Below are 288358 nucleotides of genomic sequence, written 5' to 3' on the forward strand. Positions count from 1 at the left end.
CAGCAGCGGCATCGTGCAGTGAACAAAGCTAACTTAATAACTACGTCTCTCTCAGCAGCTGTATTCCTCCTGCAGAGTTCTGGTCACCGCGTGCCCTCGGACGACCGCAAGGATTATGGACAATAAGGTCCGTGTTTGTACTGTCTGAAAAGAGGCAACTGCGCAGCCCGTCTGGATGATGGAAACTAAACGCAAGCACCTACACCGTGAACACGCGTCTTGCAGCTGATAAGCGCCAGCGATCGACACAGCGGTCATTCTTCAGCAGCGGCATCGTGCAGTGAACAAAGCTAACTTAATAACTACGTCTCTCTCAGCAGCTGTATTCCTCCTGCAGAGTTCTGGTCACCGCGTGCCCTCGGACGACCGCAAGGATTATGGACAATAAGGTCCGTGTTTGTACTGTCTGAAAAGAGGCAACTGCGCAGCCCGTCTGGACGGTGGGAACTAAACGTAAGCACCTACACCGTGGACACGCGTCTTGGAGCAGATAAGCGCCAGCGATCGACACAGCGGTCATTCCGCAGCAGCGGCATCGTGCAGTGCACAAAGCTAACTTAATAACTACGTCTCTCTCAGCAGCTGGATTCCTGCTGCAGAGTTCTGGCCCCCGAGTGCCCTCGGACGATCGCAAGGATTATGGACAGTAAGGTCCGTGTTTTACTGCCTGAAAAGAGGCAACTGCGCAGCCTTTCTGGATGGTGGGAACTAAACATAAGCACCTACATCATGGACACGCGTCTTGGAGCAGATAAGCGCCAGCGATCGACACAGCGGTCATTCGGCAGCAGCGGCATCGTGCAGTGCACAAAGCTAACCTAATAACTACGTCTCTTTCAGTAGCTGGATTACTCCTGCGGAGTTCTGGCCACCGCGTGCCCTCGGACGATCGCAAGGGTTATGAACAATAAGGTCCGTGTTTGTGCTGTCTGAAAAGAGGCAACTGCGCAGCCCGTCTGAATGGTGGGAACTAAACGTAAGCACCTACATCGTGGACATGCGTCTTGGAGCAGATAAGCGCCAGCGATCGACACAGATATTATTCGGCAGCAGCGGCATCGTGCAGTGCACTAAGCTAACCTAATAACTACGACTCTCTCAGTAGCTGGATTCGTCCTGCGGAGTTCTGGCCACCGAGTGCCCTCGGACGATCGCAACGATTATGGACAGTAAGGGCCGTGTATTACAGCCTGAAAAGAGGCAACTGCGCAGCCCGTCTGGATGGTGGGAACTTAACGTAAGCACCTACTCTGTGGACACGCGTCTTGGAGCTGATAAGCGCCAGCGACCGACACAACGGTCATTCGGCAGCAGCGGCATCGTGCAGTGCACTAAGCTAACCTAATAACTACGTCTCTCTCAGTACCTGGATTCCTCCTGCGGAGTTCTGGCCACCGAGTGCCCTAGGTCGATCGCAAGGATTATGGGCAGTAAGGTCCGTGTTTGTACTGCCTGAAAGGAGGCAACTGCGCAGCCCCTCTGTATGGTGGGAACTAAACGTAAGCACCTACACCGTGAACACGCGTCTTGGAGCAGACAAGCGCCAGCGATCGACACAACGGTCATTCGGCAGCAGCGGCATCGTGCAGTGCACAAAGCTAACTTAATAACTACGTCTCTCTCAGCAGCTGGATTCCTGCTGCAGAGTTCTGGCCCCCGAGTGCCCTCGGACGATCGCAAGGATTATGGACAGTAAGGTCCGTGTTTTACTGCCTGAAAAGAGGCAACTGCGCAGCCTTTCTGGATGGTGGGAACTAAACATAAGCACCTACATCATGGACACGCGTCTTGGAGCAGATAAGCGCCAGCGATCGACACAGCGGTCATTCGGCAGCAGCGGCATCGTGCAGTGCACAAAGCTAACCTAATAACTACGTCTCTTTCAGTAGCTGGATTACTCCTGCGGAGTTCTGGCCACCGCGTGCCCTCGGACGATCGCAAGGGTTATGAACAATAAGGTCCGTGTTTGTGCTGTCTGAAAAGAGGCAACTGCGCAGCCCGTCTGAATGGTGGGAACTAAACGTAAGCACCTACATCGTGGACATGCGTCTTGGAGCAGATAAGCGCCAGCGATCGACACAGATATTATTCGGCAGCAGCGGCATCGTGCAGTGCACTAAGCTAACCTAATAACTACGACTCTCTCAGTAGCTGGATTCGTCCTGCGGAGTTCTGGCCACCGAGTGCCCTCGGACGATCGCAACGATTATGGACAGTAAGGGCCGTGTATTACAGCCTGAAAAGAGGCAACTGCGCAGCCCGTCTGGATGGTGGGAACTTAACGTAAGCACCTACTCTGTGGACACGCGTCTTGGAGCTGATAAGCGCCAGCGACCGACACAACGGTCATTCGGCAGCAGCGGCATCGTGCAGTGCACTAAGCTAACCTAATAACTACGTCTCTCTCAGTACCTGGATTCCTCCTGCGGAGTTCTGGCCACCGAGTGCCCTAGGTCGATCGCAAGGATTATGGACAGTAAGGTCCGTGTTTTACTGCCTGAAAAGAGGCAACTGCGCTGCCTTTCTGGATGGTGGGAACTAAACATAAGCACCTACATCATGGACACGCGTCTTGGAGCAGATAAGCGCCAGCGATCGACACAGCGGTCATTCGGCAGCAGCGGCATCGTGCAGTGCACAAAGCTAACCTAATAACTACGTCTCTTTCAGTAGCTGGATTACTCCTGCGGAGTTCTGGCCACCGCGTGCCCTCGGACGATCGCAAGGGTTATGAACAATAAGGTCCGTGTTTGTGCTGTCTGAAAAGAGGCAACTGCGCAGCCCGTCTGGACGGTGGGAACTAAACGTAAGCACCTACACCGTGGACACGCGTCTTGGAGCAGATAAGCGCCAGCGATCGACACAGCGGTCATTCCGCAGCAGCGGCATCGTGCAGTGCACAAAGCTAACTTAATAACTACGTCTCTCTCAGCAGCTGGATTCCTGCTGCAGAGTTCTGGCCCCCGAGTGCCCTCGGACGATCGCAAGGATTATGGACAGTAAGGTCCGTGTTTTACTGCCTGAAAAGAGGCAACTGCGCAGCCTTTCTGGATGGTGGGAACTAAACATAAGCACCTACATCATGGACACGCGTCTTGGAGCAGATAAGCGCCAGCGATCGACACAGCGGTCATTCGGCAGCAGCGGCATCGTGCAGTGCACAAAGCTAACCTAATAACTACGTCTCTTTCAGTAGCTGGATTACTCCTGCGGAGTTCTGGCCACCGCGTGCCCTCGGACGATCGCAAGGGTTATGAACAATAAGGTCCGTGTTTGTGCTGTCTGAAAAGAGGCAACTGCGCAGCCCGTCTGGACGGTGGGAACTAAACGTAAGCACCTACACCGTGGACACGCGTCTTGGAGCAGATAAGCGCCAGCGATCGACACAGCGGTCATTCCGCAGCAGCGGCATCGTGCAGTGCACAAAGCTAACCTAATAACTACGTCTCTTTCAGTAGCTGGATTACTCCTGCGGAGTTCTGGCCACCGCGTGCCCTAGGACGATCGCAAGGATTACGGACAATAATGTCCGAGTTTGTATTGCCTGAAAAGAGGCCACTGCACAGCTCGTCTGGATGGTGAGAACTGAACGTAAGCACCGACACCGTGGACACGCATCTTGGAGCAGATAAGCGCCAGCGATCGACACAGCGGTCATTCGGCAGCAGCGGCATCGTGCAGTGCACAAATCTAACCTAATAACTACGTCTCTCTCAGCAGCTGGATTCCTGTTGCGGAGTTCTCGCCAACGCGTGCCCTAGGACGATAGCAAGGATTAAGGACACTAAGGTCCGAGTTTGTACTGCCTGAAAAGAGGCAACTGCGCAGCCCGTCTGGATGGTGGGAACTAAACGTAAGCACCTACACCATGGACACGCGTCTTGGAGCAGATAAGCGCCAGCGATCGACACAGCGGTCATTCAGCAGCAGCGGCATCGTGCAGTGCACAAATCTAACCTAATAACTACGTCTCTCTCAGCAGCTGGATTCCTTCTGCGGTGGTCTGGCCTCCGCGTGCCCTCGGACGACCGCAAGGATTATGGACAATAACGTCCGTGTTTGTACTGCCTGAAAAGAGGCAACTGCGCAGCCCGTCTGGATGGTGGGAACTTAACGTAAGCACCTACTTCGTGGACACGCGTCTTGGAGCAGATAAGCGCCAGCGATCGAAACCACGGTCATTCGGCAGCAGCGGCATCGTGCAGTGCACAAAGCTAACCTATTAACTACGTCTCTCTCAGCAGCGTGATTCCTCCTGCGGAGTTCTGGCCCCCGCGTGCCCTCGGACGATCGCAAGGGTTATGGACAGTAAGGTCCGTGTTTTACTGCCTGAAAAGAGGCAACTGCGCAGCCCGTCTGGATGGTGGGAACTAAACGTAAGCACCTACACCGTGAACACGCGTCTTGGAGCAGATAAGCGCCAGCGATCGACACAACGGTCATTCGGCAGCAGCGGCATCGTGCAGTGCACAAAGCTAATTTAATGACTACGTCTCTCTCAGCAGCTGGATTCCTGCTGCAGAGTTCTGGCCCCCGAGTGCCCTCGGACGATCGCAAGGATTATGGACAGTAAGGTCCGTGTTTTACTGCCTGAAAAGAGGCAACTGCGCAGCCCGTCTGGATGGTGGGAACTAAACATAAGCACCTACATCATGGACACGCGTCTTGGAGCAGATAAGCGCCAGCGATCGACACAGCGGTCATTCGGCAGCAGCGGCATCGTGCAGTGCACAAAGCTAACCTAATAACTACGTCTCTTTCAGTAGCTGGATTACTCCTGCGGAGTTCTGGCCACCGCGTGCCCTCGGACGATCGCAAGGGTTATGAACAATAAGGTCCGTGTTTGTGCTGTCTGAAAAGAGGCAACTGCGCAGCCCGTCTGAATGGTGGGAACTAAACGTAAGCACCTACATCGTGGACATGCGTCTTGGAGCAGATAAGCGCCAGCGATCGACACAGATATTATTCGGCAGCAGCGGCACCGTGCAGTGCACTAAGCTAACCTAATAACTACGACTCTCTCAGTAGCTGGATTCGTCCTGCGGAGTTCTGGCCACCGAGTGCCCTCGGACGATCGCAACGATTATGGACAGTAAGGGCCGTGTATTACAGCCTGAAAAGAGGCAACTGCGCAGCCCGTCTGGATGGTGGGAACTTAACGTAAGCACCTACTCTGTGGACACGCGTCTTGGAGCTGATAAGCGCCAGCGACCGACACAACGGTCATTCGGCAGCAGCGGCATCGTGCAGTGCACTAAGCTAACCTAATAACTACGTCTCTCTCAGTACCTGGATTCCTCCTGCGGAGTTCTGGCCACCGAGTGCCCTAGGTCGATCGCAAGGATTATGGGCAGTAAGGTCCGTGTTTGTACTGCCTGAAAGAAGTCAACTGCGCAGCCCCTCTGGATGGTGGGAACTAAACGTATGCACCTACACCGTGAACACGCGTCTTGGAGCAGATAAGCGCCAGTGATCGACACAACGGTCATTCGGCAGCAACGGCATCGTGCAGTGCACAAAGCTAACTTAATAACTACGTCTCTCTCAGCAGCTGGATTCCTGCTGCAGAGTTCTGGCCACCGCGTGCCCTAGGACGATCGCAAGGATTACGGACAATAATGTCCGAGTTTGTATTGCCTGAAAAGAGGCCACTGCACAGCTCGTCTGGATGGTGAGAACTGAACGTAAGCACCGACACCGTGGACACGCATCTTGGAGCAGATAAGCGCCAGCGATCGACACAGCGGTCATTCGGCAGCAGCGGCATCGTGCAGTGCACAAAGCTAACCTAATAACTACGTCTCTCTCAGCAGCTGGATTCCTCCTGCGGAGCTCTGGCCACAGCGTGTCCTCGGACGATCGCAAGGATTAAGGACCCTAAGATCCGTGTTTGTGCTGCCTGAAAAGAGGCAACTGCGCAGCCCGTCTGGATGGTGGGAACTTAACGTAAGCTCCTCCACCGTGGACACGCGTCTTGCAGCTGATAAGCGCCAGCGATCGACACAGCGGTCGCTCGGCAGCAGCGGCATCGTGCAGTGCACTAAGCTAACTTAATAACTACGTCTGTCTCTGAAGCTGGATTTCTCCTGCAGAGATCTGGCCACCGAGTGCCCTCGGACGATCGCAAGAATTATGGACAATAAGGTCCGTGTTTGTACTGCCTGAAAAGAGGCAATTGCGCAGCCCGTCTGGATGATGGAAACTAAACGCAAGCACCTACACCGTGAACACGCGTCTTGCCGCTGATAAGCGCCAGCGATCGACACAGCGGTCATTCCGCAGCAGCGGCATCGTAAAGTGCACAAAGCTAACCTAATAACTACGTCTCTCTCAGCAGCTGGATTCCTCCTGCAGAGTTCTGGCCGCCGAGTGCTCTCGGACGATCGCAAGGATTATGGACAATAAGGTCCGCGTTTGTACTGCCATAAAAGAGGCAACTGCGCAGCCCGTCTGGATGATGGGAACTAAACGTAAGCACCTACTCCGTGGACACGCGTCTTGGAGCAGATTAGCGCCAGCGACCGACACAACGGTCATTCGGCAGCAGCGGCATCGTGCAGTGCACAAATCTAACCTAATAACTACGTCTCTCTCAGCAGCTGGATTCCTGTTGCGGAGTTCTGGCCAACGCGTGCCCTAGGACGATAGCAAGGATTAAGGGACACTAAGGTCCGTACTTGCGCTGCCTGAAAAGAGGCAACTGCGCAGCCCGTCTGGATGGTGGGAACTAAACGTAAGCACCTACACCGTGGACACGCGTCTTGCAGCTGATAAGCGCCAGCGATTGACACAGCGGTCATTCGGCAGCAGCGGCATCGTGCAGTGCACTAAGCTAACCTAATAACGACGTCTCTCTCAGTACCTGGATTCCTCCTGCGGAGTTCTGGCCACCGAGTGCCCTCGGACGATCGCAAGGATTATGGACAGTAAGGCCCGTGTTTTACTGCCTGAGAAGAGGCAACTGCGCAGCCCGTCTGGATGGGGGGAACTTAACGTAAGCACCTACTCCATGGACACGAGTCTTGGAGCAGATAAGCGCCAGCGATCGACACAACGGTCATTCGGCAGCAGCGGCATCGTGCAGTGCACAAAGCTAACTTAATAACTACGTCTCTCTCAGCAGCTGGATTCCTCCTGCAGAGTTCTGGCCACCAAGTGCCCTAGGTCGATCGCAAGGATTATGGACAGTAAGGTCCGTGTTTGTACTGCCTGAAAGGAGGCAACTGCGCAGCCCGTCTGGATGGTGGGAACTAAACGTAAGCACCTACACCGTGAACACGCGTCTTGGAGCAGATAAGCGCCAGCGATCGACAAAGCGGTCATTCGGCAGCAGCGGCATCGTGCAGTGCACAAATCTAACCTAATAACTACGTCTCTCTCAGCCGCTGGATTCCTCCTGCGGAGTTCTGGCCACCGCGTGCCCTCGGACGATCGCAAGGATTACGGACAATAAGGTCCGTGTTTGTACTGCCTGAAAAGAGGCAACTGCGCAGCCCGTCTGGACGGTGGGAACTAAACGTAAGCACCTACACCGTGGACACGCGTCTTGGAGCAGATAAGCGCCAGCGATCGACACAGCGGTCATTCTTCAGCAGCGGCATCGTGCAGTGAACAAAGCTAACTTAATAACTACGTCTCTCTCAGCAGCTGTATTCCTCCTGCAGAGTTCTGGTCACCGCGTGCCCTCGGACGACCGCAAGGATTATGGACAATAAGGTCCGTGTTTGTACTGTCTGAAAAGAGGCAACTGCGCAGCCCGTCTGGATGATGGAAACTAAACGCAAGCACCTACACCGTGAACACGCGTCTTGCAGCTGATAAGCGCCAGCGATCGACACAGCGGTCATTCTTCAGCAGCGGCATCGTGCAGTGAACAAAGCTAACTTAATAACTACGTCTCTCTCAGCAGCTGTATTCCTCCTGCAGAGTTCTGGTCACCGCGTGCCCTCGGACGACCGCAAGGATTATGGACAATAAGGTCCGTGTTTGTACTGTCTGAAAAGAGGCAACTGCGCAGCCCGTCTGGACGGTGGGAACTAAACGTAAGCACCTACACCGTGGACACGCGTCTTGGAGCAGATAAGCGCCAGCGATCGACACAGCGGTCATTCCGCAGCAGCGGCATCGTGCAGTGCACAAAGCTAACTTAATAACTACGTCTCTCTCAGCAGCTGGATTCCTGCTGCAGAGTTCTGGCCCCCGAGTGCCCTCGGACGATCGCAAGGATTATGGACAGTAAGGTCCGTGTTTTACTGCCTGAAAAGAGGCAACTGCGCAGCCTTTCTGGATGGTGGGAACTAAACATAAGCACCTACATCATGGACACGCGTCTTGGAGCAGATAAGCGCCAGCGATCGACACAGCGGTCATTCGGCAGCAGCGGCATCGTGCAGTGCACAAAGCTAACCTAATAACTACGTCTCTTTCAGTAGCTGGATTACTCCTGCGGAGTTCTGGCCACCGCGTGCCCTCGGACGATCGCAAGGGTTATGAACAATAAGGTCCGTGTTTGTGCTGTCTGAAAAGAGGCAACTGCGCAGCCCGTCTGAATGGTGGGAACTAAACGTAAGCACCTACATCGTGGACATGCGTCTTGGAGCAGATAAGCGCCAGCGATCGACACAGATATTATTCGGCAGCAGCGGCATCGTGCAGTGCACTAAGCTAACCTAATAACTACGACTCTCTCAGTAGCTGGATTCGTCCTGCGGAGTTCTGGCCACCGAGTGCCCTCGGACGATCGCAACGATTATGGACAGTAAGGGCCGTGTATTACAGCCTGAAAAGAGGCAACTGCGCAGCCCGTCTGGATGGTGGGAACTTAACGTAAGCACCTACTCTGTGGACACGCGTCTTGGAGCTGATAAGCGCCAGCGACCGACACAACGGTCATTCGGCAGCAGCGGCATCGTGCAGTGCACTAAGCTAACCTAATAACTACGTCTCTCTCAGTACCTGGATTCCTCCTGCGGAGTTCTGGCCACCGAGTGCCCTAGGTCGATCGCAAGGATTATGGGCAGTAAGGTCCGTGTTTGTACTGCCTGAAAGGAGGCAACTGCGCAGCCCCTCTGTATGGTGGGAACTAAACGTAAGCACCTACACCGTGAACACGCGTCTTGGAGCAGATAAGCGCCAGCGATCGACACAACGGTCATTCGGCAGCAGCGGCATCGTGCAGTGCACAAAGCTAACTTAATAACTACGTCTCTCTCAGCAGCTGGATTCCTGCTGCAGAGTTCTGGCCCCCGAGTGCCCTCGGACGATCGCAAGGATTATGGACAGTAAGGTCCGTGTTTTACTGCCTGAAAAGAGGCAACTGCGCAGCCTTTCTGGATGGTGGGAACTAAACATAAGCACCTACATCATGGACACGCGTCTTGGAGCAGATAAGCGCCAGCGATCGACACAGCGGTCATTCGGCAGCAGCGGCATCGTGCAGTGCACAAAGCTAACCTAATAACTACGTCTCTTTCAGTAGCTGGATTACTCCTGCGGAGTTCTGGCCACCGCGTGCCCTCGGACGATCGCAAGGGTTATGAACAATAAGGTCCGTGTTTGTGCTGTCTGAAAAGAGGCAACTGCGCAGCCCGTCTGAATGGTGGGAACTAAACGTAAGCACCTACATCGTGGACATGCGTCTTGGAGCAGATAAGCGCCAGCGATCGACACAGATATTATTCGGCAGCAGCGGCATCGTGCAGTGCACTAAGCTAACCTAATAACTACGACTCTCTCAGTAGCTGGATTCGTCCTGCGGAGTTCTGGCCACCGAGTGCCCTCGGACGATCGCAACGATTATGGACAGTAAGGGCCGTGTATTACAGCCTGAAAAGAGGCAACTGCGCAGCCCGTCTGGATGGTGGGAACTTAACGTAAGCACCTACTCTGTGGACACGCGTCTTGGAGCTGATAAGCGCCAGCGACCGACACAACGGTCATTCGGCAGCAGCGGCATCGTGCAGTGCACTAAGCTAACCTAATAACTACGTCTCTCTCAGTACCTGGATTCCTCCTGCGGAGTTCTGGCCACCGAGTGCCCTAGGTCGATCGCAAGGATTATGGACAGTAAGGTCCGTGTTTTACTGCCTGAAAAGAGGCAACTGCGCTGCCTTTCTGGATGGTGGGAACTAAACATAAGCACCTACATCATGGACACGCGTCTTGGAGCAGATAAGCGCCAGCGATCGACACAGCGGTCATTCGGCAGCAGCGGCATCGTGCAGTGCACAAAGCTAACCTAATAACTACGTCTCTTTCAGTAGCTGGATTACTCCTGCGGAGTTCTGGCCACCGCGTGCCCTCGGACGATCGCAAGGGTTATGAACAATAAGGTCCGTGTTTGTGCTGTCTGAAAAGAGGCAACTGCGCAGCCCGTCTGGACGGTGGGAACTAAACGTAAGCACCTACACCGTGGACACGCGTCTTGGAGCAGATAAGCGCCAGCGATCGACACAGCCGTCATTCCGCAGCAGCGGCATCGTGCAGTGCACAAAGCTAACTTAATAACTACGTCTCTCTCAGCAGCTGGATTCCTGCTGCAGAGTTCTGGCCCCCGAGTGCCCTCGGACGATCGCAAGGATTATGGACAGTAAGGTCCGTGTTTTACTGCCTGAAAAGAGGCAACTGCGCAGCCTTTCTGGATGGTGGGAACTAAACATAAGCACCTACATCATGGACACGCGTCTTGGAGCAGATAAGCGCCAGCGATCGACACAGCGGTCATTCGGCAGCAGCGGCATCGTGCAGTGCACAAAGCTAACCTAATAACTACGTCTCTTTCAGTAGCTGGATTACTCCTGCGGAGTTCTGGCCACCGCGTGCCCTCGGACGATCGCAAGGGTTATGAACAATAAGGTCCGTGTTTGTGCTGTCTGAAAAGAGGCAACTGCGCAGCCCGTCTGGACGGTGGGAACTAAACGTAAGCACCTACACCGTGGACACGCGTCTTGGAGCAGATAAGCGCCAGCGATCGACACAGCGGTCATTCCGCAGCAGCGGCATCGTGCAGTGCACAAAGCTAACCTAATAACTACGTCTCTTTCAGTAGCTGGATTACTCCTGCGGAGTTCTGGCCACCGCGTGCCCTCGGACGATCGCAAGGGTTATGAACAATAAGGTCCGTGTTTGTGCTGTCTGAAAAGAGGCAACTGCGCAGCCCGTCTGAATGGTGGGAACTAAACGTAAGCACCTACATCGTGGACATGCGTCTTGGAGCAGATAAGCGCCAGCGATCGACACAGATATTATTCGGCAGCAGCGGCATCGTGCAGTGCACTAAGCTAACCATATAACTACGACTCTCTCAGTAGCTGGATTCGTCCTGCGGAGTTCTGGCCACCGAGTGCCCTCGGACGATCGCAACGATTATGGACAGTAAGGGCCGTGTATTACAGCCTGAAAAGAGGCAACTGCGCAGCCCGTCTGGATGGTGGGAACTTAACGTAAGCACCTACTCTGTGGACACGCGTCTTGGAGCTGATAAGCGCCAGCGACCGACACAACGGTCATTCGGCAGCAGCGGCATCGTGCAGTGCACTAAGCTAACCTAATAACTACGTCTCTCTCAGTACCTGGATTCCTCCTGCGGAGTTCTGGCCACCGAGTGCCCTAGGTCGATCGCAAGGATTATGGGCAGTAAGGTCCGTGTTTGTACTGCCTGAAAGGAGGCAACTGCGCAGCCTTTCTGGATGGTGGGAACTAAACATAAGCACCTACATCATGGACACGCGTCTTGGAGCAGATAAGCGCCAGCGATCGACACAGCGGTCATTCGGCAGCAGCGGCATCGTGCAGTGCACAAAGCTAACCTAATACCTACGTCTCTTTCAGTAGCTGGATTACTCCTGCGGAGTTCTGGCCACCGCGTGCCCTCGGACGATCGCAAGGGTTATGAACAATAAGGTCCGTGTTTGTGCTGTCTGAAAAGAGGCAACTGCGCAGCCCGTCTGAATGGTGGGAACTAAACGTAAGCACCTACATTGTGGACATGCGTCTTGGAGCAGATAAGCGCCAGCGATCGACACAGCGGTCATTCTTCAGCAGCGGCATCGTGCAGTGAACAAAGCTAACTTAATAACTACGTCTCTCTCAGCAGCTGTATTCCTCCTGCAGAGTTCTGGTCACCGCGTGCCCTCGGACGACCGCAAGGATTATGGACAATAAGGTCCGTGTTTGTACTGTCTGAAAAGAGGCAACTGCGCAGCCCGTCTGGACGGTGGGAACTAAACGTAAGCACCTACACCGTGGACACGCGTCTTGGAGCAGATAAGCGCCAGCGATCGACACAGCGGTCATTCCGCAGCAGCGGCATCGTGCAGTGCACAAAGCTAACTTAATAACTACGTCTCTCTCAGCAGCTGGATTCCTGCTGCAGAGTTCTGGCCCCCGAGTGCCCTCGGACGATCGCAAGGATTATGGACAGTAAGGTCCGTGTTTTACTGCCTGAAAAGAGGCAACTGCGCAGCCTTTCTGGATGGTGGGAACTAAACATAAGCACCTACATCATGGACACGCGTCTTGGAGCAGATAAGGGCCAGCGATCGACACAGCGGTCATTCGGCAGCAGCGGCATCGTGCAGTGCACAAAGCTAACCTAATAACTACGTCTCTTTCAGTAGCTGGATTACTCCTGCGGAGTTCTGGCCACCGCGTGCCCTCGGACGATCGCAAGGGTTATGAACAATAAGGTCCGTGTTTGTTCTGTCTGAAAAGAGGCAACTGCGCAGCCCGTCTGAATGGTGGGAACTAAACGTAAGCACCTACACCGTGAACACGCGTCTTGGAGCAGATAAGCGCCAGCGATCGACACAACGGTCATTCGGCAGCAGCGGCATTGTGCAGTGCACAAAGCTAACTTAATAACTACGTCTCTCTCAGCAGCTGGATTCCTGCTGCAGAGTTCTGGCCCCCGAGTGCCCTCGGACGATCGCAAGGATTATGGACAGTAAGGTCCGTGTTTTACTGCCTGAAAAGAGGCAACTGCGCAGCCTTTCTGGATGGTTGGAACTAAACATAAGCACCAACATCATGGACACGCGTCTTGGAGCAGATAAGCGCCAGCGATCGACACAGCGGTCATTCGGCAGCAGCGGCATCGTGCAGTGCACAAAGCTAACCTAATAACTACGTCTCTTTCAGTAGCTGGATTACTCCTGCGGAGTTCTGGCCACCGCGTGCCCTCGGACGATCGCAAGGGTTATGAACAATAAGGTCCGTGTTTGTGCTGTCTGAAAAGAGGCAACTGCGCAGCCCGTCTGAATGGTGGGAACTAAACGTAAGCACCTACATCGTGGACATGCGTCCTGGAGCAGATAAGCGCCAGCGATCGACACAGATATTATTCGGCAGCAGCGGCATCGTGCAGTGCACTAAGCTAACCTAATAACTACGACTCTCTCAGTAGCTGGATTCGTCCTGCGGAGTTCTGGCCACCGAGTGCCCTCGGACGATCGCAACGATTATGGACAGTAAGGGCCGTGTATTACAGCCTGAAAAGAGGCAACTGCGCAGCCCGTCTGGATGGTGGGAACTTAACGTAAGCACCTACTCTGTGGACACGCGTCTTGGAGCTGATAAGCGCCAGCGACCGACACAACGGTCATTCGGCAGCAGCGGCATCGTGCAGTGCACTAAGCTAACCTAATAACTACGTCTCTCTCAGTACCTGGATTCCTCCTGCGGAGTTCTGGCCACCGAGTGCCCTAGGTCGATCGCAAGGATTATCGACAGTAAGGTCCGTGTTTTACTGCCTGAAAAGAGGCAACTGCGCAGCCTTTCTGGATGGTGGGAACTAAACATAAGCACCTACATCATGGACACGCGTCTTGGAGCAGATAAGCGCCAGCGATCGACACAGCGGTCATTCGGCAGCAGCGGCATCGTGCAGTGCACAAAGCTAACCTAATAACTACGTCTCTTTCAGTAGCTGGATTACTCCTGCGGAGTTCTGGCCACCGCGTGCCCTCGGACGATCGCAAGGGTTATGAACAATAAGGTCCGTGTTTGTGCTGTCTGAAAAGAGGCAACTGCGCAGCCCGTCTGAATGGTGGGAACTAAACGTAAGCACCTACATCGTGGACATGCGTCTTGGAGCAGATAAGCGCCAGCGATCGACACAGATATTATTCGGCAGCAGCGGCATCGTGCAGTGCACTAAGCTAACCTAATAACTACGACTCTCTCAGTAGCTGGATTCGTCCTGCGGAGTTCTGGCCACCGAGTGCCCTCGGACGATCGCAACGATTATGGACAGTAAGGGCCGTGTATTACAGCCTGAAAAGAGGCAACTGCGCAGCCCGTCTGGATGGTGGGAACTTAACGTAAGCACCTACTCTGTGGACACGCGTCTTGGAGCTGATAAGCGCCAGCGACCGACACAACGGTCATTCGGCAGCAGCGGCATCGTGCAGTGCACTAAGCTAACCTAATAACTACGTCTCTCTCAGTACCTGGATTCCTCCTGCGGAGTTCTGGCCACCGAGTGCCCTAGGTCGATCGCAAGGATTATGGGCAGTAAGGTCCGTGTTTGTACTGCCTGAAAGGAGGCAACTGCGCAGCCCCTCTGGATGGTGGGAACTAAACGTAAGCACCTACACCGTGAACACGCGTCTTGGAGCAGATAAGCGCCAGCGATCGACACAACGGTCATTCGGCAGCAGCGGCATCGTGCAGTGCACAAAGCTAACTTAATAACTACGTCTCTCTCAGCAGCTGGATTCCTGCTGCAGAGTTCTGGCCCCCGAGTGCCCTCGGACGATCGCAAGGATTATGGACAGTAAGGTCCGTGTTTTACTGCCTGAAAAGAGGCAACTGCGCAGCCTTTCTGGATGGTGGGAACTAAACATAAGCACCTACATCATGGACACGCGTCTTGGAGCAGATAAGCGCCAGCGATCGACACAGCGGTCATTCGGCAGCAGCGGCATCGTGCAGTGCACAAAGCTAACCTAATAACTACGTCTCTTTCAGTAGCTGGATTACTCCTGCGGAGTTCTGGCCACCGCGTGCCCTCGGACGATCGCAAGGGTTATGAACAATAAGGTCCGTGTTTGTGCTGTCTGAAAAGAGGCAACTGCGCAGCCCGTCTGAATGGTGGGAACTAAACGTAAGCACCTACATCGTGGACATGCGTCTTGGAGCAGATAAGCGCCAGCAATCGACACAGATATTATTCGGCAGCAGCGGCATCGTGCAGTGCACTAAGCTAACCTAATAACTACGACTCTCTCAGTAGCTGGATTCGTCCTGCGGAGTTCTGGCCACCGAGTGCCCTCGGACGATCGCAACGATTATGGACAGTAAGGGCCGTGTATTACAGCCTGAAAAGAGGCAACTGCGCAGCCCGTCTGGATGGTGGGAACTTAACGTAAGCACCTACTCTGTGGACACGCGTCTTGGAGCTGATAAGCGCCAGCGACCGACACAACGGTCATTCGGCAGCAGCGGCATCGTGCAGTGCACTAAGCTAACCTAATAACTACGTCTCTCTCAGTACCTGGATTCCTCCTGCGGAGTTCTGGCCACCGAGTGCCCTAGGTCGATCGCAAGGATTATGGGCAGTAAGGTCCGTGTTTGTACTGCCTGAAAGGAGGCAACTGCGCAGCCCCTCTGGATGGTGGGAACTAAACTTAAGCACCTACACCGTGAACACGCGTCTTGGAGCAGATAAGCGCCAGCGATCGACACAACGGTCATTCGGCAGCAACGGCATCGTGCAGTGCACAAAGCTAACTTAATAACTACGTCTCTCTCAGCAGCTGGATTCCTGCTGCAGAGTTCTGGCCACCGCGTGCCCTAGGACGATCGCAAGGATTACGGACAATAATGTCCGAGTTTGTACTGCCTGAAAAGAGGCCACTGCACAGCTCGTCTGGATGGTGAGAACTGAACGTAAGCACCGACACCGTGGACACGCATCTTGGAGCAGATAAGCGCCAGCGATCGACACAGCGGTCGCTCGGCAGCAGCGGCATCGTGCAGTGCACTAAGCTAACTTAATAACTACGTCTGTCTCTGAAGCTGGATTTCTCCTGCAGAGATCTGGCCACCGAGTGCCCTCGGACGATCGCAAGAATTATGGACAATTAGGTCCGTGTTTGTACTGCCTGAAAAGAGGCAATTGCGCAGCCCGTCTGGATGATGGAAACTAAACGCAAGCACCTACACCGTGAACACACGTCTTGCCGCTGATAAGCGCCAGCGATCGACACAGCGGTCATTCCGCAGCAGCGGCATCGTAAAGTGCACAAAGCTAACCTAATAACTACGTCTCTCTCAGCAGCTGGATTCCTCCTGCAGAGTTCTGGCCGCCGAGTGCTCTCGGACGATCGCAAGGATTATGGACAATAAGGTCCGTGTTTGTACTGCCATAAAAGAGGCAACTGCGCAGCCCGTCTGGATGATGGGAACTAAACGTAAGCACCTACTCCGTGGACACGCGTCTTGGAGCAGATAAGCGCAAGCGACCGACACAACGGTCATTCAGCAGCAGCGGCATCGTGCAGTGCACAAATCTAACCTAAAAACTACGTCTCTCTCAGCAGCTGGATTCCTGTTGCGGAGTTCTGGCCAACGCGTGCCCTAGGACGATAGCAAGGATTAAGGACACTAAGGTCCGTATTTGTGCTGCCTGAAAAGAGGCAACTGCGCAGCCCGTCTGGATGGTGGGAACTAAACGTAAGCACCTACACCGTGGACACGCGTCTTGCAGCTGATAAGCGCCAGCGATTGACACAGCGGTCATTCGGCAGCAGCGGCATTGTGCAGTGCACTAAGCTAACCTAATAACGACGTCTCTCTCAGTACCTGGATTCCTCCTGCGGAGTTCTGGCCACCGAGTGCCCTCGGACGATCGCAAGGATTATGGACAGTAAGGCCCGTGTTTTACTGCCTGAGAAGAGGCAACTGCGCAGCCCGTCTGGAAGGGGGGGAACTTAACGTAAGCACCTACTCCATGGACACGAGTCTTGGAGCAGATAAGCGCCAGCGATCGACACAACGGTCATTCGGCAGCAGCGGCATCGTGCAGTGCACAAAGCTAACTTAATAACTACGTCTCTCTCAGCAGCTGGATTCCTCCTGCAGAGTTCTGGCCACCAAGTGCCCTAGGTCGATCGCAAGGATTATGGACTGTAAGGTCCGTGTTTGTACTGCCTGAAAGGAGGCAACTGCGCAGCCCGTCTGGATGGTGGGAACTAAACGTAAGCACCTACACCGTGAACACGCGTCTTGGAGCAGATAAGCGCCAGTGATCGACAAAGCGGTCATTCGGCAGCAGCGGCATCGTGCAGTGCACAAATCTAACCTAATAACTACGTCTCTCTCAGCCGCTGGATTCCTCCTGCGGAGTTCTGGCCACCGCGTGCCCTCGGACGATCGCAAGGATTACGGACAATAAGGTCCGTGTTTGTACTGCCTGAAAAGAGGCAACTGCGCAGCCCGTCTGGACGGTGGGAACTAAACGTAAGCACCTACACCGTGGACACGCGTCTTGGAGCAGATAAGCGCCAGCGATCGACACAGCGGTCATTCTTCAGCAGCGGCATCGTGCAGTGAACAAAGCTAACTTAATAACTACGTCTCTCTCAGCAGCTGTATTCCTCCTGCAGATTTCTGGTCACCGCGTGCCCTCGGACGACCGCAAGGATTATGGACAATAAGGTCCGTGTTTGTACTGTCTGAAAAGAGGCAACTGCGCAGCCCGTCTGGATGATGGAAACTAAACGCAAGCACCTACACCGTGAACACGCGTCTTGCAGCTGATAAGCGCCAGCGATCGACACAGCGGTCATTCTTCAGCAGCGGCATCGTGCAGTGAACAAAGCTAACTTAATAACTACGTCTCTCTCAGCAGCTGTATTCCTCCTGCAGAGTTCTGGTCACCGCGTGCCTTCGGACGACCGCAAGGATTATGGACAATAAGGTCCGCGTTTGTACTGTCTGAAAAGAGGCAACTGCGCAGCCCGTCTGGACGGTGGGAACTAAACGTAAGCACCTACACCGTGGACACGCGTCTTGGAGCAGATAAGCGCCAGCGATCGACACAGCGGTCATTCCGCAGCAGCGGCATCGTGCAGTGCACAAAGCTAACCTAATAACTACGTCTCTTTCAGTAGCTGGATTCCTCCTGCGGACTTCTGGCCCCCGAGTGCCCTCGGACAATCGCAAGGATTATGGACAATAAGGTCCGCGTTTGTACTGCCTGAAAAGAGGCAACTTCTCAGCCCGTCTGGATGGTGGAAACTTAACATAAGCACCTACTCCGTGGACACGCGTCTTGGAGCAGATAAGCGCCAGCGATCGATACAACGGTCATTCGGAAGCAGCGGCATCGTGCAGTGCACAAAGCTAACCTAATACCTACGTCTCTCTCAGCAGCTGGATTCCTCCTGCGGAGTTCTGGCCCCCGCGTGCCTTCGGACGATCGCAAGGATTATGGACAATAAGGTCCGTGTTTGTACTGCCTGAAAAGAGGCAACTGCGCAGCCCGTCTGGACGGTGGGAACTAAACGTAAGCACCTACACCGTGGACACGCGTCTTGGAGCAGATTAAGCGCCAGCGATCGACACCGCGGTCATTCGGTAGCAGCGGCATCGTGCAGTGCACAAAGATAACCTAATAACTACGTCTCGTTCAGCAGCTGGATTACTCCTGCGTAGTTCTGGCCACCGCGTGCCCTCGGACGATCGCAAGGGTTATGAACAATAAGGTCCGTGTTTGTACTGTCTGAAAAGAGGCAACTGCGCAGCCCGTCTCAATGGTGGGAACTAAACGTAAGCACCTACACCGTGGACACGCGTCTTGGAGCAGATAAGCGCCAGCGATCGACACAGCGGTCATTCGGCAGCAGCGGCATCGTGCAGTGCACTAAGCTAACCTAATAACTACGTCTCTTTCAGCAGCTGGATTCCTCCTGCGGAGCTCTGGCCACCGCGTGCCCTCTGACGATAGCAAGGATTAAAGACACTAAGGTCCGTGTTTGTGCTGCCTGAAAAGAGGCAACTGCGCAGCCCGTGTGGATGGTGGGAACTGAACGTAAGCACCTACACCGTGGACACGCGTCTTGGAGCAGATAAGCGCCAGTATCGACACAGCGGTCATTCGGCAGCAGCGGCATCGTGCAGTGCACAAAGATAACCTAATAACAACGTCTCCTTTAGCAGCTGGATTCCTCCTGCGGGGTTCTGGCCACCGCGTGCCCTCGGACGACCGCAAGGATTATGGACAATAAAGTCCGTGTTTGTACTGCCTGAAAAGAGGCAACTGCGCAGCCCGTCTGGATGGTGGGAACTTAACGTAAGCACCTACTTCGTGGACAGGCGTCTTGGAGCAGATAAGCGCCAGCGATCGACACAACGGTCATTCGGCAGCAGCGGCATCGTGCAGTGCACAAAGCTAACCTAATATCTACGTCTCTCTCAGCAGCTGGATTCCTCCTGCGGAGTTCTGGCCCCCGCGTGCCCTCGGACGATCGCAAGGATTAAGGACCCTAAGATCCGTGTTTGTACTGCCTGAAAAAAGACAACTGCGCAGCCCGTCTGGATGGTGGGAACTAAACGTAAGCACCTACACCGTGGACACGCGTCTTGGAGCAGATAAACGTCAGCGATCGACACAGTGGTCATTCGGCAGCAGCGGCATCGTGCAGTGCACAAAGCTAACTTAATAACTACGTCTCTCTCTGAAGCTGGATTCCTCCTGCAGAGATCTGGCCACCGAGTGCCCTCGGATGATCGCAAGGATTATGGACAATAAGGTCCGTGTTTGTACTGCCTGAAAAGAGGCAACTGCGCAGCCCGTCTGGATGATGGAAACTAAACGCAAGCACCTACACCGTGAACACGCGTCTTGCCGCTGATAAGCGCCAGCGATCGACACAGCGGTCATTCGGCAGCAGCGACATCGTGCAGTGCACAAAGATAACCTAATAACTACGTCTCTCTCAGCAGCTGGATTCCTCCTGCGGAGCTCTGGCCACCGAGTGCCCTCTGACGATCGCAAGGATTATGGACAATAAGGTCCGTGTTTGTACTGCCATAAAAGAGGCAACTGCGCAGCCCGTCTGGATGATGGGAACTAAACGTAAGCAGCTACACCGTGGACACGCGTCTTGGAGCAGATAAGCGGCAGTATCGACACAGCGGTCATTCGGCAGCAGCGGCATCGTGCAGTGCACTAAGCTAACCAAATAACTACGTCTCTCTCAGTAGCTGGATTTCTCCTGCGGAGTTCTGGCCACCGAGTGCCCTCGGACGATCGCAACGATTATGGACAGTAAGGCCCGTGTATTACTGCCTGAAAAGAGGCAACTGCGCAGCCCGTCTGGATGGTGTTAACTAAACGTAAGCACCTACACCGTGGACACGCGTCTTGGAGCAGATAAGCGCCAGCGATCGACACAACGGTCATTCGGCAGCAGCGGCATCGTGCAGTGCACAAAGCTAACTTAATAACTACGTCTCTCTCAGCAGCTAGATTCCTGTTGCAGAGTTCTGGCCCCCGAGTGCCCTCGGACGATCGCAAGGATTATGGACAGTAAGGTCCGTGTTTTACTGCCTGAAAAGAGGCAACTGCGCAGCCCGTCTGGATGGTGGGAACTTAACGTAAGCACCTACTCCGTGGACACGCGTCTTGGAGCAGATAAGCGCCAGCGATCGACACAACGGTCATTCGGCAGCAGCGGCATCGTGCAGTGCACAAAGCTAACTTAATAACTACGTCTCTCTCAGCAGCTGGATTCCTCCTGCAGAGTTCTGGACACCGAGTGCCCTCGGACGATCGCAAGGATTATAGACAATAAGGTCCGTGTTTGTACTGCAATAAAAGAGGCAACTGCGCAGCCCGTCTGGATGATGGGAACTCAACGTAAGCAGCTACACCGTGGACACGCGTCTTGGAGCAGATAAGCGCCAGTATCGACACAGCGGTCATTCGGTAGCAGCGACATCGTGCAGTGCACAAAGATAACCTAATAACTACGTCTCTCTCAGCAGCTGGATTCCTCCTGCGGAGCTCTGGCCACCGCGTGTCCTCGTACGATCGCAAGGATTAAGGACCCTAAGATCCGTGTTTGTACTGCCTGAAAAAAGACAACTGCGCAGCCCGTCTGGATGGTGGGAACTAAACGTAAGCACCTACACCGTGGACACGCGTCTTGGAGCAGATAAACGTCAGCGATCGACACAGTGGTCATTCGGCAGCAGCGGCATCGTGCCGTGCACGAAGCTAACCTAATAACTACGTCTCTCAGCAGCTGGATTCCTGTTGCGGAGTTCTGGCCATCGCGTGCCCTCGGACGATAGCAAGGATTAAGGACACTAAGGTGCGTGTTTGTGCTGCCTGAAAAGAGGCAACTGCGCAGCCCGTGTGGATGGTGGGAACTAAACGTAAGCACCTACACCGTGGACACGCGTCTTGGAGCAGATAAGCGCCAGCGATCGACACAGCGGTCATTTGGCAGCAGCGGCATCGTGCAGTGCACGAAGCTATTCTAATAACTACGTCTCTCTCAGCAGCTGGATTACTCCTGCGGTGGTCTGGCCACCGCGTGCCCTCGGAGGACCGCAAGGATTATGGACAATAAGGTCCGTGTTTGTACTGCCTGAAAAGAGGCAACTGCGCAGCCCGTCTGGATGGTGGGAACTAAACGTAAGCACCTACACCGTGGACGCGCTTTTTGGAGCAGATAAGCGCCAGTGATCGACACAGCGGTCATTCGGCAGCAGCGGCATCGTGCAGTGCACGAAGCTATTCTAATAACTACGTCTCTCTCAGCAGCTGGATCCCTGTTGCGGAGTTCTGGCCACCGCGTGCCCTAGGACGATAGCAAGGATTAAGGACACTAAGGTCCGTGTTTGTGCTGCCTGAAAAGAGGCAACTGCGCAGCCCGTCTGGATGGTGGGAACTAAACGTAAGCACCTACTCCGTGGACACGCGTCTTGGAGCAGATAAGCGCCAGCTATCGACACAACGGTCATTCGGCAGCAGCGGCATCGTGCAGTGCACAAAGCTAACTTAATAACTACGTCTCTCTCTGAAGCTGGATTCCTCCTGCAGAGATCTGGCCACCGAGTGCCCTCGGATGATCGCAAGGATTATGGACAATAAGGTACGTGTTTGTGCTGCCTGAAAAGAGGCAACTGCGCAGCCCGTCTGGATGATGGAAACTAAACGCAAGCACCTACACCGTGAACACGCGTCTTGCAGCTGATAAGCGCCAGCGATCGACACAGCGGTCATTCGGCAGCAGCGGCATCGTGCAGTGCACGAAGCTAACTTAATAACTACGTCTCTCTCAGCAGCTGGATTCCTCCTGCGGTGTTCTGGCCACCGCGTGCCCTCGGACGACCGCAAGGATTATGGACAATAAGGTCCATGTTTGTACTGCCTGAAAAGAGGCAACTGCGCAGCCCGTCTGGATGGTGGGAACTTAACGTAAGCACCTACTTCGTGGACACGCGTCTTGGAGCAGATAAGCGCCAGCGATCGACACAACGGTCATTCGGCAGCAGCGGCATCGTGCAGTGCACAAAGCTAACCTAATATCTACGTCTATCTCAGCAGCTGGATTCCTCCTGCGGAGTTCTGGCCCCCGCGTGCCCTCGGACGATCGCAAGGATTATGAACAATAAGGTCCGTGTTTGTACTGTCTGAAAAGAGGCAACTGCGCAGCCCGTCTGGATGGTGGGAACTAAACGTAAGCACCTACACCGTGGACACGCGTCTTGGAGCAGATAAGCGCCAGCGATCGACACCGCGGTCATTCGGAAGCAGCGGCATCGTGCAGTGCACTAAGCTAACCAAATAAGTACGTCTCTCTCAGTAGCTGGATTTCTCCTGCGGAGTTCTGGCCACCGAGTGCCCTCGGACGATCGCAACAATTATGGACAGTAAGGCCCGTGTATTACTGCCTGAAAAGAGGCAACTGCGCAGCCCGTCTGGATGGTGGGAACTAAACGTAAGCACCTACACCGTGGACTCGCGTCTTGGAGCAGATAAGCGCCAGCGATCGACACAGCGGTCATTCGGCAGCAGCGGCATCGTGCAGTGCACAAAGCTAACCTAATAACTACGTCTCTCTCAGTAGCTGGATTCCTCCTGCGGAGTTCTGGCCACCGAGTGCCCTCGGACAATCGCAAGGATTATGGAGAGTAAGCTTCGTGTTTTACTGCCTGAAAAGAGGCAACTGCGAAGCCCGTCTGGATGGTGGGAACTTAACGTAAGCACCTACTCCGTGGACACGCGTCTTGGAGCAGATAAGCGCCAGCGATAGACACAACGGTCATTCGGCAGCAGCGGCATCGTGCAGTGCACAAAGCTAACCTAATAACTACGTCTCTCTCAGCAGCTGGATTCCTCCTGCGGAGTTCTGGCCCCCGCGTGCCCTCGGACGATCGCAAGGATTATAGACAATAAGGTCCGTGTTTGTACTGCCTGAAAAGAGGCAACTGCGCAGCCTGTCTGGATGATGGAAACTAAACGCAAGCACCTACACCGTGAACACGCGTCTTGCAGCTGATAAGCGCCAGCGATCAACACAGCGGTCATTCGGCAGCAGCGGCATCGTGCAGTGCACAAAACTAACTTAATAACTACGTCTCTCTCAGCAGCTTGATTCCTCCTGCAGAGTTCTGGCCACCGAGTGCCCTCGGACGATCGCAAGGATTATGGGCAATGAGGTACGTGTTTGTACTGCCATAAAAGAGGCAACTGCGCAGCCCGTCTGGATGATGGGAACTAAACGTAAGCAGCTACACCGTGGACACGCGTCTTGGAGCAGATAAGCGCCAGTATCGACACAGCGGTCATTCGGCAGCAGCGGCATCGTGCAGTGCACGAAGCTATTCTAATAACTACGTCTCTCTCAGCAGCTGGATTCCTGTTGCGGAGTTCTGGCCACCGCGTGCCCTAGGACGATAGCAAGGATTAAGGACACTAAGGTCCGTGTTTGTGCTGCCTGAAAAGAGGCAACTGCGCAGCCCGTCTGGATGGTGGAAACTAAACGTAAGCACCTACTCCGTGGACACGCGTCTTGGAGCAGATAAGCGCCAGCTATCGACACAACGGTCATTCGGCAGCAGCGGCATCGTGCAGTGCACAAAGCTAACTTAATAACTACGTCTCTCTCTGAAGCTGGATTCCTCCTGCAGAGATCTGGCCACCGAGTGCCCTCGGATGATCGCAAGGAATATGGACAATAAGGTACGTGTTTGTGCTGCCTGAAAAGAGGCAACTGCGCAGCCCGTCTGGATGATGGAAACTAAACGCAAGCACCTACACCGTGAACACGCGTCTTGCAGCTGATAAGCGCCAGCGATCGACACAGCGGTCATTCGGCAGCAGCGGCATCGTGCAGTGCACGAAGCTAACTTAATAACTACGTCTCTCTCTGCAGCTGGATTCCTCCTGCAGAGTTCTGGCCACCGAGTGCCCTCGGACGATCGCAAGGATTATGGACAATAAGGTCCGTGTTTGTACTGCCATAAAAGAGGCAACTGCGCAGCCCGTCTGGATGATGGGAACTAAACGTAAGCAGCTACACCGTGGACACGCGTCTTGGAGCAGATATGCGCCAGTATCGACACAGCGGTCATTCGGCAGCAGCGGCATCGTGCAGTGCACAAAGATAACCTAATAACTACGTCTCTCTCAGCAGCTGGATTCCTCCTGCGGTGTTCTGGCCACCGCGTGCCCTCGGACGACCGCAAGGATTATGGACAATAAGGTCCGTGTTTGTACTGCCTGAAAAGAGGCAACTGCGCAGCCCGTCTGGATGGTGGGAACTTAACGTAAGCACCTACTTCGTGGACACGCGTCTTGGAGCAGATAAGCGCCAGCGATCGACACAACGGTCATTCGGCAGCAGCGGCATCGTGCAGTGCACTAAGCTAACCAAATAACTACGTCTCTCTCAGTAGCTGGATTTCTCCTGCGGAGTTCTGGCCACCGAGTGCCCTCGGACGATCGCAACGATTATGGACAGTAAGGCCCGTGTATTACTGCCTGAAAAGAGGCAACTGCGCAGCCCGTCTGGATGGTGGGAACTAAACGTAAGCAGCTACACCGTGGACACGCGTCTTGGAGCAGATATGCGCCAGTATCGACACAGCGGTCATTCGGCAGCAGCGGCATCGTGCAGTGCACAAAGATAACCTAATAACTACGTCTCTCTCAGCAGCTGGATTCCTCCTGCGGTGTTCTGGCCACCGCGTGCCCTCGGACGACCGCAAGGATTATGGACAATAAGGTCCGTGTTTGTACTGCCTGAAAAGAGGCAACTGCGCAGCCCGTCTGGAAGGTGGGAACTTAACGTAAGCACCTACTTCGTGGACACGCGTCTTGGAGCAGATAAGCGCCAGCGATCGACACAACGGTCATTCGGCAGCAGCGGCATCGTGCAGTGCACAAAGCTAACCTAATATCTACGTCTATCTCAGCAGCTGGATTCCTCCTGCGGAGTTCTGGCCCCCGCGTGCCCTCGGACGATCGCAAGGATTATGAACAATAAGGTCCGTGTTTGTACTGTCTGAAAAGAGGCAACTGCGCAGCCCGTCTGGATGGTGGGAACTAAACGTAAGCACCTACACCGTGGACACGCGTCTTGGAGCAGATAAGCGCCAGCGATCGACACCGCGGTCATTCGGAAGCAGCGGCATCGTGCAGTGCACTAAGCTAACCAAATAAGTACGTCTCTCTCAGTAGCTGGATTTCTCCTGCGGAGTTCTGGCCACCGAGTGCCCTCGGATGATCGCAACGATTATGGACTGTAAGGCCCGTGTATTACTGCCTAAAAAAGAGGCAACTGCGCAGCCCGTCTGGATGGTGGGAACTAAACGTAAGCACCTACACCGTGGACTCGCGTCTTGGAGCAGATAAGCGCCAGCGATCGACACAGCGGTCATTCGACAGCAGCGGCATCGTGCAGTGCACAAAGCTAACCTAATAACTACGTCTCTCTCAGTAGCTGGATTCCTCCTGCGGAGTTCTGGCCACCGAGTGCCCTCGGACAATCGCAAGGATTATGGAGAGTAAGGTTCGTGTTTTACTGCCTGAAAAGAGGAAACTGCGCAGCCCGTCTGGATGGTGGGAACTTAACGTAAGCACCTACTCCGTGGACACGCGTCTTGGAGCAGATAAGCGCCAGCGATCGACACAACGGTCATTCGGCAGCAGCGGCATCGTGCAGTGCACAAAGCTAACCTAATAACTACGTCTCTCTCAGCAGCTGGATTCCTCCTGCGGAGTTCTGGCCCCCGCGTGCCCTCGGACGATCGCAAGGATTATGGACAATAAGGTCCGTGTTTGTACTGCCTGAAAAGAGGCACCTGCGCAGCCTGTCTGGATGATGGAAACTAAACGCAAGCACCTACACCGTGAACACGCGTCTTGCAGCTGATAAGCGCCAGCGATCAACACAGCGGTCATTCGGCAGCAGCGGCATCGTGCAGTGCACAAAGCTAACTTAATAACTGCGTCTCTCTCAGCAGCTTGATTCCTCCTGCAGAGTTCTGGCCACCGAGTGCCCTCGGACGATCGCAAGGATTATGGGCAATAAGGTACGTGTTTGTACTGCCATAAAAGAGGCAACTGCGCAGCCCGTCTGGATGATGGGAACTAAACGTAAGCAGCTACACCGTGGACACGCGTCTTGGAGCAGATAAGCGCCAGTATCGACACAGCGGTCATTAGGTAGCAGCGGCATCGTGCAGTGCACAAAGATAACCTAATAACTACGTCTCTCTCAGCAGCTGGATTCCTCCTGCTGAGTTCTGGCCACCGCGTGCCCTCGCACGATCGCAAGGATTACAGACAATAAGGACCGAGTTTGTACTGCCTGTAAAGAGGCCACTGCACAGCTCGTCTGGATGGTGGGAACTAAACGTAAGCATCTACACCGTGGACACGCGTCTTGGAGCAGATAAGCGCCAGCGATCGACACAGCGGTCATTCGGCAGCAGCGGCATCGTGCAGTGCACAAAGCTAACCTAATAACTACATCTGTCTTAGCAGCTGGATTCCTCCTGCGGAGCTCTGGCCACCGCGTGTCCTCGGACGATCGCAAGGATTAAGGACTCTAAGATCCGTGTTTGTACTGCCTGAAAAAAGGCAACTGCGCAGCCCGTCTGGATGGTGGGAACTAAACGTAAGCACCTACACCGTGGACACGCGTCATGGAGCAGATAAACGCCAGCGATCGACACAGTGGTCATTCGGCAGCAGCGGCATCGTGCAGTGCACGAAGCTAACCTAATATCTACGCCTCTCTGAGCAGCTGGATTCCTGTTGCGGAGTTCTGGCCATCGCGTGCCCTCGGACGATAGCAAGGATTAAGGACACTAAGGTGCGTGTTTGTGCTGCCTGAAAAGAGGCAACTGCGCAGCCCGTCTGGATGGTGGGAACTAAACGTAAGCACCTACACCGCGGACACGCGTCTTGCAGCTGATAAGCGCCAGCGATCGACACAGCGGTCATTCGGCAGCAGGGGCATCGTGCAGTGCACAAAGCTAACTTAATAACTACGTCTCTCTCAGTACCTGGATTCCTCCTGCGGAGTTCTGGCCACCGAGTGCCCTCGGACGATCGCAAGGATTATGAACAGTAAGGCCCGTGTTTTACTGCCTGAAAAGAGGCAACTGCGCAGCCCGTCTGGATGGTGGGAACTTAACGTAGGCACCTACTCCGTGGACACGCGTCTTGGAGCATATAAGCGCCAGCGATCGACACAACGGTCATTCGGCAGCAGCGGCAGCGTGCAGTGCACAAAGCTAACTTAATAACTACGTCTCTCTCTGAAGCTGGATACCTCCTGCAGAGATCTGGCCACCGAGTGCCCTCGGACGATCGCAAGGATTACGGACAATAAGTTCCGTGTTTGTACTGCCTGAAAAGAGGCAACTGCGCAGCCCGTCTGGATTATGGGAACTAAACGTAAGCAGCTACACCGTGGACACGCTTCTTGGAGCAGATAAGCGCCAGTATCGACACAGCGGTCATTCGGCAGCAGCGGCATCGCGCAGTGCACAAAGATAACCTAATAACTACGTCTCTCTCAGCAGCTGGATTCCTCCTGCGGTGGTCTGGCCACCGCGTGCCCTCGGACGACCGCAAGGATTATGGACAATAACGTCCGTGTTTGTACTGCCTGAAAACAGGCAACTGCGCAGCCCGTCTGGATGGTGGGAACTTAACGTAAGCACCTACTTCGTGGACACGCGTCTTGGAGCAGATAAGCGCCAGCGATCGACACCACGGCCATTCGGCAGCAGCGGCATCGTGCAGTGCACAAAGCTAACCTAATAACTACGTCTCTCTCAGCAGCGTGATTCCTCCTGCGGAGTTCTGGCCCCCGCGTGCCCTCGGACGATCGCAAGGATTATGGACAATAAGGTTCGTGTTTGTACTGCCTGAAAAGAGGCAACTGCGCAGCCCGTCTGGATGGTGGGAACTAAACGTAAGCACCTACACCGTGGACACGCGTCTTGGAGCAGATAAGCGCCAGCGATCGACACCGCGGTGATTCGGCAGCAGCGGCATCGTGCAGTGCACAAAGCTAACCTAATAACTACGTCTCTCTCAGCAGCTGGATTACTCCTGCGGAGTTCTGGCCACCGCGTGCCCTCGGACGATCGCAAGGGTTATGAACAATAAGGTCCGTGTTTGTACTGCCTGAAAAAAGGCAACTGCGCAGCCCGTCTGGATGATGGAAACTAAACGCAAGCACCTACACCGTGAACACGCGTCTTGCAGCTGATAAGCGCCAGCGATCGACACAGCGGTGATTCGGCAGCAGCGGCATCGTGCAGTGCACAAAGATAACCTAATAACTACGTCTCTCTCAGCAGCTGGATTACTCCTGCGGTGGTCTGGCCACCGCGTGCCCTCGGAGGACCGCAAGGATTATGGACAATAAGGTCCGTGTTTGTACTGCCTGAAAAGAGGCAACTGCGCAGCCCGTCTGGATGGTGGGAACTTTACGTAAGCACCTACTTCGTGGACACGCGTCTTGGAGCAGATAAGCGCCAGCGATCGACACAACGGTCATTCGGCAGCAGTGGCATCGTGCAGTGCACAAAGCTAACCTAATAACTTCGTCTCTCTCAGCAGCGTGATTCCTCCTGCAGAGTTCTGGCCCCCGCGTGCCCTCGGACGATCGCAAGGATTATGGACAATAACGTCCGTGTTTGTACTGCCTGAAAAGAGGCAACTGAGCAGCCCGTCTGGATGATGGGAACTAAACGTAAGCACCTACACCGTGGACACGCGTCTTGGAGCAGATAAGCGCCAGCGATCGACACCGCGGTGATTCGGCAGCAGCGGCATCGTGCAGTGCACAAAGATAACCTAATAACTACGTCTCTCTCAGCAGCTGGATTACTCCTGCGGAGTTCTGGCCACCGAGTGCCCTCGGACGATCACAAGGATTAAGGACACTAAGGTCCGTGTTTGTACTGCCTGAATAAAGGCAACTGCGCAGCCCGTCTGGATGATGGAAACTAAACGCAAGCACCTACTCCGTGGACACGCCTCTTGGAGCAGATAAGCGCCAGCGATCGACACCGCGGTGATTCGGGAGCAGCGGCATCGTGCAGTGCACAAAGATAACCTAATAACTACGTCTCTCTCAGCAGCTGGATTACTCCTGCAGAGTTCTGGCCACCGCGTGCCCTCGGACGATCGCAAGGGTTATGAACAACAAGGTCCGTGTTTGTACTGCCTGAAAAAAGGCAACTGCGCAGCCCGTCTGGATGATGGAAACTAAACGCAAGCACCTACAACGTGAACACGCGTCTTGCAGCTGATAAGCGCCAGCGATCGACACAGCGGTCATTCGGCAGCAGCGGCATCGTGCAGTGCAAAAAGCTAACCTAATAACTACGTCTCTCTCAGCAGCTGGATTCCTCCTGAGGTGGTCTGGCCACCGCGTGCCCTCGGACGATCGCAAGGATTAAGGACACTAAGGTCCGTGTTTGTACTGCCTGAAAAAAGGCAACTGCGCAGCCCGTCTGGATGATGGAAACTAAACGGAAGCACCTACACCGTGAACACGCGTCTTGCAGCTGATAAGCGCCAGCGATCGACACAGCGGTCATTCGCCAGCAGCGGCATCGTGCAGTGCACAAAGTTAACCTAATAACTACGTCTCTCTCAGCAGCGTGATTCCTCCTGCGGAGTTCTGGCCCCCGCGTGCCCTCGGACGATCGCAAGGATTATGGACAATAACGTCCGTGTTTTTACTGCCTGAAAAGAGGCAACTTCGCTGCCCGTCTGGATGATGGGAACTAAACGTAAGCAGCTACACCGTGGACACGCGTCTTGGAGCAGATAAGCGCCAGTATCGACACAGCGGTCATTCGGCAGCAGCGGCATCGTGCAGTGCACAAAGATAACCTAATAACTACGTCTCTCTCAGCAGCTGGATTCCTCCTGCGGTGGTCTGGCCACCGCGAGCCCTCGGACGACCGCAAGGATTATGGACAATAACGTCCGTGTTTGTACTGCCTTAAAAGAGGCAACTGCGCAGCCCGTCTGGATGGTGAGAACTTAACGTAAGCACCTACTTCGTGGAGACGCGTCTTGGAGCAGATAAGCGCCAGCGATCGACACCACGGTCATTCGGCAGCAGCGGCATCGTGCAGTGCACAAAGCTATCCTAATAACTACGTCTCTCTCAGCAGCTGGATTCCTGCTGCAGAGGTCTGGCCCCCGAGTGCCCTTGGACGATCGCAAGGATTATGGACAGTAAGGTCCGTGTTTTACTGCCTGAAAAGAGGCAACTGCGCAGCCCGTCTGGATGGTGGGAACTAAACGTAAGCACCTACACCGTGGACTCGCGTCTTGGAGCAGATAAGCGCCAGCGATCGACACAGCGGTCATTCGGCAGCAGCGGCATCGTGCAGTGCACAAAGCTAACCTAATAACTACGTCTCTCTCAGTAGCTGGATTCTTCCTGCGGAGTTCTGGCCACCGAGTGCCCTCGGACAATCGCAAGGATTATGGAGAGTAAGGTTCGTGTTTTACTGCCTGAAAAGAGGCAACTGCGCAGCCCGTCTGGATGGTGGGAACTTAACGTAACCACCTACTCCGTGGACACGCGTCTTGGAGCAGATAAGCGCCAGTGATCGACACAACGGTCATTCGGCAGCAGCGGCATCGTGCAGTGCACAAAGCTAACCTAATAACTACGTCTCTCTCAGCAGCTGGATTCCTCCTGCGGAGTTCTGGCGCCCGCGTGCCCTCGGACGATCGCAAGGATGATGGACAATAAGGTCCGTGTTTGTACTGCCTGAAAAGAGGCAACTGCGCAGCCCGTCTGGATGGTGGGAACTAAACGTAAGCACCTACACCGTGGACACGCGTCTTGGAGCAGATAAGCGCCAGCGATCGACACCGTGGTCATTCGGCAGCAGCGGCATCGTGCAGTGCACGAAGCTAACCTAATAACTACGTCTCTCTCAGCAGCTGGATTCCTGTTGCGGAGTTCTGGCCATCGCGTGCCCTCGGTCGATAGCAAGGATTATGGACAATAAGGTCCGTGTTTGTACTGCCTGAAAAGAGGCAACTGCGCAGCCCGTCTGGATGGTGGGAACTTGACGTAAGCACCTACTTCGTGGACACGCGTCTTGGAGCAGATAAGCGCCAGCGATCGACACCACGGTCATTCGGCAGCAGCGGCATCGTGCAGTGCACAAAGCTAACCTAATAACTACGTCTCTCTCAGCAGCTGGATTCCTCCTGCGGAGTTCTGGCGCCCGCGTGCCCTCGGACGATCGCAAGGATTATGGACAATAACGTCCGTGTTTGTACTGCCTGAAAAGAGGCAACTGCGCAGCCCGTCTGGATGGTGAGAACTTAACGTAAGCACCTACTTCGTGGAGACGCGTCTTGGAGCAGATAAGCGCCAGCGATCGACACCACGGTCATTCGGCAGCAGCGGCATCGTGCAGTGCACAAAGCTAACCTAATAACTACGTCTCTCTCAGCAGCTGGATTCCTGCTGCAGAGGTCTGGCCCCCGAGTGCCCTTGGACGATCGCAAGGATTATGGACAGTAAGGTCCGTGTTTTACTGCCTGAAAAGAGGCAACTGCGCAGCCCGTCTGGATGGTGGAAACTAAACGTAAGCACCTACACCGTGGACTCGCGTCTTGGAGCAGATAAGCGCCAGCGATCGACACAGCGGTCATTCGGCAGCAGCGGCATCGTGCAGTGCACAAAGCTAACCTAATAACTACGTCTCTCTCAGTAGCTGGATTCTTCCTGCGGAGTTCTGGCCACCGAGTGCCCTCGGACAATCGCAAGGATTATGGAGAGTAAGGTTCGTGTTTTACTGCCTGAAAAGAGGCAACTGCGCAGCCCGTCTGGATGGTGGGAACTTAACGTAACCACCTACTCCGTGGACACGAGTCTTGGAGCAGATAAGCGCCAGTGATCGACACAACGGTCATTCGGCAGCAGCGGCATCGTGCAGTGCACAAAGCTAACCTAATAACTACGTCTCTCTCAGCAGCTGGATTCTTCCTGCGGAGTTCTGGCCACCGAGTGCCCTCGGACGATCGCAAGGATGATGGACAATAAGGTCCGTGTTTGTACTGCCTGAAAAGAGGCAACTGCGCAGCCCGTCTGGATGGTGGGAACTAAACGTAAGCACCTACACCGTGGACACGCGTCTTGGAGCAGATAAGCGCCAGCGATCGACACCGTGGTCATTCGGCAGCAGCGGCATCGTGCAGTGCACGAAGCTAACCTAATAACTACGTCTCTCTCAGCAGCTGGATTCCTGTTGCGGAGTTCTGGCCACCGCGTGCCCTTGGACGATCGCAAGGATTAAGGACACTAAGGACCGTGTTTGTACTGCCTGAAAAAAGGCAACTGCGCAGCCCGTCTGGATGATGGAAACTAAACGCAAGCACCTACAGCGTGAACACGCGTCTTACAGCTGATAAGCGCCAGCGTTCGACACAGCGGTCATTAGGCAGCAGCGGCATCGTGCAGTGCACAAAGCTAACCTAATAACTACGTCTCTCTCAGCAGCTGGATTACTCCTGCGGAGTTCTGGCCACCGCGTGCCCTCGGACGATCGCAAGGGTTATGAACAACAAGGTCCGTGTTTGTACTGCCTGAAAAAAGGCAACTGCGCAGCCCGTCTGGATGATGGAAACTAAACGCAAGCACCTACACCGTGAACACGCGTCTTGCAGCTGATAAGCGCCAGCGATTGACACAGCGGTCATTCGGCAGCAGCGGCATCGTGCAGTGCAAAAAGCTAACCTAATAACTACGTCTCTCTCAGCAGCTGGATTCCTCCTGAGGTGGTCTGGCCACCGCGTGCCCTCGGACGATCGCAAGGATTAAGGACACTAAGGTCCGTGTTTGTACTGCCTGAAAAAAGGCAACTGCGCAGCCCGTCTGGATGATGGAAACTAAACGCAAGCACCTACACCGTGAACACGCGTCTTGCAGCTGATAAGCGCCAGCGATCGACACAGCGGTCATTCGGCAGCAGCGGCATCGTGCAGTGCACAAAGCTAACCTAATAACTACGTCTCTCTCAGCAGCGTGATTCCTCCTGCGGAGTTCTGGCCCCCGCTTGCCCTCGGACGATCGCAAGGATTATGGACAATAACGTCCGTGTTTTTACTGCCTGAAAAGAGGCAACTTCGCAGCCCGTCTGGATGATGGGAACTAAACGTAACCAGCTACACCGTGGACACGCGTCTTGGAGCAGATAAGCGCCAGTATCGACACAGCGGTCATTCGGCAGCAGCGGCATCGTGCAGTGCACAAAGATAACCTAATAACTACGTCTCTCTCAGCAGCTGGATTCCTCCTGCGGTGGTCTGGCCACCGCGAGCCCTCGGACGGCCGCAAGGATTATGGACAATAACGTCCGTGTTTGTACTGCCTGAAAAGAGGCAACTGCGCAGCCCGTCTGGATGGTGAGAACTTAACGTAAGCACCTACTTCGTGGACACGCGTCTTGGAGCAGATAAGCGCCAGCGATCGACACCACGGTCATTCGGCAGCAGCGGCATCGTGCAGTGCACAAAGCTAACCTAATAACTACGTCTCTCTCAGCAGCTGGATTCCTGCTGCAGAGGTCTGGCCCCCGAGTGCCCTTGGACGATCGCAAGGATTATGGACAGTAAGGTCCGTCTTTTACTGCCTGAAAAGAGGCAACTGCGCAGCCCGTCTGGATGGTGGGAACTAAACGTAAGCACCTACACCGTGGACTCGCGTCTTGGAGCAGATAAGCGCCAGCGATCGACACAGCGGTCATTCGGCAGCAGCGGCATCGTGCAGTGCACAAAGCTAACCTAATAACTACGTCTCTCTCAGTAGCTGGATTCTTCCTGCGGAGTTCTGGCCACCGAGTGCCCTCGGACAATCGCAAGGATTATGGAGAGTAAGGTTCGTGTTTTACTGCCTGAAAAGAGGCAACTGCGCAGCCCGTCTGGATGATGGAAACTAAACGCAAGCACCTACAGCGTGAACACGCGTCTTACAGCTGATAAGCGCCAGCGTTCGACACAGCGGTCATTAGGCAGCAGCGGCATCGTGCAGTGCACAAAGCTAACCTAATAACTACGTCTCTCTCAGCAGCTGGATTACTCCTGCGGAGTTCTGGCCACCGCGTGCCCTCGGACGATCGCAAGGGTTATGAACAACAAGGTCCGTGTTTGTACTGCCTGAAAAAAGGCAACTGCGCAGCCCGTCTGGATGATGGAAACTAAACGCAAGCACCTACACCGTGAACACGCGTCTTGCAGCTGATAAGCGCCAGCGATCGACACAGCGGTCATTCGGCAGCAGCGGCATCGTGCAGTGCAAAAAGCTAACCTAATAACTACGTCTCTCTCAGCAGCTGGATTCCTCCTGAGGTGGTCTGGCCACCGCGTGCCCTCGGACGATCGCAAGGATTAAGGACACTAAGGTCCGTGTTTGTACTGCCTGAAAAAAGGCAACTGCGCAGCCCGTCTGGATGATGGAAACTAAACGCAAGCACCTACACCGTGAACACGCGTCTTGCAGTTGATAAGCGCCAGCGATCGACACAGCGGTCATTCGGCAGCAGCGGCATCGTGCAGTGCACAAAGCTAACCTAATAACTACGTCTCTCTCAGCAGCGTGATTCCTCCTGCGGAGTTCTGGCCCCCGCTTGCCCTCGGACGATCGCAAGGATTATGGACAATAACGTCCGTGTTTTTACTGCCTGAAAAGAGGCAACTTCGCAGCCCGTCTGGATGATGGGAACTAAACGTAACCAGCTACACCGTGGACACGCGTCTTGGAGCAGATAAGCGCCAGTATCGACACAGCGGTCATTCGGCAGCAGCGGCATCGTGCAGTGCACAAAGATAACCTAATAACTACGTCTCTCTCAGCAGCTGGATTCCTCCTGCGGTGGTCTGGCCACCGCGAGCCCTCGGACGGCCGCAAGGATTATGGACAATAACGTCCGTGTTTGTACTGCCTGAAAAGAGGCAACTGCGCAGCCCGTCTGGATGGTGAGAACTTAACGTAAGCACCTACTTCGTGGACACGCGTCTTGGAGCAGATAAGCGCCAGCGATCGACACCACGGTCATTCGGCAGCAGCGGCATCGTGCAGTGCACAAAGCTAACCTAATAACTACGTCTCTCTCAGCAGCTGGATTCCTGCTGCAGAGGTCTGGCCCCCGAGTGCCCTTGGACGATCGCAAGGATTATGGACAGTAAGGTCCGTCTTTTACTGCCTGAAAAGAGGCAACTGCGCAGCCCGTCTGGATGGTGGGAACTAAACGTAAGCACCTACACCGTGGACTCGCGTCTTGGAGCAGATAAGCGCCAGCGATCGACACAGCGGTCATTCGGCAGCAGCGGCATCGTGCAGTGCACAAAGCTAACCTAATAACTACGTCTCTCTCAGTAGCTGGATTCTTCCTGCGGAGTTCTGGCCACCGAGTGCCCTCGGACAATCGCAAGGATTATGGAGAGTAAGGTTCGTGTTTTACTGCCTGAAAAGAGGCAACTGCGCAGCCCGTCTGGATGGTGGGAACTAAACGTAAGCACCTACACCGTGGACTCGCGTCTTGGAGCAGATAAGCGCCAGCGATCGACACAGCGGTCATTCGGCAGCAGCGGCATCGTGCAGTGCACAAAGCTAACCTAATAACTACGTCTCTCTCAGTAGCTGGATTCTTCCTGCGGAGTTCTGGCCACCGAGTGCCCTCGGACAATCGCAAGGATTATGGAGAGTAAGGTTCGTGTTTTACTGCCTGAAAAGAGGCAACTGCGCAGCCCGTCTGGATAGTGGGAACTTAACGTAACAACCTACTCCGTGGACACGCGTCTTGGAGCAGATAAGCGCCAGTGATCGACACAACGGTCATTCGGCAGCAGCGGCATCGTGCGGTGCACAAAGCTAACCTAATAACTACGTCTCTCTCAGCAGCTGGATTCCTCCTGCGGAGTTCTGGCGCCCGCGTGCCCTCGGACGATCGCAAGGATGATGGACAATAAGGTCCGTGTTTGTACTGCCTGAAAAGAGGCAACTGCGCAGCCCGTCTGGATGGTGGGAACTAAACGTAAGCACCTACACCGTGGACACGCGTCTTGGAGCAGATAAGCGCCAGCGATCGACACCGTGGTCATTCGGCAGCAGCGGCATCGTGCAGTGCACGAAGCTAACCTAATAACTACGTCTCTCTCAGCAGCTGGATTCCTGTTGCGGAGTTCTGGCCATCGCGTGCCCTTGGAAGATCGCAAGGATTAAGGACACTAAGGACCGTGTTTGTACTGCCTAAAAAAGGCAACTGCGCAGCCCGTCTGGATGATGTAAACTAAACGCAAGCACCTACAGCGTGAACACGCGTCTTACAGCTGATAAGCGCCAGCGTTCGACACAGCGGTCATTAGGCAGCAGCGGCATCGTGCAGTGCACAAAGCTAACCTAATAACTACGTCTCTCTCAGCAGCGCGATTCCTCCTGCGGAGTTCTGGCCCCCGCGTGCCCTCGGACGATCGCAAGGATTATGGACAATAACGTCCGTGTTTGTACTGCCTGAAAAGAGGCAACTGCGCAGCCCGTCTGGATGATGGGAACTAAACGTAAGCAGCTACACCGTGGACACGCGTCTTGGAGCAGATAAGCGGTAGTATCGACATAGCGGTCATTCGGCAGCAGCGGCATCGTGCAGTGCACAAAGATAACCTAATAACTACGTCTCTCTCAGCAGCTGGATTCCTGTTGCGGAGTTCTGGCCATCGCGTGCCCTCGGACGATAGCAAGGATTATGGACAATAAGGTCCGTGTTTGTACTGCCTGAAAAGAGGCAACTGCGCAGCCCGTCTGGATGGTGGGAACTTGACGTAAGCACCTACTTCGTGGACACGCGTCTTGGAGCAGATAAGCGCCAGCGATCGACACAACGGTCATTCGGCAGCAGCGGCATTGTGCAGTGCACAAAGCTAACCTAATAACTACGTCTCTCTCAGCAGCGTTATTCCTCCTGCGGAGTTCTGGCCCCCGCGTGTCCTCGGACGATCGCAAGGATTATGGACAATAATGTCCGTGTTTGTACTGCCTGAAAAGAGGCAACTGCGCAGCCCGTCTGGATGATGGGAACTAAACGTAAGCACCTACACCGTGGACACGCGTCTTGGAGCAGATAAGCGCCAGCGATCGACACCGCGGTGATTCGGCAGCAGCGGCATCGTGCAGTGCACAAAGATAACCTAATAACTACGTCTCTCTCAGCAGCTGGATTACTCCTGCAGAGTTCTGGCCACCGCGTGCCCTCGGACGATCGCAAGGATTAAGGACACTAAGGTCCATGTTTGTACTGCCTGAAAAAAGGCAACTGCGCAGCCCGTCTGGATGATGGAAACTAAACGCAAGCACCTACACCGTGAACACGCGTCTTGCAGCTGATAAGCGCCAGCGATCGACACAGCGGTCATTAGGCAGCAGCGGCATCGTGCAGTGCACAAAGCTAACCTAATAACTACGTCTCTCTCAGCAGCGTGATTCCTCCTGCGGTGGTCTGGCCACCGCGTGCCCTCGGACGACCGCAAGGATTATGGACAATAACGTCCGTGTTTGTACTGCCTGAAAGGAGGCAACTGCGCAGCCCGTCTGGATGGTGGGAACTTAACTTAAGCACCTACTTCGTGGACACGCGTCTTGGAGCAGATAAGCGCCAGCGATCGACACCACGGTCATTCGGCAGCAGCGGCATCGTGCAGTGCACAAAGCTAACCTAATAACTACGTCTCTCTCAGCAGCGTGATTCCTCCTGCGGAGTTCTGGCCCCCGCGTGCCCTCGGATGATCGCAAGGATTATGGACAATAAGGTCCGTGTTTGTACTGCCTGAAAAGAGGCAACTGCGCAGCCCGTCCGGATGGTGGGAACTTAACGTAAGCACCTACTCCGTGGACACGCGTCTTGGAGCAGATAAGCGCCAGCGATCGACACAGCGGTCATTCGGCAGCAGCGGTATCGTTCAGTGCACAAAGCTAACCTAATACCTACGTCTCTCTCAGCAGCTGGATTCCTCCTGCGGAGTTCTGGCCACCAAGTGCCCTAGGTCGATCGCAAGAATTATGGACAGTAAGGTCCGTGTTTGTACTGCCTGAAAGGAGGCAACTGCGCAGCCCGTCTGGATGGTGGGAACTAAACGTGAGCACCTACACCGTGAACACGCGTCTTGGAGGAGATAAGCGCCAGCGATCGACACAACGGTCATTCGGCAGCAGAGGCATCGTGCAGTGCACAAAGCTAACTTAATAACTACGTCTCTCTCAGCAGCTGGATTCCTGCTGCAGAGTTCTGGCCCCCGAGTGCCCTCGGACGATCGCAAGGATTAGGGACAGTAAGGTCCGTGTTTTACTGCTTGAAAAGAGGCAACTGCGCAGCCCGTCTGGATGGTGGGAACTAAACGTAAGCACCTACGCCGTGGACACGCGTCTTGGAGCAGATAAGCGCCAGCGATCGACACAGCTGTCATTCGGCAGCAGCGGCATCGTGCAGTGCACAAAGCTAACCTAATAACTACGTCTCTCTCTGTAGCTGGATTCCTCCTGCGGAGTTCTGGCCACCGAGTGCCCTCGGACAATCGCAAGGATTATGGAGAGTAAGGATCGTGTTTTACTGCCTGAAAAGAGGCAACTGCGCAGCCCGTCTGGATGGTGGGAACTTAACGTAAGCACCTACACCGTGGACACACGTCTTGGTGCAGATAAGCGCCAGCGATCGACACAGCGGTCATTCGGCAGCAGCGGCATCGTGCAGTGGACAAAGCTAACCTAATAACTACGTCTCTCTCAGCAGCTGGATTACTCCTGCGGAGTTCTGGCCACCGCGTGCCCTCGGACGATCGCAAGGGTTATGGACAGTAAGGTCCGTGTTTTACTGCCTGAAAAGAGGCAACTGCGCAGCCCGTCTGGATGGTGGGAACTAAACATAAGCACCTACATCGTGGAAACGCGTCTTGGAGCAGATAAGCGCCAGCGATCGACGCAGCAGTCATTCGGCAGCAGCGGCATCGTGCAGTGCACAAAGCTAACCTAATAACTACCTCTCTTTCAGTAGCTGGATTCCTCCTGCGGAGTTCTGGCCACCGAGTGCCCTCGGACAACCGCAAGGACTATGGAGAGTAAGGTTCGTGTTTTACTGCCTGAAAAGAGGCAACTGCGCAGCCCGTCTGGATGGTGGAAACTTAACGTAAGCACCTACTCCGTGGACACGCGTCTTGGAGCAGATAAGCGCCAGCGATCGACACAACGGTCATGCGGCAGCAGCGGCATCGTGCAGTGCACAAAGCTAACCTAATAACTACGTCTCTCTCAGCAGCTGGATTCCTCCTGCGGAGTTCTGGCCCCCGCGTGCCCTCGGACGATCGCAAGGATTATGGACCATAAGGACCGTGTTTGTACTGCCTGAAAAGAGGCAACTGCGCAGCCCGTCTCAATGGTGGGAACTAAACGTAAGCACCTACATCGTGGACACGCGTCTTGGAGCAGATAAGCGCCAGCGATTGACACAGCGGTTATTCGGCAGCAGCGGCATCGTGCAGTGCACTAAGCTTACCTAATAACTACGACTCTCTCAGTAGCTGGATTCCTCCTGCGAAGTTCTGGCCACCGAGTGCCCTCGGACGATCGCAACGATTATGGACAGTAAGGCCCGTGTATTACAGCCTGAAAAGAGGCAACTGCGCAGCCCGTCTGGATGGTGGGAACTTAACGTAAGCACCTACTCCGTGGACACGCGTCTTGGAGCAGATAAGCGCCAGCGACCGACCCAACGGTCATTCGGCAGCAGCGGCATTGTGCAGTGCACAAAGCTAACTTAATAACTACGTCTCTCTCAGCAGCTGGATTCTTCCTGCAGAGTTCTGGCCACCGAGTTCCCTCGGACGATCGCAAGGATTATGGACAATAAGGTCCGAGTTTGTACTGCCTGAAAAGAGGCAACTGCGCAGTTCGTCTGGATGGTGGGAACTAAACGTAAGCACCTACACCATGGACACGCGTCTTGGAGGAGATAAGCGCCAGCGATCGACACAGCGATCATTCGGCAGCAGCGGCATCGTGCAGTGCACAAATCTAACCTAATAACTACGTCTCTCTCAGCAGCTGGATTCTTCCTGCGGAGTTCTGGCCACCGCGTGCCCTAGGACGATCGCAAGGATTACGGACAATAATGTCCGAGTTTGTACTGCCTGAAAAGAGGCCACTGCACATCTCGTCTGGATGGTGAGAACTGAACGTAAGCACCTACACCGTGGACACGCATCTTGGAGCAGATAAGCGCCAGCGATCGACACAGCGGTCATTCGGCAGCAGCGACATCGTGCAGTGCACAAAGCTAACCTAATAACTACGTCTCTCTCAGTGCCTGGATTCCTCCTGCGGAGTTCTGGCCACCGAGTGCGCTCGGACGATCGCAAGGATTATGGACAGTAAGGCCCGTGTTTTACTTCCTGAAAAGAGGCAACTGCGCAGCCCGTCTGGATGGTGGGAACTTAACGTAAGCACCTACTCTGTGAACACGCGTCTTGCAGCTGATAAGCGCCAGCGATCGACACAGCGGTCATTTGGCAGCAGCGGCATCGTGCAGTGCACAAATCTAACCTAATAACTACGTCTCTCTCAGCAGCTGGATTCCTGTTGCGGAGTTCTCGCCAACGCGTGCCCTAGGACGATAGCAAGGATTAAGGACACTAAGGTCCGTGTTTGTGCTGCCTGAAAAGAGGCAACTGCGCAGCCCGTCTGGATGGTGGGAACTAAACGTAAGCACCTACACCGTGACCACGCGTCTTGCAGCTGATAAGCGCCAGCGATTGACACAATGGTCATTCGGCAGCAGCGGCATCGTGCAGTGCACAAAGCTAACATAATAACTACGTCTCTCTCAGCAGCTGGATTCCTCCTGCGGAGTTCTGGCCACCGCGTGCCCTCTGACGATCGCAAGGATTATGGACAATAAGGTCCTTGTTTGTACTGTCTGAAAAGAGGAAACTGCGCAGCCCGTCTCAATGGCGGGAACTAAACGTAAGCACCTACACCGTGGACACGCGTATTGGAGCAGATAAGCGCCAGCGATCGACACAGCGGTCATTCGGCAGCAGCGGCATCGTGCAGTGCACTAAGCTAACCTAATAACTACGTCTCTCTCAGTAGCTGGATTCCTCCTGCGGAGTTCTGGCCACCGAGTTCCCTCGGACGATCGCAAGGATTATGGACAATAAGGTCCGAGTTTGTACTGCCTGAAAAGAGGCAACTGCGCAACCCGTCTGGATGGTGGGAACTAAACGTAAACACCTACACCATGGACACGCGTCTAGGAGCAGATAAGCGCCAGCGATCGACACAGCGGACATTCGGCAGCAGCGGCATCGTGCAGTGCGCAAATCTAACCTAATAACTACGTCTCTCTCAGCAGCTGGATTCCTCCTGCGGAGTTCTGGCCACCGGGTGCCCTCGGACGATCGCAAAGATTACGGACAATAAGGTCCGAGTTTGTACTGCCTGAAAAGAGGCCACTGCGAAGCTCGTCTGGATGGTGGGAACTAAACGTAAGCACCTACACCGTGCACACGCGTCATGGAGCAGATAAGCGCCAGCGATCGACACAGCGGTCATTCGGAAGCAGCCGCATCGTGCAGTGCACGAAGCTAACCTAATAACTACGTCTCTCTCAGCAGCTGGATTCCTGTTGCGGAGTTCTGGCCACCGCGTGCCCTAGGACAGATAGCAAGGATTAAGGACACTAAGGTCCGTGTTTATACTGCCTGAAAAGAGGCAACTGCGCAGCCCGTCTGGATGATGGAAATTAAACGCAAGCACCTACACCGTGAACACGCGTCTTGTAGCTGATAAGCGCCAGCGATCGACACAGCGGTCATTCGGCAGCAGCGCCATCGTGCAGTGCACAAAGCTAACTTAATAACTACGTCTTTCTCAGCAGCTGGATTCCTCCTGCAGAGATCTGGCCACCAAGTGCCCTCGGACGATCGCAAGAATTATGGACAATAAAGTCCGTGTTTGTACTGCCTGAAAAGAGGCAACTGCGCAGCCCGTCTGGATAATGGAAACTAAACGCAAGCACTTACACTTTGAACACGCGTCTTGCAGCTGATAAGCGCCAGCGATCGACACAGCGGTCATTCGGCAGCAGCGGCATCGTGCAGTGCACAAAGCTAACTTAATAACTAAGTCTCTCTCAGCAGCTGGATTCCTCCTGCAGAGTTCTGGACACCGAGTGCTCTCGGACGATCGCAAGGATTATGGGCAATAAGGTCCGTGTTTGTACTGCCATAAAAGAGGCAACTGCGCAGCCCGTCTGGATGATGGGAACTAAACGTAAGCACCTACTCCGTGGACACGCGTCTTGGAGCAGATAAGCGCCAGCGACCGACACAACGGTCATTCGGCAGCAGCGGCATCGTGCAGTGCACAAATCTAACCTAATAACTACGTCTCTCTCAGCAGCTGGATTCCTGATGCGGAGTTCTCGCCAACGCGTGCCCTAGGACGATAGCAAGGATTAAGGACACTAAGGTCCGAGTTTGTACTGCCTGAAAAGAGGCAACTGCGCAGCCCGTCTGGATGGTGGGAACTAAACGTAAGCACCTACACCATGGACACGCGTCTTGGAGCAGATAAGCGCCAGCGATCGACACAGCGGTCATTCAGCAGCAGCGGCATCGTGCAGTGCACAAATCTAACCTAATAACTACGTCTCTCTCAGCAGCTGGATTCCTTCTGCGGTGGTCTGGCCACCGCGTGCCCTCGGACGACCGCAAGGATTATGGACAATAACGTCCGTGTTTGTACTGCCTGAAAAGAGGCAACTGCGCAGCCCGTCTGGATGGTGGGAACTTAACGTAAGCACCTACTTCGTGAAAAACGCGTCTTGGAGCAGATAAGCGCCAGCGATCGAAACCACGGTCATTCGGCAGCAGCGGCATCGTGCAGTGCACAAAGCTAACCTATTAACTACGTCTCTCTCAGCAGCGTGATTCCTCCTGCGGAGTTCTGGCCCCCGCGTGCCCTCGGATGATCGCAAGGATTATGGACAATAAGGTCCGTGTTTGTACTGCCTGAAACGAGGCAACTGCGCAGCCCGTCTGGATGGTTGGAACTTAACGTAAGCACCTACTCCGTGGACACGCGTCTTGGAGCAGATAAGCGCCAGCGATCGACACAGCGGTCATTCAGCAGCAGCGGCATCGTGCAGTGCACAAATCTAACCTAATAACTACGTCTCTCTCAGCAGCTGGATTCCTTCTGCGGTGGTCTGGCCACCGCGTGCCCTAGGTCGATCGCAAGAATTATGGACAGTAAGGTCCGTGTTTGTACTGCCTGACAGGAGGCAACTGCGCAGCCCGTCTGGATGGTTGGAACTTAACGTAAGCACCTACTCCGTGGACACGCGTCTTGGAGCAGATAAGCGCCAGCGATCGACACAGCGGTCATTCAGCAGCAGCGGCATCGTGCAGTGCACAAATCTAACCTAATAACTATGTCTCTCTCAGCAGCTGGATTCCTCCTGCAGAGATCTGGCCACCGAGTGCCCTCGGACGATCGCAAGAATTATGGACAATAAGGTCCGTGTTTGTACTGCCTGAAAAGAGGCAACTGCGCAGCCCGTCTGGATAATGGAAACTAAACGCAAGCACTTACACTTTGAACACGCGTCTTGCAGCTGATAAGCGCCAGCGATCGACACAGCGGTCATTCGGCAGCAGCGGCATCGTGCAGTGCACAAAGCTAACTTAATAACTAAGTCTCTCTCAGCAGCTGGATTCCTCCTGCAGAGTTCTGGACACCGAGTGCCCTCGGACGATCGCAAGGATTATGGGCAATAAGGTCCGTGTTTGTACTGCCATAAAAGAGGCAACTGCGCAGCCCGTCTGGATGATGGAAACTAAACGTAAGCACCTACTCCGTGGACACGCGTCTTGGAGCAGATAAGCGCCAGCGATCGACACAACGGTCATTCGGCAGCAGCGGCATCGTGCAGTGCACAAATCTAACCTAATAACTACGTCTCTCTCAGCAGCTGGATTCCTGTTGCGGAGTTCTCGCCAACGCGTGCCCTAGGACGATAGCAAGGATTAAGGACACTAAGGTCCGAGTTTGTACTGCCTGAAAAGAGGCAACTGCGCAGCCCGTCTGGATGGTGGGAACTAAACGTAAGCACCTACACCATGGACACGCGTCTTGGAGCAGATAAGCGCCAGCGATCGACACAGCGGTCATTCAGCAGCAGCGGCATCGTGCAGTGCACAAATCTAACCTAATAACTACGTCTCTCAGAAGCTGCGGTTGTCTGGCCACCGCGTGCCCTCGGACAACCGCAAGGATTATGGACAATAACGTCCGTGTTTGTACTGCCTGAAAAGAGGCAACTGCGCAGCCCGTCTGGATGGTGGGAACTTAACGTAAGCACCTACTTCGTGGACACGCGTCTTGGAGCAGATAAGCGCCAGCGATCGACACCACGGTCATTCGGCAGCAGCGGCATCGTGCAGTGCACAAAGCTAACCTAATAACTACGTCTCTCTCAGCAGCGTGATTCCTCCTGCGGAGTTCTGGCCCCCGCGTGCCTTCGGATGATCGCAAGGATTATGGACAATAAGGTCCGTGTTTGTACTGCCTGAAAAGAGGCAACTGCGCAGCCCGTCTGGATGGTTGGAACTTAACGTAAGCACCTACTCCGTGGGCACGCGTCTTGGAGCAGATAAGCGCCAGCGATCGACACAGCGGTCATTCAGCAGCAGCGGCATCGTGCAGTGCACAAATCTAACCTAATAACTACGTCTCTCTCAGCAGCTGGATTCCTTCTGCGGTGGTCTGGCCACCGCGTGCCCTAGGTCGATCGCAAGAATTATGGACAGTAAGGTCCGTGTTTGTACTGCCTGACAGGAGGCAACTGCGCAGCCCGTCTGGATGGTGGGAACTAAACGTAAGCACCTACACCGTGAACACGCGTCTTGGAGCAGATAAGCGCCAGCGATCGACACAACGGTCATTCGGCAGCAGAGGCATCGTGCAGTGCACAAAGCTAACTTAATAACTACGTACTCTCTCAGCAGCTGGATTCCTGCTGCAGAGTTCTGGCCCCCGAGTGCCCTCGGACGATCGCAAGGATTAGGGACAGTAAGGTCCGTGTTTTACTGCCTGAAAAGAGGCAACTGCGCAGCCCGTCTGGATGGTGGGAACTAAACGTAAGCACCTACGCCGTGGACACGCGTCTTGGAGCAGATAAGCGCCAGCGATCGACACAGCGGTCATTCGGCAGCAGCGGCATCGTGCAGTGCACAAAGCTAACCTAATAACTACGTCTCTCTCTGTAGCTGGATTCCTCCTGCGGAGTTCTGGCCACCGAGTGCCCTCGGACAATCGCAAGGATTATGGAGAGTAAGGTTCGTGTTTTACTGCCTGAAAAGAGGCAACTGCGCAGCCCGTCTGGATGGAGGGAACTTAACGTAAGCACCTACACCGTGGACACGCATCTTGGTGCAGATAAGCGCCAGCGATCGACACAGCGGTCATTCGGCAGCAGCGGCATCGTGCAGTGGACAAAGCTAACCTAATAACTACGTCTCTCTCAGCAGCTGGATTACTCCTGCGGAGTTCTGGCCACCGCGTGCCCTCGGACGATCGCAAGGGTTATGGGCAGTAAGGTCCGTGTTTTACTGGCTGAAAAGAGGCAACTGCGCAGCCCGTCTGGATGGTGGGAACTAAACATAAGCACCTACATCGTGGAAACGCGTCTTGGAGCAGATAAGCGCCAGCGATCGACGCAGCGGTCATTCGGCAGCAGCGGCATCGTGCAGTGCACAAAGCTAACCTAATAACTACGTCTCTTTCAGTAGCTGGATTCCTCCTGCGGAGTTCTGGCCACCGAGTGCCCTCGGACAACCGCAAGGACAATGGAGAGTAAGGTTCGTGTTTTACTGCCTGAAAAGAGGCAACTGCGCAGCCCGTCTGGATGGTGGAAACTTAACGTAAGCACCTACTCCGTGGACACGCGTCTTGGAGCAGATAAGCGCCAGCGATCGACACAACGGTCAAGCGGCAGCAGCGGCATCGTGCAGTGCACAAAGCTAACCTAATAACTACGTCTCTCTCAGCAGCTGGATTCCTCCTGCGGAGTTCTGGCCCCCGCGTGCCCTCGGACGATCGCAAGGATTATGGACCATAAGGACCGTGTTTGTACTGCCTGAAAAGAGGCAACTGCGCAGCCCGTCTCAATGGTGGGAACTAAACGTAAGCACCTACATCGTGGACACGCGTCTTGGAGCAGATAAGCGCCAGCGATCGACACAGCGGTTATTCGGCAGCAGCGGCATCGTGCAGTGCACTAAGCTTACCTAAAAACTACGACTCTCTCAGTAGCTGGATTCCTCCTGCGGAGTTCTGGCCACCGAGTGCCCTCGGACGATCGCAAGGATTATGGACAATAAGGTCCGTGTTTGTACTGCCATAAAAGAGGCAACTGCGCAGCCCGTCTGGATAGTTGGAACTTAACGTAAGCACCTACTCAGTGGACACGCGTCCTGGAGCAGATAAGCGCCAGTATCGACACAGCGGTCATTCGGCAGCAGCGGCATCGTGCAGTGCACAAAGATAACCTAATAACTATGTCTCTCTCAGCAGCTGGATTCCTCCTGCGGAGTTCTGGCCACCGCGTGCCCTCGGACGACCGCAAGGATTATGGACAATAAGGTCCGTGTTTGTACTGCCTGAAAAGAGGCAACTGCGCAGCCCGTCTGGATGGTGGGAACTAAACGTAAGCACCTACACCGTGGACACGCGTCTTGGAGCAGATAAGCGCCAGCGATCGACACAGCGGTCATTCGGAAGCAGCCGCATCGTGCAGTGCACGAAGCTAACCTAATAACTACGTCTCTCTCAGCAGCTGGATTCCTCCTGCGGAGTTCTGGCCACCATGTCCGCTAGGTCGATCGCAAGAATTATGGACAGTAAGGTCCGTGTTTTACTGCCTGAAAAGAGGCAACTGCGTAGCCCGTCTGGATGGTGGGAACTAAACGTAAGCACCTACGCCATGGACACGCGTCTTGGAGCAGATAAGCGCCAGCGATCGACACAGCGGTCATTCGGCAGCAGCGGCATCGTGCAGTGCACAAAGCTAACCTAATAACTACGTCTCTCTCTGTAGCTGGATTCCTCCTGCGGAGTTCTGGCCACCGAGTGCCCTCGGACAATCGCAAAGATTATGGAGAGTAAGGTTCGTGTTTTACTGCCTGAAAAGAGGCAACTGCGCAGCCCGTCTGGATGGTGGGAACTTAACGTAAGCACCTACACCGTGGACACGCGTCTTGGTGCAGATAAGCGCCAGCGATCGACACAGCGGTCATTCGGCAGCAGCGGCATCGTGCAGTGGACAAAGCTAACCTAATAACTACGTCTCTCTCAGCAGCTGGATTACTCCTGCGGAGTTCTGGCCACCGCGTGCCCTCGGACGATCGCAAGGGTTATGGACAGTAAGGTCCGTGTTTTACTGCCTGAAAAGAGGCAACTGCGCAGCCCGTCTGGATGGTGGGAACTAAACATAAGCACCTACATCGAGGAAACGCGTCTTGGAGCAGATAAGCGCCAGCGATCGACGCAGCGGTCATTCGGCAGCAGCGGCATCGTGCAGTGCACAAAGCTAACCTAATAACTACGTCTCTTTCAGTAGCTGGATTCCTCCTGCGGAGTTCTGGCCACCGAGTGCCCTCGGACAACCGCAAGGACTATGGAGAGTAAGGTTCGTGTTTTACTGCCTGAAAAGAGGCAACTGCGCAGCCCGTCTGGATGGTGGAAACTTAACGTAAGCGCCTACTCCGTGGACACGCGTCTTGGAGCAGATAAGCGCCAGCGATCGACACAACGGTCATGCGGCAGCAGCGGCATCGTGCAGTGCACAAAGCTAACCTAATAACTACGTCTCTCTCAGCAGCTGGATTCCTCCTGCGGAGTTCTGGCCCCCGCGCGCCCTCTGACGATCGCAAGGATTATGGACCATAAGGACCGTGTTTGTACTGCCTGAAAAGAGGCAACTGCGCAGCCCGTCTCAATGGTGGGAACTAAACGTAAGCACCTACATCGTGGACACGCGTCTTGGAGCAGATAAGCGCCAGCGATCGACACAGCGGTTATTCGGCAGCAGCGGCATCGTGCAGTGCACTAAGCTTTCCTAATAACTACGACTCTCTCAGTAGCTGGATTCCTCCTGCGGAGTTCTGGCCACCGAGTGCCCTCGGACGATCGCAACTATTATGGGCAGTAAGGCCCGTGTATTACAGCCTGAAAAGAGGCAACTGCGCAGCCCCTCTGGATGGTGGGAACTTAACGTAAGCACCTACTCCGTGGACACGCGTCTTGGAGCAGATAAGCGCCAGCGACCGACCCAACGGTCATTCGGCAGCAGCGGCATCGTGCAGTGCACAAAGCTAACTTAATAACTACGTCTCTCTCAGCAGCTGGATTCTTCCTGCAGAGTTCTGGCCACCGACTTCCCTCGGACGATCGCAAGGATTATGGAAAATAAGGTCCGAGTTTGTACTGCCTGAAAAGAGGCAACTGCGCAGTTCGTCTGGATGCTGGGAACTAAACGTAAGCACCTACACCATGGACACGCGTCTTGGAGCAGATAAGCGCCAGCGATCGACACAGCGATCATTCGGCAGCAGCGGCATCGTGCAGTGCACAAATCTAACCTAATAACTACGTCTCTCTCAGCAGCTGGATTCTTCCTGCGGAGTTCTGGCCACCGCGTGCCCTAGGACGATCGCAAGGATTACGGACAATAATGTCCGAGTTTGTACTGCCTGAAAAGAGGCCACTGCACAGCTCGTCTGGATGGTGAGAACTGAACGTAAGCACCTACACCGTGGACACGCATCTTGGAGCAGATAAGCGCCAGCGATCGATACAGCGGTCATTCGGCAGCAGCGGCATCGTGCAGTGCACAAAGCTAAAATAATAACTACGTCTCTCTCAGCAGCTGGATTCCTCCTGCGGAGCTCTGGCCACCGCGTGTCCTCGGACGATCGCAAGGATTAAGGACCCTAAGATCCGTGTTTGTGCTGCCTGAAAAGAGGCAACTGCGAAGCCCGTCTGGATGGTGGGAACTAAACGTAAGCACCTCCACCGTGGACACGCGTCTTGCAGCTGATAAGCGCCAGCGATCGACACAGCGGTCATTCGGCAGCAGCGGCATCGTGCAGTGCACTAAGCTAACCTAATAACTACGTCTCTCTCAGTGCCTGGATTCCTCCTGCGGAGTTCTGGCCACCGAGTGCGCTCGGACGATCGCAAGGATTATGGACAGTAAGGCCCGTGTTTTACTTCCTGAAAAGAGGCAACTGCGCAGCCCGTCTGGATGGTGGGAACTTAACGTGAGCACCTACTCTGTGAACACGCGTCTTGAAGCTGATAAGCGCCAGCGATCGACACAGCGGTCATTTGGCAGCAGCGGCATCGTGCAGTGCACAAATCTAACCTAATAACTACGTCTCTCTCAGCAGCTGGATTCCTGTTGCGGAGTTCTCGCCAACGCGTGCCCTAGGACGATAGCAAGGATTAAGGACACTAAGGTCCGAGTTTGTACTGCCTGAAAAGAGGCAACTGCGCAGCCCGTCTGGATGGTGGGAACTAAACGTAAGCACCTCCACCGTGAACACGCGTCTTGCAGCTGACAAGCGCCAGCGATCGACACAGCGGTCGTTCGGCAGCAGCGGCATCGTGCAGTGCACTAAGCTAACCTAATAACTACGTCTCTCTCAGTACCTGGATTCCTCCTGCAGAGATCTGGCCACCGAGTGCCCTCGGACGATCGCAAGGATTATGGGCAATATGGTCCGTGTTTGTACTGCCTGAAAAGAGGCAACTGCGCAGCCCGTCAGGATGGTGGGAACTTAACGTAAGCACCTACTCTGTGGACACGCGTCTTGCAGCTGATAAGCGCCAGCGATTGACACAGCGGTCATTTGGCAGCAGCGGCATCGTGCAGTGCACTAAGCTAACCTAATAACTACGTCTCTCTCAGCAGCTGGATTCCTCGTGCAGAGTTCTGGCCACCAAGTGCCCTAGGTCAATCGCAAGGATTATGGACAGTAAGGTCCGTGTTTGTACTGCCTGAAAGGAGGCAACTGCGCAGCCCGTCTGGATTGTGGGAACTAAACGTAAGCACCCACACCGTGAACACGCGTCTTGGAGCAGATAAGTGCCAGCGATCGACACAACGGTCATTCGGCAGCAGCGGCATTGTGCAGTGCACAAAGCTAACTTAATAACTACGTCTCTCTCAGCAGCTGGATTCCTCCTGCGGAGTTCTGGCCACCGCGTGCCCTCTGACGATCGCAAGGATTATGGACAATAAGGTCCTTGTTTGTACTGTCTGAAAAGAGGAAACTGCGCAGCCCGTGTCAATGGCGGGAACTAAACGTAAGCACCTACACCGTGGACACGCGTCTTGGAGCAGATAAGCGGCAGCGATCGACACAGCGGTCATTCGGCAGCAGCGGCATCGTGCAGTGCACTAAGCTAACCTAATAACTACGTCTCTCTCAGTAGCTGGATTCCTCCTGCGGAGTTCTGGCCACCGAGTTCCCTCGGACGATCGCAAGGATTATGGACAATAAGGTCCGAGTTTGTACTGCCTGAAAAGAGGCAACTGCGCAGCCCGTCTGGATGGTGGGAACTAAACGTAAACACCTACACCATGGACACGTGTCTAGGAGCAGATAAGCGCCAGCGATCGACACAGCGGTCATTCGGCAGCAGCGGCATCGTGCAGTGCACAAATCTAACCTAATAACTACGTCTCTCTCAGCAGCTGGATTCCTCCTGCGGAGTTCTGGCCACCGGGTGCCCTCGGACGATCGCAAAGATTACGGACAATAAGGTCCGAGTTTGTACTGCCTGAAAAGAGGCCACTGCGAAGCTCGTCTGGATGGTGGGAACTGAACGTAAGCACCTACACCATGGACACGCGTCTTGGAGCAGATAAGCGCCAGCGATCGACACAGCGGTCATTCGGCAGCAGCCGCATCGTGCAGTGCACGAAGCTAACCTAATAACTACGTCTCTCTCAGCAGCTGGATTCCTGTTGCGGAGTTCTGGCCACCGCGTGCCCTAGGACGATAGCAAGGATTAAGGACACTAAGGTCCGTGTTTATACTGCCTGAAAAGAGGCAACTGCGCAGCCCGTCTGGATGATGGAAACTAAACGCAAGCACCTACACCGTGAACACGCGTCTTGTAGCTGATAAGCGCCAGCGATCGACACAGCGGTCATTCGGCAGCAGCGGCATCGTGCAGTGCACAAAGCTAACTTAATAACTACGTCTCTCTCAGCAGCTGGATTCCTCCTGCAGAGTTCTGGCCACCGAGTGCCCTCGGACGATCGCAAGGATTATGGACAATAAGGTCCGTGTTTGTACTGCCTGAAAAGAGGCAACTGCGCAGCCCGTCTGGATGGTGGGAACTAAACGTAAGCACCTACACCGTGGACACGCGTCTTAGAGCAGATAAGCGGCAGCGATCGACACCGCGGTCATTCGGCAGCAGCGGCATCGTGCAGTGCACAATGCTAACCTAATAACTACGTCTCTCTCAGCAGCTGGATTACTCCTGCGGAGTTCTGGCCACCGCGTGCCCTCGGACGATCGCAAGGGTTATGAAAAATAAGGTCCGTGTCTGTACTGTCTGAAAAGAGGCAACTGCGCAGCCCGTCTCAATGGTGGGAACTAAACGTAAGCACCTACACCGTGGACACGCGTCTTGGAGCAGATAAGCGCCAGCGATCGACACCGCGGTGATTCGGGAGCAGCGGCATCGTGCAGTGCACAAAGATAACCTAATAACTACGTCTCTCTCAGCAGCTGGATTACTCCTGCAGAGTTCTGGCCACCGCATGCCCTCGGACGACCGCAAGGATTATGGACAATAACGTCCGTGTTTTTACTGCCTGAAAAGAGGCAACTGCGCAGCCCGTCTGGATGGTGGGAACTTAACGTAAGCACCTACTCCGTGGACACGCGTCTTGGAGCAGATAAGCGCCAGCGACCGATACAACGGTCATTCGGCAGCAGCGGCATCGTGCAGTGCACAAAGCTAACTTAATAACTACTTCTCTCTCAGCAGCTGGATTCTTCCTGCAGAGTTCTGGCCACCGAGTTCCCTCGGACGATCGCAAGGATTATGGACAATAAGGTCCGAGTTTGTACTGCCTGAAAAGAGGCAACTGCGAAGCCCGTCTGGATGGTGGGAACTAAACGTAAGCACCTACACCATGGACACGCGTCTTGGAGCAGATAAGCGCCAGCGATCGACACAACGGTCATTCGGCAGCAGAGGCATCGTGCAGTGCACAAATCTAACCTAATAACTACGTCTCTCTCAGCAGCTGGATTCCTTCTGCGGAGTTCTGGCCACCGCGTGCCCTCGGACGATCGCAAGGATTACGGACAATAAGGTCCGAGTTTGTACTGCCTGAAAAGAGGCCACTGCGCAGCTCGTCTGGATGGTGGGAACTGAACGTAAGCACCTACACCATGGACACGCGTCTTGGAGCAGATAAGCGCCAGCGATCGACACAGCGGTCATTCGGCAGCAGCGGCATCATGCAGTGCACAAAGCTAACCTAATAACTACGTCTCTCTCAGCAGCTGGATTCCTCCTGCGGAGCTCTGGCCACCGCGTGTCCTCGGACGATCGCAAGGATTAAGGACCCTAAGGTCCGTGTTTGTACTGCCATAAAAGAGGCAACTGTGCAGCCCGTCTGTATGATGGGAACTAAACGTAAGCAGCTGCACCGTGGACACGCGTCTTGGAGCAGATAAGCGCCAGCGATCGACACAGCGGTCATTCGGCAGCAGCCGCATCGTGCAGTGCACGAAGCTAACCTAATAACTACGTCTCTCTCAGCAGCTAGATTCCTGTTGCGGAGCTCTGGCCACCGCGTGTCCTCGGACGATCGCAAGGATTAGGACCCTAAGGTCCGTGTTTGTACTGCCTGAAAAAAGGCAACTGCGCAGCACGTCTGGATGGTGGGAACTAAACGTAAGCACCTACACCGTGGACACGCGTCTTGGAGCAGATAAGCGCCAGCGATCGTCACAGCGGTCATTCGGCAGCAGCCGCATCGTGCAGTGCACGAAGCTAACCTAATAACTACGTCCCTCTCAGCAGCTGGATTCCTGTTGCGGAGTTCTGGCCACCGCGTGCCCTAGGACGATCGCAAGGATTATGGACAGTAAGGCCCGTGTATTACTGCCTGAAAAAAGGCAACTGCGCAGCCCGTCTGGATGGTGGGAACTAAACGTAAGCACCTACACCATGGACACGCGTCTTGGAGCAGATAAGCGCCAGCGATCGACACAGCGGTCATTCGGCAGCAGCGGCATCGTGCAGTGCACAAAGCTAACCTAATAACTACGTCTCTCTCAGCAGCTGGATTCCTCCTGCGGAGCTCTGGCCACCGCGTGTCCTCGGACTATCGCAAGGATTAAGGACCCTAAGATCCGTGTTTGTGCTGCCTGAAAAGAGGCAACTGCGCAGCCCGTCTGGATGGTGGGAACTAAACGTAAGCACCTCCACCGTGAACACGCGTCTTGCAGCTGACAAGCGCCAGCGATCGACACAGCGGTCGTTCGGCAGCAGCGGCATCGTGCAGTGCACTAAGCTAACCTAATAACTACGTCTCTCTCAGTACCTGGATTCCTCCTGCAGAGATCTGGCCACCGAGTGCCCTCGGACGATCGCAAGGATTATTGGCAATATGGTCCGTGTTTGTACTGCCTGAAAAGAGGCCACTGCGCAGCTCGTCTGGGTGGTGGGAACTGAACGTAAGCACCTACTCTGTGGACACACGTCTTGCAGCTGATAAGCGCCAGCGATTGACACAGCGGTCATTTGGCAGCAGCGGCATCGTGCAGTGCACTAAGCTAACCTAATAACTACGTCTCTCTCAGTACCTGGATTCCTCCTGCGGAGTTCTGGCCACCGAGTGCCCTCGGACGATCGCAAGGATTATGGACAGTAAGGCCCGTGTTTTACTGCCTGAAAAGAGGCAACTGCGCAGCCCGTCTGGATGGTGGGAACTTAACGTAAGCACCTACTCCATGGACACGAGTCGTGGAGCAGATAAGCGCCAGCGATCGACACAACGGTCATTCGGCAGCAGCGGCTTCGTGCAGTGCACAAAGTTAACTTAATAACTACGTCTCTCTCAGCAGCTGGATTCCTCGTGCAGAGTTCTGGCCACCAAGTGCCCTAGGTCAATCGCAAGGATTATGGACAGTAAGGTCCGTGTTTGTACTGCCTGAAAGGAGGCAACTGCGCAGCCCGTCTGGATTGTGGGAACTAAACGTAAGCACCCACACCGTGAACACGCGTCTTGGAGCAGATAAGTGCCAGCGATCGACACAACGGTCATTCGGCAGCAGCGGCATTGTGCAGTGCACAAAGCTAACTTATTAACTACGTCTCTCTCAGCAGCTGGATTCCTCCTGCGGAGTTCTGGCCACCGCGTGCCCTCTGACGATCGCAAGGATTATGGACAATAAGGTCCTTGTTTGTACTGTCTGAAAAGAGGAAACTGCGCAGCCCGTCTCAATGGCGGGAACTAAACGTAAGCACCTACACCGTGGACACGCGTCTTGGAGCAGATAAGCGGCAGCGATCGACACAGCGGTCATTCGGCAGCAGCGGCATCGTGCAGTGCACTAAGCTAACCTAATAACTACGTCTCTCTCAGTAGCTGGATTCCTCCTGCGGAGTTCTGGCCACCGAGTTCCCTCGGACGATCGCAAGGATTATGGACAATAAGGTCCGAGTTTGTACTGCCTGAAAAGAGGCAACTGCGCAGCCCGTCTGGATGGTGGGAACTAAACGTAAACACCTACACCATGGACACGTGTCTAGGAGCAGATAAGCGCCAGCGATCGACACAGCGGTCATTCGGCAGCAGCGGCATCGTGCAGTGCACAAATCTAACCTAATAACTACGTCTCTCTCAGCAGCTGGATTCCTCCTGCGGAGTTCTGGCCACCGGGTGCCCTCGGACGATCGCAAAGATTACGGACAATAAGGTCCGAGTTTGTACTGCCTGAAAAGAGGCCACTGCGAAGCTCGTCTGGATGGTGGGAACTGAACGTAAGCACCTACACCATGGACACGCGTCTTGGAGCAGATAAGCGCCAGCGATCGACACAGCGGTCATTCGGCAGCAGCCGCATCGTGCAGTGCACGAAGCTAACCTAATAACTACGTCTCTCTCAGCAGCTGGATTCCTGTTGCGGAGTTCTGGCCACCGCGTGCCCTAGGACGATAGCAAGGATTAAAGACACTAAGGTCCGTGTTTATACTGCCTGAAAAGAGGCAACTGCGCAGCCCGTCTGGATGATGGAAACTAAACGCAAGCACCTACACCGTGAACACGCGTCTTGTAGCTGATAAGCGCCAGCGATCGACACAGCGGTCATTCGGCAGCAGCGGCATCGTGCAGTGCACAAAGCTAACTTAATAACTACATCTCTCTCAGCAGCTGGATTCCTCCTGCAGAGTTCTGGCCACCGAGTGCCCTCGGACGATCGCAAGGATTATGGACAATAAGGTCCGTGTTTGTACTGCCTGAAAAGAGGCAACTGCGCAGCCCGTCTGGATGGTGGGAACTAAACGTAAGCACCTACACCGTGGACACGCGTCTTAGAGCAGATAAGCGGCAGCGATCGACACCGCGGTCATTCGGCAGCAGCGGCATCGTGCAGTGCACAATGCTAACCTAATAACTACGTCTCTCTCAGCAGCTGGATTACTCCTGCGGAGTTCTGCCCACCGCGTGCCCTCGGACGATCGCAAGGGTTATGAAAAATAAGGTCCGTGTCTGTACTGTCTGAAAAGAGGCAACTGCGCAGCCCGTCTCAATGGTGGGAACTAAACGTAAGCACCTACACCGTGGACACGCGTCTTGGAGCAGATAAGCGCCAGCGATCGACACCGCGGTGATTCGGGAGCAGCGGCATCGTGCAGTGCACAAAGATAACCTAATAACTACGTCTCTCTCAGCAGCTGGATTACTCCTGCAGAGTTCTGGCCACCGCGTGCCCTCGGACGACCGAAAGGATTATGGACAATAACGTCCGTGTTTTTACTGCCTGAAAAGAGGCAACTGCGCAGCCCGTCTGGATGGTGGGAACTTAACGTAAGCACCTACTCCGTGGACACGCGTCTTGGAGCAGATAAGCGCCAGCGACCGATACAACGGTCATTCGGCAGCAGCGGCATCGTGCAGTGCACAAAGCTAACTTAATAACTACTTCTCTCTCAGCAGCTGGATTCTTCCTGCAGAGTTCTGGCCACCGAGTTCCCTCGGACGATCGCAAGGATTATGGACAATAAGGTCCGAGTTTGTACTGCCTGAAAAGAGGCAACTGCGAAGCCCGTCTGGATGGTGGGAACTAAACGTAAGCACCTACACCATGGACACGCGTCTTGGAGCAGATAAGCGCCAGCGATCGACACAGCGGTCATTCGGCAGCAGCGGCATCGTGCAGTGCACAAATCTAACCTAATAACTACGTCTCTCTCAGCAGCTGGATTCCTCCTGCGGAGTTCTGGCCACCGCGTGCCCTCGGACGATCGCAAGGATTATGGACAATAAGGTCCGAGTTTGTACTGCCTGAAAAGAGGCCACTGCGCAGCTCGTCTGGATGGTGGGAACTGAACGTAAGCACCTACACCATGGACACGCGTCTTGGAGCAGATAAGCGCCAGCGATCGACACAGCGGTCATTCGGCAGCAGCGGCATCATGCAGTGCACAAAGCTAACCTAATAACTACGTCTCTCTCAGCAGCTGGATTCCTCCTGCGGAGTTCTGGCCACCGCGTGCCCTCGGACGATCGCAAGGATTACGGACAATAAGGTCCGAGTTTGTACTGCCTGAAAAGAGGCCACTGCGCAGCTCGTCTGGATGGTGGGAACTGAACGTAAGCACCTACACCGTGGACACGCGTCTTGGAGCAGATAAGCGCCAGCGATCGACACAGCGGTCATTCGGCAGCAGCAGCATCATGCAGTGCACAAAGCTAACCTAATAACTACGTCGCTCTCAGCAGCCGGATTCCTCCTGCAGAGTTCTGGCCACCGCGTGCCCTCGGACGACCGCAAGGATTATGGACAATAAGGTCCGTGTTTGTACTGCCTGAAAAGAGGAAACTGCGCAGCCCGTCTGGATGGTGGGATCTAAACGTAAGCACCTACACCGTGGACACGCGTCTTGGAGCAGATAAGCGGCAGCGATCGACACAGCGGTCATTCGGCAGCAGCGGCATCGTGCAGTGCACTAAGCTAACCTAATAACTACGTCTCTCTCAGTAGCTGGATTCCTCCTGCGGAGTTCTGTCCACCGAGTGCTCCGGACGATCGCAAGGATTATGGACAGTAAGGCCCGTGTATTACTGCCTGAAAAAAGGCAACTGCGCAGCCCGTCTGGATGGTGGGAACTTAACGTAAGCACCTACTCCATGGACACGCGTCTTGGAGCAGATAAGCGCCAGCGACCGACACAACGGTCATTCGGCAGCAGCGGCATCGTGCAGTGCACAAATCTAACTTAATAACTACGTCTCTCTCAGCAGCTGGATTCTTCCTGCAGAGTTCTGGCCACCGAGTTCCCTCGGACGATCGCAAGGATTATGGACAATAAGGTCCGAGTTTGTACTGCCTGAAAAGAGGCCACTGCGCAGCTCGTCTGGGTGGTGGGAACTGAACGTAAGCACCTACACCATGGACACGCGTCTTGGAGCAGATAAGCGCCAGCGGACGACACAGCGGTCATTCGGCAGCAGCGGCATCATGCAGTGCACAAAGCTAACCTAATAACTACGTCTCTCTCAGCAGCTGGATTCCTCCTGCGGAGTTCTGGCCACCGCGTGCCCTCGGACGATCGCAAGGATTACGGACAATAAGGTCCGAGTTTGTACTGCCTGAAAAGAGGCCACTGCGCAGCTCGTCTGGATGGTGGGAACTGAACGTAAGCACCTACACCGTGGACACGCGTCTTGGAGCAGATAAGCGCCAGCGATCGACACAGCGGTCATTCGGCAGCAGCAGCATCATGCAGTGCACAAAGCTAACCTAATAACTACGTCGCTCTCAGCAGCCGGATTCCTCCTGCAGAGTTCTGGCTACCGCGTGCCCTCGGACGACCGCAAGGATTATGGACAATAAGGTCCGTGTTTGTACTGCCTGAAAAGAGGAAACTGCGCAGCCCGTCTGGATGGTGGGAACTAAACGTAAGCACCTACACCGTGGACACGCGTCTTGGAGCAGATAAGCGGCAGCGATCGACACCGCGGTCATTCGGCAGCAGCGGCATCGTGCAGTGCACAATGCTAACCTAATAACTACGTCTCTCTCAGCAGCTGGATTACTCCTGCGGAGTTCTGGCCACCGCGTGCCCTCGGACGATCGCAAGGGTTATGAAAAATAAGGTCCGTGTTTGTACTGTCTGAAAAGAGCCAACAGCGCAGCCCGTCTTAATGGTGGGAACTAAACGTAAGCACCTACACCGTGGACACGCGTCTTGGAGCAGATAAGCGCCAGCGATCGACACAGCGGTCATTCGGCAGCAGCGGCATCGTGCAGTGCACTAAGCTAACCTAATAACTACGTCTCTCTCAGTAGCTGGATTCCTCCTGCGGAGTTCTGTCCACCGAGTGCTCCGGACGATCGCAAGGATTATGGACAGTAAGGCCCGTGTATTACTGCCTGAAAAAAGGCAACTGCGCAGCCCGTCTGGATGGTGGGAACTTAACGTAAGCACCTACTCCATGGACACGCGTCTTGGAGCAGATAAGCGCCAGCGACCGACACAACGGTCATTCGGCAGCAGCGGCATCGTGCAGTGCACAAAGCTAACTTAATAACTACGTCTCTCTCAGCAGCTGGATTCTTCCTGCAGAGTTCTGGCCACCGAGTTCCCTCGGACGATCGCAAGGATTATGGACAATAAGGTCCGAGTTTGTACTGCCTGAAAAGAGGCCACTGCGCAGCTCGTCTGGGTGGTGGGAACTGAACGTAAGCACCTACACCATGGACACGCGTCTTGGAGCAGATAAGCGCCAGCGGACGACACAGCGGTCATTCGGCAGCAGCGGCATCATGCAGTGCACAAAGCTAACCTAATAACTACGTCTCTCTCAGCAGCTGGATTCCTCCTGCGGAGTTCTGGCCACCGCGTGCCCTCGGACGATCGCAAGGATTACGGACAATAAGGTCCGAGTTTGTACTGCCTGAAAAGAGGCCACTGCGCAGTTCGTCTGGATGGTGGGAACTGAACGTAAGCACCTACACCGTGGACACGCGTCTTGGAGCAGATAAGCGCCAGCGATCGACACAGCGGTCATTCGGCAGCAGCAGCATCATGCAGTGCACAAAGCTAACCTAATAACTACGTCGCTCTCAGCAGCCGGATTCCTCCTGCAGAGTTCTGGCCACCGCGTGCCCTCGGACGACCGCAAGGATTATGGACAATAAGGTCCGTGTTTGTACTGCCTGAAAAGAGGAAACTGCGCAGCCCGTCTGGATGGTGGGAACTAAACGTAAGCACCTACGCCGTGGACACGCGTCTTGGAGCAGATAAGCGGCAGCGATCGACACCGCGGTCATTCGGCAGCAGCGGCATCGTGCAGTGAACAATGCTAACCTAATAACTACGTCTCTATCAGCAGCTGGATTACTCCTGCGGAGTTCTGGCCACCGCGTGCCCTCGGACGATCGCAAGGGTTATGAAAAATAAGGTCCGTGTTTGTACTGTCTGAAAAGAGCCAACTGCGCAGCCCGTCTTAATGGTGGGAACTAAACGTAAGCACCTACACCGTGGACACGCGTCTTGGAGCAGATAAGCGCCAGCGATCGACACAGCGGTCATTCGGCAGCAGCGGCATCGTGCAGTGCACTAAGCTAACCTAATAACTACGTCTCTCTCAGTAGCTGGATTCCTCCTGCGGAGTTCTGTCCACCGAGTGCTCCGGACGATCGCAAGGATTATGGACAGTAAGGCCCGTGTATTACTGCCTGAAAAAAGGCAACTGCGCAGCCCGTCTGGATGGTGGGAACTTAACGTAAGCACCTACTCCATGGACACGCGTCTTGGAGCAGATAAGCGCCAGCGACTGACACAACGGTCATTCGGCAGCAGCGGCATCGTGCAGTGCACAAAGCTAACTTAATAACTACGTCTCTCTCAGCAGCTGGATTCTTCCTGCAGAGTTCTGGCCACCGAGTTCCCTCGGACGATCGCAAGGATTATGGACAATAAGGTCCGAGTTTGTACTGCCTGAAAAGAGGCCACTGCGCAGCTCGTCTGGGTGGTGGGAACTGAACGTAAGCACCTACACCATGGACACGCGTCTTGGAGCAGATAAGCGCCAGTGGACGACACAGCGGTCATTCGGCAGCAGCGGCATCATGCAGTGCACAAAGCAAACCTAATAACTACGTCTCTCTCAGCAGCTGGATTCCTCCTGCGGAGCTCTGGCCACCGCGTGTCCTCGGACGATCGCAAGGATTATGGACAATAAGGTCCGAGTTTGTACTGCCTGAAAAGAGGCAACTGCGCAGCCCGTCTGGATGGTGGGAACTAAATGTAAGCACCTACACCATGGACACGCGTCTTGGAGCAGATAAGCGCCAGCGATCGACACAGCGGTCATTCGGCAGCAGCGGTATCGTTCAGTGCACAAAGCTAACCTAATAACTACGTCTCTCTCAGCAGCTGGATTCCTCCTGCGGAGTTCTGGCCACCAAGTGCCCTAGGTCGATCGCAAGAATTATGGACAGTAAGGTCCGTGTTTGTACTGCCTGAAAGGAGGCAACTGCGCAGCCCGTCTGGATGGTGGGAACTAAACGTAAGCACCTACACCGTGAACACGCGTCTTGGAGCAGATAAACGCCAGCGATCGACACAACGGTCATTCGGCAGCAGAGGCATCGTGCAGTGCACAAAGCTAACTTAATAACTACGTCTCTCTCAGCAGCTGGATTCCTGCTGCAGAGTTCTGGCCCCCGAGCGCCCTCGGACGATCGCAAGGATTAGGGACAGTAAGGTCCGTGTTTTACTGCCTGAAAAGAGGCAACTGCGCAGCCCGTCTGGATGGTGGGAACTAAACGTAAGCACCTACGCCGTTTACACGCGTCTTGGAGCAGATAAGCGCCAGCGATCGACACAGCGGTCATTCGGCAGCAGCGGCATCGTGCAGTGCACAAAGCTAACCTAATAACTACGTCTCTCTCTGTAGCTGGATTCCTCCTGCGGAGTTCTGGCCACCGAGTGCCCTCGGACAATCGCAAGGATTATGGAGAGTAAGGTTCGTGTTTTACTGCCTGAAAAGAGGCAACTGCGCAGCCCGTCCGGATGGTGGGAACCTAACGTAAGCACCTACACCGTGGACACGCGTCTTGGTGCAGATAAGCGCCAGCGATCGACACAGCGGTCATTCGGCAGCAGCGGCATCGTGCAGTGCACTAAGCTAACCTAATAACTACGTCTCTCTCAGTGCCTGGATTCCTCCTGCGGAGTTCAGGCCACCGAGTGCGCTCGGACGATCGCAAGGATTATGGACAGTAAGGCCCGTGTTTTACTTCCTGAAAAGAGGCAACTGCGCAGCCCGTCTGGATGGTGGGAACTTATGGTAAGCACCTACTCTGTGAACACGCGTCTTGCAGCTGATAAGCGCCAGCCATCGACACAGCGGTCATTTGGCAGCAGCGGCATCGTGCAGTGCACAAATCTAACCTAATAACTACATCTCTCTCAGCAGCTGGATTCCTGTTGCGGAGTTCTCGCCAACGCGTGCCCTAGGACGATAGCAAGGATTAAGTACACTAAGGTCCGTGTTTGTGCTGCCTGAAAAGAGGCAACTGCGCAGCCCGTCTGGATGGTGGGAACTAAACGTAAGCACCTACACCGTGGACACGCGTCTTGCAGCTGATAAGCGCCAGCGATTGACACAGCGGTCATTCGGCAGCAGCGGCATCGTGCAGTGCACTAAGCTAACCTAATAACTACGTCTCTCTCAGTACCTGGATTCCTCCTGCGGAGTTCTGGCCACCGCGTGCCCTCTGACGATCGCAAGGATTATGGACAATAAGGTCCTTGTTTGTACTGTCTGAAAAGAGGAAACTGCGCAGCCCGTCTCAATGGCGGGAACTAAACGTAAGCACCTACACCGTGGACACGCGTCTTGGAGCAGATAAGCGCCAGCGATCGACACAGCGGTCATTCGGCAGCAGCGGCATCGTGCAGTGCACTAAGCTAACCTAATAACTACGTCTCTCTCAGTAGCTGGATTCCTCCTGCGGAGTTCTGGCCACCGAGTTCCCTCGGACGATCGCAAGGATTATGGACAATAAGGTCCGAGTTTGTACTGCCTGAAAAGAGGCAACTGCGCAGCCCGTCTGGATGGTGGGAACTAAACGTAAACACCTACACCATGGACACGCGTCTAGGAGCAGATAAGCGCCAGCGATCGACACAGCGGTCATTCGGCAGCAGCGGCATCGTGCAGTGCACAAATCTAACCTAATAACTCCGTCTCTCTCAGCAGCTGGATTCCACCTGCGGAGTTCTGGCCACCGGGTGCCCTCGGACGATCGCAAAGATTACGGACAATAAGGTCCGAGTTTGTACTGCCTGAAAAGAGGCCACTGCGAAGCTCGTCTGGATGGTGGGAACTGAACGTAAGCACCTACACCATGGACACGCGTCTTGGAGCAGATAAGCGCCAGCGATCGACACAGCGGTCATTCGGCAGCAGCCGCATCGCGCAGTGCACGAAGCTAACCTAATAACTACGTCTCTCTCAGCAGCTGGATTCCTGTTGCGGAGTTCTGGCCACCGCGTGCCCTAGGACGATAGCAAGGATTAAGGACACTAAGGTCCGTGTTTATACTGCCTGAAAAGAGGCAACTGCGCAGCACGTCTGGATGATGGGAGCTAAACGTAAGCAGCTACACCATGGACACGCGTCTTGGAGCAGATAAGCGCCAGTATCGACACAGCGGTCATTCGGCAGCAGCGGCATCGTGCAGTGCACAAAGATAACCTAATAACTATGTCTCTCTCAGCAGCTGGATTCATCCTGCGGAGTTCTGGCCACCGCGTGCCCTCGGACGACCGCAAGGATTATGGACAATAAGGTCCGTGTTTGTACTGCCTGAAAAGAGGCAACTGCGCAGCCCGTCTGGATGGTGGGAACTAAACGTAAGCACCTACACCGTGGACACGCGTCTTGGAGCAGATAAGCGCCAGCGATCGACACAGCGGTCATTCGGAAGCAGCCGCATCGTGCAGTGCACGAAGCTAACCTAATAACTACGTCTCTCTCAGCAGCTGGATTCCTGTGGCGGAGTTCTGGCCACCGCGTGCCCTAGGACGATAGCAAGGATTAAGGACACTAATGTCCGTGTTTATACTGCCTGAAAAGAGGCAACTGCGCAGCCCGTCTGGATGATGGAAATTAAACGCAAGCACCTACACCGTGAACACGCGTCTTGTAGCTGATAAGCGCCAGCGATCGACACAGCGGTCATTCGGCAGCAGCGGCATCGTGCAGTGCACAAAGCTAACTTAATAACTACGTCTCTCTCAGCAGCTGGATTCCTCCTGCAGAGATCTGGCCACCGAGTGCCCTCGGACGATCGCAAGAATTATGGACAATAAGGTCCGTGTTTGTACTGCCTGAAAAGAGGCAACTGCGCAGCCCATCTGGATAATGGAAACTAAACGCAAGCACTTACACTTTGAACACGCGTCTTGCAGCTGATAAGCGCCAGCGATCGACACAGCGGTCATTCGGCAGCAGCGGCATCGTGCAGTGCACGAAGCTAACTTAATAACTAAGTCTCTCTCAGCAGCTGGATTCCTCCTGCAGAGTTCTGGACACCGAGTGCCCTCGGACGATCGCAAGGATTATGGGCAATAAGGTCCGTGTTTGTACTGCCATAAAAGAGGCAACTGCGCAGCCCGTCTGGATGATCTGAACTAAACGTAAGCACCTACTCCGTGGACACGCGTCTTGAGGCAGATAAGCGCCAGCGACCGACACAACGGTCATTCGGCAGCAGCGGCATCGTGCAGTGCACAAATCTAACCTAATAACTACGTCTCTCTCAGCAGCTGGATTCCTGTTGCGGAGTTCTCGCCAACGCGTGCCCTAGGACGATAGCAAGGATTAAGGACACTAAGGTCCGAGTTTGTACTGCCTGAAAAGAGGCAACTGCGCAGCCCGTCTGGATGGTGGGAACTAAACGTAAGCACCTACACCATGGACACGCGTCTTGGAGCAGATAAGCGCCAGCGATCGACACAGCGGTCATTCGGCAGCAGCGGCATCGTGCAGTGCACAAATCTAACCTAATAACTACGTCTCTCTCAGCAGCTGGATTCCTTCTGCGGTGTTCTGGCCACCGCGTGCCCTCGGACGATCGCATGCATTACGGACAATAAGGTCCGAGTTTGTACTGCCTGAAAAGAGGCCACTGCGCAGCTCGTCTGGATGGTGGGAACTGAACGTAAGCACCTACACCATGGACACGCGTCTTGGAGCAGATAAGCGCCAGCGATCGACTCAGCGGTCATTCGGCAGCAGCGGCATCATGCAGTGCACAAAGCTAACCTAATAACTACGTCTCTCTCAGCAGTTGGATTCCTCCTGCGGAGCTCTGGCCACCGCGTGTCCTCGGACGATCGCAAGGATTAAGGACCCTAAGGTCCGTGTTTGTACTGCCATAAAAGAGGCAACTGCGCAGCCCGTCTGTATGATGGGAACTAAACGTAAGCAGCTACACCGTGGACACGCGTCTTGGAGCAGATAAGCGCCAGCGATCGACACAGCGGTCATTCGGCAGCAGCCGCATCGTGCAGTGCACGAAGCTAACCTAATAACTACGTCTCTCTCAGCAGCTGGATTCCTGTTGCGGAGCTCTGGCCACCGCGTGTCCTCGGACGATCGCAAGGATTAAGGACAATAAGGTCCGTGTTTGTACTGCCATAAAAGAGGCAACTGCGCAGCCCGTCTGGATGATGGGAACTAAACGTAAGCAGCTACACCGTGGACACGCGTCTTGGAGCAGATAAGCGCCAGTATCGACACAGCGGTCATTCGGCAGCAGCGGCATCGTGCAGTGCACAAAGATAACTTAATAACTATGTCTCTCTCAGCAGCTGGATTCCTCCTGCGGAGTTCAGGCCACCGCGTGCCCTCGGACGACCGCAAGGATTATGGACAATAAGGTCCGTGTTTGTACTGCCTGAAAAGAGGCAACTGCGCAGCCCGTCCGGATGGTGGGAACAAAACGTAAGCACCTACACCGTGGACACGCGTCTTGGAGCAGATAAGCGGCAGCGATCGACACAGCGGTCATTCGGAAGCAGCCGCATCGTGCAGTGCACGAAGCTAACCTAATAACTACGTCTCTCTCAGCAGCTGGATTCCTGTGGCGGAGTTCTGGCCACCGCGTGCCCTAGGACGATAGCAAGGATTAAGGACACTAATGTCCGTGTTTATACTGCCTGAAAAGAGGCAACTGCGCAGCCCGTCTGGATGATGGAAATTAAACGCAAGCACCTACACCGTGAACACGCGTCTTGTAGCTGATAAGCGCCAGCGATCGACACAGCGGTCATTCGGCAGCAGCGGCATCGTGCAGTGCACAAAGCTAACTTAATAACTACGTCTCTCTCAGCAGCTGGATTCCTCCTGCAGAGATCTGGCCACCGAGTGCCCTCGGACGATCGCAAGAATTATGGACAATAAGGTCCGTGTTTGTACTGCCTGAAAAGAGGCAACTGCGCAGCCCATCTGGATAATGGAAACTAAACGCAAGCACTTACACTTTGAACACGCGTCTTGCAGCTGATAAGCGCCAGCGATCGACACAGCGGTCATTCGGCAGCAGCGGCATCGTGCAGTGCACGAAGCTAACTTAATAACTAAGTCTCTCTCAGCAGCTGGATTCCTCCTGCAGAGTTCTGGACACCGAGTGCCCTCGGACGATCGCAAGGATTATGGGCAATAAGGTCCTTGTTTGTACTGCCATAAAAGAGGCAACTGCGCAGCCCGTCTGGATGATCTGAACTAAACGTAAGCACCTACTCCGTGGACACGCGTCTTGAGGCAGATAAGCGCCAGCGACCGACACAACGGTCATTCGGCAGCAGCGGCATCGTGCAGTGCACAAATCTAACCTAATAACTACGTCTCTCTCAGCAGCTGGATTCCTGTTGCGGAGTTCTCGCCAACGCGTGCCCTAGGACGATAGCAAGGATTAAGGACACTAAGGTCCGAGTTTGTACTGCCTGAAAAGAGGCAACTGCGCAGCCCGTCTGGATGGTGGGAACTAAACGTAAGCACCTACACCATGGACACGCGTCTTGGAGCAGATAAGCGCCAGCGATCGACACAGCGGTCATTCGGCAGCAGCGGCATCGTGCAGTGCACAAATCTAACCTAATAACTACGTCTCTCTCAGCAGCTGGATTCCTTCTGCGGTGTTCTGGCCACCGCGTGCCCTCGGACGATCGCATGGATTACGGACAATAAGGTCCGAGTTTGTACTGCCTGAAAAGAGGCCACTGCGCAGCTCGTCTGGATGGTGGGAACTGAACGTAAGCACCTACACCATGGACACGCGTCTTGGAGCAGATAAGCGCCAGCGATCGACTCAGCGGTCATTCGGCAGCAGCGGCATCATGCAGTGCACAAAGCTAACCTAATAACTACGTCTCTCTCAGCAGTTGGATTCCTCCTGCGGAGCTCTGGCCACCGCGTGTCCTCGGACGATCGCAAGGATTAAGGACCCTAAGGTCCGTGTTTGTACTGCCATAAAAGAGGCAACTGCGCAGCCCGTCTGTATGATGGGAACTAAACGTAAGCAGCTACACCGTGGACACGCGTCTTGGAGCAGATAAGCGCCAGCGATCGACACAGCGGTCATTCGGCAGCAGCCGCATCGTGCAGTGCACGAAGCTAACCTAATAACTACGTCTCTCTCAGCAGCTGGATTCCTGTTGCGGAGCTCTGGCCACCGCGTGTCCTCGGACGATCGCAAGGATTAAGGACAATAAGGTCCGTGTTTGTACTGCCATAAAAGAGGCAACTGCGCAGCCCGTCTGGATGATGGGAACTAAACGTAAGCAGCTACACCGTGGACACGCGTCTTGGAGCAGATAAGCGCCAGTATCGACACAGCGGTCATTCGGCAGCAGCGGCATCGTGCAGTGCACAAAGATAACTTAATAACTATGTCTCTCTCAGCAGCTGGATTCCTCCTGCGGAGTTCAGGCCACCGCGTGCCCTCGGACGACCGCAAGGATTATGGACAATAAGGTCCGTGTTTGTACTGCCTGAAAAGAGGCAACTGCGCAGCCCGTCCGGATGGTGGGAACAAAACGTAAGCACCTACACCGTGGACACGCGTCTTGGAGCAGATAAGCGGCAGCGATCGACACAGCGGTCATTCGGAAGCAGCCGCATCGTGCAGTGCACGAAGCTAACCTAATAACTACGTCTCTCTCAGCAGCTGGATTCCTGTGGCGGAGTTCTGGCCACCGCGTGCCCTAGGACGATAGCAAGGATTAAGGACACTAATGTCCGTGTTTATACTGCCTGAAAAGAGGCAACTGCGCAGCCCGTCTGGATGATGGAAATTAAACGCAAGCACCTACACCGTGAACACGCGTCTTGTAGCTGATAAGCGCCAGCGATCGACACAGCGGTCATTCGGCAGCAGCGGCATCGTGCAGTGCACAAAGCTAACTTAATAACTACGTCTCTCTCAGCAGCTGGATTCCTCCTGCAGAGATCTGGCCACCGAGTGCCCTCGGACGATCGCAAGAATTATGGACAATAAGGTCCGTGTTTGTACTGCCTGAAAAGAGGCAACTGCGCAGCCCATCTGGATAATGGAAACTAAACGCAAGCACTTACACTTTGAACACGCGTCTTGCAGCTGATAAGCGCCAGCGATCGACACAGCGGTCATTCGGCAGCAGCGGCATCGTGCAGTGCACGAAGCTAACTTAATAACTAAGTCTCTCTCAGCAGCTGGATTCCTCCTGCAGAGTTCTGGACACCGAGTGCCCTCGGACGATCGCAAGGATTATGGGCAATAAGGTCCGTGTTTGTACTGCCATAAAAGAGGCAACTGCGCAGCCCGTCTGGATGATCTGAACTAAACGTAAGCACCTACTCCGTGGACACGCGTCTTGAGGCAGATAAGCGGCAGCGATCGACACCGCGGTCATTCGGCAGCAGCGGCATCGTGCAGTCCACAATGCTAACCTAATAACTACGTCTCTCTCAGCAGCTGGATTACTCCTGCGGAGTTCTGGCCACCGCGTGCCCTCGGACGATCGCAAGGGTTATGAAAAATAAGGTCCGTGTTTGTACTGTCTGAAAAGAGGCAACTGCGCAGCCCGTCTCAATGGTGGGAACTAAACGTAAGCACCTACACCGTGGACACGCGTCTTGGAGCAGATAAGCGCCAGCGATCGACACAGCGGTCATTCGGCAGCAGCGGCATCGTGCAGTGCACTAAGCTAACCTAATAACTACGTCTCTCTCAGTAGCTGGATTCCTCCTGCGGAGTTCTGTCCACCGAGTGCTCCGGACGATCGCAAGGATTATGGACAGTAAGGCCCGTGTATTACTGCCTGAAAAAAGGCAACTGCGCAGCCCGTCTGGATGGTGGGAACTTAACGTAAGCACCTACTCCGTGGACACGCGTCTTGGAGCAGATAAGCGCCAGCGACCGACACAACGGTCATTCGGCAGCAGCGGCATCGTGCAGTGCACAAAGCTAACTTAATAACTACGTCTCTCTCAGCAGCTGGATTCTTCCTGCAGAGTTCTGGCCACCGAGTTCCCTCGGACGATCGCAAGGATTATGGACAATAAGGTCCGAGTTTGTACTGCCTGAAAAGAGGCAACTGCGCAGCCCGTCTGGATGGTGGGAACTAAACGTAAGCACCTACACCATGGACACGCGTCTTGGAGCAGATAAGCGCCAGCGATCGACACAGCGGTCATTCGGCAGCAGCGGCATCGTGCAGTGCACAAAGCTAACCTAATAACTACGTCTCTCTCAGCAGCTGGATTCCTCCTGCGGAGCTCTGGCCACCGCGTGTCCTCGGACGATCGCAAGGATTAAGGACCCTAAGATCCGTGTTTGTGCTGCCTGAAAAGAGGCAACTGCGCAGCCCGTCTGGATGGTGGGAACTAAACGTAAGCACGTCCACCGTGAACACGCGTCTTGCAGCTGATAAGCGCCAGCGATCGACACAGCGGTCGTTCGGCAGCAGCGGCATCGTGCAGTGCACTAAGCTAACCTAATAACTACGTCTCTCTCAGTACCTGGATTCCTCCTGCGGAGTTCTGGCCACCGAGTTCCCTCGGACGATCGCAAGGATTATGGACAATAAGGTCCGAGTTTGTACTGCCTGAAAAGAGGCAACTGCGCAGCCCGTCTGGATGGTGGGAACTAAACGTAAACACCTACACCATGGACACATGTCTAGGAGCAGATAAGCGCCAGCGATCGACACAGCGGTCATTCGGCAGCAGCGGCATCGTGCAGTGCACAAATCTAACCTAATAACTACGTCTCTCTCAGCAGCTGGATTCCTCCTGCGGAGTTCTGGCCACCGGGTGCCCTCGGACGATCGCAAAGATTACGGACAATAAGGTCCGAGTTTGTACTGCCTGAAAAGAGGCCACTGCGAAGCTCGTCTGGATGGTGGGAACTGAACGTAAGCACCTACACCATGGACACGCGTCTTGGAGCAGATAAGCGCCAGCGATCGACACAGCGGTCATTCGGCAGCAGCCGCATCGTGCAGTGCACGAAGCTAACCTAATAACTACGTCTCTCTCAGCAGCTGGATTCCTGTTGCGGAGTTCTGGCCACCGCGTGCCCTAGGACGATAGCAAGGATTAAGGACACTAAGGTCCGTGTTTATACTGCCTGAAAAGAGGCAACTGCGCAGCCCGTCTGGATGATGGAAACTAAACGCAAGCACCTACACCGTGAACACGCGTCTTGGAGCAGATAAGCGCCAGCGACCGACACAACGGTCATTCGGCAGCAGCGGCATCGTGCAGTGCACAAATCTAACCTAATAACTACGTCTCTCTCAGCAGCTGGATTCCTGTTGCGGAGTTCTGGCCAACGCGTGCCCTAGGACGATAGCAAGGATTAAGGACACTAGCGTCCGTGTTTGTGCTGCCTGAAAAGAGGCAACTGCGCAGCCCGTCTGGATGGTGGGAACTAAACGTAAGCACCTACACCGTGGACACGCGTCTTGCAGCTGATAAGCGCCAGCGATTGACACAGCGGTCATTTGGCAGCAGCGGCATCGTGCAGTGCACTAAGCTAACCTAATAACTACGTCTCTCTCAGTACCTGGATTCCTCCTGCGGAGTTCTGGCCACCGAGTGCCCTCGGACGATCGCAAGGATTATGGACAGTAAGGCCCGTGTTTTACTGCCTGAAAAGAGGCAACTGCGCAGCCCGTCTGGATGGTGGGAACTTAACGTAAGCACCTACTCCATGGACACGAGTCGTGGAGCAGATAAGCGCCAGCGATCGACACAACGGTCATTCGGCAGCAGCGGCTTCGTGCAGTGCACAAAGTTAACTTAATAACTACGTCTCTCTCAGCAGCTGGATTCCTCGTGCAGAGTTCTGGCCACCAAGTGCCCTAGGTCAATCGCAAGGATTATGGACAGTAAGGTCCGTGTTTGTACTGCCTGAAAGGAGGCAACTGCGCAGCCCGTCTGGATGGTGGGAACTAAACGTAAGCACCCACACCGTGAACACGCGTCTTGGAGCAGATAAGTGCCAGCGATCGACACAACGGTCATTCGGCAGCAGCGGCATCGTGCAGTGCACAAAGCTAACTTAATAACTACGTCTCTCTCAGCAGCTGGATTCCTCCTGCGGAGTTCTGGCCACCGCGTGCCCTCTGACTATCGCAAGGATTATGGACAATAAGGTCCTTGTTTGTACTGTCTGAAAAGAGGAAACTGCGCAGCCCGTCTCAATGGCGGGAACTAAACGTAAGCACCTACACCGTGGACACGCGTCTTGGAGCAGATAAGCGCCAGCGATCGACACAGCGGTCATTCGGCAGCAGCGGCATCGTGCAGTGCACTAAGCTAACCTAATAACTACGTCTCTCTCAGTAGCTGGATTCCTCCTGCGGAGTTCTGGCCACCGAGTTCCCTCGGACGATCGCAAGGATTATGGACAATAAGGTCCGAGTTTGTACTGCCTGAAAAGAGGCAACTGCGCAGCCCGTCTGGATGGTGGGAACTAAACGTAAACACCTACACCATGGACACATGTCTAGGAGCAGATAAGCGCCAGCGATCGACACAGCGGTCATTCGGCAGCAGCGGCATCGTGCAGTGCACAAATCTAACCTAATAACTACGTCTCTCTCAGCAGCTGGATTCCTCCTGCGGAGTTCTGGCCACCGGGTGCCCTCGGACGATCGCAAAGATTACGGACAATAAGGTCCGAGTTTGTACTGCCTGAAAAGAGGCCACTGCGAAGCTCGTCTGGATGGTGGGAACTGAACGTAAGCACCTACACCATGGACACGCGTCTTGGAGCAGATAAGCGCCAGCGATCGACACAGCGGTCATTCGGCAGCAGCCGCATCGTGCAGTGCACGAAGCTAACCTAATAACTACGTCTCTCTCAGCAGCTGGATTCCTGTTGCGGAGTTCTGGCCACCGCGTGCCCTAGGACGATAGCAAGGATTAAGGACACTAAGATCCGTGTTTATACTGCCTGAAAAGAGGCAACTGCGCAGCCCGTCTGGATGATGGAAACTAAACGCAAGCACCTACACCGTGAACACGCGTCTTGTAGCTGATAAGCGCCAGCGATCGACACAGCGGTCATTCGGCAGCAGCGGCATCGTGCAGTGCACAAAGCTAACTTAATAACTACGTCTCTCTCAGCAGCTGGATTCCTCCTGCAGAGTTCTGGCCACCGAGTGCCCTCGGACGATCGCAAGGATTATGGACAATAAGGTCCGTGTTTGTATTGCCTGAAAAGAGGCAACTGCGCAGCCCGTCTGGATGGTGGGAACTAAACGTAAGCACCTACACCGTGGACACGCGTCTTAGAGCAGATAAGCGGCAGCGATCGACACCGCGGTCATTCGGCAGCAGCGGCATCGTGCAGTGCACAATGCTAACCTAATAACTACGTCTCTCTCAGCAGCTGGATTACTCCTGCGGAGTTCTGGCCACCGCGTGCCCTCGAAAGATCGCAAGGGTTATGAAAAATAAGGTCCGTGTCTGTACTGTCTGAAAAGAGGCAACTGCGCGGCCCATCTCAATGGTGGGAACTAAACGTAAGCACCTACACCGTGGACACGCGTCTTGGAGCAGATAAGCGCCAGCCATCGACACCGCGGTGATTCGGGAGCAGCGGCATCGTGCAGTGCACAAAGATAACCTAATAACTACGTCTCTCTCAGCAGCTGGATTACTCTTGCAGAGTTCTGGCCACCGCGTGCCCTCGGACGACCGCAAGGATTATGGACAATAACGTCCGTGTTTTTACTGCCTGAAAAGAGGCAACTGCGCAGCCCGTCTGGATGGTGGGAACTTAACGTAAGCACCTACTCCGTGGACACGCGTCTTAGAGCAGATAAGCGCCTGCGACCGACACAACGGTCATTCGGCAGCAGCGGCATCGTGCAGTGCACAAAGCTAACTTAATAACTACTTCTCTCTCAGCAGCTGGATTCTTCCTGCAGAGTTCTGGATACCGAGTTCCCTCGGACGATCGCAAGGATTATGGACAATAAGGTCCGAGTTTGTACTGCCTGAAAATAGGCAACTGCGAAGCCCGTCTGGACGGTGGGAACTAAACGTAAGCACCTACACCATGGACACGCGTCTTGGAGCAGATAAGCGCCAGCGATCGACACAGCGGTCATTCGGCAGCAGCGGCATCGTGCAGTGCACAAATCTAACCTAATAACTACGTCTCTCTCAGCAGCTGGATTCCTCCTGCGGAGTTCTGGCCACCGCGTGCCCTCGGACGATCGCAAGGATTACGGACAATAAGGTCCGAGTTTGTACTGCCTGAAAAGAGGCCACTGCGCAGCTCGTCTGGATGGTGGGAACTAAACGTAAGCACCTACACCGTGGACACGCGTCTTGGAGCAGATAAGCAACAGCGATCGACACCGCGGTCATTCGGCAGCAGCGGCATTGTGCAGTGCACAATGCTAACCTAATAACTACGTCTCTCTCAGCAGCTGGATTACTCCTGCGGAGTTCTGGCCACCGCGTGCCCTCTGACGATCGCAAGGATTATGGACAATAAGGTCCTTGTTTGTACTGTCTGAAAAGAGGAAACTGCGCAGCCCGTCTCAATGGCGGGAACTAAACGTAAGCACCTACACCGTGGACACGCGTCTTGGAGCAGATAAGCGCTAGCGATCGACACAGCGGTCATTCGGCAGCAGCGGCATCGTGCAGTGCACTAAGCTAACCTAATAACTACGTCTCTCTCAGTAGCTGGATTCCTCCTGCGGAGTTCTGGCCACCGAGATCCCTCGGACGATCGCAAGGATTATGGACAATAAGTTCCGAGTTTGTACTGCCTGAAAAGAGGCAACTGCGCAGCCCGTCTGGATGGTGGGAACTAAACGTAAACACCTACACCATGGACACGCGTCTAGGAGCAGATAAGCGCCAGCGATCGACACAGCGGTCATTCGGCAGCAGCGGCATCGTGCAGTGCACAAATCTAACCTAATAACTACGTCTCTCTCAGCAGCTGGATTCCACCTGCGGAGTTCTGGCCACCGGGTGCCCTCGGACGATCGCAAAGATTACGGACAATAAGGTCCGAGTTTGTACTGCCTGAAAAGAGGCCACTGCGAAGCTCGTCTGGATGGTGGGAACTGAACGTAAGCACCTACACCATGGACACGCGTCTTGGAGCAGATAAGCGCCAGCGATCGACACAGCGGTCATTCGGCAGCAGCCGCATCGTGCAGTGCACGAAGCTAACCTAATAACTACGTCTCTCTCAGCAGCTGGATTCCTGTTGCGGAGTTCTGGCCACCGCGTGCCCTAGGACGATAGCAAGGATTAAGGACACTAAGGTCCGTGTTTATACTGCCTGAAAAGAGGCAACTGCGCAGCACGTCTGGATGATGGGAGCTAAACGTAAGCAGCTACACCATGGACACGCGTCTTGGAGCAGATAAGCGCCAGTATCGACACAGCGGTCATTCGGCAGCAGCGGCATCGTGCAGTGCACAAAGATAACCTAATAACTATGTCTCTCTCAGCAGCTGGATTCATCCTGCGGAGTTCTGGCCACCGCGTGCCCTCGGACGACCGCAAGGATTATGGACAATAAGGTCCGTGTTTGTACTGCCTGAAAAGAGGCAACTGCGCAGCCCGTCTGGATGGTGGGAACTAAACGTAAGCACCTACACCGTGGACACGCGTCTTGGAGCAGATAAGCGCCAGCGATCGACACAGCGGTCATTCGGAAGCAGCCGCATCGTGCAGTGCACGAAGCTAACCTAATAACTACGTCTCTCTCAGCAGCTGGATTCCTGTTGCGGAGTTCTGGCCACCGCGTGCCCTAGGACGATAGCAAGGATTAAGGACACTAATGTCCGTGTTTATACTGCCTGAAAAGAGGCAACTGCGCAGCCCGTCTGGATGATGGAAATTAAACGCAAGCACCTACACCGTGAACACGCGTCTTGTAGCTGATAAGCGCCAGCGATCGACACAGCGGTCATTCGGCAGCAGCGGCATCGTGCAGTGCACAAAGCTAACTTAATAACTAAGTCTCTCTCAGCAGCTGGATTCCTCCTGCAGAGTTCTGGACACCGAGTGCCCTCGGACGATCGCAAGGATTATGGGCAATAAGGTCCGTGTTTGTACTGCCATAAAAGAGGCAACTGCGCAGCCCGTCTGGATGATCTGAACTAAACGTAAGCACCTACTCCGTGGACACGCGTCTTGAGGCAGATAAGCGCCAGCGACCGACACAACGGTCATTCGGCAGCAGCGGCATCGTGCAGTGCACAAATCTAACCTAATAACTACGTCTCTCTCAGCAGCTGGATTCCTGTTGCGGAGTTCTCGCCAACGCGTGCCCTAGGACGATAGCAAGGATTAAGGACACTAAGGTCCGAGTTTGTACTGCCTGAAAAGAGGCAACTGCGCAGCCCGTCTGGATGGTGGGAACTAAACGTAAGCACCTACACCATGGACACGCGTCTTGGAGCAGATAAGCGCCAGCGATCGACACAGCGGTCATTCGGCAGCAGCGGCATCGTGCAGTGCACAAATCTAACCTAATAACTACGTCTCTCTCAGCAGCTGGATTCCTTCTGCGGTGTTCTGGCCACCGCGTGCCCTCGGACGATCGCATGGATTACGGACAATAAGGTCCGAGTTTGTACTGCCTGAAAAGAGGCCACTGCGCAGCTCGTCTGGATGGTGGGAACTGAACGTAAGCACCTACACCATGGACACGCGTCTTGGAGCAGATAAGCGCCAGCGATCGACTCAGCGGTCATTCGGCAGCAGCGGCATCATGCAGTGCACAAAGCTAACCTAATAACTACGTCTCTCTCAGCAGTTGGATTCCTCCTGCGGAGCTCTGGCCACCGCGTGTCCTCGGACGATCGCAAGGATTAAGGACCCTAAGGTCCGTGTTTGTACTGCCATAAAAGAGGCAACTGCGCAGCCCGTCTGTATGGTGGGAACTTAACGTAAGCACCTACTCCATGGACACGCGTCTTGGAGCAGATAAGCGCCAGCGACCGACACAACGGTCATTCGGCAGCAGCGGCATCGTGCAGTGCACAAAGCTAACTTAATAACTACGTCTCTCTCAGCAGCTGGATTCTTCCTGCAGAGTTCTGGCCACCGAGTTCCCTCGGACGATCGCAAGGAATATGGACAATAAGGTCCGAGTTTGTACTGCCTGAAAAGAGGCCACTGCGCAGCTCGTCTGGGTGGTGGGAACTGAACGTAAGCACCTACACCATGGACACGCGTCTTGGAGCAGATAAGCGCCAGCGGTCGACACAGCGGTCATTCGGCAGCAGCGGCATCGTGCAGTGCACTAAGCTAACCTAATAACTACGTCTCTCTCAGTGCCTGGATTCCTCCTGCGGAGTTCTGGCCACCGAGTGCGCTCGGACGATCGCAAGGATTATGGACAGTAAGGCCCGTGTTTTACTTCCTGAAAAGAGGCAACTGCGCAGCCCGTCTGGATGGTGGGAACTTATGGTAAGCACCTACTCTGTGAACACGCGTCTTGCAGCTGATAAGCGCCAGCCATCGACACAGCGGTCATTTGGCAGCAGCGGCATCGTGCAGTGCACAAATCTAACCTAATAACTACATCTCTCTCAGCAGCTGGATTCCTGTTGCGGAGTTCTCGCCAACGCGTGCCCTAGGACGATAGCAAGGATTAAGTACACTAAGGTCCGTGTTTGTGCTGCCTGAAAAGAGGCAACTGCGCAGCCCGTCTGGATGGTGGGAACTAAACGTAAGCACCTACACCGTGGACACGCGTCTTGCAGCTGATAAGCGCCAGCGATTGACACAGCGGTCATTCGGCAGCAGCGGCATCGTGCAGTGCACTAAGCTAACCTAATAACTACGTCTCTCTCAGTACCTGGATTCCTCCTGCGGAGTTCTGGCAACCGAGTGCCCTCGGACGATCGCAAGGATTATGGACAGTAAGGCCCGTGTTTTACTGCCTGAAAAGAGGCAACTGCGCAGCCCGTCTGGATGGTGGGAACTTAACGTAAGCACCTACTCCATGGACACGAGTCTTGGAGCAGATAAGCGCCAGCGATCGACACAATGGTCATTCGGCAGCAGCGGCATCGTGCAGTGCACAAAGCTAACTTAATAACTACGTCTCTCTCAGTACCTGGATTCCTCCTGCGGAGTTCTGGCCACCGAGTGCCCTCGGACGATCGCAAGGATTATGGACAGTAAGGCCCGTGTTTTACTGCCTGAAAAGAGGCAACTGCGCAGCCCGTCTGGATGGTGGGAACTTAACGTAAGCACCTACTCCATGGACACGAGTCGTGGAGCAGATAAGCGCCAGCGATCGACACAACGGTCATTCGGCAGCAGCGGCTTCGTGCAGTGCACAAAGTTAACTTAATAACTACGTCTCTCTCAGCAGCTGGATTCCTCGTGCAGAGTTCTGGCCACCAAGTGCCCTAGGTCAATCGCAAGGATTATGGACAGTAAGGTCCGTGTTTGTACTGCCTGAAAGGAGGCAACTGCGCAGCCCGTCTGGATGGTGGGAACTAAACGTAAGCACCCACACCGTGAACACGCGTCTTGGAGCAGATAAGTGCCAGCGATCGACACAACGGTCATTCGGCAGCAGCGGCATCGTGCAGTGCACAAAGCTAACTTAATAACTACGTCTCTCTCAGCAGCTGGATTCCTCCTGCGGAGTTCTGGCCACCGCGTGCCCTCTGACTATCGCAAGGATTATGGACAATAAGGTCCTTGTTTGTACTGTCTGAAAAGAGGAAACTGCGCAGCCCGTCTCAATGGCGGGAACTAAACGTAAGCACCTACACCGTGGACACGCGTCTTGGAGCAGATAAGCGCCAGCGATCGACACAGCGGTCATTCGGCAGCAGCGGCATCGTGCAGTGCACTAAGCTAACCTAATAACTACGTCTCTCTCAGTAGCTGGATTCCTCCTGCGGAGTTCTGGCCACCGAGTTCCCTCGGACGATCGCAAGGATTATGGACAATAAGGTCCGAGTTTGTACTGCCTGAAAAGAGGCAACTGCGCAGCCCGTCTGGATGGTGGGAACTAAACGTAAACACCTACACCATGGACACATGTCTAGGAGCAGATAAGCGCCAGCGATCGGCACAGCGGTCATTCGGCAGCAGCGGCATCGTGCAGTGCACAAATCTAACCTAATAACTACGTCTCTCTCAGCAGCTGGATTCCTCCTGCGGAGTTCTGGCCACCGGGTGCCCTCGGACGATCGCAAAGATTACGGACAATAAGGTCCGAGTTTGTACTGCCTGAAAAGAGGCCACTGCGAAGCTCGTCTGGATGGTGGGAACTGAACGTAAGCACCTACACCATGGACACGCGTCTTGGAGCAGATAAGCGCCAGCGATCGACACAGCGGTCATTCGGCAGCAGCCGCATCGTGCAGTGCACGAAGCTAACCTAATAACTACGTCTCTCTCAGCAGCTGGATTCCTGTTGCGGAGTTCTGGCCACCGCGTGCCCTAGGACGATAGCAAGGATTAAGGACACTAAGGTCCGTGTTTATACTGCCTGAAAAGAGGCAACTGCGCAGCCCGTCTGGATGATGGAAACTAAACGCAAGCACCTAAACCGTGAACACGCGTCTTGTAGCTGATAAGCGCCAGCGATCGACACAGCGGTCATTCGGCAGCAGCGGCATCGTGCAGTGCACAAAGCTAACTTAATAACTACGTCTCTCTCAGCAGCTGGATTCCTCCTGCAGAGTTCTGGCCACCGAGTGCCCTCGGACGATCGCAAGGATTATGGACAATAAGGTCCGTGTTTGTATTGCCTGAAAAGAGGCAACTGCGCAGCCCGTCTGGATGGTGGGAACTAAACGTAAGCACCTACACCGTGGACACGCGTCTTAGAGCAGATAAGCGGCAGCGATCGACACCGCGGTCATTCGGCAGCAGCGGCATCGTGCAGTGCACAATGCTAACCTAATAACTACGTCTCTCTCAGCAGCTGGATTACTCCTGCGGAGTTCTGGCCACCGCGTGCCCTCGAAAGATCGCAAGGGTTATGAAAAATAAGGTCCGTGTCTGTACTGTCTGAAAAGAGGCAACTGCGCGGCCCATCTCAATGGTGGGAACTAAACGTAAGCACCTACACCGTGGACACGCGTCTTGGAGCAGATAAGCGCCAGCGATCGACACCGCGGTGATTCGGGAGCAGCGGCATCGTGCAGTGCACAAAGATAACCTAATAACTACGTCTCTCTCAGCAGCTGGATTACTCTTGCAGAGTTCTGGCCACCGCGTGCCCTCGGACGACCGCAAGGATTATGGACAATAACGTCCGTGTTTTTACTGCCTGAAAAGAGGCAACTGCGCAGCCCGTCTGGATGGTGGGAACTTAACGTAAGCACCTACTCCGTGGACACGCGTCTTAGAGCAGATAAGCGCCTGCGACCGACACAACGGTCATTCGGCAGCAGCGGCATCGTGCAGTGCACAAAGCTAACTTAATAACTACTTCTCTCTCAGCAGCTGGATTCTTCCTGCAGAGTTCTGGATACCGAGTTCCCTCGGACGATCGCAAGGATTATGGACAATAAGGTCCGAGTTTGTACTGCCTGAAAAGAGGCAACTGCGCAGCACGTCTGGATGATGGGAGCTAAACGTAAGCAGCTACACCATGGACACGCGTCTTGGAGCAGATAAGCGCCAGTATCGACACAGCGGTCATTCGGCAGCAGCGGCATCGTGCAGTGCACAAAGATAACCTAATAACTATGTCTCTCTCAGCAGCTGGATTCATCCTGCGGAGTTCTGGCCACCGCGTGCCCTCGGACGACCGCAAGGATTATGGACAATAAGGTCCGTGTTTGTACTGCCTGAAAAGAGGCAACTGCGCAGCCCGTCTGGATGGTGGGAACTAAACGTAAGCACCTACACCGTGGACACGCGTCTTGGAGCAGATAAGCGCCAGCGATCGACACAGCGGTCATTCGGAAGCAGCCGCATCGTGCAGTGCACGAAGCTAACCTAATAACTACGTCTCTCTCAGCAGCTGGATTCCTGTTGCGGAGTTCTGGCCACCGCGTGCCCTAGGACGATAGCAAGGATTAAGGACACTAATGTCCGTGTTTATACTGCCTGAAAAGAGGCAACTGCGCAGCCCGTCTGGATGATGGAAATTAAACGCAAGCACCTACACCGTGAACACGCGTCTTGTAGCTGATAAGCGCCAGCGATCGACACAGCGGTCATTCGGCAGCAGCGGCATCGTGCAGTGCACAAAGCTAACTTAATAACTACGTCTCTCTCAGCAGCTGGATTCCTCCTGCAGAGATCTGGCCACCGAGTGCCCTCGGACGATCGCAAGAATTATGGACAATAAGGTCCGTGTTTGTACTGCCTGAAAAGAGGCAACTGCGCAGCCCGTCTGGATAATGGAAACTAAACGCAAGCACTTACACTTTGAACACGCGTCTTGCAGCTGATAAGCGCCAGCGATCGACACAGCGGTCATTCGGCAGCAGCGGCATCGTGCAGTGCACAAAGCTAACTTAATAACTAAGTCTCTCTCAGCAGCTGGATTCCTCCTGCAGAGTTCTGGACACCGAGTGCCCTCGGACGATCGCAAGGATTATGGGCAATAAGGTCCGTGTTTGTACTGCCATAAAAGAGGCAACTGCGCAGCCCGTCTGGATGATCTGAACTAAACGTAAGCACCTACTCCGTGGACACGCGTCTTGAGGCAGATAAGCGCCAGCGACCGACACAACGGTCATTCGGCAGCAGCGGCATCGTGCAGTGCACAAATCTAACCTAATAACTACGTCTCTCTCAGCAGCTGGATTCCTGTTGCGGAGTTCTCGCCAACGCGTGCCCTAGGACGATAGCAAGGATTAAGGACACTAAGGTCCGAGTTTGTACTGCCTGAAAAGAGGCAACTGCGCAGCCCGTCTGGATGGTGGGAACTAAACGTAAGCACCTACACCATGGACACGCGTCTTGGAGCAGATAAGCGCCAGCGATCGACACAGCGGTCATTCGGCAGCAGCGGCATCGTGCAGTGCACAAATCTAACCTAATAACTACGTCTCTCTCAGCAGCTGGATTCCTTCTGCGGTGTTCTGGCCACCGCGTGCCCTCGGACGATCGCATGGATTACGGACAATAAGGTCCGAGTTTGTACTGCCTGAAAAGAGGCCACTGCGCAGCTCGTCTGGATGGTGGGAACTGAACGTAAGCACCTACACCATGGACACGCGTCTTGGAGCAGATAAGCGCCAGCGATCGACTCAGCGGTCATTCGGCAGCAGCGGCATCATGCAGTGCACAAAGCTAACCTAATAACTACGTCTCTCTCAGCAGTTGGATTCCTCCTGCGGAGCTCTGGCCACCGCGTGTCCTCGGACGATCGCAAGGATTAAGGACCCTAAGGTCCGTGTTTGTACTGCCATAAAAGAGGCAACTGCGCAGCCCGTCTGTATGGTGGGAACTTAACGTAAGCACCTACTCCATGGACACGCGTCTTGGAGCAGATAAGCGCCAGCGACCGACACAACGGTCATTCGGCAGCAGCGGCATCGTGCAGTGCACAAAGCTAACTTAATAACTACGTCTCTCTCAGCAGCTGGATTCTTCCTGCAGAGTTCTGGCCACCGAGTTCCCTCGGACGATCGCAAGGAATATGGACAATAAGGTCCGAGTTTGTACTGCCTGAAAAGAGGCCACTGCGCAGCTCGTCTGGGTGGTGGGAACTGAACGTAAGCACCTACACCATGGACACGCGTCTTGGAGCAGATAAGCGCCAGCGGTCGACACAGCGGTCATTCGGCAGCAGCGGCATCGTGCAGTGCACTAAGCTAACCTAATAACTACGTCTCTCTCAGTGCCTGGATTCCTCCTGCGGAGTTCTGGCCACCGAGTGCGCTCGGACGATCGCAAGGATTATGGACAGTAAGGCCCGTGTTTTACTTCCTGAAAAGAGGCAACTGCGCAGCCCGTCTGGATGGTGGGAACTTATGGTAAGCACCTACTCTGTGAACACGCGTCTTGCAGCTGATAAGCGCCAGCCATCGACACAGCGGTCATTTGGCAGCAGCGGCATCGTGCAGTGCACAAATCTAACCTAATAACTACATCTCTCTCAGCAGCTGGATTCCTGTTGCGGAGTTCTCGCCAACGCGTGCCCTAGGACGATAGCAAGGATTAAGTACACTAAGGTCCGTGTTTGTGCTGCCTGAAAAGAGGCAACTGCGCAGCCCGTCTGGATGGTGGGAACTAAACGTAAGCACCTACACCGTGGACACGCGTCTTGCAGCTGATAAGCGCCAGCGATTGACACAGCGGTCATTCGGCAGCAGCGGCATCGTGCAGTGCACTAAGCTAACCTAATAACTACGTCTCTCTCAGTACCTGGATTCCTCCTGCGGAGTTCTGGCAACCGAGTGCCCTCGGACGATCGCAAGGATTATGGACAGTAAGGCCCGTGTTTTACTGCCTGAAAAGAGGCAACTGCGCAGCCCGTCTGGATGGTGGGAACTTAACGTAAGCACCTACTCCATGGACACGAGTCTTGGAGCAGATAAGCGCCAGCGATCGACACAATGGTCATTCGGCAGCAGCGGCATCGTGCAGTGCACAAAGCTAACTTAATAACTACGTCTCTCTCAGCAGCTGGATTCCTCCTGCGGAGTTCTGGCCACCGAGTTCCCTCGGACGATCGCAAGGATTATGGACAATAAGGTCCGAGTTTGTACTGCCTGAAAAGAGGCAACTGCGCAGCCCGTCTGGATGGTGGGAACTAAACGTAAACACCTACACCATGGACACGCGTCTAGGAGCAGATAAGCGCCAGCGATCGACACAGCGGTCATTCGGCAGCAGCGGCATCGTGCAGTGCACAAATCTAACCTAATAACTACGTCTCTCTCAGCAGCTGGATTCCACCTGCGGAGTTCTGGCCACCGGGTGCCCTCGGACGATCGCAAAGATTACGAACAATAAGGTCCGAGTTTGTACTGCCTGAAAAGAGGCCACTGCGAAGCTCGTCTGGATGGTGGGAACTGAACGTAAGCACCTACTCCATGGACACGAGTCTTGGAGCAGATAAGCGCCAGCGATCGACACAATGGTCATTCGGCAGCAGCGGCATCGTGCAGTGCACAAAGCTAACTTAATATATACGTCTCTCTCAGCAGCTGGATTCCTCCTGCGGAGTTCTGGCCACCGCGTGCCCTCTGACGATCGCAAGGATTATGGACAATAAGGTCCTTGTTTGTACTGTCTGAAAAGAGGAAACTGCGCAGCCCGTCTCAATGGCGGGAACTAAACGTAAGCACCTACACCGTGGACACGCGTCTTGGAGCAGATAAGCGCCAGCGATCGACACAGCGGTCATTCGGCAGCAGCGGCATCGTGCAGTGCACTAAGCTAACCTAATAACTACGTCTCTCTCAGTAGCTGGATTCCTCCTGCGGAGTTCTGGCCACCGAGTTCCCTCGGACGATCGCAAGGATTATGGACAATAAGGTCCGAGTTTGTACTGCCTGAAAAGAGGCAACTGCGCAGCCCGTCTGGATGGTGGGAACTAAACGTAAACACCTACACCATGGACACGCGTCTAGGAGCAGATAAGCGCCAGCGATCGACACAGCGGTCATTCGGCAGCAGCGGCATCGTGCAGTGCACAAATCTAACCTAATAACTACGTCTCTCTCAGCAGCTGGATTCCACCTGCGGAGTTCTGGCCACCGGGTGCCCTCGGACGATCGCAAAGATTACGAACAATAAGGTCCGAGTTTGTACTGCCTGAAAAGAGGCCACTGCGAAGCTCGTCTGGATGGTGGGAACTGAACGTAAGCACCTACACCATGGACACGCGTCTTGGAGCAGATAAGCGCCAGCGATCGACACAGCGGTCATTCGGCAGCAGCCGCATCGTGCAGTGCACGAAGCTAACCTAATAACTACGTCTCTCTCAGCAGCTGGATTCCTGTTGCGGAGTTCTGGCCACCGCGTGCCCTAGGACGATAGCAAGGATTAAGGACACTAAGGTCCGTGTTTATACTGCCTGAAAAGAGGCAACTGCGCAGCACGTCTGGATGATGGGAGCTAAACGTAAGCAGCTACACCATGGACACGCGTCTTGGAGCAGATAAGCGCCAGTATCGACACAGCGGTCATTCGGCAGCAGCGGCATCGTGCAGTGCACAAAGATAACCTAATAACTATGTCTCTCTCAGCAGCTGGATTCATCCTGCGGAGTTCTGGCCACCGCGTGCCCTCGGACGACCGCAAGGATTATGGACAATAAGGTCCGTGTTTGTACTGCCTGAAAAGAGGCAACTGCGCAGCCCGTCTGGATGGTGGGAACTAAACGTAAGCACCTACACCGTGGACACGCGTCTTGGAGCAGATAAGCGCCAGCGATCGACACAGCGGTCATTCGGAAGCAGCCGCATCGTGCAGTGCACGAAGCTAACCTAATAACTACGTCTCTCTCAGCAGCTGGATTCCTGTTGCGGAGTTCTGGCCACCGCGTGCCCTAGGACGATAGCAAGGATTAAGGACACTAATGTCCGTGTTTATACTGCCTGAAAAGAGGCAACTGCGCAGCCCGTCTGGATGATGGAAATTAAACGCAAGCACCTACACCGTGAACACGCGTCTTGTAGCTGATAAGCGCCAGCGATCGACACAGCGGTCATTCGGCAGCAGCGGCATCGTGCAGTGCACAAAGCTAACTTAATAACTACGTCTCTCTCAGCAGCTGGATTCCTCCTGCAGAGATCTGGCCACCGAGTGCCCTCGGACGATCGCAAGAATTATGGACAATAAGGTCCGTGTTTGTACTGCCTGAAAAGAGGCAACTGCGCAGCCCGTCTGGATAATGGAAACTAAACGCAAGCACTTACACTTTGAACACGCGTCTTGCAGCTGATAAGCGCCAGCGATCGACACAGCGGTCATTCGGCAGCAGCGGCATCGTGCAGTGCACAAAGCTAACTTAATAACTAAGTCTCTCTCAGCAGCTGGATTCCTCCTGCAGAGTTCTGGACACCGAGTGCCCTCGGACGATCGCAAGGATTATGGGCAATAAGGTCCGTGTTTGTACTGCCATAAAAGAGGCAACTGCGCAGCCCGTCTGGATGATCTGAACTAAACGTAAGCACCTACTCCGTGGACACGCGTCTTGAGGCAGATAAGCGCCAGCGACCGACACAACGGTCATTCGGCAGCAGCGGCATCGTGCAGTGCACAAATCTAACCTAATAACTACGTCTCTCTCAGCAGCTGGATTCCTGTTGCGGAGTTCTCGCCAACGCGTGCCCTAGGACGATAGCAAGGATTAAGGACACTAAGGTCCGAGTTTGTACTGCCTGAAAAGAGGCAACTGCGCAGCCCGTCTGGATGGTGGGAACTAAACGTAAGCACCTACACCATTGACACGCGTCTTGGAGCAGATAAGCGCCAGCGATCGACACAGCGGTCATTCGGCAGCAGCGGCATCGTGCAGTGCACAAATCTAACCTAATAACTACGTCTCTCTCAGCAGCTGGATTCCTTCTGCGGTGTTCTGGCCACCGCGTGCCCTCGGACGATCGCATGGATTACGGACAATAAGGTCCGAGTTTGTACTGCCTGAAAAGAGGCCACTGCGCAGCTCGTCTGGATGGTGGGAACTGAACGTAAGCACCTACACCATGGACACGCGTCTTGGAGCAGATAAGCGCCAGCGATCGACTCAGCGGTCATTCGGCAGCAGCGGCATCATGCAGTGCACAAAGCTAACCTAATAACTACGTCTCTCTCAGCAGTTGGATTCCTCCTGCGGAGCTCTGGCCACCGCGTGTCCTCGGACGATCGCAAGGATTAAGGACCCTAAGGTCCGTGTTTGTACTGCCATAAAAGAGGCAACTGCGCAGCCCGTCTGTATGGTGGGAACTTAACGTAAGCACCTACTCCATGGACACGCGTCTTGGAGCAGATAAGCGCCAGCGACCGACACAACGGTCATTCGGCAGCAGCGGCATCGTGCAGTGCACAAAGCTAACTTAATAACTACGTCTCTCTCAGCAGCTGGATTCTTCCTGCAGAGTTCTGGCCACCGAGTTCCCTCGGACGATCGCAAGGATTATGGACAATAAGGTCCGAGTTTGTACTGCCTGAAAAGAGGCCACTGCGCAGCTCGTCTGGGTGGTGGGAACTGAACGTAAGCACCTACACCATGGACACGCGTCTTGGAGCAGATAAGCGCCAGCGGTCGACACAGCGGTCATTCGGCAGCAGCGGCATCATGCAGTGCACAAAGCAAACCTAATAACTACGTCTCTCTCAGCAGCTGGATTCCTCCTGCGGAGCTCTGGCCACCGCGTGTCCTCGGACGATCGCAAGGATTATGGACAATAAGGTCCGAGTTTGTACTGCCTGAAAAGAGGCAACTGCGCAGCCCGTCTGGATGGTGGGAACTAAACGTAAGCACCTACACCATGGACACGCGTCTTGGAGCAGATAAGCGCCAGCGATCGACACAGCGGTCATTCGGCAGCAGCGGCATCGTGCAGTGCACAAATCTAACCTAATAACTACGCCTCTCTCAGCAGCTGGATTCCTCCTGCGGAGTTCTGGCCACCGCGTGCCCTCGGACGATCGCAAGGATTGCGGACAATAAGGTCCGTGTTTGTACTGCCTGAAAAAAGGCAACTGCGCAGCCCGTCTGGATGGGGGAACTAAACGTAAGCACCTACACCGTGGACACGCGTCTTGGAGCAGATAAGCGCCAGTATCGACACAGCGGTCATTCGGCAGCAGCCGCATCGTGCAGTGCACGAAGCTAAACTAATAACTACGTCTCTCTCAGTAGGTGGATTCCTCCTGCGGAGTTCTGTCCACCGAGTGCCCTCGGACGATCGCAACGATTATGGACAGTAAGGCCCGTGTATTACAGCCTGAAAAGAGGCGACTGCGCAGCCCGTCTGGATGGTGGGAACTTAACGTAAGCACCTACTCCGTGGACACGCGTCTTGGAGCTGATAAGCGCCAGCGACCGACACAACGGTCATTCGGCAGCAGCGGCATCGTGCAGTGCACTAAGCTAACCTAATAACTACGTCTCTCTCAGTACCTGGATTCCTCCTGCGGAGTTCTGGCCACCGAGTGCCCTAGGTCGATCGCAAGGATTATGGGCAGTAAGGTCCGTGTTTGTACTGCCTGAAAGGAGGCAACTGCGCAGCCCCTCTGGATGGTGGGAACTAAACGTAAGCACCTACACCGTGAACACGCGTCTTGGAGCAGATAAGCGCCAGCGATCGACACAACGGTCATTCGGCAGCAGCGGCATCGTGCAGTGCACAAAGCTAACTTAATAACTACGTCTCTCTCAGCAGCTGGATTCCTGCTGCAGAGTTCTGGCCCCCGAGTGCCCTCGGACGATCGCAAGGATTATGGACAGTAAGGTCCGTGTTTTACTGCCTGAAAAGAGGCAACTGCGCAGCCCGTCTGGATGGTGGGAACTAAACATAAGCACCTACATCATGGACACGCGTCTTGGAGCAGATAAGCGCCAGCGATCGACACAGCAGTCATTCGGCAGCAGCGGCATCGTGCAGTGCACAAAGCTAACCTAATAACTACGTCTCTTTCAGTAGCTGGATTACTCCTGCGGAGTTCTGGCCACCGCGTGCCCTCGGACGATCGCAAGGGTTATGAACAATAAGGTCCGTGTTTGTACTGTCTGAAAAGAGGCAACTGCGCAGCCCGTCTCAATGGTGGGAACTAAACGTAAGCACCTACATCGTGGACATGCGTCTTGGAGCAGATAAGCGCCAGCGATCGACACAGATATTATTCGGCAGCAGCGGCATCGTGCAGTGCACTAAGCTAACCTAATAACTACGACTCTCTCAGTAGCTGGATTCGTCCTGCGGAGTTCTGGCCACCGAGTGCCCTCGGACGATCGCAACGATTATGAACAGTAAGGCCCGTGTATTACAGCCTGAAAAGAGGCAACTGCGCAGCCCGTCTGGATGGTGGGAACTTAACGTAAGCACCTACTCCGTGGACACGCGTCTTCGAGCTGATAAGCGCCAGCGACCGACACAACGGTCATTCGGCAGCAGCGGCATCGTGCAGTGCACTAAGCTAACCTAATAACTACGTCTCTCTCAGTACCTGGATTCCTCCTGCGGAGTTCTGGCCACCGAGTGCCCTAGGTCGATCGCAAGGATTATGGGCAGTAAGGTCCGTGTTTGTACTGCCTGAAAGGAGGCAACTGCGCAGCCCGTCTGGATGGTGGGAACTAAACGTAAGCACCTACACCGTGAACACGTGTCTTGGAGCAGATAAGCGCCAGCGATCGACACAACGGTCATTCGGCAGCAGCGGCATCGTGCAGTGCACAAAGCTAACTTAATAACTACGTCTCTCTCAGCAGCTGGATTCCTGCTGCAGAGTTCTGGCCCCCGAGTGCCCTCGGACGATCGCAAGGATTATGGACAGTAAGGTCCGTGTTTTACTGCCTGAAAAGAGGCAACTGCGCAGCCCGTCTGGATGGTGGGAACTAAACATAAGCACCTACATCATGGACACGCGTCTTGGAGCAGAGAAGCGCCAGCGATCGACACAGCGGTCATTCGGCAGCAGCGGCATCGTGCAGTGCACAAAGCTAACCTAATAACTACGTCTCTTTCAGTAGCTGGATTACTCCTGCGGAGTTCTGGCCACCGCGTGCCCTCGAACGATCGCAAGGGTTATGAACAATAAGGTCCGTGTTTGTGCTGTCTGAAAAGAGGCAACTGCGCAGCCCGTCTGAATGGTGGGAACTAAACGTAAGCACCTACATCGTGGACATGCGTCTTGGAGCAGATAAGCGCCAGCGATCGACACAGATATTATTCGGCAGCAGCGGCATCGTGCAGTGCACTAAGCTAACCTAATAACTACGACTCTCTCAGTAGCTGGATTCGTCCTGCGGAGTTCTGGCCACCGAGTGCCCTCGGACGATCGCAACGATTATGGACAGTAAGGGCCGTGTATTACAGCCTGAAAAGAGGCAACTGCGCAGCCCGTCTGGATGGTGGGAACTTAACGTAAGCACCTACTCTGTGGACACGCGTCTTGGAGCTGATAAGCGCCAGCGACCGACACAACGGTCATTCGGCAGCAGCGGCATCGTGCAGTGCACTAAGCTAACCTAATAACTACGTCTCTCTCAGTACCTGGATTCCTCCTGCGGAGTTCTGGCCACCGAGTGCCCTAGGTCGATCGCAAGGATTATGGGCAGTAAGGTACGTGTTTGTACTGCCTGAAAGGAGGCAACTGCGCAGCCCCTCTGGATGGTGGGAACTAAACGTAAGCACCTACACCGTGAACACGCGTCTTGGAGCAGATAAGCGCCAGCGATCGACACAACGGTCATTCGGCAGCAACGGCATCGTGCAGTGCACAAAGCTAACTTAATAACTACGTCTCTCTCAGCAGCTGGATTCCTGCTGCAGAGTTCTGGCCCCCGAGTGCCCTCGGACGATCGCAAGGATTATGGACACTAAGGTCCGTGTTTTACTGCCTGAAAAGAGGCAACTGCGCAGCCCGTCTGGATGGTGGGAACTAAACATAAGCACCTACATCATGGACACGCGTCTTGGAGCAGATAAGCGCCAGCGATCGACACAGCGGTCATTCGGCAGCAGCGGCATCGTGCAGTGCACAAAGCTAACCTAATAACTACGTCTCTTTCAGTAGCTGGATTCCTCCTGCGGACTTCTGGCCCCCGAGTGCCCTCGGACAATCGCAAGGATTATGGACAATAAGGTCCGTGTTTGTACTGCCTGAAAAGAGGCAACTGCGCAGCCCGTCTGGATGGTGGAAACTTAACGTAAGCACCTACTCCGTGGACATGCGTCTTGGAGCAGATAAGCGCCAGCGATCGACACCGCGGTCACTCGGCAGCAGCGGCATCGTGCAGTGCACAAAGCTAACCTAATAACTACGTCCCTCTCAGCAGCTGGATTACTCCTGCGGAGTTCTGGCCACCGCGTGCCCTCGGACGATCGCAAGGGCTATGAACAATAAGGTCCGTGTTTGTACTGTCTGAAAAGAGGCAACTGCGCAGCCCGTCTCAATGGTGGGAACTAAACGTAAGCACCAACATCGTGGACATGCGTCTTGGAGCAGATAAGCGCCAGCGATCGACACAGCGGTTATTCGGCAGCAGCGGCATCGTGCAGTGCACAAAGCTAACCTAATAACTACGTCTCTCTCAGCAGCTGGATTCCTCCTGCGGAGCTCTGGCCACAGCGTGTCCTCGGACGATCGCAAGGATTAAGGACCCTAAGATCCGTGTTTGTGCTGCCTGAAAAGAGGCAACTGCGCAGCCCGTCTGGATGGTGGGAACTTAACGTAAGCTCCTCCACCGTGGACACGCGTCTTGCAGCTGATAAGCGCCAGCGATCGACACAGCGGTCGCTCGGCAGCAGCGGCATCGTGCAGTGCACTAAGCTAACTTAATAAGTACGTCTGTCTCTGAAGCTGGATTTCTCCTGCAGAGATCTGGCCACCGAGTGCCCTCGGACGATCGCAAGAATTATGGACAATAAGGTCCGTGTTTGTACTGCCTGAAAAGAGGCAATTGCGCAGCCCGTCTGGATGATGGAAACTAAACGCAAGCACCTACACCGTGAACACGCGTCTTGCCGCTGATAAGCGCCAGCGATCGACACAGCGGTCATTCCGCAGCAGCGGCATCGTAAAGTGCACAAAGCTAACCTAATAACTTCGTCTCTCTCAGCAGCTGGATTCCTCCTGCAGAGTTCTGGCCGCCGAGTGCTCTCGGACGATCGTAAGGATTATGGACAATAATGTCCGTGTTTGTACTGCCATAAAAGAGGCAACTGCGCAGCCCGTCTGGATGATGGGAACTAAACGTAAGCACCTACTCCGTGGACACGCGTCTTGGAGCAGATAAGCGCCAGCGACCGACACAACGGTCATTCGGCAGCAGCGGCATCGTGCAGTGCACAAATCTAACCTAATAACTACGTCTCTCTCAGCAGCTGGATTCCTGTTGCGGAGTTCTGGCCAACGCGTGCCCTAGGACGATAGCAAGGATTAAGGACACTAAGGTCCGTACTTGTGCTGCCTGAAAAGAGGCAACTGCGCAGCCCGTCTGGATGGTGGGAACTAAACGTAAGCACCTACACCGTGGACACGCGTCTTGCAGCTGATAAGCGCCAGCGATTGACACAGCGGTCATTCGGCAGCAGCGGCATCGTGCAGTGCACTAAGCTAACCTAATAACGACGTCTCTCTCAGTACCTGGATTCCTCCTGCGGAGTTCTGGCCACCGAGTGCCCTCGGACGATCGCAAGGATTATGGACAGTAAGGCCCGTGTTTTACTGCCTGAGAAGAGGCAACTGCGCAGCCCGTCTGGATGGGGGGAACTTAACGTAAGCACCTACTCCATGGACACGAGTCTTGGAGCAGATAAGCGCCAGCGATCGACACAGCGGTCGCTCGGCAGCAGCGGAATCGTGCAGTGCACTAAGCTAACCTAATAACTACGTCTCTCTCAGTACCTGGATTCCTCCTGCAGAGTTCTGGTCACCGCGTGCCCTCGGACGACCGCAAGGATTATGGACAATAAGGTCCGTGTTTGTACTGTCTGAAAAGAGGCAACTGCGCAGCCCGTCTGGACGGTGGGAACTAAACGTAAGCACCTACACCGTGGACACGCGTCTTGGAGCAGATAAGCGCCAGCGATCGACACAGCGGTCATTCCGCAGCAGCGGCATCGTGCAGTGCACAAAGCTAACCTAATAACTACGTCTCTTTCAGTAGCTGGATTCCTCCTGCGGACTTCTGGCCCCCGAGTGCCCTTGGACAATCGCAAGGAATATGGACAATAAGGTCCGCGTTTGTACTGCCTGAAAAGAGGCAACTTCTCAGCCCGTCTGGATGGTGGAAACTTAACATAAGCACCTACTCCGTGGACACGCGTCTTGGAGCAGATAAGCGCCAGCGATCGATACAACGGTCATTCGGCAGCAGCGGCATCGTGCAGTGCACAAAGCTAACCTAATAACTACGTCTCTCTCAGCCGCTGGATTCCTCCTGCGGAGTTCTGGGCCCCGCGTGCCTTCGGACGACCGCAAGGATTATGGACAATAAGGTCCGTGTTTGTACTGTCTGAAAAGAGGCAACTGCGCAGCCCGTCTGGACGGTGGGAACTAAACGTAAGCACCTACACCGTGGACACGCGTCTTGGAGCAGATTAAGCGCCAGCGATCGACACCGCGGTCATTCGGCAGCAGCGGCATCGTGCAGTGCACAAAGCTAACCTAATATCTACGTCTCTCTCAGCAGCTGGATTCCTCCTGCGGAGTTCTGGCCCCCGCGTGCCCTCGGACGATCGCAAGGATTAAGGACCCTAAGATCCGTGTTTGTACTGCCTGAAAAAAGGCAACCGCGCAGCCCGTCTGAATGGTGGGAACTAAACGTAAGCACCTACACCGTGAACACGCGTCTTGGAGCAGATAAGCGCCAGCGATCGACACAACGGTCATTCGGCAGCAGCGGCATCGTACAGTGCACAAAGCTAACTTAATAACTACGTCTCTCTCAGCAGCTGGATTCCTGCTGCAGAGTTCTGGCCCCCGAGTGCCCTCGGACGATCGCAAGGATTATGGACAGTAAGGTCCGTGTTTTACTGCCTGAAAAGAGGCAACTGCGCAGCCCGTCTGGATGGTGGGAACTAAACATAAGCACCTACATCATGGACACGCGTCTTGGAGCAGATAAGCGCCAGCGATCGACACAGCGGTCATTCGGCAGCAGCGGCATCGTGCAGTGCACAAAGCTAACCTAATAACTACGTCTCTTTCAGTAGCTGGATTACTCCTGCGGAGTTCTGGCCACCGCGTGCCCTCGGACGATCGCAAGGGTTATGAACAATAATGTCCGTGTTTGTGCTGTCTGAAAAGAGGCAACTGCGCAGCCCGTCTGAATGGTGGGAACTAAACGTAAGCACCTACATCGTGGACATGCGTCTTGGAGCAGATAAGCGCCAGCGATCGACACAGATATTATTCGGCAGCAGCGGCATCGTGCAGTGCACTAAGCTAACCTAATAACTACGACTCTCTCAGTAGCTGGATTCGTCCTGCGGAGTTCTGGCCACCGAGTGCCCTCGGACGATCGCAACGATTATGGACAGTAAGGGCCGTGTATTACAGCCTGAAAAGAGGCAACTGCGCAGCCCGTCTGGATGGTGGAAACTTAACGTAAGCACCTACTCTGTGGACACGCGTCTTGGAGCTGATAAGCGCCAGCGACCGACACAACGGTCATTCGGCAGCAGCGGCATCGTGCAGTGCACTAAGCTAACCTAATAACTACGTCTGTCTCAGTACCTGGATTCCTCCTGCGGAGTTCTGGCCACCGAGTGCCCTAGGTCGATCGCAAGGATTATGGGCAGTAAGGTCCGTGTTTGTACTGCCTGAAAGGAGGCAACTGCGCAGCCCCTCTGGATGGTGGGAACTAAACGTAAGCACCTACACCGTGAACACGCGTCTTGGAGCAGATAAGCGCCAGCGATCGACACAACGGTCATTCGGCAGCAACGGCATCGTGCAGTGCACAAAGCTAACTTAATAACTACGTCTCTCTCAGCAGCTGGATTCCTGCTGCAGAGTTCTGGCCCCCGAGTGCCCTCGGACGATCGCAAGGATTATGGACACTAAGGTCCGTGTTTTACTGCCTGAAAAGAGGCAACTGCGCAGCCCGTCTGGATGGTGGGAACTAAACATAAGCACCTACATCATGGACACGCGTCTTGGAGCAGATAAGCGCCAGCGATCGACACAGCGGTCATTCGGCAGCAGCGGCATCGTGCAGTGCACAAAGCTAACCTAATAACTACGTCTCTTTCAGTAGCTGGATTCCTCCTGCGGACTTCTGGCCCCCGAGTGCCCTCGGACAATCGCAAGGATTATGGACAATAAGGTCCGTGTTTGTACTGCCTGAAAAGAGGCAACTGCGCAGCCCGTCTGGATGGTGGAAACTTAACGTAAGCACCTACTCCGTGGACATGCGTCTTGGAGCAGATAAGCGCCAGCGATCGACACCGCGGTCACTCGGCAGCAGCGGCATCGTGCAGTGCACAAAGCTAACCTAATAACTACGTCCCTCTCAGCAGCTGGATTACTCCTGCGGAGTTCTGGCCACCGCGTGCCCTCGGACGATCGCAAGGGTTATGAACAATAAGGTCCGTGTTTGTACTGTCTGAAAAGAGGCAACTGCGCAGCCCGTCTCAATGGTGGGAACTAAACGTAAGCACCAACATCGTGGACATGCGTCTTGGAGCAGATAAGCGCCAGCGATCGACACAGCGGTTATTCGGCAGCAGCGGCATCGTGCAGTGCACTAAGCTAACTTAATAACTACGTCTCTCTCAGCAGCTGGATTCTTCCTGCGGAGTTCTGGCCACCGCGTGCCCTAGGACGATAGCAAGGATTACGGACAATAATGTCCGAGTTTGTACTGCCTGAAAAGAGGCCACTGCACAGCTCGTCTGGATGGTGAGAACTGAACGTAAGCACCGACACCGTGGACACGCATCTTGGAGCAGATAAGCGCCAGCGATCGACACAGCGGTCATTCGGCAGCAGCGGCATCGTGCAGTGCACAAAGCTAACCTAATAACTACGTCTCTCTCAGCAGCTGGATTCCTCCTGCGGAGCTCTGGCCACAGCGTGTCCTCGGACGATCGCAAGGATTAAGGACCCTAAGATCCGTGTTTGTGCTGCCTGAAAAGAGGCAACTGCGCAGCCCGTCTGGATGTTGGGAACTTATCGTAAGCTCCTCCACCGTGGACACGCGTCTTGCAGCTGATAAGCGCCAGCGATCGACACAGCGGTCGCTCGGCAGCAGCGGCATCGTGCAGTGCACTAAGCTAACTTAATAACTACGTCTGTCTCTGAAGCTGGATTTCTCCTGCAGAGATCTGGCCACCGAGTGCCCTCGGACGATCGCAAGAATTATGGACAATAAGGTCCGTGTTTGTACTGCCTGAAAAGAGGCAATTGCGCAGCCCGTCTGGATGATGGAAACTAAACGCAAGCACCTACATCGTGAACACGCGTCTTGCCGCTGATAAGCGCCAGCGATCGACACAGCGGTCATTCCGCAGCAGCGGCATCGTAAAGTGCACAAAGCTAACCTAATAACTACGTCTCTCTCAGCAGCTGGATTCCTCCTGCAGAGTTCTGGCCGCCGAGTGCTCTCGGACGATCGCAAGGAATATGGACAATAAGGTCCATGTTTGTACTGCCATAAAAGAGGCAACTGCGCAGCCCGTCTGGATGATGGGAACTAAACGTAAGCACCTACTCCGTGGACACGCGTCTTGGAGCAGATAAGCGCCAGCGACCGACACAACGGTCATTCGGCAGCAGCGGCATCGTGCAGTGCACAAATCTAACCTAATAACTAAGTCTCTCTCAGCAGCTGGATTCCTGTTGCGGAGTTCTGGCCAACGCGTGCCCTAGGACGATAGCAAGGATTAAGGACACTAAGGTCCGTACTTGTGCTGCCTGAAAAGAGGCAACTGCGCAGCCCGTCTGGATGGTGGGAACTAAACGTAAGCACCTACACCGTGGACACGCGTCTTGCAGCTGATAAGCGCCAGCGATTGACACAGCGGTCATTCGGCAGCAGCGGCATCGTGCAGTGCACTAAGCTAACCTAATAACGACGTCTCTCTCAGTACCTGGATTCCTCCTGCGGAGTTCTGGCCACCGAGTGCCCTCGGACGATCGCAAGGATTATGGACAGTAAGGCCCGTGTTTTACTGCCTGAGAAGAGGCAACTGCGCAGCCCGTCTGGATGGGGGGAACTTAACGTAAGCACCTACTCCATGGACACGTGTCTTGGAGCAGATAAGCGCCAGCGATCGACACAACGGTCATTCGGCAGCAGCGGCATCGTGCAGTGCACAAAGCTAACTTAATAACTACGTCTCTTCCAGCAGCTGGATTCCTCCTGCAGAGTTCTGGCCACCAAGTGCCCTAGGTCGATCGCAAGGATAATGGACAGTAAGGTCCGTGTTTGTACTGCCTGAAAGGAGGCAACTGCGCAGCCCGTCTGGATGGTGGGAACTAAACGTAAGCACCTACACCGTGAACACGCGTCTTGGAGCAGATAAGCGCCAGCGATCGACAAAGCGGTCATTCGGCAGCAGCGGCATCGTGCAGTGCACAAATCTAACCTAATAACTACGTCTCTCTCAGCCGCTGGATTCCTCCTGCGGAGTTCTGGCCACCGCGTGCCCTCGGACGATCGCAAGGATTACGGACAATAAGGTCCGTGTTTGTACTGCCTGAAAAGAGGCAACTGCGCAGCCCGTCTGGACGGTGGGAACTAAACGTAAGCACCTACACCGTGGACACGCGTCTTGGAGCAGATAAGCGCCAGCGATCGACACAGCGGTCATTCTTCAGCAGCGGCATCGTGCAGTGAACAAAGCTAACTTAATAACTACGTCTCTCTCAGCAGCTGTATTCCTCCTGCAGAGTTCTGGTGACCGCGTGTCCTCGGACGACCGCAAGGATTATGGACAATAAGGTCCGTGTTTGTACTGTCTGAAAAGAGGCAACTGCGCAGCCCGTCTGGATGATGGAAACTAAACGCAAGCACCTACACCGTGAACACGCGTCTTGCAGCTGATAAGCGCCAGCGATCGACACAGCGGTCATTCTTCAGCAGCGGCATCGTGCAGTGAACAAAGCTAACTTAATAACTACGTCTCTCTCAGCAGCTGTATTCCTCCTGCAGAGTTCTGGTCACCGCATGCCCTCGGACGACCGCAAGGATTATGGACAATAAGGTCCGTGTTTGTACTGTCTGAAAAGAGGCAACTGCGCAGCCCGTCTGGATGATGGAAACTAAACGCAAGCACCTACACCGTGAACACGCGTCTTGCAGCTGATAAGCGCCAGCGATCGACACAGCGGTCATTCTTCAGCAGCGGCATCGTGCAGTGAACAAAGCTAACTTAATAACTACGTCTCTCTCAGCAGCTGTATTCCTCCTGCAGAGTTCTGGTCACCGCGTGCCCTCGGACGACCGCAAGGATTATGGACAATAAGGTCCGTGTTTGTACTGTCTGAAAAGAGGCAACTGCGCAGCCCGTCTGGATGGTGGGAACTAAACGTAAGCACCTACACCGTGGACATGCGTCTTGGAGCAGATAAGCGCCAGCGATCGACACCGCGGTCATTCGGCAGCAGCGGCATCGTGCAGTGCACAAAGCTAACCTAATAACTACGTCCCTCTCAGCAGCTGGATTCTTCCTGCGGAGTTCTGGCCACCGCGTGCCCTAGGACGATCGCAAGGATTACGGACAATAATGTCCGAGTTTGTACTGCCTGAAAAGAGGCCACTGCACAGCTCGTCTGGATGGTGAGAACTGAACGTAAGCACCGACACCGTGGACACGCATCTTGGAGCAGATAAGCGCCAGCGATCGACACAGCGGTCATTCGGCAGCAGCGGCATCGTGCAGTGCACAAAGCTAACCTAATAACTATGTCTCTCTCAGCAGCTGGATTCCTCCTGCGGAGCTCTGGCCACAGCGTGTCCTCGGACGATCGCAAGGATTAAGGACCCTAAGATCCCTGTTTGTGCTGCCTGAAAAGAGGCAACTGCGCAGCCCGTCTGGATGGTGGGAACTTAACGTAAGGTCCTCCACCGTGGACACGCGTCTTGCAGCTGATAAGCGCCAGCGATCGACACAGCGGTCGCTCGGCAGCAGCGGCATCGTGCAGTGCACTAAGCTAACTTAATAACTACGTCTCTCCCAGCAGCTGGATTCCTCCTGCAGAGTTCTGGCCACCAAGTGCCCTAGGTCGATCGCAAAGATTATGGACAGTAAGGTCCGTGTTTGTACTGCCTGAAAGGAGGCAACTGCGCAGCCCGTCTGGATGGTGGGAACTAAACGTAAGCACCTACACCGTGAACACGCGTCTTGGAGCAGATAAGCGCCAGCGATCGACAAAGCGGTCATTCGGCAGCAGCGGCATCGTGCAGTGCACAAATCTAACCTAATAACTACGTCTCTCTCAGCCGCTGGATTCCTCCTGCGGAGTTCTGGCCACCGCGTGCCCTCGGACGATCGCAAGGATTACGGACAATAAGGTCCGTGTTTGTACTGCCTGAAAAGAGGCAACTGCGCAGCCCGTCTGGACGGTGGGAACTAAACGTAAGCACCTACACCGTGGACACGCGTCTTGGAGCAGATAAGCGCCAGCGATCGACACAGCGGTCATTCTTCAGCAGCGGCATCGTGCAGTGAACAAAGCTAACTTAATAACTACGTCTCTCTCAGCAGCTGTATTCCTCCTGCAGAGTTCTGGTGATCGCGTGCCCTCGGACGACCGCAAGGATTATGGACAATAAGGTCCGTGTTTGTACTGTCTGAAAAGAGGCAACTGCGCAGCCCGTCTGGATGATGGAAACTAAACGCAAGCACCTACACCGTGAACACGCGTCTTGCAGCTGATAAGCGCCAGCGATCGACACAGCGGTCATTCTTCAGCAGCGGCATCGTGCAGTGAACAAAGCTAACTTAATAACTACGTCTCTCTCAGCAGCTGTATTCCTCCTGCAGAGTTCTGGTCACCGCGTGCCCTCGGACGACCGCAAGGATTATGGACAATAAGGTCCGTGTTTGTACTGTCTGAAAAGAGGCAACTGCGCAGCCCGTCTGGATGATGGAAACTAAACGCAAGCACCTACACCGTGAACACGCGTCTTGCAGCTGATAAGCGCAAGCGATCGACACAGCGGTCATTCTTCAGCAGCGGCATCGTGCAGTGAACAAAGCTAACTTAATAACTACGTCTCTCTCAGCAGCTGTATTCCTCCTGCAGAGTTCTGGTCACCGCGTGCCCTCGGACGACCGCAAGGATTATGGACAATAAGGTCCGTGTTTGTACTGTCTGAAAAGAGGCAACTGCGCAGCCCGTCTGGACGGTGGGAACTAAACGTAAGCACCTACACCGTGGACACGCGTCTTGGAGCAGATAAGCGCCAGCGATCGACACCGCGGTCATTTGGCAGCAGCGGCATCGTGCAGTGCACTAAGCTAACCTAATAACTACGTCTCTCTCAGTACCTGGATTACTCCTGCGGAGTTCTGGCCACCGCGTGCCCTCGGACGACCGCAAGGATTATGGACACTAAGGTCCGTGTTTGTATTGCCTGAAAAAGGCAACTGCGCAGCCCGTCTGGATGATGGAAACTAAACGTAAGCACCTACACTGTGAACACGCGTCTTGGAGCAGATTAAGCGCCAGCGATCGACACCGCGGTCATTCGGCAGCAGCGGCATCGTGCAGTGCACAAAGATAACCTAATAACTACGTCTCTTTCAGCAGCTGGATTCCTCCTGCGGAGTTCTGGCCACCGAGTGCCCTCGGACGATCGCAAGGATAATGGACAGTAAGGTCCGTGTTTTACTGCCTGAAAAGAGGCAACTGCGCAGCCCGTCTGGATGGTGGCATCTTAACGTAGGCACCTACTCCGTGGACACGCGTCTTGGAGCAGATAAGCGCCAGCTATCGACACAACGGTCATTCGGCAGCAGCGGCATCGTGCAGTGCACAAAGCTAACTTAATAACTACGTCTCTCTCTGAAGCTGGATTCCTCCTGCAGAGATCTGGCCACCGAGTGCCCTCGGATGATCGCAAGGATTATGGACAATAAGGTACGTGTTTGTGCTGCCTGAAAAGAGGCAACTGCGCAGCCCGTCTGGATGATGGAAACTAAACGCAAGCACCTACACCGTGAACACGCGTCTTGCAGCTGATAAGCGCCAGCGATCGACACAGCGGTCATTCGGCAGCAGCGGCATCGTGCAGTGCACGAAGCTAACTTAATAACTACGTCTCTCTCTGCAGCTGGATTCCTCCTGCGGAGTTCTGGCCACCGAGTGCCCTCGGACGATCGCAAGGATTATGGACAATAAGGTCCGTGTTTGTACTGCCATAAAAGAGGCAACTGCGCAGCCCGTCTGGATGATGGGAACTAAACGTAAGCAGCTACACCGTGGACACGCGTCTTGGAGCAGATATGCGCCAGTATCGACACAGCGGTCATTCGGCAGCAGCGGCATCGTGCAGTGCACAAAGATAACCTAATAACTACGTCTCTCTCAGCAGCTGGATTCCTCCTGCGGTGTTCTGGCCACCGCGTGCCCTCGGACGACCGCAAGGATTATGGACAATAAGGTCCGTGTTTGTACTGCCTGAAAAGAGGCAACTGCGCAGCCCGTCTGGATGGTGGGAACTTAACGTAAGCACCTACTTCGTGGACACGCGTCTTGGAGCAGATAAGCGCCAGTGATCGACACAACGGTCATTCGGCAGCAGCGGCATCGTGCAGTGCACAAAGCTAACCTAATATCTACGTCTATCTCAGCAGCTGGATTCCTCCTGCGGAGTTCTGGCCCCCGCGTGCCCTCGGACGATCGCAAGGATTATGAACAATAAGGTCCGTGTTTGTACTGTCTGAAAAGAGGCAACTGCGCAGCCCGTCTGGATGGTGGGCACTAAACGTAAGCACCTACACCGTGGACACGCGTCTTGGAGCAGATAAGCGCCAGCGATCGACACCGCGGTCATTCGGAAGCAGCGGCATCGTGCAGTGCACTAAGCTAACCAAATAACTACGTCTCTCTCAGTAGCTGGATTTCTCCTGCGGAGTTCTGGCCACCGAGTGCCCTCGGACGATCGCAACGATTATGGACAGTAAGGCCCGTGTATTACTGCCTGAAAAGAGGCAACTGCGCAGCCCGTCTGGATGGTGGGAACTAAACGTAAGCACCTACACCGTGGACTCGCGTCTTGGAGCAGATAAGCGCCAGCGATCGACACAGCGGTCATTCGGCAGCAGCGGCATCGTGCAGTGCACAAAGCTAACCTAATAACTACGTCTCTCTCAGTAGCTGGATTCCTCCTGCGGAGTTCTGGCCACCGAGTGCCCTTGGACAATCGCAAGGATTATGGAGAGTAAGGTTCGTGTTTTACTGCCTGAAAAGAGGCAACTGCGCAGCCCGTCTGGATGGTGGGAACTTAACGTAAGCACCTACTCCGTGGACACGCGTCTTGGAGCAGATAAGCGCCAGCGATCAACACAGCGGTCATTCGGCAGCAGCGGCATCGTGCAGTGCACAAAGCTAACTTAATAACTACGTCTCTCTCAGCAGCTTGATTCCTCCTGCAGAGTTCTGGCCACCGAGTGCCCTCGGACGATCGCAAGGATTATGGGCAATAAGGTACGTGTTTGTACTGCCATAAAAGAGGCAACTACGCAGCCCGTCTGGATGATGGGAACTAAACGTAAGCAGCTACACCGTGGACACGCGTCTTGGAGCAGATAAGCGCCAGTATCGACACAGCGGTCATTAGGTAGCAGCGGCATCGTGCAGTGCACAAAGATAACCTAATAACTACGTCTCTCTCAGCAGCTGGATTCCTCCTGCGGAGCTCTGGCCACCGCGTGTCCTCGGACGATCGCAAGGATTAAGGACTCTAAGATCCGTGTTTGTACTGCCTGAAAAAAGGCAACTGCGCAGCCCGTCTGGATGGTGGGAACTAAACGTAAGCACCTACACCGTGGACACGCGTCTTGGAGCAGATAAACGCCAGCGATCGACACAGTGGTCATTCGGCAGCAGCGGCATCGTGCAGTGCACGAAGCTAACCTAATATCTACGTCTCTCTGAGCAGCTGGGTTCCTGTTGCGGAGTTCTGGCCATCGCGTGCCCTCGGACGATAGCAAGGATTAAGGACACTAAGGTGCGTGTTTGTGCTGCCTGATAAGAGGCAACTGCGCAGCCCGTCTGGATGGTGGGAACTAAACGTAAGCAACTACACCGCGGACACGCGTCTTGCAGCTGATAAGCGCCAGCGATCGACACAGCGGTCATTCGGCAGCAGCGGCATCGTGCAGTGCACAAAGCTAACTTAATAACTACGTCTCTCTCAGTACCTGGATTCCTCCTGCGGAGTTCTGGCCACCGAGTGCCCTCGGACGATCGCAAGGATTATGAACAGTAAGGCCCGTGTTTTACTGCCTGAAAAGAGGCAACTGCGCAGCCCGTCTGGATGATGGGAACTAAACGTAAGCAGCTACACCGTGGACACGCTTCTTGGAGCAGATAAGCGCCAGTATCGACACAGCGGTCATTCGGCAGCAGTGGCATCGCGCAGTGCACAAAGATAACCTAATAACTACGTCTCTCTCAGCAGCTGGATTACTCCTGCGGTGGTCTGGCCACCGCGTGCCCTCGGACGACCGCAAGGATTATGGACAATAACGTCCGTGTTTTTACTGCCTGAAAAGAGGCAACTGCGCAGCCCGTCTGGATGGTGGGAACTTAACGTAAGCACCTACTTCGTGGACACGCGTCTTGGAGCAGATAAGCGCCAGCGATCGACACCACGGTCATTCGGCAGCAGCGGCATCGTGCAGTGCACAAAGCTAACCTAATAACTACGTCTCTCTCAGCAGCGTGATTCCTCCTGCGGAGTTCTGGCCCCCGCGTGCCCTCGGACGATCGCAAGGATTATGGACAATAAGGTTCGTGTTTGTACTGCCTGAAAAGAGGCAACTGCGCAGCCCGTCTGGATGGTGGGAACTAAACGTAAGCACCTACACCGTGGACACGCGTCTTGGAGCAGATAAGCGCCAGCGATCGACACCGCGGTGATTCGGCAGCAGCGGCATCGTGCAGTGCACAAAGCTAACCTAATAACTACGTCTCTCTCAGCAGCTGGATTACTCCTGCGGAGTTCTGGCCACCGCGTGCCCTCGGACGATCGCAAGGGTTACGAACAATAAGGTCCGTGTTTGTACTGCCTGAAAAAAGGCAACTGCGCAGCCCGTCTGGATGATGGAAACTAAACGCAAGCACCTACACCGTGAACACGCGTCTTGCAGCTGATAAGCGCCAGCGATCGACACAGCGGTGATTCGGCAGCAGCGGCATCGTGCAGTGCACAAAGATAGCCTAATAACTACGTCTCTCTCAGCAGCTGGATTACTCCTGCGGTGGTCTGGCCACCGCGTGCCCTCGGAGGACCGCAAGGATTATGGACAATAAGGTCCGTGTTTGTACTGCCTGAAAAGAGGCAACTGCGCAGCCCGTCTGGATGGTGGGAACTTAACGTAAGCACCTACTTCGTGGACACGCGTCTTGGAGCAGATAAGCGCCAGCGATCGACACAACGGTCATTCGGCAGCAGTGGCATCGTGCAGTGCACAAAGCTAACCTAATAACTACGTCTCTCTCAGCAGCGTGATTCCTCCTGCAGAGTTCTGGCCCCCGCGTGCCCTCGGACGATCGCAAGGATTATGGACAATAACGTCCGTGATTGTACTGCCTGAAAAGAGGCAACTGAGCAGCCCGTCTGGATGATGGGAACTAAACGTAAGCACCTACACCGTGGACACGCGTCTTGGAGCAGATAAGCGCCAGCGATCGACACCGCGGTGATTCGGCAGCAGCGGCATCGTGCAGTGCACAAAGATAACCTAATAACTACGTCTCTCTGAGCAGCTGGATTACTCCTGCGGTGTTCTGGCCACCGAGTGCCCTCGGACGATCGCAAGGATTAGGGACACTAAGGTCCGTGTTTGTACTGCCTGAATAAAGGCAACTGCGCAGCCCGTCTGGATGATGGAAACTAAACGCAAGCACCTACTCCGTGGACACGCCTCTTGCAGCAGATAAGCGCCAGCGATCGACACCGCGGTGATTCGGGAGCAGCGGCATCGTGCAGTGCACAAAGATAACTTAATAACTACGTCTCTCTCAGCAGCTGGATTACTCCTGCAGAGTTCTGGCCACCGCGTGCCCTCGGACGACCGCAAGGATTATGGACAATAACGTCCGTGTTTTTACTGCCTGAAAAGAGGCAACTGCGCAGCCCGTCTGGATGGTGGGAACTTAACGTAAGCACCTACTCCGTGGACACGCGTCTTGGAGCAGATAAGCGCCAGCGATCGACACAGCGGTCATTCGGCAGCAGCGGCATCGTGCAGTGCACAAAGCTAACCTAATAACTACGTCTCTCTGTAGCTGGATTCCTCCTGCGGAGTTCTGGAAACCGAGTGCCCTCGGACAATCGCAAGGATTATGGAGAGTAAGGTTCGTGTTTTACTGCCTGAAAAGAGGCAACTGCGCAGCCCGTCTGGATGGTGGGAACTTAACGTAAGCACCTACTCCGGGGACACGCGTCTTGGAGCAGATAAGCGCCAGCGATCGACACAACGGTCATTCGGCAGCAGCGGCATCGCGCAGTGCACGAAGCTAACCTAATAACTACGTCTCTCTCAGCAGCTGGATTACTCCTGCGGAGTTCTGGCCACCGCGTGCCCTCGGACGATCGCAAGGGTTATGAACAACAAGGTATGTGTTTGTACTGCCTGAAAAAAGGCAACTGCGCAGCCCGTCTGGATGGTGGGAACTAAACGTAAGCACCTACACCGTGGACACGCGTCTTGGAGCAGATAAGCGCCAGCGATCGACACCGCGGTCATTCGGAAGCAGCGGCATAGTGCAGTGCACTAAGCTAACCAAATAAGTACGTCTCTCTCAGTAGCTGGATTTCTCCTGCGGAGTTCTGGCCACCGAGTGCCCTCGGACGATCGCAACGATTATGGACAGTAAGGCCCGTGTATTACTGCCTGAAAAGAGGCAACTGCGCAGCCCGTCTGGATGGTGGGAACTAAACGTAAGCCCCTACTCCGTGGACACGCGTCTTGGAGCAGATAAGCGCCAGCGATCAACACAGCGGTCATTCGGCAGCAGCGGCATCGTGCAGTGCACAAAGCTAACTTAATAACTACGTCTCTCTCAGCAGCTTGATTCCTCCTGCAGAGTTCTGGCCACCGAGTGCCCTCGGACGATCGCAAGGATTATGGGCAATAAGGTACGTGTTTGTACTGCCATAAAAGAGGCAACTGCGCAGCCCGTCTGGATGATGGGAACTAAACGTAAGCAGCTACACCGTGGACACGCGTCTTGGAGCAGATAAGCGCCAGTATCGACACAGCGGTCATTAGGTAGCAGCGGCATCGTGCAGTGCACAAAGATAACCTAATAACTACGTCTCTCTCAGCAGCTGGATTCCTCCTGCTGAGTTCTGGCCACCGCGTGCCCTCGGACGATCGCAAGGATTACAGACAATATGGTCCGAGTTTGTACTGCCTGTAAAGAGGCCACTGCACAGCTCGCCTGGATGGTGGGAACTAAACGTAAGCATCTACACCGTGGACACGCGTCTTGGAGCAGATAAGCGCCAGCGATCGACACAGCGGTCATTCGGCAGCAGCGGCATCGTGCAGTGCACAATGCTAACCTAATAACTACATCTGTCTTAGCAGCTGGATCCCTCCTGCGGAGCTCTGGCCACCGCGTGTCCTCGGACGATCGCAAGGATTAAGGACTCTAAGATCCGTGTTTGTACTGCCTGAAAAAAGGCAACTGCGCAGCCCGTCTGGATGGTGGGAACTAAACGTAAGCACCTACACCGTGGACACGCGTCTTGGAGCAGATAAACGCCAGCGATCGACACAGTGGTCATTCGGCAGCAGCGGCATCGTGCAGTGTACGAAGCTAACCTAATATCTACGTCTCCCTGAGCAGCTGGATTCCTGTTGCGGAGTTCTGTCCATCGCGTGCCCTCGGACGATAGCAAGGATTAAGGACACTAAGGTGCGTGTTTGTGCTGCCTGAAAAGAGGCAACTGCGCAGCCCGTCTGGATGGTGGGAACTAAACGTAAGCACCTACACCGCGGACACGCGTCTTGCAGCTGATAAGCGCCAGCGATCGACACAGCGGTCATTCGGCAGCAGCGGCATCGTGCAGTGCACAAAGCTAACTTAATAACTACGTCTCTCTCAGTACCTGGATTCCTCCTGCGGAGTTCTGGCCACCGAGTGCCCTCGGACGATCGCAAGGATTATGAACAGTAAGGCCCGTGTTTTACTGCCTGAAAAGAGGCAACTGCGCAGCCCGTCTGGATGGTGGGAACTTAACGTAGGCACCTACTCCGTGGACACGCGTCTTGGAGCATATAAGCGCCAGCGATCGACACAACGGTCATTCGGCAGCAGCGGCATCGTGCAGTGCACAAAGCTAACTTAATAACTACGTCTCTCTCTGAAGCTGGATACCTCCTGCAGAGATCTGGCCACCGAGTGCCCTCGGACGATCGCAAGGATTACGGACAATAAGTTCCGTGTTTGTACTGCCTGAAAAGAGGCAACTGCGCAGCCCGTCTGGATGATGGGAACTAAACGTAAGCAGCTACACCGTGGACACGCTTCTTGGAGCAGATAAGCGCCAGTATCGACACAGCGGTCATTCGGCAGCAGCGGCATCGCGCAGTGCACAAAGCTAACCTAATAACTACGTCTCTCTCAGCAGCTGGATTACTCCTGCGGAGTTCTGGCCACCGCGTGCCCTCGGACGATCGCAAGGGTTATGAACAACAAGGTATGTGTTTGTACTGCCTGAAAAAAGGCAACTGCCCAGCCCGTCTGGATGGTGGGAACTAAACGTAAGCACCTACACCGTGGACACGCGTCTTGGAGCAGATAAGCGCCAGCGATCGACACCGCGGTCATTCGGAAGCAGCGGCATAGTGCAGTGCACTAAGCTAACCAAATAAGTACGTCTCTCTCAGTAGCTGGATTTCTCCTGCGGAGTTCTGGCCACCGAGTGCCCTCGGACGATCGCAACGAATATGGACAGTAAGGCCCGTGTATTACTGCCTGAAAAGAGGCAACTGCGCAGCCCGTCTGGATGGTGGGAACTAAACGTAAGCACCTACACCGTGGACTCGCGTCTTGGAGCAGATAAGCGCCAGCGATCAACACAGCGGTCATTCGGCAGCAGCGGCATCGTGCAGTGCACAAAGCTAACTTAATAACTACGTCTCTCTCAGCAGCTTGATTCCTCCTGCAGAGTTCTGGCCACCGAGTGCCCTCGGACGATCGCAAGGATTATGGGCAATAAGGTACGTGTTTGTACTGCCATAAAAGAGGCAACTGCGCAGCCCGTCTGGATGATGGGAACTAAACGTAAGCAGCTACACCGTGGACACGCGTCTTGGAGCAGATAAGCGCCAGTATCGACACAGCGGTCATTAGGTAGCAGCGGCATCGTGCAGTGCACAAAGATAACCTAATAACTACGTCTCTCTCAGCAGCTGGATTCCTCCTGCTGAGTTCTGGCCACCGCGTGCCCTCGGACGATCGCAAGGATTACAGACAATAAGGTCCGAGTTTGTACTGCCTGTAAAGAGGCCACTGCACAGCTCGTCTGGATGGTGGGAACTAAACGTAAGCATCTACACCGTGGACACGCGTCTTGGAGCAGATAAGCGCCAGCGATCGACACAGCGGTCATTCGGCAGCAGCGGCATCGTGCAGTGCACAAAGCTAACATAATAACTACATCTGTCTTAGCAGCTGGATCCCTCCTGCGGAGCTCTGGCCACCGCGTGTCCTCGGACGATCGCAAGGATTAAGGACTCTAAGATCCGTGTTTGTACTGCCTGAAAAAAGGCAACTGCGCAGCCCGTCTGGATGGTGGGAACTAAACGTAAGCACCTACACCGTGGACACGCGTCTTGGAGCAGATAAACGCCAGCGATCGACACAGTGGTCATTCGGAAGCAGCGGCATCGTGCAGTGTACGAAGCTAACCTAATATCTACGTCTCTCTGAGCAGCTGGATTCCTGTTGCGGAGTTCTGGCCATCGCGTGCCCTCGGACGATAGCAAGGATTAAGGACACTAAGGTGCGTGTTTGTGCTGCCTGAAAAGAGGCAACTGCGCAGCCCGTCTGGATGGTGGGAACTAAACGTAAGCACCTACACCGCGGACACGCGTCTTGCAGCTGATAAGCGCCAGCGATCGACACAGCGGTCATTCGGCAGCAGCGGCATCGTGCAGTGCACAAAGCTAACTTAATAACTACGTCTCTCTCAGTACCTGGATTCCTCCTGCGGAGTTCTCGCCACCGAGTGCCCTCGAACGATCGCAAGGATTATGAACAGTAAGGCCCGTGTTTTACTGCCTGAAAAGAGGCAACTGCGCAGCCCGTCTGGATGGTGGGAACTTAACGTAGGCACCTACACCGTGGACACGCTTCTTGGAGCAGATAAGCGCCAGTATCGACACAGCGGTCATTCGGCAGCAGCGGCATCGCGCAGTGCACAAAGATAACCTAATAACTACGTCTCTCTCAGCAGCTGGATTCCTCCTGCGGTGGTCTGGCCACCGCGTGCCCTCGGACGACCGCAAGGATTATGGACAATAACGTCTGTGTTTGTACTGCCTGAAAAGAGGCAACTGCGCAGCCCGTCTGGATGGTGGGAACTTAACGTAAGCACCTACTCCGGGGACACGCGTCTTGGAGCAGATAAGCGCCAGCGATCGACACAACGGTCATTCGGCAGCAGCGGCATCGCGCAGTGCACAAAGCTAACCTAATAACTACGTCTCTCTCAGCAGCTGGATTACTCCTGCGGAGTTCTGGCCACCGCGTGCCCTCGGACGATCGCAAGGGTTATGAACAACAAGGTATGTGTTTGTACTGCCTGAAAAAAGACAACTGCGCAGCCCGTCTGGATGGTGGGAACTAAACGTAAGCACCTACACCGTGGACACGCGTCTTGGAGCAGATAAGCGCCAGCGATCGACACCGCGGTCATTCGGAAGCAGCGGCATAGTGCAGTGCACTAAGGTAACCAAATAAGTACGTCTCTCTCAGTAGCTGGATTTCTCCTGCGGAGTTCTGGCCACCGAGTGCCCTCGGACGATCGCAAGGATTATGGAGAGTAAGGTTCGTGTTTTACTGCCTGAAAAGAGGCAACTGCGCAGCCCGTCTGGATGGTGGGAACTTAACGTAAGCACCTACTCCGTGGACACGCGTCTTGGAGCAGATAAGCGCCAGCGATCAACACAGCGGTCATTCGGCAGCAGCGGCATCGTGCAGTGCACAAAGATAACCTAATAACTACGTCTCTCTCAGCAGCTGGATTCCTCCTGCTGAGTTCTGGCCACCGCGTGCCCTCGGACGATCGCAAGGATTACAGACAATAAGGTCCGAGTTTGTACTGCCTGTAAAGAGGCCACTGCACAGCTCGTCTGGATGGTGGGAACTAAACGTAAGCATCTACACCGTGGACACGCGTCTTGGAGCAGATAAGCGCCAGCGATCGACACAGCGGTCATTCGGCAGCAGCGGCATCGTGCAGTGCACAAAGCTAACCTAATAACTACATCTGTCTTAGCAGCTGGATTCCTCCTGCGGAGCTCTGGCCACCGCGTGTCCTCGGACGATCGCAAGGATTAAGGACTCTAGGATCCGTGTTTGTACTGCCTGAAAAAAGGCAACTGCGCAGCCCGTCTGGATGGTGGGAACTAAACGTAAGCACCTACACCGTGGACACGCGTCTTGGAGCAGATAAACGCCAGCGATCGACACAGTGGTCATTCGGCAGCAGCGGCATCGTGCAGTGCACAAAGCTAACTTAATAACTACGTCTCTCTCAGTACCTGGATTCCTCCTGCGGAGTTCTGGCCACCGAGTGCCCTCGGACGATCGCAAGGATTATGAACAGTAAGGCCCGTGTTTTACTGCCTGAAAAGAGGCAACTGCGCAGCCCGTCTGGATGGTGGGAACTTAACGTAGGCACCTACTCCGTGGACACGCGTCTTGGAGCATATAAGCGCCAGCGATCGACACAACGGTCATTCGGCAGCAGCGGCATCGTGCAGTGCACAAAGCTAACTTAATAACTACGTCTCTCTCTGAAGCTGGATACCTCCTGCAGAGATCTGGCCACCGAGTGCCCTCGGACGATCGCAAGGATTACGGACAATAACGTCCGTGTTTGTACTGCCTGAAAAGAGGCAACTGCGCAGCCCGTCTGGATGGTGGGAACTTAACGTAAGCACCTACTTCGTGGACACGCGTCTTGGAGCAGATAAGCGCCAGCGATCGACACCACGGTCATTCGGCAGCAGCGGCATCGTGAAGTGCACAAAGCTAACCTAATAACTACGTCTGTCTCAGCAGCGTGATTCCTCCTGCGGAGTTCTGGCCCCCGCGTGCCCTCGGACGATCGCAAGGATTATGGACAATAAGGTTCGTGTTTGTACTGCCTGAAAAGAGACAACTGCGCAGCCCGTCTGGATGGTGGGAACTAAACGTAAGCACCTACACCGTGGACACGCGTCTTGGAGCAGATAAGCGCCAGCGATCGACACCGCGGTGATTCGGCAGCAGCGGCATCGTGCAGTGCACAAAGCTAACCTAATAACTACGTCTCTCTCAGCAGCTGGATTGCTCCTGCGGAGTTCTGGCCACCGCGTGCCCTCGGACGATCGCAAGGGTTATGAACAATAAGGTCCGTGTTTGTACTGCCTGAATAAAGGCAACTGCGCAGCCCGTCTGGATGATGGAAACTAAACGCAAGCACCTACTCCGTGGACACGCCTCTTGGAGCAGATAAGCGCCAGCGATCGACACCGCGGTGATTCGGCAGCTGCGGCATCGTGCAGTGCACAAAGATAACCTAATAACTACGTCTCTCTCAGCAGCTGGATTACTCCTGCGGAGTTCTGGCCACCGAGTGCCCTCGGACGATCGCAAGGATTAAGGACACTAAGGTCCGTGTTTGTACTGCCTGAATAAAGGCAACTGCGCAGCCCGTCTGGATGATGGAAACTAAACGCAAGCACCTACTCCGTGGACACGCCTCTTGGAGCAGATAAGCGCCAGCGATCGACACCGCGGTCATTCGGGAGCAGCGGCATCGTGCAGTGCACAAAGATGACCTAATAACTACGTCTCTCTCAGCAGCTGGATTACTCCTGCAGAGTTCTGGCCACCGCGTGCCCTCGGACGACCGCAAGGATTATGGACAATAACGTCCGTGTTTTTACTGCCTGAAAGGAGGCAACTGCGCAGCCCGTCTGGATGGTGGGAACTTAACGTAAGCACCTACTCCGTGGACACGCGTCTTGGAGCAGATAAGCGCCAGCGATCGACACAGCGGTCATTCGGCAGCAGCGGCATCGTGCAGTGCACAAAGCTAACCTAATAACTACGTCTCTCTCAGTAGCTGGATTCCTCCTGCGGAGTTCTGGAAACCGAGTGCCCTCGGACAATCGCAAGGATTATGGAGAGTAAGGTTCGTGTTTTACTGCCTGAAAAGAGGCAACTGCGCAGCCCGTCTGGATGGTGGGAACTTAACGTAAGCACCTACTCCGTGGACACGCGTCTTGGAGCAGATAAGCGCCAGCGATCGACACAACGGTCATTCGGCAGCAGCGGCATCGCGCAGTGCACAAAGCTAACCTAATAACTACGTCTCTCTCAGCAGCTGGATTACTCCTGCGGAGTTCTGGCCACCGCGTGCCCTCGGACGATCGCAAGGGTTATGAACAACAAGGTATGTGTTTGTACTGCCTGAAAAAAGGCAACTGCGCAGCCCGTCTGGATGATGGAAACTAAACGCAAGCACCTACACCGTGAACACGCGTCTTGCAGCTGATAAGCGCCAGCGATCGACACAGCGGTCATTCGGCAGCAGCGGCATCGTGCAGTGCAAACAGCTAACCTAATAACTACGTCTCTCTCAGCAGCTGGATTCCTCCTGAGGTGGTCTGGCCACCGCGTGCCCTCGGACGATCGCAAGGATTAAGGACACTAAGGTCCGTGTTTGTACTGCCTGAAAAAAGGCAACTGCGCAGCCTGTCTGGATCATGGAAACTAAACGCAAGCACCTACACCGTGAACACGCGTCTTGCAGCTGATGAGCGCCAGCGATCGACACAGCGGTCATTCGGCAGCAGCGGCATCGTGCAGTGCACAAAGCTAACCTAATAACTACGGTTCTCTCAGCAGCGTGATTCCTCCTGCGGAGTTCTGGCCCCCGCGTGCCCTCGGACGATCGCAAGGATTATGGGCAATAACGTCCGTGTTTTTACTGCCTGAAAAGAGGCAACTTCGCAGCCCGTCTGGATGATGGGAACTAAACGTAAGCAGCTACACCGTGGACACGCGTCTTGGAGCAGATAAGCGCCAGTATCGACACAGCGGTCATTCGGCAGCAGCGGCATCGTGCTGTGCACAAAGATAACCTAATAACTACGTCTCTCTCAGCAGCTGGATTCCTCCTGCGGTGGTCTGGCCACCGCGAGCCCTCGGACGACCGCAAGGATTATGGACAATAACGTCCGTGTTTGTACTGCCTGAAAAGAGGCAACTGCGCAGCCCGTCTGGATGGTGAGAACTTAACGTAAGCACCTACTTCGTGGACACGCGTCTTGGAGCAGATAAGCGCCAGCGATCGACACCACGGTCATTCGGCAGCAGCGGCATCGTGCAGTGCACAAAGCTAACCTAATAACTACGTCTCTCTCAGCAGCTGGATTCCTGCTGCAGAGGTCTGGCCCCCGAGTGCCCTTGGACGATCGCAAGGATTATGGACAGTAAGGTCCGTGTTTTACTGCCTGAAAAGAGGCAACTGCGCAGCCCGTCTGGATGGTGGGAACTAAACGTAAGCACCTACACCGTGGACTCGCGTCTTGGAGTGGGTAAGCGCCAGCGATCGACACAGCGGTCATTCGGCAGCAGCGGCATCGTGCAGTGCACAAAGCTAACCTAATAACTACGTCTCTCTCAGTAGCTGGATTCTTCCTGCGGAGTTCTGGCCACCGAGTGCCCTCGGACAATCGCAAGGAATATGGAGAGTAAGGTTCGTGTTTTACTGCCTGAAAAGAGGCAACTGCGCAGCCCGTCTGGATGGTGGGAACTTAACGTAACCACCTACTCCGTGGACACGCGTCTTGGAGCAGATAAGCGCCAGTGATCGACACAACGGTCATTCGGCAGCAGCGGCATCGTGCAGTGCACAAAGCTAACCTAATAACTACGTCTCTCTCAGCAGCTGGATTCCTCCTGCGGAGTTCTGGCGCCCGCGTGCCCTCGGACGATCGCAAGGATGATGGACAATAAGGTCCGTGTTTGTACTGCCTGAAAAGAGGCAACTGCGCAGCCCGTCTGGATGGTGGGAACTAAACGTAAGCACCTACACCGTGGACACGCGTCCTGGAGCAGATAAGCGCCAGCGATCGACACCGTGGTCATTCGGCAGCAGCGGCATCGTGCAGTGCACGAAGCTAACCTAATAACTACGTCTCTCTCAGCAGCTGGATTCCTGTTGCGGAGTTCTGGCCATCGCGTGCCCTCGGTCGATAGCAAGGATTATGGACAATAAGGTCCGTGTTTGTACTGCCTGAAAAGAGGCAACTGCGCAGCCCGTCTGGATGGTGGGAACTTGACGTAAGCACCTACTTCGTGGACACGCGTCTTGGAGCAGATAAGCGCCAGCGATCGACACAACGGTCATTCGGCAGCAGCGGCATTGTGCAGTGCACAAAGCTAACCTAATAACTACGTCTCTCCCAGCAGCGTGATTCCTCCTGCGGAGTTCTGGCCCCCGCGTGTCCTCGGACGATCGCAAGGATTATAGACAATAACGTCCGTGTTTGTACTGCCTGTAAAGAGGCAACTGCGCAGCCCGTCTGGATGATGGGAACTAAACGTAAGCACCTACACCGTGGACACGCGTCTTGGAGCAGATAAGCACCAGCGATCGACACCGCGGTGATTCGGCAGCAGCGGCATCGTGCAGTGCACAAAGATAACCTAATAACTACGTCTCTCTCAGCAGCTGGATTACTCCTGCAGAGTTCTGGCCACCGCGTGCCCTTGGACGATCGCAAGGATTAAGGACACTAAGGACCGTGTTTGTACTGCCTGAAAAAAGGCAACTGCGCAGCCCGTCTGGATGATGGAAACTAAACGCAAGCACCTACAGCGTGAACACGCGTCTTACAGCTGATAAGCGCCAGCGTTCGACACAGCGGTCATTAGGCAGCAGCGTCATCGTGCAGTGCACAAAGCTAACCTAATAAGTACGTCTCTCTCAGCAGCGTGATTCCTCCTGCGGAGTTCTGGCCCCCGCGTGCCCTCGGACGATCGCAAGGATTATGGACAATAACGTCCGTGTTTGTACTGCCTGAAAAGAGGCAACTGCGCAGCCCGTCTGGATGATGGGAACTAAACGTAAGCAGCTACACCGTGAACACGCGTCTTGGAGCAGATAAGCGCCAGTATCGACACAGCGGTCATTCGGCAGCAGCGGCATCGTGCAGTGCACAAAGATAATCTAATAACTACGTCTCTCTCAGCAGCTGGATTCCTCCTGGGGTGGTCTGGCCACCGCGTGCCCTCGGACGACCGCAAGGATTATGGACAATAACGTCCGTGTTTGTACTGCCTGAAAAGAGGCAACTGCGCAGCCCGTCTGGATGGTGGGAACTTAACGTAAGCACCTACTTCGTGGACACGCGTCTTGGAGCAGATAAGCGCCAGCGATCGACACCACGGTCATTCGGCAGCAGCGGCATCGTGCAGTGCACAAAGCTAACCTAATAACTACGTCTCTCTCAGCAGCGTGATTCCTCCTGCGGAGTTCTGGCCCCCGCGTGCCCTCGGATGATCGCAGGGATTATGGACAATAAGGTCCGTGTTTGTACTGCCTGAAAAGAGGCAACTGCGCAGCCCGTCTGGATGGTGGGAACTAAACGTAAGCACCTACACCGTGGACACGCGTCTTGGAGCAGATAAGCGCCAGCGATCGACACCGTGGTCATTCGGCAGCAGCGGCATCGTGCAGTGCACGAAGCTAACCTAATAACTACGTCTCTCTCAACAGCTGGATTCCTGTTGCGGAGTTCTGGCCATCGCGTGCCCTCGGACGATAGCAATGATTATGGACAATAAGGTCCGTGTTTGTACTGCCTGAAAAGAGGCAACTGCTCAGCCCGTCTTGATGGTGGGAACTTGACATAAGCACCTACTTCGTGGACACGCGTCTTGGAGCAGATAAGCGCCAGCGATCGACACAACGGTCATTCGGCAGCAGCGGCATTGTGCAGTGCACAAAGCTAACCTAATAACTACGTCTCTCTCAGCAGCGTGATTCCTCCTGCGGAGTTCTGGCCCCCGCGTGCCCTCGGACGATCGCAAGGATTATGGACAATAACGTCCGTGTTTGTACTGCCTGAAAAGAGGCAACTGCGCAGCCCGTCTGGATGATGGGAACTAAACGTAAGCAGCTACACCGTGAACACGCGTCTTGGAGCAGATAAGCGCCAGTATCGACACAGCGGTCATTCGGCAGCAGCGGCATCGTGCAGTGCACAAAGATAACCTAATAACTACGTCTCTCTCAGCAGCTGGATTCCTCCTGGGGTGGTCTGGCCACCGCGTGCCCTCGGACGACCGCAAGGATTATGGACAATAACGTCCGTGTTTGTACTGCCTGAAAAGAGGCAACTGCGCAGCCCGTCTGGATGGTGGGAACTTAACGTAAGCACCTACTTCGTGGACACGCGTCTTGGAGCAGATAAGCGCCAGCGATCGACACCACGGTCATTCGGCAGCAGCGGCATCGTGCAGTGCACAAAGCTAACCTAATAACTACGTCTCTCTCAGCAGCGTGATTCCTCCTGCGGAGTTCTGGCCCCCGCGTGCCCTCGGATGATCGCAGGGATTATGGACAATAAGGTCCGTGTTTGTACTGCCTGAAAAGAGGCAACTGCGCAGCCCGTCTGGATGGTGGGAACTAAACGTAAGCACCTACACCGTGGACACGCGTCTTGGAGCAGATAAGCGCCAGCGATCGACACCGTGGTCATTCGGCAGCAGCGGCATCGTGCAGTGCACGAAGCTAACCTAATAACTACGTCTCTCTCAACAGCTGGATTCCTGTTGCGGAGTTCTGGCCATCGCGTGCCCTCGGACGATAGCAATGATTATGGACAATAAGGTCCGTGTTTGTACTGCCTGAAAAGAGGCAACTGCTCAGCCCGTCTTGATGGTGGGAACTTGACATAAGCACCTACTTCGTGGACACGCGTCTTGGAGCAGATAAGCGCCAGCGATCGACACAACGGTCATTCGGCAGCAGCGGCATTGTGCAGTGCACAAAGCTAACCTAATAACTACGTCTCTCTCAGCAGCGTGATTCTTCCTGCGGAGTTCTGGCCCCCGCGTGCCCTCGGACGATCGCAAGGATTATGGACAATAACGTCCGTGTTTGTACTGCCTGAAAAGAGGCAACTGCGCAGCCCGTCTGGATGATGGGAACTAAACGTAAGCAGCTACACCGTGAACACGCGTCTTGGAGCAGATAAGCGCCAGTATCGACACAGCGGTCATTCGGCAGCAGCGGCATCGTGCAGTGCACAAAGATAACCTAATAACTACGTCTCTCTCAGCAGCTGGATTCCTCCTGGGGTGGTCTGGCCACCGCGTGCCCTCGGACGACCGCAAGGATTATGGACAATAACGTCCGTGTTTGTACTGCCTGAAAAGAGGCAACTGCGCAGCCCGTCTGGATGGTGGGAACTTAACGTAAGCACCTACTTCGTGGACACGCGTCTTGGAGCAGATAAGCGCCAGCGATCGACACCACGGTCATTCGGCAGCAGCGGCATCGTGCAGTGCACAAAGCTAACCTAATAACTACGTCTCTCTCAGCAGCGTGATTCCTCCTGCGGAGTTCTGGCCCCCGCGTGCCCTCGGATGATCGCAGGGATTATGGACAATAAGGTCCGTGTTTGTACTGCCTGAAAAGAGGCAACTGCGCAGCCCGTCTGGATGGTGGGAACTAAACGTAAGCACCTACACCGTGGACACGCGTCTTGGAGCAGATAGGCGCCAGCGATCGACACCGTGGTCATTCGGCAGCAGCGGCATCGTGCAGTGCACAAAGATAACCTAATAACTACGTCTCTCTCAGCAGCTGGATTCCTCCTGCGGTGGTCTGGCCCCCGCGTGCCCTCGGACGACCGCAAGGATTATGGACAATAACGTCCGTGTTTGTACTGCCTGAAAAGAGGCAACTGCGCAGCCCGTCTGGATGGTGGGAACTTAACGTAAGCACCTACTTCGTGGACACGCGTCTTGGAGCAGATAAGCGCCAGCGATCGACACCACGGTCATTCGGCAGCAGCGGCATCGTGCAGTGCACAAAGCTAACCTAATAACTACGTCTCTCTCAGCAGCGTGATTCCTCCTGCGGAGTTCTGGCCCCCGCGTGCCCTCGGATGATCGCAAGGATTATGGACAATAAGGTCCGTGTTTGTACTGCCTGAAAAGAGGCAACTGCGCAGCCCGTCTGGATGGTGGGAACTAAACGTAAGCACCTACACCGTGGACACGCGTCTTGGAGCAGATAAGCGCCAGCGATCGACACCGTGGTCATTCGGCAGCAGCGGCATCGTGCAGTGCACGAAGCTAACCTAATAACTACGTCTCTCTCAGCAGCTGGATTCCTGTTGCGGAGTTCTGGCCATCGCGTGCCCTCGGACGATAGCAAGGATTATGGACAATAAGGTCCGTGTCGGTACTGCCTGAAAAGAGGCAACTGCGCAGCCCGTCTGGATGGTGGGAACTTGACGTAAGCACCTACTTCGTGGACACGCGTCTTGGAGCAGATAAGCGCCAGCGATCGACACAGCGGTCATTCGGCAGCAGCGGCATCGTGCAGTGCACAAAGCTAACCTAATAACTACGTCTCTCTCAGTAGCTGGATTCTTCCTGCGGAGTTCTGGGCACCGAGTGCCCTCGGACAATCGCAAGGATTATGGAGAGTAAGGTTCGTGTTTTACTGCCTGAAAAGAGGCAACTGCGCAGCCCGTCTGGATGGTGGGAACTCAACGTAACCACCTACTCCGTGGACACGCGTCTTGGAGCAGATAAGCGCCAGTGATCGACACAACGGTCATTCGGCAGCAGCGGCATCGTGCAGTGCACAAAGCTAACCTAATAACTACGTCTCTCTCAGCAGCTGGATTCCTCCTGCGGAGTTCTGGCGCCCGCGTGCCCTCGGACGATCGCAAGGATGATGGACAATAAGGTCCGTGTTTGTACTGCCTGAAAAGAGGCAACTGCGCAGCCCGTCTGGATGGTGGGAACTAAATGTAAGCACCTACACCGTGGACACGCGTCTTGGAGCAGATAAGCGCCAGCGATCGACACCGTGGTCATTCGGCAGCAGCGGCATCGTGCAGTGCACGAAGCTAACCTAATAACTACGTCTCTCTCAGCAGCTGGATTCCTGTTGCGGAGTTCTGGCCATCGCGTGCCCTCGGTCGATAGCAAGGATTATGGACAATAAGGTCCGTGTTTGTACTGCCTGAAAAGAGGCAACTGCGCAGCCCGTCTGGATGGTGGGAACTTGACGTAAGCACCTACTTCGTGGACACGCGTCTTGGAGCAGATAAGCGCCAGCGATCGACACAACGGTCATTCGGCAGCAGCGGCATTGTGCAGTGCACAAAGCTAACCTAATAACTACGTCTCTCCCAGCAGCGTGATTCCTCCTGCGGAGTTCTGGCCCCCGCGTGTCGTCGGACGATCGCAAGGATTATGGACAATAACGTCCGTGTTTGTACTGCCTGAAAAGAGGCAACTGCGCAGCCCGTCTGGATGATGGGAACTAAACGTAAGCACCTACACCGTGGACACGCGTCTTGGAGCAGATAAGCTCCAGCGATCGACACCGCGGTGATTCGGCAGCAGCGGCATCGTGCAGTGCACAAAGATAACCTAATAACTACGTCTCTCTCAGCAGCTGGATTACTCCTGCAGAGTTCTGGCCACCGCGTGCCCTCGGACGATCGCAAGGGTTATGAACAACAAGGTCCGTGTTTGTACTGCCTGAAAAAAGGCAACTGCGCAGCCCGTCTGGATGATGGAAACTAAACGCAAGCACCTACACCGTGAACACGCGTCTTGCAGCTGATAAGCGCCAGCGATCGACACAGCGGTCATTCGGCAGCAGCGGCATCGTGCAGTGCAAAAAGCTAACCTAATAACTACGTCTCTCTCAGCAGCTGGATTCCTCCTGAGGTGGTCTGGCCACCGCGTGCCCTCGGACGATCGCAAGGATTAAGGACACTAAGGTCCGTGTTTGTACTGCCTGAAAAAAGGCAACTGCGCAGCCCGTCTGGATGATGGAAACTAAACGCAAGCACCTACACCGTGAACACGCGTCTTGCAGCTGATAAGCGCCAGCGATCGACACAGCAGTCATTCGGCAGCAGCGGCATCGTGCAGTGCACAAAGCTAACCTAATAACTACGTCTCTCTCAGCAGCTGGATTCCTCCTGCGGTGGTCTGGCCACCGCGAGCCCTCGGACGACCGCAAGGAATATGGACAATAACGTCCGTGTTTGTACTGCCTGAAAAGAGGCAACTGCGCAGCCCGTCTGGATGGTGAGAACTTAACGTAAGCACCTACTTCGTGGACACGCGTCTTGGAGCAGATAAGCGCCAGCGATCGACACCACGGTCATTCGGCAGCAGCGGCATCGTGCAGTGCACAAAGCTAACCTAATAACTACGTCTCTCTCAGCAGCTGGATTCCTGCTGCAGAGGTCTGGCCCCCGAGTGCCCTTGGACGATCGCAAGGATTATGGACAGTAAGGTCCGTGTTTTACTGCCTGAAAAGAGGCAACTGCGCAGCCCGTCTGGATGGTGGGAACTAAACGTAAGCACCTACACCGTGGACTCGCGTCTTGGAGCAGATAAGCGCCAGCGATCGACACAGCGGTCATTCGGCAGCGGCATCGTGCAGTGCACAAAGCTAACCTAATAACTACGTCTCTCTCAGTAGCTGGATTCTCCCTGCGGAGTTCTGGCCACCGAGTGCCCTCGGACAATCGCAAGGATTATGGAGAGTAAGGTTCGTGTTTTACTGCCTGAAAAGAGGCAACTGCGCAGCCCGTCTGGATGGTGGGAACTTAACGTAACCACCTACTCCGTGGACACGCGTCTTGGAGCAGATAAGCGCCAGTGATCGACACAACGGTCATTCGGCAGCAGCGGCATCGTGCAGTGCACAAAGCTAACCTAATAACTACGTCTCTCTCAGCAGCTGGATTCCTCCTGCGGAGTTCTGGCGCCCGCGTGCCCTCGGACGATCGCAAGGATGATGGACAATAAGGTCCGTGTTTGTACTGCCTGAAAAGAGGCAACTGCGCAGCCCGTCTGGATGGTGGGAACTAAACGTAAGCACCTACACCGTGGACACGCGTCTTGGAGCAGATAAGCGCCAGCGATCGACACCGTGGTCATTCGGCAGCAGCGGCATCGTGCAGTGCACGAAGCTAACCTAATAACTACGTCTCTCTCAGCAGCTGGATTCCTGTTGCGGAGTTCTGGCCATCGCGTGCCCTCGGTCGATAGCAAGGATTATGGACAATAAGGTCCGTGTTTGTACTGCCTGAAAAGAGGCAACTGCGCAGCCCGTCTGGATGGTGGGAACTTGACGTAAGCACCTACTTCGTGGACACGCGTCTTGGAGCAGATAAGCGCCAGCGATCGACACAACGGTCATTCGGAAGCAGCGGCATTGTGCAGTGCACAAAGCTAACCTAATAACTACGTCTCTCCCAGCAGCGTGATTCCTCCTGCGGAGTTCTGGCCCCCGCGTGTCCTCGGACGATCGCAAGGATTATAGACAATAACGTCCGTGTTTGTACTGCCTGAAAAGAGGCAACTGCGCAGCCCGTCTGGATGATAGGAACTAAACGTAAGCACCTACACCGTGGACACGCGTCTTGGAGCAGATAAGCGCCAGCGATCGACACCGCGGTGATTCGGCAGCAGCGGCATCGTGCAGTGCACAAAGATAACCTAATAACTACGTCTCTCTCAGCAGCTGGATTACTCCTGCAGAGTTCTGGCCACCGCGTGCCCTTGGACGATCGCAAGGATTAAGGAGACTAAGGGCCGTGTTTGTACTGCCTGAAAAAAGGCAACTGCGCAGCCCGTCTGGATAATGGAAACTAAACGCAAGCACCTACAGCGTGAACACGCGTCTTACAGCTGATAAGCGCCAGCGTTCGACACAGCGGTCATTAGGCAGCAGCGGCATCGTGCAGTCCACAAAGCTAACCTGATAACTACGTCTCTCTCAGCAGCGTGATTCCTCCTGCGGAGTTCTGGCCCCCGCGTGCCCTCGGACGATCGCAAGGATTATGGACAATAACGTCCGTGTTTGTACTGCCTGAAAAGAGGCAACTGCGCAGCCCGTCTGGATGATGGGAACTAAACGTAAGCAGCTACACCGTGAACACGCGTCTTGGAGCAGATAAGCGCCAGTATCGACACAGCGGTCATTCGGCAGCAGCGGCATCGTGCAGTGCACAAAGATAACCTAATAACTACGTCTCTCTCAGCAGCTGGATTCCTCCTGGGGTGGTCTGGCCACCGCGTGCCCTCGGACGACCGCAAGGATTATGGACAATAACGTCCGTGTTTGTACTGCCTGAAAAGAGGCAACTGCGCAGCCCGTCTGGATGGTGGGAACTTAACGTAAGCACCTACTTCGTGGACACGCGTCATGGAGCAGATAAGCGCCAGCGATCGACACCACGGTCATTCGGCAGCAGCGGCATCGTGCAGTGCACAAAGCTAACCTAATAACTACGTCTCTCTCAGCAGCGTGATTCCTCCTGCGGAGTTCTGGCCCCCGCGTGCCCTCGGATGATCGCAAGGATTATGGACAATAAGGTCCGTGTTTGCACTGCCTAAAAAGAGGCAACTGCGCAGCCCGTCTGGATGGTGGGAACTAAACGTAAGCACCTACACCGTGGACACGCGTCTTGGAGCAGATAAGCGCCAGCGATCGACACCGCGGTGATTCGGCAGCAGCGGCATCGTGCAGTGCACAAAGATAACCTAATAACTACGTCTCTCTCAGCAGCTGGATTACTCCTGCAGAGTTCTGGCCACCGCGTGCCCTTGGACGATCGCAAGGATTAAGGACACTAAGGACCGTGTTTGTACTGCCTGAAAAAAGGCAACTGCGCAGCCCGTCTGGATAATGGAAACTAAACGCAAGCACCTACAGCGTGAACACGCGTCTTACAGCTGATAAGCGCCAGCGTTCGACACAGCGGTCATTAGGCAGCAGCGGCATCGTGCAGTCCACAAAGCTAACCTGATAACTACGTCTCTCTCAGCAGCGTGATTCCTCCTGCGGAGTTCTGGCCCCCGCGTGCCCTCGGACGATCGTAAGGATTATGGACAATAACGTTCGTGTTTGTACTGCCTGAAAAGAGGCAACTGCGCAGCCCGTCTGGATGATGGGAACTAAACGTAAGCAGCTACACCGTGAACACGCGTCTTGGAGCAGATAAGCGCCAGTATCGACACAGCGGTCATTCGGCAGCAGCGGCATCGTGCAGTGCACAAACATAACCTAATAACTACGTCTCTCTCAGCAGCTGGATTCCTCCTGGGGTGGTCTGGCCACCGCGTGCCCTCGGACGACCGCAAGGATTATGGACAATAACGTCCGTGTTTGTACTGCCTGAAAAGAGGCAACTGCGCAGCCCGTCTGGATGGTGGGAACTTAACGTAAGCACCTACTTCGTGGACACGCGTCTTGGAGCAGATAAGCGCCAGCGATCGACACCACGGTCATTCGGCAGCAGCGGCATCGTGCAGTGCACAAAGCTAACCTAATAACTACGTCTCTCTCAGCAGCGTGATTCCTCCTGCGGAGTTCTGGCCCCCGCGTGCCCTCGGATGATCGCAAGGATTATGGACAATAAGGTCCGTGTTTGTACTGCCTGAAAAGAGGCATCTGCGCAGCCCGTCTGGATGGTGGGAACTAAACGTAAGCACCTACACCGTGGACACGCGTCTTGGAGCAGATAAGCGCCAGCGATCGACACCGTGGTCATTCGGCAGCAGCGGCATCGTGCAGTGCACGAAGCTAACCTAATAACTACGTCTCTCTCAACAGCTGGATTCCTGTTGCGGAGTTCTGGCCATCGCGTGCCCTCGGACGATAGCAAGGATTATGGACAATAAGGTCCGTGTTTGTACTGCCTGAAAAGAGGCAACTGCGCAGCCCGTCTTGATGGTGGGAACTTGACGTAAGCACCTACTTCGTGGACACGCGTCTTGGAGCAGATAAGCGCCAGCGATCGACACAACGGTCATTCGGCAGCAGCGGCATTGTGCAGTGCACAAAGCTAACCTAATAACTACGTCTCTCTCAGCAGCGTGATTCCTCCTGCGGAGTTCTGGCCCCCGCGTGTCCTCGGACGATCGCAAGGATTATGGACAATAACGTCCGTGTTTGTACTGCCTGAAAAGAGGCAACAGCGCAGCCCGTCTGGATGATGGGAACTAAATGTAAGCACCTACACCGTGGACACGCGTCTTGGAGCAGATAAGCGCCAGCGATCGACACCGCGGTGATTCGGCAGCAGCGGCATCGTGCAGTGCACAAAGCTAAATTAATAACTACGTCTCTCTCAGCAGCGTGATTCCTCCTGCGGAGTTCTGGCCCCCGCGCGCCCTCGGATGATCGCAAGGATTATGGACAATAATGTCCGTGTTTGTACTGCCTGAAAAGAGGCAACTGCGCAGCCCGTCTGGATGGTGGGAACTAAACGTAAGCACCTACACCGTGGACACGCGTCTTGGAGCAGATAAGCGCCAGCGATCGACAGCGTGGTCATTCGGCAGCAGCGGCATCGTGCAGTGCACAAAGATAACCTAATAACTACGTCTCTCTCAGCAGCTGGATTCCTCCTGCGGTGGTCTGGCCCCCGCGTGCCCTCGGATGACCGCAAGGATTATGGACAATAACGTCCGTGTTTGTACTGCCTGAAAAGAGGCAACTGCGCAGCCCGTCTGGATGGTGGGAACTTAACGTAAGCACCTACTTCGTGGACACGCGTCTTGGAGCAGATAAGCGCCAGCGATCGACACCACGGTCCTTCGGCAGCAGCGGCATCGTGCAGTGCACAAAGCTAACCTAATAACTACGTCTCTCTCAGCAGCGTGATTCCTCCTGCGGAGTTCTGGCCCCCGCGTGCCCTCGGATGATCGCAAGGATTATGGACAATAAGGTCCGTGTTTGTACTGCCTGAAAAGAGGCAACTGCGCAGCCCGTCTGGATGGTGGGAACTAAACGTAAGCACCTACACCGTGGACACGCGTCTTGGAGCAGATAAGCGCCAGCGATCGACACCGTGGTCATTCGGCAGCAGCGGCATCGTGCAGTGCACGAAGCTAACCTAATAACTACGTCTCTCTCAGCAGCTGGATTCCTGTTGCGGAGTTCTGGCCATCGCGTGCCCTCGGACGATAGCAAGGATTATGGACAATAAGGTCCGTGTTTGTACTGCCTGAAAAGAGGCAACTGCGCAGCCCGTCTGGATGGTGGGAACTTGACGTAAGCACCTACTTCGTGGACACGCGTCTTGGAGCAGATAAGCGCCAGCGATCGACACAACGGTCTTTCGGCAGCAGCGGCATTGTGCAGTGCACAAAGCTAACCTAATAACTACGTCTCTCTCAGCAGCGTGATTCCTCCTGCGGAGTTCTGGCCCCCGCGTGTCCTCGGACGATCGCAAGGATTATGGACAATAACGTCCGTGTTTGTACTGCCTGAAAAGAGGCAACTGCGCAGCCCGTCTGGATGATGGGAACTAAACGTAAGCACCTACACCGTGGACACGCGTCTTGGAGCAGATAAGCGCCAGCGATCGACACCGCGGTGATTCGGCAGCAGCGGCATCGTGCAGTGCACAAAGATAACCTAATAACTACGTCTCTCTCAGCAGCTGGATTACTCCTGCAGAGTTCTGGCCACCGCGTGCCCTCGGACGATCGCAAGGATTAAGGACACTAAGGTCCGTGTTTGTACTGCCTGAAAAAAGGCAACTGCGCAGCCCGTCTGGATGATGGAAACTAAACGCAAGCACCTACACCGTGAACACGCGTCTTGCAGCTGATAAGCGCCAGCGATCGACACAGCGGTCATTAGGCAGCAGCGGCATCGTGCAGTGCACAAAGCTAACCTAATAACTACGTCTCTCTCAGCAGCGTGATTCCTCCTGCGGTGGTCTGGCCACCGCGTGCCCTCGGACGACCGCAAGGATTATGGACAATAACGTCCGTGTTTGTACTGCCTGAAAAGAGGCAACTGCGCAGCCCGTCTGGATGGTGGGAACTTAACGTAAGCACCTACTTCGTGGACACGCGTCTTGCAGCAGATAAGCGCCAGCGATCGACACCACGGTCATTCGGCAGCAGCGGCATCGTGCAGTGCACAAAGCTAACCTAATAACTACGTCTCTCTCAGCAGCTGGATTCCTCCTGCGGAGTTCTGGCCACCAAGTGCCCTAGGTCGATCGCAAGAATTATGGACAGTAAGGTCCGTGTTTGTACTGCCTGAAAGGAGGCAACTGCGCAGCCCGTGTGGATGGTGGGAACTAAACGTAAGCACCTACACCGTGAACACGCGTCTTGGAGCAGATAAGCGCCAGCGATCGACACAACGGTCATTCGGCAGCAGAGGCATCGTGCAGTGCACAAAGCTAACTTAATAACTACGTCTCTCTCAGCAGCTGGATTCCTGCTGCAGAGTTCTGGCCCCCGAGTGCCCTCGGACGATCGCAAGGATTAGGGACAGTAAGGTCCGTGTTTTACTGCTTGAAAAGAGGCAACTGCGCAGCCCGTCTGGATGGTGGGAACTAAACGTAAGCACCTACGCCGTGGACACGCGTCTTGGAGCAGATAAGCGCCAGCGATCGACACAACGGTCATTCGGCAGCAGCGGCATTGTGCAGTGCACAAAGCTAACCTAATAACTACGTCTCTCTCAGCAGCGTGATTCCTCCTGCGGAGTTCTGGCCCCCGCGTGTCCTCGGACGATCGCAAGGATTATGGACAATAACGTCCGTGTTTGTACTGCCTGAAAAGAGGCAACTGCGCAGCCCGTCTGGATGATGGGAACTAAACGTAAGCACCTACACCGTGGACACGCGTCTTGGAGCAGATAAGCGCCAGCGATCGACACCGTGGTCATTCGGCAGCAGCGGCATCGTGCAGTGCACGAAGCTAACCTAATAACTACGTCTCTCTCAACAGCTGGATTCCTGTTGCGGAGTTCTGGCCATCGCGTGCCCTCGGACGATAGCAAGGATTATGGACATTAAGGTCCGTGTTTGTACTGCCTGAAAAGAGGCAACTGCGCAGCCCGTCTTGATGGTGGGAACTTGACGTAAGCACCTACTTCGTGGACACGCGTCTTGGAGCAGATAAGCGCCAGCGATCGACACAGCGGTCATTCGGCAGCAGCGGCATCGTGCAGTGGACAAAGCTAACCTAATAACTACGTCTCTCTCAGCAGCTGGATTACTCCTGCGGAGTTCTGGCCACCGCGTGCCCTCGGACGATCGCAAGGGTTATGGACAGTAAGGTCCGTGTTTTACTGCCTGAAAAGAGGCAACTGCGCAGCCCGTCTGGATGGTGGGAACTAAACATAAGCACCTACATCGTGGAAACGCGTCTTGGAGCAGATAAGCGCCAGCGATCGACACAGCGGTCATTCGGCAGCAGCGGCATCGTGCAGTGCGCAAAGCTAACCTAATAACTACGTCTCTTTCAGTAGCTGGATTCCTCCTGCGGAGTTCTGGCCACCGAGTGCCCTCGGACAACCGCAAGGACTATGGAGAGTAAGGTTCGTGTTTTACTGCCTGAAAAGAGGCAACTGCGCAGCCCGTCTGGATGGTGGAAACTTAACGTAAGCACCTACTCCGTGGACACGCGTCTTGCAGCTGATAAGCGCCAGCGATCGACACAGCGGTCATTTGGCAGCAGCGGCATCGTGCAGTGCACAAATCTAACCTAATAACTACGTCTCTCTCAGCAGCTGGATTCCTGTTGCGGAGTTCTCGCCAACGCGTGCCCTAGGACGATAGCAAGGATTAAGGACACTAAGGTCCGTGTTTGTGCTGCCTGAAAAGAGGCAACTGCGCAGCCCGTCTGGATGGTGGGAACTAAACGTAAGCACCTACACCGTGACCACGCGTCTTGCAGCTGATAAGCGCCAGCGATTGACACAGCGGTCATTCGGCAGCAGCGGCATCGTGTAGTGCACTAAGCTAACCTAATAACTACGTCTCTCTCAGTACCTGGATGCCTCCTGCGGAGTTCAGGCCACCGAGTGCCCTGGGACGATCGCAAGGATTATGGACAGTAAGGCCCGTGTTTTACTGCCTGAAAAGAGGCAACTGCGCAGCCCGTCTGGATGGTGGGAACTTAACGTAAGCACCTACTCCATGGACACGAGTCTTGGAGCAGATAAGCGCCAGCGATCGACACAATGGTCATTCGGCAGCAGCGGCATCGTGCAGTGCACAAAGCTAACTTAATAACTACGTCTCTCTCAGCAGCTGGATTCCTCCTGCGGAGTTCTGGCCACCGCGTGCCCTCTGACGATCGCAAGGATTATGGACAATAAGGTCCTTGTTTGTACTGTCTGAAAAGAGGCAACTGCGCAGCCCGTCTGGATGGTGGGAACTAAACGTAAACACCTACACCATGGACACGCGTCTAGGAGCAGATAAGGGCCAGCGATCGACACAGCGGACATTCGGCAGCAGCGGCATCGTGCAGTGCACTAAGCTAACCTAATAACTACGTCTCTCTCAGTAGCTGGATTCCTCCTGCGGAGTTCTGGCCACCGAGTTCCCTCGGACGATCGCAAGGATTATGGACAATAAGGTCCGAGTTTGTACTGCCTGAAAAGAGGCAACTGCGCAGCCCGTCTGGATGGTGGGAACTAAACGTAAACACCTACACCATGGACAACGCGTCTAGGAGCAGATAAGGGCCAGCGATCGACACAGCGGACATTCGGCAGCAGCGGCATCGTGCAGTGCGCAAATCTAACCTAATAACTACGTCTCTCTCAGCAGCTGGATTCCTCCTGCGGAGTTCTGGCCACCGGGTGCCCTCGGACGATCGCAAAGATTACGGACAATAAGGTCCGAGTTTGTACTGCCTGAAAAGAGGCCACTGCGAAGCTCGTCTGGATGGTGGGAACTGAACGTAAGCACCTACACCATGGACACGCGTCTTGGAGCAGATAAGCGCCAGCGATCGACACAGCGGTCATTCGGCAGCAGCCGCATCGTGCAGTGCACGAAGCTAACCTAATAACTACGTCTCTCTCAGCAGCTGGATTCCTGTTGCGGAGTTCTGGCAACCGCGTGCCCTAGGACGATAGCAAGGATTAAGGGACACTAAGGTCCGTGTTTATACTGCCTGAAAAGAGGCAACTGCGCAGCACGTCTGGATGATGGAAACTAAACGCAAGCACCTACACCGTGAACACGCGTCTTGTAGCTGATAAGCGCCAGCGATCGACACAGCGGTCATTCGGCAGCAGCGGCATCGTGCAGTGCACAAAGCTAACTTAATAACTACGTCTCTCTCAGCAGCTGGATTCCTCCTGCGGAGTTCTGGCCACCGCGTGCCCTCTGACGATCGCAAGGATTATGGACAATAAGGTCCTTGTTTGTACTGTCTGAAAAGAGGAAACTGCGCAGCCCGTCTCAATGGCGGGAACTAAACGTAAGCACCTACACCGTGGACACGCGTCTTGGAGCAGATAAGCGCCAGCGATCGACACAGCGGTCATTCGGCAGCAGCGGCATCGTGCAGTGCACTAAGCTAACCTAATAACTACGTCTCTCTCAGTAGCTGGATTCCTCCTGCGGAGTTCTGGCCACCGAGTTCCCTCGGACGATCGCAAGGATTATGGACAATAAGGTCCGAGTTTGTACTGCCTGAAAAGAGGCAACTGCGCAGCCCGTCTGGATGGTGGGAACTAAACGTAAACACCTACACCATGGACACGCGTCTAGGAGCAGATAAGGGCAGCGATCGACACAGCGGACATTCGGCAGCAGCGGCATCGTGCAGTGCGCAAATCTAACCTAATAACTACGTCTCTCTCAGCAGCTGGATTCCTCCTGCGGAGTTCTGGCCACCGGGTGCCCTCGGACGATCGCAAAGATTACGGACAATAAGGTCCGAGTTTGTACTGCCTGAAAAGAGGCCACTGCGAAGCTCGTCTGGATGGTGGGAACTGAACGTAAGCACCTACACCATGGACACGCGTCTTGGAGCAGATAAGCGCCAGCGATCGACACAGCGGTCATTCGGCAGCAGCCGCATCGTGCAGTGCACGAAGCTAACCTAATAACTACGTCTCTCTCAGCAGCTGGATTCCTGTTGCGGAGTTCTGGCTACCGCGTGCCCTAGGGCGATAGCAAGGATTAAGAACACTAAGGTCCGTGTTTATACTGCCTGAAAAGAGGCAACTGCGCAGCACGTCTGGATGATGGAAACTAAACGCAAGCACCTACAACGTGAACACGCGTCTTGTAGCTGATAAGCGCCAGCGATCGACACAGCGGTCATTCGGCAGCAGCGGCATCGTGCAGTGCACAAAGATAACCTAATAACTATGTCTCTCTCAGCAGCTGGATTCCTCCTGCGGAGTTCTGGCCACCGCGTGCCCTCTGACGATCGCAAGGATTATGGACAATAAGGTCCTTGTTTGTACTGTCTGAAAAGAGGAAACTGCGCAGCCCGTCTCAATGGCGGGAACTAAACGTAAGCACCTACACCGTGGACACGCGTCTTGGAGCAGATAAGCGCCAGCGATCGACACAGCGGTCATTCGGCAGCAGCGGCATCGTGCAGTGCACTAAGCTAACCTAATAACTACGTCTCTCTCAGTAGCTGGATTCCTCCTGCGGAGTTCTGGCCACCGAGTTCCCTCGGACGATCGCAAGGATTATGGACAATAAGGTCCGAGTTTGTGCTGCCTGAAAAGAGGCAACTGCGCAGCCCGTCTGGATGGTGGGAACTAAACGTAAACACCTACACCATGGACACGCGTCTAGGAGCAGATAAGGGCCAGCGATCGACACAGCGGACATTCGGCAGCAGCGGCATCGTGCAGTGCGCAAATCTAACCTAATAACTACGTCTCTCTCAGCAGCTGGATTCCTCCTGCGGAGTTCTGGCCACCGGGTGCCCTCGGACGATCGCAAAGATTACGGACAATAAGGTCCGAGTTTGTACTGCCTGAAAAGAGGCCACTGCGAAGCTCGTCTGGATGGTGGGAACTGAACGTAAGCACCTACACCATGGACACGCGTCTTGGAGCAGATAAGCGCCAGCGATCGACACAGCGGTCATTCGGCAGCAGCCGCATCGTGCAGTGCACGAAGCTAACCTAATAACTACGTCTCTCTCAGCAGCTGGATTCCTGTTGCGGAGTTATGGCTACCGCGTGCCCTAGGACGATAGCAAGGATTAAGAACACTAAGGTCCGTGTTTATACTGCCTGAAATGAGGCAACTGCGCAGCACGTCTGGATGATGGAAACTAAACGCAAGCACCTACACCGTGAACACGCGTCTTGTAGCTGATAAGCGCCAGCGATCGACACAGCGGTCATTCGGCAGCAGCGGCATCGTGCAGTGCACAAAGCTAACTTAATAACTACGTCTCTCTCAGCAGCTGGATTCCTCCTGCAGAGTTCTGGCCACCGAGTGCCCTCGGACGATCGCAAGGATTATGGACAATAAGGTCCGTGTTTGTACTGCCATAAAAGAGGCAACTGCGAAGCCCGTCTGGATGATGGGAACTAAACGTAAGCAGCTACACCATGGACACGCGTCTTGGAGCAGATAAGCGCCAGTATCGACACAGCGGTCATTCGGCAGCAGCGGCATCGTGCAGTGCACAAAGATAACCTAATAACTATGTCTCTCTCAGCAGCTGGATTCCTGCTGCAGAGTTCTGGCCCCCGAGTGCCCTCGGACGACCGCAAGGATTATGGACAATAAGGTCCGTGTTTGTACTGCCTAAAAAGAGGCAACTGCGCAGCCCGTCTGGATGGTGGGAAATAAACGTAAGCACCTACACCGTGGACACGCGTCTTGGAGCAGATAAGCGCCAGCGATCGACACAGCGGTCATTCGGAAGCAGCCGCATCGTGCAGTGCACGAAGCTAACCTAATAACTACGTCTCTCTCAGCAGCTGGATTCCTGTTGCGGAGTTCTGGCCACCGCGTGCCCTAGGACGATAGCAAGGATTAAGGACACTAAGGTCCGTGTTTATACTGCCTGAAAAGAGGCAACTGCGCAGCCCGTCTGGATGATGGAAATTAAACGCAAGCACCTACACCGTGAACACGCGTCTTGTAGCTGATAAGCGCCAGCGATCGACACAGCGGTCATTCGGCAGCGGCGGCATCGTGCAGTGCACAAAGCTAACCTAATAACTACGTCTCTTTCAGTAGCTGGATTCCTCCTGCGGAGTTCTGGCCACCGAGTGCCCTCGGACAACCGCAAGGACTATGGAGAGTAAGGTTCGTGTTTTACTGCCTGAAAAGAGGCAACTGCGCAGCCCGTCTGGATGGTGGAAACTTAACGTAAGCACCTACTCCGTGGACACGCGTCTTGGAGCAGATAAGCGCCAGCGATCGACACAACGGTCATGCGGCAGCAGCGGCATCGTGCAGTGCACAAAGCTAACCTAATAACTACGTCTCTCTCAGCAGCTGGATTCCTCCTGCGGAGTTCTGGCCCCCGCGTGCCCTCGGACGATCGAAACGATTATGGACAGTAAGGCCCGTGTATTACAGCCTGAAAAGAGGCAACTGCGCAGCCCGTCTGGATGGTGGGAACTTAACGTAAGCACCTACTCCGTGGACACGCGTCTTGGAGCAGATAAGCGCCAGCGACCGACCCAACGGTCATTCGGCAGCAGCGGCATCGTGCAGTGCACAAAGCTAACTTAATAACTACGTCTCTCTCAGCAGCTGGATTCTTCCTGCAGAGTTCTGGCCACCGAGTTCCCTCGGACGATCGCAAGGATTATGGACAATAAGGTCCGAGTTTGTAATGCCTGAAAAGAGGCAACTGCGCAGCCCGTCTGGATGGTGGGAACTAAACGTAAGCACCTACACCATGGACACGCGTCTTGGAGCAGATAAGCGCCAGCGATCGACACAGCGATCATTCGGCAGCAGCGGCATCGTGCAGTGCACAAATCTAACCTAATAACTACGTCTCTCTCAGCAGCTGGATTCCTGTTGCGGAGTTCTCGCCAACGCGTGCCCTAGGACGATAGCAAGGATTAAGGACACTAAGGTCCGTGTTTGTGCTGCCTGAAAAGAGGCAACTGCGCAGCCCGTCTGGATGGTGGGAACTAAACGTAAGCACCTACACCGTGACCACGCGTCTTGCAGCTGATAAGCGCCAGCGATTGACACAGCGGTCATTCGGCAGCAGCGGCATGGTGTAGTGCACTAAGCTAACCTAATAACTACGTCTCTCTCAGTACCTGGATTCCTCCTGCGGAGTTCAGGCCACCGAGTGCCCTGGGACGATCGCAAGGATTATCGACAGTAAGGCCCGTGTTTTACTGCCTGAAAAGAGGCAACTGCGCAGCCCGTCTGGATGGTGGGAACTTAACGTAAGCACCTACTCCATGGACACGAGTCTTGGAGCAGATAAGCGCCAGCGATCGACACAATGGTCATTCGGCAGCAGCGGCATCATGCAGTGCACAAAGCTAACTTAATAACTACGTCTCTCTCAGCAGCTGGATTCCTCCTGCGCAGTTCTGGCCACAGCGTGCCCTCTGACGATCGCAAGGATTATGGACAATAAGGTCCTTGTTTGTACTGTCTGAAAAGAGGAAACTGCGCAGCCCGTCTCAATGGCGGGAACTAAACGTAGGCACCTACACCGTGGACACGCGTCTTGGAGCAGATAAGCGCCAGCGATCGACACAGCGGTCATTCGGCAGCAGCGGCATCGTGCAGTGCACTAAGCTAACCTAATAACTACGTCTCTCTCAGTAGCTGGATTCCTCCTGCGGAGTTCTGGCCACCGAGTTCCCTCGGACGATCGCAAGGATTATGGACAATAAGGTCCGAGTTTGTACTGCCTGAAAAGAGGCAACTGCGCAGCCCGTCTGGATGGTGGGAACTAAACGTAAGCACCTCCACCGTGGACACGTGTCTTGCAGCTGACAAGCGCCAGCGATCGACACAGCGGTCGTTCGGCAGCAGCGGCATCGTGCAGTGCACTAAGCTAACCTAATAACTACGTCTCTCTCAGTGCCTGGATTCCTCCTGCGGAGTTCTGGCCACCGAGTGCGCTCGGACGATCGCAAGGATTATGCACAGTAAGGCCCGTGTTTTACTTCCTGAAAAGAGGCAACTGCGCAGCCCGTCTGGATGGTGGGAACTTAACGTAAGCACCTACTATGTGAACACGCGTCTTGCAGCTGATAAGCGCCAGCGATCGACACAGCGGTCATTTGGCAGCAGCGGCATCGTGCAGTGCACAAATCTAACCTAATAACTACGTCTCTCTCAGCAGCTGGATTCCTGTTGCGGAGTTCTCGCCAACGCGTGCCCTAGGACGATAGCAAGGATTAAGGACACTAAGGTCCGTGTTTGTGCTGCCTGAAAAGAGGCAACTGCGCAGCCCGTCTGGATGGTGGGAACTAAACGTAAGCACCTACACCGTGACCACGCGTCTTGCAGCTGATAAGCGCCAGCGATTGACACAGCGGTCATTCGGCAGCAGCGGCATCGTGTAGTGCACTAAGCTAACCTAATAACTACGTCTCTCTCAGTACCTGGATTCCTCCTGCGGAGTTCAGGCCACCGAGTGCCCTGGGACGATCGCAAGGATTATGGACAGTAAGGCCCGTGTTTTACTGCCTGAAAAGAGGCAACTGCGCAGCCCGTCTGGATGGTGGGAACTTAACGTAAGCACCTACTCCATGGACACGAGTCTTGGAGCAGATAAGCGCCAGCGATCGACACAATGGTCATTCGGCAGCAGCGGCATCGTGCAGTGCACAAAGCTAACTTAATAACTACGTCTCTCTCAGCAGCTGGATTCCTCCTGCGGAGTTCTGGCCACCGCGTGCCCTCTGACGATCGCAAGGATTATGGACAATAAGGTCCTTGTTTGTACTGTCTGAAAAGAGGAAACTGCGCAGCCCGTCTCAATGGCGGGAACTAAACGTAAGCACCTACACCGTGGACACGCGTCTTGGAGCAGATAAGCGCCAGCGATCGACACAGCGGTCATTCGGCAGCAGCCGCATCGTGCAGTGCACGAAGCTAACCTAATAACTACGTCTCTCTCAGCAGCTGGATTCCTGTTGCGGAGTTCTGGCAACCGCGTGCCCTAGGACGATAGCAAGGATTAAGAACACTAAGGTCCGTGTTTATACTGCCTGAAAAGAGGCAACTGCGCAGCACGTCTGGATGATGGAAACTAAACGCAAGCACCTACACCGTGAACACGCGTCTTGTAGCTGATAAGCGCCAGCGATCGACACAGCGGTCATTCGGCAGCAGCGGCATCGTGCAGTGCACAAAGCTAACTTAATAACTACGTCTCTCTCAGCAGCTGGATTCCTCCTGCAGAGTTCTGGCCACCGAGTGCCCTCGGACGATCGCAAGGATTATGGACAATAAGGTCCGTGTTTGTACTGCCATAAAAGAGGCAACTGCGCAGCCCGTCTGGATGATGGGAACTAAACGTAAGCAGCTACACCGTGAACACGCGTCTTGGAGCAGATAAGCGCCAGTATCGACACAGCGGTCATTCGGCAGCAGCGGCATCGTGCAGTGCACAAAGATAACCTAATAACTATGTCTCTCTCAGCAGCTGGATTCCTCCTGCGGAGTTCTGGCCACCGCGTGCCCTCGGACGACCGCAAGGATTATGGACAATAAGGTCCGTGTTTGTACTGCCTAAAAAGAGGCAACTGCGCAGCCCGTCTGGATGGTGGGAACTAAACGTAAGCACCTACACCGTGGACACGCGTCTTGGAGCAGATAAGCGCCAGCGATCGACACAGCGGTCATTCGGAAGCAGCCGCATCGTGCAGTGCACGAAGCTAACCTAATAACTACGTCTCTCTCAGCAGCTGGATTCCTGTTGCGGAGTTCTGGCCACCGCGTGCCCTAGGACGATAGCAAGGATTAAGGACACTAAGGTCCGTGTTTATACTGCCTGAAAAGAGGCAACTGCGCAGCCCGTCTGGATGATGGAAATTAAACGCAAGCACCTACACCGTGAACACGCGTCTTGTAGCTGATAAGCGCCAGCGATCGACACAGCGGTCATTCGGCAGCAGCGGCATCGTGCAGTGCACAAAGCTAACTTAATAACTACGTCTCTCTCAGCAGCTGGATTCCTCCTGCAGAGATCTGGCCACCGAGTGCCCTCGGATGATCGCAAGAATTATGGACAATAAGGTCCGTGTTTGTACTGCCTGAAAAGAGGCAACTGCGCAGCCCGTCTGGATAATGGAAACTAAACGCAAGCACTTACACTTTGAACACGCGTCTTGCAGCTGATAAGCGCCAGCGATCGACACAGCGGTCATTCGGCAGCGGCGGCATCGTGCAGTGCACAAAGCTAACCTAATAACTACGTCTCTTTCAGCAGGTGGATTCCTCCTGCGGAGTTCTGGCCACCGAGTGCCCTCGGACAACCGCAAGGACTATGGAGAGTAAGGTTCGTGTTTTACTGCCTGAAAAGAGGCAACTGCGCAGCCCGTCTGGATGGTGGAAACTTAACGTAAGCACCTACTCTGTGGACACGCGTCTTGGAGCAGATAAGCGCCAGCGATCGACACAACGGTCATGCGGCAGCAGCGGCATCGTGCAGTGCACAAAGCTAACCTAATAACTACGTCTCTCACAGCAGCTGGATTCCTCCTGCGGAGTTCTGGCCCCCGCGTGCCCTCGGACGATCGCAACGATTATGGACAGTAAGGCCCGTGTATTACAGCCTGAAAAGAGGCAACTGCGCAGCCCGTCTGGATGGTGGGAACTTAACGTAAGCACCTACTCCGTGGACACGCGTCTTGGAGCAGATAAGCGCCAGCGACCGACCCAACGGTCATTCGGCAGCAGCGGCATCGTGCAGTGCACAAAGCTAACCTAATAACTACGTCTCTCTCAGCAGCTGGATTCTTCCTGCAGAGTTCTGGCCACCGAGTTCCCTCGGACGATCGCAAGGATTATGGACAATAAGGTCCGAGTTTGTAATGCCTGAAAAGAGGCAACTACGCAGTTCGTCTGGATGGTGGGAACTAAACGTAAGCACCTACACCATGGACACGCGTCTTGGAGCAGATAAGCGCCAGCGATCGACACAGCGATCATTCGGCAGCAGCGGCATCGTGCAGTGCACAAATCTAACCTAATAACTACGTCTCTCTCAGCAGCTGGATTCTTCCTGCGGAGTTCTGGCCACCGCGTGCCCTAGGACGATCGCAAGGATTACGGACGATATTGTCCGAGTTTGTACTGCCTGAAAAGAGGCCACTGCACATCTCGTCTGGATGGTGAGAACTGAACGTAAGCACCTACACCGTGGACACGCATCTTGGAGCAGATAAGCGCCAGCGATCGACACAGCGGTCATTCGGCAGCAGCGGCATCGTGCAGTGCACAAAGCTAAAATAATAACTACGTCTCTCTCAGCAGGTGGATTCCTCCTGCGGAGCTCTGGCCACCGCGTGTCCTCGGACGATCGCAAGGATTAAGGACCCTAAGATCCGTGTTTGTGCTGCCTGAAAAGAGGCAACTGCGCAGCCCGTCTGGATGGTGGGAACTAAACGTAAGCACCTCCACCGTGGACACGTGTCTTGCAGCTGATAAGCGCCAGCGATCGACACAGCGGTCGTTCGGCAGCAGCGGCATCGTGCAGTGCACTAAGCTAACCTAATAACTACGTCTCTCTCAGTGCCTGGATTCCTCCTGCGGAGTTCTGGCCACCGAGTGCGCTCGGACGATCGCAAGGATTATGGACAGTAAGGCCCGTGTTTTACTTCCTGAAAAGAGGCAACTGCGCAGCCCGTCTGGATGGTGGGAACTTAACGTAAGCACCTACTATGTGAACACGCGTCTTGCAGCTGATAAGCGCCAGCGATCGACACAGCGGTCATTTGGCAGCAGCGGCATCGTGCAGTGCACAAATCTAACCTAATAACTACGTCTCTCTCAGCAGCTGGATTCCTGTTGCGGAGTTCTCGCCAACGCGTGCCCTAGGACGATAGCAAGGATTAAGGACACTAAGGTCCGTGTTTGTGCTGCCTGAAAAGAGGCAACTGCGCAGCCCGTCTGGATGGTGGGAACTAAACGTAAGCACCTACACCGTGACCACGCGTCTTGCAGCTGATAAGCGCCAGCGATTGACACAGCGGTCATTCGGCAGCAGCGGCATCGTGTAGTGCACTAAGCTAACCTAATAACTACGTCTCTCTCAGTACCTGGATTCCTCCTGCGGAGTTCAGGCCACCGAGTGCCCTGGGACGATCGCAAGGATTATGGACAGTAAGGCCCGTGTTTTACTGCCTGAAAAGAGGCAACTGCGCAGCCCGTCTGGATGGTGGGAACTTAACGTAAGCACCTACTCCATGGACACGAGTCTTGGAGCAGATAAGCGCCAGCGATCGACACAATGGTCATTCGGCAGCAGCGGCATCGTGCAGTGCACAAAGCTAACTTAATAACTACGTCTCTCTCAGCAGCTGGATTCCTCCTGCGGAGTTCTGGCCACCGCGTGCCCTCTGACGATCGCAAGGATTATGGACAATAAGGTCCTTGTTTGTACTGTCTGAAAAGAGGAAACTGCGCAGCCCGTCTCAATGGCGGGAACTAAACGTAAGCACCTACACCGTGGACACGCGTCTTGGAGCAGATAAGCGCCAGCGATCGACACAACGGTCATTCGGCAGCAGCGGCATCGTGCAGTGCACTAAGCTAACCTAATAACTACGTCTCTCTCAGTAGCTGGATTCCTCCTGCGGAGTTCTGGCCACCGAGTTCCCTCGGACGATCGCAAGGATTATGGACAATAAGGTCCGAGTTTGTACTGCCTGAAAAGAGGCAACTGCGCAGCCCGTCTGGATGGTGGGAACTAAACGTAAGCACCTCCACCGTGGACACGTGTCTTGAAGCTGATAAGCGCCAGCGATCGACACAGCGGTCGTTCGGCAGCAGCGGCATCGTGCAGTGCACTAAGCTAACCTAATAACTACGTCTCTCTCAGTGCCTGGATTCCTCCTGCGGAGTTCTGGCCACCGAGTGCGCTCGGACGATCGCAAGGATTATGGACAGTAAGGCCCGTGTTTTACTTCCTGAAAAGAGGCAACTGCGCAGCCCGTCTGGATGGTGGGAACTTAACGTAAGCACCTACTATGTGAACACGCGTCTTGCAGCTGATAAGCGCCAGCGATCGACATAGCGGTCATTTGGCAGCAGCGGCATCGTGCAGTGCACAAATCTAACCTAATAACTACGTCTCTCTCAGCAGCTGGATTCCTGTTGCGGAGTTCTCGCCAACGCGTGCCCTAGGACGATAGCAAGGATTAAGGACACTAAGGTCCGTGTTTGTGCTGCCTGAAAAGAGGCAACTGCGCAGCCCGTCTGGATGGTGGGAACTAAACGTAAGCACCTACACCGTGACCACGCGTCTTGCAGCTGATAAGCGCCAGCGATTGACACAGCGGTCATTCGGCAGCAGCGGCATCGTGTAGTGCACTAAGCTAACCTAATAACTACGTCTCTCTCAGTACCTGGATTCCTCCTGCGGAGTTCAGGCCACCGAGTGCCCTGGGACGATCGCAAGGATTATGGACAGTAAGGCCCGTGTTTTACTGCCTGAAAAGAGGCAACTGCGCAGCCCGTCTGGATGGTGGGAACTTAACGTAAGCACCTACTCCATGGACACGAGTCTTGGAGCAGATAAGCGCCAGCGATCGACACAATGGTCATTCGGCAGCAGCGGCATCGTGCAGTGCACAAAGCTAACTTAATAACTACGTCTCTCTCAGCAGCTGGATTCCTCCTGCGGAGTTCTGGCCACCGCGTGCCCTCTGACGATCGCAAGGATTATGGACAATAAGGTCCTTGTTTGTACTGTCTGAAAAGAGGAAACTGCGCAGCCCGTCTCAATGGCGGGAACTAAACGTAAGCACCTACACCGTGGACACGCGTCTTGGAGCAGATAAGCGCCAGCGATCGACACAGCGGTCATTCGGCAGCAGCGGCATCGTGCAGTGCACTAAGCTAACCTAATAACTACGTCTCTCTCAGTAGCTGGATTCCTCCTGCGGAGTTCTGGCCACCGAGTTCCCTCGGACGATCGCAAGGATTATGGACAATAAGGTCCGAGTTTGTACTGCCTGAAAAGAGGCAACTGCGCAGCCCGTCTGGATGGTGGGAACTAAACGTAAGCACCTCCACCGTGGACACGTGTCTTGCAGCTGATAAGCGCCAGCGATCGACACAGCGGTCGTTCGGCAGCAGCGGCATCGTGCAGTGCACTAAGCTAACCTAATAACTACGTCTCTCTCAGTGCCTGGATTCCTCCTGCGGAGTTCTGGCCACCGAGTGCGCTCGGACGATCGCAAGGATTATGGACAGTAAGGCCCGTGTTTTACTTCCTGAAAAGAGGCAACTGCGCAGCCCGTCTGGATGGTGGGAACTTAACGTAAGCACCTACTATGTGAACACGCGTCTTGCAGCTGATAAGCGCCAGCGATCGACACAGCGGTCATTTGGCAGCAGCGGCATCGTGCAGTGCACAAATCAAACCTAATAACTACGTCTCTCTCAGCAGCTGGACTCCTGTTGCGGAGTTCTCGCCAACGCGTGCCCTAGGACGATAGCAAGGATTAAGGACACTAAGGTCCGTGTTTGTGCTGCCTGAAAAGAGGCAACTGCGCAGCCCGTCTGGATGGTGGGAACTAAACGTAAGCACCTACACCGTGACCACGCGTCTTGCAGCTGATAAGCGCCAGCGATCGACACAGCGGTCATTCGGCAGCAGCGGCATCGTGTAGTGCACTAAGCTAACCTAATAACTACGTCTCTCTCAGTACCTGGATTCCTCCTGCGGAGTTCAGGCCACCGAGTGCCCTGGGACGATCGCAAGGATTATGGACAGTAAGGCCCGTGTTTTACTGCCTGAAAAGAGGCAACTGCGCAGCCCGTCTGGATGGTGGGAACTTAACGTAAGCACCTACTCCATGGACACGAGTCTTGGAGCAGATAAGCGCCAGCGATCGACACAATGGTCATTCGCCAGCAGCGGCATCGGGCAGTGCACAAAGCTAACTTAATAACTACGTCTCTCTCAGCAGCTGGATTCCTCCTGCGGAGTTCTGGCCACCGCGTGCCCTCTGACGATCGCAAGGATTATGGACAATAAGGTCCTTGTTTGTACTGTCTGAAAAGAGGAAACTGCGCAGCCCGTCTCAATGGCGGGAACTAAACGTAAGCACCTACACCGTGGACACGCGTCTTGGAGCAGATAAGCGCCAGCGATCGACACAGCGGTCATTCGGCAGCAGCGGCACCGTGCAGTGCACTAAGCTAACCTAATAACTACGTCTCTCTCAGTAGCTGGATTCCTCCTGCGGAGTTCTGGCCACCGAGTTCCCTCGGACGATCGCAAGGATTATGGACAATAAGGTCCGAGTTTGTACTGCCTGAAAAGAGGCAACTGCGCAGCCCGTCTGGATGGTGGGAACTAAACGTAAACACCTACACCATGGACACGCGTCTAGGAGCAGATAAGGGCCAGCGATCGACACAGCGGACATTCGGCAGCAGCGGCATCGTGCAGTGCGCAAATATAACCTAATAACTACGTCTCTCTCAGCAGCTGGATTCCTCCTGCGGAGTTCTGGCCACCGGGTGCCCTCGGACGATCGCAAAGATTACGGACAATAAAGTCCGAGTTTGTACTGCCTGAAAAGAGGCCACTGCGAAGCTCGTCTGGATGGTGGGAACTGAACGTAAGCACCTACACCATGGACACGCGTCTTGGAGCAGATAAGCGCCAGCGATCGACACAGCGGTCATTCGGCAGCAGCCGCATCGTGCAGTGCACGAAGCTAACCTAATAACTACGTCTCTCTCAGCAGCTGGATTCCTGTTGCGGAGTTCTGGCAACCGCGTGCCCTAGGACGATGGCAAGGATTAAGGACACTAAGGTCCGTGTTTATACTGCCTGAAAAGAGGCAACTGCGCAGCACGTCTGGATGATGGAAACTAAACGCAAGCACCTACACCGTGAACACGCGTCTTGTAGCTGATAAGCGCCAGCGATCGACACAGCGGTCATTCGGCAGCAGCGGCATCGTGCAGTGCACAAAGCTAACTTAATAACTACGTCTCTCTCAGCAGCTGGATTCCTCCTGCAGAGTTCTGGCCACCGAGTGCCCTCGGACGATCGCAAGGATTATGGACAATAAGGTCCGTGTTTGTACTGCCTGAAAAGAGGCAACTGCGCAGCCCGTCTGGATAATGGAAACTAAACGCAAGCACTTACACTTTGAACACGCGTCTTGCAGCTGATAAGCGCCAGCGATCGACACAGCGGTCATTCGGCAGCAGCGGCATCGTGCAGTGCACAAAGCTAACTTAATAACTAAGTCTCTCTCAGCAGCTGGATTCCTCCTGCAGAGTTCTGGACACCGAGTGCCCTCGGACGATCGCAAGGATTATGGGCAATAAGGTCCGTGTTTGTACTGCCATAAAAGAGGCAACTGCGCAGCCCGTCTGGATGATGGGAACTAAACGTAAGCACCTACTCCGTGGACACGCGTCTTGGAGCAGATAAGCGCCAGCGACCGACACAACGGTCATTCGGCAGCAGCGGCATCGTGCAGTGCACAAAGCTAACTTAATAACTACGTCTCTCTCAGCAGCTGGATTCCTCCTGCGGAGTTCTGGCCACCGCGTGCCCTCTGACGATCGCAAGGATTATGGACAATAAGGTCCTTGTTTGTACTGTCTGAAAAGAGGAAACTGCGCAGCCCGTCTCAATGGCGGGAACTAAACGTAAGCACCTACACCGTGGACACGCGTCTTGGAGCAGATAAGCGCCAGCGATCGACACAGCGGTCATTCGGCAGCAGCGGCATCGTGCAGTGCACTAAGCTAACCTAATAACTACGTCTCTCTCAGTAGCTGGATTCCTCCTGCGGAGTTCTGGCCACCGAGTTCCCTCGGACGATCGCAAGGATTATGGACAATAAGGTCCGAGTTTGTACTGCCTGAAAAGAGGCAACTGCGCAGCCCGTCTGGATGGTGGGAACTAAACGTAAGCACCTCCACCGTGGACACGTGTCTTGCAGCTGATAAGCGCCAGCGATCGACACAGCGGTCGTTCGGCAGCAGCGGCATCGTGCAGTGCACTAAGCTAACCTAATAACTACGTCTCTCTCAGTGCCTGGATTCCTCCTGCGGAGTTCTGGCCACCGAGTGCGCTCGGACGATCGCAAGGATTATGGACAGTAAGGCCCGTGTTTTACTTCCTGAAAAGAGGCAACTGCGCAGCCCGTCTGGATGGTGGGAACTTAACGTAAGCACCTACTATGTGAACACGCGTCTTGCAGCTGATAAGCGCCAGCGATCGACACAGCGGTCATTTGGCAGCAGCGGCATCGTGCAGTGCACAAATCAAACCTAATAACTACGTCTCTCTCAGCAGCTGGACTCCTGTTGCGGAGTTCTCGCCAACGCGTGCCCTAGGACGATAGCAAGGATTAAGGACACTAAGGTCCGTGTTTGTGCTGCCTGAAAAGAGGCAACTGCGCAGCCCGTCTGGATGGTGGGAACTAAACGTAAGCACCTACACCGTGACCACGCGTCTTGCAGCTGATAAGCGCCAGCGATCGACACAGCGGTCATTCGGCAGCAGCGGCATCGTGTAGTGCACTAAGCTAACCTAATAACTACGTCTCTCTCAGTACCTGGATTCCTCCTGCGGAGTTCAGGCCACCGAGTGCCCTGGGACGATCGCAAGGATTATGGACAGTAAGGCCCGTGTTTTACTGCCTGAAAAGAGGCAACTGCGCAGCCCGTCTGGATGGTGGGAACTTAACGTAAGCACCTACTCCATGGACACGAGTCTTGGAGCAGATAAGCGCCAGCGATCGACACAATGGTCATTCGCCAGCAGCGGCATCGGGCAGTGCACAAAGCTAACTTAATAACTACGTCTCTCTCAGCAGCTGGATTCCTCCTGCGGAGTTCTGGCCACCGCGTGCCCTCTGACGATCGCAAGGATTATGGACAATAAGGTCCTTGTTTGTACTGTCTGAAAAGAGGAAACTGCGCAGCCCGTCTCAATGGCGGGAACTAAACGTAAGCACCTACACCGTGGACACGCGTCTTGGAGCAGATAAGCGCCAGCGATCGACACAGCGGTCATTCGGCAGCAGCGGCATCGTGCAGTGCACTACGCTAACCTAATAACTACGTCTCTCTCAGTAGCTGGATTCCTCCTGCGGAGTTCTGGCCACCGAGTTCCCTCGGACGATCGCAAGGATTATGGACAATAAGGTCCGAGTTTGTACTGCCTGAAAAGAGGCAACTGCGCAGCCCGTCTGGATGGTGGGAACTAAACGTAAACACCTACACCATGGACACGCGTCTAGGAGCAGATAAGGGCCAGCGATCGACACAGCGGACATTCGGCAGCAGCGGCATCGTGCAGTGCGCAAATATAACCTAATAACTACGTCTCTCTCAGCAGCTGGATTCCTCCTGCGGAGTTCTGGCCACCGGGTGCCCTCGGACGATCGCAAAGATTACGGACAATAAGGTCCGAGTTTGTACTGCCTGAAAAGAGGCCACTGCGAAGCTCGTCTGGATGGTGGGAACTGAACGTAAGCACCTACACCATGGACACGCGTCTTGGAGCAGATAAGCGCCAGCGATCGACACAGCGGTCATTCGGCAGCAGCCGCATCGTGCAGTGCACGAAGCTAACCTAATAACTACGTCTCTCTCAGCAGCTGGATTCCTGTTGCGGAGTTCTGGCAACCGCGTGCCCTAGGACGATGGCAAGGATTAAGGACACTAAGGTTCGTGTTTATACTGCCTGAAAAGAGGCAACTGCGCAGCACGTCTGGATGATGGAAACTAAACGCAAGCACCTACACCGTGAACACGCGTCTTGTAGCTGATAAGCGCCAGCGATCGACTCAGCGGTCATTCGGCAGCAGCGGCATCGTGCAGTGCACAAAGCTAACTTAATAACTACGTCTCTCTCAGCAGCTGGATTCCTCCTGCAGAGTTCTGGCCACCGAGTGCCCTCGGACGATCGCAAGGATTATGGACAGTAAGGCCCGTGTTTTACTGCCTGAAAAGAGGCAACTGCGCAGCCCGTCTGGATGGTGGGAACTTAACGTAAGCACCTACTCCATGGACACGAGTCTTGGAGCAGATAAGCGCCAGCGATCGACACAATGGTCATTCGCCAGCAGCGGCATCGGGCAGTGCACAAAGCTAACTTAATAACTACGTCTCTCTCAGCAGCTGGATTCCTCCTGCGGAGTTCTGGCCACCGCGTGCCCTCTGACGATCGCAAGGATTATGGACAATAAGGTCCTTGTTTGTACTGTCTGAAAAGAGGAAACTGCGCAGCCCGTCTCAATGGCGGGAACTAAACGTAAGCACCTACACCGTGGACACGCGTCTTGGAGCAGATAAGCGCCAGCGATCGACACAGCGGTCATTCGGCAGCAGCGGCATCGTGCAGTGCACTAAGCTAACCTAATAACTACGTCTCTCTCAGTAGCTGGATTCCTCCTGCGGAGTTCTGGCCACCGAGTTCCCTCGGACGATCGCAAGGATTATGGACAATAAGGTCCGAGTTTGTACTGCCTGAAAAGAGGCAACTGCGCAGCCCGTCTGGATGGTGGGAACTAAACGTAAACACCTACACCATGGACACGCGTCTAGGAGCAGATAAGCGCCAGCGATCGACACAGCGGTCATTCGGCAGCAGCCGCATCGTGCAGTGCACGAAGCTAACCTAATAACTACGTCTCTCTCAGCAGCTGGATTCCTGTTGCGGAGTTCTGGCAACCGCGTGCCCTAGGACGATGGCAAGGATTAAGGACACTAAGGTCCGTGTTTATACTGCCTGAAAAGAGGCAACTGCGCAGCACGTCTGGATGATGGAAACTAAACGCAAGCACCTACACCGTGAACACGCGTCTTGTAGCTGATAAGCGCCAGCGATCGACACAGCGGTCATTCGGCAGCAGCGGCATCGTGCAGTGCACAAAGCTAACTTAATAACTACGTCTCTCTCAGCAGCTGGATTCCTCCTGCAGAGTTCTGGCCACCGAGTGCCCTCGGACGATCGCAAGGATTATGGACAATAAGGTCCGTGTTTGTACTGCCTGAAAAGAGGCAACTGCGCAGCCCGTCTGGATAATGGAAACTAAACGCAAGCACTTACACTTTGAACACGCGTCTTGCAGCTGATAAGCGCCAGCGATCGACACAGCGGTCATTCGGCAGCAGCGGCATCGTGCAGTGCACAAAGCTAACTTAATAACTAAGTCTCTCTCAGCAGCTGGATTCCTCCTGCAGAGTTCTGGACACCGAGTGCCCTCGGACGATCGCAAGGATTATGGGCAATAAGGTCCGTGTTTGTACTGCCATAAAAGAGGCAACTGCGCAGCCCGTCTGGATGATGGGAACTAAACGTAAGCACCTACTCCGTGGACACGCGTCTTGGAGCAGATAAGCGCCAGCGACCGACACAACGGTCATTCGGCAGCAGCGGCATCGTGCAGTGCACAAAGCTAACTTAATAACTACGTCTCTCTCAGCAGCTGGATTCCTCCTGCGGAGTTCTGGCCACCGCGTGCCCTCTGACGATCGCAAGGATTATGGACAATAAGGTCCTTGTTTGTACTGTCTGAAAAGAGGAAACTGCGCAGCCCGTCTCAATGGCGGGAACTAAACGTAAGCACCTACACCGTGGACACGCGTCTTGGAGCAGATAAGCGCCAGCGATCGACACAGCGGTCATTCGGCAGCAGCGGCATCGTGCAGTGCACTAAGCTAACCTAATAACTACGTCTCTCTCAGTAGCTGGATTCCTCCTGCGGAGTTCTGGCCACCGAGTTCCCTCGGACGATCGCAAGGATTATGGACAATAAGGTCCGAGTTTGTACTGCCTGAAAAGAGGCAACTGCGCAGCCCGTCTGGATGGTGGGAACTAAACGTAAGCACCTCCACCGTGGACACGTGTCTTGCAGCTGATAAGCGCCAGCGATCGACACAGCGGTCGTTCGGCAGCAGCGGCATCGTGCAGTGCACTAAGCTAACCTAATAACTACGTCTCTCTCAGTGCCTGGATTCCTCCTGCGGAGTTCTGGCCACCGAGTGCGCTCGGACGATCGCAAGGATTATGGACAGTAAGGCCCGTGTTTTACTTCCTGAAAAGAGGCAACTGCGCAGCCCGTCTGGATGGTGGGAACTTAACGTAAGCACCTACTATGTGAACACGCGTCTTGCAGCTGATAAGCGCCAGCGATCGACACAGCGGTCATTTGGCAGCAGCGGCATCGTGCAGTGCACAAATCAAACCTAATAACTACGTCTCTCTCAGCAGCTGGACTCCTGTTGCGGAGTTCTCGCCAACGCGTGCCCTAGGACGATAGCAAGGATTAAGGACACTAAGGTCCGTGTTTGTGCTGCCTGAAAAGAGGCAACTGCGCAGCCCGTCTGGATGGTGGGAACTAAACGTAAGCACCTACACCGTGACCACGCGTCTTGCAGCTGATAAGCGCCAGCGATCGACACAGCGGTCATTCGGCAGCAGCGGCATCGTGTAGTGCACTAAGCTAACCTAATAACTACGTCTCTCTCAGTACCTGGATTCCTCCTGCGGAGTTCAGGCCACCGAGTGCCCTGGGACGATCGCAAGGATTATGGACAGTAAGGCCCGTGTTTTACTGCCTGAAAAGAGGCAACTGCGCAGCCCGTCTGGATGGTGGGAACTTAACGTAAGCACCTACTCCATGGACACGAGTCTTGGAGCAGATAAGCGCCAGCGATCGACACAATGGTCATTCGCCAGCAGCGGCATCGGGCAGTGCACAAAGCTAACTTAATAACTACGTCTCTCTCAGCAGCTGGATTCCTCCTGCGGAGTTCTGGCCACCGCGTGCCCTCTGACGATCGCAAGGATTATGGACAATAAGGTCCTTGTTTGTACTGTCTGAAAAGAGGAAACTGCGCAGCCCGTCTCAATGGCGGGAACTAAACGTAAGCACCTACACCGTGGACACGCGTCTTGGAGCAGATAAGCGCCAGCGATCGACACAGCGGTCATTCGGCAGCAGCGGCATCGTGCAGTGCACTACGCTAACCTAATAACTACGTCTCTCTCAGTAGCTGGATTCCTCCTGCGGAGTTCTGGCCACCGAGTTCCCTCGGACGATCGCAAGGATTATGGACAATAAGGTCCGAGTTTGTACTGCCTGAAAAGAGGCAACTGCGCAGCCCGTCTGGATGGTGGGAACTAAACGTAAACACCTACACCATGGACACGCGTCTAGGAGCAGATAAGGGCCAGCGATCGACACAGCGGACATTCGGCAGCAGCGGCATCGTGCAGTGCGCAAATATAACCTAATAACTACGTCTCTCTCAGCAGCTGGATTCCTCCTGCGGAGTTCTGGCCACCGGGTGCCCTCGGACGATCGCAAAGATTACGGACAATAAGGTCCGAGTTTGTACTGCCTGAAAAGAGGCCACTGCGAAGCTCGTCTGGATGGTGGGAACTGAACGTAAGCACCTACACCATGGACACGCGTCTTGGAGCAGATAAGCGCCAGCGATCGACACAGCGGTCATTCGGCAGCAGCCGCATCGTGCAGTGCACGAAGCTAACCTAATAACTACGTCTCTCTCAGCAGCTGGATTCCTGTTGCGGAGTTCTGGCAACCGCGTGCCCTAGGACGATGGCAAGGATTAAGGACACTAAGGTCCGTGTTTATACTGCCTGAAAAGAGGCAACTGCGCAGCACGTCTGGATGATGGAAACTAAACGCAAGCACCTACACCGTGAACACGCGTCTTGTAGCTGATAAGCGCCAGCGATCGACTCAGCGGTCATTCGGCAGCAGCGGCATCGTGCAGTGCACAAAGCTAACTTAATAACTACGTCTCTCTCAGCAGCTGGATTCCTCCTGCAGAGTTCTGGCCACCGAGTGCCCTCGGACGATCGCAAGGATTATGGACAATAAGGTCCGTGTTTGTACTGCCTGAAAAGAGGCAACTGCGCAGCCCGTCTGGATAATGGAAACTAAACGCAAGCACTTACACTTTGAACACGCGTCTTGCAGCTGATAAGCGCCAGCGATCGACACAGCGGTCATTCGGCAGCAGCGGCATCGTGCAGTGCACAAAGCTAACTTAATAACTAAGTCTCTCTCAGCAGCTGGATTCCTCCTGCAGAGTTCTGGACACCGAGTGCCCTCGGACGATCGCAAGGATTATGGGCAATAAGGTCCGTGTTTGTACTGCCATAAAAGAGGCAACTGCGCAGCCCGTCTGGATGATGGGAACTAAACGTAAGCACCTACTCCGTGGACACGCGTCTTGGAGCAGATAAGCGCCAGCGACCGACACAACGGTCATTCGGCAGCAGCGGCATCGTGCAGTGCACAAATCTAACCTAATAATTACGTCTCTCTCAGCAGCTGGATTCCTTCTGCGGTGGTCTGGCCACCGCGTGCCCTCGGACGACCGCAAGGATTATGAACAATAACGTCCGTGTTTGTACTGCCTGAAAAGAGGCAACTGCGCAGCCCGTCTGGATGGTGGGAACTTAACGTAAGTACCTACACCATGGACACGCGTCTTGGAGCAGATAAGCGCCAGCGATCGACACAGCGGTCATTCAGCAGCAGCGGCATCGTGCAGTGCACAAATCTAACCTAATAACTACGTCTCTCTCAGCAGCTGGATTCCTTCTGCGGTGGTCTGGCCACCGCGTGCCCTCGGACGACCGCAAGGATTATGAACAATAACGTCCGTGTTTGTACTGCCTGAAAAGAGGCAACTGCGCAGCCCGTCTGGATGGTGGGAACTTAACGTAAGTACCTACACCATGGACACGCGTCTTGGAGCAGATAAGCGCCAGCGATCGACACAGCGGTCATTCAGCAGCAGCGGCATCGTGCAGTGCACAAATCTAACCTAATAACTACGTCTCTCTCAGCAGCTGGATTCCTTCTGCGGTGGTCTGGCCACCGCGTGCCCTCGGACGACCGCAAGGATTATGAACAATAACGTCCGTGTTTGTACTGCCTGAAAAGAGGCAACTGCGCAGCCCGTCTGGATGGTGGGAACTTAACGTAAGTACCTACACCATGGACACGCGTCTTGGAGCAGATAAGCGCCAGCGATCGACACAGCGGTCATTCAGCAGCAGCGGCATCGTGCAGTGCACAAATCTAACCTAATAACTACGTCTCTCTCAGCAGCTGGATTCCTTCTGCGGTGGTCTGGCCACCGCGCGCCCTCGGACGACCGCAAGGATTATGAACAATAACGTCCGTGTTTGTACTGCCTGAAAAGAGGCAACTGCGCAGCCCGTCTGGATGGTGGGAACTAAACGTAAGTACCTACACCATGGACACGCGTCTTGGAGCAGATAAGCGCCAGCGATCGACACAGCGGTCATTCAGCAGCAGCGGCATCGTGCAGTGCACAAATCTAACCTAATAACTACGTCTCTCTCAGCAGCTGGATTCCTTCTGCGGTGGTCTGGCCACCGCGTGCCCTCGGACGACCGCAAGGATTATGAACAATAACGTCCGTGTTTGTACTGCCTGAAAAGAGGCAACTGCGCAGCCCGTCTGGATGGTTGGAACTTAACGTAAGCACCTACTCCGTGGACACGCGTCTTGGAGCAGATAAGCGCCAGCGATCGACACAGCGGTCATTCGGCAGCAGCGGTATCGTTCAGTGCACAAAGCTAACCTAATAACTACGTCTCTCTCAGCAGCTGGATTCCTCCTGCGGAGTTCTGGCCACCAAGTGCCCTAGGTCGATCGCAAGAATTATGGACAGTAAGGTCCGTGTTTGTACTGCCTGAAAAGAGGCAACTGCGCAGCCCGTCTGGATGGTTGGAACTTAACGTAAGCACCTACCCCGTGGACACGCGTCTTGGAGCAGATAAGCGCCAGCGATCGACACAGCGGTCATTCGGCAGCAGCGGTATCGTTCAGTGCACAAAGCTAACCTAATAACTACGTCTCTCTCAGCAGCTGGATTCCTCCTGCGGAGTTCTGGCCACCAAGTGCCCTAGGTCGATCGCAAGAATTATGGACAGTAAGGTCCGTGTTTGTACTGCCTGAAAGGAGGCAACTGCGCAGCCCGTCTGGATGGTGGGAACTAAACGTAAGCACCTACACCGTGAACACGCGTCTTGGAGCAGATAAGCGCTAGCGATCGACACAACGGTCATTCGGCAGCAGAGGCATCGTGCAGTGCACAAAGCTAACTTAATAACTACGTCTCTCTCAGCAGCTGGATTCCTGCTGCAGAGTTCTGGCCCCCGAGTGCCCTCGGACGATCGCAAGGATTAGGGACAGTAAGGTCCGTGTTTTACTGCCTGAAAAGAGGCAACTGCGCAGCCCGTCTGGATGGTGGGAACTAAACGTAAGCACCTACGCCGTGGACACGCGTCTTGGAGCAGATAAGCGCCAGCGATCGACACAGCGGTCATTCGGCAGCAGCGGCATCGTGCAGTGCACAAAGCTAACCTCAAAACTACGTCTCTCTCTGTAGCTGGATTCCTCCTGCGGAGTTCTGGCCACCGAGTGCCCTCGGACAATCGCAAGGATTATGGAGAGTAAGGTTCGTGTTTTACTGCCTGAAAAGAGGCAACTGCGCAGCCCGTCTGGATGGTGGGAACTTAACGTAAGCACCTACACCGTGGACACGCGTATTGGTGCAGATAAGCGCCAGCGATCGACACAGCGGTCATTCGGCAGCAGCGGCATCGTGCAGTGCACAAATCTAACCTAATAACTACGTCTCTCTCAGCAGCTGGATTCCTTCTGCGGTGGTCTGGCCACCGCGTGCCCTCGGACGACCGCAAGGATTATGAACAATAACGTCCGAGTTTGTACTGCCTGAAAAGAGGCAACTGCGCAGCCCGTCTGGATGGTGGGAACTAAACGTAAGTACCTACATCATGGACACGCGTCTTGGAGCAGATAAGCGCCAGCGATCGACACAGCGGTCATTCAGCAGCAGCGGCATCGTGCAGTGCACAAATCTAACCTAATAACTACGTCTCTCTCAGCAGCTGGATTCCTTCTGCGGTGGTCTGGCCACCGCGTGCCCTCGGACGACCGCAAGGATTATGAACAATAACGTCCGTGTTTGTACTGCCTGAAAAGAGGCAACTGCGCAGCCCGTCTGGATGGTGGGAACTTAACGTAAGCACCTACTTCGTGGACACGCGTCTTGGAGCAGATAAGCGCCAGCGATCGACACCACGGTCATTCGGCAGCAGCGGCATCGTGCAGTGCACAAAGCTAACCTAATAACTACGTCTCTCTCAGCAGCGTGATTCCTCCTGCGGAGTTCTGGCCCCCGCGTGCCCTCGGATGATCGCAAGGATTATGGACAATAAGGTCCGTGTTTGTACTGCCTGAAAAGAGGCAACTGCGCAGCCCGTCTGGATGGTTGGAACTTAACGTAAGCACCTACTCCGTGGACACGCGTCTTGGAGCAGATAAGCGCCAGCGATCGACACAGCGGTCATTCGGCAGCAGCGGTATCGTTCAGTGCACAAAGCTAACCTAATAACTACGTCTCTCTCAGCAGCTGGATTCCTCCTGCGGAGTTCTGGCCACCAAGTGCCCTAGGTCGATCGCAAGAATTATGGACAGTAAGGTCCGTGTTTGTACTGCCTGAAAGGAGGCAACTGCGCAGCCCGTCTGGATGGTGGGAACTAAACGTAAGCACCTACACCGTGAACACGCGTCTTGGAGCAGATAAGCGCCAGCGATCGACACAACGGTCATTCGGCAGCAGAGGCATCGTGCAGTGCACAAAGCTAACTTAATAACTACGTCTCTCTCAGCAGCTGGATTCCTGCTGCAGAGTTCTGGCCCCCGAGTGCCCTCGGACGATCGCAAGGATTAGGGACAGTAAGGTCCGTGTTTTACTGCCTGAAAAGAGGCAACTGCGCAGCCCGTCTGGATGGTGGGAACTAAACGTAAGCACCTACGCCGTGGACACGCGTCTTGGAGCAGATAAGCGCCAGCGATCGACACAGCGGTCATTCGGCAGCAGCGGCATCGTGCAGTGCACAAAGCTAACCTCAAAACTACGTCTCTCTCTGTAGCTGGATTCCTCCTGCGGAGTTCTGGCCACCGAGTGCCCTCGGACAATCGCAAGGATTATGGAGAGTAAGGTTCGTGTTTTACTGCCTGAAAAGAGGCAACTGCGCAGCCCGTCTGGATGGTGGGAACTTAACGTAAGCACCTACACCGTGGACACGCGTATTGGTGCAGATAAGCGCCAGCGATCGACACAGCGGTCATTCGGCAGCAGCGGCATTGTGCAGTGGACAAAGCTAACCTAATAACTACGTCTCTCTCAGCAGCTGGATTACTCCTGCGGAGTTCTGGCCACCGCGTGCCCTCGGACGATCGCAAGGGTTATGGACAGTAAGGTCCGTGTTTTACTGCCTGAAAAGAGGCAACTGCGCAGCCCGTCTGGATGGTGGGAACTAAACATAAGCACCTACATCGTGGAAACGCGTCTTGGAGCAGATAAGCGCCAGCGATCGACGCAGCGGTCATTCGGCAGCAGCGGCATCGTGCAGTGCACAAAGCTAACCTAATAACTACCTCTCTTTCAGTAGCTGGATTCCTCCTGCGGAGTTCTGGCCACCGAGTGCCCTCGGACAACCGCAAGGACAATGGAGAGTAAGGTTCGTGTTTTACTGCCTGAAAAGAGGCAACTGCGCAGCCCCTCTGGATGGTGGAAACTTAACGTAAGCACCTACTCCGTGGACACGCGTCTTGGAGCAGATAAGCGCCAGCGATCGACACAACGGTCATTCGGCAGCAGCGGCATCGTGCAGTGCACAAAGCTAACCTAATAACTACGTCTCTCTCAGCAGCTGGATTCCTGTTGCGGAGTTCTCGCCAACGCGTGCCCTAGGACGATAGCAAGGATTAAGGACACTAAGGTCCGTGTTTGTGCTGCCTGAAAAGAGGCAACTGCGCAGCCCGTCTGGATGGTGGGAACTAAACGTAAGCACCTACACCGTGGACACGCGTCTTGCAGCTGATAAGCGCCAGCGATTGACGCAATGGTCATTCGGCAGCAGCGGCATCGTGCAGTGCACAAAGCTAACTTAATAACTACGTCTCTCTCAGCAGCTGGATTCCTCCTGCGGAGTTCTGGCCACCGCGTGCCCTCTGACGATCGCAAGGATTATGGACAATAAGGTCCGTGTTTTACTGCCTGAAAAGAGGCAACTGCGCAGCCCGTCTGGATGGTGGGAACTAAACGTAAACACCTACACCATGGACACGTGTCTAGGAGCAGATAAGCGCCAGCGATCGACACAGCGGTCATTCGGCAGCAGCGGCATCGTGCAGTGCACAAATCTAACCTAATCACTACGTCTCTCTCAGCAGCTGGATTCCTGTTGCGGAGTTCTGGAAACCGAGTGCCCTCGGACGATCGCAAGGATTATGGACAATAAGGTCCGTGTTTGTACTGCCATAAAAGAGGCAACTGCGCAGCCCGTCTGGATGATGGGAACTAAACGTAAGCAGCTACACCATGGACACGCGTCTTGGAGCAGATAAGCGCCAGTATCGACACAGCGGTCATTCGGCAGCAGCGGCATCGTGCAGTGCACAAAGATAACCTAATAACTATGTCTCTCTCAGCAGCTGGATTCCTCCTGCGGAGTTCTGGCCACCGCGTGCCCTCGGACGACCGCAAGGATTATGGACAATAAGGTCCGTGTTTGTACTGCCTGAAAAGAGGCAACTGCGCAGCCCGTCTGGATGGTGGGAACTAAACGTAAGCACCTACACCGAGGACACGCGTCTTGGAGCAGATAAGCGCCAGCGATCGACACAGCGGTCATTCGGAAGCAGCCGCATCGTGCAGTGCACGAAGCTAACCTAATAACTACGTCTCTCTCAGCAGCTGGATTCCTGTTGCGGAGTTCTGGCCACCGCGTGCCCTAGGACGATAGCAAGGATTAAGGACACTAAGGTCCGTGTTTATACTGCCTGAAAAGAGGCAACTGCGCAGCCCGTCTGGATGATGGAAACTAAACGCAAGCACCTACACCGTGAACACGCGTCTTGCAGCTGATAAGCGCCAGCGATCGACACAGCGGTCATTCGGCAGCAGCGGCATCGTGCAGTGCACAAAGCTAACTTAATAACTAAGTCTCTCTCAGCAGCTGGATTCCTCCTGCAGAGTTCTGGACACCGAGTGCCCTCGGACGATCGCAAGGATGATGGGCAATAAGGTCCGTGTTTGTACTGCCATAAAAGAGGCAACTGCGCAGCCCGTCTGGATGATGGGAACTAAACGTAAGCACCTACTCCGTGGACACGCGTCTTGGAGCAGATAAGCGCCAGCGACCGACACAACGGTCATTCGGCAGCAGCGGCATCGTGCAGTGCACAAATCTAACCTAATAACTACGTCTCTCTCAGCAGCTGGATTCCTGTTGCGGAGTTCTCGCCAACGCGTGCCCTAGGACGATAGCAAGGATTACGGACAATAATGTCCGAGTTTGTACTGCCTGAAAAGAGGCCACCGCACAGCTCGTCTGGATGGTGAGAACTGAACGTAAGCACCTACACCGTGGACACGCATCTTGGAGCAGATAAGCGCCAGCGATCGACACAGCGGTCATTCGGCAGCAGCGGCATCGTGCAGTGCACAAAGCTAAAATAATAACTACGTCTCTCTCAGCAGCTGGATTCCTCCTGCGGAGCTCTGGCCACCGCGTGTCCTCGGACGATCTCAAGGATTAAGGACCCTAAGATCCGTGTTTGTGCTGCCTGAAAAGAGGCAACTGCGCAGCCCGTCTGGATGGTGGGAACTAAACGTAAGCACCTCCACCGTGGACACGCGTCTTGCAGCTGATAAGCGCCAGCGATCGACACAGCGGTGGTTCGGCAGCAGCGGCATCGTGCAGTGCACTAAGCTAACCTAATAACTACGTCTCTCTCAGTGCCTGGATTCCTCCTGCGGAGTTCTGGCCACCGAGTGCGCTCGGACGATCGCAAGGATTATGGACAGTAAGGCCCGTGTTTTACTTCCTGAAAAGAGGCAACTGCGCAGCCCGTCTGGATGGTGGGAACTTAACGTAAGCACCTACTCTGTGAACACGCGTCTTGCAGCTGATAAGCGCCAGCGATCGACACAGCGGTCATTTGGCAGCAGCGGCATCGTGCAGTGCACAAATCTAACCTAATAACTACGTCTCTCTCAGCAGCTGGATTCCTGTTGCGGAGTTCTCGCCAACGCGTGCCCTAGGACGATAGCAAGGATTAAGGACACTAAGGTCCGTGTTTGTGCTGCCTGAAAAGAGGCAACTGCGCAGCCCGTCTGGATGGTGGGAACTAAACGTAAGCACCTACTCCATGGACACGCGTCTTGGAGCAGATAAGCGCCAGCGATCGACACAGCGGTCATTCGGCAGCAGCGGCATCGTGCAGTGGACAAAGCTAACCTAATAACTACGTCTCTCTCAGCAGCTGGATTACTCCTGCGGAGTTCTGGCCACCGCGTGCCCTCGGACGATCGCAAGGGTTATGGACAGTAAGGTCCGTGTTTTACTGCCTGAAAAGAGGCAACTGCGCAGCCCGTCTGGATGGTGGGAACTAAACATAAGCACCTACATCGTGGAAACGCGTCTTGGAGCAGATAAGCGCCAGCGATCGACGCAGCCGTCATTCGGCAGCAGCGGCATCGTGCAGTGCACAAAGCTAACCTAATAACTACGTCTCTTTCAGTAGCTGGATTCCTCCTGCGGAGTTCTGGCCACCGAGTGCCCTCGGACAACCGCAAGGACTATGGAGAGTAAGGTTCGTGTTTTACTGCCTGAAAAGAGGCAACTGCGCAGCCCGTCTGGATTGTGGAAGCTTAACGTAAGCACCTACTCCGTGGACACGCGTCTTGGAGCAGATAAGCGCCAGCGATCGACACAGCGGTCATGCGGCAGCAGCGGCATCGTGCAGTGCACAAAGCTAACCTAATAACTACGTCTCTCTCAGCAGCTGGATTCCTCCTGCGGAGTTCTGGCCCCCGCGTGCCCTCTGACGATCGCAAGGATTATGGACCATAAGGACCGTGTTTGTACTGCCTGAAAAGAGGCAACTGCGCAGCCCGTCTCAATGGTGGGAACTAAACGTAAGCACCTACATCGTGGACACGCGTCTTGGAGCAGATAAGCGCCAGCGATCGACACAGCGGTTATTCGGCAGCAGCGGCATCGTGCAGTGCACTAAGCTTACCTAATAACTACGACTCTCTCAGTAGCTGGATTCCTCCTGCGGAGTTCTGGCCACCGAGTGCCCTCGGACGATCGCAACGATTATGGACAGTAAGGCCCGTGTATTACAGCCTGAAAAGAGGCAACTGCGCAGCCCGTCTGGATGGTGGGAACTTAACGTAAGCACCTACTCCGTGGACACTCGTCTTGGAGCAGATAAGCGCCAGCGACCGACCCAACGGTCATTCGGCAGCAGCGGCATCGTGCAGTGCACAAAGCTAACTTAATAACTACGTCTCTCTCAGCAGCTGGATTCTTCCTGCAGAGTTCTGGCCACCGAGTTCCCTCGGACGATCGCAAGGATTATGGACAATAAGGACCGAGTTTGTACTGCCTGAAAAGAGGCCACTGCACAGCTCGTCTGGATGGTGAGAACTGAACGTAAGCACCTACACCGTGGACACGCATCTTGGAGCAGATAAGCGCCAGCGATCGACACAGCGGTCATTCGGCAGCAGCGGCATCGTGCAGTGCACAAAGCTAAAATAATAACTACGTCTCTCTCAGCAGCTGGATTCCTCCTGCGGAGCTCTGGCCACCGCGTGTCCTCGGACGATCGCAAGGATTAAGGATCCTAAGATCCGTGTTTGTGCTGCCTGAAAAGAGGCAACTGCGCAGCCCGTCTGGATGGTGGGCACTAAACGTAAGCACCTCCACCGTGGACACGCGTCTTGCAGCTGATAAGCGCCAGCGATCGACACAGCGGTGGTTCGGCAGCAGCGGCATCGTGCAGTGCACTAAGCTAACCTAATAACTACGTCTCTCTCAGTGCCTGGATTCCTCCTGCGGAGTTCTGGCCACCGAGTGCGCTCGGACGATCGCAAGGATTATGGACAGTAAGGCCCGTGTTTTACTTCCTGAAAAGAGGCAACTGCGCAGCCCGTCTGGATGGTGGGGACTTAACGTAAGCACCTACTCTGTGAACACGCGTCTTGCAGCTGATAAGCGCCAGCGATCGACACAGCGGTCATTTGGCAGCAGCGGCATCGTGCAGTGCACAAATCTAACCTAATAACTACGTCTCTCTCAGCAGCTGGATTCCTGTTGCGGAGTTCTGGCCACCGCGTGCCCTAGGACGATCGCAACGATTATGGACAGTAAGGCCCGTGTATTACAGCCTGAAAAGAGGCAACTGCGCAGCCCGTCTGGATGGTGGGAACTTAACGTAAGCACCTACTCCGTGGACACGCGTCTTGGACCAGATAAGCGCCAGCGACCGACCCAACGGTCATTCGGCAGCAGCGGCATCGTGCAGTGCACAAAGCTAACTTAATAACTACGTCTCTCTCAGCAGCTGGATTCTTCCTGCAGTGTTCTGGCCACCGAGTTCCCTCGGACGGTCGCAAGGATTATGGACAATAAGGTCCGAGTTTGTACTGCCTGAAAAGAGGCAACTGCGCAGTTCGTCTGGATGGTGGGAACTAAACGTAAGCACCTACACCATGGACACGCGTCTTGGAGCAGATAAGCGCCAGCGATCGACACAGCGATCATTCGGCAGCAGCGGCATCGTGCAGTGCACAAATCTAACCTAATAACTACGTCTCTCTCAGCAGCTGGATTCTTCCTGCGGAGTTCTGGCCACCGCGTGCCCTAGGACGATCGCAAGGATTAAGGACAATAATGTCCGAGTTTGTACTGCCTGAAAAGAGGCCACTGCACAGCTCGTCTGGATGGTGAGAACTGAACGTAAGCACCTACACCGTGGACACGCATCTTGGAGCAGATAAGCGCCAGCGATCGACACAGCGGTCATTCGGCAGCAGCGGCATCGTGCAGTGCACAAAGCTAAAATAATAACTACGTCTCTCTCAGCAGCTGGATTCCTCCTGCGGAGCTCTGGCCACCGCGTGTCCTCGGACGATCGCAAGGATTAAGGACCCTAAGATCCGTGTTTGTGCTGCCTGAAAAGAGGCACCTGCGCAGCCCGTCTGGATGGTGGGAACTAAACGTAAGCACCTCCACCGTGGACACGCGTCTTGCAGCTGATAAGCGCCAGCGATCGACACAGCGGTGGTTCGGCAGCAGCGGCATCGTGCAGTGCACTAAGCTAACCTAATAACTACGTCTCTCTCAGTACCTGGATTCCTCCTGCGGAGTTCTGGCCACCGAGTGCCCTCGGACGATAGCAAGGATTAAGGACACTAAGGTCCGTGTTTGTGCTGCCTGAAAAGAGGCAACTGCGCAGCCCGTCTGGATGGTGGGAACTAAACGTAAGCACCTACTCCATGGACACGAGTCTTGGAGCAGATAAGCGCCAGCGATCGACACAATGGTCATTCGGCAGCAGCGGCATCGTGCAGTGCACAAAGCTAACTTAATAACTACGTCTCTCTCAGCAGCTGGATTCCTCCTGCGGAGTTCTGGCCACCGCGTGCCCTCTGACGATCGCAAGGATTATGGACAATAAGGTCCTTGTTTGTACTGTCTGAAAAGAGGAAAATGCGCAGCCCGTCTCAATGGCGGGAACTAAACGTAAGCACCTACACCGTGGACACGCGTCTTGGAGCAGATAAGCGCCAGCGATCGACACAGCGGTCATTCGGCAGCAGCGGCATCGTGCAGTGCGCTAAGCTAACCTAATAACTACGTCTCTCTCAGTAGCTGGATTCCTCCTGCGGAGTTCTGGCCAAAGAGTTCCCTGGGACGATCGCAAGGATTATGGACAATAAGGTCCGAGTTTGTACTGCCTGAAAAGAGGCAACTGCGCAGCCCGTCTGGATGGTGGGAACTAAACGTAAACACCTACACCATGGACACGCGTCTAGGAGCAGATAAGCGCCAGCGATCGACACAGCGGTCATTCGGCAGCAGCGGCATCGTGCAGTGCACAAATCTAACCTAATAACTACGTCTCTCTCAGCAGCTGGATTCCTCCTGCGGAGTTCTGGCCACCGGGTGCCCTCGGACGATCGCAAAGATTACGGACAATAAGGTCCGAGTTTGTACTGCCTGAAAAGAGGCCACTGCGAAGCTCGTCTGGATGGTGGGAACTGAACGTAAGCACCTACACCATGGACATGCGTCTTGGAGCAGATAAGCGCCAGCGATCGACACAGCGGTCATTCGGCAGCAGCCGCATCGTGCAGTGCACGAAGCTAACCTAATAACTACGTCTCTCTCAGCAGCTGGATTCCTGTTGCGGAGTTATGGCCACCGCGTGCCCTAGGACGATAGCAAGGATTAAGGACACTAAGGTCCGTGTTTATACTGCCTGAAAAGAGGCAACTGCGCAGCACGTCTGGATGATGGGAACTAAACGTAAGCAGCTACACCATGGACACGCGTCTTGGAGCAGATAAGCGCCAGTATCGACACAGCGGTCATTCGGCAGCAGCGGCATCGTGCAGTGCACAAAGATAACCTAATAACTATGTCTCTCTCAGCAGCTGGATTCCTCCTGCGGAGTTCTGGCCACCGCGTGCCCTCGGACGACCGCAAGGATTATGGACAATAAGGTCCGTGTTTGTACTGCCTGAAAAGAGGCAACTGCGCAGCCCGTCTGGATGGTGGGAACTAAACGTAAGCACCTACACCGTGGACACGCGTCTTGGAGCAGATAAGCGCCAGCGATCGACACAGCGGTCATTCGGAAGCAGCCGCATCGTGCAGTGCACAAAGCTAACTTAATAACTAAGTCTCACTCAGCAGCTGGATTCCTCCTGCACAGTTCTGGACACCGAGTGCCCTCGGACGATCGCAAGGATTATGGGCAATAAGGTCCGTGTTTGTACTGCCATAAAAGAGGCAACTGCGCAGCCCGTCTGGATGATGGGAACTAAACGTAAGCACCTACTCCGTGGACACGCGTCTTGGAGCAGATAAGCGCCAGCGACCGACACAACGGTCATTCGGCAGCAGCGGCATCGTGCAGTGCACAAATCTAACCTAATAACTACGTCTCTCTCAGCAGCTGGATTCCTGTTGCGGAGTTCTCGCCAACGCGTGCCCTAGGACGATAGCAAGGATTAAGGACACTAAGGTCCGAGTTTGTACTGCCTGAAAAGAGGCAACTGCGCAGCCCGTCTGGATGGTGGGAACTAAACGTAAGCACCTACACCATGGACACGCGTCTTGGAGCAGATAAGCGCCAGCGATCGACACAGCGGTCATTCGGCAGCAGCGGCATCGTGCAGTGCACAAATCTAACCTAATAACTACGTCTCTCTCAGCAGCTGGATTCCTCCTGCGGAGCTCTGGCCACCGCGTGTCCTCGGACGATCGCAAGGATTAAGGACCCTAAGGTCCGTGTTTGTACTGCCATAAAAGAGGCAACTGCGCAGCACGTCTGTATGATGGGAACTAAACGTAAGCAGCTGCACCGTGGACACGCGTCTTGGAGCAGATAAGCGCCAGCGATCGACACAGCGGTCATTCGGCAGCAGCCGCATCGTGCAGTGCACGAAGCTAACCTAATAACTACGTCTCTCTCAGCAGCTGGATTCCTGTTGCGGAGCTCTGGCCACCGCGTGTCCTCGGACGATCGCAAGGATTAAGGACCCTAAGATCCGTGTTTGTACTGCCTGAAAAAAGGCAACTGCGCAGCACGTCTGGATTGTGGGAACTAAACGTAAGCACCTACACCGTGGACACGCGTCTTGGAGCAGATAAGCGCCAGCGATCGTCACAGCGGTCATTCGGCAGCAGCCGCATCGTGCAGTGCACGAAGCTAACCTAATAACTACGTCCCTCTCAGCAGCTGGATTCCTGTTGCGGAGTTCTGGCCACCGCGTGCCCTAGGACGATAGCAAGGATTAAGGACACTAAGGTCCGTGTTTATACTGCCTGAAAAGAGGCAACTGAGCAGCCCGTCTGGATGATGGAAACTAAACGCAAGCACCTACACCGTGAACACGCGTCTTGTAGCTGATAAGCGCCAGCGATCGACACAGCGGTCATTCGGCAGCAGCGGCATCGTGCAGTGCACAAAGCTAACTTAATAACTAAGTCTTTCTCAGCAGCTGGATTCCTCCTGCAGAGTTCTGGACACCGAGTGCCCTCGGACGATCGCAAGGATTATGGGCAATAAGGTCCGTGTTTGTACTGCCATAAAAGAGGCAACTGCGCTGCCCGCCTGGATGATGGGAACTAAACGTAAGCACCTACTCCGTGGACACGCGTCTTGGAGCAGATAAGCGCCAGCGACCGACACAACCGTCATTCGGCAGCAGCGGCATCGTGCAGTGCACAAATCTAACCTAATAACTACGTCTCTCTCAGCAGCTGGATTCCTCCTGCGGAGCTCTGGCCACCGCGTGTCCTCGGACGATCGCAAGGATTAAGGACCCTAAGGTCCGTGTTTGTACTGCCATAAAAGAGGCAACTGCGCAGCACGTCTGTATGATGGGAACTAAACGTAAGCAGCTGCACCGTGGACACGCGTCTTGGAGCAGATAAGCGCCAGCGATCGACACAGCGGTCATTCGGCAGCAGCCGCATCGTGCAGTGCACGAAGCTAACCTAATAACTACGTCTCTCTCAGCAGCTGGATTCCTGTTGCGGAGCTCTGGCCACCGCGTGTCCTCGGACGATCGCAAGGATTAAGGACCCTAAGATCCGTGTTTGTACTGCCTGAAAAAAGGCAACTGCGCAGCACGTCTGGATGGTGGGAACTAAACGTAAGCACCTACACCGTGGACACGCGTCTTGGAGCAGATAAGCGCCAGCGATCGACACAGCGGTCATTCGGCAGCAGCCGCATCGTGCAGTGCACGAAGCTAACCTAATAACTACGTCTCTCTCAGCAGCTGGATTCCTGTTGCGGAGCTCTGGCCACCGCGTGTCCTCGGACGATCGCAAGGATTAAGGACCCTAAGATCCGTGTTTGTACTGCCATAAAAGAGGCAACTGCGCAGCACGTCTGGATGGTGGGAACTAAACGTAAGCACCTACACCGTGGACACGCGTCTTGGAGCAGATAAGCGCCAGCGATCGTCACAGCGGTCATTCGGCAGCAGCCGCATCGTGCAGTGCACGAAGCTAACCTAATAACTACGTCCCTCTCAGCAGCTGGATTCCTGTTGCGGAGTTCTGGCCACCGCGTGCCCTAGGACGATAGCAAGGATTAAGGACACTAAGGTCCGTGTTTATACTGCCTGAAAAGAGGCAACTGAGCAGCCCGTCTGGATGATGGAAACTAAACGCAAGCACCTACACCGTGAACACGCGTCTTGTAGCTGATAAGCGCCAGCGATCGACACAGCGGTCATTCGGCAGCAGCGGCATCGTGCAGTGCACAAAGCTAACTTAATAACTACGTCTCTCTCAGCAGCTGGATTCCTCCTGCAGAGTTCTGGCCACCGAGTGCCCTCGAACGATCGCAAGGATTATGGACAATAAGGTCCGTGTTTGTACTGCCATAAAAGAGGCAACTGCGCAGCCCGTCTGGATGATGGGAACTAAACGTAAGCAGCTACACCGTGGACACGCGTCTTGGAGCAGATAAGCGCCAGTATCGACACAGCGGTCATTCGGCAGCAGCGGCATCGTGCAGTGCACAAAGATAACCTAATAACTATGTCTCTCTCAGCAGCTGGATTCCTCCTGCGGAGTTCTGGCCACCGCGTGCCCTCGGACGACCGCAAGGATTATGGACAATACGGTCCGTGTTTGTACTGCCTGAAAAGAGGCAACTGCGCAGCCCGTCCGGATGGTGGGAACTAAACGTAAGCACCTACACCGTGGACACGCGTCTTGGAGCAGATAAGCGGCAGCGATCGACACCGCGGTCATTCGGCAGCAGCGGCATCGTGCAGTCCACAATGCTAACCTAATAACTACGTCTTTCTCAGCAGCTGGATTACTCCTGCGGAGTTCTGGCCACCGCGTGCCCTCGGACGATCGCAAGGGTTATGAAAAATAAGGTCCGTGTTTGTACTGTCTGAAAAGAGGCAACTGCGCAGCCCGTCTCAATGGTGGGAACTAAACGTAAGCACCTACACCGTGGACACGCGTCTTGGAGCAGATAAGCGCCAGCGATCGACACAGCGGTCATTCGGCAGCAGCGGCATCGTGCAGTGCACTAAGCTAACCTAATAACTACGTCTCTCTCAGTAGCTGGATTCCTCCTGCGGAGTTCTGTCCACCGAGTGCTCCGGACGATCGCAAGGATTATGGACAGTAAGGCCCGTGTATTACTGCCTGAAAAAAGGCAACTGCGCAGCCCGTCTGGATGGTGGGAACTTAACGTAAGCACCTACTCCGTGGACACGCGTCTTGGAGCTGATAAGCGCCAGCGATCGACACAGCGGTCATTTGGCAGCAGCGGCATCGTGCAGTGCACAAATCTAACCTAATAACTACGTCTCTCTCAGTGCCTGGATTCCTCCTGCGGAGTTCTGGCCACCGAGTGTCCTCGGACGATCGCAAGGATTAAGGACCCTAAGATCCGTGTTTGTGCTGCCTGAAAAGAGGCAACTGCGCAGCCCGTCTGGATGGTGGGAACTAAACGTAAGCACCTCCACCGTGGACACGCGTCTTGCAGCTGATAAGCGCCAGCGATCGACACAGCGGTGGTTCGGCAGCAGCGGCATCGTGCAGTGCACTAAGCTAACCTAATAACTACGTCTCTCTCAGTGCCTGGATTCCTCCTGCGGAGTTCTGGCCACCGAGTGCGCTCGGACGATCGCAAGGATTATGGACAGTAAGGCCCGTGTTTTACTTCCTGAAAAGAGGCAACTGCGCAGCCCGTCTGGATGGTGGGAACTTAACGTAAGCACCTACTCTGTGAACACGCGTCTTGCAGCTGATAAGCGCCAGCGATCGACACAGCGGTCATTTGGCAGCAGCGGCATCGTGCAGTGCACAAATCTAACCTAATAACTACGTCTCTCTCAGTGCCTGGATTCCTCCTGCGGAGTTCTGGCCACCGAGTGCCCTCGGACGATCGCAAGGATTATGGACAGTAAGGCCCGTGTTTTACTGCCTGAAAAGAGGCAACTGCGCAGCCCGTCTGGATGGTGGGAACTTAACGTAAGCACCTACTCCATGGACACGAGTCTTGGAGCAGATAAGCGCCAGCGATCGACACAATGGTCATTCGGCAGCAGCGGCATCGTGCAGTGCACAAAGCTAACTTAATAACTACGTCTCTCTCAGCAGCTGGATTCCTCCTGCGGAGTTCTGGCCACCGCGTGCCCTCTGACGATCGCAAGGATTATGGACAATAAGGTCCTTGTTTGTACTGTCTGAAAAGAGGAAACTGCGCAGCCCGTCTCAATGGCGGGAACTAAACGTAAGCACCTACACCGTGGACACGCGTCTTGGAGCAGATAAGCGCCAGCGATCGACACAGCGGTCATTCGGCAGCAGCGGCATCGTGCAGTGCACTAAGCTAACCTAATAACTACGTCTCTCTCAGTAGCTGGATTCCTCCTGCGGAGTTCTGGCCAAAGAGTTCCCTCGGACGATCGCAAGGATTATGGACAATAAGGTCCGAGTTTGTACTGCCTGAAAAGAGGCAACTGCGCAGCCCGTCTGGATGGTGGGAACTAAACGTAAACACCTACACCATGGACACGCGTCTAGGAGCAGATAAGCGCCAGCGATCGACACAGCGGTCATTCGGCAGCAGCGGCATCGTGCAGTGCACAAATCTAACCTAATAACTACGTCTCTCTCACCAGCTGGATTCCTCCTGCGGAGTTCTGGCCACCGGGTGCCCTCGGACGATCGCAAAGATTACGGACAATAAGGTCCGAGTTTGTACTGCCTGAAAAGAGGCCACTGCGAAGCTCGTCTGGATGGTGGGAACTGAACGTAAGCACCTACACCATGGACATGCGTCTTGGAGCAGATAAGCGCCAGCGATCGACACAGCGGTCATTCGGCAGCAGCCGCATCGTGCAGTGCACGAAGCTAACCTAATAACTACGTCTCTCTCAGCAGCTGGATTCCTGTTGCGGAGTTCTGGCCACCGCGTGCCCTAGGACGATAGCAAGGATTAAGGACACTAAGGTCCGTGTTTATACTGCCTGAAAAGAGGCAACTGCGCAGCACGTCTGGATGATGGGAACTAAACGTAAGCAGCTACACCATAGACACGCGTCTTGGAGCAGATAAGCGCTAGAAATCGACACAGCGGTCATTCGGCAGCAGCGGCATCGTGCAGTGCACAAAGATAACCTAATAACTATGTCTCTCTCAGCAGCTGGATTCCTCCTGCGGAGTTCTGGCCACCGCGTGCCCTCGGACGACCGCAAGGATTATGGACAATAAGGTCCGTGTTTGTACTGCCTGAAAAGAGGCAACTGCGCAGCCCGTCTGGATGGTGGGAACTAAACGTAAGCACCTACACCGTGGACACGCGTCTTGGAGCAGATAAGCGCCAGCGATCGACACAGCGGTCATTCGGAAGCAGCCGCATCGTGCAGTGCACAAAGCTAACTTAATAACTAAGTCTCTCTCAGCAGCTGGATTCCTCCTGCAGAGTTCTGGACACCGAGTGCCCTCGGACGATCGCAAGGATTATGGGCAATAAGGTCCGTGTTTGTACTGCCATAAAAGAGGCAACTGCGCAGCCCGTCTGGATGATGGGAACTAAACGTAAGCACCTACTCCGTGGACACGCGTCTTGGAGCAGATAAGCGCCAGCGACCGACACAACGGTCATTCGGCAGCAGCGGCATCGTGCAGTGCACAAATCTAACCTAATAACTACGTCTCTCTCAGCAGCTGGATTCCTGTTGCGGAGTTCTCGCCAACGCGTGCCCTAGGACGATAGCAAGGATTAAGGACACTAAGGTCCGAGTTTGTACTGCCTGAAAAGAGGCAACTGCGCAGCCCGTCTGGATGGTGGGAACTAAACGTAAGCACCTACACCATGGACACGCGTCTTGGAGCAGATAAGCGCCAGCGATCGACACAGCGGTCATTCGGCAGCAGCGGCATCGTGCAGTGCACAAATCTAACCTAATAACTACGTCTCTCTCAGCAGCTGGATTCCTTCTGCGGAGTTCTGGCCACCGCGTGCCCTCGGACGATCGCAAGGATTACGGACAATAAGGTCCGAGTTTGTACTGCCTGAAAAGAGGCCACTGCGCAGCTCGTCTGGATGGTGGGAACTGAACGTAAGCACCTACACCATGGACACGCGTCTTGGAGCAGATAAGCGCCAGCGATCGACACAGCGGTCATTCGGCAGCAGCGGCATCATGCAGTGCACAAAGCTAACCTAATAACTACGTCTCTCTCAGCAGCTGGATTCCTCCTGCGGAGCTCTGGCCACGCGTGTCCTCGGACGATCGCAAGGATTAAGGACCCTAAGATCCGTGTTTGTACTGCCTGAAAAAAGGCAACTGCGCAGCACGTCTGGATGGTGGGAACTAAACGTAAGCACCTACACCGTGGACACGCGTCTTGGAGCAGATAAGCGCCAGCGATCGTCACAGCGGTCATTCGGCAGCAGCCGCATCGTGCAGTGCACAAAGCTAACCTAATAACTACGTCTCTCTCAGCAGCTGGATTCCTCCTGCGGAGTTCTGGCCCCCGCGTGCCCTCTGACGATCGCAAGGATTATGGACCATAAGGACCGTGTTTGTACTGCCTGAAAAGAGGCAACTGCGCAGCCCGTCTCAATGGTGGGAACTAAACGTAAGCACCTACATCGTGGACACGCGTCTTGGAGCAGATAAGCGCCAGCGATCGACACAGCGGTTATTCGGCAGCAGCGGCATCGTGCAGTGCACTAAGCTTACCTAATAACTACGACTCTCTCAGTAGCTGGATTCCTCCTGCGGAGTTCTGGCCACCGAGTGCCCTCGGACGATCGCAACGATTATGGACAGTAAGGCCCGTGTATTACAGCCTGAAAAGAGGCAACTGCGCAGCCCGTCTGGATGGTGGGAACTTAACGTAAGCACCTACTCCGTGGACACGCGTCTTGGAGCAGATAAGCGCCAGCGACCGACCCAACGGTCATTCGGCAGCAGCGGCATCGTGCAGTGCACAAAGCTAAAATAATAACTACGTCTCTCTCAGCAGCTGGATTCCTCCTGCGGAGCTCTGGCCACCGCGTGTCCTCGGACGATCGCAAGGATTAAGGACCCTAAGATCCGTGTTTGTGCTGCCTGAAAAGAGGCAACTGCGCAGCCCGTCTGGATGGTGGGAACTAAACGTAAGCACCTCCACCGTGGACACGCGTCTTGCAGCTGATAAGCGCCAGCGATCGACACAGCGGTGGTTCGGCAGCAGCGGCATCGTGCAGTGCACTAAGCTAACCTAATAACTACGTCTCTCTCAGTGCCTGGATTCCTCCTGCGGAGTTCTGGCCACCGAGTGCGCTCGGACGATCGCAAGGATTATGGACAGTAAGGCCCGTGTTTTACTTCCTGAAAAGAGGCAACTGCGCAGCCCGTCTGGATGGCGGGGACTTAACGTAAGCACCTACTCTGTGAACACGCGTCTTGCAGCTGATAAGCGCCAGCGATCGACACAGCGGTCATTTGGCAGCAGCGGCATCGTGCAGTGCACAAATCTAACCTAATAACTACGTCTCTCTCAGCAGCTGGATTCCTGTTGCGGAGTTCTCGCCAACGCGTGCCCTAGGACGATAGCAAGGATTAAGGACACTAAGGTCCGTGTTTGTGCTGCCTGAAAAGAGGCAACTGCGCAGCCCGTCTGGATGGTGGGAACTAAACGTAAGCACCTACACCGTGGACACGCGTCTTGCAGCTGATAAGCGCCAGCGATTGACACAGCGGTCATTCGGCAGCAGCGGCATCGTGCAGTGCACTAAGCTAACCTAATAACTACGTCTCTCTCAGTGCCTGGATTCCTCCTGCGGAGTTCTGGCCACCGAGTGCCCTCGGACGATCGCAAGGATTATGGACAGTAAGGCCCGTGTTTTACTGCCTGAAAAGAGGCAACTGCGCAGCCCGTCTGGATGGTGGGAACTTAACGTAAGCACCTACTCCATGGACACGAGTCTTGGAGCAGGTAAGCGCCACCGATCGACACAATGGTCATTCGGCAGCAGCGGCATCGTGCAGTGCACAAAGCTAACTTAATAACTACGTCTCTCTCAGCAGCTGGATTCCTCCTGCGGAGTTCTGGCCACCGCGTGCCCTCTGACGATCGCAAGGATTATGGACAATAAGGTCCTTGTTTGTACTGTCTGAAAAGAGGAAACTGCGCAGCCCGTCTCAATGGCGGGAACTAAACGTAAGCACCTAGACCGTGGACACGCGTCTTGGAGCAGATAAGCGCCAGCGATCGACACAGCGGTCATTCGGCAGCAGCGGCATCGTGCAGTGCACTAAGCTAACCTAATAACTACGTCTCTCTCAGTAGCTGGATTCCTCCTGCGGAGTTCTGGCCAAAGAGTTCCCTCGGACGATCGCAAGGATTATGGACAATAAGGTCCGAGTTTGTACTGCCTGAAAAGAGGCAACTGCGCAGCCCGTCTGGATGGTGGGAACTAAACATAAGCACCTACATCGTGGAAACGCGTCTTGGAGCAGATAAGCGCCAGCGATCGACGCAGCGGTCATTCGGCAGCAGCGGCATCGTGCAGTGCACAAAGCTAACCTAATAACTACGTCTCTTTCAGTAGCTGGATTCCTCCTGCGGAGTTCTGGCCACCGAGTGCCCTCGGACAACCGCAAGGACTATGGAGAGTAAGGTTCGTGTTTTACTGCCTGAAAAGAGGCAACTGCGCAGCCCGTCTGGATTGTGGAAGCTTAACGTAAGCACCTACTCCGTGGACACGCGTCTTGGAGCAGATAAGCGCCAGCGATCGACACAACGGTCATGCGGCAGCAGCGGCATCGTGCAGTGCACAAAGCTAACCTAATAACTACGTCTCTCTCAGCAGCTGGATTCCTCCTGCGGAGTTCTGGCCCCCGCGTGCCCTCTGACGATCGCAAGGATTAAGGACCATAAGGACCGTGTTTGTACTGCCTGAAAAGAGGCAACTGCGCAGCCCGTCTCAATGGTGGGAACTTAACGTAAGCACCTACTCCGTGGACACGCGTCTTGGACCAGATAAGCGCCAGCGACCGACCCAACGGTCATTCGGCAGCAGCGGCATCGTGCAGTGCACAAAGCTAACTTAATAACTACGTCTCTCTCAGCAGCTGGATTCTTCCTGCAGTGTTCTGGCCACCGAGTTCCCTCGGACGATCGCAAGGATTATGGACAATAAGGTCCGAGTTTGTACTGCCTGAAAAGAGGCAACTGCGCAGTTCGTCTGGATGGTGGGAACTAAACGTAAGCACCTACACCATGGACACGCGTCTTGGAGCAGATAAGCGCCAGCGATCGACACAGCGATCATTCGGCAGCAGCGGCATCGTGCAGTGCACAAATCTAACCTAATAACTACGTCTCTCTCAGCAGCTGGATTCTTCCTGCGGAGTTCTGGCCACCGCGTGCCCTAGGACGATCGCAAGGATTACGGACAATAATGTCCGAGTTTGTACTGCCTGAAAAGAGGCCACTGCACAGCTCGTCTGGATGGTAAGAACTGAACGTAAGCACCTACACCGTGGACACGCATCTTGGAGCAGATAAGCGCCAGCGATCGACACAGCGGTCATTCGGCAGCAGCGGCATCGTGCAGTGCACAAAGCTAAAATAATAACTACGTCTCTCTCAGCAGCTGGATTCCTCCTGCGGAGCTCTGGCCACCGCGTGTCCTCGGACGATCGCAAGGATTAAGGACCCTAAGATCCGTGTTTGTGCTGCCTGAAAAGAGGCAACTGCGCAGCCCGTCTGGATGGTGGGAACTAAACGTAAGCACCTCCACCGTGGACACGCGTCTTGCAGCTGATAAGCGCCAGCGATCGACACAGCGGTGGTTCGGCAGCAGCGGCATCGTGCAGTGCACTAAGCTAACCTAATAACTACGTCTCTCTCAGTGCCTGGATTCCTCCTGCGGAGTTCTGGCCACCGAGTGCGCTCGGACGATCGCAAGGATTATGGACAGTAAGGCCCGTGTTTTACTTCCTGAAAAGAGGCAACTGCGCAGCCCGTCTGGATGGTGGGAACTTAACGTAAGCACCTACTCTGTGAACACGCGTCTTGCAGCTGATAAGCGCCAGCGATCGACACAGCGGTCATTTGGCAGCAGCGGCATCGTGCAGTGCACAAATCTAACCTAATAACTACGTCTCTCTCAGCAGCTGGATTCCTGTTGCGGAGTTCTCGCCAACGCGTGCCCTAGGACGATAGCAAGGATTAAGGACACTAAGGTCCGTGTTTGTGCTGCCTGAAAAGAGGCAACTGCGCAGCCCGTCTGGATGGTGGGAACTAAACGTAAGCACCTACTCCATGGACACGAGTCTTGGAGCAGATAAGCGCCAGCGATCGACACAATGGTCATTCGGCAGCAGCGGCATCGTGCAGTGCACAAAGCTAACTTAATAACTACGTCTCTCTCAGCAGCTGGATTCCTCCTGCGGAGTTCTGGCCACCGCGTGCCCTCTGACGATCGCAAGGATTATGGACAATAAGGTCCGTGTTTGTACTGTCTGAAAAGAGGAAACTGCGCAGCCCGTCTCGATGGCGGGAACTAAACGTAAGCACCTACACCGTGGACACGCGTCTTGGAGCAGATAAGCGCCAGCGATCGACACAGCGGTCATTCGGCAGCAGCGGCATCGTGCAGTGCACTAAGCTAACCTAATAACTACGTCTCTCTCAGTAGCTGGATTCCTCCTGCGGAGTTCTGGCCAAAGAGTTCCCTCGGACGATCGCAATGATTATGGACAATAAGGTCCGAGTTTGTACTGCCTGAAAAGAGGCAAATGCGCAGCCCGTCTGGATGGTGGGAACTAAACGTAAACACCTACACCATGGACACGCGTCTAGGAGCAGATAAGCGCCAGCGATCGACACAGCGGTCATTCGGCAGCAGCGGCATCGTGCAGTGCACAAATCTAACCTAATAACTACGTCTCTCTCAGCAGCTGGATTCCTCCTGCGGAGTTCTGGCCACCGGGTGCCCTCGGACGATCGCAAAGATTACGGACAATAAGGTCCGAGTTTGTACTGCCTGAAAAGAGGCCACTGCGAAGCTCGTCTGGATGGTGGGAACTGAACGTAAGCACCTACACCATGGACATGCGTCTTGGAGCAGATAAGCGCCAGCGATCGACACAGCGGTCATTCGGCAGCAGCCGCATCGTGCAGTGCACGAAGCTAACCTAATAACTACGTCTCTCTCAGCAGCTGGATTCCTGTTGCGGAGTTCTGGCCACCGCGTGCCCTAGGACGATAGCAAGGATTAAGGACACTAAGGTCCGTGTTTATACTGCCTGAAAAGAGGCAACTGCGCAGCACGTCTGGATGATGGGAACTAAACGTAAGCAGCTACACCATGGACACGCGTCTTGGAGCAGATAAGCGCCAGTATCGACACAGCGGTCATTCGGCAGCAGCGGCATCGTGCAGTGCACAAAGATAACCTAATAACTATGTCTCTCTCAGCAGCTGGATTCCTCCTGCGGAGTTCTGGCCACCGCGTGCCCTCGGACGACCGCAAGGATTATGGACAATAAGGTCCGTGTTTGTACTGCCTGAAAAGAGGCAACTGCGCAGCCCGTCTGGATGGTGGGAACTAAACGTAAGCACCTACACCGTGGACACGCGTCTTGGAGCAGATAAGCGCCAGCGATCGACACAGCGGGCATTCGGAAGCAGCCGCATCGTGCAGTGCACAAAGCTAACTTAATAACTAAGTCTCTCTCAGCAGCTGGATTCCTCCTGCAGAGTTCTGGACACCGAGTGCCCTCGGACGATCGCAAGGATTATGGGCAATAAGGTCCGTGTTTGTACTGCCATAAAAGAGGCAACTGCGCAGCCCGTCTGGATGATGGGAACTAAACGTAAGCACCTACTCTGTGGACACGCGTCTTGGAGCAGATAAGCGCCAGCGACCGACACAACGGTCATTCGGCAGCAGCGGCATCGTGCAGTGCACAAATCTAACCTAATAACTACGTCTCTCTCAGCAGCTGGATTCCTGTTGCAGAGTTATCGCCAACGCGTGCCCTAGGACGATAGCAAGGATTAAGGACACTAAGGTCCGAGTTTGTACTGCCTGAAAAGAGGCAACTGCGCAGCCCGTCTGGATGGTGGGAACTGAACGTAAGCGCCTACACCATGGACACGCGTCTTGGAGCAGATAAGCGCCAGCGATCGACACAGCGGTCATTCGGCAGCAGCGGCATCATGCAGTGCACAAAGCTAACCTAATAACTACGTCTCTCTCAGCAGCTGGATTCCTCCTGCGGAGCTCTGGCCACCGCGTGTCCTCGGACGATCGCAAGGATTAAGGACCCTAAGGTCCGTGTTTGTACTGCCATAAAAGAGGCAACTGCGCAGCACGTCTGTATGATGGGAACTAAACGTAAGCAGCTGCACCGTGGACACGCGTCTTGGAGCAGATAAGCGCCAGCGATCGACACAGCGGTCATTCGGCAGCAGCCGCATCGTGCAGTGCACGAAGCTAACCTAATAACTACGTCTCTCTCAGCAGCTGGATTCCTGTTGCGGAGCTCTGGCCACCGCGTGTCCTCGGACGATCGCAAGGATTAAGGACCCTAAGATCCGTGTTTGTACTGCCTGAAAAAAGGCAACTGCGCAGCACGTCTGGATGGTGGGAACTAAACGTAAGCACCTACACCGTGGACACGCGTCTTGGAGCAGATAAGCGCCAGCGATCGTCACAGCGGTCATTCGGCAGCAGCCGCATCGTGCAGTGCACGAAGCTAACCTAATAACTACGCCCCTCTCAGCAGCTGGATTCCTGTTGCGGAGTTCTGGCCACCGCGTGCCCTAGGACGATAGCAAGGATTAAGGACACTAAGGTCCGTGTTTATACTGCCTGAAAAGAGGCAACTGAGCAGCCCGTCTGGATGATGGAAACTAAACGCAAGCACCTACACCGTGAACACGCGTCTTGTAGCTGATAAGCGCCAGCGATCGACACAGCGGTCATTCGGCAGCAGCGGCATCGTGCAGTGCACAAAGCTAACTTAATAACTACGTCTCTCTCAGCAGCTGGATTCCTCCTGCAGAGTTCTGGCCACCGAGTGCCCTCGAACGATCGCAAGGATTATGGACAATAAGGTCCGTGTTTGTACTGCCATAAAAGAGGCAACTGCGCAGCCCGTCTGGATGATGGGAACTAAACGTAAGCAGCTACACCGTGGACACGCGTCTTGGAGCAGATAAGCGCCAGTATCGACACAGCGGTCATTCGGCAGCAGCGGCATCGTGCAGTGCACAAAGATAACCTAATAACTATGTCTCTCTCAGCAGCTGGATTCCTCCTGCGGAGTTCTGGCCACCGCGTGCCCTCGGACGACCGCAAGGATTATGGACAATAAGGTCCGTGTTTGTACTGCCTGAAAAGAGGCAACTGCGCAGCCCGTCCGGATGGTGGGAACTAAACGTAAGCACCTACACCGTGGACACGCGTCTTGGAGCAGATAAGCGCCAGCGATCGACACAGCGGTCATTCGGCAGCAGCCGCATCATGCAGTGCACGAAGCTAACCTAATAACTACGTCTCTCTCAGCAGCTGGATTCCTGTTGCGGAGTTCTGGCCACCGCGTGCCCTAGGACGATAGCAAGGATTAAGGACACTAAGGTCCGTGTTTATACTGCCTGAAAAGAGGCAACTGCGCAGCACGTCTGGATGATGGGAACTAAACGTAAGCAGCTACACCATGGACACGCGTCTTGGAGCAGATAAGCGCCAGTATCGACACAGCGGTCATTCGGCAGCAGCGGCATCGTGCAGTGCACAAAGATAACCTAATAACTATGTCTCTCTCAGCAGCTGGATTCCTCCTGCGGAGTTCTGGCCACCGCGTGCCCTCGGACGACCGCAAGGATTATGGACAATAAGGTCCGTGTTTGTACTGCCTGAAAAGAGGCTACTGCGCAGCCCGTCTGGATGGTGGGAACTAAACGTAAGCACCTACACCGTGGACACGCGTCTTGGAGCAGATAAGCGCCAGCGATCGACACAGCGGTCATTCGGAAGCAGCCGCATCGTGCAGTGCACAAAGCTAACTTAATAACTAAGTCTCTCTCAGCAGCTGGATTCCTCCTGCAGAGTTCTGGACACCGAGTGCCCTCGGACGATCGCAAGGATTATGGGCAATAAGGTCCGTGTTTGTACTGCCATAAAAGAGGCAACTGCTCAGCCCGTCTGGATGATGGGAACTAAACGTAAGCACCTACTCCGTGGACACGCGTCTTGGAGCAGATAAGCGCCAGCGACCGACACAACGGTCATTCGGCAGCAGCGGCATCGTGCAGTGCACAAATCTAACCTAATAACTACGTCTCTCTCAGCAGCTGGATTCCTGTTGCGGAGTTCTCGCCAACGCGTGCCCTAGGACGATAGCAAGGATTAAGGACACTAAGGTCCGAGTTTGTACTGCCTGAAAAGAGGCAACTGCGCAGCCCGTCTGGATGGTGGGAACTAAACGTAAGCACCTACACCATGGACACGCGTCTTGGAGCAGATAAGCGCCAGCGATCGACACAGCGGTCATTCGGCAGCAGCGGCATCGTGCAGTGCACAAATCTAACCTAATAACTACGTCTCTCTCAGCAGCTGGATTCCTTCTGCGGAGTTCTGGCCACCGCGTGCCCTCGGACGATCGCAAGGATTACGGACAATAAGGTCCGAGTTTGTACTGCTTGAAAAGAGGCCACTGCGCAGCTCGTCTGGATGGTGGGAACTGAACGTAAGCACCTACACCATGGACACGCGTCTTGGAGCAGATAAGCGCCAGCGATCGACACAGCGGTCATTCGGCAGCAGCGGCATCATGCAGTGCACAAAGCTAACCTAATAACTACGTCTCTCTCAGCAGCTGGATTCCTCCTGCGGAGCTCTGGCCACCGCGTGTCCTCGGACGATCGCAAGGATTAAGGACCCTAAGGTCCGTGTTTGTACTGCCATAAAAGAGGCAACTGCGCAGCACGTCTGTATGATGGGAACTAAACGTAAGCAGCTGCACCGTGGACACGCGTCTTGGAGCAGATAAGCGCCAGCGATCGACACAGCGGTCATTCGGCAGCAGCCGCATCGTGCAGTGCACGAAGCTAACCTAATAACTACGTCTCTCTCAGCAGCTGGATTCCTGTTGCGGAGCTCTGGCCACCGCGTGTCCTCGGACGATCGCAAGGATTAAGGACCCTAAGATCCGTGTTTGTACTGCCTGAAAAAAGGCAACTGCGCAGCACGTCTGGATGGTGGGAACTAAACGTAAGCACCTACACCGTGGACACGCGTCTTGGAGCAGATAAGCGCCAGCGATCGTCACAGCGGTCATTCGGCAGCAGCCGCATCGTGCAGTGCACGAAGCTAACCTAATAACTACGTCCCTCTCAGCAGCTGGATTCCTGTTGCGGAGTTCTGGCCACCGCGTGCCCTAGGACGATAGCAAGGATTAAGGACACTAAGGTCCGTGTTTATACTGCCTGAAAAGAGGCAACTGAGCAGCCCGTCTGGATGATGGAAACTAAACGCAAGCACCTACACCGTGAACACGCGTCTTGTAGCTGATAAGCGCCAGCGATCGACACAGCGGTCATTCGGCAGCAGCGGCATCGTGCAGTGCACAAAGATAACCTAATAACTATGTCTCTCTCAGCAGCTGGATTCCTCCTGCGGAGTTCTGGCCACCGCGTGCCCTCGGACGACCGCAAGGATTATGGACAATAAGGTCCGTGTTTGTACTGCCTGAAAAGAGGCAACTGCGCAGCCCGTCTGGATGGTGGGAACTAAACGTAAGCACCTACACCGTGGACACGCGTCTTGGAGCAGATAAGCGCCAGCGATCGACACAGCGGTCATTCGGAAGCAGCCGCATCGTGCAGTGCACAAAGCTAACTTAATAACTAAGTCTCTCTCAGCAGCTGGATTCCTCCTGCAGAGTTCTGGACACCGAGTGCCCTCGGACGATCGCAAGGATTATGGGCAATAAGGTCCGTGTTTGTACTGCCATAAAAGAGGCAACTGCTCAGCCCGTCTGGATGATGGGAACTAAACGTAAGCACCTACTCCGTGGACACGCGTCTTGGAGCAGATAAGCGCCAGCGACCGACACAACGGTCATTCGGCAGCAGCGGCATCGTGCAGTGCACAAATCTAACCTAATAACTACGTCTCTCTCAGCAGCTGGATTCCTTCTGCGGAGTTCTGGCCACCGCGTGCCCTCGGACGATCGCAAGGATTACGGACAATAAGGTCCGAGTTTGTACTGCTTGAAAAGAGGCCACTGCGCAGCTCGTCTGGATGGTGGGAACTGAACGTAAGCACCTACACCATGGACACGCGTCTTGGAGCAGATAAGCGCCAGCGATCGACACAGCGGTCATTCGGCAGCAGCGGCATCATGCAGTGCACAAAGCTAACCTAATAACTACGTCTCTCTCAGCAGCTGGATTCCTCCTGCGGAGCTCTGGCCACCGCGTGTCCTCGGACGATCGCAAGGATTAAGGACCCTAAGGTCCGTGTTTGTACTGCCATAAAAGAGGCAACTGCGCAGCACGTCTGTATGATGGGAACTAAACGTAAGCAGCTGCACCGTGGACACGCGTCTTGGAGCAGATAAGCGCCAGCGATCGACACAGCGGTCATTCGGCAGCAGCCGCATCGTGCAGTGCACGAAGTTAACCTAATAACTACGTCTCTCTCAGCAGCTGGATTCCTGTTGCGGAGCTCTGGCCACCGCGTGTCCTCGGACGATCGCAAGGATTAAGGACCCTAAGATCCGTGTTTGTACTGCCTGAAAAAAGGCAACTGCGCAGCACGTCTGGATGGTGGGAACTAAACGTAAGCACCTACACCGTGGACACGCGTCTTGGAGCAGATAAGCGCCAGCGATCGTCACAGCGGTCATTCGGCAGCAGCCGCATCGTGCAGTGCACGAAGCTAACCTAATAACTACGTCCCTCTCAGCAGCTGGATTCCTCCTGCAGAGTTCTGGCCACCGAGTGCCCTCGAATGATCGCAAGGATTATGGACAATAAGGTCCGTGTTTGTACTGCCATAAAAGAGGCAACTGCGCAGCCCGTCTGGATGATGGGAACTAAACGTAAGCAGCTACACCGTGGACACGCGTCTTGGAGCAGATAAGCGCCAGTATCGACACAGCGGTCATTCGGCAGCAGCGGCATCGTGCAGTGCACAAAGATAACCTAATAACTATGTCTCTCTCAGCAGCTGGATTCCTCCTGCGGAGTTCTGGCCACCGCGTGCCCTCGGACGACCGCAAGGATTATGGACAATAAGGTCCGTGTTTGTACTGCCTGAAAAGAGGCAACTGCGCAGCCCGTCCGGATGGTGGGAACTAAACGTAAGCACCTACACCGTGGACACGCGTCTTGGAGCAGATAAGCGGCAGCGATCGACACCGCGGTCATTCGGCAGCAGCGGCATCGTGCAGTCCACAATGCTAACCTAATAACTACGTCTTTCTCAGCAGCTGGATTACTCCTGCGGAGTTCTGGCCACCGCGTGCCCTCGGACGATCGCAAGGGTTATGAAAAATAAGGTCCGTGTTTGTACTGTCTGAAAAGAGGCAACTGCGCAGCCCGTCTCAATGGTGGGAACTAATCGTAAGCACCTACACCGTGGACACGCGTCTTGGAGCAGATAAGCGCCAGCGATCGACACAGCGGTCATTCGGCAGCAGCGGCATCGTGCAGTGCACTAAGCTAACCTAATAACTACGTCTCTCTCAGTAGCTGGATTCCTCCTGCGGAGTTCTGTCCACCGAGTGCTCCGGACGATCGCAAGGATTATGGACAGTAAGGCCCGTGTATTACTGCCTGAAAAAAGGCAACTGCGCAGCCCGTCTGGATGGTGGGAACTAAACATAAGCACCTACATCGTGGAAACGCGTCTTGGAGCAGATAAGCGCCAGCGATCGACGCAGCGGTCATTCGGCAGCAGCGGCATCGTGCAGTGCACAAAGCTAACCTAATAACTACGTCTCTTTCAGTAGCTGGATTCCTCCTGCGGAGTTCTGGCCACCGAGTGCCCTCGGACAACCGCAAGGACTATGGAGAGTAAGGTTCGTGTTTTACTGCCTGAAAAGAGGCAACTGCGCAGCCCGTCTGGATTGTGGAAGCTTAACGTAAGCACCTACTCCGTGGACACGCGTCTTGGAGCAGATAAGCGCCAGCGACCGACACAACGGTCATTCGGCAGCAGCGGCATCGTGCAGTGCACAATGCTAAAATAATAACTACGTCTCTCTCAGCAGCTGGATTCCTCCTGCGGAGCTCTGGCCACCGCGTGTCCTCGGACGATCGCAAGGATTAAGGACCCTAAGATCCGTGTTTGTGCTGCCTGAAAAGAGGCAACTGCGCAGCCCGTCTGGATGGTGGGAACTAAACGTAAGCACCTCCACCGTGAACACGCGTCTTGCAGCTGATAAGCGCCAGCGATCGACACAGCGGTGGTTCGGCAGCAGCGGCATCGTGCAGTGCACTAAGCTAACCTAATAACTACGTCTCTCTCAGTGCCTGGATTCCTCCTGCGGAGTTCTGGCCACCGAGTGCGCTCGGACGATCGCAAGGATTATGGACAGTAAGGCCCGTGTTTTACTTCCTGAAAAGAGGCAACTGCGCAGCCCGTCTGGATGGTGGGAACTTAACGTAAGCACCTACTCTGTGAACACGCGTCTTGCAGCTGATAAGCGCCAGCGATCGACACAGCGGTCATTTGGCAGCAGCGGCATCGTGCAGTGCACAAATCTAACCTAATAACTACGTCTCTCTCAGCAGCTGGATTCCTCTTGCGGAGTTCTCGCCAACGCGTGCCCTAGGACGATAGCAAGGATTAAGGACACTAAGGTCCGTGTTTGTGCTGCCTGAAAAGAGGCAACTGCGCAGCCCGTCTGGATGGTGGGAACTAAACGTAAGCACCTACACCGTGGACACGCGTCTTGCAGCTGATAAGCGCCAGCGATTGACACAGCGGTCATTCGGCAGCAGCGGCATCGTGCAGTGCACTAAGCTAACCTAATAACTACGTCTCTCTCAGTGCCTGGATTCCTCCTGCGGAGTTCTGGCCACCGAGTGCCCTCGGACGATCGCAAGGATTATGGACAGTAAGGCCCGTGTTTTACTGCCTGAAAAGAGGCAACTGCGCAGCCCGTCTGGATGGTGGGAACTTAACGTAAGCACCTACTCCATGGACACGAGTCTTGGAGCAGATAAGCGCCAGCGATCGACACAATGGTCAATCGGCAGCAGCGGCATCGTGCAGTGCACAAAGCTAACTTAATAACTACGTCTCTCTCAGCAGCTGGATTCCTCCTGCGGAGTTCTTGCCAAAGAGTTCCCTCGGACGATCGCAAGGATTATGGACAATAAGGTCCGAGTTTGTACTGCCTGAAAAGAGGCAACTGCGCAGCCCGTCTGGATGGTGGGAACTAAACGTAAACACCTACACCATGGACACGCGTCTAGGAGCAGATAAGCGCCAGCGATCGACACAGCGGTCATTCGGCAGCAGCGGCATCGTGCAGTGCACAAATCTAACCTAATAACTACGTCTTTCTCAGAAGCTGGATTCCTCCTGCGGAGTTCTGGCCACCGCGTGCCCTAGGACGATAGCAAGGATTAAGGACACTAAGGTCCGTGTTTATACTGCCTGAAAAGAGGCAACTGCGCAGCACGTCTGGATGATGGGAACTAAACGTAAGCAGCTACACCATAGACACGCGTCTTGGAGCAGATAAGCGCCAGTATCGACACAGCGGTCATTCGGCAGCAGCGGCATCGTGCAGTGCACAAAGATAACCTAATAACTATGTCTCTCTCAGCAGCTGGATTCCTCCTGCGGAGTTCTGGCCACCGCGTGCCCTCGGACGACCGCAAGGATTATGGACAATAAGGTCCGTGTTTGTACTGCCTGAAAAGAGGCAACTGCGCAGCCCGTCTGGATGGTGGGAACTAAACGTAAGCACCTACACCGTGGACACGCGTCTTGGAGCAGATAAGCGCCAGCGATCGACACAGCGGTCATTCGGAAGCAGCCGCATCGTGCAGTGCACAAAGCTAACTTAATAACTAAGTCTCTCTCAGCAGCTGGATTCCTCCTGCAGAGTTCTGGACACCGAGTGCCCTCGGACGATCGCAAGGATTATGGGCAATAAGGTCCGTGTTTGTACTGCCATAAAAGAGGCAACTGCGCAGCCCGTCTGGATGATTGGTACTAAACGTAAGCACCTACTCCGTGGACACGCGTCTTGGAGCAGATAAGCGCCAGCGACCGACACAACGGTCATTCGGCAGCAGCGGCATCGTGCAGTGCACAAATCTAACCTAATAACTACGTCTCTTTCAGCAGCTGGATTCCTGTTGCGGAGTTCTCGCCAACGCGTGCCCTAGGACGATAGCAAGGATTAAGGACACTAAGGTCCGAGTTTGTACTGCCTGAAAAGAGGCAACTGCGCAGCCCGTCTGGATGGTGGGAACTAAACGTAAGCACCTACACCATGGACACGCGTCTTGGAGCAGATAAGCGCCAGCGATCGACACAGCGGTCATTCGGCAGCAGCGGCATCGTGCAGTGCACAAATCTAACCTAATAACTACGTCTCTCTCAGCAGCTGGATTCCTGTTGCGGAGTTCTGGCCACCGCGTGCCCTAGGACGATAGCAAGGATTAAGGACACTAAGGTCCGTGTTTATACTGCCTGAAAAGAGGCAACTGCGCAGCACGTCTGGATGATGGGAACTAAACGTAAGCAGCTACACCATGGACACGCGTCTTGGAGCAGATAAGCGCCAGTATCGACACAGCGGTCATTCGGCAGCAGCGGCATCGTGCAGTGCACAAAGATAACCTAATAACTATGTCTCTCTCAGCAGCTGGATTCCTCCAGCGGAGTTCTGGCCACCGCGTGCCCTCGGACGACCGCAAGGATTATGGACAATAAGGTCCGTGTTTGTACTGCCTGAAAAGAGGCAACTGCGCAGCCCGTCTGGATGGTGGGAACTAAACGTAAGCACCTACACCGTGGACACGCGTCTTGGAGCAGATAAGCGCCAGCGATCGACACAGCGGTCATTCGGAAGCAGCCGCATCGTGCAGTGCACAAAGCTAACTTAATAACTAAGTCTCTCTCAGCAGCTGGATTCCTCCTGCAGAGTTCTGGACACCGAGTGCCCTCGGACGATCGCAAGGATTATGGGCAATAAGGTCCGTGTTTGTACTGCCATAAAAGAGGCAACTGCTCAGCCCGTCTGGATGATGGGAACTAAACGTAAGCACCTACTCCGTGGACACGCGTCTTGGAGCAGATAAGCGCCAGCGACCGACACAACGGTCATTCGGCAGCAGCGGCATCGTGCAGTGCACAAATCTAACCTAATAACTACGTCTCTCTCAGCAGCTGGATTCCTGTTGCGGAGTTCTCGCCAACGCGTGCCCTAGGACGATAGCAAGGATTAAGGACACTAAGGTCCGAGTTTGTACTGCCTGAAAAGAGGCAACTGCGCAGCCCGTCTGGATGGTGGGAACTAATCGTAAGCACCTACACCATGGACACGCGTCTTGGAGCAGATAAGCGCCAGCGATCGACACAGCGGTCATTCGGCAGCAGCGGCATCGTGCAGTGCACAAATCTAACCTAATAACTACGTCTCTCTCAGCAGCTGGATTCCTTCTGCGGAGTTCTGGCCACCGCGTGCCCTCGGACGATCGCAAGGATTACGGACAATAAGGTCCGAGTTTGTACTGCTTGAAAAGAGGCCACTGCGCAGCTCGTCTGGATGGTGGGAACTGAACGTAAGCACCTACACCATGGACACGCGTCTTGGAGCAGATAAGCGCCAGCGATCGACACAGCGGTCATTCGGCAGCAGCGGCATCATGCAGTGCACAAAGCTAACCTAATAACTACGTCTCTCTCAGCAGCTGGATTCCTCCTGCGGAGCTCTGGCCACCGCGTGTCCTCGGACGATCGCAAGGATTAAGGACCCTAAGGTCCGTGTTTGTACTGCCATAAAAGAGGCAACTGCGCAGCACGTCTGTATGATGGGAACTAAACGTAAGCAGCTGCACCGTGGACACGCGTCTTGGAGCAGATAAGCGCCAGCGATCGACACAGCGGTCATTCGGCAGCAGCCGCATCGTGCAGTGCACGAAGCTAACCTAATAACTACGTCTCTCTCAGCAGCTGGATTCCTGTTGCGGAGCTCTGGCCACCGCGTGTCCTCGGACGATCGCAAGGATTAAGGACCCTAAGATCCGTGTTTGTACTGCCTGAAAAAAGGCAACTGCGCAGCACGTCTGGATGGTGGGAACTAAACGTAAGCACCTACACCGTGGACACGCGTCTTGGAGCTGATAAGCGCCAGCGATCGACACAGCGGTCATTCGGCAGCAGCGGCATCGTGCAGTGCACAAAGCTAACTTAATAACTACGTCTCTCTCAGCAGCTGGATTCCTCCTGCAGAGTTCTGGCCACCGAGTGCCCTCGAATGATCGCAAGGATTATGGACAATAAGGTCCGTGTTTGTACTGCCATAAAAGAGGCAACTGCGCAGCCCGTCTGGATGATGGGAACTAAACGTAAGCAGCTACACCGTGGACACGCGTCTTGGAGCAGATAAGCGCCAGTATCGACACAGCGGTCATTCGGCAGCAGCGGCATCGTGCAGTGCACAAAGATAACCTAATAACTATGTCTCTCTCAGCAGCTGGATTCCTCCTGCGGAGTTCTGGCCACCGCGTGCCCTCGGACGACCGCAAGGATTATGGACAATAAGGTCCGTGTTTGTACTGCCTGAAAAGAGGCAACTGCGCCGCCCGTCCGGATGGTGGGAACTAAACGTAAGCACCTACACCGTGGACACGCGTCTTGGAGCAGATAAGCGGCAGCGATCGACACCGCGGTCATTCGGCAGCAGCGGCATCGTGCAGTCCACAATGCTAACCTAATAACTACGTCTTTCTCAGCAGCTGGATTACTCCTGCGGAGTTCTGGCCACCGCGTGCCCTCGGACGATCGCAAGGGTTATGAAAAATAAGGTCCGTGTTTGTACTGTCTGAAAAGAGGCAACTGCGCAGCCCGTCTCAATGGTGGGAACTAAACGTAAGCACCTACACCGTGGACACGCGTCTTGGAGCAGATAAGCGCCAGCGATCGACACAGCGGTCATTCGGCAGCAGCGGCATCGTGCAGTGCACTAAGCTAACCTAATAACTACGTCTCTCTCAGTAGCTGGATTCCTCCTGCGGAGTTCTGTCCACCGAGTGCTCCGGACGATCGCAAGGATTATGGACAGTAAGGCCCGTGTATTACTGCCTGAAAAAAGGCAACTGCGCAGCCCGTCTGGATGGTGGGAACTTAACGTAAGCACCTACTCCGTGGACACGCGTCTTGGAGCAGATAAGCGCCAGCGACCGACACAACGGTCATTCGGCAGCAGCGGCATCGTGCAGTGCACAATGCTAAAATAATAACTACGTCTCTCTCAGCAGCTGGATTCCTCCTGCGGAGCTCTGGCCACCGCGTGTCCTCGGACGATCGCAAGGATTAAGGACCCTAAGATCCGTGTTTGTGCTGCCTGAAAAGAGGCAACTGCGCAGCCCGTCTGGATGGTGGGAACTAAACGTAAGCACCTCCACCGTGGACACGCGTCTTGCAGCTGATAAGCGCCAGCGATCGACACAGCGGTGGTTCGGCAGCAGCGGCATCGTGCAGTGCACTAAGCTAACCTAATAACTACGCCTCTCTCAGTGCCTGGATTCCTCCTGCGGAGTTCTGGCCACCGAGTGCGCTCGGACGATCGCAAGGATTATGGACAGTAAGGCCCGTGTTTTACTTCCTGAAAAGAGGCAACTGCGCAGCCCGTCTGGATGGTGGGAACTTAACGTAAGCACCTACTCTGTGAACACGCGTCTTGCAGCTGATAAGCGCCAGCGATCGACACAGCGGTCATTTGGCAGCAGCGGCATCGTGCAGTGCACAAATCTAACCTAATAACTACGTCTCTCTCAGCAGCTGGATTCCTGTTGCGGAGTTCTCGCCAACGCGTGCCCTAGGACGATAGCAAGGATTAAGGACACTAAGGTCCGTGTTTGTGCTGCCTGAAAAGAGGCAACTGCGCAGCCCGTCTGGATGGTGGGAACTAAACGTAAGCACCTACACCGTGGAGACGCGTCTTGCAGCTGATAAGCGCCAGCGATTGACACAGCGGTCATTCGGCAGCAGCGGCATCGTGCAGTGCACTAAGCTAACCTAATAACTACGTCTCTCTCAGTGCCTGGATTCCTCCTGCGGAGTTCTGGCCACCGAGTGCCCTCGGACGATCGCAAGGATTATGGACAGTAAGGCCCGTGTTTTACTGCCTGAAAAGAGGCAACTGCGCAGCCCGTCTGGATGGTGGGAACTTAACGTAAGCACCTACTCCATGGACACGAGTCTTGGAGCAGATAAGCGCCAGCGATCGACACAATGGTCAATCGGCAGCAGCGGCATCGTGCAGTGCACAAAGCTAACTTAATAACTACGTCTCTCTCAGCAGCTGGATTCCTCCTGCGGAGTTCTGGCCAAAGAGTTCCCTCGGACGATCGCAAGGATTATGGACAATAAGGTCCGAGTTTGTACTGCCTGAAAAGAGGCAACTGCGCAGCCCGTCTGGATGGTGGGAACTAAACGTAAACACCTACACCATGGACACGCGTCTAGGAGCAGATAAGCGCCAGCGATCGACACAGCGGTCATTCGGCAGCAGCGGCATCGTGCAGTGCACAAATCTAACCTAATAACTACGTCTCTCTCAGCAGCTGGATTCCTCCTGCGGAGTTCTGGCCACCGGGTGCCCTCGGACGATCGCAAAGATTACGGACAATAAGGTCCGAGTTTGTACTGCCTGAAAAGAGGCCACTGCGAAGCTCGTCTGGATGGTGGGAACTGAACGTAAGCACCTACACCATGGACATGCGTCTTGGAGCAGATAAGCGCCAGCGATCGACACAGCGGTCATTCGGCAGCAGCCGCATCGTGCAGTGCACGAAGCTAACCTAATAACTACGTCTCTCTCAGCAGCTGGATTCCTGTTGCGGAGTTCTGGCCACCGCGTGCCCTAGGACGATAGCAAGGATTAAGGACACTAAGGTCCGTGTTTATACTGCCTGAAAAGAGGCAACTGCGCAGCACGTCTGGATGATGGGAACTAAACGTAAGCAGCTACACTATAGACACGCGTCTTGGAGCAGATAAGCGCCAGTATCGACACAGCGGTCATTCGGCAGCAGCGGCATCGTGCAGTGCACAAAGATAACCTAATAACTATGTCTCTCTCAGCAGCTGGATTCCTCCTGCGGAGTTCTGGCCACCGCGTGCCCTCGGACGACCGCAAGGATTATGGACAATAAGGTCCGTGTTTGTACTGCCTGAAAAGAGGCAACTGCGCAGCCCGTCTGGATGGTGGGAACTAAACGTAAGCACCTACACCGTGGACACGCGTCTTGGAGCAGATAAGCGCCAGCGATCGACACAGCGGTCATTCGGAAGCAGCCGCATCGTGCAGTGCACAAAGCTAACTTAATAACTAAGTCTCTCTCAGCAGCTGGATTCCTCCTGCAGAGTTCTGGACACCGAGTGCCCTCGGACGATCGCAAGGATTATGGGCAATAAGGTCCGTGTTTGTACTGCCATAAAAGAGGCAACTGCGCAGCCCGTCTGGATGATTGGTACTAAACGTAAGCACCTACTCCGTGGACACGCGTCTTGGAGCAGATAAGCGCCAGCGACCGACACAACGGTCATTCGGCAGCAGCGGCATCGTGCAGTGCACAAATCTAACCTAATAACTACGTCTCTTTCAGCAGCTGGATTCCTCCTGCGGAGTTCTGGCGCCCGCGTGCCCTCGGACGATCGCAAGGATGATGGACAATAAGGTCCGTGTTTGTACTGCCTGAAAAGAGGCAACTGCGCAGCCCGTCTGGATGGTGGGAACTAAACGTAAGCACCTACACCGTGGACACGCGTCCTGGAGCAGATAAGCGCCAGCGATCGACACCGTGGTCATTCGGCAGCAGCGGCATCGTGCAGTGCACGAAGCTAACCTAATAACTACGTCTCTCTCAGCAGCTGGATTCCTGTTGCGGAGTTCTGGCCATCGCGTGCCCTCGGTCGATAGCAAGGATTATGGACAATAAGGTCCGAGTTTGTACTGCCTGAAAAGAGGCCACTGCGCAGCTCGTCTGGATGGTGGGAACTGAACGTAAGCACCTACACCATGGACACGCGTCTTGGAGCAGATAAGCGCCAGCGATCGACACAGCGGTCATTCGGCAGCAGCGGCATCATGCAGTGCACAAAGCTAACCTAATAACTACGTCTCTCTCAGCAGCTGGATTCCTCCTGCGGAGCTCTGGCCACGCGTGTCCTCGGACGATCGCAAGGATTAAGGACCCTAAGATCCGTGTTTGTACTGCCTGAAAAAAGGCAACTCCGCAGCACGTCTGGATGGTGGGAACTAAACGTAAGCACCTACACCGTGGACAAGCGTCTTGGAGCAGATAAGCGCCAGCGATCGTCACAGCGGTCATTCGGCAGCAGCCGCATCGTGCAGTGCACGAAGCTAACCTAATAACTACGTCCCTCTCAGCAGCTGGATTCCTGTTGCGGAGTTCTGGCCACCGCGTGCCCTAGGACGATAGCAAGGATTAAGGACACTAAGGTCCGTGTTTATACTGCCTGAAAAGAGGCAACTGAGCAGCCCGTCTGGATGATGGAAACTAAACGCAAGCACCTACACCGTGAACACGCGTCTTGTAGCTGATAAGCGCCAGCGATCGACACAGCGGTCATTCGGCAGCAGCGGCATCGTGCAGTGCACAAAGCTAACTTAATAACTACGTCTCTCTCAGCAGCTGGATTCCTCCTGCAGAGTTCTGGCCACCGAGTGCCCTCGAACGATCGCAAGGATTATGGACAGTAAGGCCCGTGTATTACTGCCTGAAAAAAGGCAACTGCGCAGCCCGTCTGGATGGTGGGAACTTAACGTAAGCACCTACTCCGTGGACACGCGTCTTGGAGCAGATAAGCGCCAGCGATCGACACAACGGTCATTCGGCAGCAGCGGCATCGTGCAGTGCACAAAGCTAACTTAATAACTACGTCTCTCTCAGCAGCTGGATTCTTCCTGCAGAGTTCTGGCCACCGAGTTCCCTCGGACGATCGCAAGGATTATGGACAATAAGGTCCGATTTTGTACTGCCTGAAAAGAGGCAACTGCGCAGCCCGTCTGGATGGTGGGTACTAAACGTAAGCACCTACACCATGGACACGCGTCTTGGAGCAGATAAGCGCCAGCGATCGACACAGCGGTCGTTCGGCAGCAGCGGCATCGTGCAGTGCACTAAGCTAACCTAATAACTACGTCTCTCTCAGTACCTGGATTCCTCCTGCAGAGATCTGGCCACCGAGTGCCCTCGGACGATCGCAAGGATTATGGGCAATAAGGTCCGTGTTTGTACTGCCTGAAAAGAGGCAACTGCGCAGCCCGTCTGGATGGTGGGAACTTAACGTAAGCACCTACTCTGTGGACACGCGTCTTGGAGCAGATAAGCGCCAGCGATCGACACAACGGTCATTCGGCAGCAGCGGCATCGTGCAGTGCACTAAGCTAACCTAATAGCTACGTCTCTCACAGTACCTGGATTCCTCCTGCGGAGTTCTGGCCACCGAGTGCCCTCGGACGATCGCAAGGATTATGGACAGTAAGGCCCGTGTTTTACTGCCTGAAAAGAGGCAACTACGCAGCCCGTCTGGATGGTGGGAACTTAACGTAAGCACCTACTCCATGGACACGAGTCGTGGAGCAGATAAGCGCCAGCGATCGACACAACGGTCATTCGGCAGCAGCGGCTTCGTGCAGTGCACAAAGTTAACTTAATAACTACGTCTCTCTCAGCAGCTGGATTCCTCGTGCAGAGTTCTGGCCACCAAGTGCCCTAGGTCAATCGCAAGGATTATGGACAGTAAGGTCCGTGTTTGTACTGCCTGAAAGGAGGCAACTGCGCAGCCCGTCTGGATTGTGGGAACTAAACGTAAGCACCCACACCGTGAACACGCGTCTTGGAGCAGATAAGTGCCAGCGATCGACACAACGGTCATTCGGCAGCAGCGGCATTGTGCAGTGCACAAAGCTAACTTAATAACTACGTCTCTCTCAGCAGCTGGATTCCTCCTGCGGAGTTCTGGCCACCGCGTGCCCTCTGACGATCGCAAGGATTATGGACAATAAGGTCCTTGTTTGTACTGTCTGAAAAGAGGAAATTGCGAAGCCCGTCTCAATGGCGGGAACTAAACGTAAGCACCTACACCGTGGACACGCGTCTTGGAGCAGATAAGCGCCAGCGATCGACACAGCGGTCATTCGGCAGCAGCGGCATCGTGCAGTGCACTAAGCTAACCTAATAACTACGTCTCTCTCAGTAGCTGGATTCCTCCTGCGGAGTTCTGGCCACCGAGTTCCCTCGGACGATCGCAAGGATTATGGACAATAAGGTCCGAGTTTGTACTGCCTGAAAAGAGGCAACTGCGCAGCCCGTCTGGATGGTGGGAACTAAACGTAAACACCTACACCATGGACACGTGTCTAGGAGCAGATATGCGCCAGCGATCGACACAGCGGTCATTCGGCAGCAGCGGCATCGTGCAGTGCACAAATCTAACCTAATAACTACGTCTCTCTCAGTAGCTGGATTCCTCCTGCGGAGTTCTGGCCACCGGGTGCCCTCGGACGATCGCAAAGATTACGGACAATAAGGTCCGAGTTTGTACTGCCTGAAAAGAGGCCACTGCGAAGCTCGTCTGGATGGTGGGAACTGAACGTAAGCACCTACACCATGGACACGCGTCTTGGAGCAGATAAGCGCCAGCGATCGACACAGCGGTCATTCGGCAGCAGCCGTATCGTGCAGTGCACGAAGCTAACCTAATAACTACGTCTCTCTCAGCAGCTGGATTCCTGTTGCGGAGTTCTGGCCACCGCGTGCCCTAGGACGATAGCAAGGATTAAGGACACTAAGGTCCGTGTTTATACTGCCTGAAAAGAGGCAACTGCGCAGCCCGTCTGGATGATGGAAACTAAACGCAAGCACCTACACCGTGAACACGCGTCTTGTAGCTGATAAGCGCCAGCGATCGACACAGCGGTCATTCGGCAGCAGCGGCATCGTGCAGTGCACAAAGCTAACTTAATAACTACGTCTCTCTCAGCAGCTGGATTCCTCCTGCAGAGTTCTGGCCACCGAGTGCCCTCGGACGATCGCAAGGATTATGGACAATAAGGTCCGTGTTTGTACTGCCTGAAAAGAGGCAACTGCGCAGCCCGTCTGGATGGTGGGAACTAAACGTAAGCACCTACACCGTGGACACGCGTCTTAGAGCAGATAAGCGGCAGCGATCGACACCGCGGTCATTCGGCAGCAGCGGCATCGTGCAGTGCACAAAGCTAACTCAATAACTACGTCTCTCTCAGCAGCTGGATTCTTCCTGCAGAGTTCTGGCCACCGAGTTCCCTCGGACGATCGCAAGGATTATGGACAATAAGGTCCGATTTTGTACTGCCTGAAAAGAGGAAACTGCGCAGCCCGTCTGGATTGTGGGAACTAAACGTAAGCACCCACACCGTGAACACGCGTCTTGGAGCAGATAAGTGCCAGCGATCGACACAACGGTCATTCGGCAGCAGCGGCATCGTGCAGTGCACTAAGCTAACCTAATAGCTACGTCTCTCACAGTACCTGGATTCCTCCTGCGGAGTTCTGGCCACCGAGTGCCCTCGGACGATCGCAAGGATTATGGACAGTAAGGCCCGTGTTTTACTGCCTGAAAAGAGGCAACTACGCAGCCCGTCTGGATGGTGGGAACTTAACGTAAGCACCTACTCCATGGACACGAGTCGTGGAGCAGATAAGCGCCAGCGATCGACACAACGGTCATTCGGCAGCAGCGGCTTCGTGCAGTGCACAAAGTTAACTTAATAACTACGTCTCTCTCAGCAGCTGGATTCCTCGTGCAGAGTTCTGGCCACCAAGTGCCCTAGGTCAATCGCAAGGATTATGGACAGTAAGGTCCGTGTTTGTACTGCCTGAAAGGAGGCAACTGCGCAGCCCGTCTGGATTGTGGGAACTAAACGTAAGCACCCACACCGTGAACACGCGTCTTGGAGCAGATAAGTGCCAGCGATCGACACAACGGTCATTCGGCAGCAGCGGCATTGTGCAGTGCACAAAGCTAACTTAATAACTACGTCTCTCTCAGCAGCTGGATTCCTCCTGCGGAGTTCTGGCCACCGCGTGCCCTCTGACGATCGCAAGGATTATGGACAATAAGGTCCTTGTTTGTACTGTCTGAAAAGAGGAAATTGCGAAGCCCGTCTCAATGGCGGGAACTAAACGTAAGCACCTACACCGTGGACACGCGTCTTGGAGCAGATAAGCGCCAGCGATCGACACAGCGGTCATTCGGCAGCAGCGGCATCGTGCAGTGCACTAAGCTAACCTAATAACTACGTCTCTCTCAGTAGCTGGATTCCTCCTGCGGAGTTCTGGCCACCGAGTTCCCTCGGACGATCGCAAGGATTATGGACAATAAGGTCCGAGTTTGTACTGCCTGAAAAGAGGCAACTGCGCAGCCCGTCTGGATGGTGGGAACTAAACGTAAACACCTACACCATGGACACGTGTCTAGGAGCAGATAAGCGCCAGCGATCGACACAGCGGTCATTCGGCAGCAGCGGCATCGTGCAGTGCACAAATCTAACCTAATAACTACGTCTCTCTCAGTAGCTGGATTCCTCCTGCGGAGTTCTGGCCACCGGGTGCCCTCGGACGATCGCAAAGATTACGGACAATAAGGTCCGAGTTTGTACTGCCTGAAAAGAGGCCACTGCGAAGCTCGTCTGGATGGTGGGAACTGAACGTAAGCACCTACACCATGGACACGCGTCTTGGAGCAGATAAGCGCCAGCGATCGACACAGCGGTCATTCGGCAGCAGCGGCATCGTGCAGTGCACTAAGCTAACCTAATAGCTACGTCTCTCACAGTACCTGGATTCCTCCTGCGGAGTTCTGGCCACCGAGTGCCCTCGGACGATCGCAAGGATTATGGACAGTAAGGCCCGTGTTTTACTGCCTGAAAAGAGGCAACTACGCAGCCCGTCTGGATGGTGGGAACTTAACGTAAGCACCTACTCCATGGACACGAGTCGTGGAGCAGATAAGCGCCAGCGATCGACACAGCGGTCATTCGGCAGCAGCGGCATCGTGCAGTGCACTAAGCTAACCTAATAACTACGTCTCTCTCAGTAGCTGGATTCCTCCTGCGGAGTTCTGTCCACCGAGTGCTCCGGACGATCGCAAGGATTATGGACAGTAAGGCCCGTGTATTACTGCCTGAAAAAAGGCAACTGCGCAGCCCGTCTGGATGGTGGGAACTTAACGTAAGCACCTACTCCGTGGACACGCGTCTTGGAGCAGATAAGCGCCAGCGACCGACACAACGGTCATTCGGCAGCAGCGGCATCGTGCAGTGCACAAAGCTAACTTAATAACTACGTCTCTCTCAGCAGCTGGATTCTTCCTGCAGAGTTCTGGCCACCGAGTTCCCTCGGACGATCGCAAGGATTATGGACAATAACTTCCGATTTTGTACTGCCTGAAAAGAGGCAACTGCGCAGCCCGTCTGGATGGTGGGTACTAAACGTAAGCACCTACACCATGGACACGCGTCTTGGAGCAGATAAGCGCCAGCGATCGACACAGCGGTCGTTCGGCAGCAGCGGCATCGTGCAGTGCACTAAGCTAACCTAATAACTACGTCTCTCTCAGTACCTGGATTCCTCCTGCAGAGATCTGGCCACCGAGTGCCCTCGGACGATCGCAAGGATTATGGGCAATAAGGTCCGTGTTTGTACTGCCTGAAAAGAGGCAACTGCGCAGCCCGTCTGGATGGTGGGAACTTAACGTAAGCACCTACTCTGTGGACACGCGTCTTGGAGCAGATAAGCGCCAGCGATCGACACAACGGTCATTCGGCAGCAGCGGCATCGTGCAGTGCACTAAGCTAACCTAATAGCTACGTCTCTCACAGTACCTGGATTCCTCCTGCGGAGTTCTGGCCACCGAGTGCCCTCGGACGATCGCAAGGATTATGGACAGTAAGGCCCGTGTTTTACTGCCTGAAAAGAGGCAACTACGCAGCCCGTCTGGATGGTGGGAACTTAACGTAAGCACCTACTCCATGGACACGAGTCGTGGAGCAGATAAGCGCCAGCGATCGACACAACGGTCATTCGGCAGCAGCGGCTTCGTGCAGTGCACAAAGTTAACTTAATAACTACGTCTCTCTCAGCAGCTGGATTCCTCGTGCAGAGTTCTGGCCACCAAGTGCCCTAGGTCAATCGCAAGGATTATGGACAGTAAGGTCCGTGTTTGTACTGCCTGAAAGGAGGCAACTGCGCAGCCCGTCTGGATTGTGGGAACTAAACGTAAGCACCCACACCGTGAACACGCGTCTTGGAGCAGATAAGTGCCAGCGATCGACACAACGGTCATTCGGCAGCAGCGGCATTGTGCAGTGCACAAAGCTAACTTAATAACTACGTCTCTCTCAGCAGCTGGATTCCTCCTGCGGAGTTCTGGCCACCGCGTGCCCTCTGACGATCGCAAGGATTATGGACAATAAGGTCCTTGTTTGTACTGTCTGAAAAGAGGAAATTGCGAAGCCCGTCTCAATGGCGGGAACTAAACGTAAGCACCTACACCGTGGACACGCGTCTTGGAGCAGATAAGCGCCAGCGATCGACACAGCGGTCATTCGGCAGCAGCGGCATCGTGCAGTGCACTAAGCTAACCTAATAACTACGTCTCTCTCAGTAGCTGGATTCCTCCTGCGGAGTTCTGGCCACCGAGTTCCCTCGGACGATCGCAAGGATTATGGACAATAAGGTCCGAGTTTGTACTGCCTGAAAAGAGGCAACTGCGCAGCCCGTCTGGATGGTGGGAACTAAACGTAAACACCTACACCATGGACACGTGTCTAGGAGCAGATAAGCGCCAGCGATCGACACAGCGGTCATTCGGCAGCAGCGGCATCGTGCAGTGCACAAATCTAACCTAATAACTACGTCTCTCTCAGCAGCTGGATTCCTCCTGCGGAGTTCTGGCCACCGGGTGCCCTCGGACGATCGCAAAGATTACGGACAATAAGGTCCGAGTTTGTACTGCCTGAAAAGAGGCCACTGCGAAGCTCGTCTGGATGGTGGGAACTGAACGTAAGCACCTACACCATGGACACGCGTCTTGGAGCAGATAAGCGCCAGCGATCGACACAGCGGTCATTCGGCAGCAGCCGTATCGTGCAGTGCACGAAGCTAACCTAATAACTACGTCTCTCTCAGCAGCTGGATTCCTGTTGCGGAGTTCTGGCCACCGCGTGCCCTAGGACGATAGCAAGGATTAAGGACACTAAGGTCCGTGTTTATACTGCCTGAAAAGAGGCAACTGCGCAGCCCGTCTGGATGATGGAAACTAAACGCAAGCACCTACACCGTGAACACGCGTCTTGTAGCTGATAAGCGCCAGCGATCGACACAGCGGTCATTCAGCAGCAGCGGCATCGTGCAGTGCACAAAGCTAACTTAATAACTACGTCTCTCTCAGCAGCTGGATTCCTCCTGCAGAGTTCTGGCCACCGAGTGCCCTCGAACGATCGCAAGGATTATGGACAATAAGGTCCGTGTTTGTACTGCCATAAAAGAGGCAACTGCGCAGCCCGTCTGGATGATGGGAACTAAACGTAAGCAGCTACACCGTGGACACGCGTCTTGGAGCAGATAAGCGCCAGTATCGACACAGCGGTCATTCGGCAGCAGCGGCATCGTGCAGTGCACAAAGATAACCTAATAACTATGTCTCTCTCAGCAGCTGGATTCCTCCTGCGGAGTTCTGGCCACCGCGTGCCCTCGGACGACCGCAAGGATTATGGACAATAAGGTCCGTGTTTGTACTGCCTGAAAAGAGGCAACTGCGCAGCCCGTCCGGATGGTGGGAACTAAACGTGAGCACCTACACCGTGGACACGCGTCTTGGAGCAGATAAGCGGCAGCGATCGACACCGCGGTCATTCGGCAGCAGCGGCATCGTGCAGTCCACAATGCTAACCTAATAACTACGTCTTTCTCAGCAGCTGGATTACTCCTGCAGAGATCTGGCCACCGAGTGCCCTCGGACGATCGCAAGGATTATGGGCAATAAGGTCCGTGTTTGTACTGCCTGAAAAGAGGCAACTGCGCAGCCCGTCTGGATGGTGGGAACTTAACGTAAGCACCTACTCTGTGGACACGCGTCTTGGAGCAGATAAGCGCCAGCGATCGACACAACGGTCATTCGGCAGCAGCGGCATCGTGCAGTGCACTAAGCTAACCTAATAGCTACGTCTCTCACAGTACCTGGATTCCTCCTGCGGAGTTCTGGCCACCGAGTGCCCTCGGACGATCGCAAGGATTATGGACAGTAAGGCCCGTGTTTTACTGCCTGAAAAGAGGCAACTACGCAGCCCGTCTGGATGGTGGGAACTTAACGTAAGCACCTACTCCATGGACACGAGTCGTGGAGCAGATAAGCGCCAGCGATCGACACAGCGGTCATTCGGCAGCAGCGGCATCGTGCAGTGCACTAAGCTAACCTAATAACTACGTCTCTCTCAGTAGCTGGATTCCTCCTGCGGAGTTCTGTCCACCGAGTGCTCCGGACGATCGCAAGGATTATGGACAGTAAGGCCCGTGTATTACTGCCTGAAAAAAGGCAACTGCGCAGCCCGTCTGGATGGTGGGAACTTAACGTAAGCACCTACTCCGTGGACACGCGTCTTGGAGCAGATAAGCGCCAGCGACCGACACAACGGTCATTCGGCAGCAGCGGCATCGTGCAGTGCACAAAGCTAACTTAATAACTACGTCTCTCTCAGCAGCTGGATTCTTCCTGCAGAGTTCTGGCCACCGAGTTCCCTCGGACGATCGCAAGGATTATGGACAATAAGGTCCGATTTTGTACTGCCTGAAAAGAGGCAACTGCGCAGCCCGTCTGGATGGTGGGTACTAAACGTAAGCACCTACACCATGGACACGCGTCTTGGAGCAGATAAGCGCCAGCGATCGACACAGCGGTCGTTCGGCAGCAGCGGCATCGTGCAGTGCACTAAGCTAACCTAATAACTACGTCTCTCTCAGTACCTGGATTCCTCCTGCAGAGATCTGGCCACCGAGTGCCCTCGGACGATCGCAAGGATTATGGGCAATAAGGTCCGTGTTTGTACTGCCTGAAAAGAGGCAACTGCGCAGCCCGTCTGGATGGTGGGAACTTAACGTAAGCACCTACTCTGTGGACACGCGTCTTGGAGCAGATAAGCGCCAGCGATCGACACAACGGTCATTCGGCAGCAGCGGCATCGTGCAGTGCACTAAGCTAACCTAATAGCTACGTCTCTCACAGTACCTGGATTCCTCCTGCGGAGTTCTGGCCACCGAGTGCCCTCGGACGATCGCAAGGATTATGGACAGTAAGGCCCGTGTTTTACTGCCTGAAAAGAGGCAACTACGCAGCCCGTCTGGATGGTGGGAACTTAACGTAAGCACCTACTCCATGGACACGAGTCGTGGAGCAGATAAGCGCCAGCGATCGACACAACGGTCATTCGGCAGCAGCGGCTTCGTGCAGTGCACAAAGTTAACTTAATAACTACGTCTCTCTCAGCAGCTGGATTCCTCGTGCAGAGTTCTGGCCACCAAGTGCCCTAGGTCAATCGCAAGGATTATGGACAGTAAGGTCCGTGTTTGTACTGCCTGAAAGGAGGCAACTGCGCAGCCCGTCTGGATTGTGGGAACTAAACGTAAGCACCCACACCGTGAACACGCGTCTTGGAGCAGATAAGTGCCAGCGATCGACACAACGGTCATTCGGCAGCAGCGGCATTGTGCAGTGCACAAAGCTAACTTAATAACTACGTCTCTCTCAGCAGCTGGATTCCTCCTGCGGAGTTCTGGCCACCGCGTGCCCTCTGACGATCGCAAGGATTATGGACAATAAGGTCCTTGTTTGTACTGTCTGAAAAGAGGAAATTGCGAAGCCCGTCTCAATGGCGGGAACTAAACGTAAGCACCTACACCGTGGACACGCGTCTTGGAGCAGATAAGCGCCAGCGATCGACACAGCGGTCATTCGGCAGCAGCGGCATCGTGCAGTGCACTAAGCTAACCTAATAACTACGTCTCTCTCAGTAGCTGGATTCCTCCTGCGGAGTTCTGGCCACCGAGTTCCCTCGGACGATCGCAAGGATTATGGACAATAAGGTCCGAGTTTGTACTGCCTGAAAAGAGGCAACTGCGCAGCCCGTCTGGATGGTGGGAACTAAACGTAAACACCTACACCATGGACACGTGTCTAGGAGCAGATAAGCGCCAGCGATCGACACAGCGGTCATTCGGCAGCAGCGGCATCGTGCAGTGCACAAATCTAACCTAATAACTACGTCTCTCTCAGCAGCTGGATTCCTCCTGCGGAGTTCTGGCCACCGGGTGCCCTCGGACGATCGCAAAGATTACGGACAATAATGTCCGAGTTTGTACTGCCTGAAAAGAGGCCACTGCGAAGCTCGTCTGGATGGTGGGAACTGAACGTAAGCACCTACACCATGGACACGCGTCTTGGAGCAGATAAGCGCCAGCGATCGACACAGCGGTCATTCGGCAGCAGCCGTATCGTGCAGTGCACGAAGCTAACCTAATAACTACGTCTCTCTCAGCAGCTGGATTCCTGTTGCGGAGTTCTGGCCACCGCGTGCCCTAGGACGATAGCAAGGATTAAGGACACTAAGGTCCGTGTTTATACTGCCTGAAAAGAGGCAACTGCGCAGCCCGTCTGGATGATGGAAACTAAACGCAAGCACCTACACCGTGAACACGCGTCTTGTAGCTGATAAGCGCCAGCGATCGACACAGCGGTCATTCGGCAGCAGCGGCATCGTGCAGTGCACAAAGCTAACTTAATAACTACGTCTCTCTCAGCAGCTGGATTCCTCCTGCAGAGTTCTGGCCACCGAGTGCCCTCGGACGATCGCAAGGATTATGGACAATAAGGTCCGTGTTTGTACTGCCTGAAAAGAGGCAACTGCGCAGCCCGTCTGGATGGTGGGAACTAAACGTAAGCACCTACACCGTGGACACGCGTCTTAGAGCAGATAAGCGGCAGCGATCGACACCGCGGTCATTCGGCAGCAGCGGCATCGTGCAGTGCACAAAGCTAACTCAATAACTACGTCTCTCTCAGCAGCTGGATTCTTCCTGCAGAGTTCTGGCCACCGAGTTCCCTCGGACGATCGCAAGGATTATGGACAATAAGGTCCGATTTTGTACTGCCTGAAAAGAGGAAACTGCGCAGCCCGTCTGGATGGTGGGTACTAAACGTAAGCACCTACACCATGGACACGCGTCTTGGAGCAGATAAGCGCCAGCGATCGACACAGCGGTCATTCGGCAGCAGCGGCATCGTGCAGTGCACAAAGCTAACCTAATAACTACGTCTCTCTCAGCAGCTGGATTCCTCCTGCGGAGCTCTGGCCACCGCCTGTCCTCGGACGATCGCAACGATTAAGGACCCTAAGATCCGTGTTTGTGCTGCCTGAAAAGAGGCAACTGCGTAGCCCGTCTGGATGGTGGGAACTAAACGTAAGCACCTCCACCGTGAACACGCGTCTTGCAGCTGATAAGCGCCAGCGATCGACACAGCGGTCGTTCGGCAGCAGCGGCATCGTGCAGTGCACTAAGCTAACCTAATAACTACGTCTCTCTCAGTACCTGGATTCCTCCTGCAGAGATCTGGCCACCGAGTGCCCTCGGACGATCGCAAGGATTATGGGCAATAAGGTCCGTGTTTGAACTGCCTGAAAAGAGGCAACTGCGCAGCCCGTCTGGATGGTGGGAACTTAACGTAAGCACCTACTCTGTGGACACGCGTCTTGGAGCAGATAAGCGCCAGCGATCGACACAACGGTCATTCGGCAGCAGCGGCATCGTGCAGTGCACTAAGCTAACCTAATAGCTACGTCTCTCTCAGTACCTGGATTCCTCCTGCGGAGTTCTGGCCACCGAGTGCCCTCGGACGATCGCAAGGATTATGGACAGTAAGGCCCGTGTTTTACTGCCTGAAAAGAGGCAACTACGCAGCCCGTCTGGATGGTGGGAACTTAACGTAAGCACCTACTCCATGGACACGAGTCGTGGAGCAGATAAGCGCCAGCGATCGACACAACGGTCATTCGGCAGCAGCGGCTTCGTGCAGTGCACAAAGTTAACTTAATAACTACGTCTCTCTCAGCAGCTGGATTCCTCGTGCAGAGTTCTGGCCACCAAGTGCCCTAGGTCAATCGCAAGGATTATGGACAGTAAGGTCCGTGTTTGTACTGCCTGAAAGGAGGCAACTGCGCAGCCCGTCTGGATTGTGGGAACTAAACGTAAGCACCCACACCGTGAACACGCGTCTTGGAGCAGATAAGTGCCAGCGATCGACACAACGGTCATTCGGCAGCAGCGGCATCGTGCAGTGCACAAAGATAACCTAATAACTACGTCTCTCTCAGCAGCTGGATTCCTCCTGCAGAGTTCTGGCCACCGCGTGCCCTCGGACGACCGCAAGGATTATGGACAATAACGTCCGTGTTTTTACTGCCTGAAAAGAGGCAACTGCGCAGCCCGTCTGGATGGTGGGAACTTAACGTAAGCACCTACTCCGTGGACACGCGTCTTGGAGCAGATAAGCGCCAGCGACCGATACAACGGTCATTCGGCAGCAGCGGCATCGTGCAGTGCACAAAGCTAACTTAATAACTACTTCTCTCTCAGCAGCTGGATTCTTCCTGCAGAGTTCTGGCCACCGAGTTCCCTCGGACGATCGCAAGGATTATGGACAATAAGGTCCGAGTTTGTACTGCCTGAAAAGAGGCAACTGCGAAGCCAGTCTGGATGGTGGGAACTAAACGTAAGCACCTACACCATGGACACGCGTCTTGGAGCAGATAAGCGCCAGCGATCGACACAGCGGTCATTCGGCAGCAGCGGCATCGTGCAGTGCACAAATCTAACCTAATAACTACGTCTCTCTCAGCAGCTGGATTCCTCCTGCGGAATTCTGGCCACCGCGTGCCCTCGGACGATCGCAAGGATTACGGACAATAAGGTCCGAGTTTGTACTGCCTGAAAAGAGGCCACTGCGCAGATCGTCTGGATGGTGGGAACTGAACGTAAGCACCTACACCATGGACACGCGTCTTGGAGCAGATAAGCGCCAGCGATCGACACAGCGGTCATTCGGCAGCAGCGGCATCATGCAGTGCACTAAGCTAACATAATAACTACGTCTCTCTCAGTACCTGGATTCCTCCTGCGGAGATCTAGCCACCGAGTGCGCTCGGACGATCGCAAGGAATATGGACAGTAAGGCCCGTGTTTTACTTCCTGAAAAGAGGCAACTGCGCAGCCCGTCTGGATGGTGGGAACTTAACGTAAGCACCTACTCTGTGGACACGCGTCTTGGAGCAGATAAGCGCCAGCGATCGACACAACGGTCATTCGGCAGCAGCGGCATCGTGCAGTCCACAAAGCTAACTTAATAACTACGTCTCTCTCAGCAGCTGGATTCCTCCTGCAGAGTTCTGGCCACCGAGTGCCCTCGGACGATCGCAAGGATTATGGACAATAAGGTCCGTGTTTGTACTGCCATAAAAGAGGCAACTGCGCAGCCCGTCTGGATGATGGGAACTAAACGTAAGCAGCTACACCGTGGACACGCGTCTTGGAGCAGATAAGCGCCAGTATCGACACAGCGGTCATTCGGCAGCAGCGGCATCGTGCAGTGCACAAAGATAACCTAATAACTATGTCTCTCTCAGCAGCTGGATTCCTCCTGCGGAGTTCTGGCCACCGGGTGCCCTCGGACGACCGCAAGGATTATGGACAATAAGGTCCGTGTTTGTACTGCCTGAAAAGAGGCAACTGCGCAGCCCGTCCGGATGGTGGGAACTAAACGTAAGCACCTACACCGTGGACACGCGTCTTGGAGCAGATAAGCGGCAGCGATCGACACCGCGGTCATTCGGCAGCAGCGGCATCGTGCAGTCCACAATGCTAACCTAATAACTACGTCTCTCTCAGCAGCTGGATTACTCCTGCGGAGTTCTGGCCACCGCGTGCCCTCGGACGATCGCAAGGGTTATGAAAAATAAGGTCCGTGTTTGTACTGTCTGAAAAGAGGCAACTGCGCAGCCCGTCTCAATGGTGGGAACTAAACGTAAGCACCTACACCGTGGACACGCGTCTTGGAGCAGATAAGCGCCAGCGATCGACACAGCGGTCATTCGGCAGCAGCGGCATCGTGCAGTGCACTAAGCTAACCTAATAACTACGTCTCTCTCAGTAGCTGGATTCCTCCTGCGGAGTTCTGTCCACCGAGTGCTCCGGACGATCGCAAGGATTATGGACAGTAAGGCCCGTGTATTACTGCCTGAAAAAAGGCAACTGCGCAGCCCGTCTGGATGGTGGGAACTTAACGTAAGCACCTACTCCGTGGACACGCGTCTTGGAGCAGATAAGCGCCAGCGACCGACACAACGGTCATTCGGCAGCAGCGGCATTGTGCAGTGCACAAAGCTAACTTAATAACTACGTCTCTCTCAGCAGCTGGATTCCTCCTGCGGAGTTCTGGCCACCGCGTGCCCTCTGACGATCGCAAGGATTATGGACAATAAGGTCCGAGTTTGTACTGCCTGAAAAGAGGCAACTGCGCAGCCCGTCTGGATGGTGGGAACTAAACGTAAACACCTACACCATGGACACGTGTCTAGGAGCAGATAAGCGCCAGCGATCGACACAGCGGTCATTCGGCAGCAGCGGCATCGTGCAGTGCACAAATCTAACCTAATAACTACGTCTCTCTCAGCAGCTGGATTCCTCCTGCGGAGTTCTGGCCACCGGGTGCCCTCGGACGATCGCAAAGATTACGGACAATAAGGTCCGAGTTTGTACTGCCTGAAAAGAGGCCACTGCGAAGCTCGTCTGGATGGTGGGAACTGAACGTAAGCACCTACACCATGGACACGCGTCTTGGAGCAGATAAGCGCCAGCGATCGACACAGCGGTCATTCGGCAGCAGCCGTATCGTGCAGTGCACGAAGCTAACCTAATAACTACGTCTCTCTCAGCAGCTGGATTCCTGTTGCGGAGTTCTGGCCACCGCGTGCCCTAGGACGATAGCAAGGATTAAGGACACTAAGGTCCGTGTTTATACTGCCTGAAAAGAGGCAACTGCGCAGCCCGTCTGGATGATGGAAACTAAACGCAAGCACCTACACCGTGAACACGCGTCTTGTAGCTGATAAGCGCCAGCGATCGACACAGCGGTCATTCGGCAGCAGCGGCATCGTGCAGTGCACAAAGCTAACTTAATAACTACGTCTCTCTCAGCAGCTGGATTCCTCCTGCAGAGTTCTGGCCACCGAGTGCCCTCGGACGATCGCAAGGATTATGGACAATAAGGTCCGTGTTTGTACTGCCTGAAAAGAGGCAACTGCGCAGCCCGTCTGGATGGTGGGAACTAAACGTAAGCACCTACACCGTGGACACGCGTCTTAGAGCAGATAAGCGGCAGCGATCGACACCGCGGTCATTCGGCAGCAGCGGCATCGTGCAGTGCACAAAGCTAACTCAATAACTACGTCTCTCTCAGCAGCTGGATTCTTCCTGCAGAGGTCTGGCCACCGAGTTCCCTCGGACGATCGCAAGGATTATGGACAATAAGGTCCGATTTTGTACTGCCTTAAAAGAGGAAACTGCGCAGCCCGTCTGGATGGTGGGTACTAAACGTAAGCACCTACACCATGGACACGCGTCTTGGAGCAGATAAGCGCCAGCGATCGACACAGCGGTCATTCGGCAGCAGCGGCATCGTGCAGTGCACAAAGCTAACCTAATAACTACGTCTCTCTCAGCAGCTGGATTCCTCCTGCGGAGCTCTGGCCACCGCGTGTCCTCGGACGATCGCAACGATTAAGGACCCTAAGATCCGTGTTTGTGCTGCCTGAAAAGAGGCAACTGCGTAGCCCGTCTGGATGGTGGGAACTAAACGTAAGCACCTCCACCGTGAACACGCGTCTTGCAGCTGATAAGCGCCAGCGATCGACACAGCGGTCGTTCGGCAGCAGCGGCATCGTGCAGTGCACTAAGCTAACCTAATAACTACGTCTCTCTCAGTACCTGGATTCCTCCTGCAGAGATCTGGCCACCGAGTGCCCTCGGACGATCGCAAGGATTATGGGCAATAAGGTCCGTGTTTGAACTGCCTGAAAAGAGGCAACTGCGCAGCCCGTCTGGATGGTGGGAACTTAACGTAAGCACCTACTCTGTGGACACGCGTCTTGGAGCAGATAAGCGCCAGCGATCGACACAACGGTCATTCGGCAGCAGCGGCATCGTGCAGTGCACTAAGCTAACCTAATAGCTACGTCTCTCTCAGTACCTGGATTCCTCCTGCGGAGTTCTGGCCACCGAGTGCCCTCGGACGATCGCAAGGATTATGGACAGTAAGGCCCGTGTTTTACTGCCTGAAAAGAGGCAACTACGCAGCCCGTCTGGATGGTGGGAACTTAACGTAAGCACCTACTCCATGGACACGAGTCGTGGAGCAGATAAGCGCCAGCGATCGACACAACGGTCATTCGGCAGCAGCGGCTTCGTGCAGTGCACAAAGTTAACTTAATAACTACGTCTCTCTCAGCAGCTGGATTCCTCGTGCAGAGTTCTGGCCACCAAGTGCCCTAGGTCAATCGCAAGGATTATGGACAGTAAGGTCCGTGTTTGTACTGCCTGAAAGGAGGCAACTGCGCAGCCCGTCTGGATTGTGGGAACTAAACGTAAGCACCCACACCGTGAACACGCGTCTTGGAGCAGATAAGTGCCAGCGATCGACACAACGGTCATTCGGCAGCAGCGGCATCGTGCAGTGCACAAAGATAACCTAATAACTACGTCTCTCTCAGCAGCTGGATTCCTCCTGCAGAGTTCTGGCCACCGCGTGCCCTCGGACGACCGCAAGGATTATGGACAATAACGTCCGTGTTTTTACTGCCTGAAAAGAGGCAACTGCGCAGCCCGTCTGGATGGTGGGAACTTAACGTAAGCACCTACTCCGTGGACACGCGTCTTGGAGCAGATAAGCGCCAGCGACCGATACAACGGTCATTCGGCAGCAGCGGCATCGTGCAGTGCACAAAGCTAACTTAATAACTACTTCTCTCTCAGCAGCTGGATTCTTCCTGCAGAGTTCTGGCCACCGAGTTCCCTCGGACGATCGCAAGGATTATGGACAATAAGGTCCGAGTTTGTACTGCCTGAAAAGAGGCAACTGCGAAGCCAGTCTGGATGGTGGGAACTAAACGTAAGCACCTACACCATGGACACGCGTCTTGGAGCAGATAAGCGCCAGCGATCGACACAGCGGTCATTCGGCAGCAGCGGCATCGTGCAGTGCACAAATCTAACCTAATAACTACGTCTCTCTCAGCAGCTGGATTCCTCCTGCGGAATTCTGGCCACCGCGTGCCCTCGGACGATCGCAAGGATTACGGACAATAAGGTCCGAGTTTGTACTGCCTGAAAAGAGGCCACTGCGCAGCTCGTCTGGATGGTGGGAACTGAACGTAAGCACCTACACCATGGACACGCGTCTTGGAGCAGATAAGCGCCAGCGATCGACACAGCGCTCATTCGGCAGCAGCGGCATCATGCAGTGCACTAAGCTAACCTAATAACTACGTCTCTCTCAGTACCTGGATTCCTCCTGCGGAGATCTAGCCACCGAGTGCGCTCGGACGATCGCAAGGAATATGGACAGTAAGGCCCGTGTTTTACTTCCTGAAAAGAGGCAACTGCGCAGCCCGTCTGGATGGTGGGAACTTAACGTAAGCACCTACTCTGTGGACACGCGTCTTGGAGCAGATAAGCGCCAGCGATCGACACAACGGTCATTCGGCAGCAGCGGCATCGTGCAGTCCACAAAGCTAACTTAATAACTACGTCTCTCTCAGCAGCTGGATTCCTCCTGCAGAGTTCTGGCCACCGAGTGCCCTCGGACGATCGCAAGGATTATGGACAATAAGGTCCGTGTTTGTACTGCCATAAAAGAGGCAACTGCGCAGCCCGTCTGGATGATGGGAACTAAACGTAAGCAGCTACACCGTGGACACGCGTCTTGGAGCAGATAAGCGCCAGTATCGACACAGCGGTCATTCGGCAGCAGCGGCATCGTGCAGTGCACAAAGATAACCTAATAACTATGTCTCTCTCAGCAGCTGGATTCCTCTTGCGGAGTTCTGGCCACCGGGTGCCCTCGGACGACCGCAAGGATTATGGACAATAAGGTCCGTGTTTGTACTGCCTGAAAAGAGGCAACTGCGCAGCCCGTCCGGATGGTGGGAACTAAACGTAAGCACCTACACCGTGGACACGCGTCTTGGAGCAGATAAGCGGCAGCGATCGACACCGCGGTCATTCGGCAGCAGCGGCATCGTGCAGTCCACAATGCTAACCTAATAACTACGTCTCTCTCAGCAGCTGGATTACTCCTGCGGAGTTCTGGCCACCGCGTGCCCTCGGACGATCGCAAGGGTTATGAAAAATAAGGTCAGTGTTTGTACTGTCTGAAAAGAGGCAACTGCGCAGCCCGTCTCAATGGTGGGAACTAAACGTAAGCACCTACACCGTGGACACGCGTCTTGGAGCAGATAAGCGCCAGCGATCGACACAGCGGTCATTCGGCAGCAGCGGCATCGTGCAGTGCACTAAGCTAACCTAATAACTACGTCTCTCTCAGTAGCTGGATTCCTCCTGCGGAGTTCTGTCCACCGAGTGCTCCGGACGATCGCAAGGATTATGGACAGTAAGGCCCGTGTATTACTGCCTGAAAAAAGGCAACTGCGCAGCCCGTCTGGATGGTGGGAACTTAACGTAAGCACCTACTCCGTGGACACGCGTCTTGGAGCAGATAAGCGCCAGCGACCGACACAACGGTCATTCGGCAGCAGCGGCATTGTGCAGTGCACAAAGCTAACTTAATAACTACGTCTCTCTCAGCAGCTGGATTCCTCCTGCGGAGTTCTGGCCACCGCGTGCCCTCTGACGATCGCAAGGATTATGGACAATAAGGTCCTTGTTTGTACTGTCTGAAAAGAGGAAACTGCGAAGCCCGTCTCAATGGCGGGAACTAAACGTAAGCACCTACACCGTGGACACGCGTCTTGGAGCAGATAAGCGCCAGCGATCGACACAGCGGTCATTCGGCAGCAGCGGCATCGTGCAGTGCACTAAGCTAACCTAATAACTACGTCTCTCTCAGTAGCTGGATTCCTCCTGCGGAGTTCTGGCCACCGAGTTCCCTCGGACGATCGCAAGGATTATGGACAATAAGGTCCGAGTTTGTACTGCCTGAAAAGAGGCAACTGCGCAGCCCGTCTGGATGGTGGGAACTAAACGTAAACACCTACACCATGGACACGTGTCTAGGAGCAGATAAGCGCCAGCGATCGACACAGCGGTCATGCGGCAGCAGCGGCATCGTGCAGTGCACAAATCTAACCTAATAACTACGTCTCTCTCAGCAGCTGGATTCCTCCTGCGGAGTTCTGGCCACCGGGTGCCCTCGGACGATCGCAAAGATTACGGACAATAAGGTCCGAGTTTGTACTGCCTGAAAAGAGGCCACTGCGAAGCTCGTCTGGATGGTGGGAACTGAACGTAAGCACCTACACCATGGACACGCGTCTTGGAGCAGATAAGCGCCAGCGATCGACACAGCGGTCATTCGGCAGCAGCGGCATCGTGCAGTGCACAAAGCTAACTTAATAACTACGTCTCTCTCAGCAGCTGGATTCCTCCTGCAGAGTTCTGGCCACCGAGTGCCCTCGGACGATCGCAAGGATTATGGACAATAAGGTCCGTGTTTGTACTGCCTGAAAAGAGGCAACTGCGCAGCCCGTCTGGATGGTGGGAACTAAACGTAAGCACCTACACCGTGGACACGCGTCTTAGAGCAGATAAGCGGCAGCGATCGACACCGCGGTCATTCGGCAGCAGCGGCATCGTGCAGTGCACAAAGCTAACTCAATAACTACGTCTCTCTCAGCAGCTGGATTCTTCCTGCAGAGTTCTGGCCACCGCGTGCCCTCTGACGATCGCAAGGATTATGGACAATAAGGTCCTTGTTTGTACTGTCTGAAAAGAGGAAACTGCGCAGCCCGTCTCGATGGCGGGAACTAAACGTAAGCACCTACACCGTGGACACGCGTCTTGGAGCAGATAAGCGCCAGCGATCGACACAGCGGTCATTCGGCAGCAGCGGCATCGTGCAGTGCACTAAGCTAACCTAATAACTACGTCTCTCTCAGTAGCTGGATTCCTCCTGCGGAGTTCTGGCCACCGAGTTCCCTCGGACGATCGCAAGGATTATGGACAATAAGGTCCGAGTTTGTACTGCCTGAAAAGAGGCAACTGCGCAGCCCGTCTGGATGGTGGGAACTAAACGTAAACACCTACACCATGGACACGTGTCTAGGAGCAGATAAGCGCCAGCGATCGACACAGCGGTCATTCGGCAGCAGCGGCATCGTGCAGTGCACAAATCTAACCTAATCACTACGTCTCTCTCAGCAGCTGGATTCCTGTTGCGGAGTTCTGGCCACCGCGTGCCCTAGGACGATAGCAAGGATTAAGGACACTAAGGTCCGTGTTTATACTGCCTGAAAAGAGGCAACTGCGCAGCCCGTCTGGATGATGGAAACTAAACGCAAGCACCTACACCGTGAACACGCGTCTTGTAGCTAATAAGCGCCAGCGATCGACACAGCGGTCATTCGGCAGCAGCGGCATCGTGCAGTGCACAAAGCTAACTTATTAACTACGTCTCTCTCAGCAGCTGGATTCCTCCTGCAGAGTTCTGGCCACCGAGTGCCCTCGGACGATCGCAAGGATTATGGACAATAAGGTCCGTGTTTGTACTGCCTGAAAAGAGGCAACTGCGCAGCCCGTCTGGATGGTGGGAACTAAACGTAAGCACCTACACCGTGGACACGCGTCTTAGAGCAGATAAGCGGCAGCGATCGACACCGCGGTCATTCGGCAGCAGCGGCATCGTGCAGTGCACAAAGCTAACTCAATAACTACGTCTCTCTCAGCAGCTGGATTCTTCCTGCAGAGTTCTGGCCACCGCGTGCCCTCTGACGATCGCAAGGATTATGGACAATAAGGTCCTTGTTTGTACTGTCTGAAAAGAGGAAACTGCGCAGCCCGTCTCAATGGCGGGAACTAAACGTAAGCACCTACACCGTGGACACGCGTCTTGGAGCAGATAAGCGCCAGCGATCGACACAGCGGTCATTCGGCAGCAGCGGCATCGTGCAGTGCACTAAGCTAACCTAATAACTACGTCTCTCTCAGTAGCTGGATTCCTCCTGCGGAGTTCTGGCCACCGAGTTCCCTCGGACGATCGCAAGGATTATGGACAATAAGGTCCGAGTTTGTACTGCCTGAAAAGAGGCAACTGCGCAGCCCGTCTGGATGGTGGGAACTAAACGTAAACACCTACACCATGGACACGTGTCTAGGAGCAGATAAGCGCCAGCGATCGACACAGCGGTCATTCGGCAGCAGCGGCATCGTGCAGTGCACAAATCTAACCTAATCACTACGTCTCTCTCAGCAGCTGGATTCCTGTTGCGGAGTTCTGGCCACCGCGTGCCCTAGGACGATAGCAAGGATTAAGGACACTAAGGTCCGTGTTTATACTGCCTGAAAAGAGGCAACTGCGCAGCCCGTCTGGATGATGGAAACTAAACGCAAGCACCTACACCGTGAACACGCGTCTTGTAGCTAATAAGCGCCAGCGATCGACACAGCGGTCATTCGGCAGCAGCGGCATCGTGCAGTGCACAAAGCTAACTTAATAACTACGTCTCTCTCAGCAGCTGGATTCCTCCTGCAGAGTTCTGGCCACCGAGTGCCCTCGGACGATCGCAAGGATTATGGACAATAAGGTCCGTGTTTGTACTGCCTGAAAAGAGGCAACTGCGCAGCCCGTCTGGATGGTGGGAACTAAACGTAAGCACCTACACCGTGGACACGCGTCTTGGAGCAGATAAGCGCCAGCGATCGACACCGCGCTCATTCGGCAGCAGCGGCATCGTGCAGTGCACAAAGCTAACCTAATAACTACGTCTCTCTCAGTACCTGGATTCCTCCTGCGGAGTTCTGGCCAACGCGTGCCCTAGGACGATAGCAAGGATTAAGGACACTAAGGTCCGTGTTTGTGCTGCCTGAAAAGAGGCAACTGCGCAGCCCGTCTGGATGGTGGGAACTAAACGTAAGCACCTACACCGTGGACACGCGTCTTGGAGCAGATAAGCGCCAGCGATCGACACCGCGCTCATTCGGCAGCAGCGGCATCGTGCAGTGCACAAAGCTAACCTAATAACTACGTCTGTCTCTGAAGCTGGATTCCTCCTGCAGAGATCTGGCCACCGAGTGCCCTCGGACGATCGCAAGAATTATGGACAGTAAGGTCCGTGTTTGTACTGCCTGAAAGGAGGCAACTGCGCAGCCCGTCTGGATGGTGGGAACTAAACGTAAGCACCTACACCGTGAACACGCGTCTTGGAGCAGATAAGCGCCAGCGATCGACAAAGCGGTCATTCGGCAGCAGCGGCATCGTGCAGTGCTCAAATCTAACCTAATAACTACGTCTCTCTCAGCCGCTGGATTCCTCCTGCGGAGTTCTGGCCACCGCGTGCCCTCGGACGATCGCAAGGATTACGGACAATAAGGTCCGAGTTTGTACTGCCTGAAAAGAGGCCACTGCGCAGCTCGTCTGGATGGTGGGAACTGAACGTAAGCACCTACACCGTGGACACGCGCCTTGGAGCAGATAAGCGCCAGCGATCGACACAGCGGTCATTCGGCAGCAGCGGCATCGTGCAGTGCACTAAGCTAACCTAATAACTACGTCTCTCTCAGCAGCTGGATTCCTCCTGCGGAGCTCTGGCCACCGCGTGTCCACGGACGATCGCAAGGATTAAGGACCCTAAGATCCGTGTTTGTGCTGCCTGAAAAGAGGCAACTGCGCAGCCCGTCTGGATGGTGGGAACTAATCGTAAGCACCTCCACCGTGGACACGCGTCTTGCAGCTGATAAGCGCCAGCGATCGACACAGCGGTCGTTCGGCAGCAGCGGCATCGTGCAGTGCACTAAGCTAACCTAATAACTACGCCTCTCTCAGTACCTGGATTCCTCCTGCGGAGTTCTGGCCACCGAGTGCCCTCGGACGATCGCCAGGATTATGGACAGTAAGGCCCGTGTTTTACTGCCTGAAAAGAGGAAACTGCGTGGCCCGTCTGGATGGTGGGAACTTAACGTAAGCACCTACTCCGTGGACACGCGTCTTGGAGCAGATAAGCGCCAGCGATCGACACAACGGTCATTGGGCAGCAGCGGCATCGTGCAGTGCACAAAGCTAACTTAATAACTACGTCTCTCTCTGAAGCTGGATTCCTCCTGCAAAGATCTGGCCACCGAGTGCCCTCGGACGATCGCAAGAATTATGGACAATAAGGTCCGTGTTTGTACTGCCTGAAAAGAGGCAACTTCGCAGCCCGTCTGGATGATGGAAACTAAACGCAAGCACCTACACCGTGAACACGCGTCTTGCAGCTGATAAGCGAAAGCGATCGACACAGCGGTCATTCGGCAGCAGCGGCATCGTGCAGTGCACAAAGCTAACCTAATAACTACGTCTCTCTCAGCAGCTGGATTCCTCCTGCAGAGTTCTGGCCACCGAGTGCCCTCGGACGATCGCAAGGATTATGGACAATAAGGTCCGTGTTTGTACTGCCATAAAAGAGGCAACTGCGCAGCTCGTCTGGATGATGGGAACTAAACGTAAGCACCTACTCCGTGGACACGCGTCTTGGAGCAGATAAGCGCCTGCGACCGACACAACGGTCATTCGGCAGCAGCGGCATCGTGCAGTGCACAAATCTAACCTAATAACTACGTCTCTCTCAGCAGCTGGATTCCTGTGGCGGAGTTCTGGCCAACGCGTGCCCTAGGACGATAGCAAGGATTAAGGACACTAAGGTCCGTGTTTGTGCTGCCTGAAAAGAGGCAACTGCGCAGCCCGTCTGGATGGTGGGAACTAAACGTAAGCACCTACACCGTGGACACGCGTCTTGGAGCAGATAAGCGCCAGCGATCGACAAAGCGGTCATTCGGCAGCAGCGGCATCGTGCAGTGCACAAATCTAACCTAATAACTACGTCTCTCTCAGCCGCTGGATTCCTCCTGCGGAGTTCTGGCCACCGCGTGCCCTCGGACAATCGCAAGGATTACGGACAATAATGTCCGAGTTTGTACTGCCTGAAAAGAGGCCACTGCGCAGCTCGTCTGGATGGTGGGAACTGAACGTAAGCACCTACACCGTGGACACGCGCCTCGGAGCAGATAAGCGCCAGCGATCGACACAGCGGTCATTCGGCAGCAGCGGCATCGTGCAGTGCACTAAGCTAACCTAATAACTACGTCTCTCTCAGCAGCTGGATTCCTCCTGCGGAGCTCTGGCCACCGCGTGTCCACGGACGATCGCAAGGATTATGGACAGTAAGGCCCGTGTTTTACTGCCTGAAAAGAGGAAACTGCCCGGCCCGTCTGGATGGTGGGAACTTAACGTAAGCACCTACTCCGTGGACACGCGTCTTGGAGCAGATAAGCGCCAGCGATCGACACAACGGTCATTGGGCAGCAGCGGCATCGTGCAGTGCACAAAGCTAACCTAATAACTACGTCTCTCTCAGCAGCTGGATTCCTCCTGCAGAGTTCTGGCCACCGAGTGCCCTCGGACGATCGCAAGGATTATGGACAATAAGGTCCGTGTTTGTACTGCCATAAAAGAGGCAACTGCGCAGCTCGTCTGGATGATGGGAACTAAACGTAAGCACCTGCTCCGTGGACACGCGTCTTGGAGCAGATAAGCGCCTGCGACCGACACAACGGTCATTCGGCAGCAGCGGCATCGTGCAGTGCACAAATCTAACCTAATAACTACGTCTCTCTCAGCAGCTGGATTCCTGTTGCTGAGTTCTGGCCAACGCGTGCCCTAGGACGATAGCAAGGATTAAGGACACTAAGGTCCGTGTTTGTGCTGCCTGAAAAGAGGCAACTGCGCAGCCCGTCTGGATGGTGGGAACTAAACGTAAGCACCTATACCGTGGACACGCGTCTTGGAGCAGATAAGCGCCAGCGATCGACACCGCGGTCATTCGGCAGCAGCGGCATCGTGCAGTGCACAAAGCTAACCTAATAACTACGTCTCTCTCAGCAGCTGGATTACTCCTGCGGAGTTCTGGCCACCGCGTGCCCTCGGACGATCGCAAGGGTTATGAACAATAAGATCCGTGTTTGTACTGTCTGATAAGAGGCAACTGCGCAGCCCGTCTCAATGGTGGGAACTAAACGTAAGCACCTACATCGTGGACATGCGTCTTGGAGCAGATAAGCGCCAGCGATCGACACAGCTATTATTCGGCAGCAGCGGCATCGTGCAGTGCACTAAGCTAACCTAATAACTACGACTCTCTCAGTAGCTGGATTCGTCCTGCGGAGTTCTGGCCACCGAGTGCCCTCGGACGATCGCAACGATTATGGACAGTAAGGCCCGTGTATTACAGCCTGAAAAGAGGCAACTGCGCAGCCCGTCTGGATGGTGGGAACTTAACGTAAGCACCTACTCCGTGGACACGCGTCTTGGAGCAGATAAGCGCCAGCGACCGACACAACGGTCATTCGGCAGCAGCGGCATCGTGCAATGCACAAAGCTAACTTAATAACTACATCTCTCTCAGCAGCTGGATTCTTCCTGCAGAGTTCTGGCCACCGAGATCCCTCGGACGATCGCAAGGATTATGGACAATAAGGTCCGAGTTTGTACTGCTTGAAAAGAGGCAACTGCGCAGCCCGACTGGATGGTGGGAACTAAACGTAAGCACCTACACCATGGACACGCGTCTTGGAGCAGATAAGCGCCAGCGATCGACACAGCGATCATTCGGCAGCAGCGGCATCGTGCAGTGCACAAATCTAACCTAATAACTACGTCTCTCTCAGCAGCTGGATTCCTCCTGCGGAGCTCTGGCCACCGCGTGTCCTCGGACGATCGCAAGGATTAAGGACCCTAAGATCCGTGTTTGTGCTGCCTGAAAAGAGGCAACTGCGCAGCCCGTCTGGATGGTGGGAACTAAACGTAAGCACCTACACCATGGACACGCGTCTTGCAGCTGATAAGCGCCACCGATCGACACAGCGGTCGTTCGGCAGCAGCGGCTTCGTGCAGTGCACTAAGCTAACCTAATAACTACGTCTCTCTCAGTACCTGGATTCCTCCTGCGGAGTTCTGGCCACCGAGTGCCCTCGGACGATCGCAAGGATTATGGACAGTAAGGCCCGTGTTTTACTGCCTGAAAAGAGGCAACTGCGCAGCCCGTCTGGATGGTGGGAACTTAACGTAAGCACCTACTCCGTGGACACGCGTCTTGGAGCAGATAAGCGCCAGCGATCGACACAACGGTCATTCGGCAGCAGCGGCATCGTGCAGTGCACAAAGCTAACTTAATAACTACGTCTCTCTCTGAAGCTGGATTCCTCCTGCAGAGATCTGGCCACCGAGTGCCCTCGGACGTTCGCAAGAATTATGGACAATAAGGTCCGTGTTTGTACTGCCTGAAAAGAGGCAACTGCGCAGCCCGTCTGGATGATGGGAACTAAACGTAAGCACCTACTCCGTGGACACGCGTCTTGCAGCTGATAAGCGCCAGCGATCGACACAGCGGTCATTCGGCAGCAGCGGCATCGTGCAGTGCACAAAGCTAACCTAATAACTACGTCTATCTCAGCAGCTGGATTCCTCCTGCGGAGTTCTGGCCACCGAGTGCCCTCGGACGATCGCAAGGATTATGGACAATAATGTCCGTGTTTGTACTGCCATAAAAGAGGCAACTGCGCAGCCCGTCTGGATGATGGGAACTAAACGTAAGCACCTACTCCGTGGACACGCGTCTTGGAGCAGATAAGCGCCAGCGACCGACACAACGGTCATTCGGCAGCAGCGGCATCGTGCAGTGCACAAATCTAACCTAATAACTACGTCTCTCTCAGCAGCTGGATTCCTGTTGCGGAGTTCTGGCCAACGCGTGCCCTAGGACGATAGCAAGGATTAAGGACACTAAGGTCCGTGTTTGTGCTGCCTGAAAAGAGGCAACTGCGCAGCCCGTCTGGATGGTGGGAACTAAACGTAAGCACCTACACCGTGGACACGCGTCTTGGAGCAGATAAGCGCCAGCGATCGACACCGCGGTCATTCGGCAGCAGCGGCATCGTGCAGTGCACAAAGCTAACCTAATAACTACGTCTCTCTCAGCAGCTGGATTACTCCTGCGGAGTTCTGGCCACCGCGTGCCCTCGGACGATCGCAAGGGTTATGAACAATAAGGTCCGTGTTTGTACTGTCTGAAAAGAGGCAACTGCGCAGCCCGTCTCAATGCTGGGAACTAAACGTAAGCACCTACATCGTGGACATGCGTCTTGGAGCAGATAAGCGCCAGCGATCGACACAGCTATTATTCGGCAGCAGCGGCATCGTGCAGTGCACTAAGCTCACCTAATAACTACGACTCTCTCAGTAGCTGGATTCGTCCTGCGGAGTTCTGGCCACCGAGTGCCCTCGGACGATCGCAACGATTATGGACAGTAAGGCCCGTGTATTACAGCCTGAAAAGAGGCAACTGCGCAGCCCGTCTGGATGGTGGGAACTTAACGTAAGCACCTACTCCGTGGACAGGCGTCTTGGAGCTGATAAGCGCCAGCGACCGACACAACGGTCATTCGGCAGCAGCGGGATCGTGCAGTGCACAAAGCTAACTTAATAACTACGTCTCTCTCAGCAGCTGGATTCTTCCTGCAGAGTTCTGGCCACCGAGTTCCCTCGGACGATCGCAAGGATTATGGACAGTAAGGCCCGTGTTTTACTGCCTGAAAAGAGGCAACTGCGCAGCCCGTCTGGATGGTGGGAACTTAACGTAAGCACCTACTCCGTGGACACGCGTCTTGGAGCAGATAAGCGCCACCGATCGACACAACGGTCATTCGGCAGCAGCGGCATCGTGCAGTGCACAAATCTAACCTAATAACTACGTCTCTCTCAGCAGCTGGATTCCTGTTGCGGAGTTCTGGCCAACGCGTGCCCTAGGACGATAGCAAGGATTAAGGACACTAAGGTCCGTGTTTGTGCTGCCTGAAAAGAGGCAACTGCGCAGCCCGTCTGGATGGTGGGAACTAAACGTAAGCACCTACACCGTGGACACGCGTCTTGGAGCAGATAAGCGCCAGCGATCGACACCGCGGTCATTCGGCAGCAGCGGCATCGTGCAGTGCACAAAGCTAACCTAATAACTACGTCTCTCTCAGCAGCTGGATTACTCCTGCGGAGTTCTGGCCACCGCGTGCCCTCGGACGATCGCAAGGGTTATGAACAATAAGGTCCGTGTTTGTACTGTCTGAAAAGAGGCAACTGCGCAGCCCGTCTCAATGCTGGGAACTAAACGTAAGCACCTACATCGTGGACATGCGTCTTGGAGCAGATAAGCGCCAGCGATCGACGCAGCTATTATTCGGCAGCAGCGGCATCGTGCAGTGCACTAAGCTAACCTAATAACTACGACTCTCTCAGTAGCTGGATTCGTCCTGCGGAGTTCTGGCCACCGAGTGCCCTCGGACGATCGCAACGATTATGGACAGTAAGGCCCGTGTATTACAGCCTGAAAAGAGGCAACTGCGCAGCCCGTCTGGATGGTGGGAACTTAACGTAAGCACCTACTCCGTGGACAGGCGTCTTGTAGCTGATAAGCGCCAGCGACCGACACAACGGTCATTCGGCAGCAGCGGGATCGTGCAGTGCACAAAGCTAACTTAATAACTACGTCTCCCTCAGCAGCTGGGTTCCTCCTGCGGAGTTCTGGCCACCGAGTGCCCTCGGACGATCGCAAGGATTATGGACAGTAAGGCCCGTGTTTTACTGCGTGAAAAGAGGCAACTGCGCAGCCCGTCTGGATGGTGGGAACTTAACGTAAGCACCTACTCCGTGGACACGCGTCTTGGAGCACATAAGCGCCAGCGATCGACACAACGGTCATTCGGCAGCAGCGGCATCGTGCAGTGCACAAAGCTAACTTAATAACTACGTCTCTCTCTGAAGCTGGATTCCTCCTCCACAGATCTGGCCACCGAGTGCCCTCGGACGTTCGCAAGAATTATGGACAATAAGGTCCGTGTTTGTACTGCCTGAAAAGAGGCAACTGCGCAGCCCGTCTGGATGATGGAAACTAAACGCAAGCACCTACACCGTGAACACGCGTCTTGCAGCTGATAAGCGCCAGCGATCGACACAGCGGTCATTGGGCAGCAGCGGCATCGTGCAGTGCACAAAGCTAACCTAATAACTACGTCTCTCTCAGCAGCTGGATTACTCCTGCGGAGTTCTGGCCACCGCGTGCCCTCGGACGATCGCAAGGGTTATGAACAATAAGGTCCGTGTTTGTACTGTCTGAAAAGAGGCAACTGCGCAGCCCGTCTCAATGGTGGGAACTAAACGTAAGCACCTACATCGTGGACATGCGTCTTGGAGCAGATAAGCGCCAGCGATCGACAAAGCTATTATTCGGCAGCAGCGGCATCGTGCAGTGCACTAAGCTAACCTAATAACTACGACTCTCTCAGTAGCTGGATTCGTCCTGCGGAGTTCTGGCCACCGAGTGCCCTCGGACGATCGCAACGATTATGGACAGTAAGGCCCGTGTATTACAGCCTGAAAAGAGGCGACTGCGCAGCCCGTCTGGATGGTGGGAACTTAACGTAAGCACCTACTCCGTGGACACGCGTCTTGGAGCAGATAAGCGCCAGCGATCGACACAACGGTCATTCGGCAGCGCCGGCATCGTGCAGTGCACAAAGCTAACTTAATAACTACGTCTCTCTCTGAAGCTGGATTCCTCCTGCACAGATCTGGCCACCGAGTGCCCTCGGACGTTCGCAAGAATTATGGACAATAAGGTCCGTGTTTGTACTGCCTGAAAAGAGGCAACTGCGCAGCCCGTCTGGATGGTGGGAACTTAACGTAAGCACCTACTCCGTGGACACGCGTCTTGGAGCAGATAAGCGCCAGCGATCGACACAGCGGTCATTCGGCAGCAGCGGCATCGTGCGGTGCACAAAGCTAACCTAACAACTACGTCTCTCTCAGCAGCTGGATTCCTCCCATGGAGTTCTGGCCACCGAGTGCCCTCGGACGATCGCAAGGATTATGGACAATAATGTCCGTGTTTGTACTGCCATAAAAGAGGCAACTGCGCAGCCCGTCTGGATGATGGGAACTAAACGTAAGCACCTACTCCGTGGACACGCGTCTTGGAGCAGATAAGCGCCAGCGATCGACACAGCGGTCATTCGGCAGCAGCGGCATCGTGCAGTGCACAAAGCTAACCTAATAACTACGTCTCTCTCAGCAGCTGGATTCCTCCTGCGGAGTTCTGGCCACCGAGTGCCCTCGGACGATCGCAAGGATTATGGACAGTAAGGCCCGTGTTTTACTGCCTGAAATGAGGCAACTGCGCAGCCCGTCTGGATGGTGTGAACTTAACGTAAGCACCTACTCCGTGGACACGCGTCTTGGAGCAGATAAGCTCCAGCGATCGACACAACGGTCATTGGGCAGCAGCGGCATCGTGCAGTGCACAAAGCTAAATTAATAACTACGTCTCTCTCTGAAGCTGGATTCCTCCTGCAGAGATCTGGCCACCGAGTGCCCTCGGACGATCGCAAGAATTATGGACAATAAGGTCCGTGTTTGTACTGCCTGAAATGAGGCAACTGCGCAGCCCGTCTGGATGATGGAAACTAAACGCAAGCACCTACACCGTGAACACGCGTCTTGCAGCTGATAAGCGCCAGCGATCGACACAGCGGTCATTCGGCAGCAGCGGTATCGTGCAGTGCACAAAGCTAACCTAATAACTACGTCTCTCTCAGCAGCTGGATTACTCCTGCGGAGTTCTGGCCACCGCGTGCCCTCGGACGATCGCAAGGGTTATGAACAATAAGGTCCGTGTTTGTACTGTCTGAAAGAGGCAACTGCGCAGCCCGTCTCAATGGTGGGAACTAAACGTAAGCACCTACATCGTGGACATGCGTCTTGGAGCAGATAAGCGCCAGCGATCGACAAAGCTATTATTCGGCAGCAGCGGCATCGTGCAGTGCACTAAGCTAACCTAATAACTACGACTCTCTCAGTAGCTGGATTCGTCCTGCGGAGTTCTGGCCACCGAGTGCCCTCGGACGATCGCAACGATTATGGACAGTAAGGCCCGTGTATTACAGCCTGAAAAGAGGCGACTGCGCAGCCCGTCTGGATGGTGGGAACTTAACGTAAGCACCTACTCCGTGGACACGCGTCTTGGAGCAGATAAGCGCCAGCGATCGACACAACGGTCATTCGGCAGCACCGGCATCGTGCAGTGCACAAAGCTAACTTAATAACTACGTCTCTCTCTGAAGCTGGATTCCTCCTGCACAGATCTGGCCACCGAGTGCCCTCGGACGTTCGCAAGAATTATGGACAATAAGGTCCGTGTTTGTACTGCCTGAAAAGAGGCAACTGCGCAGCCCGTCTGGATGGTGGGAACTTAACGTAAGCACCTACTCCGTGGACACGCGTCTTGGAGCAGATAAGCGCCAGCGATCGACACAGCGGTCATTCGGCAGCAGCGGCATCGTGCAGTGCACAAAGCTAACCTAACAACTACGTCTCTCTCAGCAGCTGGATTCCTCCCATGGAGTTCTGGCCACCGAGTGCCCTCGGACGATCGCAAGGATTATGGACAATAATGTCCGTGTTTGTACTGCCATAAAAGAGGCAACTGCGCAGCCCGTCTGGATGATGGGAACTAAACGTAAGCACCTACTCCGTGGACACGCGTCTTGGAGCAGATAAGCACCAGCGACCGACACAACGGTCATTCGGCAGCAGCGGCATCGTGCAGCGCACAAATCTAACCTAATAACTACGTCTCTCTCAGCAGCTGGATTCCTGTTGCGGAGTTCTGGCCAACGCGTGCCCTAGGACGATAGCAAGGATTAAGGACACTAAGGTCTGTGTTTGTGCTGCCTGAAAAGAGGCAACTGCGCAGCCCGTCTGGATGGTGGGAACTAAACGTAAGCACCTACACCGTGGACACGCGTCTTGGAGCAGATAAGCGCCAGCGATCGACACCGCGGTCATTCGGCAGCAGCGGCATCGTGCAGTGCACAAAGCTAACCTAATAACTACGTCTCTCTCAGCAGCTGGATTACTCCTGCGGAGTTCTGGCCACCGCGTGCCCTCGGACGATCGCAAGGGTTATGAACAATAAGGTCCGTGTTTGTACTGTCTGAAAAGAGGCAACTGCGCAGCCCGTCTCAATGCTGGGAACTAAACGTAAGCACCTACATCGTGGACATGCGTCTTGGAGCAGATAAGCGCCAGCGATCGACACAGCTATTATTCGGCAGCAGCGGCATCGTGCAGTGCACTAAGCTAACCTAATAACTACGACTCTCTCAGTAGCTGGATTCGTCCTGCGGAGTTCTGGCCACCGAGTGCCCTCGGACGATCGCAACGATTATGGACAGTAAGGCCCGTGTATTACAGCCTGAAAAGAGGCAACTGCGCAGCCCGTCTGGATGGTGGGAACTTAACGTAAGCACCTACTCCGTGGACACGCGTCTTGGAGCTGATAAGCGCCAGCGACCGACACAACGGTCATTCGGCAGCAGCGGCATCGTGCAGTGCACAAAACTAACTTAATAACTACGTCTCTCTCAGCAGCTGGATTCTTCCTGCAGAGTTCTGGCCACCGAGTTCCCTCGGACGATCGCAAGGAATATGGACAATAAGGTCCAAGTTTGTACTGCCTGAAAAGAGGCAACTGCGCAGCCCGTCTAGATGGTGGGAACTAAACGTAAGCACCTACACCATGACACGCGTCTTGGAGCAGATAAGCGCCAGCGATCGACACAGCGATCATTCGGCAGCAGCGGCATCGTGCAGTGCACAAAGCTAACTTAATAACCACGTCTCTCTCAGCAGCTGGATTCTTCCTGCAGAGTTCTGGCCACCGAGTTCCCTCGGACGATCGCAAGGAATATGGACAATAAGGTCCGAGTTTGTACTGCCTGAAAAGAGGCCACTGCACAGCTCGTCTGGATGGTGAGAACTGAACGTAAGCACCTACACCGTGGACACGCATCTTGGAGCAGATAAGCGCCAGCGATCGACACAGCGGTCATTCGGCAGCAGCGGCATCGTGCAGTGCACAAAGCTAACCTAATAACTACGTCTCTCTCAGCAGCTGGATTCCTCCTGCGGAGCTCTGGCCACCGCGTGTCCTCGGACGATCGCAAGGATTTAGGACCCTAAGATCCGTGTTTGTGCTGCCTGAAAAGAGGCAACTGCGCAGCCCGTCTGGATGGTGGGAACTAAACGTAAGCACCTGCACCGTGGACACGCGTCTTGCAGCTGATAATCGCCAGCGATCGACACAGCGGTCGTTCGGCAGCAGCGGCATCGTGCAGTGCACTAAGCTAACCTAATAACTACGTCTCTCTCAGTGCCTGGATTCCTCCTGCGGAGTTCTGGCCACCGAGTGCCCTCGGACGATCGCAAGGATTATGGACAGTAAGGCCCGTGTTTTACTGCCTGAAATGAGGCAAATGCGCAGCCCGTCTGGATGGTGTGAACTTAACGTAAGCACCTACTCCGTGGACACGCGTCTTGGAGCAGATAAGCTCCAGCGATCGACACAACGGTCATTGGGCAGCAGCGGCATCGTGCAGTGCACAAAGCTAAATTAATAACTACGTCTCTCTCTGAAGCTGGATTCCTCCTGCAGAGATCTGGCCAACGAGTGCCCTCGGACGATCGCAAGAATTATGGACAATAAGGTCCGTGTTTGTACTGCCTGAAATGAGGCAACTGCGCAGCCCGTCTCAATGGTGGGAACTAAACGTAAGCACCTACATCGTGGACATGCGTCTTGGAGCAGATAAGCGCCAGCGATCGACAAAGCTATTATTCGGCAGCAGCGGCATCGTGCGGTGCACTAAGCTAACCTAATAACTACGACTCTCTCAGTAGCTGGATTCGTCCTGCGGAGTTCTGGCCACCGAGTGGCCTCGGACGATTGCAACGATTATGGACAGTAAGGCCCGTGTATTACAGCCTGAAAAGAGGCGACTGCGCAGCCCGTCTGGATGGTGGGAACTTAACGTAAGCACCTACTCCGTGGACACGCGTCTTGGAGCTGATAAGCGCCAGCGACCGACACAACGGTCATTCGGCAGCAGCGGCATCGTGCAGTGCACTAAGCTAACCTAATAACTACGTCTCTCTCAGTACCTGGATTCCTCCTGCGGAGTTCTGGCCACCGAGTGCCCTAGGTCGATCGCAAGGATTATGGGCAGTAAGGTCCGTGTTTGTACTGCCTGAAAGGAGGCAACTGCGCAGCCCGTCTGGATGGTGGGAACTAAACGTAAGCACCTACACCGTGAACACGCGTCTTGGAGCAGATAAGCGCCAGCGATCGACACAACGGTCATTCGGCAGCAGCGGCATCGTGCAGTGCACAAAGCTAACTTAATAACTACGTCTCTCTGAGCAGCTGGATTCCTGCTGCAGAGTTCTGGCCCCCGAGTGCCCTCGGACGATCGCAAGGATTATGGACAGTAAGGTCCGTGTTTTACTGCCTGAAAAGAGGCAACTGCGCAGCCCGTCTGGATGGTGGGAACTAAACATAAGCACCTACATCATGGACACGCGTCTTGGAGCAGATAAGCGCCAGCGATCGACACAGCGGTCATTCGGCAGCAGCGGCATCGTGCAGTGCACAAAGCTAACCTAATAACTACGTCTCTTTCAGTAGCTGGATTACTCCTGCGGAGTTCTGGCCACCGCGTGCCCTCGGACGATCGCAAGGGTTATGAACAATAAGGTCCGTGTTTGTGCTGTCTGAAAAGAGGCAACTGCGCAGCCCGTCTGAATGGTGGGAACTAAACGTAAGCACCTACATCGTGGACATGCGTCTTGGAGCAGATAAGCGCCAGAGATCGACACAGATATTATTCGGCAGCAGCGGCATCGTGCAGTGCACTAAGCTAACCTAATAACTACGACTCTCTCAGTAGCTGGATTCGTCCTGCGGAGTTCTGGCCACCGAGTGCCCTCGGACGATCGCAACGATTATGGACAGTAAGGGCCGTGTATTACAGCCTGAAAAGAGGCAACTGCGCAGCCCGTCTGGATGGTGGGAACTTAACGTAAGCACCTACTCTGTGGACACGCGTCTTGGAGCTGATAAGCGCCAGCGACCGACACAACGGTCATTCGGCAGCAGCGGCATCGTGCAGTGCACTAAGCTAACCTAATAACTACGTCTCTCTCAGTACCTGGATTCCTCCTGCGGAGTTCTGGCCACCGAGTGCCCTAGGTCGATCGCAAGGATTATGGGCAGTAAGGTCCGTGTTTGTACTGCCTGAAAGGAGGCAACTGCGCAGCCCCTCTGGATGGTGGGAACTAAACGTATGCACCTACACCGTGAACACGCGTCTTGGAGCAGATAAGCGCCAGTGATAGACACAACGGTCATTCGGCAGCAACGGCATCGTGCAGTGCACAAAGCTAACTTAATAACTACGTCTCTCTCACCAGCTGGATTCCTGCTGCAGAGTTCTGGCCACCGCGTGCCCTAGGACGATCGCAAGGATTACGGACAATAATGTCCGAGTTTGTATTGCCTGAAAAGAGGCCACTGCACAGCTCGTCTGGATGGTGAGAACTGAACGTAAGCACCGACACCGTGGACACGCATCTTGGAGCAGATAAGCGCCAGCGATCGACACAGCGGTCATTCGGCAGCAGCGGCATCGTGCAGTGCACAAAGCTAACCTAATAACTACGTCTCTCTCAGCAGCTGGATTCCTCCTGCGGAGCTCTGGCCACAGCGTGTCCTCGGACGATCGCAAGGATTAAGGACCCTAAGATCCGTGTTTGTGCTGCCTGAAAAGAGGCAACTGCGCAGCCCGTCTGGATGGTGGGAACTTAACGTAAGCTCCTCCACCGTGGACACGCGTCTTGCAGCTGATAAGCGCCAGCGATCGACACAGCGGTCGCTCGGCAGCAGCGGCATCGTGCAGTGCACTAAGCTAACTTAATAACTACGTCTGTCTCTGAAGCTGGATTTCTCCTGCAGAGATCTGGCCACCGAGTGCCCTCGGACGATCGCAAGAATTATGGACAATAAGGTCCGTGTTTGTACTGCCTGAAAAGAGGCAATTGCGCAGCCCGTCTGGATGATGGAAACTAAACGCAAGCACCTACACCGTGAACACGCGTCTTGCCGCTGATAAGCGCCAGCGATCGACACAGCGGTCATTCCGCAGCAGCGGCATCGTAAAGTGCACAAAGCTAACCTAATAACTACGTCTCTCTCAGCATTGGATTCCTCCTGCAGAGTTCTGGCCGCCGAGTGCTCTCGGACGATCGCAAGGATTATGGACAATAAGGTCCGCGTTTGTACTGCCATAAAAGAGGCAACTGCGCAGCCCGTCTGGATGATGGGAACTAAACGTAAGCACCTACTCCGTGGACACGCGTCTTGGAGCAGATTAGCGCCAGCGACCGACACAACGGTCATTCGGAAGCAGCGGCATCGTGCAGTGCACAAATCTAACCTAATAACTACGTCTCTCTCAGCAGCTGGATTCCTGTTGCGGAGTTCTGGCCAACGCGTGCCCTAGGACGATAGCAAGGATTAAGGACACTAAGGTCCGTACTTGTGCTGCCTGAAAAGAGGCAACTGCGCAGCCCGTCTGGATGGTGGGAACTAAACGTAAGCACCTACACCGTGGACACGCGTCTTGCAGCTGATAAGCGCCAGCGATTGACACAGCGGTCATTCGGCAGCAGCGGCATCGTGCAGTGCACTAAGCTAACCTAATAACGACGTCTCTCTCAGTACCTGGATTCCTCCTGCGGAGTTCTGGCCACCGAGTGCCCTCGGACGATCGCAAGGATTATGGACAGTAAGGCCCGTGTTTTACTGCCTGAGAAGAGGCAACTGCGCAGCCCGTCTGGATGGGGGGAACTTAACGTAAGCACCTACTCCATGGACACGAGTCTTGGAGAAGATAAGCGCCAGCGATCGACACAACGGTCATTCGGCAGCAGCGGCATCGTGCAGTGCACAAAGCTAACTTAATAACTACGTCTCTCTCAGCAGCTGGATTCCTCCTGCAGAGTTCTGGCCACCAAGTGCCCTAGGTCGATCGCAAGGATTATGGACAGTAAGGTCCGTGTTTGTACTGCCTGAAAGGAGGCAACTGCGCAGCCCGTCTGGATGGTGGGAACTAAACGTAAGCACCTACACCGTGAACACGCGTCTTGGAGCAGATAAGCGCCAGCGATCGACAAAGCGGTCATTCGGCAGCAGCGGCATCGTGCAGTGCACAAATCTAACCTAATAACTACGTCTCTCTCAGCCGCTGGATTCCTCCTGCGGAGTTCTGGCCACCGCGTGCCCTCGGACGATCGCAAGGATTACGGACAATAAGGTCCGTGTTTGTACTGCCTGAAAAGAGGCAACTGCGCAGCCCGTCTGGACGGTGGGAACTAAACGTAAGCACCTACACCGTGGACACGCGTCTTGGAGCAGATAAGCGCCAGCGATCGACACAGCGGTCATTCTTCAGCAGCGGCATCGTGCAGTGAACAAAGCTAACTTAATAACTACGTCTCTCTCAGCAGCTGTATTCCTCCTGCAGAGTTCTGGTCACCGCGTGCCCTCGGACGACCGCAAGGATTATGGACAATAAGGTCCGTGTTTGTACTGTCTGAAAAGAGGCAACTGCGCAGCCCGTCTGGATGATGGAAACTAAACGCAAGCACCTACACCGTGAACACGCGTCTTGCAGCTGATAAGCGCCAGCGATCGACACAGCGGTCATTCTTCAGCAGCGGCATCGTGCAGTGAACAAAGCTAACTTAATAACTACGTCTCTCTCAGCAGCTGTATTCCTCCTGCAGAGTTCTGGTCACCGCGTGCCCTCGGACGACCGCAAGGATTATGGACAATAAGGTCCGTGTTTGTACTGTCTGAAAAGAGGCAACTGCGCAGCCCGTCTGGACGGTGGGAACTAAACGTAAGCACCTACACCGTGGACACGCGTCTTGGAGCAGATAAGCGCCAGCGATCGACACAGCGGTCATTCCGCAGCAGCGGCATCGTGCAGTGCACAAAGGTAACTTAATAACTACGTCTCTCTCAGCAGCTGGATTCCTGCTGCAGAGTTCTGGCCCCCGAGTGCCCTCGGACGATCGCAAGGATTATGGACAGTAAGGTCCGTGTTTTACTGCCTGAAAAGAGGCAACTGCGCAGCCTGTCTGGATGGTGGGAACTAAACATAAGCACCTACATCACGGACACGCGTCTTGGAGCAGATAAGCGCCAGCGATCGACACAGCGGTCATTCGGCAGCAGCGGCATCGTGCAGTGCACAAAGCTAACCTAATAACTACGTCTCTTTCAGTAGCTGGATTACTCCTGCGGAGTTCTGGCCACCGCGTGCCCTCGGACGATCGCAAGGGTTATGAACAATAAGGTCCGTGTTTGTGCTGTCTGAAAAGAGGCAACTGCGCAGCCCGTCTGAATGGTGGGAACTAAACGTAAGCACCTACATCGTGGACATGCGTCTTGGAGCAGATAAGCGCCAGCGATCGACACAGATATTATTCGGCAGCAGCGGCATCGTGCAGTGCACTAAGCTAACCTAATAACTACGACTCTCTCAGTAGCTGGATTCGTCCTGCGGAGTTCTGGCCACCGAGTGCCCTCGGACGATCGCAACGATTATGGACAGTAAGGGCCGTGTATTACAGCCTGAAAAGAGGCAACTGCGCAGCCCGTCTGGATGGTGGGAACTTAACGTAAGCACCTACTCTGTGGACACGCGTCTTGGAGCTGATAAGCGCCAGCGACCGACACAACGGTCATTCGGCAGCAGGGGCATCGTGCAGTGCACTAAGCTAACCTAATAACTACGTCTCTCTCAGTACCTGGATTCCTCCTGCGGAGTTCTGGCCACCGAGTGCCCTAGGTCGATCGCAAGGATTATGGGCAGTAAGGTCCGTGTTTGTACTGCCTGAAAGGAGGCAACTGCGCAGCCCCTCTGTATGGTGGGAACTAAACGTAAGCACCTACACCGTGAACACGCGTCTTGGAGCAGATAAGCGGCAGCGATCGACACAACGGTCATTCGGCAGCAGCGGCATCGTGCAGTGCACAAAGCTAACTTAATAACTACGTCTCTCTCAGCAGCTGGATTCCTGCTGCAGAGTTCTGGCCCCCGAGTGCCCTCGGACGATCGCAAGGATTATGGACAGTAAGGTCCGTGTTTTACTGCCTGAAAAGAGGCAACTGCGCAGCCTTTCTGTATGGTGGGAACTAAACATAAGCACCTACATCATGGACACGCGTCTTGGAGCAGATAAGCGCCAGCGATCGACACAGCGGTCATTCGGCAGCAGCGGCATCGTGCAGTGCACAAAGCTAACCTAATAACTACGTCTCTTTCAGTAGCTGGATTACTCCTGCGGAGTTCTGGCCACCGCGTGCCCTCGGACGATCGCAAGGGTTATGAACAATAAGGTCCGTGTTTGTGCTGTCTGAAAAGAGGCAACTGCGCAGCCCGTCTGAATGGTGGGAACTAAACGTAAGCACCTACATCGTGGACATGCGTCTTGGAGCAGATAAGCGCCAGCGATCGACACAGATATTATTCGGCAGCAGCGGCATCGTGCAGTGCACTAAGCTAACCTAATAACTACGACTCTCTCAGTAGCTGGATTCGTCCTGCGGTGTTCTGGCCACCGAGTGCCCTCGGACGATCGCAACGATTATGGACAGTAAGGGCCGTGTATTACAGCCTGAAAAGAGGCAACTGCGCAGCCCGTCTGGATGGTGGGAACTTAACGTAAGCACCTACTCTGTGGACACGCGTCTTGGAGCTGATAAGCGCCAGCGACCGACACAACGGTCATTCGGCAGCAGCGGCATCGTGCAGTGCACTAAGCTAACCTAATAACTACGTCTCTCTCAGTACCTGGATTCCTCCTGCGGAGTTCTGGCCACCGAGTGCCCTAGGTCGATCGCAAGGATTATGGACAGTAAGGTCCGTGTTTTACTGCCTGAAAAGAGGCAACTGCGCAGCCTTTCTGGATGGTGGGAACTAAACATAAGCACCTACATCATGGACACGCGTCTTGGAGCAGATAAGCGCCAGCGATCGACACAGCGGTCATTCGGCAGCAGCGGCATCGTGCAGTGCACAAAGCTAACCTAATAACTACGTCTCTTTCAGTAGCTGGATTACTCCTGCGGAGTTCTGGCCACCGCGTGCCCTCGGACGATCGCAAGGGTTATGAACAATAAGGTCCGTGTTTGTGCTGTCTGAAAAGAGGCAACTGCGCAGCCCGTCTGAATGGTGGGAACTAAACGTAAGTACCTACATCGTGGACATGCGTCTTGGAGCAGATAAGCGCCAGCGATCGACACAGATATTATTCGGCAGCAGCGGCATCGTGCAGTGCACTAAGCTAACCTAATAACTACGACTCTCTCAGTAGCTGGATTCGTCCTGCGGAGTTCTGGCCACCGAGTGCCCTCGGACGATCGCAACGATTATGGACAGTAAGGGCCGTGTATTACAGCCTGAAAAGAGGCAACTGCGCAGCCCGTCTGGATGGTGGGAACTTAACGTAAGCACCTACTCTCTGGACACGCGTCTTGGAGCTGATAAGCGCCAGCGACCGACACAACGGTCATTCGGCAGCAGCGGCATCGTGCAGTGCACTAAGCTAACCTAATAACTACGTCTCTCTCAGTACCTGGATTCCTCCTGCGGAGTTCTGGCCACCGAGTGCCCTAGGTCGATCGCAAGGATTATGGGCAGTAAGGTCCGTGTTTGTACTGCCTGAAAGGAGGCAACTGCGCAGCCCCTCTGGATGGTGGGAACTAAACGTAAGCACCTACACCGTGAACACGCGTCTTGGAGCAGATAAGCGCCAGCGATCGACACAACGGTCATTCGGCAGCAGCGGCATCGTGCAGTGCACAAAGCTAACTTAATAACTACGTCTCTCTCAGCAGCTGGATTCCTGCTGCAGAGTTCTGGCCCCCGAGTGCCCTCGGACAATCGCAAGGAATATGGACAATAAGGTCCAAGTTTGTACTGCCTGAAAAGAGGCAACTGCGCAGCCCGTCTAGATGGTGGGAACTAAACGTAAGCACCTACATCGTGGACATGCGTCTTGGAGCAGATAAGCGCCAGCGATCGACACAGCTATTATTCGGCAGCAGCGGCATCGTGCAGTGCACTAAGCTAACCTAATAACTACGACTCTCTCAGTAGCTGGATTCGTCCTGCGGAGTTCTGGCCACCGAGTGCCCTCGGACGATCGCAACGATTATGGACAGTAAGGCCCGTGTATTACAGCCTGAAAAGAGGCAACTGCGCAGCCCGTCTGGATGGTGGGAACTTAACGTAAGCACCTACTCCGTGGACACGCGTCTTGGAGCTGATAAGCGCCAGCGACCGACACAACGGTCATTCGGCAGCAGCGGCATCGTGCAGTGCACAAAACTAACTTAATAACTACGTCTCTCTCAGCAGCTGGATTCTTCCTGCAGAGTTCTGGCCACCGAGTTCCCTCGGACGATCGCAAGGAATATGGACAATAAGGTCCAAGTTTGTACTGCCTGAAAAGAGGCAACTGCGCAGCCCGTCTAGATGGTGGGAACTAAACGTAAGCACCTACACCATGACACGCGTCTTGGAGCAGATAAGCGCCAGCGATCGACACAGCGATCATTCGGCAGCAGCGGCATCGTGCAGTGCACAAAGCTAACTTAATAACCACGTCTCTCTCAGCAGCTGGATTCTTCCTGCAGAGTTCTGGCCACCGAGTTCCCTCGGACGATCGCAAGGAATATGGACAATAAGGTCCGAGTTTGTACTGCCTGAAAAGAGGCCACTGCACAGCTCGTCTGGATGGTGAGAACTGAACGTAAGCACCTACACCGTGGACACGCATCTTGGAGCAGATAAGCGCCAGCGATCGACACAGCGGTCATTCGGCAGCAGCGGCATCGTGCAGTGCACAAAGCTAACCTAATAACTACGTCTCTCTCAGCAGCTGGATTCCTCCTGCGGAGCTCTGGCCACCGCGTGTCCTCGGACGATCGCAAGGATTTAGGACCCTAAGATCCGTGTTTGTGCTGCCTGAAAAGAGGCAACTGCGCAGCCCGTCTGGATGGTGGGAACTAAACGTAAGCACCTGCACCGTGGACACGCGTCTTGCAGCTGATAATCGCCAGCGATCGACACAGCGGTCGTTCGGCAGCAGCGGCATCGTGCAGTGCACTAAGCTAACCTAATAACTACGTCTCTCTCAGTGCCTGGATTCCTCCTGCGGAGTTCTGGCCACCGAGTGCCCTCGGACGATCGCAAGGGTTATGGACAGTAAGGCCCGTGTTTTACTGCCTGAAATGAGGCAAATGCGCAGCCCGTCTGGATGGTGTGAACTTAACGTAAGCACCTACTCCGTGGACACGCGTCTTGGAGCAGATAAGCTCCAGCGATCGACACAACGGTCATTGGGCAGCAGCGGCATCGTGCAGTGCACAAAGCTAAATTAATAACTACGTCTCTCTCTGAAGCTGGATTCCTCCTGCAGAGATCTGGCCAACGAGTGCCCTCGGACGATCGCAAGAATTATGGACAATAAGGTCCGTGTTTGTACTGCCTGAAATGAGGCAACTGCGCAGCCCGTCTCAATGGTGGGAACTAAACGTATGCACCTACATCGTGGACATGCGTCTTGGAGCAGATAAGCGCCAGCGATCGACAAAGCTATTATTCGGCAGCAGCGGCATCGTGCGGTGCACTAAGCTAACCTAATAACTACGACTCTCTCAGTAGCTGGATTCGTCCTGCGGAGTTCTGGCCACCGAGTGGCCTCGGACGATTGCAACGATTATGGACAGTAAGGCCCGTGTATTACAGCCTGAAAAGAGGCGACTGCGCAGCCCGTCTGGATGGTGGGAACTTAACGTAAGCACCTACTCCGTGGACACGCGTCTTGGAGCTGATAAGCGCCAGCGACCGACACAACGGTCATTCGGCAGCAGCGGCATCGTGCAGTGCACTAAGCTAACCTAATAACTACGTCTCTCTCAGTACCTGGATTCCTCCTGCGGAGTTCTGGCCACCGAGTGCCCTAGGTCGATCGCAAGGATTATGGGCAGTAAGGTCCGTGTTTGTACTGCCTGAAAGGAGGCAACTGCGCAGCCCCTCTGGATGGTGGGAACTAAACGTAAGCACCTACACCGTGAACACGCGTCTTGGAGCAGATAAGCGCCAGCGATCGACACAACGGTCATTCGGCAGCAGCGGCATCGTGCAGTGCACAAAGCTAACTTAATAACTACGTCTCTCTCAGCATCTGGATTCCTGCTGCAGAGTTCTGGCCCCCGAGTGCCCTCGGACGATCGCAAGGATTATGGACAGTAAGGTCCGTGTTTTACTGCCTGAAAAGAGGCAACTGCGCAGCCCGTCTGGATGGTGAGAACTAAACATAAGCACCTACATCATGGACACGCGTCTTGGAGCAGATAAGCGCCAGCGATCGACACAGCAGTCATTCGGCAGCAGCGGCATCGTGCAGTGCACAAAGCTAACCTAATAACTACGTCTCTTTCAGTAGCTGGATTACTCCTGCGGAGTTCTGGCCACCGCGTGCCCTCGGACGATCGCAAGGGTTATGAACAATGAGGTCCGTGTTTGTACTGTCTGAAAAGAGGCAACTGCGCAGCCCGTCTCAATGGTGGGAACTAAACGTAAGCACCTACATCGTGGACATGCGTCTTGGAGCAGATAAGCGCCAGCGATCGACACAGATATTATTCGGCAGCAGCGGCATCGTGCAATGCACTAAGCAAACCTAATAACTACGACTCTCTCAGTAGCTGGATTCGTCCTGCGGAGTTCTGGCCACCGAGTGCCCTCGGACGATCGCCACGATTATGAACAGTAAGGCCCGTGTATTACAGCCTGAAAAGAGGCAACTGCGCAGCCCGTCTGGATGGTGGGAACTAAACGTAAGCACCTACACCGTGAACACGCGTCTTGGAGCAGATAAGCGCCAGCGATCGACACAACGGTCATTCGGCAGCAGCGGCATCGTGCAGTGCACAAAGCTAACTTAATAACTACGTCTCTCTGAGCAGCTGGATTCCTGCTGCAGAGTTCTGGCCCCCGAGTGCCCTCGGACGATCGCAAGGATTATGGACAGTAAGGTCCGTGTTTTACTGCCTGAAAAGAGGCAACTGCGCAGCCCGTCTGGATGGTGGGAACTAAACATAAGCACCTACATCATGGACACGCGTCTTGGAGCAGATAAGCGCCAGCGATCGACACAGCGGTCATTCGGCAGCAGCGGCATCGTGCAGTGCACAAAGCTAACCTAATAACTACGTCTCTTTCAGTAGCTGGATTACTCCTGCGGAGTTCTGGCCACCGCGTGCCCTCGGACGATCGCAAGGGTTATGAACAATAAGGTCCGTGTTTGTGCTGTCTGAAAAGAGGCAACTGCGCAGCCCGTCTGAATGGTGGGAACTAAACGTAAGCACCTACATCGTGGACATGCGTCTTGGAGCAGATAAGCGCCAGAGATCGACACAGATATTATTCGGCAGCAGCGGCATCGTGCAGTGCACTAAGCTAACCTAATAACTACGACTCTCTCAGTAGCTGGATTCGTCCTGCGGAGTTCTGGCCACCGAGTGCCCTCGGACGATCGCAACGATTATGGACAGTAAGGGCCGTGTATTACAGCCTGAAAAGAGGCAACTGCGCAGCCCGTCTGGATGGTGGGAACTTAACGTAAGCACCTACTCTGTGGACACGCGTCTTGGAGCTGATAAGCGCCAGCGACCGACACAACGGTCATTCGGCAGCAGCGGCATCGTGCAGTGCACTAAGCTAACCTAATAACTACGTCTCTCTCAGTACCTGGATTCCTCCTGCGGAGTTCTGGCCACCGAGTGCCCTAGGTCGATCGCAAGGATTATGGGCAGTAAGGTCCGTGTTTGTACTGCCTGAAAAGAGGCAACTGCGCAGCCCGTCTGAATGGTGGGAACTAAACGTAAGCACCTACATCGTGGACATGCGTCTTGGAGCAGATAAGCGCCAGCGATCGACACAGATATTATTCGGCAGCAGCGGCATCGTGCAGTGCACTAAGCTAACCTAATAACTACGACTCTCTCAGTAGCTGGATTCGTCCTGCGGTGTTCTGGCCACCGAGTGCCCTCGGACGATCGCAACGATTATGGACAGTAAGGGCCGTGTATTACAGCCTGAAAAGAGGCAACTGCGCAGCCCGTCTGGATGGTGGGAACTTAACGTAAGCACCTACTCTGTGGACACGCGTCTTGGAGCTGATAAGCGCCAGCGACCGACACAACGGTCATTCGGCAGCAGCGGCATCGTGCAGTGCACTAAGCTAACCTAATAACTACGTCTCTCTCAGTACCTGGATTCCTCCTGCGGAGTTCTGGCCACCGAGTGCCCTAGGTCGATCGCAAGGATTATGGACAGTAAGGTCCGTGTTTTACTGCCTGAAAAGAGGCAACTGCGCAGCCTTTCTGGATGGTGGGAACTAAACATAAGCACCTACATCATGGACACGCGTCTTGCAGCTGATAAGCGCCAGCGATCGACACAGCGGTCGCTCGGCAGCAGCGGCATCGTGCAGTGCACTAAGCTAACTTAATAACTACGTCTGTCTCTGAAGCTGGATTTCTCCTGCAGAGATCTGGCCACCGAGTGCCCTCGGACGATCGCAAGAATTATGGACAATAAGGTCCGTGTTTGTACTGCCTGAAAAGAGGCAATTGCGCAGCCCGTCTGGATGATGGAAACTAAACGCAAGCACCTACACCGTGAACACGCGTCTTGCCGCTGATAAGCGCCAGCGATCGACACAGCGGTCATTCCGCAGCAGCGGCATCGTAAAGTGCACAAAGCTAACCTAATAACTACGTCTCTCTCAGCATTGGATTCCTCCTGCAGAGTTCTGGCCGCCGAGTGCTCTCGGACGATCGCAAGGATTATGGACAATAAGGTCCGCGTTTGTACTGCCATAAAAGAGGCAACTGCGCAGCCCGTCTGGATGATGGGAACTAAACGTAAGCACCTACTCCGTGGACACGCGTCTTGGAGCAGATTAGCGCCAGCGACCGACACAACGGTCATTCGGCAGCAGCGGCATCGTGCAGTGCACAAATCTAACCTAATAACTACGTCTCTCTCAGCAGCTGGATTCCTGTTGCGGAGTTCTGGCCAACGCGTGCCCTAGGACGATAGCAAGGATTAAGGACACTAAGGTCCGTACTTGTGCTGCCTGAAAAGAGGCAACTGCGCAGCCCGTCTGGATGGTGGGAACTAAACGTAAGCACCTACACCGTGGACACGCGTCTTGCAGCTGATAAGCGCCAGCGATTGACACAGCGGTCATTCGGCAGCAGCGGCATCGTGCAGTGCACTAAGCTAACCTAATAACGACGTCTCTCTCAGTACCTGGATTCCTCCTGCGGAGTTCTGGCCACCGAGTGCCCTCGGACGATCGCAAGGATTATGGACAGTAAGGCCCGTGTTTTACTGCCTGAGAAGAGGCAACTGCGCAGCCCGTCTGGATGGGGGGAACTTAACGTAAGCACCTACTCCATGGACACGAGTCTTGGAGCAGATAAGCGCCAGCGATCGACACAACGGTCATTCGGCAGCAGCGGCATCGTGCAGTGCACAAAGCTAACTTAATAACTACGTCTCTCTCAGCAGCTGGATTCCTCCTGCAGAGTTCTGGCCACCAAGTGCCCTAGGTCGATCGCAAGGATTATGGACAGTAAGGTCCGTGTTTGTACTGCCTGAAAGGAGGCAACTGCGCAGCCCGTCTGGATGGTGGGAACTAAACGTAAGCACCTACACCGTGAACACGCGTCTTGGAGCAGATAAGCGCCAGCGATCGACAAAGCGGTCATTCGGCAGCAGCGGCATCGTGCAGTGCACAAATCTAACCTAATAACTACGTCTCTCTCAGCCGCTGGATTCCTCCTGCGGAGTTCTGGCCACCGCGTGCCCTCGGACGATCGCAAGGATTACGGACAATAAGGTCCGTGTTTGTACTGCCTGAAAAGAGGCAACTGCGCAGCCCGTCTGGACGGTGGGAACTAAACGTAAGCACCTACACCGTGGACACGCGTCTTGGAGCAGATAAGCGCCAGCGATCGACACAGCGGTCATTCTTCAGCAGCGGCATCGTGCAGTGAACAAAGCTAACTTAATAACTACGTCTCTCTCAGCAGCTGTATTCCTCCTGCAGAGTTCTGGTCACCGCGTGCCCTCGGACGACCGCAAGGATTATGGACAATAAGGTCCGTGTTTGTACTGTCTGAAAAGAGGCAACTGCGCAGCCCGTCTGGATGATGGAAACTAAACGCAAGCACCTACACCGTGAACACGCGTCTTGCAGCTGATAAGCGCCAGCGATCGACACAGCGGTCATTCTTCAGCAGCGGCATCGTGCAGTGAACAAAGCTAACTTAATAACTACGTCTCTCTCAGCAGCTGTATTCCTCCTGCAGAGTTCTGGTCACCGCGTGCCCTCGGACGACCGCAAGGATTATGGACAATAAGGTCCGTGTTTGTACTGTCTGAAAAGAGGCAACTGCGCAGCCCGTCTGGACGGTGGGAACTAAACGTAAGCACCTACACCGTGGACACGCGTCTTGGAGCAGATAAGCGCCAGCGATCGACACAGCGGTCATTCCGCAGCAGCGGCATCGTGCAGTGCACAAAGGTAACTTAATAACTACGTCTCTCTCAGCAGCTGGATTCCTGCTGCAGAGTTCTGGCCCCCGAGTGCCCTCGGACGATCGCAAGGATTATGGACAGTAAGGTCCGTGTTTTACTGCCTGAAAAGAGGCAACTGCGCAGCCTGTCTGGATGGTGGGAACTAAACATAAGCACCTACATCACGGACACGCGTCTTGGAGCAGATAAGCGCCAGCGATCGACACAGCGGTCATTCGGCAGCAGCGGCATCGTGCAGTGCACAAAGCTAACCTAATAACTACGTCTCTTTCAGTAGCTGGATTACTCCTGCGGAGTTCTGGCCACCGCGTGCCCTCGGACGATCGCAAGGGTTATGAACAATAAGGTCCGTGTTTGTGCTGTCTGAAAAGAGGCAACTGCGCAGCCCGTCTGAATGGTGGGAACTAAACGTAAGCACCTACATCGTGGACATGCGTCTTGGAGCAGATAAGCGCCAGCGATCGACACAGATATTATTCGGCAGCAGCGGCATCGTGCAGTGCACTAAGCTAACCTAATAACTACGACTCTCTCAGTAGCTGGATTCGTCCTGCGGAGTTCTGGCCACCGAGTGCCCTCGGACGATCGCAACGATTATGGACAGTAAGGGCCGTGTATTACAGCCTGAAAAGAGGCAACTGCGCAGCCCGTCTGGATGGTGGGAACTAAACGTAAGCACCTACTCTGTGGACACGCGTCTTGGAGCTGATAAGCGCCAGCGACCGACACAACGGTCATTCGGCAGCAGGGGCATCGTGCAGTGCACTAAGCTAACCTAATAACTACGTCTCTCTCAGTACCTGGATTCCTCCTGCGGAGTTCTGGCCACCGAGTGCCCTAGGTCGATCGCAAGGATTATGGGCAGTAAGGTCCGTGTTTGTACTGCCTGAAAGGAGGCAACTGCGCAGCCCCTCTGTATGGTGGGAACTAAACGTAAGCACCTACACCGTGAACACGCGTCTTGGAGCAGATAAGCGGCAGCGATCGACACAACGGTCATTCGGCAGCAGCGGCATCGTGCAGTGCACAAAGCTAACTTAATAACTACGTCTCTCTCAGCAGCTGGATTCCTGCTGCAGAGTTCTGGCCCCCGAGTGCCCTCGGACGATCGCAAGGATTATGGACAGTAAGGTCCGTGTTTTACTGCCTGAAAAGAGGCAACTGCGCAGCCTTTCTGTATGGTGGGAACTAAACATAAGCACCTACATCATGGACACGCGTCTTGGAGCAGATAAGCGCCAGCGATCGACACAGCGGTCATTCGGCAGCAGCGGCATCGTGCAGTGCACAAAGCTAACCTAATAACTACGTCTCTTTCAGTAGCTGGATTACTCCTGCGGAGTTCTGGCCACCGCGTGCCCTCGGACGATCGCAAGGGTTATGAACAATAAGGTCCGTGTTTGTGCTGTCTGAAAAGAGGCAACTGCGCAGCCCGTCTGAATGGTGGGAACTAAACGTAAGCACCTACATCGTGGACATGCGTCTTGGAGCAGATAAGCGCCAGCGATCGACACAGATATTATTCGGCAGCAGCGGCATCGTGCAGTGCACTAAGCTAACCTAATAACTACGACTCTCTCAGTAGCTGGATTCGTCCTGCGGTGTTCTGGCCACCGAGTGCCCTCGGACGATCGCAACGATTATGGACAGTAAGGGCCGTGTATTACAGCCTGAAAAGAGGCAACTGCGCAGCCCGTCTGGATGGTGGGAACTTAACGTAAGCACCTACTCTGTGGACACGCGTCTTGGAGCTGATAAGCGCCAGCGACCGACACAACGGTCATTCGGCAGCAGCGGCATCGTGCAGTGCACTAAGCTAACCTAATAACTACGTCTCTCTCAGTACCTGGATTCCTCCTGCGGAGTTCTGGCCACCGAGTGCCCTAGGTCGATCGCAAGGATTATGGACAGTAAGGTCCGTGTTTTACTGCCTGAAAAGAGGCAACTGCGCAGCCTTTCTGGATGGTGGGAACTAAACATAAGCACCTACATCATGGACACGCGTCTTGGAGCAGATAAGCGCCAGCGATCGACACAGCGGTCATTCGGCAGCAGCGGCATCGTGCAGTGCACAAAGCTAACCTAATAACTACGTCTCTTTCAGTAGCTGGATTACTCCTGCGGAGTTCTGGCCACCGCGTGCCCTCGGACGATCGCAAGGGTTATGAACAATAAGGTCCGTGTTTGTGCTGTCTGAAAAGAGGCAACTGCGCAGCCCGTCTGAATGGTGGGAACTAAACGTAAGTACCTACATCGTGGACATGCGTCTTGGAGCAGATAAGCGCCAGCGATCGACACAGATATTATTCGGCAGCAGCGGCATCGTGCAGTGCACTAAGCTAACCTAATAACTACGACTCTCTCAGTAGCTGGATTCGTCCTGCGGAGTTCTGGCCACCGAGTGCCCTCGGACGATCGCAACGATTATGGACAGTAAGGGCCGTGTATTACAGCCTGAAAAGAGGCAACTGCGCAGCCCGTCTGGATGGTGGGAACTTAACGTAAGCACCTACTCTCTGGACACGCGTCTTGGAGCTGATAAGCGCCAGCGACCGACACAACGGTCATTCGGCAGCAGCGGCATCGTGCAGTGCACTAAGCTAACCTAATAACTACGTCTCTCTCAGTACCTGGATTCCTCCTGCGGAGTTCTGGCCACCGAGTGCCCTAGGTCGATCGCAAGGATTATGGGCAGTAAGGTCCGTGTTTGTACTGCCTGAAAGGAGGCAACTGCGCAGCCCCTCTGGATGGTGGGAACTAAACGTAAGCACCTACACCGTGAACACGCGTCTTGGAGCAGATAAGCGCCAGCGATCGACACAACGGTCATTCGGCAGCAGCGGCATCGTGCAGTGCACAAAGCTAACTTAATAACTACGTCTCTCTCAGCAGCTGGATTCCTGCTGCAGAGTTCTGGCCACCGCGTGCCCTAGGACGATCGCAAGGATTACGGACAATAATGTCCGAGTTTGTACTGCCTGAAAAGAGGCCACTGCACAGCTCGTCTGGATGGTGAGAACTGAACGTAAGCACCGACACCGTGGACACGCATCTTGGAGCAGATAAGCGCCAGCGATCGACACAGCGGTCGCTCGGCAGCAGCGGCATCGTGCAGTGCACTAAGCTAACTTAATAACTACGTCTGTCTCTGAAGCTGGATTTCTCCTGCAGAGATCTGGCCACCGAGTGCCCTCGGACGATCGCAAGAATTATGGACAATTAGGTCCGTGTTTGTACTGCCTGAAAAGAGGCAATTGCGCAGCCCGTCTGGATGATGGAAACTAAACGCAAGCACCTACACCGTGAACACGCGTCTTGCCGCTGATAAGCGCCAGCGATCGACAGAGCGGTCATTCCGCAGCAGCGGCATCGTAAAGTGCACAAAGCTAACCTAATAACTACGTCTCTCTCAGCAGCTGGATTCCTCCTGCAGAGTTCTGGCCGCCGAGTGCTCTCGGACGATCGCAAGGATTATGGACAATAAGGTCCGTGTTTGTACTGCCATAAAAGAGGCAGCTGCGCAGCCCGTCTGGATGATGGGAACTAAACGTAAGCACCTACTCCGTGGACACGCGTCTTGGAGCAGATAAGCGCAAGCGACCGACACAACGGTCATTCGGCAGCAGCGGCATCGTGCAGTGCACAAATCTAACCTAATAACTACGTCTCTCTCAGCAGCTGGATTCCTGTTGCGGAGTTCTGGCCAACGCGTGCCCTAGGACGATAGCAAGGATTAAGGACACTAAGGTCCGTACTTGTGCTGCCTGAAAAGAGGCAACTGCGCAGCCCGTCTGGATGGTGGGAACTAAACGTAAGCACCTACACCGTGGACACGCGTCTTGCAGCTGATAAGCGCCAGCGATTGACACAGCGGTCATTCGGCAGCAGCGGCATCGTGCAGTGCACTAAGCTAACCTAATAACGACGTCTCTCTCAGTACCTGGATTCCTCCTGCGGAGTTCTGGCCACCGAGTGCCCTCGGACGATCGCAAGGATTATGGACAGTAAGGCCCGTGTTTTACTGCCTGAGAAGAGGCAACTGCGCAGCCCGTCTGGATGGGGGGAACTTAACGTAAGCACCTACTCCATGGACACGAGTCTTGGAGCAGATAAGCGCCAGCGATCGACACAACGGTCATTCGGCAGCAGCGGCATCGTGCAGTGCACAAATCTAACCTAATAACTACGTCTCTCTCAGCAGCTGGATTCCTCCTGCAGAGTTCTGGCCACCAAGTGCCCTAGGTCGATCGCAAGGATTATGGACTGTAAGGTCCGTGTTTGTACTGCCTGAAAGGAGGCAACTGCGCAGCCCGTCTGGATGGTGGGAACTAAACGTAAGCACCTACACCGTGAACACGCGTCTTGGAGCAGATAAGCGCCAGCGATCGACAAAGCGGTCATTCGGCAGCAGCGGCATCGTGCAGTGCACAAATCTAACCTAATAACTACGTCTCTCTCAGCCGCTGGATTCCTCCTGCGGAGTTCTGGCCAGCGCGTGCCCTCGGACGATCGCAAGAATTATGGACAATAAGGTCCGTGTTTGTACTGCCTGAAAAGAGGCAATTGCGCAGCCCGTCTGGATGATGGAAACTAAACGCAAGCACCTACACCGTGAACACGCGTCTTGCCGCTGATAAGCGCCAGCGATCGACACAGCGGTCATTCCGCAGCAGCGGCATCGTAAAGTGCACAAAGCTAACCTAATAACTACGTCTCTCTCAGCATTGGATTCCTCCTGCAGAGTTCTGGCCGCCGAGTGCTCTCGGACGATCGCAAGGATTATGGACAATAAGGTCCGCGTTTGTACTGCCATAAAAGAGGCAACTGCGCAGCCCGTCTGGATGATGGAAACTAAACGCAAGCACCTACACCGTGAACACGCGTCTTGCAGCTGATAAGCGCCAGCGATCGACACAGCGGTCATTCTTCAGCAGCGGCATCGTGCAGTGAACAAAGCTAACTTAATAACTACGTCTCTCTCAGCAGCTGTATTCCTCCTGCAGAGTTCTGGTCACCGCGTGCCCTCGGACGACCGCAAGGATTATGGACAATAAGGTCCGTGTTTGTACTGTCTGAAAAGAGGCAACTGCGCAGCCCGTCTGGACGGTGGGAACTAAACGTAAGCACCTACACCGTGGACACGCGTCTTGGAGCAGATAAGCGCCAGCGATCGACACAGCGGTCATTCCGCAGCAGCGGCATCGTGCAGTGCACAAAGCTAACCTAATAACTACGTCTCTTTCAGTAGCTGGATTCCTCCTGCGGACTTCTGGCCCCCGAGTGCCCTCGGACAATCGCAAGGATTATGGACAATAAGGTCCGCGTTTGTACTGCCTGAAAAGAGGCAACTTCTCAGCCCGTCTGGATGGTGGAAACTTAACATAAGCACCTACTCCATGGACACGCGTCTTGGAGCAGATAAGCGCCAGCGATCGATACAACGGTCATTCGGAAGCAGCGGCATCGTGCAGTGCACAAAGCTAACCTAATAACTACGTCTCTCTCAGCAGCTGGATTCCTCCTGCGTAGTTCTGGCCACCGCGTGCCCTCGGACGATCGCAAGGGTTATGAACAATAAGGTCCGTGTTTGTACTGTCTGAAAAGAGGCAACTGCGCAGCCCGTCTCAATGGTGGGAACTAAACGTAAGCACCTACACCGTGGACACGCGTCTTGGAGCAGATAAGCGCCAGCGATCGACACAGCGGTCATTCGGCAGCAGCGGCATCGTGCAGTGCACTAAGCTAATTTAATAACTACGTCTCTTTCAGCAGCTGGATTCCTCCTGCGGAGCTCTGGCCACCGCGTGCCCTCGGACGATAGCAAGGATTAAAGACACTAAGGTCCGTGTTTGTGCTGCCTGAAAAGAGGTAACTGCGCAGCCCGTGTGGATGGTGGGAACTGAACGTAAGCACCTACACCGTGGACACGCGTCTTGGAGCAGATAAGCGCCAGTATCGACACAGCGGTCATTCGGCAGCAGCGGCATCGTGCAGTGCACAAAGATAACCTAATAACAACGTCTCCTTTAGCAGCTGGATTCCTCCTGCGGGGTTCTTTCCACCGCGTGCCCTCGGACGACCGCAAGGATTATGGACAATAAAGTCCGTGTTTGTACTGCCTGAAAAGAGGCAACTTCGCAGCCCGTCTGGATGGTGGGAACTTAACGTAAGCACCTACTTCGTGGACAGGCGTCTTGGAGCAGATAAGCGCCAGCGATCGACACAACGGTCATTCGGCAGCAGCGGCATCGTGCAGTGCACAAAGCTAACCTAATATCTACGTCTCTCTCAGCAGCTGGATTCCTCCTGCGGAGTTCTGGCCCCCGCGTGCCCTCGGACGATCGCAAGGATTAAGGACCCTAAGATCCGTGTTTGTACTGCCTGAAAAAAGGCAACCTCGCAGCCCGTCTGGATGGTGGGAACTAAACGTAAGCAAATACACCGTGGACACGCTTCTTGGAGCAGATAAGCGCCAGCGATCGACACAGCGGTCATTCGGCAGCAGCGGCATCGTGCAGTGCACGAAGCTATTCTAATAACTACGTCTCTCTCAGCAGCTGGATTCCTCCTGCGGAGTTCTGGCCACCGAGTGCCCTCGGACGATCGCAAGGATTATGGACAGTAAGGCCCGTGTTTTACTGCCTGAAAAGAGGCAACTGCGCAGCCCGTCTGGATGGTGGGTACTTAACGTAGGCACCTACTCCGTGGACACGCGTCTTGGAGCAGATAAGCGCCAGATATCGACACAATGGTCATTCGGCAGCAGCGGCATCGTGCAGTGCACAAAGCTAACTTAATAACTACGTCTCTCTCTGAAGCTGGATTCCTCCTGCAGAGATCTGGCCACCGAGTGCCCTCGGATGATCGCAAGGATTATGGACAATAAGGTCCGTGTTTGTACTGCCTGAAAAGAGGCAACTGCGCAGCCCGTCTGGATGATGGAAACTAAACGCAAGCACCTACACCGTGAACACGCGTCTTGCCGCTGATAAGCGCCAGCGATCGACACAGCGGTCATTCGGCAGCAGCGGCATCGTGGAGTGCACGAAGCTAACTTAATAACTACGTCTCTCTCTGCAGCTGGATTCCTCCTGCAGAGTTCTGGCCACCGAGTGCCCTCTGACGATCGCAAGGATTATGGACAATAAGGTCCGTGTTTGTAGTGCCATAAAAGAGGCAACTGCGCAGCCCGTCTGGATGATGAGAACTAAACGTAAGCAGCTACACCGTGGACACGCGTCTTGGAGCAGATAAGCGGCAGCATCGACACAGCGGTCATTCGGCAGCAGCGGCATCGTGCAGTGCACTAAGCTAACCAAATAACTACGTCTCTCTCAGTAGCTGGATTTCTCCTGCGGAGTTCTGGCCACCGAGTGCCCTCGGACGATCGCAACGATTATGGACAGTAAGGCCCGTGTATTACTGCCTGAAAAGAGGCAACTGCGCAGCCCGTCTGGATGGTGTTAACTAAACGTAAGCACCTACACCGTGGACACGCGTCTTGGAGCAGATAAGCGCCAGCGATTGACACAACGGTCATTCGGCAGCAGCGGCATCGTGCAGTGCACAAAGCTAACTTAATAACTACGTCTCTCTCAGCAGCTAGATTCCTGCTGCAGAGTTCTGGCCCCCGAGTGCCCTCGGACGATCGCAAGGATTATGGACAGTAAGGTCCGTGTTTTACTGCCTGAAAAGAGGCAACTGCGCAGCCCGTCTGGATGGTGGGAACTTAACGTAAGCACCTACTCCGTGGACACGCGTCTTGGAGCAGATAAGCGCCAGCGATCGACACAACGGTCATTCGGCAGCAGCGGCATCGTGCAGTGCACAAAGCTAACTTAATAACTACGTCTCTCTCAGCAGCTGGATTCCTCCTGCAGAGTTCTGGACACCGAGTGCCCTCGGACGATCGCAAGGATTATAGACAATAAGGTCCGTGTTTGTACTGCAATAAAAGAGGCAACTGCGCAGCCCGTCTGGATGATGGGAACTCAAAGTAAGCAGCTACACCGTGGACACGCGTCTTGGAGCAGATAAGCGCCAGTATCGACACAGCGGTCATTCGGTAGCAGCGGCATCGTGCAGTGCACAAAGATAACCTAATAACTACGTCTCTCTCAGCAGCTGGATTCCTCCTGCGGAGCTCTGGCCACCGCGTGTCCTCGTACGATCGCAAGGATTAAGGACCCTAAGATCCGTGTTTGTACTGCCTGAAAAAAGACAACTGCGCAGCCCGTCTGGATGGTGGGAACTAAACGTAAGCACCTACACCGTGGACACGCGTCTTGGAGCAGATAAACGTCAGCGATCGACACAGTGGTCATTCGGCAGCAGCGGCATCGTGCAGTGCACAAAGCTAACTTAATAACTACGTCTCTCTCTGAAGCTGGATTCCTCCTGCAGAGATCTGGCCACCGAGTGCCCTCGGATGATCGCAAGGATTATGGACAATAAGCTCCGTGTTTGTACTGCCTGAAAAGAGGCAACTGCGCAGCCCGTCTGGATGATGGAAACTAAACGCAAGCACCTACACCGTGAACACGCGTCTTGCCGCTGATAAGCGCCAGCGATCGACACAGCGGTCATTCGGCAGCAGCGGCATCGTGGAGTGCACGAAGCTAACTTAATAACTACGTCTCTCTCTGCAGCTGGATTCCTCCTGCAGAGTTCTGGCCACCGAGTGCCCTCTGACGATCGCAAGGATTATGGACAATAAGGTCCGTGTTTGTACTGCCATAAAAGAGGCAACTGCGCAGCCCGTCTGGATGATGAGAACTAAACGTAAGCAGCTACACCGTGGACACGCGTCTTGGAGCAGATAAGCGGCAGTATCGACACAGCGGTCATTCGGCAGCAGCGGCATCGTGCAGTGCACTAAGCTAACCAAATAACTACGTCTCTCTCAGTAGCTGGATTTCTCCTGCGGAGTTCTGGCCACCGAGTGCCCTCGGACGATCGCAACGATTATGGACAGTAAGGCCCGTGTATTACTGCCTGAAAAGAGGCAACTGCGCAGCCCGTCTGGATGGTGTTAACTAAACGTAAGCACCTACACCGTGGACACGCGTCTTGGAGCAGATAAGCGCCAGCGATCGACACAACGGTCATTCGGCAGCAGCGGCATCGTGCAGTGCACAAAGCTAACTTAATAACTACGTCTCTCTCAGCAGCTAGATTCCTGCTGCAGAGTTCTGGCCCCCGAGTGCCCTCGGACGATCGCAAGGATTATGGACAGTAAGGTCCGTGTTTTACTGCCTGAAAAGAGGCAACTGCGCAGCCCGTCTGGATGGTGGGAACTTAACGTAAGCACCTACTCCGTGGACACGCGTCTTGGAGCAGATAAGCGCCAGCGATCGACACAACGGTCATTCGGCAGCAGCGGCATCGTGCAGTGCACAAAGCTAACTTAATAACTACGTCTCTCTCAGCAGCTGGATTCCTCCTGCAGAGTTCTGGACACCGAGTGCCCTCGGACGATCGCAAGGATTATAGACAATAAGGTCCGTGTTTGTACTGCAATAAAAGAGGCAACTGCGCAGCCCGTCTGGATGATGGGAACTCAAAGTAAGCAGCTACACCGTGGACACGCGTCTTGGAGCAGATAAGCGCCAGTATCGACACAGCGGTCATTCGGTAGCAGCGGCATCGTGCAGTGCACAAAGATAACCTAATAACTACGTCTCTCTCAGCAGCTGGATTCCTCCTGCGGAGCTCTGGCCACCGCGTGTCCTCGTACGATCGCAAGGATTAAGGACCCTAAGATCCGTGTTTGTACTGCCTGAAAAAAGACAACTGCGCAGCCCGTCTGGATGGTGGGAACTAAACGTAAGCACCTACACCGTGGACACGCGTCTTGGAGCAGATAAACGTCAGCGATCGACACAGTGGTCATTCGGCAGCAGCGGCATCGTGCAGTGCACAAAGCTAACTTAACAACTACGTCTCTCTCTGAAGCTGGATTCCTCCTGCAGAGATCTGGCCACCGAATGCCCTCGGATGATCGCAAGGATTATGGACAATAAGCTCCGTGTTTGTACTGCCTGAAAAGAGGCAACTGCGCAGCCCGTCTGGATGATGGAAACTAAACGCAAGCACCTACACCGTGAACACGCGTCTTGCCGCTGATAAGCGCCAGCGATCGACACAGCGGTCATTCGGCAGCAGCGGCATCGTGGAGTGCACGAAGCTAACTTAATAACTACGTCTCTCTCTGCAGCTGGATTCCTCCTGCAGAGTTCTGGCCACCGAGTGCCCTCTGACGATCGCAAGGATTATGGACAATAAGGTCCGTGTTTGTACTGCCATAAAAGAGGCAACTGCGCAGCCCGTCTGGATGATGAGACCTAAACGTAAGCAGCTACACCGTGGACACGCGTCTTGGAGCAGATAAGCGGCAGTATCGACACAGCGGTCATTCGGCAGCAGCGGCATCGTGCAGTGCACTAAGCTAACCAAATAACTACGTCTCTCTCAGTAGCTGGATTTCTCCTGCGGAGTTCTGGCCACCGAGTGCCCTCGGACGATCGCAACGATTATGGACAGTAAGGCCCGTGTATTACTGCCTGAAAAGAGGCAACTGCGCAGCCCGTCTGGATGGTGTTAACTAAACGTAAGCACCTACACCGTGGACACGCGTCTTGGAGCAGATAAGCGCCAGCGATCGACACAACGGTCATTCGGCAGCAGCGGCATCGTGCAGTGCACAAAGCTAACTTAATAACTACGTCTCTCTCAGCAGCTAGATTCCTGCTGCAGAGTTCTGGCCCCCGAGTGCCCTCGGACGATCGCAAGGATTATGGACAGTAAGGTCCGTGTTTTACTGCCTGAAAAGAGGCAACTGCGCAGCCCGTCTGGATGGTGGGAACTTAACGTAAGCACCTACTCCGTGGACACGCGTCTTGGAGCAGATAAGCGCCAGCGATCGACACAACGGTCATTCGGCAGCAGCGGCATCGTGCAGTGCACAAAGCTAACTTAATAACTACGTCTCTCTCAGCAGCTGGATTCCTCCTGCAGAGTTCTGGACACCGAGTGCCCTCGGACGATCGCAAGGATTATAGACAATAAGGTCCGTGTTTGTACTGCAATAAAAGAGGCAACTGCGCAGCCCGTCTGGATGATGGGAACTCAAAGTAAGCAGCTACACCGTGGACACGCGTCTTGGAGCAGATAAGCGCCAGTATCGACACAGCGGTCATTCGGTAGCAGCGGCATCGTGCAGTGCACAAAGATAACCTAATAACTACGTCTCTCTCAGCAGCTGGATTCCTCCTGCGGAGCTCTGGCCACCGCGTGTCCTCGTACGATCGCAAGGATTAAGGACCCTAAGATCCGTGTTTGTACTGCCTGAAAAAAGACAACTGCGCAGCCCGTCTGGATGGTGGGAACTAAACGTAAGCACCTACACCGTGGACACGCGTCTTGGAGCAGATAAACGTCAGCGATCGACACAGTGGTCATTCGGCAGCAGCGGCATCGTGCCGTGCACGAAGCTAACCTAATAACTACGTCTCTCAGCAGCTGGATTCCTGTTGCGGAGTTCTGGCCATCGCGTGCCCTCGGACGATAGCAAGGATTAAGGACACTAAGGTGCGTGTTTGTGCTGCCTGAAAAGAGGCAACTGCGCAGCCCGTGTGGATGGTGGGAACTAAACGTAAGCACCTACACCGTGGACACGCGTCTTGGAGCAGATAAGCGCCAGCGATCGACACAGCGGTCATTCGGCAGCAGCGGCATCGTGCAGTGCACGAAGCTATTCTAATAACTACGTCTCTCTCAGCAGCTTGATTCCTCCTGCAGAGTTCTGGCCACCGAGTGCCCTCGGACGATCGCAAGGATTATGGGCAATAAGGTACGTGTTTGTACTGCCATAAAAGAGGCAACTGCGCAGCCCGTCTGGATGATGGGAAATAAACGTAAGCAGCTACACCGTGGACACGCGTCTTGGAGCAGATAAGCGCCAGTATCGACACAGCGGTCATTCGGCAGCAGCGGCATCGTGCAGTGCACGAAGCTATTCTAATAACTACGTCTCTCTCAGCAGCTGGATTCCTGTTGCGGAGTTCTGGCCACCGCGTGCCCTAGGACGATAGCAAGGATTAAGGACACTAAGGTCCGTGTTTGTGCTGCCTGAAAAGAGGCAACTGCGCAGCCCGTCTGGATGGTGGAAACTAAACGTAAGCACCTACTCCGTGGACACGCGTCTTGGAGCAGATAAGCGCCAGCTATCGACACAACGGTCATTCGGCAGCAGCGGCATCGTGCAGTGCACAAAGCTAACTTAATAACTACGTCTCTCTCTGAAGCTGGATTCCTCCTGCAGAGATCTGGCCACCGAGTGCCCTCGGATGATCGCAAGGATTATGGACAATAAGGTACGTGTTTGTGCTGCCTGAAAAGAGGCAACTGCGCAGCCCGTCTGGATGATGGAAACTAAACGCAAGCACCTACACCGTGAACACGCGTCTTGCAGCTGATAAGCGCCAGCGATCGACACAGCGGTCATTCGGCAGCAGCGGCATCGTGCAGTGCACGAAGCTAACTTAATAACTACGTCTCTCTCTGCAGCTGGATTCCTCCTGCAGAGTTCTGGCCACCGAGTGCCCTCGGACGATCGCAAGGATTATGGACAATAAGGTCCGTGTTTGTACTGCCATAAAAGAGGCAACTGCGCAGCCCGTCTGGATGATGGGAACTAAACGTAAGCAGCTACACCGTGGACACGCGTCTTGGAGCAGATATGCGCCAGTATCGACACAGCGGTCATTCGGCAGCAGCGGCATCGTGCAGTGCACAAAGATAACCTAATAACTACGTCTCTCTCAGCAGCTGGATTCCTCCTGCGGTGTTCTGGCCACCGCGTGCCCTCGGACGACCGCAAGGATTATGGACAATAAGGTCCGTGTTTGTACTGCCTGAAAAGAGGCAACTGCGCAGCCCGTCTGGATGGTGGGAACTTAACGTAAGCACCTACTTCGTGGACACGCGTCTTGGAGCAGATAAGCGCCAGCGATCGACACAACGGTCATTCGGCAGCAGCGGCATCGTGCAGTGCACAAAGCTAACCTAATATCTACGTCTATCTCAGCAGCTGGATTCCTCCTGCGGAGTTCTGGCCCCCGCGTGCCCTCGGACGATCGCAAGGATTATGAACAATAAGGTCCGTGTTTGTACTGTCTGAAAAGAGGCAACTGCGCAGCCCGTCTGGATGGTGGGAACTAAACGTAAGCACCTACACCGTGGACACGCGTCTTGGAGCAGATAAGCGCCAGCGATCGACACCGCGGTCATTCGGAAGCAGCGGCATCGTGCAGTGCACTAAGCTAACCAAATAACTACGTCTCTCTCAGTAGCTGGATTTCTCCTGCGGAGTTCTGGCCACCGAGTGCCCTCGGACGATCGCAACGATTATGGACAGTAAGGCCCGTGTATTACTGCCTGAAAAGAGGCAACTGCGCAGCCCGTCTGGATGGTGGGAACTAAACGTAAGCAGCTACACCGTGGACACGCGTCTTGGAGCAGATATGCGCCAGTATCGACACAGCGGTCATTCGGCAGCAGCGGCATCATGCAGTGCACAAAGATAACCTAATAACTACGTCTCTCTCAGCAGCTGGATTCCTCCTGCGGTGTTCTGGCCACCGCGTGCCCTCGGACGACCGCAAGGATTATGGACAATAAGGTCCGTGTTTGTACTGCCTGAAAAGAGGCAACTGCGCAGCCCGTCTGGAAGGTGGGAACTTAACGTAAGCACCTACTTCGTGGACACGCGTCTTGGAGCAGATAAGCGCCAGCGATCGACACAACGGTCATTCGGCAGCAGCGGCATCGTGCAGTGCACAAAGCTAACCTAATATCTACGTCTATCTCAGCAGCTGGATTCCTCCTGCGGAGTTCTGGCCCCCGCGTGCCCTCGGACGATCGCAAGGATTATGAACAATAAGGTCCGTGTTTGTACTGTCTGAAAAGAGGCAACTGCGCAGCCCGTCTGGATGGTGGGAACTAAACGTAAGCACCTACACCGTGGACACGCGTCTTGGAGCAGATAAGCGCCAGCGATCGACACCGCGGTCATTCGGAAGCAGCGGCATCGTGCAGTGCACTAAGCTAACCAAATAAGTACGTCTCTCTCAGTAGCTGGATTTCTCCTGCGGAGTTCTGGCCACCGAGTGCCCTCGGATGATCGCAACGATTATGGACAGTAAGGCCCGTGTATTACTGCCTAAAAAAGAGGCAACTGCGCAGCCCGTCTGGATGGTGGGAACTAAACGTAAGCACCTACACCGTGGACTCGCGTCTTGGAGCAGATAAGCGCCAGCGATCGACACAGCGGTCATTCGGCAGCAGCGGCATCGTGCAGTGCACAAAGCTAACCTAATAACTACGTCTCCCTCAGTAGCTGGATTCCTCCTGCGGAGTTCTGGCCACCGAGTGCCCTCGGACAATCGCAAGGATTATGGAGAGTAAGGTTCGTGTTTTACTGCCTGAAAAGAGGCAACTGCGCAGCCCGTCTGGATGGTGGGAACTTAACGTAAGCACCTACTCCGTGGACACGCGTCTTGGAGCAGATAAGCGCCAGCGATCGACACAACGGTCATTCGGCAGCAGCGGCATCGTGCAGTGCACAAAGCTAACCTAATAACTACGTCTCTCTCAGCAGCTGGATTCCTCCTGCGGAGTTCTGGCCCCCGCGTGCCCTCGGACGATCGCAAGGATTATGGACAATAAGGTCCGTGTTTGTACTGCCTGAAAAGAGGCACCTGCGCAGCCTGTCTGGATGATGGAAACTAAACGCAAGCCCCTACACCGTGAACACGCGTCTTGCAGCTGATAAGCGCCAGCGATCAACACAGCGGTCATTCGGCAGCAGCGGCATCGTGCAGTGCACAAAGCTAACTTAATAACTACGTCTCTCTCAGCAGCTTGATTCCTCCTGCAGAGTTCTGGCCACCGAGTGCCCTCGGACGATCGCAAGGATTATGGGCAATAAGGTACGTGTTTGTACTGCCATAAAAGAGGCAACTGCGCAGCCCGTCTGGATGATGGGAACTAAACGTAAGCAGCTACACCGTGGACACGCGTCTTGGAGCAGATAAGCGCCAGTATCGACACAGCGGTCATTAGGTAGCAGCGGCATCGTGCAGTGCACAAAGATAACCTAACAACTACGTCTCTCTCAGCAGCTGGATTCCTCCTGCTGAGTTCTGGCCACCGCGTGCCCTCGCACGATCGCAAGGATTACAGACAATAAGGACCGAGTTTGTACTGCCTGTAAAGAGGCCACTGCACAGCTCGTCTGGATGGTGGGAACTAAACGTAAGCATCTACACCGTGGACACGCGTCTTGGAGCAGATAAGCGCCAGCGATCGACACAGCGGTCATTGGGCAGCAGCGGCATCGTGCTGTGCACAAAGCTAACCTAATAACTACATCTGTCTTAGCAGCTGGATTCCTCCTGCGGAGCTCTGGCCACCGCGTGTCCTCGGACGATCGCAAGGATTAAGGACTCTAAGATCCGTGTTTGTACTGCCTGAAAAAAGGCAACTGCGCAGCCCGTCTGGATGGTGGGAACTAAACGTAAGCACCTACACCGTGGACACGCGTCTTGGAGCAGAGAAACGCCAGCGATCGACACAGTGGTCATTCGGCAGCAGCGGCATCGTGCAGTGCACGAAGCTAACCTAATATCTACGTCTCTCTGAGCAGCCGGATTCCTGTTGCGGAGTTCTGGCCATCGCGTGCCCTCGGACGATAGCAAGGATTAAGGACACTAAGGTGCGTGTTTGTGCTGCCTGAAAAGAGGCAACTGCGCAGCCCGTCTGGATGGTGGGAACTAAACGTAAGCACCTACACCGCGGACACGCGTCTTGCAGCTGATAAGCGCCAGCGATCGACACAGCGGTCATTCGGCAGCAGCGGCATCGTGCAGTGCACAAAGCTAACTTAATAACTACGTCTCTCTCAGTACCTGGATTCCTCCTGCGGAGTTCTGGCCACCGAGTGCCCTCGGACGATCGCAAGGATTATGAACAGTAAGGCCCGTGTTTTACTGCCTGAAAAGAGGCAACTGCGCAGCCCGTCTGGATGGTGGGAACTTAACGTAGGCACCTACTCCGTGGACACGCGTCTTGGAGCATATAAGCGCCAGCGATCGACACAACGGTCATTCGGCAGCAGCGGCATCGTGCAGTGCACGAAGCTAACTTAATAACTACGTCTCTCTCTGCAGCTGGATTCCTCCTGCAGAGTTCTGGCCACCGAGTGCCCTCGGACGATCGCAAGGATTATGGACAATAAGGTCCGTGTTTGTACTGCCATAAAAGAGGCAACTGCGCAGCCCGTCTGGATGATGGGAACTAAACGTAAGCAGCTACACCGTGGACACGCGTCTTGGAGCAGATATGCGCCAGTATCGACACAGCGGTCATTCGGCAGCAGCGGCATCGTGCAGTGCACAAAGATAACCTAATAACTACGTCTCTCTCAGCAGCTGGATTCCTCCTGCGGTGTTCTGGCCACCGCGTGCCCTCGGACGACCGCAAGGATTATAGACAATAAGGTCCGTGTTTGTACTGCCTGAAAAGAGGCAACTGCGCAGCCCGTCTGGATGGTGGGAACTTAACGTAAGCACCTATTTCGTGGACACGCGTCTTGGAGCATATAAGCGCCAGCGATCGACACAACGGTCATTCGGCAGCAGCGGCATCGTGCAGTGCACAAAGCTAACCTAATATCTACGTCTATCTCAGCAGCTGGATTCCTCCTGCGGAGTTCTGGCCCCCGCGTGCCCTCGGACGATCGCAAGGATTATGAACAATAAGGTCCGTGTTTGTACTGTCTGAAAAGAGGCAACTGCGCAGCCCGTCTGGATGGTGGGAACTAAACGTAAGCACCTACACCGTGGACACGCGTCTTGGAGCAGATAAGCGCCAGCGATCGACACCGCGGTCATTCGGAAGCAGCGGCATCGTGCAGTGCACTAAGCTAACCAAATAACTACGTCTCTCTCAGTAGCTGGATTTCTCCTGCGGAGTTCTGGCCACCGAGTGCCCTCGGACGATCGCAACGATTATGGACAGTAAGGCCCGTGTATTACTGCCTGAAAAGAGGCAACTGCGCAGCCCGTCTGGATGGTGGGAACTAAACGTAAGCAGCTACACCGTGGACACGCGTCTTGGAGCAGATATGCGCCAGTATCGACACAGCGGTCATTCGGCAGCAGCGGCATCGTGCAGTGCACAAAGATAACCTAATAACTACGTCTCTCTCAGCAGATGGATTCCTCCTGCGGTGTTCTGGCCACCGCGTGCCCTCGGACGACCGCAAGGATTATACACAATAAGGTCCGTGTTTGTACTGCCTGAAAAGAGGCAACTGCGCAGCCCGTCTGGAAGGTGGGAACTTAACGTAAGCACCTACTTCGTGGACACGCGTCTTGGAGCAGATAAGCGCCAGCGATCGACACAACGGTCATTCGGCAGCAGCGGCATCGTGCAGTGCACAAAGCTAACCTAATATCTACGTCTATCTCAGCAGCTGGATTCCTCCTGCGGAGTTCTGGCCCCCGCGTGCCCTCGGACGATCGCAAGGATTATGAACAATAAGGTCCGTGTTTGTACTGTCTGAAAAGAGGCAACTGCGCAGCCCGTCTGGATGGTGGGAACTAAACGTAAGCACCTACACCGTGGACACGCGTCTTGGAGCAGATAAGCGCCAGCGATCGACACCGCGGTCATTCGGAAGCAGCGGCATCGTGCAGTGCACTAAGCTAACCAAATAAGTACGTCTCTCTCAGTAGCTGGATTTCTCCTGCGGAGTTCTGGCCACCGAGTGCCCTCGGACAATCGCAAGGATTATGGAGAGTAAGGTTCGTGTTTTACTGCCTGAAAAGAGGCAACTGCGCAGCCCGTCTGGATGGTGGGAACTTAACGTAAGCACCTACTCCGTGGACACGCGTCTTGGAGCAGATAAGCGCCAGCGATCGACACAACGGTCATTCGGCAGCAGCGGCATCGTGCAGTGCACAAAGCTAACCTAATAACTACGTCTCTCTCAGCAGCTGGATTCCTCCTGCGGAGTTCTGGCCCCCGCGTGCCCTCGGACGATCGCAAGGATTATGGACAATAAGGTCCGTGTTTGTACTGCCTGAAAAGAGGCACCTGCGCAGCCTGTCTGGATGATGGAAACTAAACGCAAGCACCTACACCGTGAACACGCGTCTTGCAGCTGATAAGCGCCAGCGATCAACACAGCGGTCATTCGGCAGCAGCGGCATCGTGCAGTGCACAAAGCTAACTTAATAACTACGTCTCTCTCAGCAGCTTGATTCCTCCTGCAGAGTTCTGGCCACCGAGTGCCCTCGGACGATCGCAAGGATTATGGGCAATAAGGTTCGTGTTTGTACTGCCATAAAAGAGGCAACTGCGCAGCCCGTCTGGATGATGGGAACTAAACGTAAGCAGCTACACCATGGACACGCGTCTTGGAGCAGATAAGCGCCAGTATCGACACAGCGGTCATTAGGTAGCAGCGGCATCGTGCAGTGCACAAAGATAACCTAATAACTACGTCTCTCTCAGCAGCTGGATTCCTCCTGCTGAGTTCTGGCCACCGCGTGCCCTCGCACGATCGCAAGGATTACAGACAATAAGGACCGAGTTTGTACTGCCTGTAAAGAGGCCACTGCACAGCTCGTCTGGATGATGGGAACTAAACGTAAGCATCTACACCGTGGACACGCGTCTTGGAGCAGATAAGCGCCAGCGATCGACACAGCGGTCATTCGGCAGCAGCGGCATCGTGCAGTGCACAAAGCTAACCTAATAACTACATCTGTCTTAGCAGCTGGATTCCTCCTGCGGAGCTCTGGCCACCACGTGTCCTCGGACGATCGCAAGGATTAAGGACTATAAGATCCGTGTTTGTACTGCCTGAAAAAAGGCAACTGCGCAGCCCGTCTGGATGGTGGGAACTAAACGTAAGCACCTACACCGTGGACACGCGTCTTGGAGCAGATAAACGCCAGCGATCGACACAGTGGTCATTCGGCAGCAGCGGCATCGTGCAGTGCACGAAGCTAACCTAATATCTACGTCTCTCTGAGCAGCTGGATTCCTGTTGCGGAGTTCTGGCCATCGCGTGCCCTCGGACGATAGCAAGGATTAAGGACACTAAGGTGCGTGTTTGTGCTGCCTGAAAAGAGGCAACTGCGCAGCCCGTCTGGATGGTGGGAACTAAACGTAAGCACCTACACCGCGGACACGCGTCTTGCAGCTGATAAGCGCCAGCGATCGACACAGCGGTCATTCGGCAGCAGCGGCATCGTGCAGTGCACAAAGCTAACTTAATAACTACGTCTCTCTCAGTACCTGGATTCCTCCTGCGGAGTTCTGGCCACCGAGTGCCCTCGGACGATCGCAAGGATTATGAACAGTAAGGCCCGTGTTTTACTGCCTGAAAAGAGGCAACTGCGCAGCCCGTCTGGATGGTGGGAACTTAACGTAGGCACCTACTCCGTGGACACGCGTCTTGGAGCATATAAGCGCCAGCGATCGACACAACGGTCATTCGGCAGCAGCGGCAGCGTGCAGTGCACAAAGCTAACTTAATAACTACGTCTCTCTCTGAAGCTGGATACCTCCTGCAGAGATCTGGCCACCGAGTGCCCTCGGACGATCGCAAGGATTACGGACAATAAGTTCCGTGTTTGTACTGCCTGAAAAGAGGCAACTGCGCAGCCCGTCTGGATGATGGGAACTAAACGTAAGCAGCTACACCGTGGACACGCGTCTTGGAGCAGATAAGCGCCAGCGATCGACACCACGGTCATTCGGCAGCAGCGGCATCGTGCAGTGCACAAAGCTAACCTAATAACTACGTCTCTCTCAGCAGCGTGATTCCTCCTGCGGAGTTCTGGCCCCCGCGTGCCCTCGGACGATCGCAAGGATTATGGACAATAAGGTTCGTGTTTGTACTGCCTGAAAAGAGGCAACTGCGCAGCCCGTCTGGATGGTGGGAACTAAACGTAAGCACCTACACCGTGGACACGCGTCTTGGAGCAGATAAGCGCCAGCGATCGACACCGCGGTGATTCGGCAGCAGCGGCATCGTGCAGTGCACAAAGCTAACCTAATAACTACGTCTCTCTCAGCAGCTGGATTACTCCTGCGGAGTTCTGGCCACCGCGTGCCCTCGGACGATCGCAAGGGTTATGAACAATAAGGTCCGTGTTTGTACTGCCTGAAAAAAGGCAACTGCGCAGCCCGTCTGGATGATGGAAACTAAACGCAAGCACCTACACCGTGAACACGCGTCTTGCAGCTGATAAGCGCCAGCGATCGACACAGCGGTGATTCGGCAGCAGCGGCATCGTGCAGTGCACAAAGATAACCTAATAACTACGTCTCTCTCAGCAGCTGGATTACTCCTGCGGTGGTCTGGCCACCGCGTGCCCTCGGAGGACCGCAAGGATTATGGACAATAAGGTCCGTGTTTGTACTGCCTGAAAAGAGGCAACTGCGCAGCCCGTCTGGATGGTGGGAACTTTACGTAAGCACCTACTTCGTGGACACGCGTTTTGGAGCAGATAAGCGCCAGCGATCGACACAACGGTCATTCGGCAGCAGTGGCATCGTGCAGTGCACAAAGCTAACCTAATAACTACGTCTCTCTCAGCAGCGTGATTCCTCCTGCAGAGTTCTGGCCCCCGCGTGCCCTCGGACGATCGCAAGGATTATGGACAATAACGTCCGTGTTTGTACTGCCTGAAAAGAGGCAACTGAGCAGCCCGTCTGGATGATGGGAACTAAACGTAAGCACCTACACCGTTGACACGCGTCTTGGAGCAGATAAGCGCCAGCGATCGACACCGCGGTGATTCGGCAGCAGCGGCATCGTGCAGTGCACAAAGATAACCTAATAACTACGTCTCTCTCAGCAGCTGGATTACTCCTGCGGAGTTCTGGCCACCGAGTGCCCTCGGACGATCACAAGGATTAAGGACACTAAGGTCCGTGTTTGTACTGCCTGAATAAAGGCAACTGCGCAGCCCGTCTGGATGATGGAAACTAAACGCAAGCACCTACTCCGTGGACACGCCTCTTGGAGCAGATAAGCGCCAGCGATCGACACCGCGGTGATTCGGGAGCAGCGGCATCGTGCAGTGCACAAAAATAACCTAATAACTACGTCTCTCTCAGCAGCTGGATTACTCCTGCAGAGTTCTGGCCACCGCGTGCCCTCGGACGATCGCAAGGGTTATGAACAACAAGGTCCGTGTTTGTACTGCCTGAAAAAAGGCAACTGCGCAGCCCGTCTGGATGATGGAAACTAAACGCAAGCACCTACAACGTGAACACGCGTCTTGCAGCTGATAAGCGCCAGCGATCGACACAGCGGTCATTCGGCAGCAGCAGCATCGTGCAGTGCAAAAAGCTAACCTAATAACTACGTCTCTCTCAGCAGCTGGATTCCTCCTGAGGTGGTCTGGCCACCGCGTGCCCTCGGACGATCGCGACGATTAAGGACACTAAGGTCCGTGTTTGTACTGCCTGAAAAAAGGCAACTGCGCAGCCCGTCTGGATGATGGAAACTAAACGGAAGCACCTACACCGTGAACACGCGTCTTGCAGCTGATAAGCGCCAGCGATCGACACAGCGGTCATTCGCCAGCAGCGGCATCGTGCAGTGCACAAAGTTAACCTAATAACTACGTCTCTCTCAGCAGCGTGATTCCTCCTGCGGAGTTCTGGCCCCCGCGTGCCCTCGGACGATCGCAAGGATTATGGACAATAACGTCCGTGTTTTTACTGCCTGAAAAGAGGCAACTTCGCTGCCCGTCTGGATGATGGGAACTAAACGTAAGCAGCTACACCGTGGACACGCGTCTTGGAGCAGATAAGCGCCAGTATCGACACAGCGGTCATTCGGCAGCAGCGGCATCGTGCAGTGCACAAAGATAACCTAATAACTACGTCTCTCTCAGCAGCTGGATTCCTCCTGCGGTGGTCTGGCCACCGCGAGCCCTCGGACGACCGCAAGGATTATGGACAATAACGTCCGTGTTTGTACTGCCTGAAAAGAGGCAACTGCGCAGCCCGTCTGGATGGTGAGAACTTAACGTAAGCACCTACTTCGTGGAGACGCGTCTTGGAGCAGATAAGCGCCAGCGATCGACACCACGGTCATTCGGCAGCAGCGGCATCGTGCAGTGCACAAAGCTAAACTAATAACTACGTCTCTCTCAGCAGCTGGATTCCTGCTGCAGAGGTCTGGACCCCGAGTGCCCTTGGACGATCGCAAGGATTATGGACAGTAAGGTCCGTGTTTTACTGCCTGAAAAGAGGCAACTGCGCAGCCCGTCTGGATGGTGGGAACTAAACGTAAGCACCTACACCGTGGACTCGCGTCTTGGAGCAGATAAGCGCCAGCGATCGACACAGCGGTCATTCGGCAGCAGCGGCATCGTGCAGTGCACAAAGCTAACCTAATAACTACGTCTCTCTCAGTAGCTGGATTCTTCCTGCGGAGTTCTGGCCACCGAGTGCCCTCGAACAATCGCAAGGATTATGGAGAGTAAGGTTCGTGTTTTACTGCCTGAAAAGAGGCAACTGCGCAGCCCGTCTGGATGGTGGGAACTTGACGTAAGCACCTACTTCGTGGACACGCGTCTTGGAGCAGATAAGCGCCAGCGATCGACACAACGGTCATTCGGCAGCAGCGGCATTTTGCTGTGCACAAAGCTAACCTAATAACTACGTCTCTCCCAGCAGCGTGATTCCTCCTGCGGAGTTCTGGCCCCCGCGTGTCCTCGGACGATCGCAAGGATTATGGACAATAACGTCCGTGTTTGTACTGCCTGAAACGAGGCAACTGCGCAGCCCGTCTGGATGATGGGAAATAAACGTAAGCACCTACACCGTGGACACGCGTCTTGGAGCAGATAAGCTCCAGCGATCGACACCGCGGTGATTCGGCAGCAGCGGCATCGTGCAGTGCACAAAGATAACCTAATAACTACGTCTCTCTCAGCAGCTGGATTACTCCTGCAGAGTTCTGGCCACCGCGTGCCCTTGGACGATCGCAAGGATTAAGGACACTAAGGACCGTGTTTGTACTGCCTGAAAAAAGGCAACTGCGCAGCCCGTCTGGATGATGGAAACTAAACGCAAGCACCTACAGCGTGAACACGCGTCTTACAGCTGATAAGCGCCAGCGTTCGACACAGCGGTCATTAGGCAGCAGCGGCATCGTGCAGTGCACAAAGCTAACCTAATAACTACGTCTCTCTCAGCAGCTGGATTACTCCTGCGGAGTTCTGGCCACCGCGTGCCCTCGGACGATCGCAAGGGTTATGAACAACAAGGTCCGTGTTTGTACTGCCTGAAAAAAGGCAACTGCGCAGCCCGTCTGGATGATGGAAACTAAACGCAAGCACCTACACCGTGAACACGCGTCTTGCAGCTGATAAGCGCCAGCGATCGACACAGCGGTCATTCGGCAGCAGCGGCATCGTGCAGTGCAAAAAGCTAACCTAATAACTACGTCTCTCTCAGCAGCTGGATTCCTCCTGAGGTGGTCTGGCCACCGCGTGCCCTCGGACGATCGCAAGGATTAAGGACACTAAGGTCCGTGTTTGTACTGAATGAAAAAAGGCAACTGCGCAGCCCGTCTGGATGATGGAAACTAAACGCAAGCACCTACACCGTGAACACGCGTCTTGCAGCTGATAAGCGCCAGCGATCGACACAGCGGTCATTCTGCAGCAGCGGCATCGTGCAGTGCACAAAGCTAACCTAATAACTACGTCTCTCTCAGCAGCGTGATTCCTCCTGCGGAGTTCTGGCCCCCGCTTGCCCTCGGACGATCGCAAGGATTATGGACAATAACGTCCGTGTTTTTACTGCCTGAAAAGAGGCAACTTCGCAGCCCGTCTGGATGATGGGAACTAAACGTAACCAGCTACACCGTGGACACGCGTCTTGGAGCAGATAAGCGCCAGTATCGACACAGCGGTCATTCGGCAGCAGCGGCATCGTGCAGTGCACAAAGATAACCTAATAACTACGTCTCTCTCAGCAGCTGGATTCCTCCTGCGGTGGTCTGGCCACCGCGAGCCCTCGGACGGCCGCAAGGATTATGGACAATAACGTCCGTGTTTGTACTGCCTGAAAAGAGGCAACTGCGCAGCCCGTCTGGATGGTGAGAACTTAACGTAAGCACCTACTTCGTGGACACGCGTCTTGGAGCAGATAAGCGCCAGCGATCGACACCACGGTCATTCGGCAGCAGCGGCATCGTGCAGTGCACAAAGCTAACCTAATAACTACGTCTCTCTCAGCAGCTGGATTCCTGCTGCAGAGGTCTGGCCCCCGAGTGCCCTTGGACGATCGCAAGGATTATGGGCAGTAAGGTCCGTCTTTTACTGCCTGAAAAGAGGCAAGTGCGCAGCCCGTCTGGATGGTGGGAACTAAACGTAAGCACCTACACCGTGGACTCGCGTCTTGGAGCAGATAAGCGCCAGCGATCGACACAGCGGTCATTCGGCAGCAGCGGCATCGTGCAGTGCACAAAGCTAACCTAATAACTACGTCTCTCTCAGTAGCTGGATTCTTCCTGCGGAGTTCTGGCCACCGAGTGCCCTCGGACAATCGCAAGGATTATGGAGAGTAAGGTTCGTGTTTTACTGCCTGAAAAGAGGCAACTGCGCAGCCCGTCTGGATAGTGGGAACTTAACGTAACAACCTACTCCGTGGACACGCGTCTTGGAGCAGATAAGCGCCAGTGATCGACACAACGGTCATTCGGCAGCAGCGGCATCGTGCAGTGCACAAAGCTAACCTAATAACTACGTCTCTCTCAGCAGCTGGATTCCTCCTGCGGAGTTCTGGCCATCGCGTGCCCTCGGTCGATAGCAAGGATTATGGACAATAAGGTCCGTGTTTGTACTGCCTGAAAAGAGGCAACTGCGCAGCCCGTCTGGATGGTGGGAACTTGACGTAAGCACCTACTTCGTGGACACGCGTCTTGGAGCAGATAAGCGCCAGCGATCGACACAACGGTCATTCGGCAGCAGCGGCATTGTGCAGTGCACAAAGCTAACCTAATAACTACGTCTCTCCCAGCAGCGTGATTCCTCCTGCGGAGTTTGGGCCCCCGCGTGTCCTCGGACGATCGCAAGGATTATAGACAATAACATCCGTGTTTGTACTGCCTGAAAAGAGGCAACTGCGCAGCCCGTCTGGATGATGGGAACTAAACGTAAGCACCTACACCGTGGACACGCGTCTTGGAGCAGATAAGCGCCAGCGATCGACACCGCGGTGATTCGGCAGCAGCGGCATCGTGCAGTGCACAAAGATAACCTAATAACTACGTCTCTCTCAGCAGCTGGATTACTCCTGCAGAGTTCTGGCCACCGCGTGCCCTTGGAAGATCGCAAGGATTAAGGACACTAAGGACCGTGTTTGTACTGCCTGAAAAAAGGCAACTGCGCAGCCCGTCTGGATGATGGAAACTAAACGCAAGCACCTACAGCGTGAACACGCGTCTTACAGCTGATAAGCGCCAGCGTTCGACACAGCGGTCATTAGGCAGCAGCGGCATCGTGCAGTGCACAAAGCTAACCTAATAACTACGTCTCTCTCAGCAGCGCGATTCCTCCTGCGGAGTTCTGGCCCCCGCGTGCCCTCGGACGATCGCAAGGATTATGGACAATAACGTCCGTGTTTGTACTGCCTGAAAAGAGGCAACTGCGCAGCCCGTCTGGATGATGGGAACTAAACGTAAGCAGCTACACCGTGGACACGCGTCTTGGAGCAGATAAGCGCCAGTATCGACATAGCGGTCATTCGGCAGCAGCGGCATCGTGCAGTGCACAAAGATAACCTAATTTTATCTCTCTCAGCAGCTGGATTCCTCCTGGGGTGGTCTGGCCACCGCGTGCCCTCGGACGACCGCAAGGATTATGGACAATAACGTCCGTGTTTGAACTCCCTGAAAAGAGGCAACTGCGCAGCCCGTCTGGATGGTGGGAACTTAACGTAAGCACCTACTTCGTGGACACGCGTCTTGGAGCAGATAAGCGCCAGCGATCGACACCACGGTCATTCGGCAGCAGCGGCATCGTGCAGTGCACAAAGCTAACCTAATAACTACGTCTCTCTCAGCAGCGTGATTCCTCCTGCGGAGTTCTGGCCCCCGCGTGCCCTCGGATGATCGCAAGGATTATGGACAATAAGGTCCGTGTTTGTACTGCCTGAAAAGAGGCAACTGCGCAGCCCGTCTGGATGGTGGGAACTAAACGTAAGCACCTACACCGTGGACACGCGTCTTGGAGCAGATAAGCGCCAGCGATCGACACCGTGGTCATTCGGCAGCAGCGGCATCGTGCAGTGCACGAAGCTAACCTAATAACTACGTCTCTCTCAACAGCTGGATTCCTGTTGCGGAGTTCTGGTCATCGCGTGCCCTCGGACGATAGCAAGGATTATGGACAATAAGGTCCGTGTTTGTACTGCCTGAAAAGAGGCAACTGCGCAGCCCGCCTTGATGGTGGGAACTTGACGTAAGCACCTACTTCGTGGACACGCGTCTTGGAGCAGATAAGCGCCAGCGATCGACACAACGGTCATTGGGCAGCAGCGGCATTGTGCAGTGCACAAAGCTAACCTAATAACTACGTCTCTCTCAGCAGCGTGATTCCTCCTGCGGAGTTCTGGCCCCCGCGTGTCCTCGGACGATCGCAAGGATTATGGACAATAACGTCCGTGTTTGTACTGCCTGAAAAGAGGCAACTGCGCAGCCCGTCTGGATGATGGGAACTAAACGTAAGCACCTACACCGTGGACACGCGTCTTGGAGCAGATAAGCGCCAGCGATCGACACCGCGGTGATTCGGCAGCAGCGGCATCGTGCAGTGCACAAAGCTAAATTAATAACTACGTCTCTCTCAGCAGCGTGATTCCTCCTGCGGAGTTCTGGCCCCCGCGTGCCCTCGGACGACCGCAAGGATTATGGACAATAACGTCCGTGTTTGTACTGCCTGAAAAGAGGCAACTGCGCAGCCCGTCTGGATGGTGGGAACTTAACGTAAGCACCTACTTCGTGGACAAGCGTCTTGGAGCAGATAAGCGCCAGCGATCGACACCACGGTCATTCGGCAGCAGCGGTATCGTGCAGTGCACAAAGCTAACCTAATAACTACGTCTCTCTCAGCAGCGTGATTCCTCCTGCGGAGTTCTGGCCCCCGCGTGCCCTCGGATGATCGCAAGGATTATGGACAATAAGGTCCGTGCTTGTACTGCCTGAAAAGAGGCAACTGCGCAGCCCGTGTGGATGGTGGGAACTAAACGTAAGCACCTACACCGTGGACACGCGTCTTGGAGCAGATAAGCGCCAGCGATCGACACCGTGGTCATTCGGCAGCAGCGGCATCGTGCAGTGCACGAAGCTAACCTAATAACTACGTCTCTCTCAGCAGCTGGATTCCTGTTGCGGAGTTCTGGCCATCGCGTGCCCTCGGACGATAGCAAGGATTATGGACAATAAGGTCCGTGTTTGTACTGCCTGAAAAGAGGCAACTGCGCAGCCCGTCTGGATGGTGGGAACTTGACGTAAGCACCTACTTCGTGGACACGCGTCTTGGAGCAGATAAGCGCCAGCGATCGACACAACGGTCATTCGGCAGCAGCGGCATTGTGCAGTGCACAAAGCTAACCTAATAACTACGTCTCTCTCAGCAGCGTTATTCCTCCTGCGGAGTTCTGGCCCCCGCGTGTCCTCGGACGATTGCAAGGATTATGGACAATAACGTCCGTGTTTGTACTGCCTGAAAAGAGGCAACTGCGCAGCCCGTCTGGATGATGGGAACTAAACGTAAGCACCTACACCGTGGACACGCGTCTTGGAGCAGATAAGCGCCAGCGATCGACACCGCGGTGATTCGGCAGCAGCGGCATCGTGCAGTGCACAAAGATAACCTAATAACTACGTCTCTCTCAGCAGCTGGATTACTCCTGCAGAGTTCTGGCCACCGCGTGCCCTCGGACGATCGCAAGGATTAAGGACACTAAGGTCCGTGTTTGTACTGCCTGAAAAAAGGCAACTGCGCAGCCCGTCTGGATGATGGAAACTAAACGCAAGCACCTACACCGTGGACACGCGTCTTGCAGCTGATAAGCGCCAGCGATCGACACAGCGGTCATTAGGCAGCAGCGGCATCGTGCAGTGCACAAAGCTAACCTAATAACTACGTCTCTCTCAGCAGCGTGATTCCTCCTGCGGTGGTCTGGCCACCGCGTGCCCTCGGACGACCGCAAGGATTATGGACAATAACGTCCGTGTTTGTACTGCCTGAAAGGAGGCAACTGCGCAGCCCGTCTGGATGGTGGGAACTTAACGTAAGCACCTACTTCGTGGACACGCGTCTTGGAGCAGATAAGCGCCAGCGATCGACACCACGGTCATTCGGCAGCAGCGGCATCGTGCAGTGCACAAAGCTAACCTAATAACTACGTCTCTCTCAGCAGCGTGATTCCTCCTGCGGAGTTCTGGCCCCCGCGTGCCCTCGGATGATCGCAAGGATTATGGACAATAAGGTCCGTGTTTGTACTGCCTGAAAAGAGGCAACTGCGCAGCCCGTCCGGATGGTGGGAACTTAACGTAAGCACCTACTCCGTGGACACGCGTCTTGGAGCAGATAAGCGCCAGCGATCGACACAGCGGTCATTCGGCAGCAGCGGTATCGTTCAGTGCACAAAGCTAACCTAATAACTACGTCTCTCTCAGCAGCTGGATTCCTCCTGCGGAGTTCTGGCCACCAAGTGCCCTAGGTCGATCGCAAGAATTATGGACAGTAAGGTCAGTGTTTGTACTGCCTGAAAGGAGGCAACTGCGCAGCCCGTCTGGATGGTGGGAACTAAACGTGAGCACCTACACCGTGAACACGCGTCTTGGAGCAGATAAGCGCCAGCGATCGACACAACGGTCATTCGGCAGCAGAGGCATCGTGCAGTGCACAAAGCTAACTTAATAACTACGTCTCTCTCAGCAGCTGGATTCCTGCTGCAGAGTTCTGGCCCCCGAGTGCCCTCGGACGATCGCAAGGATTAGGGACAGTAAGGTCCGTGTTTTACTGCTTGAAAAGAGGCAACTGCGCAGCCCGTCTGGATGGTGGGAACTAAACGTAAGCACCTACGCCGTGGACACGCGTCTTGGAGCAGATAAGCGCCAGCGATCGACACAGCTGTCATTCGGCAGCAGCGGCATCGTGCAGTGCACAAAGCTAACCTAATAACTACGTCTCTCTCTGTAGCTGGATTCCTCCTGCGGAGTTCTGGCCACCGAGTGCCCTCGGACAATCGCAAGGATTATGGAGAGTAAGGTTCGTGTTTTACTGCCTGAAAAGAGGCAACTGCGCAGCCCGTCTGGATGGTGGGAACTTAACGTAAGCACCTACACCGTGGACACACGTCTTGGTGCAGATAAGCGCCAGCGATCGACACAGCGGTCATTCGGCAGCAGCGGCATCGTGCAGTGGACAAAGCTAACCTAATAACTACGTCTCTCTCAGCAGCTGGATTACTCCTGCGGAGTTCTGGCCACCGCGTGCCCTCGGACGATCGCAAGGGTTATGGACAGTAAGGTCCGTGTTTTACTGCCTGAAAAGAGGCAACTGCGCAGCCCGTCTGGATGGTGGGAACTAAACATAAGCACCTACATCGTGGACACGCGTCTTGGAGCAGATAAGCGCCAGCGATCGACACAGCGGTTATTCGGCAGCAGCGGCATCGTGCAGTGCACTAAGCTTACCTAATAACTACGACTCTCTCAGTAGCTGGATTCCTCCTGCGAAGTTCTGGCCACCGAGTGCCCTCGGACAATCGCAACGATTATGGACAGTAAGGCCCGTGTATTACAGCCTGAAAAGAGGCAACTGCGCAGCCCGTCTGGATGGTGGGAACTTAACGTAAGCACCTACTCCGTGGACACGCGTCTTGGAGCAGATAAGCGCCAGCGACCGGCCCAACGGTCATTCGGCAGCAGCGGCATTGTGCAGTGCACAAAGCTAACTTAATAACTACGTCTCTCTCAGCAGCTGGATTCTTCCTGCAGAGTTCTGGCCACCGAGTTCCCTCGGACGATTGCAAGGATTATGGACAATAAGGTCCGAGTTTGTACTGCCTGAAAAGAGGCAACTGCGCAGTTCGTCTGGATGGTGGGAACTAAACGTAAGCACCTACACCATGGACACGCGTCTTGGAGCAGATAAGCGCCAGCGATCGACACAGCGATAATTCGGCAGCAGCGGCATCGTGCAGTGCACAAATCTAACCTAATAACTACGTCTCTCTCAGCAGCTGGATTCTTCCTGCGGAGTTCTGGCCACCGCGTGCCCTAGGACGATCGCAAGGATTACGGACAATAATGTCCGAGTTTGTACTGCCTGAAAAGAGGCCACTGCACATCTCGTCTGGATGGTGAGAACTGAACGTAAGCACCTACACCGTGGACACGCATCTTGGAGCAGATAAGCGCCAGCGATCGACACAGCGGTCATTCGGCAGCAGCGACATCGTGCAGTGCACAAAGCTAAAATAATAACTACGTCTCTCTCAGCAGCTGGATTCCTCCTGCGGAGCTCTGGCCACCGCGTGTCCTCGGACGATCGCAAGGATTAAGGACCCTAAGATCCGTGTTTGTGCTGCCTGAAAAGAGGCAACTGCGCCGCCCGTCTGGATGGTGGGAACTAAACGTAAGCACCTCCACCGTGAACACGTGTCTTGCAGCTGATAAGCGCCAGCGATCGACACAGCGGTCGTTCGGCAGCAGCGGCATCGTGCAGTGCACTAAGCTAACCTAATAACTACGTCTCTCTCAGTGCCTGGATTCCTCCTGCGGAGTTCTGGCCACCGAGTGCGCTCGGACGATCGCAAGGATTATGGACAGTAAGGCCCTTGTTTTACTTCCTGAAAAGAGGCAACTGCGCAGCCCGTCTGGATGGTGGGAACCTAACGTAAGCACCTACTCTGTGAACACGCGTCTTGCAGCTGATAAGCGCCAGCGATCGACACAGCGGTCATTTGGCAGCAGCGGCATCGTGCAGTGCACAAATCTAACCTAATAACTACGTCTCTCTCAGCAGCTGGATTCCTGTTGCGGAGTTCTCGCCAACGCGTGCCCTAGGACGATAGCAAGGATTAAGGACACTAAGGTCCGTGTTTGTGCTGCCTGAAAAGAGGCAACTGCGCAACCCGTCTGGATGGTGGGAACTAAACGTAAGCACCTACACCGTGACCACGCGTCTTGCAGCTGATAAGCGCCAGCGATTGACACAGCGGTCATTCGGCAGCAGCGGCATCGTGCAGTGCACTAAGCTAACCTAATAACTACGTCTCTCTCAGTACCTGGATTCCTCCTGCGGAGTTCTGGCCACCGAGTGCCCTGGGACGATCGCAAGGATTATGGACAGTAAGGCCCGTGTTTTACTGCCTGAAAAGAGGCAACTGCGCAGCCCGCCTGGATGGTGGGAACTTAACGTGAGCACCTACTCCATGGACACGAGTCTTGGAGCAGATAAGCGCCAGCGATCGACACAATGGTCATTCGGCAGCAGCGGCATCGTGCAGTGCACAAAGCTAACTTAATAACTACGTCTCTCTCAGCAGCTGGATTCCTCCTGCGGAGTTCTGGCCACCGCGTGCCCTCTGACGATCGCAAGGATTATGGACAATAAGGTCCTTGTTTGTACTGTCTGAAAAGAGGAAACTGCGCAGCCCGTCTCAATGGCGGGAACTAAACGTAAGCACCTACACCGTGGACACGCGTCTTGGAGCAGATAAGCGCCAGCGATCGACACAGCGGTCATTCGGCAGCAGCGGCATCGTGCAGTGCACTAAGCTAACCTAATAACTACGTCTCTCTCAGTAGCTGGATTCCTCCTGCGGAGTTCTGGCCACCGAGTTCCCTCGGACGATCGCAAGGATTATGGACAATAAGGTCCGAGTTTGTACTGCCTGAAAAGAGGCAACTGCGCAGCCCGTCTGGATGGTGGGAACTAAACGTAAACACCTACACCATGGACACGCGTCTAGGAGCAGATAAGCGCCAGCGATCGACACAGCGGACATTCGGCAGCAGCGGCATCGTGCAGTGCGCAAATCTAACCTAATAACTACGTCTCTCTCAGCAGCTGGATTCCTCCTGCGGAGTTCTGGCCACCGGGTGCCCTCGGACTATCGCAAAGATTACGGACAATAAGGTCCGAGTTTGTACTGCCTGAAAAGAGGCCACAGCGAAGCTCGTCTGGATGGTGGGAACTAAACGTAAGCACCTACACCGTGGACACGCGTCATGGAGCAGATAAGCGCCAGCGATCGACACAGCGGTCATTCGGAAGCAGCCGCATCGTGCAGTGCACGAAGCTAACCTAATAACTACGTCTCTCTCAGCAGCTGGATTCCTGTTGCGGAGTTCTGGCCACCGCGTACCCTAGGACGATAGCAAGGATTAAGGACACTAAGGTCCGTGTTTATACTGCCTGAAAAGAGGCAACTGCGCAGCCCGTCTGGATGATGGAAATTAAACGCAAGCACCTACACCGTGAACACGCGTCTTGTAGCTGATAAGCGCCAGCGATCGACACAGCGGTCATTCGGCAGCAGCGGCATCGTGCAGTGCACAAAGCTAACTTAATAACTACGTCTCTCTCAGCAGCTGGATTCCTCCTGCAGAGATCTGGCCACCAAGTGCCCTCGGACGATCGCAAGAATTATGGACAATAAGGTCCGTGTTTGTACTGCCTGAAAAGAGGCAACTGCGCAGCCCGTCTGGATAATGGAAACTAAACGCAAGCACTTACACTTTGAACACGCCTCTTGCAGCTGATAAGCGCCAGCGATCGACACAGCGGTCATTCGGCAGCAGCGGCATCGTGCAGTGCACAAAGCTAACTTAATAACTAAGTCTCTCTCAGCAGCTGGATTCCTCCTGCAGAGTTCTGGACACCGAGTGCTCTCGGACGATCGCAAGGATTATGGGCAATAAGGTCCGTGTTTGTACTGCCATAAAAGAGGCAACTGCGCAGCCCGTCTGGATGATGGGAACTAAACGTAAGCACCTACTCCGTGGACACGCGTCTTGGAGCAGATAAGCGCCAGCGACCGACACAACGGTCATTCGGCAGCAGCGGCATCGTGCAGTGCACAAATCTAACCTAATAACTACGTCTCTCTCAGCAGCTGGATTCCTGTTGCGGAGTTCTGGCCAACGCGTGCCCTAGGACGATAGCAAGGATTAAAGACACTAAGGTCCGAGTTTGTACTGCCTGAAAAGAGGCAACTGCGCAGCCCGTCTGGATGGTGGGAACTAAACGTAAGCACCTACACCATGGACACGCGTCTTGGAGCAGATAAGCGCCAGCGATCGACACAGCGGTCATTCAGCAGCAGCGGCATCGTGCAGTGCACAAATCTAACCTAATAACTACGTCTCTCTCAGCAGCTGGATTCCTTCTGCGGTGGTCTGGCCACCGCGTGCCCTCGGACGACCGCAAGGATTATGGACAATAACGTCCGTGTTTGTACTGCCTGAAAAGAGGCAACTGCGCAGCCCGTCTGGATGGTGGGAACTTAACGTAAGCACCTACTTCGTGGACACGCGTCTTGGAGCAGATAAGCGCCAGCGATCGAAACCACGGTCATTCGGCAGCAGCGGCATCGTGCAGTGCACAAAGCTAACCTATTAACTACGTCTCTCTCAGCAGCGTGATTCCTCCTGCGGAGTTCTGGCCCCCGCGTGCCCTCGGACGATCGCAAGGGTTATGGACAGTAAGGTCCGTGTTTTACTGCCTGAAAAGAGGCAACTGCGCAGCCCGTCTGGATGGTGGGAACTAAACGTAAGCACCTACACCGTGAACACGCGTCTTGGAGCAGATAAGCGCCAGCGATCGACACAACGGTCATTCGGCAGCAGCGGCATCGTGCAGTGCACAAAGCTAACTTAATAACTACGTCTCTCTCAGCAGCTGGATTCCTGCTGCAGAGTTCTGGCCCCCGAGTGCCCTCGGACGATCGCAAGGATTATGGACAGTAAGGTCCGTGTTTTACTGCCTGAAAAGAGGCAACTGCGCAGCCCGTCTGGATGGTGGGAACTAAACATAAGCACCTACATCATGGACACGCGTCTTGGAGCAGATAAGCGCCAGCGATCGACACAGCGGTCATTCGGCAGCAGCGGCATCGTGCAGTGCACAAAGCTAACCTAATAACTACGTCTCTTTCAGTAGCTGGATTACTCCTGCGGAGTTCTGGCCACCGCGTGCCCTCGGACGATCGCAAGGGTTATGAACAATAAGGTCCGTGTTTGTGCTGTCTGAAAAGAGGCAACTGCGCAGCCCGTCTGAATGGTGGGAACTAAACGTAAGCACCTACATCGTGGACATGCGTCTTGGAGCAGATAAGCGCCAGCGATCGACACAGATATTATTCGGCAGCAGCGGCATCGTGCAGTGCACTAAGCTAACCTAATAACTACGACTCTCTCAGTAGCTGGATTCGTCCTGCGGAGTTCTGGCCACCGAGTGCCCTCGGACGATCGCAACGATTATGGACAGTAAGGGCCGTGTATTACAGCCTGAAAAGAGGCAACTGCGCAGCCCGTCTGGATGGTGGGAACTTAACGTAAGCACCTACTCTGTGGACACGCGTCTTGGAGCTGATAAGCGCCAGCGACCGACACAACGGTCATTCGGCAGCAGCGGCATCGTGCAGTGCACTAAGCTAACCTAATAACTACGTCTCTCTCAGTACCTGGATTCCTCCTGCGGAGTTCTGGCCACCGAGTGCCCTAGGTCGATCGCAAGGATTATGGGCAGTAAGGTCCGTGTTTGTACTGCCTGAAAGGAGGCAACTGCGCAGCCCCTCTGGATGGTGGGAACTAAACGTATGCACCTACACCGTGAACACGCGTCTTGGAGCAGATAAGCGCCAGTGATCGACACAACGGTCATTCGGCAGCAACGGCATCGTGCAGTGCACAAAGCTAACTTAATAACTACGTCTCTCTCAGCAGCTGGATTCCTGCTGCAGAGTTCTGGCCACCGCGTGCCCTAGGACGATCGCAAGGATTACGGACAATAATGTCCGAGTTTGTATTGCCTGAAAAGAGGCCACTGCACAGCTCGTCTGGATGGTGAGAACTGAACGTAAGCACCGACACCGTGGACACGCATCTTGGAGCAGATAAGCGCCAGCGATCGACACAGCGGTCATTCGGCAGCAGCGGCATCGTGCAGTGCACAAATCTAACCTAATAACTACGTCTCTCTCAGCAGCTGGATTCCTGTTGCGGAGCTCTCGCCAACGCGTGCCCTAGGACGATAGCAAGGATTAAGGACACTAAGGTCCGAGTTTGTACTGCCTGAAAAGAGGCAACTGCGCAGCCCGTCTGGATGGTGGGAACTAAACGTAAGCACCTACACCATGGACACGCGTCTTGGAGCAGATAAGCGCCAGCGATCGACACAGCGGTCATTCAGCAGCAGCGGCATCGTGCAGTGCACAAATCTAACCTAATAACTACGTCTCTCTCAGCAGCTGGATTCCTTCTGCGGTGGTCTGGCCACCGCGTGCCCTCGGACGACCGCAAGGATTATGGACAATAACGTCCGTGTTTGTACTGCCTGAAAAGAGGCAACTGCGCAGCCCGTCTGGATGGTGGGAACTTAACGTAAGCACCTACTTCGTGGACACGCGTCTTGGAGCAGATAAGCGCCAGCGATCGAAACCACGGTCATTCGGCAGCAGCGGCATCGTGCAGTGCACAAAGCTAACCTATTAACTACGTCTCTCTCAGCAGCGTGATTCCTCCTGCGGAGTTCTGGCCCCCGCGTGCCCTCGGACGATCGCAAGGGTTATGGACAGTAAGGTCCGTGTTTTACTGCCTGAAAAGAGGCAACTGCGCAGCCCGTCTGGATGGTGGGAACTAAACGTAAGCACCTACACCGTGAACACGCGTCTTGGAGCAGATAAGCGCCAGCGATCGACACAACGGTCATTCGGCAGCAGCGGCATCGTGCAGTGCACAAAGCTAATTTAATGACTACGTCTCTCTCAGCAGCTGGATTCCTGCTGCAGAGTTCTGGCCCCCGAGTGCCCTCGGACGATCGCAAGGATTATGGACAGTAAGGTCCGTGTTTTACTGCCTGAAAAGAGGCAACTGCGCAGCCCGTCTGGATGGTGGGAACTAAACATAAGCACCTACATCATGGACACGCGTCTTGGAGCAGATAAGCGCCAGCGATCGACACAGCGGTCATTCGGCAGCAGCGGCATCGTGCAGTGCACAAAGCTAACCTAATAACTACGTCTCTTTCAGTAGCTGGATTACTCCTGCGGAGTTCTGGCCACCGCGTGCCCTCGGACGATCGCAAGGGTTATGAACAATAAGGTCCGTGTTTGTGCTGTCTGAAAAGAGGCAACTGCGCAGCCCGTCTGAATGGTGGGAACTAAACGTAAGCACCTACATCGTGGACATGCGTCTTGGAGCAGATAAGCGCCAGCGATCGACACAGATATTATTCGGCAGCAGCGGCATCGTGCAGTGCACTAAGCTAACCTAATAACTACGACTCTCTCAGTAGCTGGATTCGTCCTGCGGAGTTCTGGCCACCGAGTGCCCTCGGACGATCGCAACGATTATGGACAGTAAGGGCCGTGTATTACAGCCTGAAAAGAGGCAACTGCGCAGCCCGTCTTGATGGTGGGAACTTAACGTAAGCACCTACTCTGTGGACACGCGTCTTGGAGCTGATAAGCGCCAGCGACCGACACAACGGTCATTCGGCAGCAGCGGCATCGTGCAGTGCACTAAGCTAACCTAATAACTACGTCTCTCTCAGTACCTGGATTCCTCCTGCGGAGTTCTGGCCACCGAGTGCCCTAGGTCGATCGCAAGGATTATGGGCAGTAAGGTCCGTGTTTGTACTGCCTGAAAGGAGGCAACTGCGCAGCCCCTCTGGATGGTGGGAACTAAACGTATGCACCTACACCGTGAACACGCGTCTTGGAGCAGATAAGCGCCAGTGATCGACACAACGGTCATTCGGCAGCAACGGCATCGTGCAGTGCACAAAGCTAACTTAATAACTACGTCTCTCTCAGCAGCTGGATTCCTGCTGCAGAGTTCTGGCCAACGCGTGCCCTAGGACGATCGCAAGGATTACGGACAATAATGTCCGAGTTTGTATTGCCTGAAAAGAGGCCACTGCACAGCTCGTCTGGATGGTGAGAACTGAACGTAAGCACCGACACCGTGGACACGCATCTTGGAGCAGATAAGCGCCAGCGATCGACACAGCGGTCATTCGGCAGCAGCGGCATCGTGCAGTGCACAAAGCTAACCTAATAACTACGTCTCTCTCAGCAGCTGGATTCCTCCTGCGGAGCTCTGGCCACAGCGTGTCCTCGGACGATCGCAAGGATTAAGGACCCTAAGATCCGTGTTTGTGCTGCCTGAAAAGAGGCAACTGCGCAGCCCGTCTGGATGGTGGGAACTTAACGTAAGCTCCTCCACCGTGGACACGCGTCTTGCAGCTGATAAGCGCCAGCGATCGACACAGCGGTCGCTCGGCAGCAGCGGCATCGTGCAGTGCACTAAGCTAACTTAATAACTACGTCTGTCTCTGAAGCTGGATTTCTCCTGCAGAGATCTGGCCACCGAGTGCCCTCGGACGATCGCAAGAATTATGGACAATAATGTCCGTGTTTGTACTGCCTGAAAAGAGGCAATTGCGCAGCCCGTCTGGATGATGGAAACTAAACGCAAGCACCTACACCGTGAACACGCGTCTTGCCGCTGATAAGCGCCAGCGATCGACACAGCGGTCATTCCGCAGCAGCGGCATCGTAAAGTGCACAAAGCTAACCTAATAACTACGTCTCTCTCAGCAGCTGGATTCCTCCTGCAGAGTTCTGGCCGCCGAGTGCTCTCGGACGATCGCAAGGATTATGGACAATAAGGTCCGCGTTTGTACTGCCATAAAAGAGGCAACTGCGCAGCCCGTCTGGATGATGGGAACTAAACGTAAGCACCTACTCCGTGGACACGCGTCTTGGAGCAGATTAGCGCCAGCGACCGACACAACGGTCATTCGGCAGCAGCGGCATCGTGCAGTGCACAAATCTAACCTAATAACTACGTCTCTCTCAGCAGCTGGATTCCTGTTGCGGAGTTCTGGCCAACGCGTGCCCTAGGACGATAGCAAGGATTAAGGACACTAAGGTCCGTACTTGCGCTGCCTGAAAAGAGGCAACTGCGCAGCCCGTCTGGATGGTGGGAACTAAACGTAAGCACCTACACCGTGGACACGCGTCTTGCAGCTGATAAGCGCCAGCGATTGACACAGCGGTCATTCGGCAGCAGCGGCATCGTGCAGTGCACTAAGCTAACCTAATAACGACGTCTCTCTCAGTACCTGGATTCCTCCTGCGGAGTTCTGGCCACCGAGTGCCCTCGGACGATCGCAAGGATTATGGACAGTAAGGCCCGTGTTTTACTGCCTGAGAAGAGGCAACTGCGCAGCCCGTCTGGATGGGGGGAACTTAACGTAAGCACCTACTCCATGGACACGAGTCTTGGAGCAGATAAGCGCCAGCGATCGACACAACGGTCATTCGGCAGCAGCGGCATCGTGCAGTGCACAAAGCTAACTTAATAACTACGTCTCTCTCAGCAGCTGGATTCCTGTTGCGGAGTTCTCGCCAACGCGTGCCCTAGGACGATAGCAAGGATTAAGGACACTAAGGTCCGAGTTTGTACTGCCTGAAAAGAGGCAACTGCGCAGCCCGTCTGGATGGTGGGAACTAAACGTAAGCACCTACACCATGGACACGCGTCTTGGAGCAGATAAGCGCCAGCGATCGACACAGCGGTCATTCAGCAGCAGCGGCATCGTGCAGTGCACAAATCTAACCTAATAACTACGTCTCTCTCAGCAGCTGGATTCCTTCTGCGGTGGTCTGGCCTCCGCGTGCCCTCGGACGACCGCAAGGATTATGGACAATAACGTCCGTGTTTGTACTGCCTGAAAAGAGGCAACTGCGCAGCCCGTCTGGATGGTGGGAACTTAACGTAAGCACCTACTTCGTGGACACGCGTCTTGGAGCAGATAAGCGCCAGCGATCGAAACCACGGTCATTCGGCAGCAGCGGCATCGTGCAGTGCACAAAGCTAACCTATTAACTACGTCTCTCTCAGCAGCGTGATTCCTCCTGCGGAGTTCTGGCCCCCGCGTGCCCTCGGACGATCGCAAGGGTTATGGACAGTAAGGTCCGTGTTTTACTGCCTGAAAAGAGGCAACTGCGCAGCCCGTCTGGATGGTGGGAACTAAACGTAAGCACCTACACCGTGAACACGCGTCTTGGAGCAGATAAGCGCCAGCGATCGACACAACGGTCATTCGGCAGCAGCGGCATCGTGCAGTGCACAAAGCTAATTTAATGACTACGTCTCTCTCAGCAGCTGGATTCCTGCTGCAGAGTTCTGGCCCCCGAGTGCCCTCGGACGATCGCAAGGATTATGGACAGTAAGGTCCGTGTTTTACTGCCTGAAAAGAGGCAACTGCGCAGCCCGTCTGGATGGTGGGAACTAAACATAAGCACCTACATCATGGACACGCGTCTTGGAGCAGATAAGCGCCAGCGATCGACACAGCGGTCATTCGGCAGCAGCGGCATCGTGCAGTGCACAAAGCTAACCTAATAACTACGTCTCTTTCAGTAGCTGGATTACTCCTGCGGAGTTCTGGCCACCGCGTGCCCTCGGACGATCGCAAGGGTTATGAACAATAAGGTCCGTGTTTGTGCTGTCTGAAAAGAGGCAACTGCGCAGCCCGTCTGAATGGTGGGAACTAAACGTAAGCACCTACATCGTGGACATGCGTCTTGGAGCAGATAAGCGCCAGCGATCGACACAGATATTATTCGGCAGCAGCGGCACCGTGCAGTGCACTAAGCTAACCTAATAACTACGACTCTCTCAGTAGCTGGATTCGTCCTGCGGAGTTCTGGCCACCGAGTGCCCTCGGACGATCGCAACGATTATGGACAGTAAGGGCCGTGTATTACAGCCTGAAAAGAGGCAACTGCGCAGCCCGTCTGGATGGTGGGAACTTAACGTAAGCACCTACTCTGTGGACACGCGTCTTGGAGCTGATAAGCGCCAGCGACCGACACAACGGTCATTCGGCAGCAGCGGCATCGTGCAGTGCACTAAGCTAACCTAATAACTACGTCTCTCTCAGTACCTGGATTCCTCCTGCGGAGTTCTGGCCACCGAGTGCCCTAGGTCGATCGCAAGGATTATGGGCAGTAAGGTCCGTGTTTGTACTGCCTGAAAGAAGTCAACTGCGCAGCCCCTCTGGATGGTGGGAACTAAACGTATGCACCTACACCGTGAACACGCGTCTTGGAGCAGATAAGCGCCAGTGATCGACACAACGGTCATTCGGCAGCAACGGCATCGTGCAGTGCACAAAGCTAACTTAATAACTACGTCTCTCTCAGCAGCTGGATTCCTGCTGCAGAGTTCTGGCCACCGCGTGCCCTAGGACGATCGCAAGGATTACGGACAATAATGTCCGAGTTTGTATTGCCTGAAAAGAGGCCACTGCACAGCTCGTCTGGATGGTGAGAACTGAACGTAAGCACCGACACCGTGGACACGCATCTTGGAGCAGATAAGCGCCAGCGATCGACACAGCGGTCATTCGGCAGCAGCGGCATCGTGCAGTGCACAAAGCTAACCTAATAACTACGTCTCTCTCAGCAGCTGGATTCCTCCTGCGGAGCTCTGGCCACAGCGTGTCCTCGGACGATCGCAAGGATTAAGGACCCTAAGATCCGTGTTTGTGCTGCCTGAAAAGAGGCAACTGCGCAGCCCGTCTGGATGGTGGGAACTTAACGTAAGCTCCTCCACCGTGGACACGCGTCTTGCAGCTGATAAGCGCCAGCGATCGACACAGCGGTCGCTCGGCAGCAGCGGCATCGTGCAGTGCACTAAGCTAACTTAATAACTACGTCTGTCTCTGAAGCTGGATTTCTCCTGCAGAGATCTGGCCACCGAGTGCCCTCGGACGATCGCAAGAATTATGGACAATAAGGTCCGTGTTTGTACTGCCTGAAAAGAGGCAATTGCGCAGCCCGTCTGGATGATGGAAACTAAACGCAAGCACCTACACCGTGAACACGCGTCTTGCCGCTGATAAGCGCCAGCGATCGACACAGCGGTCATTCCGCAGCAGCGGCATCGTAAAGTGCACAAAGCTAACCTAATAACTACGTCTCTCTCAGCAGCTGGATTCCTCCTGCAGAGTTCTGGCCGCCGAGTGCTCTCGGACGATCGCAAGGATTATGGACAATAAGGTCCGCGTTTGTACTGCCATAAAAGAGGCAACTGCGCAGCCCGTCTGGATGATGGGAACTAAACGTAAGCACCTACTCCGTGGACACGCGTCTTGGAGCAGATTAGCGCCAGCGACCGACACAACGGTCATTCGGCAGCAGCGGCATCGTGCAGTGCACAAATCTAACCTAATAACTACGTCTCTCTCAGCAGCTGGATTCCTGTTGCGGAGTTCTGGCCAACGCGTGCCCTAGGACGATAGCAAGGATTAAGGACACTAAGGTCCGTACTTGCGCTGCCTGAAAAGAGGCAACTGCGCAGCCCGTCTGGATGGTGGGAACTAAACGTAAGCACCTACACCGTGGACACGCGTCTCGCAGCTGATAAGCGCCAGCGATTGACACAGCGGTCATTCGGCAGCAGCGGCATCGTGCAGTGCACTAAGCTAACCTAATAACGACGTCTCTCTCAGTACCTGGATTCCTCCTGCGGAGTTCTGGCCACCGAGTGCCCTCGGACGATCGCAAGGATTATGGACAGTAAGGCCCGTGTTTTACTGCCTGAGAAGAGGCAACTGCGCAGCCCGTCTGGATGGGGGGAACTTAACGTAAGCACCTACTCCATGGACACGAGTCTTGGAGCAGATAAGCGCCAGCGATCGACACAACGGTCATTCGGCAGCAGCGGCATCGTGCAGTGCACAAAGCTAACTTAATAACTACGTCTCTCTCAGCAGCTGGATTCCTCCTGCAGAGTTCTGGCCACCAAGTGCCCTAGGTCGATCGCAAGGATTATGGACAGTAAGGTCCGTGTTTGTACTGCCTGAAAGGAGGCAACTGCGCAGCCCGTCTGGATGGTGGGAACTAAACGTAAGCACCTACACCGTGAACACGCGTCTTGGAGCAGATAAGCGCCAGCGATCGACAAAGCGGTCATTCGGCAGCAGCGGCATCGTGCAGTGCACAAATCTAACCTAATAACTACGTCTCTCTCAGCCGCTGGATTCCTCCTGCGGAGTTCTGGCCACCGCGTGCCCTCGGACGATCGCAAGGATTACGGACAATAAGGTCCGTGTTTGTACTGCCTGAAAAGAGGCAACTGCGCAGCCCGTCTGGACGGTGGGAACTAAACGTAAGCACCTACACCGTGGACACGCGTCTTGGAGCAGATAAGCGCCAGCGATCGACACAGCGGTCATTCTTCAGCAGCGGCATCGTGCAGTGAACAAAGCTAACTTAATAACTACGTCTCTCTCAGCAGCTGTATTCCTCCTGCAGAGTTCTGGTCACCGCGTGCCCTCGGACGACCGCAAGGATTATGGACAATAAGGTCCGTGTTTGTACTGTCTGAAAAGAGGCAACTGCGCAGCCCGTCTGGATGATGGAAACTAAACGCAAGCACCTACACCGTGAACACGCGTCTTGCAGCTGATAAGCGCCAGCGATCGACACAGCGGTCATTCTTCAGCAGCGGCATCGTGCAGTGAACAAAGCTAACTTAATAACTACGTCTCTCTCAGCAGCTGTATTCCTCCTGCAGAGTTCTGGTCACCGCGTGCCCTCGGACGACCGCAAGGATTATGGACAATAAGGTCCGTGTTTGTACTGTCTGAAAAGAGGCAACTGCGCAGCCCGTCTGGACGGTGGGAACTAAACGTAAGCACCTACACCGTGGACACGCGTCTTGGAGCAGATAAGCGCCAGCGATCGACACAGCGGTCATTCCGCAGCAGCGGCATCGTGCAGTGCACAAAGCTAACTTAATAACTACGTCTCTCTCAGCAGCTGGATTCCTGCTGCAGAGTTCTGGCCCCCGAGTGCCCTCGGACGATCGCAAGGATTATGGACAGTAAGGTCCGTGTTTTACTGCCTGAAAAGAGGCAACTGCGCAGCCTTTCTGGATGGTGGGAACTAAACATAAGCACCTACATCATGGACACGCGTCTTGGAGCAGATAAGCGCCAGCGATCGACACAGCGGTCATTCGGCAGCAGCGGCATCGTGCAGTGCACAAAGCTAACCTAATAACTACGTCTCTTTCAGTAGCTGGATTACTCCTGCGGAGTTCTGGCCACCGCGTGCCCTCGGACGATCGCAAGGGTTATGAACAATAAGGTCCGTGTTTGTGCTGTCTGAAAAGAGGCAACTGCGCAGCCCGTCTGAATGGTGGGAACTAAACGTAAGCACCTACATCGTGGACATGCGTCTTGGAGCAGATAAGCGCCAGCGATCGACACAGATATTATTCGGCAGCAGCGGCATCGTGCAGTGCACTAAGCTAACCTAATAACTACGACTCTCTCAGTAGCTGGATTCGTCCTGCGGAGTTCTGGCCACCGAGTGCCCTCGGACGATCGCAACGATTATGGACAGTAAGGGCCGTGTATTACAGCCTGAAAAGAGGCAACTGCGCAGCCCGTCTGGATGGTGGGAACTTAACGTAAGCACCTACTCTGTGGACACGCGTCTTGGAGCTGATAAGCGCCAGCGACCGACACAACGGTCATTCGGCAGCAGCGGCATCGTGCAGTGCACTAAGCTAACCTAATAACTACGTCTCTCTCAGTACCTGGATTCCTCCTGCGGAGTTCTGGCCACCGAGTGCCCTAGGTCGATCGCAAGGATTATGGGCAGTAAGGTCCGTGTTTGTACTGCCTGAAAGGAGGCAACTGCACAGCCCCTCTGTATGGTGGGAACTAAACGTAAGCACCTACACCGTGAACACGCGTCTTGGAGCAGATAAGCGCCAGCGATCGACACAACGGTCATTCGGCAGCAGCGGCATCGTGCAGTGCACAAAGCTAACTTAATAACTACGTCTCTCTCAGCAGCTGGATTCCTGCTGCAGAGTTCTGGCCCCCGAGTGCCCTCGGACGATCGCAAGGATTATGGACAGTAAGGTCCGTGTTTTACTGCCTGAAAAGAGGCAACTGCGCAGCCTTTCTGGATGGTGGGAACTAAACATAAGCACCTACATCATGGACACGCGTCTTGGAGCAGATAAGCGCCAGCGATCGACACAGCGGTCATTCGGCAGCAGCGGCATCGTGCAGTGCACAAAGCTAACCTAATAACTACGTCTCTTTCAGTAGCTGGATTACTCCTGCGGAGTTCTGGCCACCGCGTGCCCTCGGACGATCGCAAGGGTTATGAACAATAAGGTCCGTGTTTGTGCTGTCTGAAAAGAGGCAACTGCGCAGCCCGTCTGAATGGTGGGAACTAAACGTAAGCACCTACATCGTGGACATGCGTCTTGGAGCAGATAAGCGCCAGCGATCGACACAGATATTATTCGGCAGCAGCGGCATCGTGCAGTGCACTAAGCTAACCTAATAACTACGACTCTCTCAGTAGCTGGATTCGTCCTGCGGAGTTCTGGCCACCGAGTGCCCTCGGACGATCGCAACGATTATGGACAGTAAGGGCCGTGTATTACAGCCTGAAAAGAGGCAACTGCGCAGCCCGTCTGGATGGTGGGAACTTAACGTAAGCACCTACTCTGTGGACACGCGTCTTGGAGCTGATAAGCGCCAGCGACCGACACAACGGTCATTCGGCAGCAGCGGCATCGTGCAGTGCACTAAGCTAACCTAATAACTACGTCTCTCTCAGTACCTGGATTCCTCCTGCGGAGTTCTGGCCACCGAGTGCCCTAGGTCGATCGCAAGGATTATGGACAGTAAGGTCCGTGTTTTACTGCCTGAAAAGAGGCAACTGCGCTGCCTTTCTGGATGGTGGGAACTAAACATAAGCACCTACATCATGGACACGCGTCTTGGAGCAGATAAGCGCCAGCGATCGACACAGCGGTCATTCGGCAGCAGCGGCATCGTGCAGTGCACAAAGCTAACCTAATAACTACGTCTCTTTCAGTAGCTGGATTACTCCTGCGGAGTTCTGGCCACCGCGTGCCCTCGGACGATCGCAAGGGTTATGAACAATAAGGTCCGTGTTTGTGCTGTCTGAAAAGAGGCAACTGCGCAGCCCGTCTGGACGGTGGGAACTAAACGTAAGCACCTACACCGTGGACACGCGTCTTGGAGCAGATAAGCGCCAGCGATCGACACAGCGGTCATTCCGCAGCAGCGGCATCGTGCAGTGCACAAAGCTAACTTAATAACTACGTCTCTCTCAGCAGCTGGATTCCTGCTGCAGAGTTCTGGCCCCCGAGTGCCCTCGGACGATCGCAAGGATTATGGACAGTAAGGTCCGTGTTTTACTGCCTGAAAAGAGGCAACTGCGCAGCCTTTCTGGATGGTGGGAACTAAACATAAGCACCTACATCATGGACACGCGTCTTGGAGCAGATAAGCGCCAGCGATCGACACAGCGGTCATTCGGCAGCAGCGGCATCGTGCAGTGCACAAAGCTAACCTAATAACTACGTCTCTTTCAGTAGCTGGATTACTCCTGCGGAGTTCTGGCCACCGCGTGCCCTCGGACGATCGCAAGGGTTATGAACAATAAGGTCCGTGTTTGTGCTGTCTGAAAAGAGGCAACTGCGCAGCCCGTCTGGACGGTGGGAACTAAACGTAAGCACCTACACCGTGGACACGCGTCTTGGAGCAGATAAGCGCCAGCGATCGACACAGCGGTCATTCCGCAGCAGCGGCATCGTGCAGTGCACAAAGCTAACCTAATAACTACGTCTCTTTCAGTAGCTGGATTACTCCTGCGGAGTTCTGGCCACCGCGTGCCCTAGGACGATCGCAAGGATTACGGACAATAATGTCCGAGTTTGTATTGCCTGAAAAGAGGCCACTGCACAGCTCGTCTGGATGGTGAGAACTGAACGTAAGCACCGACACCGTGGACACGCATCTTGGAGCAGATAAGCGCCAGCGATCGACACAGCGGTCATTCGGCAGCAGCGGCATCGTGCAGTGCACAAATCTAACCTAATAACTACGTCTCTCTCAGCAGCTGGATTCCTGTTGCGGAGTTCTCGCCAACGCGTGCCCTAGGACGATAGCAAGGATTAAGGACACTAAGGTCCGAGTTTGTACTGCCTGAAAAGAGGCAACTGCGCAGCCCGTCTGGATGGTGGGAACTAAACGTAAGCACCTACACCATGGACACGCGTCTTGGAGCAGATAAGCGCCAGCGATCGACACAGCGGTCATTCAGCAGCAGCGGCATCGTGCAGTGCACAAATCTAACCTAATAACTACGTCTCTCTCAGCAGCTGGATTCCTTCTGCGGTGGTCTGGCCTCCGCGTGCCCTCGGACGACCGCAAGGATTATGGACAATAACGTCCGTGTTTGTACTGCCTGAAAAGAGGCAACTGCGCAGCCCGTCTGGATGGTGGGAACTTAACGTAAGCACCTACTTCGTGGACACGCGTCTTGGAGCAGATAAGCGCCAGCGATCGAAACCACGGTCATTCGGCAGCAGCGGCATCGTGCAGTGCACAAAGCTAACCTATTAACTACGTCTCTCTCAGCAGCGTGATTCCTCCTGCGGAGTTCTGGCCCCCGCGTGCCCTCGGACGATCGCAAGGGTTATGGACAGTAAGGTCCGTGTTTTACTGCCTGAAAAGAGGCAACTGCGCAGCCCGTCTGGATGGTGGGAACTAAACGTAAGCACCTACACCGTGAACACGCGTCTTGGAGCAGATAAGCGCCAGCGATCGACACAACGGTCATTCGGCAGCAGCGGCATCGTGCAGTGCACAAAGCTAATTTAATGACTACGTCTCTCTCAGCAGCTGGATTCCTGCTGCAGAGTTCTGGCCCCCGAGTGCCCTCGGACGATCGCAAGGATTATGGACAGTAAGGTCCGTGTTTTACTGCCTGAAAAGAGGCAACTGCGCAGCCCGTCTGGATGGTGGGAACTAAACATAAGCACCTACATCATGGACACGCGTCTTGGAGCAGATAAGCGCCAGCGATCGACACAGCGGTCATTCGGCAGCAGCGGCATCGTGCAGTGCACAAAGCTAACCTAATAACTACGTCTCTTTCAGTAGCTGGATTACTCCTGCGGAGTTCTGGCCACCGCGTGCCCTCGGACGATCGCAAGGGTTATGAACAATAAGGTCCGTGTTTGTGCTGTCTGAAAAGAGGCAACTGCGCAGCCCGTCTGAATGGTGGGAACTAAACGTAAGCACCTACATCGTGGACATGCGTCTTGGAGCAGATAAGCGCCAGCGATCGACACAGATATTATTCGGCAGCAGCGGCACCGTGCAGTGCACTAAGCTAACCTAATAACTACGACTCTCTCAGTAGCTGGATTCGTCCTGCGGAGTTCTGGCCACCGAGTGCCCTCGGACGATCGCAACGATTATGGACAGTAAGGGCCGTGTATTACAGCCTGAAAAGAGGCAACTGCGCAGCCCGTCTGGATGGTGGGAACTTAACGTAAGCACCTACTCTGTGGACACGCGTCTTGGAGCTGATAAGCGCCAGCGACCGACACAACGGTCATTCGGCAGCAGCGGCATCGTGCAGTGCACTAAGCTAACCTAATAACTACGTCTCTCTCAGTACCTGGATTCCTCCTGCGGAGTTCTGGCCACCGAGTGCCCTAGGTCGATCGCAAGGATTATGGGCAGTAAGGTCCGTGTTTGTACTGCCTGAAAGAAGTCAACTGCGCAGCCCCTCTGGATGGTGGGAACTAAACGTATGCACCTACACCGTGAACACGCGTCTTGGAGCAGATAAGCGCCAGTGATCGACACAACGGTCATTCGGCAGCAACGGCATCGTGCAGTGCACAAAGCTAACTTAATAACTACGTCTCTCTCAGCAGCTGGATTCCTGCTGCAGAGTTCTGGCCACCGCGTGCCCTAGGACGATCGCAAGGATTACGGACAATAATGTCCGAGTTTGTATTGCCTGAAAAGAGGCCACTGCACAGCTCGTCTGGATGGTGAGAACTGAACGTAAGCACCGACACCGTGGACACGCATCTTGGAGCAGATAAGCGCCAGCGATCGACACAGCGGTCATTCGGCAGCAGCGGCATCGTGCAGTGCACAAAGCTAACCTAATAACTACGTCTCTCTCAGCAGCTGGATTCCTCCTGCGGAGCTCTGGCCACAGCGTGTCCTCGGACGATCGCAAGGATTAAGGACCCTAAGATCCGTGTTTGTGCTGCCTGAAAAGAGGCAACTGCGCAGCCCGTCTGGATGGTGGGAACTTAACGTAAGCTCCTCCACCGTGGACACGCGTCTTGCAGCTGATAAGCGCCAGCGATCGACACAGCGGTCGCTCGGCAGCAGCGGCATCGTGCAGTGCACTAAGCTAACTTAATAACTACGTCTGTCTCTGAAGCTGGATTTCTCCTGCAGAGATCTGGCCACCGAGTGCCCTCGGACGATCGCAAGAATTATGGACAATAAGGTCCGTGTTTGTACTGCCTGAAAAGAGGCAATTGCGCAGCCCGTCTGGATGATGGAAACTAAACGCAAGCACCTACACCGTGAACACGCGTCTTGCCGCTGATAAGCGCCAGCGATCGACACAGCGGTCATTCCGCAGCAGCGGCATCGTAAAGTGCACAAAGCTAACCTAATAACTACGTCTCTCTCAGCAGCTGGATTCCTCCTGCAGAGTTCTGGCCGCCGAGTGCTCTCGGACGATCGCAAGGATTATGGACAATAAGGTCCGCGTTTGTACTGCCATAAAAGAGGCAACTGCGCAGCCCGTCTGGATGATGGGAACTAAACGTAAGCACCTACTCCGTGGACACGCGTCTTGGAGCAGATTAGCGCCAGCGACCGACACAACGGTCATTCGGCAGCAGCGGCATCGTGCAGTGCACAAATCTAACCTAATAACTACGTCTCTCTCAGCAGCTGGATTCCTGTTGCGGAGTTCTGGCCAACGCGTGCCCTAGGACGATAGCAAGGATTAAGGACACTAAGGTCCGTACTTGCGCTGCCTGAAAAGAGGCAACTGCGCAGCCCGTCTGGATGGTGGGAACTAAACGTAAGCACCTACACCGTGGACACGCGTCTTGCAGCTGATAAGCGCCAGCGATTGACACAGCGGTCATTCGGCAGCAGCGGCATCGTGCAGTGCACTAAGCTAACCTAATAACGACGTCTCTCTCAGTACCTGGATTCCTCCTGCGGAGTTCTGGCCACCGAGTGCCCTCGGACGATCGCAAGGATTATGGACAGTAAGGCCCGTGTTTTACTGCCTGAGAAGAGGCAACTGCGCAGCCCGTCTGGATGGGGGGAACTTAACGTAAGCACCTACTCCATGGACACGAGTCTTGGAGCAGATAAGCGCCAGCGATCGACACAACGGTCATTCGGCAGCAGCGGCATCGTGCAGTGCACAAAGCTAACTTAATAACTACGTCTCTCTCAGCAGCTGGATTCCTCCTGCAGAGTTCTGGCCACCAAGTGCCCTAGGTCGATCGCAAGGATTATGGACAGTAAGGTCCGTGTTTGTACTGCCTGAAAGGAGGCAACTGCGCAGCCCGTCTGGATGGTGGGAACTAAACGTAAGCACCTACACCGTGAACACGCGTCTTGGAGCAGATAAGCGCCAGCGATCGACAAAGCGGTCATTCGGCAGCAGCGGCATCGTGCAGTGCACAAATCTAACCTAATAACTACGTCTCTCTCAGCCGCTGGATTCCTCCTGCGGAGTTCTGGCCACCGCGTGCCCTCGGACGATCGCAAGGATTACGGACAATAAGGTCCGTGTTTGTACTGCCTGAAAAGAGGCAACTGCGCAGCCCGTCTGGACGGTGGGAACTAAACGTAAGCACCTACACCGTGGACACGCGTCTTGGAGCAGATAAGCGCCAGCGATCGACACAGCGGTCATTCTTCAGCAGCGGCATCGTGCAGTGAACAAAGCTAACTTAATAACTACGTCTCTCTCAGCAGCTGTATTCCTCCTGCAGAGTTCTGGTCACCGCGTGCCCTCGGACGACCGCAAGGATTATGGACAATAAGGTCCGTGTTTGTACTGTCTGAAAAGAGGCAACTGCGCAGCCCGTCTGGATGATGGAAACTAAACGCAAGCACCTACACCGTGAACACGCGTCTTGCAGCTGATAAGCGCCAGCGATCGACACAGCGGTCATTCTTCAGCAGCGGCATCGTGCAGTGAACAAAGCTAACTTAATAACTACGTCTCTCTCAGCAGCTGTATTCCTCCTGCAGAGTTCTGGTCACCGCGTGCCCTCGGACGACCGCAAGGATTATGGACAATAAGGTCCGTGTTTGTACTGTCTGAAAAGAGGCAACTGCGCAGCCCGTCTGGACGGTGGGAACTAAACGTAAGCACCTACACCGTGGACACGCGTCTTGGAGCAGATAAGCGCCAGCGATCGACACAGCGGTCATTCCGCAGCAGCGGCATCGTGCAGTGCACAAAGCTAACTTAATAACTACGTCTCTCTCAGCAGCTGGATTCCTGCTGCAGAGTTCTGGCCCCCGAGTGCCCTCGGACGATCGCAAGGATTATGGACAGTAAGGTCCGTGTTTTACTGCCTGAAAAGAGGCAACTGCGCAGCCTTTCTGGATGGTGGGAACTAAACATAAGCACCTACATCATGGACACGCGTCTTGGAGCAGATAAGCGCCAGCGATCGACACAGCGGTCATTCGGCAGCAGCGGCATCGTGCAGTGCACAAAGCTAACCTAATAACTACGTCTCTTTCAGTAGCTGGATTACTCCTGCGGAGTTCTGGCCACCGCGTGCCCTCGGACGATCGCAAGGGTTATGAACAATAAGGTCCGTGTTTGTGCTGTCTGAAAAGAGGCAACTGCGCAGCCCGTCTGAATGGTGGGAACTAAACGTAAGCACCTACATCGTGGACATGCGTCTTGGAGCAGATAAGCGCCAGCGATCGACACAGATATTATTCGGCAGCAGCGGCATCGTGCAGTGCACTAAGCTAACCTAATAACTACGACTCTCTCAGTAGCTGGATTCGTCCTGCGGAGTTCTGGCCACCGAGTGCCCTCGGACGATCGCAACGATTATGGACAGTAAGGGCCGTGTATTACAGCCTGAAAAGAGGCAACTGCGCAGCCCGTCTGGATGGTGGGAACTTAACGTAAGCACCTACTCTGTGGACACGCGTCTTGGAGCTGATAAGCGCCAGCGACCGACACAACGGTCATTCGGCAGCAGCGGCATCGTGCAGTGCACTAAGCTAACCTAATAACTACGTCTCTCTCAGTACCTGGATTCCTCCTGCGGAGTTCTGGCCACCGAGTGCCCTAGGTCGATCGCAAGGATTATGGGCAGTAAGGTCCGTGTTTGTACTGCCTGAAAGGAGGCAACTGCGCAGCCCCTCTGTATGGTGGGAACTAAACGTAAGCACCTACACCGTGAACACGCGTCTTGGAGCAGATAAGCGCCAGCGATCGACACAACGGTCATTCGGCAGCAGCGGCATCGTGCAGTGCACAAAGCTAACTTAATAACTACGTCTCTCTCAGCAGCTGGATTCCTGCTGCAGAGTTCTGGCCCCCGAGTGCCCTCGGACGATCGCAAGGATTATGGACAGTAAGGTCCGTGTTTTACTGCCTGAAAAGAGGCAACTGCGCAGCCTTTCTGGATGGTGGGAACTAAACATAAGCACCTACATCATGGACACGCGTCTTGGAGCAGATAAGCGCCAGCGATCGACACAGCGGTCATTCGGCAGCAGCGGCATCGTGCAGTGCACAAAGCTAACCTAATAACTACGTCTCTTTCAGTAGCTGGATTACTCCTGCGGAGTTCTGGCCACCGCGTGCCCTCGGACGATCGCAAGGGTTATGAACAATAAGGTCCGTGTTTGTGCTGTCTGAAAAGAGGCAACTGCGCAGCCCGTCTGAATGGTGGGAACTAAACGTAAGCACCTACATTGTGGACATGCGTCTTGGAGCAGATAAGCGCCAGCGATCGACACAGATATTATTCGGCAGCAGCGGCATCGTGCAGTGCACTAAGCTAACCTAATAACTACGACTCTCTCAGTAGCTGGATTCGTCCTGCGGAGTTCTGGCCACCGAGTGCCCTCGGACGATCGCAACGATTATGGACAGTAAGGGCCGTGTATTACAGCCTGAAAAGAGGCAACTGCGCAGCCCGTCTGGATGGTGGGAACTTAACGTAAGCACCTACTCTGTGGACACGCGTCTTGGAGCTGATAAGCGCCAGCGACCGACACAACGGTCATTCGGCAGCAGCGGCATCGTGCAGTGCACTAAGCTAACCTAATAACTACGTCTCTCTCAGTACCTGGATTCCTCCTGCGGAGTTCTGGCCACCGAGTGCCCTAGGTCGATCGCAAGGATTATGGACAGTAAGGTCCGTGTTTTACTGCCTGAAAAGAGGCAACTGCGCTGCCTTTCTGGATGGTGGGAACTAAACATAAGCACCTACATCATGGACACGCGTCTTGGAGCAGATAAGCGCCAGCGATCGACACAGCGGTCATTCGGCAGCAGCGGCATCGTGCAGTGCACAAAGCTAACCTAATAACTACGTCTCTTTCAGTAGCTGGATTACTCCTGCGGAGTTCTGGCCACCGCGTGCCCTCGGACGATCGCAAGGGTTATGAACAATAAGGTCCGTGTTTGTGCTGTCTGAAAAGAGGCAACTGCGCAGCCCGTCTGGACGGTGGGAACTAAACGTAAGCACCTACACCGTGGACACGCGTCTTGGAGCAGATAAGCGCCAGCGATCGACACAGCGGTCATTCCGCAGCAGCGGCATCGTGCAGTGCACAAAGCTAACTTAATAACTACGTCTCTCTCAGCAGCTGGATTCCTGCTGCAGAGTTCTGGCCCCCGAGTGCCCTCGGACGATCGCAAGGATTATGGACAGTAAGGTCCGTGTTTTACTGCCTGAAAAGAGGCAACTGCGCAGCCTTTCTGGATGGTGGGAACTAAACATAAGCACCTACATCATGGACACGCGTCTTGGAGCAGATAAGCGCCAGCGATCGACACAGCGGTC

This window comes from Amblyomma americanum, chromosome 3 (assembly GCF_052857255.1).
Source record: "Amblyomma americanum isolate KBUSLIRL-KWMA chromosome 3, ASM5285725v1, whole genome shotgun sequence".
NCBI classification, from domain to species: domain Eukaryota; kingdom Metazoa; phylum Arthropoda; class Arachnida; order Ixodida; family Ixodidae; genus Amblyomma; species Amblyomma americanum.